Raw genomic sequence first — 288,358 nt, 5'->3', positions numbered from 1 at the left:
AAGAAGGATTATAACAGATGCATCTTGCCTATAATAATGGGCTCTAAACTAAATGATTCCTATGATTTGACCACGAACAGGAAGCAAATGAGCAGAGAGGTTTAGGTAAGTGTAATGAAGTTAAATTCTGCGCCGCGCCTGTTGTTATAGAGACGACGGCAGAGTGAGCTGGGCGCAGCGCCGTGGTAGCGTGTCTGGAGCGGTCAGCACAGCGGGGGTCCGGCGTTTCATTATCCACGGAAGGGAATTAGTTTTAATCTTCATTAGGTGACGCACTTTCTAAAGGGGCGGGCAGCGCCCGGCGTGACACCGCCGGAGATTTTGACCGCCTGGGCAAAGTTTTCTAATCTGCAGCCACAACCAAGAGCGGTGACGACAGCCGAGCGACACGTTTTGAAATGAATACAGCCTAAAACCGCAGAGTAATTTTCTGATTTCTTATTTTTTTTTTTTTTTTACCTGTTAACTCTCTGGCAGGTAGACAGTGCTGAACTACGTGTGCTGGGCCAACACATTACCACACTTCAACAGTCCTTGCTAAACTGGCTTCGGCATGAATTCAGTTCGCGACATATTCTACTGTGACTGTCCATCAAAGGTAGATACAGCAACGCCCGTGCTGAGTAATCGTCGTGTTCGCTTTTGTTATAAAGATAAATGCTTTTGTAGTTAACATAGAAAACTCTAGCATTGAAGTAGTCAGGAAAATAGAACCAATCCACAGAAAGTTTCTTGAAAGTTCAGATAGCATCGTGTCGGTTATAAGCCATCTGTTAAAAATGTCTTTACATTCTTTCTTCGGGTTCGATTCCCGGCGGGGTCAGGGATTTTCTCTGCCTCGTGATGGCTGGGTGTTGTGTGCTGTCCTTACAAGGGAACCTCCCCATCGCACCCCCCTCAGATTTAGTTATAATTTGGCACAGTGGATAGGCCTTGAAAAACTGAACACAGATCAGTCGAGAAAACAGGAAGAAGTTGTGTGGAACTATGAAAAAATAAGCAAAATATACAAACTGAGTAGTCCATGGGCAACATAGGCAACATCAAGGATGATCTGTTCACAGGACCGCCATGGTCTCGTGGTTAGCGTGAGCAGCTGCGGAGCGAGAGGGCGTTGGTTCCAGTCTACTCTCGAGCGAAAAGTTTACTTACTTTATTTTTGCAAAGTTATGATCTGTCCATTCGTTCATTGACGTCTCTGTTCACTGTAATAAGTTTAGTGACTGTGTTTTGCGCCCGCACCGCAAAATCGTGCGATTAGTTGACGAAAGGACGTGCCTCTCCAATGGGAACCGAAAATATTTGATCCAGGAAAACACGTCTGATATATTCTATACGACACTGGTGACGGCATGTGCGTCACATGACAGGAATATGTTGTCGACCCACCTAACTTGCACACTTGGCGAATGGGTAAAAAGATTCTTCTACCTTGCCCAATTTAGGTTTTCTTGTGGATGTGATAATCACTCCCAAAAAAGTGATGAAAACATAAGTGTGTGTTACATAAACTGCAACAAATGAATGCAAGAGTTTCACAGTCGCACAGTTTTCTCTGTTCTCTGTCAAAACATATGTTTTTAACGTTTTCAAATTTTTCCGTGTGTAGACCGTCAAATCCTGCATATGTCCAAGCAAATGTGAATATGTCCTGGAATTTTGGAGAGCGAAATTGATTATGTGTGATTGCCTGAACTCTGATCATTGTCTGAAAATAACAATTTAAAATTTTTACTGTAGGGGAAACTTGACCCAAGGACCTCGTGTTCCACAGCTGCTCACGCTAACCACGGGACCACGGCGCTCCTGAGCCCACAGCGTTCTTGATGTTGCCTATGTTACCCATGCACTACTCAGTTTGTATATTTTGCTTATTTTTTCGTAGTTCCACACAACTTCTTCCTGTTTTCTCGATTGATCTGTGTTCAGTTTTTCAAGGCCTATCCACTGTGCCAAATTATAACTAAATCTGAGGGGGGTGCGATGGGGAGGTTCCCTTGTTAGGTTAGTTAGGTTTAAGTAGTTCTAAGTTCTAGGGGACTTATGACCACAGCAGTTGAGTCCCATAGTGATCAGAGCCATTTGAACCATCTGAACCATTGTTTCTTTATGAGAGCTGCGAGTCACTTGCACCGCTCATTGTATATGCTCTCGTCTGCTAGGGAAATACTATCTTTGGTTATATAATGAGATGCATATCTGCAAACTGGAAGGATGGTTTGATAAGACTGGTAAAAATGCAAGATGTATGATGATGACGACGAGTCCCATACTTCTTTACAGAGAGTAGGGGAGCGATGCGGGAGACCCGCGCCGCTGTACTACGCAAGGTCCTAGTGGAGGTGGTTTGCCATTGCCTTCCTCCGACAGTGATGGGGATGAATGATGATGATGAAGACGATACAACAACACCCAGTCATCTCGAGGCTGGAAAAATCCCAGACCCCGTCGGGAATCGATCCCAGAACCCCGTGATCGGGAAGCGAGAACGCTACCGCGAGACCACTAACTGCGTACTTGTGTCGTATACAGTTCATCTTATTTCTTACTACTCTGAGGGACATACCTCGTCCAGCGAAAATCCAGCTCTTTCGCCCATCGGAAAAATAGGTTCTGTCGAACTCTACAAAATACTCCTTGACTGCAACCACCGTTTCCTCATTTGATGAAAACTTCTTTCCAGCAAACCAAATTTTCAAGATATGGTACAGGAAGAAGTGACTTGGGGCTACGTCCGCTAAATTTGGTGGATGAGGAACCAATTGCTGGCCGTTGTGGCTGAGCGGTTCTAGGCGCTTCAGTATGGAACCGCGTCACCGCTACGGTCGAAGGTTCGAATCCTGCCTCGGGCATGGATGTGTGTGATGTCCTTAGGTTAGTTAGGTTTAATTAGTTCTTAGTTCTAGGGGACTAAAAATGGCTCTGAGCACTATGGGACTTAACTTCTTAGGTCATCAGTCCCCTAGAACTTAGAACTACTTAAACCTAACTAACCTAAGGGCATCACACACATCCATGCCCGAGGCAGGATTCGAACCTGCGACCGTAGCGGTCGCGCGGTTCCAGACTGTAGCGCCTAGAACCGCTCGGCCACTCCGGCCGGCTCTAGGGGACTGATGATATCCATAGGTTGTATTGTATTGTATGGTATTGTATATTAACCGGGGACCTAGAAACGACGGAGAGGCTCCGCCCCCGCCGCAGCCGCAGCCGCAGTGGTCCACAACCCCACGACGACTACCGCAGTCCACTTCACCTCTCCGCCGCCCCACACTGAACCAAGGGTTATGGTGCGGTTCGGCTCCCAGAGGACCCCCCCCCCCCAGGGAATGTCTAACACCAGACGAGTGTAACCCCCTATGTTTGCGTGGTAGAGTAATGGTGGTGTGTGCGTAGGTGGAGAACTTGTTTGGGCAGCAATTGCCGACGTAGTGTAACTGAGGGGGTATAAGGGGAACCAGCCCGCATTCGCCGAGGCAGATGGAAAACCGCCTAAAAACTATCCACAGACTGGCCGGCGGATTCGTGCCGGGGACCAAGCGCTATGTTCTTAGGTTAGTTAGGTTTAAGTAGTTCTTAGTTCTAGGGGACTGATGACCTCAGGTGTTAAGTCCCACAGTGCTCAGAGCCATTTGAACCATTTTATTTATTTATTTATTATTTTTTTTTATTTTTGAGGAACCTATTCAGCGCCCACTTCATGCACTTTCGCAACTTGTTATCCCTCGTGTGTGGCATAGTGAACTGAAAGAACACTTCTTTTGCGTTCCAGCCTTGGTCTTGTTTCACCCAACGCTAGTTCCAAAAGATCCAACAATGAAGTATACCAGGGTCCAGTTATGCTTTTGCCTCTTTCCAAATAATCTATGAGGATTATTCCTTGGAAATCGCAAAAAAAGTAGGAAGCTGAAAAATGGCCTTTTCATTCTTCGATGCACTTTCACCAGCCTTTGTCCATTGTTTTGACTGCCGTTTTGACCCTGGTGAGTAATAATTGATCCAAGATTCATGGAAATTCTTGCGGATACCGATTAAACATCGCCAAAAATTGTGTTGGAATGTTGTGCTGGATGCGCTTTTGGTCGACTGTGAGCAGTCGCGGCGACCCACGTCGCACACAGCTTCTTGATAGCCAGTCCTCCGGCCAGGATGCTATGCAGTAGCTCTGTTGAGATGCCTACAGTCTCAGAAATCGCACGAACTTTTGTTGGGCGGTCTTGCTTTACCATACCGTGGATTTTGTCAACGGTTTCCCTTGTGGTGACCTCAACTGGACGACCGGAGCGCCTTCCGTTTTCTGTTGTCGTCCGACCATGTTTAAATTCATTCATCAATAAGTGAATCGTCCCCAGTAGTGGTTCAGGGTCAGCGTGAACTTCATCCAGTTCTCTTTTGATCTGTGCAGCAGTCCAACCTTCACTCAAAATGTCTGAAAACAGCACGAAATTCTGTTTTCTCCATTTTTAATCTCAGTCGACACATTGACAATTTCAGATGAACTGTACGTTGTACATTGTTTAAATAGTTTATACTGGGATAATCAGGCTTACCAACCATTAAGGCACAACAAAAATGTTCCATTCTTTCACGGAAATTTACCAGACTTGTCAGATCATCATCGAGCTCTTGTCAGACAGCCAATTAGGTCGCTTGGCGCCAAGTTGCAGTTTCTAATAGGGCCCTGTGGAAGCACTCTTCCCGTGATCACCGCTCACAGAAGGTAACCGCATTCTACTTGCTGGCGATATGTTATGTTCAGACATTTTGTCTTGTATGTTACTGAGATGGGTATTTCCAAACTACACTGTTCAGGGTTTATGGCGAAATTATGGTGAGATCATTGCTTGCTGACACTGCATTGGCGTAATTGTATGTTACATTATTTTCAGGTTTGAAAATGTTTATTCACGTGAGCACGGTCAGCTTTTTGCTTGGTTCATGCCTTTGCCTGATTTAGTGAGGATTAGAGCCGATTTTTCCTTGAGCCATCCGCAAGCATCAGTTGCCTTTCAGTTCACACTCTCACTCACTTAATAGTATTACGGGGTCTTCAAAGCATATGGGGGAAATTTTGCACTTTGTGAAGTGTGGTAACGTATGTCACATTGTCAGTTGGAGCTCAATTGTGAAATTTTTTGGTGTCCTGCCACTCGTATCTTACATGTTGCCTAGGTTGCTGCTTTCTCGGATAGCTAAACAACAATTCAAGCAAATCGCATTAATGGTTTTTATTACAATAAAGTAGATTGGCAATGTTTAACTTTGGTTCGCAACTAAATGGCGACATGCAAATAATCAATGTCGTTCGCTGCATACAGTGTCCATGCCAGTTATCACACAAGTTCCTATGGATCACCAATAACCGCTGTTCCAGTGCCTCTCTTCTAGTGCGTGGTTTCTAGTCATGGTCTGCCAATGGCTCTGCTAGTGCGCGTCTTCTACTGTCCGGCAGAGGCTGGTCGTAGCTGCGCTTTTCTCTTCGGATAGAGGCCGCTCCTTTCGTGATCCGTGTACAATTGGCTGACGTCGTCTCACAGCCTTCTCTGCTCTTGCGTTCTTCATCTTCGCACCGGCGCTTGTCTTTATGCCGGGACAACTCTGATGCCTATTCGATGAATGAAAAGCGAAATTAACTTCAAATCTCATGAATTATTTTCCTCCAGCAGCAATTTCTCGACCCTAAAAATTTTGTTTTCAATCCATAACTGCTCGTTCAACCTTTGTTCTTCTTAAAACCTGGTGCGAGGATAGGTTCTTGCAAATTGTATCCCTTCACCAGACAAGGTATTTTCCTCTTTGCAATTGCAAATAAGGTAGGACTGAGTTGCAGAGAACGTGGATTCCATTAACAGTAGTCAGACTGCGTTGTTCTTCATTCAAGAGTCAAATTTTATACAAATGGGAATATCTTCATGGATCTAATACCGGAGTTGTGACTGTTACGCACTCAAGTTCAACTACAATGGCTAGTAGATGGCTGTCACTGTTTAGTGTACAAAGATTAAAAAGAATCCTAGAAAGATGTTTTTCGGAATCTACGACGTCTTCATTTGGTAGGAGTTCTCAAACTAGAGAATTTTTAATTTTTAGCTACCGAAATTACATGCTATAAAAAAAAGATTATCACTTTTTCTGGGCTATTATTAGCTCCACTCAGCAGACATATGAGAGAATTTGGAGATATAATTATTTATAGCAACCTCTCTCACTACAGTCGTGTGAAACTCAATGAACACACAGACAGCAGTACATTTTATAAAGATTACGGTGATTATCTTCAGTAAACTCACCATGATGGCATTCCTACCGCTCATTTACTAATGACTGCTACTAGCATTCTTGTTTCCTTTCACAAACGACTTTAGCAGTTTAAAGCACAATAACGCTACCGACTGTGAGGGACATCATCAGACGTACTGCTACACGGAGCAGGCTGAAGAAGGTCTAAATTATGGCTGTTGACATTTTTAAAAATATCGGGATTCCGAAACATCGATATTTAAAAAGAAATCATTATCAGATTTCGATACATGGAGAAAAAATATCGATATGTTGACGGAAAAAATATTGGTTTTCCGACCCACAAAAATATCGGCTTTCCATTGTGAATACACTTCCGGTTTTAGAGCTGAATATTTAACTACTGATTTAGTATTAGATATTCTCTACATCACCAGACTAGCAACTTGCCTATCCCCTCAGAGCAAGAATTGAAAGGAAAATGGTGCACTTCCACGCTTATCGATAACCACTTCGCTAACATTTGTAACTGCATGTAAGTGGCACGATAAAAGATGTTCGATGGGTCAGTAGTTCGGTTTCGTCACATGTCGGATTTGTTCGCCACACTTCATGTCAACTTCTCTGTTCTCTCTCTCTCTCTCTCTCTCTCTCTCTCTTTTTTTCCTGCCAACGCCAGCGACATAGCAGTTGTACTGTAAAAATTGCGTAGTGAAGCGAAACGTTGCAGTTTCTATTGGTGGCGCCAAGCGCCGATTAAGTCAGCATTTCCTCTCACATGTCTCCACCCACCGCAAGGACCAATCCCATCATTTAGATTTTTGTTCATGATGTTCAGCAGCTGTTTTTGAAGAATGCCCATGTGAAGAAATAGCACACTACTTTCGTTAAAAGTGTTTTCTAACACAACTGGTGTGCTGTTTCTTCAGATCGGAAATCTTGTTATTCCATTCACACCGTCAATCCCCTCCCCCACGCCCCCAAGTGCAATCGGACTTCTTCTATAGTGACACATACACCTGCTTCATACAGTCAAAGAGGAAAATTGGACGTGTTGAAAGCTCAAAAAGTTACAAGACTCGTTCACACTGTGAAACTAATATTACTTTCTACTACACTACAATTGCAAAAGAACAACTTCAGCTATGTACCGAAAATTGTGAAAAAGTATATAAAAATTAAAAATATCGGCATTCGATACTGCCATCGTGACATCGACATCTCGATATGTCTGGCTCTAAGTATGGAGGATATATATTGATAACTTTGGGAAAGATATCGACATATTGACATTTTATCAATAGCCTTGGACTCTAAATACTTAGTTAAATGCTGATGTCAGCGACGGATTAACTCCACCTTGCCTTCCTTAATGAAACGGATTTGCTGGATATATGGGTTAGCCACCAATATCACTGTTCACGCACGAAGCGTCTGCTTCTAATTAACAACTTTAGGGACAAACCGTCAGAGAGATGTTGCATAACCAAGTGCTTTCAGATTTTCTAAAAGCTTCATGGAATACAAGTTAGAACGTAATTTACAGGTTTGCAATTGTATTGACAACATTTTGGCAATTATTACTTACGAAGGATGGACTAGGATTGAAATCTATGAGAGGCTTATGGATGGTATTTGGTATAGGTCTATGGTACTGAAAACATAATAAATTTCACATGCTAGCCGCATATCTCATTGTATATACAGGGTGAATCATCTAAAACCTTTCCTACAAATATTGAGGAATTGGAAAGCGTCACTGCTGTGAGTTTTCACAGAATGGATTATCAGTCAGGGGCTCGTACTCTTAGCCAATCATCAAATTCTACTAACACTTAGGAATGTATTTTTGTGTAAACATATACTTTTTTGAATGGAACACTGTGGTGTTGGTTACAGGATTCTAGTACGAGTCGTTTACGTTGTAGAATACCTGTGGTAACACACACTAAAGAACAACATAAGTGCATACATTAGTTGTGTGGATTCTGACCAGTACAGGGACAACTGATCAACACAGGGTGTGTTAAAAATGACCATCCCCAGCAGCAAAACACGCTCCCAGTCCGGTATGAAACGACCGCTGGACACGTGTTAGCATTTAAACTGGAGGTGTCCGAGCAGGTTGCAGTCATACGTCGTTATTTGTCATCGGGTGCAGCTGGTGTGTCCTTGTAGACAGCGTCTTCAGCTTTCTCCACAGAAGAAAGTCTACAGGCATCAAATCCAAAGAGTAGGCCTGCGAAGGTACAGGTCCTCTGCGTCCATTTTCAACGATTTCGAAACAATTCGTGAAGATATGCTGCAATATTTTATGGACTATGGGCTGGAAAGCAATCATATAGGTACCACATGTCCGACATAGTCTGCAGAGGAACGTCTTCTAGAATCCGTGGAAGATGGTCTATTAGGAGGCTGCATAATATTATGTACATTCACTGTACCTTATATGAAAACGGGCCTATGAGTTGGTGGTTCACTATTGCACAGCACACGCTGACGTTCCACCTGACGAAGCCAACGGGAATTGTCAACAGACCAATTGTGCGTGCCAGCCGGTGTGGCCGAGCGGTTCTAGGCGCTTCAGACTGGAACCGCGCGACCGCTACGGTCGCAGGTTCGAATCCTGCCTCGGGCATGGGTGTGTGAGATGTCCTTAGGTTAGTCAGGTTTAAGTAGTTCTAGCCGGCCGGAGTGGCCGAGCGGTTCTAGGCGCTTCAGTCTGGAACCGCGCGACCGCTACGGTCGCAGGTTCGAATCCTGCCTCGGGCATGGATGTGTGTGATGTCCTTAGGTTAGTCAGGTTTATGTAGTTCTAAGTTCTAGAGGACTGATGACCTCATATGTGCGTGTTTCGGTGGTTTACCTGGCAATGGTTCAAATGGTTCAAATGGCTCTGAGGACTATGGGACTTAACATCTGAGGTCATCAGTCCCCTAGAACTTAGAACTACTTAGAACCGCTCGGCCACTGCGGCCGGCTTACCTGGCCATGATTAATAAATGTGGCTTCATCACTAAACATCTTACATGATACATCTGGAGTATCCTATTGTAATGCCCGTGTACATAAGTTAACACGATTTTCACAATTTCAAAAAAATGGTTCAAATGGCTCTGAGCACTATGGGACTTAACTTCTGAGGTCATCAGTCCCCTAGAACTTAGAACTACTTAAACCTAACGAACCTAATGACGTCACACACATCCATGCCCGAGGCAGGATTCCAACCTGCGACAGTAGCAGTCGCGCGGTTCCTGACTGAAGCGCCTAGAACCGCTCGGCTACCGCGGCCGGCTCACAATTTCCATGCAGCTCTTGGTGGAGAGAGATGTGTTACGGATGGGACCTATGTCGATGGAGAATACGTCTGGCTAATGCCACTTCATCCAGCTACTGCACGTGAGATAGCTGTAGGTCAACTGTGACAGTAGCAAGAACATTTATTTCCCTCTCTTCTGTCGTCACTTGCTTCCTGGTGTTACATTGTCTAGCTGTTACGCTACCACTTTCACGTAACTGGTTGATGAGGATGGTAAATAACCGTCAAGACGATTGACGTCTATTGAAGTTCAAATGGTTCAAATGGCTCTGAGCACTATGGGACTTAACATCTATAGTCATCAGTCCCCTAGAACTTAGAACTACTTAAACCTAACTAACCTAACGACATCACACAACACCCAGCCATCACGAGGCAGAGAAAATCCCTGACCCCGCCGGGAATCGAACCCGGGAACCCGGGCGTGGGAAGCGAGAACGCTACCGCACGACCACGAGATGCGGGCGTCTATTGAAGTATCTTACTGCATACTCCATACGAGAACAAACTGCATTTTTCCTAAACTCTCCGAACACCATGTCGGCTTTTTTGCCATTGGTAAATCCTATCGTCCAGTCACGCCCTGCTGCTTGGAATGCCACACACTAATTGACTATCAAGTCGCAACGCACTCAAGGACCGTACAAGCACACTGCAGACAAACGTAACAACATCGTACCTAGCAATTACGCAGGTTGAATGGAACAAACAAGTGACGCCGTGGAAATTTTCTAGAATACGATATCTTGTAAACGAGCCGCACCAGAATCCTTCAACAAAGACCACTGGCATTCTAATTTACCCTACTTTCAGTTCGTTAATGTCAATAGACATTTTTCCATTTAAAAAAGAGTGTGTTTGACAAAAAATACACTTTATAAGTATTATTAGATTCTGTTGACTAGCTAAAGATTCGAGCCTCTAACTACCAATCCATTCTGTGAAAACCGCACATCAATAGCATTTCCATTTTCTGCAATACGTGATGCAAAATTTAGATGATTCACTCTGTATTTCGAATATGTGACGTTTACTGAGGTGGATGTTATTCTGGAGTATACAGATACGCAGTTAGATCACAGCTTCACTCAACTTCACTTCTGTTTATCATGCAGCACAATGTTGCATTGGCCTAATGGAGAGCTGACGTTTTTGATTCCATATGCTTTTTCCTTTTGTATTGTCATATTGGAGTCATTTAGAGGATCACTTTCATTTATTTTATTTTTAACGCTGTCGTTACCGTCATTATTACTGTATTTCGCATATTCCTTACAATAAATGATTACACGTGTGGCGTAAGCTAAAATTTACCTTACAGTAATAAATATACTTCCTTGAAATATGTTTGCACCATATGTGCAAAGTTTAGACTAAGCCCACACATTGTACCGCAGTCTTTCAAAACGGTTCAAATGGCTCGAAGCAATATGGGACTTAACATCTGATGTCATCAGTCCCCTAGACTTAGAACTACTTAAACCTAACTAACGCAAGGACGTCACACACATCCATGCCCGAGGCAGGATTCGAACCTGCGACCGCAGCTGCAGCGCGTTTCTGGACTGAAGCGCCTAGAACCGCTCAGCCACAGCAGCCGGCTGCAGTCTTTCACTCTCCTGTTTCTACTCGTATCCTCATTGCTGAAAATGTTTCTAAAACATTTGTATAGTGATTGACAGTTATGTATAATAACGATATTGTATGTTTAACTAACATATTTAACTAACCTTCGCATTTCTCACATCACTTGCATGAAAAAAGAATATTTTTTATCTCAGGACCTAAAAAAATAATAAACCATAGTCACTGTTAACATCACACTTCTGGAAATATTAGTTTGATAACCGAAATTTTATGCGCCGTAACTATATCTTAAGTAAATGGTAAGTTTAAATAAAGAGAGTTTATAAAAATTCAAAGACGTTTCATGAAATGATAATGTGAAAAATCTGAGGGATGTTCTCGGATAATTATGACCACTGGACGATTATGCGCATGTAATTAATGCTGAAAGGGATTAGGATTATGCACTGAAGAACAGCGGAAATTGGTGCCAGTGCTGTAACACTGTATTTGTGCCTGCCCAGGATTAACCCCCTACTGTTAAACGTGCAGTACCTCTATGGATCGAACCTACCAGTAACAAGGCTAGCAGCACAGCTCTGAATTACTTCGATGTCTACCTTTATTCCGATCTGTTGAGGATCACAAACACTCGATCAGTACTTCAGAACGGGTCGCAGAAGTGTTCTATTAGCGGTTTCTTTTCAAAATTAGCTACATTTTCTAAAAACTTTCCCAATAACTCCCCCACTATCGTCCTTGCGTGCTCGTTCCACTTCATATCCCTTTTGTAACTTTACGCCCAGATATTTAATCAATGTGACGGTGTCAAGCAGCGCACCACAGATCACTGGGAATTTCTTTAACGTAAAGGAAATGGTTTCTTCGGATGATGTTCTCTTCATTTTTGGTCTCACTGAAGTATCGCTAAGATCAGTTCGCCACTTTCGTAGATAAAATTTCTTAAAAATCACGTTAGATTAGTTTTTTAACCATATCGTTTATGCGTGTAATCCTGTTGTATTCAAAGCCAGTGCTTAGTATTTATTTATTTGTTTTCAAAATCACAGTTTAAACCTAAAGTGTTTCATTTCATAAAATCAAATTTTATGCATTCAAAATATTACAGTAGTCATTCTCTATGGTTAAATATGTATGTTACATCTTTGACTTGATTGTCTTGAGAGCTTTGGCGGGAGTTGTTACAACACAGTTATATGATGGGAAGTAGTGAGAATATTCGTGGTTAAGCAATCAGAGTTTAAGATATGCTAGTAAGCAGTTACACAATTTCAAAAGATATGCGAGGAAGTTTTGAATATGTGGCAGTATTACTGAAATATTTAAACAAATCCAGGCACCTGAGGGAGCGACTACAATCAATAATTGTGGAGAATATCGATGCAAGGAAATAAGTAAAATTTATGTTTCACTTCCGGCTCTTCAATAATTGCAAACGTATTACAATAAACTCGCTGTTTTAGAGTAAACTGCAGTTACAGTTAAAATCTGTGTAAATCGTGTAGTCGAGAAGAATAAAAGCCAGGGCACTTCACACTGCCTAGTCATATACGGGTTGACGTATTTTGAATACGTGGAGAATTCCCCATTTTCCATTGTCTCAGCAGGGTGGAGCCCGTCTACAATGACAGTGAGATCAGGTCTGCACCCCCAGGGGAAATTTAAACTTCTGTTTCCACAGTTTCGGTAGCCTTAGCCGATCTCACTGCCACGTATGAGCTATTGCCTTAAACATGAAATTCACGCCAACTGCAAGTGCTGCGCGATCGGAGTACGTTCGCAGCATGTTCGTTGTTATCCGCACACAAGGCGGTGTACCTAACTGCGAGTGCTCGGCACGATACAATGTAATCGCCATGAAATGGTAGATGGGGCGGTAAAAGCGAATGGCTGAAGCAGCGGCTAGGCCGTCGAATGCTATTAGTTCGCTGTACCGGATCTGCGCCTTTTCTACACTCATGATGATAAATTAAGGGTAATGCCGAAACATGGTGAAACAACGCTCTGGTGGGCGGTTTGCGGGTTTAAATCACCTCGGGGTATGACCATGCGGTGCATTTGACCTGCGATCGTCGCATGGTGCACTGGCAGCAGTCCACATACGCAGAGGTGTGTTGATGCATGTCAGAGTACGGTGCAGCGAGTAAGTGGGCAGACGTTTTCAGACGTGCTAATGGTGACTGTTGAAAATGGCTCAAAGAACACATACTGATGACGTTATGAGAGGTAGAATACTAGGGCGACCGGAGGCTGGTCAAACACAGCAGGTCGTAGTACGGGCCCTCCGCGTGCCACAAAGTGTGATCTCAATATTATGGCAACGATTCCAGCAGACAGGAAACGTGTCCAGGCGCTACAGTACGGGACGTCCACAGTGTACAACACCACAAGAAGACCGATATCTCAATATCAGTGCCCGCAGACGGCTACTGAGTGCTGCAGGTAGCCTTGCTCGGGGCCTTACCACAGCCACTGGAACAGTTGTCTCCAGCTCCAGACACACCATCTACAGACGACTGAAGAGACATTGTTTATTCGCCCGGAGACCTGCAAGGAGCATTCCACTGACCCCTGGATACAGGAGAGCCCGTAAAGCCTGGTGTCAAGAACACAGTACACGGTCATTGGAACAGTGGTCCCAGGTTATGTTCATGGACGAGTGCAGGTATAGTCTGAACACTGATTCTCGCCGGGTTTTCATCTGGCTTGAACCAGGAACCAGATACCAATCCCGTAATGTCCTTGAGAGGGACCTGTATGGAGGTCGTGGTTTGATGCTGTGGGGTGGGACTATGATTGGTGCATGTACCCATTGCAAGTCTTTGACAGAGGAACTGTAACAGGTCAGGTGTATCGGGACGTCATTTTGCACCAGTATGTCTGCCTTTTCAGGGGTGTAGTTGGTCCCACCTTCCTCCTGATGGATGATAACGCACGGCCCCACCGAACTGCCTTCGTGGAGGAGTACCTTGAAGCAGAAGATATCAGGCGAATGGAGTGGCCTGCCTGTTCTCCAGACCTAAACGCCATCGATCACGTCTGGAATGCTTTCGGACGACGTATCTCTACCATCTTCAAACTCCTAGGACACTTCAGGAGCTCCGACAGCACTGGTGCAGGAATGGGATGCCATACCCCAGCAGTTGCTCGACCACCTGATCCAGAGTATGCCAACCCGCTGTGCGGCCAGTGTACGTGTGCATGGTGATCATATCCCATATTGATGTCGGGGTATATGCGCAGGAAACGGTGGCTTTCTGTAGCACATGTGTTTCGGGACGGTTTTCTCAACTTATCACCAATACCGTGGACTTACAGATCTGTGTCGTGTGCGTTCCCTATGTGCCCGTGCTATTAGCGCCAGCTTTGTGTAGTGTCACTTTGTGTGGCACAACATTCTGCAATTATCTTTAATTTATAAGCATGAGTGTACAAATCTGCGCTTTCGACGGCCCCAACGACACATACGTAGATATTTCTCAGCTTATAGCTGTTTTTTTTTTTCTTATTCTTAAGGCCATACACCGGAATCATTAGTGGCCGCCTTACGGTGATAAGCGGTTCTTGGTGATCGCTGTGGGGAAACTTACATATACACTCCTGGAAATTGAAGTAAGAACACCGTGAATTCATTGTCCCAGGAAGGGGAAACTTTATTGACACATTCCTGGGGTCAGATACATCACATGATCACACTGACAGAACCACAGGCACATAGACACAGGCAACAGAGCATGCACAATGTCGGCACTAGTACAGTGTATATCCACCTTTCGCAGCAATGCAGGCTGCTATTCTCCCATGGAGACGATCGTAGAGATGCTGGATGTAGTCCTGTGGAACGGCTTGCCATGCCATTTCCACCTGGCGCCTCAGTTGGACCATCGTTCGTGCTGGACGTGCAGACCGCGTGAGACGACGCTTCATCCAGTCCCAAACATGCTCAATGGGGGACAGATCCGGAGATCTTGCTGGCCAGGGTAGTTGACTTACACCTTCTAGAGCACGTTGGGTGGCACGGGATACATGCGGACGTGCATTGTCCTGTTGGAACAGCAAGTTCCCTTGCCGGTCTAGGAATGGTAGAACGATGGGTTCGATGACGGCTTGGATGTACCGTGCACTATTCAGTGTCCCCTCGACGATCACCAGTGGTGTACGGCCAGTGTAGGAGATCGCTCCCCACACCATGATGCCGGGTGTTGGCCCTGTGTGCCTCGGTCGTATGCAGTCCTGATTGTGGCACTCACCTGCACGGCGCCAAACACGCATACGACCATCATTGGCACCAAGGCAGAAGCGACTCTCATCGCTGAAGACGACACGTCTCCATTCGTCCCTCCATTCACGCCTGTCGCGACACCACTGGAGGCGGGCTGCACGATGTTGGGGCGTGAGCGGAAGACGGCCTAACGGTGTGCGGGACCGTAGCCCAGCTTCATGGAGACGGTTGCGAATGGTCCTCGCCGATACCCCAGGAGCAACAGTGTCCCTAATTTGCTGGGAAGTGGCGGTGCGGTCCCCTACGGCACTGCGTAGGATCCTACGGTCTTGGCGTGCATCCGTGCGTCGCTGCGGTCCGGTCCCAGGTCGACGGGCACGTGCACCTTCCGCCGACCACTGGCGACAACATCGATGTACTGTGGAGACCTCACGCCCCACGTGTTGAGCAATTCGGCGGTACGTCCACCCGGCCTCCCGCATGCCCACTATACGCCCTCGCTCAAAGTCCGTCAACTGCACATACGGTTCACGTCCACGCTGTCGCGGCATGCTACCAGTGTTAAAGACTGCGATGGAGCTCCGTATGCCACGGCAAACTGGCTGACACTGACGGCGGCGGTGCACAAATGCTGCGCAGCTAGCGCCATTCGACGGCCAACACCGCGGTTCCTGGTGTGTCCGCTGTGCCGCGCGTGTGATCATTGCTTGTACAGCCCTCTCGCAGTGTCCGGAGCAAGTATGGTGGGTCTGGCACACCGGTGTCAATGTGTTCTTTTTTCCATTTCCAGGAGTGTATCTTAATGAGTTAGTACGTAATTCACAGCCAACTGACACAAACATTTAAAAACTATGACTATAAGCACTGAAAAACTAAAAAACTCCAATTAAAACAGAGCGTCAAAACGTTTCTGATGATCTTATAGGAGATCGTTCTGGTCAAAACTAAACAAAATAGAGTCCTATAAACGTATTTTTAAAAACGAATACTTGTGAAATATGGGCCATTCTGTCCTATGACAGATACGTGTCTGTTTACACTACACGGTATGCTCAAATTGCTTAAGTTTCTTCTTAGATATCTTTCAGTCCTCGTTTCGAGGAAACCGCGAACTCCTGCAAACACAATTTTTCGTTTTCCGGTTTAGTCGTATAGGATACTGCAAAGTGTGCACATTGTCGATCGATGTGGAACCACCAGTGCCTTTAAATGTCCTTATAGCCAAAAATCCAATAGATTAAGTTCCGGTGAACGGGCCGGCTATGATAATCGGCCAGTTTGCCACTCATTAAACATTTGTGTTAGGTACTGTCGTATGAAGCGTACAATACGGGATGGCGCCCCGCCGTGCATAGAGTGCATGTGTTGTTTCCCTGTAACTGTAACATTCTCCAACTGTACAGGTAATTAGTCGAACAGAAATTCGTGACAGACATCACATTTTAAGTTGTTTGCTAACGCGTATGGAGCTATGAATCTTCTACATACGATTCCTGCCCAGACATGCAAGGTATTACGGAATGAACAGTAAATATTATAGGAGGTGGTTCAACATGCTAATTCGAATAAGATTACTTGTAACGGTCACATGCTGCAGACAGACTCTGGAAGGTTTTCTTTGGTAACAAAGCTCTGCTAGCCCTATCTCCCTGCGCTGCTGCATCAGGACGTTAGCTATTGTCCTGTAAAAGGTACGTCACGGAAATACATATGCTGTGACGAAACTGGAACTCTATTTGCAGCACGAAAACTGTCAGGAACTTTATTTACCTAGCCGCCACTCATCAAGAGAAAATCAATTGTAGCTCGCCAACACCACATGGCTCCGATAAAACAATTCGTTGATGAGGCGCGATTTACAGCGACAAAATTTTGCCACTGCGTTACACTATTACAAAAGTAAGTATGTTTTGTTTCACTATGTCGTCGTGATAGCGGCAACTTAATATTGAAGATATATTAGCTTTACCAAATACACTAAGATCAAGTATACTGTTCATATGTTTATTATTTCCCTTATGTTTTCTTTTTTGTAAATGCATTAATATGTCCTAGATATTTCATTCCCACTATACCCCATGCATCACTGTTGCCAAGTGATTAAAACGGAAAGCAAAGCAGTGTGTTGTAAACGCATCCGCTGATCCAACTCTCGCTGTACGCTTTCATGCTAAATTTCCTTGTATATTCGCTTTTTGCCTTACAAGGCCAGTAATCGTAACTAAAATTTTGTATATATTAATTACACATATACATACTGAATTGTTTAAGTATATTCAAATTTTATAATTAACATTTTAACATTGCGAGAAAGGAAACAAAACATCAGAACATAAGAAAGCTAGCAGCAGCAGGATTCGAACCCTTGTCGGTGAACTGCTAGTCTACATACTTGAGCACTCAGTGTTACGTGAACTTCTGCTATAAAATACCTCATACTGTACAAGTAAATCTTCAGAGAGTGTTTTACCTTTTCCTATGGACTACTGAGGCGAAATATTCTAGCAACCTGAAAGGGGCATCTACACTCCTGGAAATGGAAAAAAGAGCACATTGACACCGGTGTGTCAGACCCACCATACTTGCTCCAGACACTGCGAGAGGGCTGTACAAGCAATGATCACACGCACGGCACAGCGGACACACCAGGAACCGCGGTGTTGGCCGTCGAATGGCGCTAGCTGCGCAGCATTTGTGCACCGCCGCCGTCAGTGTCAGCCAGTTTGCCGTGGCATACGGAGCTCCATCGCAGTCATTAACACTGGTTGCATGCCGCGACAGCGTGGACGTGAACCGTATGTGCAGTTGACGGACTTTGAGCGAGGGCGTATAGTGGGCATGCGGGAGGCCGGGTGGACGTACCGCCGAATTGCTCAACACGTGGGGCGTGAGGTCTCCACAGTACATCGATGTTGTTGCCAGTGGTCGGCGGAAAGTGCACGTGCCCGTCGACCTGGGACCGGACCGCAGCGACGCACGGATGCACGCCAAGACCGTAGGATCCTACGCAGTGCCGTAGGGGACCGCACCGCCACTTCCCAGCAAATTAGGGACACTGTTGCTCCTGGGGTATCGGCGAGGACCATTCGCAACCGTCTCCATGAAGCTGGGCTACGGTCCCGCACACCGTTAGGCCGTCTTCCGCTCACGCCCCAACATCGTGCAGCCCGCCTCCAGTGGTGTCGCGACAGGCGTGAATGGAGGGACGAATGGAGACGTGTCGTCTTCAGCGATGAGAGTCGCTTCTGCCTTGGTGCCAATGATGGTCGTATGCGTGTTTGGCGCCGTGCAGGTGAGCGCCACAATCAGGACTGCATACGACCGAGGCACACAGGGCCAACACCCGGCATCATGGTGTGGGGAGCGATCTCCTACACTGGCCGTACACCACTGGTGATCGTCGAGGGGACACTGAATAGTGCACGGTACATCCAAACCGTCATCGAACCCATCGTTCTACCATTCCTAGACCGGCAAGGGAACTTGCTGTTCCAACAGGACAATGCACGTCCGCATGTATCCCGTGCCACCCAACGTGCTCTAGAAGGTGTAAGTCAACTACCCTGGCCAGCAAGATCTCCGGATCTGTCCCCCATTGAGCATGTTTGGGACTGGATGAAGCGTCGTCTCACGCGGTCTGCACGTCCAGCACGAACGCTGGTCCAACTGAGGCGCCATGTGGAAATGGCATGGCAAGCCGTTCCACAGGACTACATCCAGCATCTCTACGATCGTCTCCATGGGAGAATAGCAGCCTGCATTGCTGCGAAAGGTGGATATACACTGTACTAGTGCCGACATTGTGCATGCTCTGTTGCCTGTGTCTATGTGCCTGTGGTTCTGTCAGTGTGATCATGTGATGTATCTGACCCCAGGAATGTGTTAATAAAGTTTCCCCTTCCTGGGACAATGAATTCACGGTGTTCTTATTTCAATTTCCAGGAGTGTACCTGCTTCTAACCACATAGTGTGAGCGAAATCGGCGGTTCCCATCCCACGCCCTCCCCTTGTTGGATGTAAATTCGGAATAGGCCCATCTAACTCTTCACCTCTCACTTTCTCTTCCAAATACCTACTGGAAAAGGGCGTCTTTAACTGATCAACTACAGAATTTGACATGTTGCTTGCACAATACTTTACACGCATTTTTGGAGAAAAATATTGACCTGACGCTGGAGAAACCTTGCACTGTTGATGCCTTCAAGGATGACGTCACATAAGAACATGCGCAGTCCAAAAAGAACATCTGTATCCCTTCTCTGAGTTGACAATACCATAGCTGGCCTTGATTTCAGTATCTGACGTTGGTTTCTACAAAACATGTTTTCATACCGACACACATTCAAAGAGAAATAGCATAATCTAATTTTAGTGTGATATTTACTGTGTGCTGTACGCAATTTTGAAAGATATAACCGCCATTTGACTGTACGACAGGTTTTATTTCACAATCAAGTGTTACATCTGCAACACATTAAAGCACAATAAAAATGCAAGTATCAAAGATATGAGAAAAACGGCAAGGCAATTAGTTAAAGCAATAGATGGGCTGCATGATTTGTTCTCTTACTTACGCATGATAAATCATTAGACTCCAGCAGAGCCATAGCTACTGTCAAAACAAGTATCTACGGTTATATGAACGAATTTTGTCAAAAGTAAACGCGAGAACATTTGTGTTATATGCTAATTTACTGACAATCAGCATGACTCACTTGACGTAGTTGTGGATTAAAAGAGATGACCAAATCACGGGTTTTAAACTTTGCTACGCTGTCTGTAAGAAACCACTGACATAAAAATAAGGGATACGATCGTTAGAGATCATCATAAAGGCATCCCAGTTTGCACCAAGCGATCTGTGGTATCTCATGAGAACAGATAGGAGGCTCTTTATTATAAAAGCTGGTTACGTTATCTTTGAAGTGGGTAGAGGATGCCAGTCTTTACACAATATGACGAGATGAACCAACTTCCAGTGTGCATGTAAAAACGCGCCTTACAACATCGTAATTAAAGATACATAGAAGTAAAATCTTGCAACAGTGACATTTTTGATACACTGTGAATTATGCAATAAACATTAGCATATGATCACCGGCCGCCATTGTATTTCCTACATGTAATGAAAGCACACCGCACAAATTACTTCAGGTATGCTATATACAACTGAAGCCACTCTTTAGCGATTAAATACTTTAGAGCTACCAATCTGCAGGACTGTTGATTTCTGCATATCACCCACTGTTCCAAATAGTCCGAGACATTTCCTATAGGATTAGGATCGGTTGATTTAGAGGCCCATTTGTGGTACGACAGGTGCCTGACTGCTCGTCACTCCAGGAACGTACTATGCTTGAAGGACTTTTTCTTTTTTTTTTAAATAGAGGTGGAGACCCTCCACGCCCACACTGGCATGATGGCCAACACAAAAGGTCTACTGCCATCTCTGCATAAGGGTTAGTGTTCACTAAAAGTGAGGTGTTGCAGGATGTGGTTCAAATGGTTCAAATGGCTCTGAGCACTATGGGACTTAACATCTATGGTCATCAGTCCCCTAGAACTTAGAACTACTTAAACCTAACTAACCTAAGGACAGCACACAACACCAAGTCATCACGAGGCAGAGAAAATCCCTGACCCCGACGGGAATCGAACCTGGAAACCCGGGCGTGGGAAGCGAGAATGCTACCGCATGACCACGAGCTGCGGACCAGGATGTGGATACTGCGATGGTTGCATACGTCTGGTTAAGGTTAACCATTAATACGCGCTCATCTGGAGATAGATTGGGTCGAATTCGAACGAAAGGTAGCGGTTTGAAGGGCAGAGGAAAAAAAGTGCCAAGGCAAGAGCCAAGGGAAAAAAACCTCTGCGATAGTTAGGTCGGGTGGTAAGAGCAGTAGCTGATGTCTTGCTGCCTGATATAGGTCGTGCAAGGGTAGGCTTTGTTAGTAGTGGGTATCATGCATGTCGATACCTTTGACGTTGTGCGGTGGTGTTGCTCGGAGGCTGCTGCTGGGTGCCGGTGTAGAGCTCTCGTTCAGCGTCAGGAACCTGCAACACTTAGATTTATTATCGTTTTTGTGTCCGAGAGGTCATACACTCCTGGAAATTGAAATAAGAACACCGTGAATTCATTGTCCCAGGAAGGGGAAACTTTATTGACACATTCCTGGGGTCAGATACATCACATGATCACACTGACAGAACCACAGGCACATAGACACAGGCAACAGAGCATGCACAATGTCGGCACTAGTACAGTGTATATCCACCTTTCGCAGCAATGCAGGCTGCTATTCTCCCATGGAGACGATCGTAGAGATGCTGGATGTAGTCCTGTGGAACGGCTTGCCATGCCATTTCCACCTGGCGCCTCAGTTGGACCAGCGTTCGTGCTGGACATGCAGACCGCGTGAGACGACGCTTCATCCAGTCCCAAACATGCTCAATGGGGGACAGATCCGGAGATCTTGCTGGCCAGGGTAGTTGACTTACACCTTCTAGAGCACGTTGGGTGGCACGGGATACATGCGGACGTGCATTGTCCTGTTGGAACAGCAAGTTCCCTTGCCGGTCTAGGAATGGTAGAACGATGGGTTCGATGACGGCTTGGATGTACCGTGCACTATTCAGTGTCCCCTCGACGATCACCAGTGGTGTACGGCCAGTGTAGGAGATCGCTCCCCACACCATGATGCCGGGTGTTGGCCCTGTGTGCCTCGGTCGTATGCAGTCCTGATTGTGGCACTCACCTGCACGGCGCCAAACACGCATACGACCATCATTGGCACCAAGGCAGAAGCGACTCTCATCGCTGAAGACGACACGTCTCCATTCGTCCCTCCATTCACGCCTGTCGCGACACCACTGGAGGCGGGCTGCACGATGTTGGGGCGTGAGCGGAAGACGGCCTAACGGTGTGCGGGACCGTAGCCCAGCTTCATGGAGACGGTTGCGAATGGTCCTCGCCGATACCCCAGGAGCAACAGTGTCCCTAATTTGCTGGGAAGTGGCGGTGCGGTCCCCTACGGCACTGCGTAGGATCCTACGGTCTTGGCGTGCATCCGTGCGTCGCTGCGGTCCGGTCCCAGGTCGACGGGCACGTGCACCTTCCGCCGACCACTGGCGACAACATCGATGTACTGTGGAGACCTCACGCCCCACGTGTTGAGCAATTCGGCGGTACGTCCACCCGGCCTCCCGCATGCCCACTATACGCCCTCGCTCAAAGTCCGTCAACTGCACATACGGTTCACGTCCACGCTGTCGCGGCATGCTACCAGTGTTAAAGACTGCGATGGAGCTCCGTATGCCACGGCAAACTGGCTGACACTGACGGCGGCGGTGCACAAATGCTGCGCAGCTAGCGCCATTCGACGGCCAACACCGCGGTTCCTGGTGTGTCCGCTGTGCCGTGCGTGTGATCATTGCTTGTACAGCCCTCTCGCAGTGTCCGGAGCAAGTATGGTGGGTCTGACACACCGGTGTCAATGTGTTCTTTTTTCCATTTCCAGGAGTGTATATCGGATGCACAGTGTAGGGTGATGTTGGCGGATTGTTTGTGCGTCAGTGGGCGAGCTCCTCAGTGTCCCTGCTGTGAACTGTTGGTCGGCTCTAATAGCAGCTGGCAATTACCAGTCAGTGTTGCTGATATGCAGGGGCTTTCCGACGTTTGTCGCTTGTTAGTGTATGTTAGTTTACCATAGGTGGCTATGCCACAGCTAGTAGTGCCTTTGGCCGCTTGTGCTTCCACCCATGGTTGTGCTTGAATGACGGTGAACACGGCTTTTATAACCCATGGAGCTGTGGGAGAAAGTCAACAGACCGTCGCAGAGAATGTTTTAATCGGCATCCTTTTTCATGTTCATAATAATCAGTATGAATAGGCCCAAGTATGGTATGAAAAACACGCTCAAAACGTCAAAGAACTACGTGCAGACTAAACTACACACAACACACACTACGGGTTAAACGCCACATTACGCTGTAGTCACATTTGATTCTGAACCTCATTTGCTATGATAGAAGCGTCTGATTTGCCACTGTCCGTTTTCTGCGTAAAGATGTGAAGTGGTATATACTACCGTGACCAAAGGCCATTTGCGAAGTACCCAACAGCCAAAGGTAGGGACAAGTGCTTTGGACAGCCCTCGAGCCATGGACCACTTGTACACTCAACAGGAGAATCCCCTTAGTGCCACTACCCTGCAGTACAGGGTCATAAGTGCGAATATTGTACACTTCCTGCTACTTGGGCAAATAGAGCTAATCAGCTGGTTGTTTTTGCACTTGGTGTGGTCTACAATGGGTTTGATGCCACATATGGAGATACCATTAGTTCATGAGCGGTTCCTCGAAAAACCCCACAAAACGGTTTTTTTATTGTGCTTTCGCCATCACCGGCGCACCAAAACCAAAACGGCTATCCACAGCAAATTTTACAATATATTTCTATAACCCCTATGTCGAACAACCTTGGAAATTGCCTTTATATCTTTATCCGTTTCCGAGATACTGAGATTCAAAGTTATCCTACTTGTACACGTAAAATATGCAGATAAAATCTGGTGTGTTGCGCATATGTACTTTAGAAACTGACGTAGTACGGAGAAATATACTGTAAAGTGTCTCCGTTATCACCTGGGAACCCCATGTTGTAGCACTGAAGGACATGCAAAATATAGTTTTCACATTAAATCCGGTCTGAAGCGTAAAATTAGTTTTGCGTTATTTCAGTTTCACATAAGTAAACTATCTAAATTTTACTGAAAAATATCGTTCTTTTCATATGAGTTATATGCCCTGCTGTAGCAGGGAGAAGAAGAGAAACAGTGGAAAAATGCTCCTAAAAAACTGTGGATATGTTCCTGTTTCTTTAAAAGACTCTTACTGAAAAGTGGGGTACCAGATGCCTCATTTCGAACGTCCTCAGCACCTTTAAAAATTTTCCCAAAAGTTTTCGCATGCGAACATATTCGCACTTTTCTATGCTGAGTGAGAAGGAGACAGTGACACTGGCAAAGATACGGAAAAGTAGTAAACGCTAGAAGATAGTAGACAGTGGTTGTGATATAAAAAGTGCGAATGGGAATGGCAGTGTGAGAGAAAGAGAGGGAGAAAGTTGTAGCGGAACGTAGTTGACAGCAACAGAACAATGCTAGGAAAAGAGTGAAGGAGACAGCGACGGGGAACGGGAGGGGGAGGAACAAAGAGAAACAGAAAATGGAAGTGGGTATGAGCCAATGAAAATCAGGGACAGGGTATATGATAATGACAATAAGGAAGAAAGATATAGTGACAGCGAGAAGGGACATCAGCAGTAAGAAGGAAGGAAAGACATATAAGCAGTAAGAGAGAGCGAGAGGAACACAGTGGCTGTGAGAGGAGACTGCAGTAGTTGAACAGAACGAAGGGGTCTGTGATTATGGCACAGGAGACATTAACAGAAAGACACAAAGAGGCAATGATAATGAGTTGGGCTGATTGAGTGAGTGAAAAAGTGCAACTGGGAGTGGATGGGTTTCAACGACTAGATCGAGGGACTAGCAGGCGTGATGAGTTACAGTTAGGGCAGCTTGTATGAGTCTGACGTGAGCTGCATGTTAAGAAAGCGCGAATATGTACGCATGCCAACATTTTTGGGAAAAATTTTAATGGTCCTGAGGAAGGTAGAATGAGGCGGCTGGTACCCCTCTATCTTTCAGTCAAATAGCTGTAACACATACACGAGAGTGACCACAGTAAATGTTTTACATGTTATAATTCGGTGGAACCTTTCGTGACTAGTACCTAAAAATGTATAGCAAGCAAGTAATAACAAACGTAGCAAAATGCGTCGTTACACCAGTGTAAATATATGAAGCCAACCCTTTCTCATTCAGGAACGCAAGAACGCCATGCACACTGTATAGGAACACTGTACCACTTACTAACAACACGTATGTCGTGAGTAGTACGGAGCAGTGAATAAACTTGCAGCAGTCACGTAGCATCAGCCAACAACAGTGATGTGTGTCCAATTCAGAGCAGCGAGCAGACTGATGTTACGATTTTCAGTTGACAGGGAAACTATATGCCGATAGGTGGCACTGTGATAATCATACTTTAAATAAAGTTTTTTAAACATAATGTTTAAAATAATATGTACTATAATGTTTCATCGGTTTGTGACAAGCAAAATATTTCCTATACTCACTTTTGTGAATAATCATATGTTATATCAATGACAGTATGTCTCCATCCAATACTGTAATTAAACACTGCATTCATTTCACTAACTGGTGTACATTTGCCTCAATTTACCTCTTGTTAAATTCACCAGTGTGCTGTACACTATTTTGCTCTAATTTGCAATTTTCTGTAGTATTTCAGACCTGAAGATGGCTGTCTGCTCAACCGAACTAGTAATCAATGATACTTAAAATACTGGGATATGGACTAGTAAAGGATTTTATATCAAAATCTTTAACGTTTAATATTTTCTTGGATCGGTTGTCTCTACCACAACCCGTCTAAGGAAACGGCAGAATCGTTTCGGGTTTGAAACAGATTGTTACTGGCACCCGTCTTTTATGATCTTTCTACGAACATGGTTCTCATATCCTGCTATAAGGCTGCGAGTGATACGCCATTCCTTGCATACACAATAGATATTCCCCGATGATACACCAACAAATCGGTCAGTTTAATTCACGGCGTGGTCATGGGCCCGTCAAAAAGTGGTAACTTCTTTCAGTCACGTGTCCTGCCTCCACGGTCACCTATCATACTGTGCTGATTACATTGAGCCGACTGCCGAGGAACACAATATTTCACTTCCATGAGATACAGAGACGGTGGTAGGTCGTGAGCCTTGCGGCGTGGTCGATGCCTAGTGAGTTGTACACGTCCTTGCTCATGAGAGGGTCTGTAATTGGCGGCCTTTGGGGAGGAGAGACATGTTCCGGTGGGACACATAGTCGAACTTGAGCGGTCGGTGCAAGCGGACGTGCAAAACCCAATATACGTGTTTCTTCGGGAGGCGTGGCCAGTATTTACGGTGCAAGCATATTTCTAATGCAGTGATGAGGGGCAGCCTTGTGGGTCAGAGGGGCGTTGCAGTCGACACGGTGTGCTTGCCGTTACGTATGCTAGCCCGGGCTGCTGCATCAGTCCCGCGACTTCCCTGGGATCCCTGCTCGTGTCCACAGCCCCGAGAGTGCCGCCACTTACTCCACGGTGAGCATCGTTTGCGAGAATTCTCGAAAAACTCGTGTCTTGTTTCGCTGGAGCAGCTAGCTGCCTGTCTCGACGCGTGGTTTGAAGTCTGCAGTCGTACCGTCATTTGGCGATCGACTGATTCTCTGCTGAACGAAGCGCCAACGCATGCTCACCTCGCTCCCGTAGAGCATTTGTTTCGCCTACTGCACTTTGCTCCTCTTAAGAAAACTGTGTGCACAGTGTTTTAACTTAAGATGTAATGACTGTGACATGTGTTTTGATTTTAAGACCTAGCGGGCTAGGTTATGCTGTAAGCGGGATCATATATAGAGCTGTGTCCGATAAAGAAGACAGGTCCGGTCTGCCTTGTTGCAGCCATCCCGTTTGTACTTAGTGGCATAGCCGGTGATTCGTGGTGCTACGGCCACCTTGCTAACAGCCAATAGTAGATTATATTTAAAGGTTTGAAGGTTCTAACATCTGCTACGTTTCTGGTTGAATTGTTCCAACAGCTGTTTTCTCAAGATAACTGAAGTGCTTAAAATTTGTCAAGACTGTCTGGTTATCCTGTAACCGTTCATATACCGACGATGACGTTCTTGTGGAGGTAATTTTGTGGAGGCTAGTTTTACGTTTGTTAAGGTGGTTTTATGTTTCCTTTGTCTACTGCTTTAATAATTTTTGCAATTTTCTATGCCCGCATTTGTATTCGTCTGAAGTGTGGTGTCATCGAGGGCGACAAAAGGTTTACACTTTTGTCCTTGCAACTTTCTGACACTGATTTTTGTATTTGTTAAGGTGGTTGTAACGCTTTCTGTTTTATTGTTCTAATAATTTTTGAATTTTGCCTCACTGGCATTTGTATTTACCTTGTCATTGGAGCGGGCGAAAGGTTTAATGGTGCGTCCTTGCATACTCTAAGATGGTTTTGCTATGTGTGCCGTAGTTGCACCACTTTGCTTGTCTAGTTGGGGTCGGGGACTAGGGCCCGAGGTCTACTTCTGAATCGACTGCGCCACCTGCGGGCTCCCGCTAAGGCTCGACGTCGGCCTGAACAATTGTACTTTATTTTTGTTTGACATACTTACTTACTTGCTTCTTGACACATTGTTACAGATTACTGTGACGCTCGTGTAAAATTGCACTCCTTAAAGTTCGTTGGTTCTAAAGAACAAAGACGTTGTTCTTCTTTAAAGTTTATGTTGTTCTAAAAAAAATAATTATTAGTGCTTTGGGTTCTTTAAAAGCTTGTGTTGTTCCAAAGAAAGGACAGATTTATGCTTGGACCTTGTATCATGTTACTAAACAATTTCGATGTTCAATAAATTGGTTATAAGGATTGGTAAGTAACAACCGATGTTCAGTAAATATCCCAGCCCTTCCTCTAGGACCGGACTGTTGGTGCCCTTTACCTTGGTATACGTCCTTGTTGACCATATCAGACAACATGGCCCCATGGTACGAGTTTTACCCCATCCATAGTGCCACATAACGACCCATGGGCCAAAGGGGTTGAAATACTTGTATGGAGTGGCACTTCTACAGAGAGACATTTTTAAGGAGCCTAGGGCTCTCGCTGGGATAAACTGTTTTCAGCAGGTACAGACACACTAAGAAGTTGTAAGTATCCTGTTTGTATGTTGGCAGCGCTATAGACTGTATTAATATCGCTGACAGCGCTCTGCACCCTCGGCAAGAGACTCTGTGGTTGGACGGACTAGCACTTAGCGAGTGGATAGTGAAGTGTATGCATATGTTTTTCTTAGTGGAGTCTCTGTGTTGGTAGGATATTATTGCAAAATGAGATACAAGAAAATGAGGATAGATACTGTTGGTAATGTTTGGATGGTGGATTTATTGACAACTATATAATTTTTGGAACTGGATATCACATTAATAAAGTAAACGTTTCTAAATACATTGTTTGCTCTTCAACAAAAATATTTCTTTTGCTAATCATTAGCCTCCTAGTAGTTAGTCTATAGTAGTTAGTTGTTGTTGTTGTGGTCTTCAGTCCTGAGACTGGTTTGATGCAGCTCTCCATGCTACTCTATCCTGTGCAAGCTTCTTCATCTCTCAGTACCTACTGCAACCTACATCCTTCTGAATTTGCTTATGTATTCATCTCTTGGTCTCCCTCGGCGATTTTTACCATCAACGCTGCCCTACAATACTAAATTGGTAACCCCTTGATGCCTCAGAACTTGTACTACCAACCGATCCCTTCTTCTTGTCAATTTGTGCCACAAACTCCTATTCTCCCCAATTCTATTCAATACCTCCTCATTAGTTATGTGATCTACCCATCTAATCTTCAGCATTCTTCTGTAGCACCACATTTCGAAAGCTTCTATTCTCTTCTTGTCCAAACTATTTATCGTCCACGTTTCACTTCCATACATGGCTACACTCCATACAAATACTTTCAGAAACGACTTCCTGACACTTAAATCTATACTCGATGTTAACAAATTTCTCTTCTTCAGAAACGCTTTCCTTGCCATTGCCAGTCTACATTTTATGTCCTCTCTACTTCGACCATCATCAGTTATTTTGCTCCCCAAGTAGAAAAACTCCTTTACTACTTTAAGTGTCTCATTCCCTAATCTAATTCCCTCAGCATCACCCGACTTAATTAGACTACATTCCATTATCCTCGTTTTGCTTTTGTTGATGCTCATCTTATATCCTCCTTTCAATACACTGTCCATTCCGTTCAACTGCTCTTCCAAGTCCTTTGCTGTGTCTGACAATTACAATGCCATCAGCGAACCTCAAAGTTTTTATTTCTTCTTCATGGATTTTAATACCTACTCCGAATTTTTCTTTTGTTTCCTTTACTGCTTGCTCAGTATACAGATTGAATAACATTGGGGAGAGGCTACAACCCTGTCTCACTCCCTTCCCAACAACTTCTTCCCTTTCATGCCCCTCACCTCTTATAACTGCCATCTGGTTTCTGTACAAATTGTAAACAGCCTTTCTCTCCCTGTATTTTACCCCTACCACCTTTAGAATTTGAAAGAGAGTATTCCAGTCGACATAGTCAAAAGTTTTCTCTAAGTCTACAATTGCTAGGAACATAGGTTTGCCTTTCCTTAATCTTTCTTCTAAGGTGAGTCGTAAGGTCAGTATTGCCTCACGTGTTCTAATATTTCTACGGAATCCAAACTGATCTTCCCCGAGGTCGGCTTCTACCAGTTTTTCCATTCGTCTGTAAAGAATTCGCGTTAGTATTTTGCAGCTGTGACTTGTTAAATAGTAGTTAGAATCTTTTTATTTAGCTGGCTGTAGTCGCTGCTTGCTGTAATTGCTGTAGATCGTGTTATGAATATTTTCTGTGAGGTTAGTGACTTATAAAAGAAATGGCGTTCGTGATTGAAATAAGTTTAGGCAATTAACAGTGTTGGAGGTAGTTTCATATTTCTTAAATTTCGTACTTTTTTGGATTTTTATTATTGTTAGGATTTCTTTCAGGGCCATTCTTTTGCGTTAATTATTGGAAGTCATGTTGTCACTGTATAGCAGTCAGATTGCGTTAGCCTCTATGTTGTGGATAATAAATGAATAGTTTAAGCTTGAGTTATCCTTGTCAGGGAAATTTCTGTAGGTCAGTGTTTAAATGATAAAAATAAGTAAAGACGTAGTTTCAAAGTCTAGCAGCGTAGCATAGCGTGCTGTAGTCTACGAAACGTGTTGTTCTGAATTAGTTGCAATATATGCTGAAACTATTTATGGAATGTCTCGTCGGTGCTTGGAGGAATGTAGAGATATAAAAGCTTGAATACATGGTACTGATGTTCGACAAGTATATTTATTTAATAGTTCGTTATGAATCGGCTTTCCGCTTGCTAGGCTAACGTCAGATGACACTAAACAGATAGTACACACAACTTCAGGGGGATGTCATAGTTGTACAAAGTTTGTTTTTCAAACTTATGTCTCATTTTACGATTATATATCGATACATAACACAAGCATCATGTAATTCCCAAAGAAGCTCTGAACAAATAAAACTTATCTTACAGTATATTCAACAAGCATACTAGCTAATAATGAGGAAAATATTAACTGGCTCCTGCTCCTTTAGTAAGTGTGGGTAATGGAACTGTGTTTGGTCATTAAGGACCAGGTCAGGATGCTTTGACCAGTGTTTATAAATAGCCTCAATCTCTAGTAGTGATACTATTCTGTCTTCAGTTCCTCTATAGAGAACATTCCTTACAGCGTTACAAAAATTACATTCATTAAGATCATCTTCAGCAAAGGTTGAATCTTTTTATTTCAGTCTCCAACATCTTTCATAATAAAGTAGTCTAGTAGTAATACCCCTGTTTCATTGATATACACATAATTTGCGACAGAAATTGCAGAAAATCCTATAAGTTCCATTTTGTTCGAACGGTTGAATCTTAACTTTACTGCTAAAGATAATGTTGGCAGCGGTATTCCTAGTATAAAAAGCTCAAGTATATTTCCTGAATTTTAGTTTGCTGGCAAGTACCTGTGATGCCCAACCTACATACTCATATAGCATGGGGGCCTGGCCATTTGTTACCAGTATGGTTTAGTGCCTTTCGAAGAGGATACAGAAGTGGTATTATCTTCTATATCTTCTTGCTACTGCGTATGTTGTCAGTAAGGTTAGGACTATCACCATTGCTGTATGCTTTGTCTTTAATTATTTTCAGTTCATTTCCAAAATGGTCAATGGTGTAGATAGCAGGTGGTCCACCTTGGAGTGGAAGGCTGCATTTTGTGGTTAGGGGATGCTGGGATGTAGCAGGTGTCTGGAGAGGTTGCTTCCCTGAATATCTTTAATAAATGTTATTGCTTACTACCGTCAATGTTAAAGTCTAAAAAGTTGATAGTCTCCTCCCACCTCCATTGGAAACTTGATTTTACTGTGGTGTGAATTCAAATTGTCTGGTGGTACCTACCCAAATGTATAGTACCTCATCCACATACCTAGTCCAGTATTGTATTTTAGACCTTAATGGCTCTTTATCTAAAAAAGTTTGTTCAAAATATTCTACAAACATTTGAGCTATAGGGGTCTCAGTGGTGATCCCTTTCCTAACCTATCTGACAGAGCGTACCGTGACTGTTGACACTGGAAGTAATTTTACTTTCAGCATATATCTCTTAAACCCTCCGTTACCATTGGAATTTCTTCTGGTTTTATATAACAAAACTGTTCAAATTTCCGTAGCCTCCCCAACAAGAATACTGGAAACCAGTCTGCTGACATTAAACGAGACTAACTTAGCACTAGGTGGAATGAGTAGTTTCTTCACTAATGGAAGTGCAATAGGTAGCCATTTCCAAATTTTGGTTGAAATCTAGTTTTTGTTTTAATTAGTGAATCTAACCCCATAGCTAGTAATTAGCCAAATATATAATTATAAAATATTTAGTCAAGATGCTGAAACCAAAGACACTGAAGGTCTTATTGGAGTACGTTCTTTGTGAAGCTTGCCGGGCGGAGTGGCCGAGCGGTTCTAGGCGCTACGGTGTGGAACCGTGCGACCGCTACAGTCGCAGGTTCGAATCCTGCCTAGGGCATGGATGTGTGTGATGTCTTTAGGTTAGTTAGGTTTAAGTAGTTCTAAGTTCTAAGGGACTGATGACCTCAGAAGTTAAGTCCCATAGTGCTCAGAGCCATTTGAATCATTTTTTTTTTTTTTTTTTTTTTTTTTTTTTTGTGAAGCTTACGTAACCCACACAATCTGGGCGCTCTTGGATTCATCTTCATGTTCTGAATCACTACCAGTAAATATGGCCAGCACTTTCATCTTTGAGTATACGGTAATACAAGCTCAATTAGTTCAGAGATTCTTTGAGTATTATATTATGCTTGTGTTTTCTATCGAATATAGACGTAAAATGTCACATATCTTTGATAAATAATCTTTATACAGTTATGAATTTCCGCTGATACTGTGTGTTCTGTCTGCTCATTATTAAGTTATCTGACAATGGCATAGGAAGCTGAAAGCCGTTTCATCACGAACTATTAAATAAATATTATTGTGGAATATCAGTACCGTATATTCTAGTTCTTAATATGTTGAAACGTTGGAAAACTGCGGCCAGTCACTTCTTTATGAGACTTTAAACGCGTTTGATCATCATACAATGGACAGAGAATGAATGGATATAGCTGTATTTCCTTTGCCTACCTTTCCGCTGGACAGAATTTTGTATTCGCGACCCAGCAATACAGATTTTGATTCAGAGAATCTCTCAAGGGAAATGCCGCGATAAATTCCAAGAAGAGACATGGCCGTCGAGACAGCCTTGTCGACTTAATTAGCGAATATTTCACAAATTGCGGGAGACATTTAGTACACCTTGTGTCGTTTCCGGGGAACACATCAATGAGGTCATCTCTTTTCGTGTCGCATCAAATTTATGTACAAAATTTACAAACTTTCTAATGAGTATAACGACCACTATATTTCCTTAGAATATTTACATAATTTCCAATGATTGTTACGTTTTATGCCTCGCTGTAATTTCTGTGCGTAGGCCACACTAGTTAGAAATTATCTTAAGTTGCTGTCGGCTTTAAGTCTTTCTAAGGCCTTTGCAATACTCGCTTCAGTATTAACTGCTGAATTATTTCTTTTCCCATATAAATTTAAAACTATTCTGTGAAAGTGTGGGCTGTGGTGTTCTGGGTCTACTCAAAGACTTTTTTCCTAATCAGTAAACATTTAATTGAACTTTTGATATTAATGTATTTATCCTTCACTGAGACTTTATAAGTGCAATGGCGCCTTTCACAGCAATCCACATATTTCCTGGCATACGCTCGTTATAGAGCCATTGATTCACAAAGCAGCCTTAAAATCATTGAAGCATCTGGTTTCCAGATGCGCTTTCCTGAATACACAGTCAGCCATCACCCAACATTTCCAGAGGAAGATGTGCTACAGCTGAGGACTTTCTTATGTGACAACGCATTTCCTCGTTTCCGTTATAGGCAGGAACGAGGCCACAACATTGAACTTGTTTCCTCGAACATTGATTAAAACGATAATTGCAACCCACGGCATCTATTGCTAGAAACAAACTTCTAGCTGACAAGCCGATATCAATTTCGAAGGCCACCATGACGCAGCGTACCATCGAGGCACGTTAGTTTTAATTGCTTTGGAAAGCGATCTTAAAAGTTCTCGCATTTTGTACGTAGAACACTACTCATCAGTCAGAGATGAACTGCAGTACCGAATTCACGGGGAAAAAGCCACGTACCACTGTCTTCTTAAAATATGTCAATTGAAAATCAACCAGGCCAAAACTTAAATAAATCAAAGTAATAAACAGATGAAAAATACTTATAAGCTAAGAAATATGTAAATAACAATTATAGTTAATAAGAAAAATGTTAAGAAAAATGTTTTGTAAAATTTATTTAAGTTCTTTGCATATCGATGGTGACAGTGAAGTACCCACACCAAGCTCTTTGTTGGCGGGAGAGCCAGCGTGGCGAGAAGCGCGCAGAATTGTCGATTGAACACTCTTGAGTCAACCTTTGTGCAGTGAAGTTGTGTTTAGAGACAGAGCGGTGTGCCTGTTCGCCACCAGCTATATGTTACTTGAAGAATACTATAATTATATAGTTGGTAATTATTCATGAATTATTAAAAATCGACGTCATGCAGACATCAAAGGTATTTAAGCGCTAACTGCATATTGTAAGTTCGTTGTTACGTTTCTAACCTGTTTTATGTAGACGATCACCAAACTTAAGTTTTATAAATTGAATCATTGTAAAGAGTTAAATATTTATATTCTATCATTTTCAGAATAGATCAGTTTATCTAAGTCAATATCGTATTATTTTTCTTTGAACGCAGTAACCACAAGATTTAACTTTTGTTGAGTTTTCTCAATTTTTTTATTTAATAATGACATTGAATTTTGCACCAGTAACTTCAATCAAAAAAAAAAAAATGAATAAGAAGTACAGTTTTAGCTCACATATTTGCTACGCTAGTAAATGAATGCCAATCCAAATAATTATCAACAATAGATCAGAGCGAGTATATTCAGACATGCAGTCAGACGACGTTATCCAGAGGCGACCCTGTAAAATAAAAGGTAAGGAAAATATATATGTATGTTTTCAGGTTCACTGTATAGACAACCAATACTAAGGGCTACGGCGTAAGCTTTTCTGTTCCCGTCGAAATAACCTTCTTTTGATTTGTCACATTAATATTGTTACCAATAAAGGCACAACACTGTGTACGCTATAGACTATCAGATCAGACACGTTGTCAGAAGCAAGTCCAGACAGGAAAGTTCAATTATCTTTCTTTCTTTCATTAGACGGAAAGTAAGTTAAATTATTTTATTCTAGACGGGAAGGTTATCGTCTGAACGCATTAAGTTCTATCATTATTTCTTTTATTTATTCGACGGGAAGGTTTCAGTCTGTCAATGAACTGGTGCGTAGACAGGGTACTTTGCACAGGAAGTGGCCTTTCCCAGTTGTACGTGCGAGGCAGCGATGAACAGATCGGCGTACCCTACTTCTGAAGCGTCTTGTTCCGAAGTCCACTGTTTGAAATCTTAATAATGTCACAAACTTGTGACTAACATTCAAGCCAGTGTGCTAGTTAAGATTACATCCTGGCATTCTCGAAATGCAAGTTACTTTTCCTTCCGTCATATCTGTACGGTCCTTCTTCGTAGGTGTGCTGTGACATGTAGTTTTGCGAGCAATATGTGAACGTCAGCCACTGCGAAGAGAATTCTACGACAAAGATTGCTCTCCACTTTCTCGCGTACACATGGCGAATGTCAGCTCTGCGGTTTAGTTAACCACCATTCTTTTCTGATTCTTCCTGTAGAAACTATTACAAGTGTATAATGAAACTAGCGGTCATTATCTCCCAGCTTTTCCCGCCTACTGAGGAGTTGAAAATTCTGGCGCTTGCAAGGAACAGCTGTTCACGTTGCCGCAAACAATGCATTCATTGTTCAAACGGCTTTGTGGGAATCCATGCGTGACGACTGGCAATAGGCGCTATATTTGATGCGTGATATTTCCAATCTAAGCCTTTGACGTTTCCAAATCACGAATGCTATCAGAATTCAGTTAATTCCCCCTGTAATAAGGAAAAACGAGCTCGTTTCTGCCGGCGGTTCTCTTTAGATATCGCTAGAAGATAGCTAACGAATACACACATTTTCCCTGGAAAGCGAGTGCATATTGACAGTTCACTTACTGTGAAGTCAGACTTTTTTCTAATTATGTTAGCGAGACCACCATCATCAGTGATCGTTTCTTAAAAATTTCCGGCAGCTTCTCTAAAAATACGTGCATCGGCGTTGCGACTATCAGGCTTTCGTGCATTCGCATAAAACCGCGCCCTGGCGGTATTGCGCACCGTATCTGCTGTAATTAGAGGAAAGATAAACAGACAGCAGGCTGGAAGGCAACAGACCACCGCCATAAAAGTGCCTCTGAAACAAATTACTCTCATTTGTAGCAGATAAACGCCCTAGCCCTGAAAAACTGCAGAGTCTGAAATTCACTGTTTGTTCACCACTCCCGACAACAGGAACGGTGCAACTTTGCGGAAGAAATATGCATTCTCGTGAGCCACAATCTATATGAGAGATGCCTATTATGTTTGTAGAAACGAAAACTATATATTGATCCTGAGCTGTGCAAATTATTAATGGATAATTTAACGGAGCGAAGTTATGGGAGTGAATGACTGCAATAGATTTACTATGAATTATATATAAGGACTGCAATGACTGCAAAAGCACAAGTGACTGACACCGAATACAAAAGATCATCTGACTTGTGATCTATATTGCCTCGTATGAAGACTGAATAATTAAACACAAAGGAACTAGAATGAGAATTTTCACTCTGCAGCGGAGTGTGTGCTGATATGAAACTTCCTGGCAGATCAAAACTGTGTGCCGGACCGAGACTTGAACTCGGGACCTTTGCCTTTCGAGGGCAAGTGCTCTACCATCTGAGCTACCCAAGCACGACTCACACCCACTCCTCACAGCTTCATTTCTGCCAGTACCTCGTCTCCTACCTTCCAAACTTTACATAAGCTCTTCTGCGAACCTTGCAGTACTAGCACTCCTGGAATAAAGGATACTGCGGAGACATGGCTTAGCCACAGCCTGGGGGATGTTTCCAGAATGAGTTTGGAAGGTAGGAGACGAGGCACTGGCAAAAGTTAAGCTGTGAGGACGGGGCGAGAGTCGTGCGTGGGTAGCTCAGATGGTACAGCACTTGCCCGTGAAAGGCAAAGGTCCCGAGTTCGAGTCTCGGTCCGCCACACAGTTTTGATCTGCCAGGAAGTTACAAAGGAACTTACTTACTACTATTTAAAAACAAGCAAACCGGACAATGTTTCTGACTACATGAAGACAACCATATCATCTACTCTGTTTTTCTGTATCCAACCACACTTTAAACACCCTAGTAGCCCTATGGAGTAAGCGGGCAAAAGGCGCCTACCTGTAATCTTGTTTACAGCGCACTGCACACTGGATCATTAGCTGTCAGAAAAGCGATGCTCAGAAATGATTGTTGCCAGTAACTGTGCAATGGACTAGCTTGGTAGTGACCACGACGTTGCCATACTTTTGCGTTCTTAATCTGAATATTTTACTAATTCTTGTACTAAAGTAAAAGTTTAATCTTCAGACAGAAGGTCCGTTTTAACAAAAAATAGTCGAAGGTACACACATAGGCGGCATGTGGCTAATAAGTGCGAAGAAAATCATCAGTACCGCTCAATGACACAGAAGAAGAGGAAAATATGAGGGCATTAGTCAGACGAAACAAATTCGTATTCGAATTACTTTTAGCTATGTGCACATACGTTTATCACAATTTGCTTATAGTGCACCCGAGGACATTGCATTCGCGTATAAACGACATCTCCTTCTACAAATAAACTCACGAAGTCTGCTTTTGTATACATGTTTGGAAATAACATGACTAATAAAATACACGAGATATATGTGCAGGTATTTCCATAAATCGAGCTTACAGGTATTCTGTAGTATTCTACATACATACTCGCCAACATGACTACGATTTTCCACAGGTAACTAAGCAAATGCACCTAAAACTGACTCACGTAACTAACGCCTACGTAATGCGAAAAATCATCCCAATTTTGTAAAAGCCAGATCTATTCTGGACTCGTTAACTACTACCTGATAAGACATTGGACTTGTTGTTCACTAGCCACCACTTGGTACAGAAAATCTCGAAATTACCAATTTCCCCACCTGGAAGTTTTAAGCGTATCACACATTACATCGTAACAAATTTCTAAACAGTTACGAAATACGCGGCCAAGAACTGACCGCAGAAACTGCATGTGAATTCTCACAATGGAACATGAAAGAAAACTCCAAACAGCGTTTTAGCACGCTAATTTAAGAAACATTGTATGTACCGAACATATCACAACGATGCATTACAAGGCAAAACTATTATGTAATCAACGAATACAAGGCAATATTAAAACTGACCAGTTACTGAGAGCTGCGTGGGCTTTGAAGAAGCTCCAGTCAAGAAAATGTTACAATTATCAGTTTCGTTAGTCATTTTCTGGATTGTAATTCATATAATTATACGAAGATGAGATCAGCAATGACAAAAATAACGCAAGGCCAATTATAGCGAGATCAGCGAGGCAAATGCACATACCACGCAAGTACTCTAGCAGCGATAACATTATCTATCGCAGGCAGCGTCTCCCACACTAGTGTGACCATGAGTGTGTCTCCACGAATGTATGTCCTGCTGTCCGTAGTTGAGGACCACATTCTAACAATTACAGTGTCATGACACTCTCTGGTGCTGAAGTTGCTACCATTCGACAGCTGGAGCGATACTAGCGCTCCAAATGGTCAGAAAGCAGACTCTCACACGCGTCGTAAGGGAACGTTTGCTTTTAATTATTTTCTACCTGATTAACGGAATAGTTGTTATACTTTTGCGTTGCATGAGTTAATAAGTTATCAAGAGACATGAATTATCGTGAAACAATGTAAAAACAGCCGAATCACAGTGATTCAGTGACATAAGCTACAACTCATCCATGAAGAAATATTTTCGAATTTGTCTATATTTCCAGCTTATTGCACTAAAAGTAAGAGAATATAAACACATTTCAGGCGTGAGAAGCATATATTTCTGTCGTTGTCTGTTGCTATTATCATAGGCTCTTTCCACAAGACTTAAAAATTTTTTATGGAATCCACTGATTCGACCAACTTCACTCAACTTCCTAATACACGTATATTTTTGTAAATGTAATTACTTTTGCTTCAAAAGAGAATGTGTTGAAGATTCTTGCCGTTTGTTCAAAAATGGTTCAAATGGCTCTGAGCACTATGGGACTCAACTGCTGAGGTCATTAGTCCCCTAGAACTTAGAACTAGTTAAACCTAACTAACCTAAGGACATCACAAACATCCATGCCCGAGGCAGGATTCGAACCTGCGACCGTAGCGGTCTTGCGGTTCCAGACTGCAGCGCCTTTAACCGCACGGCCACTTCGGCCGGCTTGCCGTTTGTTCCTCAGATTTAGCAAAAATTGTGGAATTGGTTTCTTATGTGTTGGAAAACAGTTTTATCGCTTTTTACGAATTATTTTTAGATCGTCGTGGTTTTCTTTTAAACTACAGTTGTCGTGGCTTATTTCACACGTTAAATAATATTGGTATTAAATTCCATATAGATTTCCTATGTTCCACGTCAATGATTTGGTTAAAAGTGTAGCGAACAAAACTTTGTTGGATGGATATACGACGTCTTTCTGCAAAAGGTCAAGTCTTCTGATTTTTACTAGCAATTTTCTGTTAGTAAAAGAAAACGATATTATTCAGTAATTTTCTGTACGTTACAAGAGAATCATAAATAAGCTATCCCGCGATGCGCCGTTTCGTGGTCATGTCTTCTGGTGTTTACTAGTAATTTTTTGTTAATAGAGGAAACGACATTATTCAGTAAATGTCTGTACATTACAAGAGAATCATAAATAAGCTATCGTGTAATGCGCGGTTTGGTATCTTCCAGGGTCCTTGGGAAACTAAATAATCACAAATCGTTGTAATTTCCTGGTTATTGTTGATTTTTTTGGCACTGCCTACACTCCCTATTGTAAGAACTTTGTACAAATCAATATGAACGTTAGTATTCGCACTCATCTGATGTCTTATCCAGAAGCGTCGCTTGCTGGCCGCTTGGGGCGCTGCTATCGCTCGGAGTAACAAAACGAGATGGTGTGTCGCGACTGTTATGTTACACTGTGGTTCACGCGTTCATAAATTCCAAGATAAACCACCTGACCAGGGTTCACAGGCTGTGCTCACTTCGACAGTTATTTGTTTTTCTGAACTGCAGTTAACGTGACATCTTTGACTAATACGAAAGGTAGAGTACCCACGAGAATGAAGAACTGTTTACAATTCGTAAAAAGCTCTTTCCCTGTTGCATGAAGTCGTTTTTCATTTAGGAAGTATTTATTCAGATTTCTCCTAGTTAAATAACTAGATTCCCCTTAAAATCCATTTTTGAGTGTCCAAGAAAATTACATATTAAATTGTTTTCGTGATTTGTGCCTTCAGTTTGTACATTGGAACATATTTTGAATTAGATATATAAAAATTAATATTTTCTAAATTCATCCATTTACACTATAACTAATGTGCTGCCTCTCTCAGCTTTTGCTCTGACTGTTTGAAAGCCATTATGAGCGAGAGATTTTGTACCACAGATTGCAAACCGTCATAAATGGTACAACAACATGTGGGTTTGCTGCCTTTTTCAAGCCTAAGGTAAATTTCTCTGAGAAAATATTTGAAAATAGCTTTTTAAGCCAAAACTATTGGTGTAAGGACCAAAAGTTTTTGATAAAAATTGTAGCCCACATGGAAAATTTGACACTTTCAGAATTTTTTTCTTCAATTTCAGTCAATGACCAGGTCGGGCAGTGTAACACAGTGTGAAAGCTTAAAAGTGACACAGGAATGTAAACGAAACCCAGATCGAATCCACATGCGGATTAATGAGAGCGTGTTGCTCCAATTTCCAGCCCGGTTGTGATTTTTGGCGATTTACCACACTCGTTTAGTCTGGTCCGTGAATTTCACCTTACAGAGTGCGATACATATACAGTTAAAACCAGTAAATCCCCAATTCCTTAAAGCATAGGACTCCTATGTCTAAGACAACATCTGATTGCAATTGAATTTGTGTGTTATTTGCTTCATGCATCCAAACGAGAAAAAGTCTGCAAAGTGTACTATCAATAGAGTCAGTGGTAAAGACGTTCTAATGTCATGCGTGATGTTGCAGTTTTAAAGCGCGTATTTTCAAGCAAACGATAGCTTTTCACACATCTAAATGTTTATGACTTCATATCTCCTGAACAATGCGTTTTATAATAACATAATGTTGCATTTACATTCAGCAGTACATGTGGACACTGTCTGGGAAATGTGTTGCGAATATCGTTAGTAATAAAGAAGTAGTACATTAAAACGTCATGCCTGATGATTATGTTTTTCTACGTGAGCAGCAAAAATGCAATAAGCAATAAACTTTTTATCTATTCATCATTTTGTGTAGGTATCAGCATGTAAAAGTTTCGAGAAGGTTCGAAATTATGTGTAAAGGTTGGTGGAAGTCGATGAGAGCTCTCAATCTCAAATACTGCATGTCTAAATTCTGGATCTTTGCGCGCCGTCATTTATGTTGCTTCGAGACAAACACACAGATTCTTACTGTAGTACTTGTTTTATGGTGTTAAACTTTTAATATAAGATTATGTCTCGTAACGAAGTATGAAATAAAGTTGATCCTGTACTAGACAGGGTAAACGCTAGGGAAAAGAAAAGACTTCACAACACCCCTGCTCTAAATGTCGTTCCTCCGGTAACAGACTAACCGTACATGTGACGGCTGTATTTGATGTGTACAACATTAGTACATATCGTACAGTTCTAAAGCTCGCGTGATGTCTTCTAAAATGAGTGTTCCTCTCGCTGCGAACGGTTACACTCGGTCGTGGCTCCATTTATGGTGTTCTAATTGTTGCGATTATATCAAAATGAGGTTCTGCTTGTCAGTAAATAGCCCTTCAATTTGAGTTAAGGGATGCCATGTTTTATTCAGTGCTGCAAATCTTGCCGCAACACTGTTTATGCACATATTACTACACAATATTTCACTCACACAAATCAGTATTTGAAGCACGTGAATAATAATGCTGATCATAGTTTGTAATCACGTGATTAATACCGATGTTCGAAATAACTATTTTTGACATTTAACATAAAATCTCGGAAAGATATAACAGTTTTACACTCTTGCTAATCGCGACTTACTGTACGCGCTACGGCACTCATCAATCGCGCTTCCACCCCCCTCTCCTCACTCCAGCCGCCAGCTACGACAAGAGAGCTTCTGTTTCCAGCGTTGCAATCAGTCACAGCCCTGGAAAAACCTCGCTACCTTGTATGGTCATGATTCGCTTAGCCAGTGAAGAGCGAGGACACTATTTCCAAGTGGATCATGACACCGTAACTAGTGAACAAGACGCAACCGAAATATTCCAACCACTCGGTAGCTCTTGTAACACACTGCGCCACATTACGATTTATTAGGCACAATTTGCTAGAAATATTAAAAACTCCAGTCAACGATCATAAACAAATATCATACAAATGTGATGAACATTTGATTAAAACATATGAAGCCTTATGTTGCTGTAATATGATTAGGTCAAATTAGTATCGTCATAATATACAAACAAAGTTAGCTTAACATCGTCTAACAAGTATGATATTGTTATGCCAGGAGAAGCAGTGTTGCTTTTCATAGCATACTAGGCTTCAGCTGTTCTTCTGGTGAAAATCACTTTATTTGCCAAGGTGGGTATCTTAACACAGTAACTGGATTACTACTTTCGGCAATATGTATTGCCATCTTTAAATGTATAAAAACGATATAGGGCGGGAGTATGCCTTACTACGTAAAAACGTAGTAAGGCATACACAACAACTCAGTGATAAAAATTACATACCCATAAAACCCGGCTGTGGTACATCATACAATACTTAAAACACTCTGCCACCGTATAACTACAAAATATGCTGCAAAATAATAACTCTCACAAAATTCTGCTCATATGGTCAGATACAACCCAAAATCAAAGCATAATAATGAATACCTATAGTTAAAATTTAACTAGAAACATACCATAAAAAAGTCGAAGGGACTATAATAACATAACAAGTGTGCTGTCATAATGTACGTATTTTGACTTTGGATTATATCCGTTCGTATGAGCATAATTTTACCAGAGATATTTTTTTGCAGCATGTTATATAGCCTTAATATGGCATAGTGGTACATATGATGTGACTACCACAGCCCGGGTACATGGGTATGTAATTTTTATCACTGAACTGTTAGGTATGCCCTACAACATTTTTTATCTGACTGTAAGCCTGTAACCTCGGCATATTTTCTTTTTGTAGATCTAAATATGGCACCCAACTGCCAGCATACCAGGATTTCATCTGCTGAGAAGGAAGTGGACAATGCTGAACAGAATAAGAACTGGCCACGCCAGGTGCAACGCTATGATGCACAAGTGGGGACTCCGAGATTCTCCAGCCTGTGATTGTGGGGTCCAAGAACAAACTGTTCTACATATTGTTAGAGACTGTCCTCAGAGGAAGTATCCAGGACCATATAGTGACTTTGTTAATGCTACTCCCTCTGCTGTTAGTTGGCTTCAATCTTAGGTATTGAACGATGATTAAATGTATCTACCTTTTTTAACTTGCAATTATCTCAGTCAAAGTAGTCATTAATAATATTAAGTTACTAATTTTCACAATTTAAAAATGTGTATACAATTCGTGACAAAAAGTAAAACTAAAGTATATGTAAATAATTAGATATACACGTAAATTTAACTTTATGTACTTGTCAATGTTTGCTGTTGTTGCCATACGATAAATAAATAAATAAATCTGAAAATGACAATATACACTCCTGGAAATTGAAATAAGAACACCGTGAATTCATTGTCCCAGGAAGGGGAAACTTTATTGACACATTCCTGGGGTCAGATACATCACATGATCACACTGACAGAACCACAGGCACATAGACACAGGCAACAGAGCATGCACAATGTCGGCACTAGTACAGTGTATATCCACCTTTCGCAGCAATGCAGGCTGCTATTCTCCCATGGAGACGATCGTAGAGATGCTGGATGTAGTCCTGTGGAACGGCTTGCCATGCCATTTCCACCTGGCGCCTCAGTTGGACCAGCGTTCGTGCTGGACGTGCAGACCGCGTGAGACGACGCTTCATCCAGTCCCAAACATGCTCAATGGGGGACAGATCCGGAGATCTTGCTGGCCAGGGTAGTTGACTTACACCTTCTAGAGCACGTTGGGTGGCACCGGATACATGCGGACGTGCATTGTCCTGTTGGAACAGCAAGTTCCCTTGCCGGTCTAGGAATGGTAGAACGATGGGTTCGATGACGGTTTGGATGTACCGTGCACCATTCAGTGTCCCCTCGACGATCACCAGTGGTGTACGGCCAGTATAGGGGATCGCTCCCCACACCATGATGCCGGGTGTTGGCCCTGTGTGCCTCGGTCGTATGCAGTCCTGATTGTGGCGCTCACCTGCACGGCGCCAAACACGCATACGACCATCATTGGCACCAAGGCAGAAGCGACTCTCATCGCTGAAGACGACACGTCTCCATTCGTCCCTCCATTCACGTCTGTCGCGACACCACTGGAGGCGGGCTGCACGATGTTGGGGCGTGAGCGGAAGACGGCCTAACGGTGTGCGGGACCGTAGCCCAGCTTCATGGAGACGGTTGCGAATGGTCCTCGCCGATACCCCAGGAGCAACAGTGTCCCTAATTTGCTGGGAAGTGGCGGTGCGGTCCCCTACGGCACTGCGTAGGATCCTACGGTCTTGGCTTGCATCCGTGCGTCGCTGCGGTCCGGTCCCAGGTCGACGGGCACGTGCACCTTCCGCCGACGACTGGCGACAACATCGATGTACTGTGGAGACCTCACGCCCCACGTGTTGAGCAATTCGGCGGTACGTCCACCCGGCCTCCCGCATGCCCACTATACGCCCTCGCTCAAAGTCCGTCAACTGCACATACTGTTCACGTCCACGCTGTCGCGGCATGCTACCAGTGTTAAAGACTGCGATGGAGCTCCGTATGCCACGGCAAACTGGCTGACACTGACGGCGGCGGTGCACAAATGCTGCGCAGCTAGCGCCATTCGACGGCCAACACCGCGGTTCCTGGTGTGTCCGCTGTGCCGTGCGTGTGATCATTGCTTGTACAGCCCTCTCGCAGTGTCCGGAGCAAGTATGGTGGGTCTGACACACCGGTGTCAATGTGTTCTTTTTTCCATTTCCAGGAGTGTATATTGCCGAAACTAGTAATCCAGTAATTGTGTTAAGATAGCGATCTTGGTAAATAAATTGGTTTTCACAAGAAGACTACTGTACAAATTTATAGATCGCCTACTGCACTGAATGGTCATGTCAGTTAACAACAAAAAATATGTTTGTGACGTATATGCGTCAGTGGCCCCTACTATACACATATTTGACGAATATATACGTACAATTAAGAAAGAAATGCACGATTAAAAAACGGTTCTGAATGTAAAACATGTGTTAAGTCACCTACATTCGGTTGAGGCTACATTCTCTTGTCTTCTTAGGCAACGCAAGGACCACCGCACCATTATAAGTAGACAGCGATCCTTGTAGTTACATTACCAATAACTAAACAAACGACATGATCTCACGACCCTGAGGAGCGGCTTTGGGTAAACCCCAGAACAGTAAAGACCTGTCTGGTGTGCAGCAGCTGTGCATCGCCTCCACGAGCCACGCTGTCGGCGCAATTTCGGTAATGAAAATTGGTGTCATCGCCGGGATTCAAACAGGCTACCTCTGGGTTTAGCGCCACGTTAGTCAACTGCGGATGCCAGTAGGTTATTTCCATGACAGATGGCAGTGCTGTAAATCACGCCAGTGTCCCCCCCCCCCCCCTCCCACCTTCCCATATACACTACACACGTCGACCAAACAGCCCCTATCACTTGCAGTGTATTTCCGCTTTAGTGAAGCTACAGATTCGCTCTCGAATGAACGCAAGCCGTAAAGTACAATTAGAGCGTTCCGTTATTCACGTCAGTAGCATGTAGAGGTGGTAAATGGGCAAACTAATGGAAATGAATGGCAGCAGTATCGGACAATTCATGCATAAGACGTACAAACGAATTATACAAAAGTTTGTTAGATTCAAATGTTCTTGTACCTACTACTTACATTAGAACGTAATTCGTAGAATACATTACATTTGAACCAAAACTGTTGGTGGTTTGTGTGTGTGTGTGTGTCTGTGTGTGTGTAGTTTATACGCCGTAAATACGAGGGTACCAGTGCATTCACTAAAATAACTTCAGACGAATGTCGCTGAAATGCGTGATACATCAAAAAACTTCAAAAGACAATCTTTCTTAAAACTGCTGTCACTCTCATCCAATCTCACTCACGTCCATACAGACGTACACGCCGCCGCTCAAATTTTGAAACTAATAAATCTGGTGAATTTTCTAACGGTTTGTTTCAACTCAGATTGTAGAAAAAGAATTCCAAACTAACGACACAGGGACAAATAACTGTCTGATAATTTGCAACAAACGTGGATGAACCATCCATCGCGATAGTGCATTTAAAACTTTCCGTAATTTTTTAAGGAGCTAGTCCGTGCATTTCACATAATCTTACAATTTTATAATGAGTTCATCTGATTCTCAACCAAAATAGAGGACAGATCTACTGGCGAATAAACGTCTAATCCTCTTGTCTCAACACAAAAAACAGTCCCCTAAAATGTAGTGCCATGTGATCGCGCGACGCAAGACCCACTCATTGGAGGATTGTCTTACTCGAACAAGAAGCCATTGGACCCTATCCTAAACACATAACAGTTAGAAGCATCTCATCTCCTATGTGTGTGTGTGTGTGTGTGTGTGTGTGTGTGTGTGTGTCGGCACGGAGATACGCAAAAGTTGTTGACTTTACTAGCAGCAGTTTACCATCCATCACTTGCAGCCATTTTTGTTCCCTTCCTGATGTGACTCTGTATGTCAAGAGTGAACTGATTGCCGGCCCAGGGACGTCATACTGAATAACCTGGTTATCACTGCAAGCATCAAAATGTTCAAATGTGTGTGAAATCTTATGGGGCTTAACTGCTAAGGTCATCAGTCCCTAAGCTTACACACTACTTAAGCTAAATTATCCTAAGGACAAACACACACACACCTATGCCCGAGGGAGGGCTCGAACCTCCGCCAGGACCAACCGCACACTCTATGACTGCAGCGCCTCAGACCGCTCGGCTAATCCCGCGCGGCACTGCAAGCATCCTTGGCTGCCACATTGGCCAATTCGTTTCACTGGATTTGTTTGTGTATGTGACAGGATGATATCAGAAGCTCAGGTGGACATCTGGGGTGTTTTTCTTACACGTAAAATGAGAAACGCCAGGATTCAGAGAAATATTCCCAATAACTACCAGTAAGGCGCACAACATTCACGAAAACTGGCTACGGCCGTGGAGTGAACGGTACATGGTACGGAGGGAGCACTTCACCCTCAATAGGAAGGACTGGAGGGCACGTCCAGAGGGTAAGGAAGCTGGCAGGCAAGAGAGCAACCCTCTGTCGCGGCCGCTAGCCCGTTGACCCTCTGGCGTACCTCACGTGACGGCAGATGGTCCTCCGATTGAAGGGTTTGTGGCAGAGAGCTGGCGTCTCTCACTCAGCAATACCGTGGTGGCGTCCCTGGCTCAAGGTAATAGAGTGGGAGCCGACGATAAGTACTGCGGAGTAGTTTACGTAACTGCTCAAGCCACTGCCTGAGGCTAAGTTAATATGATGGAAGCACAATATATAATAAAAATTTCCTTGTGCACAGTTACACAACAGAAACACACCTGCTTCCCAACACTTGAGAGGCCGAGAGGGATCCTGGATTTCTACATTACTTTATCTTGTGGATCTTAGCGTTGTACACATCGCTGGGCCCTTAGGGAGAACAGGCGAGGAATTTTGCAGCTGAGATATGTCTTTCTGCTCCAGCGCCCTCAGAGTCGCGGGTAGTTCTGCACGATACACAGTAATAACGTTAGTTATTATCTGGAAAATATGTTCATGAAAGAGCGACAGCGCAGGCAGTACGAATACAGCTACAATGGTCTGCAAAAATTAAGAACGAAAATAACTATCGCATTATATGTCACTGCCAAACGACTTATCTTGAGGGAACTTGGACCATACTTAGACATAACTGTCACAATATAGTACAGAATGTAACTGAAATACTCAATGAGAAGAACATAAAAGACACTTTTATTCAAAGGTAATAATTACGTGAAAGTCACCGCGAATCATGGTGGTGCTCTAGATATTACAAATGGCGAGACTGGTCTCTTACAGGGTGTTTCAAAAATGACCGGTATATTTGAAACGGCAATAAAAACTAAACGAGCAGCGATAGAAATACACCGTTTGTTGCAATATGCTTGGGTCAACAGTACATTTTCAGGCGGACAAACTTTCGAAATTACAGTAGTTACAATTTTCAACAACAGATGGCGCTGCAAGTGATGTGAACGATATAGAAGACAACGCAGTCTGTGGATGCGCCATTCTGTACGTCGTCTTTCTGCTGTAAGCGTGTGCTGTTCACAACGTGCAAGTGTGCTGTAGACAACATGGTTTATTCCTTAGAACAGAGGATTTTTCTGGTGTTGGAATTCCACCGCCTAGAACACAGTGTTGTTGCAACAAGACGAAGTTTTCAACGGAGAATTAATGTAACCAAAGGACCGAAAAGCGATACAATAAAGGATCTGTTTGAAAAATTTCAACGGACTTGGAACGTGACGGATGAACGTGCTGGAAAGGTAGGGCGACCGCGTACGGCAACCACAGAGGGCAACGCGCAGCTAGTGCAGTAGGTGATCCAACAGCGGCCTCGGGTTTCCGTTCGCCGTGTTGCAGCTGCGGTCCAAATGACGCCAACGTCCACGTATCGTCTCATGCGCCAGAGTTTACACCTCTATCCATACAAAATTCAAACGCGGCAACCCCTCAGCACCGCTACCATTGCTGCACGAGAGACATTCGCTAACGATATAGTGCACAGGATTGATGACGGCGGTATCCATGTGGGCAGCATTTGGTTTACTGACGAAGCTTATTTTTACCTGGACGGCTTCGTCAATAAACAGAACTGGCGCATATGGGGAACCGAAGAGCCGCATGTTGCAGTCCCATCGTCCCTGCATCCTCAAAAAGTACTGGTCTGGGCCGCCATTTCTTCCATAGGAATCATTGGCCCATGTTTCAGATCCGAAACGATTACTGCATCACGCTATCTGTACATTCTTCGTGAATTTGTGGCGGTACAAACTGCCTTAGACTACACTGCGAACACCTCGTGGTTTATGCAAGATGGTGCCCGGCCACATCGCACGGCCGACGTCTTTAATTTCCTGAATGAATATTTCGATGATCGTGTGATTGCTTTGGGCTATCCGAAACATACAGGAGGCGGCGTGAATTGGCCTCCCTATTCGCCAGACATGAACCCCTGTGACTTCTTTCTGTGGGGACACTTGAAAGACCAGGTGTACCGTCAGAATCCAGAAACAATTGAACAGCTGAAGCAGTACATCTCATCTGCATGTGAAGCCATTCCGCCAGACACGTTGTCAAAGGTTTCGGGTAATTTCATTCAGAGACTACGCCATATTATTGCTACGCATGGTGGATATGTGGAAAATATTGTACTATAGAGTTTCCCAGACCGCAGCGCCATCTGTTGTTGAAAATTGTAACTACTGTAATTTCGAAAGTTTGTCTGCCTGAAAATGTACTGTTGTCCCAAGCATATTGCAACAAACGGTGTATTTCTATCGCTGCTCGTTTAGTTTTTATTGCCGTTTCAAATATACCGGTCATTTTTGAAACACCCTGTAAATGGGTATGTAAGGTGTTCGATCACCACAGATTGCTATACATGCACAGAAACATGCCCCCATATTGGCCACAGGGTTAGTGAGCAGTTCTTGTGGTGGGACATTCCATTCCCCCTCTGACGAGGTTCACAATGGCTTGAGGACTTCTACCCAACGCATCCACGTCAATGGGCCGCACGGGGTAGCCGGGCGGTCTGGGACGCCTTTCCACTGTTCGCGCGGCTCCCCCCGTCGGAGGTTCGAGTCCTCCTGCGGCATGGGTGTGTGTTTTGTCCTTAGCGTAAATTAGTTTGGTGCCGCAGGAACTTACCACTAATTTGCAATACCCATCAACAGTTATTTAAGACAGGGGAACTGGTGGAGCGCCCATTCGCCGAAAATCTTCTCGTTCCAGGAGCTCTTCCACCTGCGCTATTCGATGCAATCTCGCACTGACATCCTTAATGTTGGGTTGGCAGAAGAGCCAACACCGTGTTACTAGAGGAGGCCGAAATGCACGCGTTTTAGCTCACGCAGGCTGGCGTGAGGAGGGAAGGACTATACTAACGTGAGGTCTGGAACATGACAAGGAATTAGAATTCATAAAGCGGACGTAATTAGTTTGATACTTAACATGAAAGAAGGTTGTATACATGGAAGAACCCTGGAGATACTAAAAGGTATCAGATAGATTATATAATGGTAAGACAGAGATTTAGGAACAAGGTTTTAAATTGTAAGACATTTCCAGGGGCAGATGTGGACTCTGACCACAATCTATTGGTTATGAACTGCAGATTAAAACTGAAGAAGCTGCGAAAAGGTGGGAATTTAAGGAGATGGGACCTGGATAAACTGACTAACCAGAGGTTGTACAGAGTTTCAGGGCGAGCATAAGGGAACAATTGACAGTAATGGGGGAAAGAAATAGAGTAGAAGAAGAATGGGTAGCTTTGAGGGATGAAATAGTGAAGGCAGCAGAGGATCAAATAGGTAAAAAGTCGAGGGCTAGTAGATACCCTTGGATAACAGAAGAAATATTGAATTTAATTGATGAAAGGAGAAAATATAAAAATGCAGTAAATGAAGCAGGCAAAAAGGAATACAAACGTCTCAAAAATGAGATCGACAGGAAGTGCAAAATGGCTAAGCAGGGATGGCTAGAGGACAAATGTAAGGTTGTAGAGGCTTATCTCACTAGGGGTCAGATAGATACTGCTCACAGGAAAATTAAAGAGACCTTTAGAGAAAGGAGAACCACTTGCATGAATATCAAGAGCTTTGATGGAAACCCAGTTCTAAGCAAAGAAGGGAAAGCAGAAAGGTGGAAGGAGTATATAGAGGGTCTATACAAGGGCGACGTACTTGAGGACAATATTATGGAAATGAAAGACGATGTAGATGAAGATGAAATGGGAGATATGATACTGCGTAAAGAGTTTGACAGAGCACTGAAAGACCAGAGTCGAAACAAGGCCCCAGGAGTAGACAACAGTCCATTAGAACTACTGACAGCCTTGGGAGAGCCAGTCCTGACAAAACTCTACCATCTGGTGAGCAAGATGTATGAGACAGGCGAAATACCCTCAGACTTCAAGAAGAATATAATAATTCCAATCCCAAAGAAAGCAGGTGTTGACAGATGTGAAAATTACCGAACTATCAGTTTAATAAGTCACAGCTGCAAAATACTAACGCGAATTCTTTACAGACGAATGGAAAAACTGATAGAAGCCGACCTCGGGGAAGATCAGTTTGGATTCCGTAGAAATGTTGGAACACGTGAGGCAATACTGACTCTACGACTTATATTAGAAGAAAGATCAAGTAAAGGCAAACCTACGTTTCTAGCATTTGTAGACTTAGAGAAAGCTTTTGACAATGTTGATTGGAATACTCTATTTTAAATTCTGAAGGTGGCAGGGGTAAAATACCGGGAGCGAAAGGCTATTTACAATTTGTACAGAAACCAGATGGCAGTTATAAGAGTCGAGGGGTATGAAAGGGAAGCAGTGATTGGGAAGGGAGTGAGACAGGGTTGTAGCCTATCCCTGATGTTATTCAATCTGTATATTGAGCAAGCAGTAAAGGAAACAAAAGAAAAGTTCTTCTCCATGGAGAAGAAATAAAAACTTTGAGGTTTGCCGATGACACTGTAATTCTGTCAGAGACAGCAAGGGACTTGGAAGAGCAGCTGAACGGAATGGACAGTGTCTTGAAAGGAGGGTACAAGATGATCATCACCAAAGCAAAACGAGGATAATGGAATGTAGTCGAATTAAGTCGGGTGATGGTGAGGGTATTAGATTAGGAAATGAGACACTTAAAGTAGTAAAGGAGTTTTGCTATTTAGGGAGCAAAATAACCGACGATGGTCGAAGTAGAGAGGATATAAAATGTAGACTGGCAATGGCAAGGAAAGCGTTTCTGAAGAAGAAAAATTTGTTAACATCGAGTATAGATTTAAATGTCAGGAACTCGTTTCTGAAAATATTTGTATGGAGTGTAGCCATGTATGGAAGTGAAACGTGGGCTATAAATAGTTTAGACAGGAAGAGAATAGATGCTTTCGAAATGTGGTGCTACAGAAGAATGCTGAAGATTAGATGGGTAGATCACATAACTAATGAGGAGGTATTGAATAGAATTGGGGAGAAGAGGAGCTTGTGGCACAACTTGACTAGAAGAAGGGATCGGTTGGTAGGACATGTTCTGAGACATCGAGGAATCACCAATTTAGTATTGGAGGGCAGCGTGGAGGGTAAAAATCGTAGAGGGAGACCAAGAGATGAATACACGAAGCAGATTCAGAAGGATGTGGGCTGCAGTAGGTACTGGGAGATGAAGAAGCTTGCACAGGATAGAGTAGCATGGAGAGCAGCATCAAACCAGTCTCAGGACTGAAGACCACAACAACAACAACAACACTTAACTTTATTCCATTAATGATGAACGTCGCTCTTGACGGTACATGAGTCACAATATTATCTGTTCAGAAGACATAGTAACTTAATATGGCGCCTTGCTAGGTCGTAGCAAATGATGTAGCTGAAGGCTATGCCAAACTGTCGTCTCGGCATATGAGAGCGTATGTAGTCAGTGAACCATCGCTTGCAAAGTCGGCTGTACAACGGGGGCGAGTGCTAGGGAGTCTCTCTAGACTAGACCTGCCGTGTGGCGGCGCTCGGTCTGCAATCACTGATAGTGGCGACACGCGGGTCCCACGTATACTAACGGACCGCGGCCGATTTAAAGGCTACCACCTAGCAAGTGTGGTGTCTGGCGGTGACACCACACTTAACAATTAAATCTAATCCGAATGCACCCCTGCACAGACGCACACAGGGAAGGAGAACACTGTCACACCGACGTTTGCAATTGAGTTTACCGGTTCAAAGATCTGGAGGTCAGGACGTCCATGCAACTTTATGTCTCCCCCAAGAATACAACGACAATGTTCGACAATATTTCTTGGTGCATTACTTGTTCTCACCTCTAGCCACATGAGGGTACATCCAGCTTCACTTCCGATCGTATTTTGCCACCCATACTTCAAAGTTGTCCTGCGTACTATTCCTTCTGAATATCGCAGTGCCGTTTATCCACATGAAAGTCCAGTTTTACATACCAAACCCTTACGGTAAACAGCACCTTGTAAGACACGCTATGCTGGAATAAAGTGTCACGCAACTTGTAAAAATTGTGGCAAAGCTGCGCGTTCACCAAACACTTTATATGCATCTCCGATAACGGTGTTAATTATCGTGGTAAGAGCCTTGCTTTCTGGAGTAACGACTGTTCTGTGCGCTACTGAGAGGAAGTGACGTAGGAAATTTTTAAAAAAATGGTTCAAATGGCTGTGAGCACTATGGCACTTAACTTCTGAGGTCATCAGTCTCCTAGAACTTAGAACTACTTAAACCTAACTAACCTCAGGACATCACACACATCCATCCCCGTAGCAGTCGCGCGGTTCCGGACTGAAGCGCCTTGAACCGCTCGGCCACCGCTGCCGGCGTAGCAAATTAAGCTCATCAGACTTTTACAAAACACAGAAGCAAAATAATAAATAAATAACTATTGGTCATACACTGAAGTGACAAAAGTCACGAGATACCTAGCAGTATAGTGTCGGACTTCTTTGTGCCCGGCGTAGTGCAGGAACTCCAAGTGGTATGGGCTCAGCAAGTTGTTGGAAGTCCCCTGGGGAATACTGGGCCATTCTGCATTTACAGCCGTCCAAAACTGCGAAAGTGTTGCCGGTGCAGGATTTTGTGCACGGACTAACCTCTCCATTACACTCCATAATGTTCGATGGGAGTCATATCGGGCAATCTGAGTGGACAAATCACCCGTTCGAATTGTCCAGAATGTTCTTCAAACCAATCGCGAACAGTTGTGGCCCGGCGGCATGGCACACTGTAATCTATAAAAATTTCAACGTTCCGTGGCTGCAAAAAATGGTCCCCACGTAGCCGACCATCATCGGTTCAGTTTGAACAGAGGACCCTGCCCATTCTATGTAGACCACACCATTATGGAGCCACTTCTAGCTTCCATAGTTGGCAACTTGGGTCAATGGCTTCGTGGGGTCTGCGCTACACTCTAACCCTATCATCACGTCTTACAAACTGTAATCGGGACTTATCTGACAATGGCACGGTTCTCCAGTGGGCCCGGCCACAACCGATATGGTCACCATCTCAGGAGAGGCGCATCGGGCGATGTCGTCCTGTTAGCAAACGCAGTCGCGTCGATCGTCTGCTGTCACAGCCCATTAATGCGAACTTTCGCCGCAGTACCATAACAGATACGTTCGTCGTATGTCCCACATTGATTTTTTCGGTTCTTTCACGCAGTATTGCTTGTCTCATATCACTGACAACTCTACGCAAACGCCGCTGCTCTCGGTCGTTAAGTGAAGTCCGTCGCCCACTGCATTGTCCGTAACAAGAGATAATGCCTGAAATTTTGTATTGTCGACACGTTCTTGACACTGTGGATCTCGAAATATTGAATTCTCTAACAATTTCTGAAATGGAATTTCCCGTGCTTCTAGCTCATTCTACGATCCTGCGTTCAAAGTCTGTTAACTCCCGCCGTGGCGCTATTATCACGTCTGAAACCTTTTCACTTGAATCACCAGAGACCAAATAACAGCTCCAGCAATGCAATGCACTGTCCTTTTATACCTTATGTACGCGACACTACAGCCTTCTACATATGTACATGCCGCTATCCTATGGCTTTTGTCACAGTGTACATAACAAGTGCCTACTTTTCGTCATAATTTGGGGTCAAATTTTCGTCTAAGTTTGTAAATTTCGCCATTCTTCCGCAGTACACATATTTACGAATCTTCAAGGCGATTGTATTGAAGTTCATGTGGTACTACTATGCGCTCCATATTTACCACCGTAAGAGACAATAAACTGAGTCTTCAAAAGACCTTACATTACAACTCTAGCTTCCATTTCTGCTGAAGAGCGAGACATTAATGCGTAAAAAGTGTTATGAAGGTCCCCACTTAGACAACAGGATGTGTGATAGAGTACGCAATGTTAGTTACGGATACAATGTAGCAGCAGCCTGCATTGGTGGAGGATATAGAAACATAGTTGAACCAGCTTAACTCGTTGACACTGGTATGACAATGTTACAACCTTCTCACGTATCTCTATCACGCCGCCTGATACAACGTGGAGTGGTTGTTTCTCCACGCAGTGTGTCGTATGACACACGGGGAGAGGCGAGGAGAACCAGATTTCGAGTCATCAGATGCGCCGTGAAAAAATTTTTTATGTAAATGGATACAACTTTGTTCCATTTACATAGAATTTTTTTTTTCACGGCGCTTCTGATGACTCGAAATCTGGTTCTTCTTGCCACTCTGGGTGTGTCATACGACACACTGCGTGGAGAAACTACTTAGCTTTTCAGCAGAGCTTTTGCATTTTGCGTAAAAACTTAAATGCAAGGTTTTTAAATTCACTCGTGTACTTTCTCATTCTGTTCTAATGAAATTAATCAATAAAAACTGAAATTTCACCTATTTTGTTGATAATGAGTTGATAATGAATTGGTTTTCTTTTCATTGTTTCCCGACTGGACATGTTTGGAAAAGTTTAAAGCGAAGATTGTTGTCACTCGCCAGTCTATGTCTCGTGCAATTTAGGTCATACATTACTGCACACGAGATGTAGCTCACATAGCTAAATTTATTATAATACTCGAACAAGAGCCATATCTGTTTCCAATACTGACTAAATAAGCGATGCATGTCGACGCTTGTCTCCAACGTGCTATGGTCCACCATGGTCATCTGTGTTGAGGTGAACTACACAGAGTCAGTAAGTAAGCATTGTACTAAGCGTTACTTTCATTTTGAAACTAGAGACGGACAACCACAGACACAACAGCAGCGTTATCTAGATTCTGTATTCGACAATTTTTCTTGTTTGCACTAATAATTGCATTTTATGAAACGTTCAACTACTATGTCTGTTCATATATTGTACAGCAAATAGCGCTTAATCCAGCGAGCCATGAATATGGAACTGGATTATGCCACTGACACAACTGAAGCATACTGTGCTGAAGGTGTCACCGACTTGAAGGTATTTTCCTGTGAAATGAATTTAATCCGTCACAAACTTGGATGAAAGAAGAATAAATGTATTAGCAATAAGAAACAGAGATGCAATGGCTAATTATTTTGCAAATGAGAATATGTGCTGCCACATGCATTTCCCTTTACATGTAAATGTACATGTATCGGTAATTTTATCTGTAAATTCTCCTGAAATATAATTAAAAAAAGTTAATGTGCCACCGACCACTCTTTCTTACATCATCCAGCAATCTGCTACAGGGCAGTGCTTAATGGAGTAGTTTGTTTAAAGGAGGGAGGGGGGCTAGTCATGCTTGAGTCTCTCAGATGGCAGAACACTTTCCTGCAGAGACAAAGGTCCAAACCACGAATCCTGAGCTGTCACAAAGTTTTAATCTGTCAGGAAGCATCGTAATTTAATGTTACTGGCACGAAAGGCCAAAATATAACTATATCTACATTTCCCCATTGACTGTGTTCGTCAATCACTCAATCTGCCTTGTATTCTTCTTTTAATTCAATAGTTTCTAAATCTATTACGACGCTGGAAGTCACAACACATTCACAAAAATTTAGGATGTTGTACAAATTCGCCACAGTGGATAATTTTCTACGATTGTGCTCTTTGACATGAAGTAGCAGTTTCCACTATCTGTACTGGCGTTTTACCTACTACAACATTCCTGCTATGCTACATAAAACTTTCTCAACACGAACATGTAACTTTCCTAATAAACTATATAGCAGTACCTTCTGGCAATTGTGGTATTACTATTATCTGGTCCCATGTTATGATGCGTGTGTTAGGAGAACCGAACTCACGTCTTGAAATAACACGTTCGGCGTTAGTACTACGTAGCTGTCCACCGTAGCACTGTGAGTTTTCTACTTGATATTGCAGGTTTCACTGACATCCCATGAGGCCACCTCGTAGATCAACTGCTTCGCCTAGTTGATGACGCTGCTCTTAAAGCTGTAGCTGCTCATCCCACACTGGGCTAAAGGCAGGTGTGGAGATGGCCACAGGGCGATGCTGGTAAGTCGTCTGTTCACAACCCGGTCACGAGAGAAATGCAAGTATGTCAGTTAGTAGTCTCGTTGAGATGGCAGCAGAATATTGGCTGCCAGATGCCTGGGCGGTCATGGAGTGAGCTCTGGTTCGCAGTGGTGGCGGCGACATAGTTACGGCAAAGACTCTGAGGTTAATACAGACTAGGCACAGTTACGTTGTCCAGCTGGTCGACAATGACGGGCTGCACATGATGGTTTAAATACCGTTACCTTAGGCCGAATTCGCGGAAATAACCAGGTTTATCAGTGACTTGGAAACACGTGGAACAGACGCTGATGACCGGGGTCCAGCTTCTGGTTGTTGTCGTGTGGCAGTTGGTCAGTGTACCAGGCTGTTTGCAGAAGTGGACGGCACGGAAGCAGTGGCTTCTGCTGAGATTGCTATGTAGGCTGAAGCATTGACGGCTGGCATCTGTGGCTGTTGCCCGGTTACAGTTCTGGTTCAAAATGGTTCAAATGGCTCTGAGCACTATGGGACTTAACATCTGCGGTCATCAGTCCCCTAGAACTTAGAACTACTTAAACCTAACTAACCTAAGGACCTCACACACATCCATACCCGAGGCAGGATTCGAACCTGCGACCGTAGCAGTCGCGAGGTTCCAGACTGAAGCGCCTAGAACCGCTCGGCCACACAGGCCGGCTACAGTTCTGGGCTGTGTTCCACGCTACTACAGTTATTTCCGTTACAGTACCTCTCGCCTAAGAAGAATCAAAACCTTTTCGAAATTCAAGTAAAACCAAATCAACCTCTCTAGTCATGACTCTAACGATTTCATTTGTGACAAACACAAGTTGAGTTTCACATGATCTTACTTCCGGAACCCACGCTGACATTAAGGGTCTCCGGAACGCCCTATACTTGCAATGTTAAAATAACGCTTATAAATTACATCTTTCCTCACAAAGTATTTGAGGTAGGAAGTTAAACTTTTTACAGATTATTTATTGGAATATGGGCTACAACGTAACACAGGGATTTTACGAAATTTTAGTTCAGTTATTAAAGATGATTTTTTTTCAATTGTAATGAAAATTCACAACATTTTTTTGCAATTTTTTATTTATATATTCAAAAATATACAGTTTTTTGGAAAAAGGCTGTGTTAAATTATGCAGAAGGTACTGTGTAACATTTACTGAAAGTTTGAAACAAATATGTTTGGAAGATCCTTAGAAAACATGTAATTAGTATGAGAAAATAAAAGTTTTGGGAATCGAGCGACAAAGATTGGATTAACTTTTTAGTGCATTCCAGGTTCATAGGATGGATTATCTTCATCCTCTGCAAACTCCTCCTCCTGCTTCCTCTTGTTCCTCCTCCTGTTTACTCTTGCTTGTATTTCTAGACTCTTTACAGCCCTGTCTGCAGCCCGAAGGCGTTCTTTGTCTAAAGCAAGCATCGCTCGTACCAGGTTAGAACCTATCTTCATTCCCATATTTCTAAATACCTTGCACCTTACAATGTTTCCATCATTGAAAGTCGCAACAGCATCATACACACCAAAGTGAAGTGTTTCTATTCCAACAAATACAGTCTTGGGGATTCTCGACCATATAACACTATTTACACTTTCATTGGGGTTTTGAGTTTTTCCGTGAATACACTTTTTCAACAGTTCAGGTGTTGCTAAGTCTCTGAAAATAGGTTTTATACTTTATGTCACATCACTAAAATGTACCTGATGAACACGGACGTTAATAATAACACCATTTGACAGCAGTTTAACAGCGCCACAGTGGGTCACGCCCATGTAGAACACATTTCAAAAAAAATTTAAAAATAGTTGTAGTCTTCGGAATTGAATAAATTATATATCTATTACAAAAAAGTAAAAATTGAACTTTTCATGATTTTGAGCCTTTCCGGAGCCCCTTAATCGAGAACGCTATTTTGTTCTGGGTAATATTGTTGGAATGTTACTACAGACAATTGTTAGTGACGTGGGATTATGGTTGTGTGAACCAGTTCTTCGTCCTTATTAGTACATGGATGTGACTTGTGTTCTTGTTCAATCACAGGAAACATATTTCAGCTCTGGCTATACGCCGTGGATGACGGTGAATTGTGGAGCTAATTCGCTCGCAGATTTTGTCTAGAACTTGGCAGTCACTTCTCAGAAGCTCAAAGCCTCATCAAATTTTAAATATTTGACGAGTTTCTCAGTACCACTAGTAAAATTTCCTATCTCATTTACCTTAGGTCTGGTGCTGCTACTGAATGACGGAACCGTCCGTGGTTTCCTTCGTTGAGGGGTACCTGTATACAGGATGTCCGCCCGTGGTAGCTGAGTGGTCAGCGCGGCTAAATGTCATACCTAACGGCCCGGGTTCGATTTCCGGTTGGATCGGAGAATTCCCACGCTCAGGCACTGGGTGTTGTGTTGTCCTTATCATCATCATTTCATCTCCATCGACAAGCAACTCACCGAAGTGGCGTCAACTCGAAAGACTTGCACCAGACGAACGGTCTACCCGACGGGAGGCTTTAGCCACACGGAGTTCTATTTATTTTTATACAGAATAAAGTTTTCTGCTCATTTCTATACAGTTTGACTGACTATACACACTGACTATAACGACTGACTGTCAGGACATTCAAACAGTTCAAAAAGCTCAAATTCTTAAAGAAACAGCAGAAGAAGTATCTATCCAAATGCCATTGGAACATCAAAATAAATTCCTAGCAATAACCTGGCACCCAAAACTCTAAACTTTAAATTCGGAAAATCGAGAGAGTTTCTCAGTTTAAATATTTAGGTGTAACGGTTCAACAGGTAGGCCTGTAAAAGACCGGTTACGAAATTCGTTGTCACGAAATGGAAACAGAGTTCCGACTTACAAACTATATTTGTAAACGAAACTGCATCTCAAAATACACAAATTTGAGACAATGCAACAGTCATCAGACCAGATTGCCATTGCGGAGCTGAAACAGTCGTTTTAAACTGAAAGAGAGTGCACTGAAAAAATCCAATATAGAGAAGGGAAGAGAATCAGGAGAATATTAGGACTAAATTAAACTGAAGAAGAAACATACAGACTAAGAGCGAATAAGGAAATTGAAAAGTATATCAGTTTTTATTCGCATATGGGGAAACCGAGGCTAAAATTCTATGGGCATACTAAAAGAATGGAATCGATTAGATTAACCAGACAGATTGTGATATTTTAGCCGGCCGGAGTGGCTGAGCGGCTGTAGGCGCCACAATCAGGAACCTCACGACCGCTGCGGTCGCAGGTTCGAATCCTGCCTCGGGCATGGATGTGTGTGATGTCCTTAGGTTAGTTAGGTTTAAGTAGTTCTAAGTTCTAGGGGACTGATGACCTCAGAAGTTAAGTCCCATAGTGCCCAGAGCCATTTCTGATATTTTATGAAAGTCGCTCTGGAGCTAAAACTGAAACAATCAAATGGATCGAAGTTATCGAAGTTGTAGATTGATGGCATTATTCTGTGGTTATCTTTTTCAGGTTTTCCCAAATCGATCGAATTTGTTTATTTCATGTGTGAATTACGTGCATTTATTGCGCTAGTTAAAGGTCAACCAACAGAATTAAAAAAGACGTTGATTTTCAGTAAGATTTCGCAAGGAATAACTGAGAGAACCCAAGATAAACCTTAATTTAATTGGTTGTATGAGATTTTGAACCCTGCACCTCCGAAAATAGAGTGCAGTTACTTACTTACACAGATACCCAACCGTCTCAGGTTTCTTGTGGAATGTGATCTTGTTGATGTATATAGTGAAGCATATTTCCAAGGGCCAGCAGTGTCTCGTGACTATACTGATTCTGCAAATGGTCAAGAATTTTAGCAATTAATAGATGCCATTGCTCTAGAGCCTAAATTTTATAATATTAAGTAACCAGATAGAGGAGGCTTCATCTAACATTCAAATGAACCATTTTCTTTCTCAAGTTATAGTGTTTCACCATTGGTGCTACCTCAGACGTATGAATTAATAAACATGTATTATTTTATTGACAGTTTAAATTTTGAGCAAGTAGGGTTACATCAAGGGTCTCCGCTTAGTCCCTACCTCTTTGATCTGATCATGGATGTGCTGGTGAAAGATGTGAAGAAGGAAGCGCCGTGGAATATGATGTTTGCTGATGATGTGGTTCTTTGTGAGCAGAGCGTCGACAGACCAGAGGAAAAGCTGGAGGATTGGAGGAAGGCACTAGAAGAAAGAGGGATGAAAATTAGCAGGACAAAGAATATTTAGCACTGAAGGATGTACAGATGAGGTGTTGCAAGATCGAGGATGATGATCTGAAATCAGTGAGCAAATTTAAATACCTGGGGTCGTACATACAGAGGGACGGAGGACTGGAAAGAGAGATACAACACCGAATAAATTGCGGTTGGAACAACTGGGGGAAAATGAGTGGAGTGTTGCGTGACAAGAATGTGAGCATTGGGTTGAAAGGGAAGGTGTACAAGTCGGTGGTAAGGCCTGCTACGATATACGGGGCAGATACATGGCCAATCACAGTAGCCCAGGAAAAGAAGATGGAAGTGGCGGAAATGAGGTGGATGTGTGGGGTAACAAGGAAGGATAGAATTAGAAATGAATTTGTTAGAGGAGCTGTGAAAGTGGGACCCATGGGGAAAAAGATACAAGAGAGCAGACTATGGTGGTACGGACACTTACAGAGAAAAGAGGAAGAGTGTATCGGAAACAGAGTTGAAGATATAAAGATTGAAGGAGCGAGAATGAGAGGAAGACCAAAGATGAGGTGGAAGGATAAGATATCCGGGGACATAAGGGAGAAAGGATGGAAGAATTAAGAGGCAATGGATAGAGTACTATGGAGGAGAAGGATCCAGAAGAGCAACGCCGAGCCTACGTGACATGGGACAAGGCGACGATAAAGAAGAAGAAAAAAGAAGAAGAAGAAGTTGAAATTTTGAGCAACTGTAGTATTATTTTTTAAGGATAAATTTCATCATCAGTTGCAAATAAATTTTCCGAAGATAACAAATTAATTTGTTGAAACTGGTAAATATAATAAAAATTTATTTGCAAGTGGTGGCTCTAATTAATCCTGGAAACATATATCTGTGTCGACATTGGTTGTGTTTCGTTTGACACGTGCTAAAATACAATTATTTCTTTGAGTGTTAAAGAAATATTTTCGGAAAAATATTTCTAGATTTATTATTAGTTATCGAAGAAATATACCAATATGAATAATCGTGAGATCATATTAAGCCAAAACAGATCTTGCTGTTTCTAAACGTATTTTAAAATAGCAAAGGGGTTATCAGAAACTATACTTTGTCAAGTGAGAAAGAAACATTGCAAAAGAAATGATCGTATACTTCCGAATGAATTACGTAGTAAATGTGTAAAAGATTGACTAGATTAGCGATGCACTATATATACTGCCCTTAGTACTCCAAATTTCAGCGCGCTGTGACGTGTTCGACATCATCTACGTAGTTTATTTTTTATAGTATCGATTATTCCCAGTTCACATTAAAATTTCGTTAGATGACGAGCGATGTGAACCAACCAACCTGATACCAAATCCAAAGATTATGTTACAAAAAATGTGAAAAATTCGGAATACGTTTGCCACACAATAATATGGGACCAAAAGTAAGAGAAAGATTTTTGGATGAGTTTGCTGTTTTCTTTTCAGTTAAGTTCACTTCGATATTGCAGTCGTTTACCCTTAAGGAACGATGACGCTTAACAACGGGAAGAAACGCCAGTTTTACACACGCAGTTAACATTTGAACGCAGAGTTATACATTTCACCTTTCGGTTTATCGTTAATGGTTTTGTATCGCCACAGCCAAAGGGTGGAAAAAGAATTTTTTGAATGGTTTAAACGAATTAATTTGTTTTGTTACTTTTTTGTGTGAGGACGTTTGATACAATTTACTTCTGTAGTAATTGGACACCTGGTAAATTGCTGTACCCCACATTTAAAAGCGTTTCAATTTACGTTCGTCTGCGTGCAGTTAATTTTTATACGCTACAGCGTTTGATGTGATCTGGGAGCCCATCCTCATTCGTTGGGTTCCATGTCATTTTGTTTTCGGTCTTGTATAAATGTTACATAAACGTCACCACCAACCTGTGATCATTAAATCTGAGGCTGTCTTCCTTCTCAGCCTCTCATATTTTAATGACTTCTTAACTGTTAATTATATTGGTTCTCCTTATTACACTAGTACACAGCTCTTGTCTGGGGAATCCGTAGACGTTTGATCATTACGCTTATCATCGTTCCTAACAAGGGAACCTCCCCATCTTACCCTCCTCAGATTAAGTTGGCACAGTGGATAGGCCTCGAAAAACTGAACACAGATCAATCGAGAAAACAGGAATAAGTTGTGTGAAACTATGAAAAAAATAAGCAAAATATACAAACTGAGGAGTCCATGCGCAAGATAGGCAACATCAAGGATAGGGTCTGGGCAGGAGCGCCGTGGTCCTGTGGTTAGCGTGAGCAGCTGCGGAACGAGAGGTTATTGGTTCAAGGCTTCCCTCGAGTGAAAAACTTAATCTTTTATACAGCCTATACAGGACAGAATGATCAAGCATTGTACAATTTTAGTGTGGGAGTAGACGTGATTACCATTCCTCGAGGTTGTATACCTCTTGTGCAACCGTTAGATGTGTTTGGTTTTCGGCAAGTGAAATACTTTGTGAAAAGATTCTCTGAATTCGCGAAGCTGCACAGGTACACAGAGCAGTATTGTTTACGTGCTCGTGTGTCAGTTATCAAAGTTCAGTCACTCACACATAATCAACTTCGCTCTCCAAAATTCCAGGACATGTTCAGAATTGCTTGGACATGTGCAGGATTTAACGCTCTACACTCGGAAATTTTTGAAAACGTTAAAAACATGTTTTGACAGGGCACAGGGAACACTGTGCGACTGTGAAACTGTTTCATTCATTTGTCGCAGTTTATGTGACAAACTCTTATGTTTTCATCATTTTTTGGGAGTGATTATCACATCCACAAGAAAACCTAAATCGGGCAAGGTAAAAGAATCTTTTTACCCATTCGCCAAGTGTACAACTTAGGTGGGTTGACAACATATTCCTGTCATGTGACGCACATGCCGTCACCAGTGTCGTATAGAATATATCAGACGTGTTTTTCTGTGGAGGAATCGGTTGACCTATGACCTTGCGATCAAATGTTTTCGGTTCCCATTAGAGAGGCACGTCCTTTCGTCTACTAATCGCACGGTTTTGCGGTGCCGTCGCAAAACACAGGCACTACACTTATTACAATATACAGAGACGTCAATGAACGAACGGACAGATCATAACTTTGCGAAAATAAAGAAAGTAAACTTTTCACTCGAGGGAACACTTGAATCAAGTACCTCTCGTTCTGCAGCTGCTCACGCTAAACACAGGACCACGGCGCTCCTGAGCTCACATTATCCTTAATGTTGCGTATCTTGTGCATGGACTACTCAGTTTGCATATTTTGCTTATTTTTTTCATAGTTCCACGCAACTTCTTCCTGTTTTCTCGATTGACCTGTGTTCAGTTTTTCAAGGCCTATCCACTGTGCCAACTTATAACTGAATCTGAGGGGGGTGCGATGGGGAGGTTCCCTTGTAAGTACTTCAGCATCCCACTTCCTTTAACGTCGAATCTTTTTGGAATTTTTCTTATGCTTCTACCTGCGCTTCATCACTACAAAATTATGATCATAGTCCACATCTGCTCCTTGAATTCCAGCATACGATTAAGTAGCCTCTGACTCTCTATGTTGAAATCCAGCAGGTATCTTCCAGTGTCTCTACGCCTCTTCCATCTTACCTCTCGTAATTATTGAAAAGTGGATTTGCCATTGCTCTATTATGTTTATGGCAGTACCTAATTAACCTTTTTCCTTCCTCAATCCTATTGTCGAGTTACTATCCTCTAGTAATTTTGTCTTCAATTCCATCTTCTATTGTAGAGTTCCAATCCCCCGTGATCATAAAACTGTTATATCGCCTTGCATACTGACTTTCATGTTTGCTGCCTTTAGATACTCTCTACCTAGCCGTCTTCTGCGTTTGACTTCACCATGTTTTGCTACTGTTGGCGGCATTGCTTTCGCTTCGATTTTGATGAGAATAGTCCTATCACTGAACTGTTCACACACACTCCTTCTCTTCCCTATATTCCTATTCATAATGAATCCCACTCAAGCTATACCATTTTCTGATGCTGTTGAGATTATCCTACACTGACATCATCAAACCAAACTTCTTATTCATCTTTCGGTTTCTCTTCACTGACCCCTTCTACAGTAAAGTTTTGACTTTACACTTCCATTTACTAATTGCCATGCTTCCCTGCTACATTCACATTCCACACAATGCACACTCTGGCCAGATTTTTTGAGCGGTCACATTGTTCCCTTGCGGTAGAGTCGCTTTTCAGCCTGTGGAGTGGACGAGTAACGAGACAAGTGAGACGCACACGGTTGTTGGCAGAATTGAGATTCGGCTCAGGAATTGCGAGTTATATGCAGTGGCTCACTTTTGTCGGTACCAAACGTGGGCAACCAGAGAGAGCGGAAGCGGTGGAGAACCTTCCTGACCTGCGACCGCTCGGCCACTGTCAGCTGATCAGAGCTAGGCCCTGAGGAAGACAACCGATGTTGTTGTTGTTGTTATTGTTGACAACGAAGATTGGATTATAAGAGTATCAAAGCCGATCAGCATCAAAGTCCTAGGTTCCCTACCTAACTTCCATGAAGACGAGAACACTAAAAAGAAGAAAAAGTTCAAAATTTTCAAAACGTTAGTAAATCATGCAGGTACGTTTACAGATTTATACTGAGGAGAAAATTTCCATTACCAGTTCTCGATAGAGACTTATTAAAAATCTACTGCAGGAACGTGTCGTTGGCTGATCACTAATAAACAAAAATCAAACAGAATGAGTGAGTCACCTTGCGATACAATAAAATCAAACCTTTAGGGTACATCTCATGCAACACAAGAAACTATAGAACACCTTCCAAGTTCACTACTTCGTCAGCTAAAACTACGGGTCAGGTACCAAAATAAATTTAGAGGTGCCTTTTCATCAGAAACTAGTATCTACTCCATTAGAACAACACACATTTAAAACCCCTATCAAATTAGTGAGCATGTATTGATCTGCCCAAAAAAGTAATGATGAAATCGTTGTGCTCATAAAAGACATTATGAAAGAAAAATCTCAGAAATACGTTTGGAACGCATTTTTTGTGTAAAATTAATTCAGCCATGCTGTAAGACTTCTACATCGACCACATCTATACTGAAGAGATAAAGAAACTGGTACTCCTGCCTAATATCATATAGGACCCCGCGAGCATGCAGAAGTGCCGCAAGAGGAAGTGCCATGGACTCGACTAATGTCTGAAGAAGTGGTGGTCGGAACCTACACCATGAATCCTGCAGGGCTGTCCATAAACGCGTAAGAGTACAAGTGGGTGGAGATCTCTTCTGAGTAGCACGTTGCAAGACATCCCAGGTACACTCTGTAATGTTCATGTCTGGAGAGTTTGGTGGCCGGTGGAAGTGTTTAAACGCAGGAGAGTGTTCCTGGAGCCACCCTGTAGCAACCCTGGACTTGTGGGGTTTCGCATTGTCCTGCTGGAATTGCCAAGTCCATCGGAATTCACAGTGGACATGAATAGATGCAGGTAATCTGACAGGATAGTTACTTATGTGTCACCTGTCAGAGTCATATCTAGACGTATCAGGAGTCCCATATCACTCCAACTGCACACGCCCCACACCATTATGGAGCCTCCACCAGTTTGAACAGTCCCCTGCTAGCATGCAGGGTCCATGGATTCATGAGGCTGTCTCCAGACCCGTACACGCCCATCCGCTCGTTACAATTTAAAACGAGACTCGTCCGACCAGGCAACATGTGTCCAGTCATCAAAAGTCCAACGTCGGCATTGACAGGCCCAGCCCAGGTGTAAGGCTGTGTGTTGTGCAGTCATCAAGGATACACGAGTGGGCCTTCGTCTCCGAAAGCCCATATCGATGATGTTTCGTTGAATGATTCGCACGCTGATACTTGTCGATGGCCCAGCATTTAAATCTGCAGCAGTTTGCGGAAGGGTTGCACTTCTGTCAGGTTGAACTATTCACTTCAATCGTCGTTGATACCGTTCTTGCAGGATCTTTTTCCGGCCGCAGCGATGTTGTAGATTTGCTATTTTACCGGATTCCTGATTTCACGGTTCACTACTGAAATGGTCGTACGGAAAAATCCCCACTTCATCGCTCCCTCGGAGATGCTGTGTCCCAACGCTCATGCCACCGACCATAACACCACGTTCAAACTCACTTAAATCTCGATAATCTGCGATTGTAGTAGCAGTAACCAATCTAACAATTGCACCAGTTGCTTGTTGTCTCATATAGACGTTGCCGGCCGCATCGCCGTATTGTGCCTGTTTACATGACTCTGTATCTGAATAGACATGCCTATACCAGTTTCTTTGGCGCTTCAGTGTGTTCGTAAAAGGCAGATATTTGTATGGATCCTAAAAAGCCTCCTTGCTCACAAAGCATTCATCATTCAGTTGTTCCGAATTGTTGGTCTCAGTGGTAACGTTTTGCATAATGTTGAAATTTCCTTTGCAATCATTCTACATTACTTTCTTTCAAAATATATTATTTCAAATTCATTCTTAATTTTGTATCCACAGTGGTATGCTCTCTTTGATACGGATGAATAAACGTCAGATGTATTCGTGTTAATAACAATTACACATGATTTCTGATTCGACCCTCTTTTTATGGTATTATTTGTCATTACATCTTCTTTTTTACGTATCTTTTGTAGGATGTGCTCTTACATGTGTGGATGTTAATAAGTTTCCTATCGAAATTTACGTGACTGTGAGTTGAATTTCCTACCATATAACCGCAAGCTCTTGCTGTCCCCAATACAAGTCTAGACTCTGCCCGATGAGAACACAGTAGATTGGAATTTTCATTGGTGAAACGTTCAGACAGTTCGAATGTGAGAGATGGAAATTCGTGTATACGTTCTTATTTATCTATTTGCTAGCTAGCTGCACTCGGGGTGTTGCCCGCGTTTAAATAGTTATTTATAAAGAAATGTTGACGTGGAAACTCGCTATACACGCGTATGCGCCATCACAAAAGTTATCCCTTGGAGGTTTCGTATCCTCTATAAGGAGTCTTGATCAGGCTCTAACATACAATGCCCATAGAGCGTAAACAAAACAAAAACAGAAACATAGAAATACAGTCCTTTCCAAACTCAATGAAACAACCTGGGGGTGTGATGAAAATACCTTGCGAACTTCAGGCTTGGCACTAGTTATAGTGTGGCCTAGTTCTGTACGCATGTATGAACTAGAAGTGATCAAGTACCACAAATGGAAGCTCAATTAAGAGAAGCAACGACAATAATATCTGGAACACTTAGACCTACAGCTGTTGACTGGCTACCTGCGCTAAATAACACAGCACCATCTTAAGTCAGAAAAAATCTGTTATTATTTAGAGAATACAGTAAAATACTGTCGAACCCAAATCTCCCTACACACCAGGACCTGAAAACAAAAAACCGCTTGAAGTCAAGGTCACCCCTATGGCAAACAGGTGAAGAGATATTTCCTGATGATCCAGGAAAGGAATGAAAGGATTATGGAGTACAAGCGAAGTCAAGAACAGAGGCCTGGCTGATGAACCAAACATACCAATAGAGGGCTTTAACATTTCGAGAAAAGTATGGACTACACTAAAACGTGTGAGGACGTGTCAGAAGATGCAGGCAGATGATGACAATATGGGGCCTCTCGTACGACACTCATTGTGGGCCACGTGATCGAGTGCACAGTGCATGGCTTTCGTCATGAACTTGAGAATATATATAAATTCACGGACAATCTAATTGAATTAAAAAGTAAGTCTTATTTAGTACAATTCTGTATCAAGTAGCGTTGAATGTCTCTTATTTTATGTTGTAATCTCTTTTTTTTAATATTCACCTTGTAAACGCCGAACGAATAATTAAATATATAAGAAAGCATAACAAGTTTCCGTCTGTCACCAATGAGAATTAAAACCTGCTGTGTTCCGAGCAGACGGGGTTTAGACTTCTAATGACGAGCGCAACAGCTTGCGCTTATTTCGTAGAAAGAATCTAGCATAAAATCCAGCTCGAGGTCACGTAAATTTCGATAGTAGAATTACTAAAACCAACATGTGTAAGAACGCATCTGGTTTGATGCGGCCCGCCACAAATTCCTCTCCTGTGCCAAACTTTTCATCTCAGGGTAACACTTGGAACCTACGTCCTCGATTATTTGCTGGATGTATTCCAATCTGTGACTTGCTCTAGAGTTTTTGTCCTCTACAGCTCCCTCTAGCACCTTGATGTCTTAACAGACGTCCTACTGTCCTATCCCTTCTCCTTGTCAGTTCTTTCCACATATTCCTTTTCTCTTCGATTCTGCGCAGAATCTCCCCATTCCTTACCTTATCGGTCCACCTAATTTTCAATGTTCGTCTGTAGTACCACATCTCAAATGCTTCGGTTTTATTCTGTTCAAGATTTCACACAGTCCATGTTTCACTACCATACATTGTTGTACTCTAGACGTACATTTTCAGAAAATTTTCCCACAAATTAAGGCCAACGTTTGATACCACTAGACTTCTCTTGCCAGGAATGCCCTTTTTTCCAGTGCTAGTCTTATTTTGAATTCCTCCTTGTTCCGTCTGTCATTGATTATTTTACTGCCTGTTGTTGTTGTGGTCTTCAGTCCTGAGACTGGTTTGATGCAGCTCTCCATGCTACTATATCCTGTGCAAGCTTCTTTATCTCCCAGTACCTACTGCAACCTACATCCTTCTGAATCTGCTTAGTGTATTCGTCTCTTGGTCTCCCTCTACGATTTTTACCCTCCACACTGCCCTCCAATACTAAATTGGTGATCCCTTGATGCCTCAGAACATGTCCTACCAACCGATCCCTTCTTCTACTCAAGTTGTGCCACAGACTTCTCTTCTCACCAATCCTATTCAAAACTTCCTCATTAGTTATGTGATCTACCCATCGATTTTTCAGCATTCTTCTGTAGCACCAATTATTAGTGCTTTGGGTTCTTTAAAAGCTTCTGTTGTTCGAAACAAAGGACAGATTAATGCTTGGAACTTGTATCATGTTAGTAAACAGTTTCGATGTTCAAAAAGTTGGTTATAAGGATAGGTAAGTAACAACCGATGTTCAGTAAATTTCCCAGCCCTTCCTCTAGGACCGGACTGTTGGTGCCCTTTACCTTGGTGTACGTCCATGTTGACCATATCAGACAACATAACCCCATGGTACGAGTTTTACCCCATCCATAGTGCTACAAAACGACCCACTTGTCAATGGGGTTGAAATACTTGTATGGAGTGACACTTTCACAGAGAGACAGATCTAAGGAGCCTAGGGCTCTCGCTGGGTTAAACTGCTTTCAGCAGGTAGAGACACACTATGAAGTTGTAAGTATCCTGTTAGTATGTTGGCAGCGCTATAGACTGTATTAATATCGCTGACAGCGCTCTGCACCCTCGGCAAGAGACTCTGTGGTTGGACGGACTAGCAGCTAGCGAGTGGCTAGTGAAGTGTATGCATATGTTTTTCTTAGTGGAGTCTCTGTGTTGATAGGATATTATTGCAAAATGAGATGCAAGAAAATGAGGATAGATGCTGTTGGTAATGTTTGGATGGTGGATTTATTGACAACTATATAATTTTTGGAACTGGATGTCACATTAATAAAGTAAAATTTTCTAAATACATTGTTTGCTCTTCAACAAAAATCTTTCTTTTGCTAATCATGTGCCTCCTAGTAGTTAGAGTATATAGTAGTTAGTTGTTGTTGCTGTGGTCTTCAGTCCTGAGACTGGTTTGATGCAGCTCTCCATGCTACCCTATCCTGTGCAAGCTTCTTCATCTCCCAGTACCTACTGCAACCTACATCCTTCTGAATCTGCTTAGTGTATTCATCTCTTGGTCTCCCTCTACCATTTTTACCCTCCACACTGCCCTTCAATACTAAATTGGTAATCCCTTGATGCCTCAGAACACGTCCTACCAACCGATTCCTTCTTCTTGTCAATTTGTGCCACAAACTCCTCTTCTCCCCAATTCTATTCAATACCTCCTCATTAGTTATGTGATCTACCCATCTAATCTTCAGCATTCTTCTGTAGCACCGTATTTCGAAAGCTTCTATTCTCTTCTTGTCCAAACTATTTATCGTCCACGTTTCACTTCCATACATGGCTACACTCCATACAAATACTTTCAGAAACGACTTCCTGACACTTAAATCTATACTTGATGTTAACAAATTTCTCTTCTTCAGAAACGCTTTCCTTGCCATTGCCAATCTACATTTTATATCCCTCTCTACTTCGACCATCATCAGTTATTTTGCTCCCCAAATAGCAAAACTCCTTTACTACTTTAAGTGTCTCATTTCCTTATCCAATTCCCTCAGCATCACCCGACTTAATTCGACTGCATTCCATTATCCTCGTTTTGCTTTTGTTGATGTTCATCTTATATCCTCCTTTCAAGACACTATCCATTCCGTTCAACTGCTCTTCCAAGTCCTTTGCTGTCTCTGACAGAATTACGATCTCATCGGCGAACCCAAAGTTTCTATTTCTTCTCCATGGATTTTAATACCTACTCCGAATTTGTCTTTTGTTTCCTTCAGAATTTGAAAGAGAGTATTCTAGTCAACATTGTCAAAAGCTTTCTCTAAGTCTACAAATGCTAGAAACGTATGTTTGCCTTTCCTTAATCTAGCTTCTAAGATAAACCGTATGGTCAGTATTGCCTCATGTGTTCCGATATTTCTACGGAATCCAAACTGATCTTCCCCGAGGTCGCCTTCTACTAGTTTTTCCATTCGTCTGTAAAGAATTCGCGTTAGTATTTTGCAGCCGTGACTTATTAAACTGATAGTTCGGTAATTTTCAAATCTGTCAACACATGCTTTCTTTGGGATTGGAATTATTATATTCTTCTTGAAGTCTGAGGGTATTTCGCCTGTCTCATACATCTTGCTCACCAGATGGTAGAGGTTTGTCAGGACTGGCTCTCCCAAGGCTGTCAGTAGTTCGAATGGAATGTTGCCTTCTCCCGGGACTTTGTTTCGACTCAGGTCTTTCAGTGCTCTCTGGAACTCTTCACGCATTATCATATCTCCCATTTCATCTTCATCTACATCCTCTTCCATTTCCAAAATATTGTCCTCAAGTACATCGGCCTTGTATAGACACTCTATATACTCCTTCCACCTTTCTGCTTTCCCTTCTTTGCTTAGAACTGGGTTTCCATCTGAGCTCTTGATATTCATACAAGTGGTTCTCTTTTCTCCAAAGGTCTCTTTAATTTTCCTGTAGGCAGTATCTATCTGACCCCTAGTGAGATAAACCTCTACATCCTTACATTTGTCCTCTAGCGATCCGTGCTTAGTCATTTTGCACTTCCTGTCGATCTCATTTTCGAGACGTTTGTATTCCTTTTTGCCTGCTTCATTTACTGCATTTTTATATTTTCTCCTTTCATCAATTAAATTCAATATTTCTTCAGTTACCCAAGGATTTCTACTAGCCCTCGTCTTTTTTTCTACTTCATCCTCTGCTGCCTTCACTACTTCATCCCTCAAAGCTACCCATTCTTCTTCTACTGTATTTCTTTCCCCCATTCTTGTCAATTGTTCCCTTATACTCTCCCTGAAACTCTCTACAACCTCTGGTTCTACAACCTAGGTTCCATCTCCTTAAATTGCCAACTTTTTGCAGTTTCTTCAGTTTTAATCTACAGTTCATAACCAATAGATTGTGGTCAGAGTCCACATCTGCCCCTGGAAATGTGTAACAATTTAAAACCTTGTTCCTAAATCTCTGTCTTACCATTATATAATCTATCTGAAACCTGTCAGTATCTCCAGGCTTCTTCCATGTATACAGTCTTCTTTTATGATTCTTGAACCAAGTGTTTACTGCCTAGGTAGCAGAATTTCTTAATTTCACCTACTTCGAGACCATCAATACTGATGTTAAGTGTCTCGCTGTTCTCATTTCTGCTACTTTTCACTACTTTCATCTTTCTTCAGCTTACCCTGAGGCCATATTCTGTACTCATTAGATTGTTCATTCCATTCAGCACATCATGTAATTCTTCATCACTTTCACTCGGGATGGCAATGTCATCAGCGAATCCTGTCATTGATATCCTTTTATGTTGAATTTTAATCCCATACCTAAACCTTTCCTTTATTTCTCTCAAGGCTTCTTCGCTGTACAGATTGAATAATAGGGGTGAAAGGCTACATCCCTGTCTTACACCCTTTTTAATCCAAGCGATTCGTTCTTGGTCGTCCTTTCTCATTATTCCCTCTTGGCTCTTGTACATATTGTATATTACGGTCTCTCCGTATAACTTACCGCTATTTTTCTCAGAGTTTCGAACATCTTGTACCATTTTACACTGTCGAATGCTTTTTCCTGGCCGACAAATCCTACGAACGTGTCTTGATTTTTCTTTAGTATTGCTTCCATTATCAACAGCAACGTCATAATTGCCTCTCTCGTGCCAAACTGATCATCGTCTAGTACATCGTCAATTTCGTTTCCAGTTCTTCAGTCTACGATTCTTATCAACAACTTGGATGCATGAACTGTTAAGCCGATTGCGCGATAATTCTCGCACTTGTCAACCCTTGCAGTCTTCGTAATTGTGTGGATGATATTTTTCCGAATGCCAGATGGCATATCACCCGACTCATACATACTTATGTTGCTTACGTAATTTATATTTACTGAGCTCGATTCTCAATAGTGACTTTCTACAGTAATTTTGACACACAGCGTAGTGCGACAAAATTTTTGATCGCACTGTTCTATTTGCCCTCTGAGCTACTTAAGGTAAATATTGCTTTTAACACATAATTAAATGAGTATTTATCCAATATGATTCGTGAAATTTTTTTAACAAATGTTTATTGTGGGAGATATCTATAAATCAATTCAGAATCTGTGGTTTTGTGAGCTCAGAAGCGTCCGCGGGCCTTCATCGTTCTCTGAAGAAAACGAGATGACTGTGACGAATTGTGGTACATGTCGCTCCCACAGTTATAGAAACTCACAAATCATCTGGAAGTATATGTACAAGTGATTTAAATGAATATCGGGAAAGCGAAGCTACTGATTGGAAATTACAATTGATTAAAAAAAAGAAAAAGAAAAAAAGAAACCTGAACAAGCGCATATCGAAAGACCACGGCCGTGTATGCTTGGCTGCTAGGGGCGGACTACCGCAGTACCGGTTTGAGCGACACGTATAGCCCGAGGCCAGCGAGCACCATTTCTTTCTCATTTCCTGCGGCCGTTATTGTTGTAACTATAAGGGTCGTTCAATAAGTAATGCCCCACATTTTTTTAAAATGACATTAATATACATAGACAAACTTCCTTGTCGGTGCTTCACTTTTGAGGTTTGTTCGGTGCGCCGGTGAAGTTACGAACCGTTCTGACAGGTGACAGAGCCGTAGTACAGCGTCAAAATGGCGTCTACATACGACTCACGTTAGAAGCAGCGTGCCGTTGTTGGAGTCTTGTGTGCAGGAAAAGAAACAGTGGTGAACATCCATAAACGTTTGTGTGGAGTGTATGGTGATGTTGCAGTAGATAGGAGTACAGATATTTACAGCTTCAGGAAATGCAGAAGCAGAGCTCCACAATCAGCCACGCTCGGGACGTCCTGTCACAGCCACTGCTCCAGACGTGCTGAATCGTGCGGGTGCCATTATTCGTGCCGACCGGCGCATCACAACTCGACAATTGGCTCTACAGTTGTCGGTCAGCATTCGAAGTGCGTCTGCAATGATCGAGACGCTCGGATATTCAAACAAGTGCTCACTTGGGGTTGCACGAATGCCCACAGTGGACCACAAGATTCGAAGAAAGGCCATTTAATTTGAATTGTTGGAGCGTTTTCGGACCGACTTAGAGGCCTTTCTGTCACGGATCGTTACTGGGGACGAAATCTGGGTGCACCACTTTGCGCCGGAAACAAAAAGGCAGTCCATGGAGTGGCATTATCATCATTCACCATAAAAGAAGAAATTTAAGACAAACCCCTCTGCCGGAAAAGTCATGGTCACAGTATTCTAGGATTGTAATGGCGTCATTCTCGTGGATGTGATGCCAAGAGGGTCAACCATCAATTCAGAGGTATACGTGAAGACTCTGAATAAACTCAAGAACCGTTTCCGACGTGTTCGATCGAACAAGAATCCAGCAGAAATCGTACTCCAACACAATAACGCACGCCCACACACAAGTCTGAGAACCCGGGAACACATTGTCAAATTGGGTTGGACGCCACTGCCTCATCCACCCTACAGTCCAAACGTGGCACCCTCGGACTTCCATCTCTTTGGGCCGCTTAAAGATTCTCTACGGGGAACTCACTTTGAAAGATGACGAGAGTGTCAGTCATGCAGTGAAAACATGGCGACACCTACAGGACAAGAGCTTTTACCAGCAAGGAATAGATACTCTTCCACTACGGCCATAGAACGAGGTGGAGACTATGAAGAAAAGTAGGACATGGACAAGACATGTTAATGTACATTGTCACCAAATTCAGTCACTGAGAAAAAAAGTGAGGCACTACTTATTGAACGACGCTCTTATGATTCATATCAAAATGAGGATTACATGCAAAAGTAGTTTGAATTTCTCTTTTTTATCGATCAGTCTCCATGTTGTATTTGGTACCAACTCATTCTCTGTCTGTTTCTTTTCGGAAGACTGTTTAACTTCTGATATATGTGTGTATAAGTGTGTTTGTGTGTGTGTGTGTGTTGATATTTATTTTTTCCGTGTATACTTAGTTTCTGAGCCTCTAAAGTTTTTTCACAAAGCAGGTGATCCACACAGCTAGAAATGTTGGAAATCACTGTAGTAAGCGATAAGCTTTTTTCCTTTCGTCATTTTGTGGAGGGCGTCAGCGAGGAAAAGTTTTGTAAGGGTTTGAGGTTATTTTTAAAGTTCGTTGCAAGTGACTAAGTGCTCTCATTCTCAAATACTGCATGAATGAAGTCTGGGTATTTCCGCGTCGTGGGCTATACTCACTTTTTCTGCTCCACCCCCCCCCCCCCCTTTCGATTGGTAGGTGGTTCTTTGGAGACAGTAGTGATATTTGCACCAAATTTGGTTCAAGTCGTTTCAGTAATTTAAGAGGAGATATGGAACATACATATACACATATATCCACATTTATAATACGTATGGACGCCGGTAGCTGCTTGTGGCTAACTGTAGTGAGCATTCCCTCATGTGACTAGATTCGGTCGCTTGATTGGAACACCGACCACCGACCAGGGAACATCAGGTGCTCCTAGACACACTATCCCCTACAGTTGGGGCGAGCACAGCAAACAGTGTGGGCTGTGTCACAGTTGTGTACGTCACTAATAACGGGCGATAAGCTGTTTTTGCAGTCGTTTTCCGCAGCCAACATGCTTTCCGTAATGTTTTTGTGGTCGCGAATAGCCCAGAACAGCGTATATAATTGGGTGTGCTTAGCCCAGCATGATTTTCGTACGTTTTCTGTTTTATAATGTCTTTAACAGCTAAACGAGCGTTGCAGCAGGTAAATAACAGCAATTCTTTCTTTTCAAGCCACGGTCACGAGGGCTCTCTTCTTGTTAACATTTTTTTTACAGCACATGGCAGCCAACAACTCGCTGTGATAGTCTCCGGTAGGTGACCGTTCTTGAAGGCCAAAGCACTTTGTAATAACTTGTCGTTTATCGAATATGTCTTAAACATACTAAATAGATGTTTGTTCCCACAGTACACGAACTCCTATTATACAGTATTTCTACCGTCTTTGAACTGTCTCCTTTGGCGAGAATTTGGGGACGCGATAGCCGCTACAGTGTTCCACTTTTGAAGAGGTAGCTGAGGACAGCGTCGAAATTATGCAGCATCGCTACACTGCATCACTTTCGACAACCGACGGCCGTACACGTAACCTGTAAATCACCAGCCGCCAACTTCAGTGCGTGTATCGTGAATACGACCTGTGCAACAACTGACTAGTTAACCAGATATCACTAAGCAGGCGAGTACTTCCAAGTCGTTTAGGAACAGACTGATGAATATGGTTTGCTCTAAGTTAGCACCTTTGAGAGCATTGTCACTTGTAAAGTGAGGATTCTGCTGCCGTAAACCTAAACCTTTACAGCTCAGCTTCATGCTCGAACGTGTTGCTTAAAATCTGTTTTACTGTTTTGTACTTATGCTGGTACGTCGCTGCTTCAAAATTTGTCTGCCCAAATAATTCCCAAATAACTGGTAGCGAATCACGAAACAACACACTTTACACCATTAATGAACAGTATTATTCCTAAAGCCCACACTCGAACTTCTTTATACTATAAGGAAACAATAATAATGAATGGCACAAAGTACGGAAAATCGAACCGTCGTGCTCTCTCCGTTCTCTCGTGGAAATAACACTTTAATTTGAAGCTGTCAGACAAATGGAAAGAAATCCCCAATACAGTAGCAGAATACGAGCGGGGAACGACCCCGGAGGCGATGCGTTTAAATTTCACATCAAACGTTGCCCAGATTCCCCGCTGATGCGAAACTAGTATTGAAATCCGGCGATTGTTTTTGCCAGCGTTACCACATTTTAGACAGCATGGATAATGCGTAATCCCATTTCCCTTTTTCCCCAGCCCGTAAATTAACATTAAGCGCACTAACTTCAGTTTACTTTATTTACTAAAAATAGACTTCAAACAATGAAACTACTCAAGAAGATTGGTTTATACGAGGGCTGTCCAGAAAGTAAGTTACGATCGGTCGCGAAATGGAAACGACTATGAAAATCCGATAAAGCTTTGCAAAGATGTGTTGGACAGTGTCTCTAGTATGACTCCGGGTAGAATTATGTCGCTCTTTTCATTCCTGAGCTCTTAGTGAGTGCGTAAAGATGTTATAGAAAATAGTGTCTCTCGCCAAGTACGAGGGCCTGGTGAGAATTTTCCCCTGAAGCTATGCAACCAACATTACATAACTGTCGTGCAGTTTCTTCTTCAAGACAATTCTCAGCCTCATTCTGCAGGGGCAATGAAGATGTTTCTGCATCGTTTCAATTGGAGATGTTTGGTTACCCACAATACAGCCCGTAATTGTCTCCCACTGAGTTTCATCTCTGCTCAAACGAACCGCTTGCTATGAAGACAACATTTTGGCACAGACAACGAGCTTTAGGCCAGCGTAGAGAATTGGCGGAAAGCACTGGCGGCTGCCTTCTATGATGAGGGTATTGGAAAGTTGGTACAACGCTACGACGAATGTCTGAGTCAGAACGGCGACAACGTAGAGAAGTAGCTGAAAGGTGTAGCTAACTGTTACAAATGAAACATTTCTGATTTTCACTGTGATTTTCATTTCGCGATCAATCGTAACTTACTTTCTGGACAGCCCTCGTAAAAGAAAATTTCCTTGTCGCTACTTAAGCAACAATGCGGTTAGAGCCATATCAGAGCAACAAAAACCACAATATTGTGACCATGTCCTACATACGACGTGTACAGCAAATCGTTCGTGAGTACGTCATATCATACTGACTACTACATGTACTTTTTTATGTGTGAAATAACCTAGGTACACGAGTCTTAAAAGGGTACGATTATTTTGCGCTTAGGTTCACGGTGCATTCCCATAATACTCGCATGTTGATCGGACCTACCGTAACAAATCTTGCAAAATTCCTCTGTATTGCTTTGATCTTCTCTTTTAATCCTTCGTATGCGCAGACAAAACACTCGAGCAGAACTCAGGAATGGGTCGCACAAGTATTGCACACAGGGTAACGTTTATGGATCTACACATTCCTAGAATTCACCTAGTAAACAGACTATTCGCCATCCCTATGACCGACCTTACATGCTAGTACCACTTCATGTCACTTCGCAACATTACGCCTAGATACTGTGTCGAAGTGACTCTGTCAAGCAGTACACAACTAATAACAGAAATACAGAACACCACATCTGCTCTTTTAAGACGCAAATAAAAAAATGTAATGGGAACGTCACGGCAGAGGAGGCCCTGGCAAAATTTCTTAGTTCCTACTGGTACACAACAATCAGCGAGAAGAGGCAGCAGAGATACTGGGGTTTGCCACGGCCCCACAGGCAAAACACTGACACACATGGGACTCTAGTCGCGTTGACACGCATGTGCGGTATTGCGGCAGTCATCCCCAGACCGAGCGGTCGTCGTGTCTTCACACTGTAGAAGGAAGAGCGGCGGGTGACACACCACCGCAGTCCACAAGTGAAGGCCCAGACACCGCCATCTCCTCGAACGCCTGTGAGATCATTCACTCCTCCTGCATCTGGTCTTCCTTGCCTCCATATGATACCAGGCCTAGCTCACACTCCACTGTTCATACTTATAGCTCTCCGCAAATTTATAGGCAACCAAGCAATGCAAGCCAGTTAGACGAAATATCAGTAATCACATGGCTCTAACACGTAAAGTGAGACTGGCCTAGACGCTTGCAGCAGCTCAGTGGAGACGACAATTACCTTACAGATGTGGACATATTTATCACAAGATAGAGATGTGTGACTATCTTATATGGAAACATATCTCCTGTGTGCAGGGAAACGCTAATGATATTATAAACAAAGGTAACACTTAGATGATTTATTATTATTACTACAGTCTCAGTTGGACATATTAACTCTGAATTACCGCTCCACTCATTATATTCAGGTCTAAAAATGAAATGAAAAGAATCATTAACGCACTACCGTTTAAACAATATCTGTACAGTTGCATAATCTTTCAAATAATATGTCATCCATTATTAATGACACAGTTTCCCAACGTGAACGAACTCAGAATGAAACCTAGAGATACATGAATAAATTATATGTCAAATAAAGATCGAAAGACTTAAAAAATATTTTCGACCGATCCAAGGGGAGGGATGGTTTCATTGACGCGCTTTATGCAACCCCTGTCGTATTCGTTTTAATTCTGAGCGGCGGTGTGTCTCAAATGTCTTCCTCGGCCAACCACAAGAAAACTCTGTGATTTCAGGGATACCTCTGTCTCAATCGCGTCAAATGAATGAATGAGACGTCTACTGCGACAACGAACAGAGATGTGGTGAAATTTGGTGCAGATATGAAATCCGTAACCCATGTTACAGATCATACGAACTTCTGAGGTGCGGCCTGTTTTGAAGTGTCATCGAGCCAAGGGTGACGTCGCAGGGCGCCAGTTTTTGCACCATTATGCTGAAAACTTCTGGGTGATCTGCTTTTAGAAGTATGCTTATCAGGTTGGTATGGCTGAATTTTGATCTTTTAAGAAGAATGAGTACAAGCAGTCATCTGCAATTTGCTTCAGTATCAATCATTCCGATTCCACCCTTTTCAGATTTTGATGCTATTGTGCTGTATTTTACCTTGAAAATATTTCCACTGCTTACGAAATACAGTAGACTTCTGGCTATTGGCGCTGGCAATGGCAAAATGGAACCTATTTGCAAAATGGAACCTATTTCATACACTTCCGATAAATTGAAGTCTGTCGCCAGTTTGTCTACCTGGATCATCTGGGGACTTGGCTTATAATGTAGGTCAATTCTGGCCCTAAATTTGTTCAACAGGTTCATTACCTTGGATTTGTTACAATTTATCATGGCTGCTATTGTTGGACAGCACGTGTTCAGTATATCTTGTGAGTGCTGTGTCTGGTCTTGTGTCGACACGAATATGCTCAAATCATCTGCAAACACTCTAAATACGATTTTCTTTCGTAATAATGTCAGGTCTGGGAATGAGCTTTTAACTTCCGTTACCAGAGGTTCGACCGCAGTTGCGCGTTGGGCCGCCGACAATCGGCACCACCGAGGGAATGACCACTTCATATGGTACGAGCCAGGTTAGTTATCCACTGATCGTGATTTTTTTACTGGGCCCCTCCAAAGATGACTCTCACAAGTGGTGAGTATTTGTTGCTGATACCTAACTTCTTCACTGCTTTTAGCAGAAATCCGAGAAAAATTCCATAGAAAGCTTTCGAAAAAAAAATTGACATCACGCACCCCTTGTTTCACATATATCATTGCCTGTCTCGTCATGGTATTCACTCAAGTTGTGTGCTGCGGAGGTGTGGTAATCACGTTTTTCATCACGATTTTTCTTCACTTCTCGGGCTAATAATGGTTGGTTGGTTTTAATGACGGGGGTAGTCCAAATAGACAGGGTTGTCATCCTCTCAGCAAACATGATTGTGTCTGTTCGAAAATCGGGACTCCACTGATGACGACTTAAAGAGAAAGAAGCTGAATACATCTGAGAGAAATAAATACAGGTCACCAAAAAAAGGCACTTTTTATTTGGAAAAAAAAAATAATAATTCGATGATAGTTGGCGGGTCTTTCTTGGCTACTGACATGATGGATCTCTCCCGGAATCCAATTGGGAGCTGTTGGACTTTCCACGGATCATTCCATACTTTATTTATGCTGGTCGTAGGTTGTGTTCCAAGAATGAACAGCATAGAGTCAGAAGTGATGACACTTTCTGTAGGACCTGACCATCACTTTTCAGGACAATGCTGGAGTACGTACAGTGCAAGCTGTTATTGATTTGTTTGACTGATGGGGCTGCTGTGTTCTATACCACCTACTGCAGACCCCGGACCTAAGCCCTCGGGAGTTCAACTCGATTTCTAAACTGAAGGACACACTTCACGGCATTCGCTTTAGAACTGCTACAAATTCGTCGAGCAATAGACCGCGCCGCTCGAACTGTCAACACAACTGGGACTGCTAAGAGTATCCTACGACTTCCACATCGCTGGAAACGGGTTATACAGAAAGCTGGTGACTACTTTGAAGGGCAGTAAAACTTTGAAACGCGTATCTGTTTTGTACAAGCTGTAAATAAATAGTTACCACTGTTACTGTTTCAGCCCTCGTAATGACACTTCAGTGAATAGTTAGCTGGCAGAAGTGTTGTCCGCTTCTGCCAGCACGTCAACAATAACAATTTGAAAAACTGGTTCGAGGTTCTCGTCTATGTCTACTGCAGTATACAACTCATGGAAACGTTGCAGCTCTGCGCTTTCGATATAAGAGTGCTGTTATGTTGCCTCATTTCGTATCTTGTGTTCTTTTTTATTTTATGTTTTGTCCTCTCCCATGTTAGGATTAGGTGGTACAGTTATGTATTTTTCTCTTGGATAATACTGTCACCTCTAGACCTCACATTAAGATCTTCTTCTTTTCGTCTCTGCATTCACATATGCTTTGTACGTATCTTTCAGTGATTAAGTCTCGTGTGTCTGGTACAATTCTCAGAGGCACATGAAATAAAATTCTTCTCACTTTTATTGTAACCATAGTGTCTTCCCAATCTGCGTAGTTTGCATTTTGTATGCTTCATCCACCAGTTCAATCTGCGTGGATATTTCTTTACGCTAGTGACGTAGGCCACCGTGTTTCGACCACGGGTATTTCCTAGTCTCAGGCTAAGGCAGTATTTAACTTCTATTATGCTTTCCCACGAAAAGCTGTTGTCTTTCGTAAAATGACTTTGGTAATATAAGTACAGTGGTTGGAAAAATTTGTAGGCCACATTTCTGATGTAGTGTTGTTACGTAATAAATCTTGTGAGATATAAATCCGGTCTTTCCTTCTCGCTGAAGGTCTATTCACCTAGGTGTATAATAGTAAGTCCGCGTTTGTTGCCTCTCACGTGTCAATCATACTTAAATTTCAAACCATATATTCAAGTTCCGCGCATCTATCTGAATTTGAATTTGGCTTTTGGTCTTTTTTACAAACAACAGAGCTAAAATCACCATCAAATACGACTCTGGTCAACGTCGTTGGGTCGGCCGCTGTGGCCGAGCGGATCTAGGCGCTTTAGTCCGGAACCGCGCAGCTGCTTCGATCGCAGGTTCGAATCCTACCTCGGGCATGGATGTGTGCTCTCCTTAGGTTAGTTAGGTTTAAGTAGCTCTAGGTCTAGGGGACTGATGACCTCAGATGTTAAGTGCCATAGTGCTTAGATCCATTTGAACCATTTGAAGAACAAAAAGTAGTACTAGCGAATGGGAGATAACGATATTTATAACATGCGTATTCTGTACTTCAATTGACCTATGTATGTCAATTGAAGAATAGGATACTAGTGCTACGGAAGACGAAAGATAGCGCCATACACAACATTTGTATCCTGCTCTTCAGTTGACCAGTGGATAAAGATACGAATTCAACTTTGTAATTAACAACATGATGGTGATAACCCCTATTCCCCAAATCCTTATATGAAGAAAAACCATCTGAAATCATTACGGAACCCCCTAAAACATGATCTTCAATTAATGTAATCAAACTTCCTTCGTTCGACTGTGAACTACCTTAAAAACTACTTCGTCACATTCTTGACCTGAAACTATAGCCCCTCAAAACCCAAAATGCTACAGGAGGTTCCCCCTGTCGTACTTCCTTTTGCCAAAATGCGACTCGTCGATTTCGACTGTAACACCCGGCCCCCCAACGGCCCTCTATACTTCAAATATTCCCCACAAACTTACCTACAAAAAGAGTACAAATCTACAACTGTACGCTCACTCACACGACATTCAATCACGCATAGCGACAAAGGATACCTCAAAAACCAACAGTATGTAATTTTTATGATATCCCTCAAGGCGAGCTTAGATTTCTCGATCCGTCTTCCTCGTCTAATGGACAGCCACAACCGATTCTTTGCTGCAGCGCCATACGAATAAGTCGTAGGTACAGCGATCGGATACACTGGTCAGGTGCATATGTTCGACTCACTCACGACGTCGAACATAATCAGCAACAAGGCCAGACATTTGTAAAAATCGAATCGTGGCCATCATGTCCACGCCCATAGCCTCCTTTAAATCATACAGGTTCATTGGAACTGATAAATCCATACGTACAAACGAAAACGAAAAATTATAAATTTTCATAAAATTAAAAACTATTATCCCAAATGATCTCAAACGCCCTAAGAATGAAATTAAGTACCGAATGAATGGCAAGCAACCAATAACTTAAATCAATGAACATAAAAACATTTTACACAAAATCTAGCGCTGTCTTTTAAAACCACATTCAATTTTTTTAATGAACAATGATGGCGCTTATCCGCAGCAGACAACCGATTTATTATCTATGGCTGGGAAGTAAAGACATTAATATCTATGAGCAACCTATGACGTCATTGGTTAAACCCGACGGGTTGTATCCCGTGCTTCAGCAGACCCTATTGATCTGATGCCTTTATTGACGGTACTGCACGTAACAAGCTTCAGACAGAATTTTTCAGTGGCGGCAGTCGTTTAGCCATAAGAAGTAGTCAATGAGTCTCTGTTTCGTTTGTGGTTCAGTTGTGGTTGTAGGTAATGTGAAGTACCGGTTCAAATCGTGGGCTGGAGCAATGGAATCAGTTGCAGCATTCATTTTGCCTACACCAAGAGCACGGAAGTTTTTTCATATGACAGCTGATAACTTCTGCTGACGGTTAATGTGTGCACATGCCTGAGTTTTGCATTTCTCACAGGTTGTATGACTCTGTTCCTCTTCAGTTTGTAAGTAATATGATTTTCGGGAATGGGGCGTAGATTTCATTTCCGATGTGCAGAAACTCTATGTTCCGCTGCAAAAGGAGCCACTGTAGAGGAGTTTCTATTTTTTTGTACAATATGTTCGACTTGCCTTACTCGATACCTAAATTCTCAAGTATATATATCTGATAGCGTTTTAAACATTAAATTTGGGAATCAGGAAGGCAATAAGTGTAGGGTGACCAGACGTCCGGATTATCCCATGTATGTCCTCCTTTTTAGCTCTTTGTCTGGGGTCCGGGCGGGTTTTTACAGTGTCCGGCTTTTTCGCAAAGTTGAGCGTAACACAGTTAAATTTACAATTCGTCCCGTCCAGTTGCTTTTTTCTTAAAGTACTTTAACAATTGGCGCAGCTTTCGTGATAAACACGCACACATTAGTAGGTGGCACCAGAACCATCGATGTTATCGTTGATCGAAATATAAGCGAATGCAAATATCGATTATTTAAAATTTTCGTTTCGTATTTTCGTTTTGTATTGGCATGGCTTCCTGTAGTGCACGTGTGATGTGTAATTTTTAACCGAGTGAGTTACGTAAAATACACTCCTGGAAATTTAAATAAGAACACCGTGAATTCATTGTCCCAGGAAGGGGAAACTTTATTGACACATTCCTGGGGTCAGATACATCACATGATCACACTGACAGAACCACAGGCACATAGACACAGGCAACAGAGCATGCACAATGTCGGCACTAGTACAGTGTATATCCACCTTTCGCAGCAATGCAGACTGCTGTTCTCCCATGGAGACGATCGTAGAGATGCTGGATGTAGTCCTGTGGAACGGCTTGCCATGCCATTTCCACCTGGCGCCTCAGTTGGACCGGCGTTCGTGCTGGACGTGCAGACCGCGTGAGACGACGCTTCATCCAGTCCCAAACATGCTCAATGGGGGACAGATCCGGAGATCTTGCTGGCCAGGGTAGTTGACTTACACCTTCTAAAGCACGTTGGGTGGCACGGGATACATGCGGACGTGCATTGTCCTGTTGGAACAGCACGTTCCCTTGCCGGTCTAGGAATGGTAGAACGATGGGTTCGATGACGGTTTGGATGTACCGTGCACTATTCAGTGTCCCCTCGACGATCACCAGTGGTGTACGGCCAGTGTAGGAGATCGCTCCCCACACCATGATGCCGGGTGTTGGCCCTGTGTGCCTCGGTCGTATGCAGTCCTGATTGTGGCGCTCACCTGCACGGCGCCAAACACGCATACGACCATCATTGGCACCAAGGCAGAAGCGACTGTCATCGCTGAAGACGACACGTCTCCATTCGTCCCTCCATTCACGCCTGTCGCGACACCACTGGAGGCGGGCTGCACGATGTTGGGGCGTGAGCGGAAGACGGCCTAACGGTGTGCGGGACCGTAGCCCAGCTTCATGGAGACGGTTGCGAATGGTCCTCGCCGATACCCCAGGAGCAACAGTGTCCCTAATTTGCTGGGAAGTGGCGGTGCGGTCCCCTACGGCACTGCGTGCATCCGTGCGTCGCTGCGGTCCGGTCCCAGGTCGACGGGCACGTGCACCTTCCGCCGACCACTGGCGACAACATCGATGTACTGTGGAGACCTCACGCCCCACGTGTTGAGCAATTCGGCGGTACGTCCACCCGGCCTCCCGCATGCCCACTATACGCCCTCGCTCAAAGTCCGTCAACTGCACATACGGTTCACGTCCACGCTGTCGCGGCATGCTACCAGTGTTAAAGACTGCGATGGAGCTCCGTATGCCACGGCAAACTGGCTGACACTGACGGCGGCGGTGCACAAATGCTGCGCAGCTAGCGCCATTCGACGGCCAACACCGCGGTTCCTGGTGTGTCCGCTGTGCCGTGCGTGTGATCATTGCTTGTACAGCCCTCTCGCCGTGTCCGGAGCAAGTATGGTGGGTCTGACACACCGGTGTCAATGTGTTCTTTTTTCCATTTCCAGGAGTGTATTTGGCTATGCCTAAACGGAAGTGTACATTTTCTGATGTCCATTCCTGCAAATATCCGGCTTTCAAGAAAGGGAGAAATGAATTTGAGCCGGCCGTAGTGGCCGAGTGGTTCTAGACGCTACTGCCAGGAATCGCGCGACCGCTACGGTCGCAGGTTCGAATCCTGCCTCGGACATGAATGTGTGTGATGTCTTTAGGTTAGTTAGGTTTAAGTAGTTCTAAGTTCTAGGGGACTGATGACCTCAAAAGTTTAAGTCCCATAGTGCTCAGAGACATTTAAATGAATTTGAAGTGGAATGTAGCTGGAACGCACGTGTCAGTGGCCAATAAAGGTAAGAAATAACTCGACAGATTAACTGTCATGTTTTTATTTCATTCTTTCATAGTCATTCAATTCGTTTGTATTCTGAAGGTTCAATTGCAGTTTACATGCCGACAGCTGCTGCTTGAATTGTAGAAGTTGGTAGCGATGCGTCGAATGAAGGGGGGTGAATGGTCTTACGTTTTTCACTTTGTAAACAATTCCGTGTTGTTGACATAACAAAACAATTGACGTCACACTGTCACCACAATCAATGTTTCTAATTCAAAATAAAAACAAATTTGCTCTGGGAATCACCACCTGACCACCAGTATCAATTAACTAATAGTTGTACCGGTAATTCACGGCAGTCACGTGACTTGTCCAAAGCTGACGGGTCGTATCCTCATCTGCAGTTGACCCGTTTGATGTGTCCTCTTTTTTTCTTCCTTTGTCCTCCTTTTTGAAGCTCTTTGTCCTCCTTTTTAAACAGTTGCATCTGGTCACCCTAATCAAGTGGAGACCTTGTTCGTTATAATGGGATAGTAGTTTTGTACACGAAAGCAATAGCGTGATTGACGACATTACATGTACCTGTAAAAAAGTAAAAAAAATGTTATAAATGTACTGTTGAAATACAACAAAATGGTGGAAATGTAAGGATTGCAGCCCTTACAATTCTCATAATGCAGTATCCGCAGCATCTCAGGAAAAGACAGCGAGGGACTGGGGACCGGAAGTTAGTAGGTAGGTATAGCATTTACTGTCTGGAGCATATAAGGAATTGTAGCGAGTACACCCAGTAATGTGTATTTTCAGTGGCTGATACGTTTTATGCTATGTATTATTTAGAATTTTAACGTGCAGGAGGAAGGACTTCTGGATTCACATGCACAATTGTTTTGATCTAACGGGGGCATCAGCATGACATTATGAGCAGAGAAGATGTGTTATTAGATCTTTGAACTCTCTCTCTTGCCACGCGCTCTAAACAGCATTAATCGACCTTTCTCGTATCAGTGCTTCCTAGTGTACTCTATTAAGTGTGGTGGGGGTCCGCAGGATAAAGTTCCTGTACAGCTATGGAAGTATTGATTGTTTTGATCCAAATATGCAGCACTCATCAAATTTTTCAGGTGACACACACAGACTCTTGCTCCACAAAACCGTGTTTGGGAGGAAGAACTCTGATATACCTACGAATAACTCCAAAGGAAAACCGGCTGCTACCAAGTATCCAATCCAGGCACACAGCAAGATTGTTTCAGTTTAAATATCATTCAAAACGTGATCTATCTGTAAAACTGTAATCCTGTGCTCCACTTTCCAATATCTCAGCGCAATCATAGCCATGAAAGAGATTTGTATCTGTTTCCACAGTAGTCATAACGCTCCATTTGTGCCTTTCACTTCTAAATAACAACGATTTCTCTTCAAGTCAATTAACACTGCAGTAGAATTGGCATCTGGAAAACTACTTTGGATGAATTGTGAATTACTAGAAGGCTGTAAGGATATGCATTACTGATTACATTAAAATTTATCCACACACAAGGCTCAGTATATAACACATAAAATTTCGTTTTTATTTAATCAAAAGTGTGATAAGAACAAATGATATATTTCACTGAAATTCAGAATCTTGCGATACGAATCATGTTGTAGCTAGCAACAGGATTGGTGGCAGGACGTGTGTTGTATCCCACAGCAGGGCTGGTGACAGGACGCATGTTGTATCTGGCAGCAGGACTGGTAACACAGCGTGTGTTGTATCCGGCAGCAGGACTGGTGACACAGCGTGTGCTGTATCTGGCAACAGGATTGGTGGCTTGATGGGTGTTGTATCCGGCAGCAGGACTGGTGACACAGCGTGTGCTGTATCCGGCAATAGGATTGGTGGCTTGATGAGTGTTGTATCCGGCAGCAGGACTGGTGACACAGCATGTGCTGTATCGGGCAACAGGATTGGTGGCTTGATGGGTGTTGTATCCGGCAGCAGGACTGGTGACACAGCATGTGCTGTATCGGGCAACAGGATTGGTGGCTTGATGGGTGTTGTATCTGGCAAGAGGACTGGTGATAGGATGCATGCTGTTGCAGGCAATGGGGATGGCGGATGCTAGTCGTGTTGAGCCTGACGACGATGCTTTGGACACCAACTGCCCTAAGGGTAATGAGGCTACACGTTTTGTGGTTAGATGGGCTGCTGGTGATGTAACTTCTGTTTTGCCTGGCGATGAGGCTCGAAGAGTTGCTCTTGTTGTGGGTGGCGACGCCACTTCGATTGTAGGTGCCGACGCCACTTGTGTCATGCCTGATGAGACATGTGTTGTAGATGGGGACGTGTCGGGAGATGCCACGTGTGTTGCAGCTGATGGTTCAAGTTGTGTTGTGGATGGCAGTACGGCTGGAAGCTCCAGTTGTGTTGTGGCTTCCGTTGTCACTCCTGTTGTGACTGGTGACGTGGCTGGTGCAACCACTTGTGGTGCAGCTGGTCGTTCAACTCGTACTGTGGATGGTGACGCAGGTGGAGACGCCTCTTCTCTTGTGGCTTCTGCTGGCTCTCCTCCTGTGTCCGGCAACGTGGCTGGCGAAACCTGCAGTGTTGCAGTTGGCGACACGGCTGGTGACGCCGCTGTTGTTGCTAATGCTGCCTCCTGTGAGAAAAAGACATAATGGATGATGCTAAGACGTTGCTAAATGTGTTCCATGTGATACAATAATTCAAATCATTAAAGTAACATTAAATATTGCCAGTTCTTCCGTACATCTCCTCAGTATATATTTAAATAGAACGAAAATAATAATTTTTTAACAATCAGTAGTACGCCATCATAAATATTGTGAAATTATATTGGTGTACAAATTATTCTCCCGCATTTCATTTGTTCAGGTGTGGATCCTTAAGAGCTGGTTATTCTGCATAGTAATTTGAACATTAGCAAAAGACTATCACTGCTCGAAGCTCCGTACGATGAGACAGTCTGATTCACAACATGACCTTGTGCTGTGATGCCTTCCAACGATTTCATCTGGACCATGGCTGTAAGCTCACTTCTGCACTTACGTGGAGAGAGGCGAGCATGCCGATTTCCACTCCGCAAGGTTTCATGGTGGTCTGTGTGCTGCTAACTTATACTGACTATCCAAAATAATATGACCGAATATTCAATACAGCATTTGGCCGCCTCTGGAATACAATACACAAGAGGCTCTGGATATAGGGGATTAGGCCGTTGTGCCTGTACCAGCACTGTCCTCTGTCGTCACATCTGCCACAGGTAGCCTCCAATCCTGCGCTACAGTCCACATATGATTCCGACCATTACGTTGTGCGATAAGAAGTGGACATCGAAGGTCTTATCGCCTACTGCTGGTTTCACCGTCATTTAACCTCCTTTCACAGCTCACGACAGGCAAACCAGTTAACCATTTACGAATGATTGTCCCCAATTACCTGACCGTATGAGACTACCCGTTCTCAGAGATCCTGGAGTCAGTGCATTTCCGCATTATCGACCCGTATCGTCGCTAGAATGATTCTTCATTTATTTCTGCTACGTTTCCATACTTCAATAGCGCGCCACGTATTGCCAGTCCCACGAGCGAGCTTTCAATTTTGAGATATACAATGGGCATAATGTTTACGATAATTAGAATAAGGCCACTATATATAACATGCCGCACAGATGATTTCGTCATAATTTCCCACTATTACTCTTGGTCATTAGTTCCTTATTCGATTGATAAATATAGAAATACGTTTGACACCTTATGCGAGTGCCACTTTTGATTCCCATCTATGTATAAGGTCTGACCACTTAACAGGAGAACAGCGAATCCCATAACTTAAGAAAGTGAAATTTCTTGAATCTTAAAAATACTAGTAAAGTAGGTAACGCTCAGAACGTAGTCTACACGAAGCAGTAACACCATTTTTTATCCCAGCCACTTGCTAAGAAAGATTGACAAGTTTCACAAAACACCTAATAGTGAGTGCACATTAGATTGCTGAAAAATAGCGCTTTTAAATCAAGTTGGCTACTCGGGCGATGCCTCTCAGAAGGCAGGCACCACGCTGCCCCTCACCTCCGTGCTGTCCAGTGGGTGGCCAGGGGCGGTCTTCTCATCCGGCGGGTCGTCTGCCTCGCTCCCCTCCCCAGTGGCACAGCAGGGCAGCCACCGGCGAAACCGGCGAAACATCTTCTGCAGGAGAGAAACACACTAAATATTGTCCGACATTCGGTGTGAATGCGGTGCTCTTTCAACGCTTCACACTTCGAATAGACAATAACGCAAAGTTGTAACGGTTGTAACGTACCTGTCCAATTACGCAGTTAGATGAGTCGATGGATAATTATTCTGTTACGTAGCATGAAACATTATTACGTGAACTTCAACTCGGATTTTATTAAAGAAGATATCTCGAACCACCACCTACTACTTAATTACCCAGCACATTTGCTTCGAAAGAAAAAGCAATTTGTGGATAGGCTTCTCACGGAATTCCAATCACCAACTTTCTCCTCCGAATGCGAAAATATTTTGTTGACAGGGAACTGAATAAATACCGGATGAGTCACTGAATGTCAGCAAGCGAATTTCTTCTAGGATTAAATCTTAAAAGGGAAGCACACGACAAACGTGTATTTCACAGGAAAACCTTAATTTACCATGGACTGTTTGTACTGAATATTGCCGGTAAAACCGACTCAAAAAGATATATGAAACGTACGATCATTTGAAATCAGGAGCGCCGTGGAAGATATGCATTACGCGCACACTAATATTGAGACTAACCATTCATACACAGAACTAAGTTGCTCAGTAATGTAATAAATGTAACATCTAAATTGGGTTAGAGAGAGAACAGCCAAGATGGTCGAATACTTTAATAGAAAATTATTCCAAAATTAATAAAAATAATTTTGCTAGACAGCTATGAAAACAATGAATCCTAACTACGTTCTACGTTTTTCAAACGAGTATGATGTATAGGCCAACCTCTATGCGCAATCGTTTAGTCTGAAAGCATAATATCTTGTACTATTGTGTGTAGCTTGTACTATTTCCTAGGCGGTTGTATCAGCTTTACGTGTAATTTTGGACTACCTAATTTAAGTCCATCCTGTGTGTGCGAACTTGAAGTCTGTCTAACGGCGGGCAATGACAGAAAGGATCACTTCTTTCATACCTTTTCCGAAGAACTGGTGTCCGGCTGGAAAAGTGGACGATTAGGCTTCTTCTCAGATGGTAATGCGAAGCTTTCACAACTTTCTTCTTTAAGTTGACTGTTAAGTTACGGTTTTTTCAGAACACCTCGAAACAATATTAGAGCGCACGAGAACTATACGAACTCGCAATGTTCCTGGGCAACAGCGCAGATCGCTTCATGTGACACTGTATTGTTGACAGGCAACCCAGGTGACGATACATACGCTGTTAAGTGACTGCGTCCTACAGTTGCTACACAATGTTTCAGTATCCATATTTTACAGCATTTTCATAATCGTGTCTCTTTTGAACATAAGCGTAAATTTTGGAGTGAAATATCTAAAGGCAAAAATTCTTGCTTCAAATACGAAATACGCCAATGCGATTTCGGAATATACCTCTACATCTTCATCAAACTCCGCAAGCCACCTAATGGTTTGTGGCGAACGGTACTTTCGGTACCACTGTCTGATCGGAGGAACTCTGTTCCACTCGCGATTAGTGCGTGAAAAATTTCATTCTTTCACGTACTGAACTACAGAACAACTTTTACGTGACTTTAGGTATTCCCATTCACGACCATTCAAAATATGTTTATCAATTTTATGTAGTAACGTATTGTCTTATACTATTAAAAGATTCCTGAGCCTTGCGTGGCTCGTGTTCCCGCCATCACGTATTTGACACCCTGTTTTTAACGTACTTCCACCTCACTACGTTAATTTAAATTACTACTGTCACTGAGTTGCTGCTTTGACTGACCGTGAGCGGTGCTAGCAGCGCGTATCCATATATTCCCTGTCGTAATATCTTTGATCGACTGCTGTTACCTCCCGGTAGTTGTCTGTCGTAAGGGAGTTCGGATCGCGAGTTCGGGTCTGCCAGTCATCTGCCACGCATCACCTGAGCCGGGCCACGGTCTTGGTGGATCGTCGGTCGGTCGTCCAACAGGATCGCTTGTGAGTCGGCTGTGTGTGTGAGTGTGTGTGTGTGTGTGTGTGTGTGTGTGTGTATGTGTGTGTGTGTGTGTGTGTGCATCGACTACAGATTTGTCTTCGTGTGTGTTTAGTTATTGTTGGGTATCGTTCAGGTCTTCGTGCAAGTGTTTGTCAGGTTGTGTGTATAGTTGGCGTTATTTCCACTGACGACTATTTTAGATGTTCTTGGCATTCTGCAGCGAGTTGGTCTGTTGCTAAGGACCAGGGAAGTTATCTCCACGCGGTGCAGTCGGCTGGGTCCGTTGGCAGCCCCTGGGCACTGTCGGAGCGTTTGTGGAGCTCACCGATCACTACAAGCTTCGTGGTTCACCGACCCAGGACGTCAAAGTTGAGTAGTGGTTTCAACTACCCAAGCCACGTCCTTTCATGTTGTGGTGGTTCGTTTCGGTGGTTTGTTGTTGGGGAGGTTTCCTGTAAGCAACACCGATTATTTCTACTGCTGAAGTTTAGCCGGTGTGCGGTGCAATTATCTATTTTGGTTGAATACAATTCGGGTGCACCAGTGGAATTTTCTGCCTTGTGGCCGTTAGTGTTCCGATTACCTGCCCTGGCCACTAACGAAATTCCATACAGCGTCCAACATGGTGTGTAATTTTGACAGCTAATGTATACTCCATTGTGGATTATCACGTTTGTAACCTTTTATCTTTGAGTTCTCATGTACTAATTGATGGGAAGCAAGTCGTTGTGTCGGTCGGTCCGTGGCAGTCCCCTGGTTGGGTTCCGACGGATCAAGTGTAGTTGGGCTCACCACCTGTCTCGCCTAAGTAAAAGAAGGCAGACCGAAACGTTTTCGGAGGCATGGCTTAGCCACAGCCTAGAGGATGATTCCAGAATTAAATTTTCACTCTGCAGATGAGTGTGCTATGATGTAAAACTTCGTAGCAGATTAAAACAGTGTGGAGGACCAAAACGCGGACTCGGGATTTTTTGCTTTTGGTGCGAAAATGCTCTACCGACTGAGCTACGCAAGCATGTCTCAGGACAGTTCCTCACAGGTTCACTTTCATCGACATCCCGAGTTTCATACCAGCGCACACTCCGCTGCAGAGTGAAAATCTAGTACTAGCTGACTCCATAGTCTACGGCTCGTCACCACAGTAGGGGGCAGGCACTACAGAGAGCATTCCTGTAAATAAAATCGATGGCCTCTTATTTGGAACGCAAAGGATGATTTAAAGATGACATCATGTTACGTAGACACGTATCTCCGAGCAATTGCCTTCGAATACGTATGGACATTTTAATGAAATTCCATTGAAAGAGCGTTCCCAGTGATAGTGCCCATAGCGCCTAAGCACTGTAGAGTACATCTAAACTGAAATTAGTCCAGTTTCCTCGGGATACCCTTTCGCACGTTATGGAACGCCACACTACCGTAGAAAAGTCTTCATCGAATTAGGGTTTTGCACAACGTCAATTACAGGGTGGGATGACAACCCCACGAAACTCCGCCGACTCATCGGGTAATTTAATGCTGTTCCACAGTCATTTCTTGCACTGTTATATGAGGGACCGCTGACAATCGAGAACCAACCGGGTATCCGTGAGGAGGAACGCTTCGCAAATGCAAATATATGTAATTCATCAGCCGCGCGTCTTAGCCCCAGAGTCAGTTTTTCACACGAGACTTGGCACGGGAATCCGCAGCATCATATTTCGCAAAAGAAGTCGAGTGACTATACAAAAAACTTCCTGCGGCCTGAAGTATTTTGGGCGATGTGAGAAGAGCTACTTCCAGCTCCATAGTATCCGCAGCATTTAGTAGAGGACTGATTATTCTGCATGGGGGGAAGCCATTGAATCACTGCGATGGCCAATTATTTTACTCAGATAATTGATGAAAATCTTCCTTCCTGATCCATAAACCATTTTTCCTGGGACACCTAGAGCTCTCAGTCTCAGGAACAACACATCTATGTTTACATCCTTTGGGATCCCTTGATATATAGTAACATAACCGTCTGTCCTTCTAAAAGGCTGTCAAGGTTGCTGTTGACAAAAGCGTGATTTATCAGCTGAGCCCTTCCCTCTTTTAAATCCAGAATAGGAAGTAGTCAATTTATGATTTATGATTCCAACCACCACTCTTATCGTTTCCGAATAGAAAAGTAAAGCTCAGTGCATTGATCGAAAATGGCCCTGACTACTACCATTTCTCTTTTCAGGACTTGGGCAATTATGTGTGTTCTCCAGTCTTCGTCGACTTGTTTCGAACCGCAAAGTTGATTGTATGCACGCAAGAGTAGAAACAAGGCACTGGACGGCATGTTGCGTGTCATGGCGTAGTGTAGATTATCTATGCCTGGAGAGCTATCTGTGGCTAAGTGAATTCCCCTCCTAACGTAAACGGAATAACAAGGCAGCCATCACCCTTGAGGTGAACTGGCAGACTGGAAGACGTACCAAACGAGGACAGATTCAATAAGAGAATTCTTATAACCAACGCTTATTCCTGAATTTATTGATTTCGTGCCATAATTAAGTGATACTACTTTACTTAGTTAATGCGGAGCAAACGATTATCCAACTTAGCTCCTCTTCAAGTTTAAGGACTCTCTTAACATGTGCGTTTATGGTTCATTGCTTGTTATAAGGACTTGACGCAAGATGGCGTCATCCCACTGTCTGAGAACAGATAGCAGTGTTGTTTTCGTTCTTCTAAAAGGCTTTCATGATATCTGATGATGTTGTCAAGTGTGCCTTTTCCCTTTCTAAATCCAAATTGGGTAGTACCAAAATAGGAGGTGAATTTTTGATATCCATAAAATTTTTCGTCCAGAGAATGGAAACACGTGCTGCATCCTTAATGTCATCAAATAGCATCATGTAGGCTGTGTGCGGAGATAATGAGCAGGTGATGTATTACAGGTGATTCAAAAATATTTCTGTTTGCTGATGACACCAGCTTGATAGTGAAGGATCTTGTGTGTAATATTGAAACAGTAACAAATAATGTAGTTCATGAAATACGTTCGTGTCTTGTGGAAAATAATTTGATGCTAAATCACAGTAAGACTCAGTTTTTACAGTTTCTAACTCACAATTCAACAGGAACCGATATTTTGATCAGACAGAATGGGCATATTATAAGCGAGACGGAACAGTTCAAGTTCCTAGGTGTTCGGATAGATAGTAAGCTGTTGTGGAAAGCTCATGTCCAGGATCTTGTTCAGAAACTAAATGCTGCTTTATTCACCATTAGAACAGTATCTGAAATAAGTGACACTTCAACACGAAAAGTAGTCTACTTGGCATATTTTCATACGCTTATGTCGTCTGGTATTATTTTTTGGGGTAATTCTTCTGATTCAAAAAGGGTATTTTTGGCTCAAAAACGGGCTGTTCGAGCTATATGTGGTGTAAGTTCGAGAACCTCTTGTCGACCCCTATTCAATAGTCTGGGAATTCTGACATTGCCCTCACAGTATATATTTTCTTTAATGTCGTTTGTTGTTAGCAATATTAGCCTATTCCCAAGAGTTAGCAGCTTTCACTCAGTTAATACTAGGCAGAAATCCAATCTGCATGTGGAATGCACTTCCTTGACTCTTGTGCAGAAAGGAGTGCAGTATTCTGCTGCATCCATTTTTAATAAGCTACCACAAGAACTCAAAAATCTTAGCAGTAGCCCAAACTCTTTTAACTCTAAACTGAAGAGTTTCCTCATGGCTCACTCCTTCTATTCTGTCGAGGAGCTCCTCGAAGAGCTAAAAAATTAAGCAAATTCCAGTGTTACATTGTTGATTTTCTTTATTTAAACTTACGACTTGTCACCTGAATATGTTTTTTATATTTCATTTTATCTGTTTCTAATACCGTGTTATAATTTCATGTATTGACTCGTTCCATGACCATGGAGACTTCTCCTTAATTTGGTCCCATGGAACAATAAATAAATAAATAAATAAATGTGATTAGCTGATTCTTCTAGGATACTACTTTACTACTACTTTACTTTTACTTCACTTTACTACTACTTTACTTTTCGATAGAAAAGTAAAGAGGTCAGCGCTCTTGTCCATTGTTCCATGGGAGGAAGAGAAAAGTATGTGGGTGCAGTTTAGATGCACTGTGATCGTTACCTCAGGTCGGAAGTATCAGAACCAAGCTAGTCCGTTTAGGCGCACCATTTGTGGAAAAATCTGAAGTCACCACAACAACGTGTGGTGACAACAGCAGACCTGTTTCGATGTGGTGCTGATACCATTCTAGGAGGTCTATAATCATAATGTTAATACGTGAACACGAAAATTGAAGTACCTGTAATTAATATAATTGAACAAGGAGGCCAATGATCTTACATAATTCTAAAGGTACTTCGCCATAGATATACACAAAGAGAAAATAATGATTCTATGTAGCCGTAAAGGGTGGTAAAAGGAAGTAGAAGCTTTTACATTCACAGCACTAATGTTACATTCTTTATCACGTATTAAAATCTCCAGTAACTGAACATCGAAAATTAAAGAGTTACCAAGCTCAGAACTGCACACCGAAAAGGTGCTATGGCAGAAGTAACACACGAAAATAACATTTTGCGAAATGGCATTCTAGGGGCTTTCATGTTTACATGGTTCATTTGCACCAACACATGCATACCGTGCAACTACAATGCAACAGCTGCTAGTTCGATGAAGTCATATTGGCGTCGTTATTTCGCTTACTTTTCTGTAAGAGTAACTCTGTGGTCATTTGTTGCCATTACCACAAAATTTGAAATAAGTTCCTAATTTTTAAATTCTTCATTTTGTATAACTACGACTTCCGATTTCCCTTACTGTTCGGAAACTATGTTTGTTTTAGGGTGTGCCCAGAAGGAGTAAGCCAACAGGTCACGGTGTAAGACAGAAAGCTAGACACACACAATTTTTGCGTATAGAAACTAATATCAATGTGGAAATTCACGATGATAAGAAATCTGTTTCATTGGACGATCATAAAATTAATACGTAAGCATTTAAATTTGAAGTACCCATTTTTAAAATGAATTATGCAAGGAGGCCAGTAAAGATGCGCAGATGCGCACAAGAGAAAACAATCATGTGTATACATAGCCATTAGGAAGTAGACACTCCACTCCGTCTGCAGGCCACGAGTGGACTAGCGGTAGCTGAGTCGGTAGAGCACTCGCCTGCGAAAGGACACGTCCCGATTTCAAGTTTCGGTCCGCCACAAAGATTTAATCTGCCTGGAAATTTCATGGTGTCAACTGTTAAGAAAAGTCGTCAGCACAATTTCGCTCTGTATCTATATGCACAGTTACTCAGTCCTTACAAAAAAAAAATGGTTCAAATGGCTCTGAGCACTATAGGACTCAACTTCTGAGGTCATCAGTCCCCTAGAACTTAGAACTACTTAAACCTAACTAACCTAAGGACATCACACACATCCATGCCCGAGGCAGGATTCGAACCTGCGACCGTACCGGTCGCGCGGTTCCAGACTGTAGCGCCTAGAACCGCTCGGCCACCCCGGCCGGCTACTCAGTCCTTACCCATGAGGTTCACTCACATTTAAACGGAACATCAATAACGGAAAATCCACTCGTCTATTGTGAGATAATGTCCCCTGTTTACCAGAAATGGCCTGACGTTTTGAACGTTTACACCGACGGTTCAAAATCTCTAAAGCAGAAGAAGTGCAATTCACAAACCAGAAACTTCATCTTGGCAATCATTTGGCAATGCATCCACTGTGAATTGTGAACGAAGACGACACAATTCCTATCGGTTAAATCTCACAGCGGCATAATTCATAATGAAGAAGTTGACATTATAGCTAAAGAATACACATAATCAGGAACTTTCGTCGACCTCCAACTTGCCACACAGAACACCTTTCAACAATTGAAAAAGAACTGGAACGTGTCTCATCTTTTCAGCGGAATATTTTATACCTGTGTTCAGTCTCTTATCCTGTGCAACCCTGGTTTTGTGATGTTCGCTTACCTAGATTGCGGATCTCTCTCTGCCGTGTGCAGTTGAACCTTGAAAGTTTTCTGAGGCACTCCCCCCGCACTGGAATTACTCCAACCCCTTTTGTGACTGAACTAAGAATACAGAAGCTATTGTTTGTGCAAAATGGGAGAGGCACAGACAGTCTTCCTACCAACAAATACGTCGTCTGAGGATAGAGTTTTCTACGAATATCACCATTCTACTTTTCTTGATTAATGCTGAATGTATTATTTAAATTTTTACATGCTACTAAAATATGTTTCGGGTAATAACCCAGCACTGGGAATTATGTTCACTGTCGCTTCATGTTAATATTTATTTTGTATTAATAATTATTTCAGCTTAGGCTCTGAAAATTTTGCTATTCTTTTAGTTTTGTCTATTAACATGTAGTGCTAGAACACTTATCTCTGTTAAACTACCGACTACAGTTTATACACAGAATGGTCAACGATTTTGTTAAATGTGAACCTTCACATTTGTTTATATTTGTACCAGTACAGTATTTTTAGTCATTGATGTTGTTATATTGCCCTCCTATCTTTTCCATTACCAAAACATATGGTGACAAATCTTACACGCATGTGAATCAACTGCAGGCTTGTACGACCGTTTGTTATAGTTATATCACTATTAAGTCATTATTGTGTCATACCGCATGTTATTATTTAGCTTTCTGCTGGCTAAATGGTCCTGAACTTCCGGAGGCCAAATAAACAAATAAAAACTTCTGAATTACTACCTGGTGTGTTTAGATATTAATAAAATGCGAAACGAGACACAATAGATCGATTCATAGAAAGAATTCAGCGAAGGCTGAAAAATAGCTTATAACGTCGATCCTTACTCGCTATGGCGAAGTTTAGTAACATTTCACACTTCCAAAGTGGTTATTTTAAACGAACAGTATTTTATGTCAGAAAATGCATTTACGCGTTGTTACTGTTGCTGAAGTGGACTTCAGTCCGAACACTGGTTTAACGCATCTGGCTACGCTGGTCGACCCAGTGCAAGCCTCACCATTTCTGCATAGCCACTGCAACCTATATTGATTAGATCCTGCTCACGGCATTCGTTTTTGGTCTCCCTCTACAGTCTCCACCGCCATCACCACTATCACCCCCAGTTCCCTCCATTACAAAATTCGCCCTGCATTGACGCCTCAAGTTTGTAATTCATCAACCGGTTTCTGCATTTAGTCAAGTTATACCTTGAATGTCTGAAGTTCGATACACTACGTCCTCATTAGTTTCTCGACCTTCCTATCTAATTTTCAGCATTGTGGTGTAGCACGATACATAAAAAGTTTCTGTTTCCTTCTTGTCTGATCTGTTCATTCTCCACGTTTCACCTTCGTACCAGGCTATTGATCATAAAGGACTTCCTAACATTTAAACTTATATTAGATGTTAACAAACTCCTCTGCTTCAGATACGCTTTCTTTGTTGTAGCCTGTCTCAATTTTATAACCTCCCTGCTTCGGCCGTCATCAGTTATTTTGTGCCCAAATAGCAAAGCAGACCAGCTACATTTAGTGTGTCGTTTCCTGATCTAATTTTATTCGAATCACATTATTAAATTCTCCTACATTCTATTATCCCTGTTATACTTTAATTGATACTGAACTAATAGCCCCTTTTTCCAGACACAATCTCTTTCTTTCAACTGCTCTTGCACGCCCTCTGAGTTTCCGACAGAATTACACTGTCATCAGCAAATATCGACGTTTTTATTTCTGCAATCTAATTCCTCTTACAAATTTCTCCTTGGTTATATTTTCTGCTTCCCCAATGTGCAGATTGATTAACGTTGGATAGGCTCCAAATTTCTCTGCCTTGTCGATCATTGCTCCCCCGTCACGGCCGTCCACCAACTGCACTTTCCTTTCTTTACAAACTGAAAATAGCCACCGGCCGAAGTGGCCGAGCGGTTCTAGGCGCTACAGTCTAGAACCGCGCGACCGCTACGGTCGCAGGTTCGAATCCTGCCTCGGGCATGGATGTGTGTGATGTCCTTAAGTTAGTTAGGTTTAAGTAGTTCTAAGTTCTAGGAGACTGATGACCTCAGAAGTTAAGTCCCATAGTGCTCAGAGCCATTTGAACCATTTTTGTAAATAGCCTTTTTTTTTCTAGCATTTCACCCTGATACCTTAGGAATTTCAAATAGTGTATTCCAGTCCACATGTTCAAAAGTTTTCTGTTAATCTACAAATACTACAAACGCAGGTTTGCTTTATCCAGTCTATCTTCGAAGTTCTGCAGGGGACTCGCACCTAGTGAGTACGTGGCTGGCAACGACGGGACCCGAGCTGAGTCCTGGCATTGCTTCCACTTACTTATGCCAGGCTCCTCACTTTTACCTTTCCTGTCTGGGCATCTCTTGTTTTTACCGACCCTGACGCTATTAGGTTTCGAGGGCTAGGGCTCTTTCTTTTCCCAATCCTATAATTCCTCTGGTACCTGGCAGCAGCGGGCAACAGTATCGAGTTGATGCACAGAGCAAATGATGCTTCAGATGGATCACGATCGAAGACTCATGGGCGAAACCAACCATAGTCTGGTTCTTCGGCCATGAGACTGCTATGGGGAAAGGAAATGGAAAGACTAGCACATTATTATATTTCATGAACTTTGGAAGACGGAAGATAATGATGGCGTTTCCTAGAGTAAAATATTCCGGAGATAAACTACTCCCCCGTTCGGATCTCCGGGCGGTGAGTATTTTAGGTGGTGTCATCAAAAGAGATGAACATTTTAATCTCTGGATTGGGACATGAAACGTGAGAACACTTCAAAGATCAGGAAAACTGGAAAATCTGAAGATAGAAATTGACATATGTGAAGTGAACGTAATGCGTTTAAGTGAAGTGAGGTGGACAGATTGTGCTGAAATAGTATCAGGTATTTACACAATGTCTTATTCCGGTGGTGAAAGTTTTGAACGTGGCGTAGCAATAATGATGGGAAATGAATTAGTGCAAAGTGTGAATAAAGTCATGTGTCATAGTGACCGTTTAATGTTTGTGAAAATAAGTGCAAAACCAGTAGACATTCTAATAGTCCAAGTGTACATGCCAACATCAGATCACGATTACGAAGAAGCGCAGAAAATGTATGATGAAATAGAAGACATCATTCAGTCTGAAGGAACAGGAAAAGTAAATACCATATTCATGGGTGACTGGAATAGTGTGGTTGGACAAGGCAATGAATCAAAAACATTGTTGGACAATATGGATTAGGAAAAAGAAGCAACAGAGGAGGAATGCTAGTGGAATTCTGTCACCGAAATAATTTGGTGGTGATGAACACTTGGTTCAAGAAAAGGAAGAGAAACTGTACACATGGAAGAGCCCAGGAGATATGAACAGATATCAGGTAGACTGCATACTCGTCAAACAGAGGTTTGGGGGCAGTGCGAAGGACGCCAAGACTATTCCGGCTGCCGGCATCGACTCGGATCACAACCTTTTGGTTGCAGATATCAGCACAAGGCTGAAGAAGATCCGACAGCATGGGAGGAGAAAACAGAGATGGGACTTGGAAAAGCTAAGAGAGAATAACGTGGCAGTAAGAGAATCTTTAGAGAAAAAATTTAACGAAGTGAGACACAAAAATACAAGTGCAGCTGATCAGTTGACTGCACAGCAGCAAGGAGAGCTCCACCTACCAACCCAAGGGAGCCAATGGGTCTGATGATGGTTTTATAGAAAAAACCGAAACCGGTTACTCATTAAAACAGACATAACGTGATCAAGACTGAACTTTAATCAAAATATAACTATTAATTGATCACTGTATTCCAAAAATGTTTACCAAAATTGTGAAAACTGCAATGTCCACTTTTACTGCTTCTGTTACAGTAGGGTCCTGGCGGAGGTTCGAGTACTCCTTCGGGCATGGGTGTGTGTCTTTGTCCTTAGGCTAATTTAGGTTAAGTAGTGTGTAAGCTTAGGGATTGATGACCTTAGGAGCCAAGTCCCATAAGATTTCACACACATTTGAACATTTTTGTTACAGAAGAAATGTTACAGCTTGTGTTTGGAAACATGATTAGACGATGAATTGTGTATTCAACATCAGGAGGGACACTTTCAACATTTAATGTGAAAATCTGTAAGTAAAAATGAATATTCAATAAATTAATAACTTGTATTTCACTGCGTTTCATTTCGGTATATTCACTGGGGCATACGGCACGCGCGGCTAACAATCATGCGGCACTGCGGAGGGACTTTTTGAACACCCCGTATGTACAATATGTAGTGACAAGGCACAACTCGTCTTTCTAGGAACACGATGCAAGTGATACATCGGTTTGTCGAACCTTTATTTGTAGAGCTTAAATCTATTGCACTAATGTTGAAACGTCCCCTTTGAAAAAATTATACAAGACTGTGCTTAAACTGACACACAGTATTTTTAGCGCAACGCAATCTGACTTTCAAAATTCCCTACAAAAGAATGGCCCTGACTAACATTAAACTATACCTTTCACAAATCACTTACCTCACAAAAATCTTGGTTACTCGAACTACTGCAATACTGCGAGCGCCACTACTGGCAGCTAAATAAAAGATTCAAAGTACTGAAGGCACTAACTACTGATAGACATAGTTAGCAAATGAAAGATTTTGATAGAGAACAAACAATTTATTTACCTCAATAGTCATAATATATACAGCAGTTCATGACAAATTTTAAAACTCCGCCATCTCTCTCCCCACATCCACCACTGCTGGCGGCTCACCTCCAACTGCGCAACGCTACGCACTGTTCACAGCCAGCTGCCTAACACTACAATGGCGAGTATTACAACAATGCAAAGCAGCCACAGACTGCACACAGCACAGCCAGTGATTTTCATACAGAGGTGGTGTTACCAATAAAAAAACCTAAACAGCCTACTTACATAGCCCCCATGCTCCCCACAAAAATTTTACAAATTGTTTTGGGCACTGGGCAATACATATTTGTTAAAATTTTTCATAATCGTAATTACAACAACAAAGAAATCAAATGCACACACTTATTGATACAATGTTGGTCAAAAGCTAAAATTTTCTCACAGTCCATAAAGATAGTACTCATCATTCATCATAATAGTAATTACAGTTTTTTTTCACAAAGTCTGGATTAGTAAAAGAAATTGCACACAGAAGTAGTGGATTTCCATGCAGTCTTGAAGAAGTAGTGTTGTTCTTCCAACGGAAAGACAGTGCTGACTCTTGACATGCTGACAGGTAATGGGCCACAACAGAGCAAACCCACAGCGGAGTCAGTCGAAGTTTTGAAGAGTATTGGTGGGTAGGTCATCATAGAGCAGACCCACTGTAGTCCTGGTAGAGATTACGGTATTGGTGGGCCACCAGAGGTGCAGACCCACTGTAGTCCTTGTAGAGATAATGGTACTGGTGGGTCATCAAAAATGCAGACCCACTGTAGTCCTTGTAGAGATGGCCAGCAGCCATCTGTTGCGACTGTGCAGGTGCACAATCACCATCGAAGAGTCTTGTGGACAATATAGCAAGTCCATAAACCACCACTTGTGCACTCACAAAGTTTTTTAATTGTCCTTAGAACCAGCAATGCTGTTATCCAGTCCCTTACTGAATTATTAACACACGTGCAAACACTAACAGTCCCTACTTCTCACATATTGTCCATATACTATGACCAACAGAAATGTGTGCAGTGAAATGGAACTTACAAGTTAATAATATGATGAACTGGTGTCAAGTACAATTTTATAACATAAGAACACAATAACAAAGGTACAAAACACATAATTAAAAACATAACAATACAGATAACATTTGTAGTACAGACTTTACAAAAGAATCAAAATAACATATACAACAGTGTTACAGGAATTATGACATAAGTAAATACATAAAAGATCAGAATAACTTTTGAAACATCAACTTTACACATGAGCATTAAAACAAAACAGAATAAATAATGTCTAAGCATATTTACAAGGTAAATAACATATTATTAATGCCAATTATATTTGAGGATAACAGTATTCCTCATCATAGTGAATGTAGCTTAGTATTAGAAGAAGAAAAAATTCTATGAAACTACACAGAGACAGGAAGAAAACAAATACACAAGGGTACACAAACACATAGTGGGATAACACAAAAGGAAAGGACAGGGTTTGTTTTCAGTGTAACATTTGGTACTGCAGTCCAACCCAAAACTTCATTCCATAGATCTTTCGTCTTATTTCAACATTTGCTTCCACCAAAAAAATCCTATCCAAGCATGCTTTCTGTATTTATTTCACATATTTCTTACCTCATTATTTATTTCCAAGAAAATCCTACCTATACCTGCTTTCTGTACTTTTTTTCATATAACTTCTCAATGCATTTCTTCCAATTCATCGCAACTCATTCTCTTCTATAGTCTACCCCCTCTTAAGCTAACTTAAATCTACTGAGCTCAGATGCTAAACTAAGGAACGAGGCAATGCAGCAGCACAAAACAATTAACACGGACAGCAATGACAAAAAAAATGGAAAATTGCAAAGCAAGCTACAGTAAATCTAAATTACCAAGCAATGCAACATTACAACTAATATGAGCCAATGTGCAGCAACAAGAAAAATAAATCAGTAGTAAAACTAGCTTAGCAGAGTAACACAAAGTCAAATTCAATAACACTATGCCTGGCAAACAGCAGCTTATATCTAAACATGACAAAGCTCAAGCAGAAAAAAATATTACACTAAAAATGGCCATGTCTAATACCTATGTCACATCTTAACACTAGAGTGATGCATCACGAGAACTTACACTAGCAGATAAGTTACCAAATCGTAAAGAAATTATTTATGCAATTCCTGTGAAGGGAAATGTCTATTTATGTGCCCTCGTTTTCTTGGAAGTAGATCATAAATTTCTTATTGACTGGATCTGTAGGCATAAAATAACTATATTAGTACATATATTACATTTTATTGTAACCACTGCTGCAGTGCAGCTAGAAACTAGATATTAAAGAAAATGAGCAAATATGTACAAAGGACGGCATGAAACATCATTCATTAGCCATATGGCATTTCATAAGTAGTAAAAAAAATCTCTCGTCTAGAAAGACAGTAGTCATAGTCAGGTGTGTAGACAAACTATTTCTTGTCATTTCATTAGGCATTTCAGTAAATATCAGAAAGTACGATATGTTTCCAAGTAATTAGCGTGTCGTATTTGCGATGCTTTCTACAAAGGAATGTCAGAAGCGAGGTTAATGGCCTCCCTTTTTTTTTTCACCTGCGCCTCTGGCACACACTAATGGCTTTTATTTTTCCAGGCGTCTGTCGCGCAGCTGGGTGCTTACAGAGACCTACCTTTCTTCCCGAAATATTTATGACAGCAGTTTCCGCTACAGTGACAGTTTCATATAAAAAAATTCACAGGTTGAGAATTTGGTTACAAATGTGTAGAAACAAAATCCTATTGATATAACTGTCCAAAAAATGTTCGTCGGCATTGTGATACATTCACGCATTAACACACATTTCATAACTCTTAAAGTACGATTCTTGGTTTCCAACAACCTGTTTCACAAACCAGAGTGAGTCCCTAACCACTACTCATTATTCCTTACCTTATTCGTCGACACTTCTTCAATATTTTATGATAACAGATACGTAGCATACTCAAATAACTCATATAGCATCAGCTTATTGATCATAAACATACCTCAACAGCAAAATACACATGGTCGTCATAATAATAACATCATAACACCTCAGTCAAATCTCAAAATCGTCGTAGCTTCCTCCAATAATTTCAAAACCTGAAAAAAAATTCTCTGCTCATGTCAAAAGTGTCATCTGCCTCAAACGTACTTTAAAAATCGTGATCCCATACCAAATATATCATTCAAAGCTCTCATAGTATCACAATGGTTCCAAAAAAATATGAACAGTTCACAAAGTACAAACAAATTACAATTTAGTAAGTGTGAAGTTATCCAACGGTGTATATTACGTAGACATCTTTCACTGACGTAGTAAAATGAATGTTTCTCTGTCAAATAATCAGATAGCTGTGTAATTCCGTGTTAGAGGAATATTGTACCGATGTGTAAAGTTGTATAAGCAAATACCATATTAGCTAGGGCTCCTTGTGCTTGCCAAACACATGGTACACAAAGTAGGCGTGTACCCCCCTGAGGATTAATGTAATTATACCCTCAGGTGTTACAGATTACAGCAATGGAATGAAATGTATCACGGAAAACCCTTGTATCATTGCACTTCAAATATCTTTAAAAAAAAATAAATGTTTTAAGTGCGAAATTAATCACTCAAATACGTGTACTGCAGCACTAAACTGTGCGTCATGTTGTAAGATAACCTCTGTGGAAGTCTCGTAGTTATCGTCCTCCGAAAGCTAAGTTCCGCAAAAGTCAATGTACTTACTGATGTGTCGGCAGCGGGGCCAACACCTTGTAGATCGAAGTGGCTGAAAGTGCACGCTAAACTAACGCAGACGGGCGTGAAGTACTGGAACATGAGACTTATTAATGAATAAGAAGAAAAGTACGTAGCTGGAATAATATACTTAACTTTATTCTCTTGTTGGAATACATCTCTTGAATAGTAGTAAGCTATAAGCACTGTTACAAATGGCGCCTTGCTAGGTAGTAGCTATGGAATAAGCTGAAGGCTATTCTATCAGTCTCTCGGCAAATGAGAGGAAGACTTGGTAGGTCTGGTCGCAAGCTATGTCGTCCGTACAACTGGGGCGAGGTCATGCCCGTGTCTTGTGACCTGCCATGTGGTGGCGCTAGGTTTGCGATTACACAGTGGCGACACGCGGGTCCGACATGTACTACAGGACCGCGGCCGATTTAAGTTGCCACCTAGCAAGTGTGGTGTCTAGCGGTGACACCACACTTACCTCATGATAAACAAAAGTGAAATGCTTTGCATATAGATATCTTAGTTATTACGCTTATTGTTGTGATGAAGAAAGTACTGTACTGTAACGTATTGTTGTGCTACGGAAAACCCTGTCTCATTGTAGCTATACTACAAAAGTTACTACTAAAACCTGTTTTACTTTCCAGAAGAATTCAGAAAAACTGTGCAGTTATAAAACAGATACACCGCAAAAGCAACATTGTAAATTGTCACTCATTAGTAGCGTCGTGATAAAACCGTGTAGTTGTCGCATAAACTAACCTCTGTGTCATCTAGTATCTCTCAGAAAGCACTTTAAATTCAGAATGTATTTTCAAATAAACCAAAATGTTGCATTAAAATCTCCTTAGCAGTACCAGTATGTGTCCTAAGTATGTAAGCCTGATAGTCGTTACGTAATCGTGCAACTAACAAGCAAGAATGTACACAGAATAACACTGTGTCGTCTGTTCACAATAACAATGCATTCGTAATTTCTGTTTAAAAATGTTCCCTAGATTCTAGACTGGATAGTTAACTTCAAACACTGTTGCATATTAACAGTTTCTAAGTCTAACAAAGCATACTAGTAATGTAAAGTGAAAAGTTATATGGCAAAGACAAAGTTAAAAAGCAGATTATTTTTCAATAAACGGTTTTACATGTGAAGTGTGGTGCAATCCTTTACTCTTCATAGTACTCAGAGTTGGAACTTGAATGCAATTATCATGCGGTATACATCGGTAAAGAATATTGGAATCTTTCTCAAGGTTAGCGTCTATGTTATTTTTCGCTGAGCCAGCCGGCGCACGCGGCTGCCTGTGGTGCGAGTCATTGTCTGTTTCTTTGTTGGCGCGCGTCGTTACTGGGATTATGAGACCTAACTTCTACAAATTCGCCTTGCCGAGAGGGCCCAGCCGTGTTAGAATCCCGCCAGATCTGATGAAATTGACGTCTGTCGTTATGATTATATCGTCTGTCGTCATGTCGGTAGATTCCATAGTTACTTTCTTGTCGGTCACGTGGTGGAGAGCTTCTCCCTGAATCGTAACTGCGCGCTGGTCCGTTGCGTCTGAAGTTGTTCTGTCTCCCTTGATAATAATTATTTTCGTTCCCATATTGTCTGTTTCTATGGTTATCTCTGTCATATTCATTACTACGGAAATGCGATCTTTCTCTGTAACTATCATTACTCTGCCAGTGGTTTTCATATGGGTGGTGTGTGTTTTGGTCACGATTTGCGTTGTAAGAATAGCCTCGTCGTGTCCAGTTATTATTTCTTTCATCGCGGAATTGCGACGGATGTGACCTGTAGTGATTGTTTTCCTGTTTTCGCATCCCGCGACTGTCTGTGTCGATTTCTAGTTCTTGTAAGAGTCCCTGAAAAGCTTCAATGTCGTCTTTGCAACGCCCTGCCAAAATAATATTTCTTAAATGTTCAGGTAATTTCATTAAGCAAATGCGGATGAGTTCTGAGGGGCTGTATGGGTTTGAAAGATACTGATTCTTATGCAACATGTCTTCAAAATATTTGACAAGACTGGAAAATTCAGATTGTTCAAAGTGTTTCATCATCATGATGCTATGTTTTACTCGGTCTTGTGTAGCTTGAGACCAATATGCTGAGAGGAAGGCATGATAAAAATCTCCTTCATTGTGGCAATCGTGAATGACCGATCGCATTCTTACAGCTGGTTCATTCTCCAAGTAGCCACACATAAATTCTAATCTGTGTTCCAATGACCAGTTGGGAGGAAAACAATGAGAGAATTGATGGAGCCACGCTTGTGGATGAATGTCGTTGCCAGAATTCTTAAATGTTTTGAATTTACGTGTAGTAATGAACAGCTTATAGTCAAAATCATCGTGTCGGCGAGTAGCATATCGGTCACTGTTACGTCGTTTCTGCGGTTCCATTTCAAAATTCGGTGCACCTTGCCAATTTCTTTCATAGTTTCCGAAATGCCCTGTGTTATTATTTTGTGGCTTTTCCGTATTTCTATGTCCCTCTTCCCGTATTGGGGCGCGAGTGTCCTCTGAAATACGTAACTCTCGTATTACCTGTGTCAGCTGATCTTGTACTTCCCGGATTTCTCTTTGGTGTTGCGTATTTATTTGATTCTGATTTTCTTTGAATTTCCTAATTTGTTCGCACTCTTCTGTGTCATTAAAGACTACCGGTCTTGTGTCATTGAGATCATCATCTACCTTTGTAGATAAGTTAGTGAACTGATCCGAAAGTTCGGCTACTTTCTCCGATAGTGTACTTATTTCCTCAGTGTGTTTTTCTGAACCAAGTTTCAGAGCATTTACTGTGTCCTTTAAATTTTCCTGAGTTTTTGCAAGTTGCGTAACCGAATCGGTAGATGCAACTGAGTCAATTTTAGTTTGCAAGGTGTCGTGATTTTCATGAACAATGGTTTGCAGTTCTTTTATGGTTGCTTCGTGATTCTGTAATGCGTTTTCATGCCGCGAAAAAATAGGTTGAAAATGCTCACAAATTTGTGTTTTTACGCCATTACAGACTTTTTGACATTTCGATTCGATGTTATGTAACTCAGTAGTTAAATCTTCACGTGTTTGTTCAAGCTTATGTTCCACTGAGTCTAACTTTTGAAGCTTTTTTTCCATTGCGTCTAATTGTTGCTGTGTTTGTCTCTGGTGTTGTTCCATTGTGTCTAACTTTTGAAGATTTTGTTCCATTGTGTCTAACTGTTGCTGTGTTTGTCTCTGATTTTGTTCCATTGTGTCTAACTTTTCAAGCTTTTGTCCCATTTGTTGCATTAATTGTAATAACAATGCACTGGTGTCTGGAACATGTTCCTCAGTGCTTTTCGGCAGTGAATTTGCACCGGCAACATTCACATTTTGACAAGCGGAAAATGTGTCTTGACTCATTTGAGAAAACAGTGAGAACCCAAAACCTGAGTCTACAATATTTGCAAAATTGTGTCCTGTCATTCCCGATTCCTGAGGCGGGCTGTTGCCGACCGACCGATCGATAATGCTTCCCTGCGCACTAATTGTTTCACTGTCTACGCCATTGTTTGCCGCCCGCTCCATTTCCCTATGCACAATTACCAAATTACTACTTTGATCATTAGTTAATTCATTACTCGGTGGCGCTAACACACTGCTTTCGTTTTCACTGTCATTTCTCAGTTTACTTTGGAGCCTAGTATTACGTTTTTCACACGCCATTATTGTCACAATATTTCACACGACAACACAGAAAAGCACAATTTGAAGAGCAAAATAAAATAACATAGCAATGGAAATAATGTCTACTTAATTGCAAGCGCAGCTGCGAAATACTTGGTGCAAATCTACATGCATGCCACAACTGTTTTACTGTACAACAATGAAAAACTACAACTACAATGTAAATTCTCTCTATAATTACGCGCTGGCAATAAACAAAAGCTACACTAATTACACAAACTACAATAAATAAATCAGAAGATTCCAGTGAGGTATCCTCGGCTAAGGGTCGACATATGAAACGTCCCCTTTGAAAAAATTATACAAGACTGTGCTTAAACTGACACACAGTATTTTTAGCGCAACGCAATCTGACTTTCAAAATTCCCTACAAAAGAATGGTCCTGACTAACATTAAACTATACCTTTCACAAATCACTTACCTCACAAAAATCTTGGTTACTCGAACTACTGCAATACTGCAAGCGCCACTACTGGCAGCTAAATAAAAGATTCAAAGTACTGAAGGCACTAACTACTGATAGACATAGTTAGCAAATGAAATATTTTGATAGAGAACAAACAATTTATTTACCTCAATAGTCATAATATACACTCCTGGAAATTGAAATAAGAACACCGTGAATTCATTGTCCCAGGAAGGGGAAACTTTATTGACACATTCCTGGGGTCAGATACATCACATGATCACACTGACAGAACCACAGGCACATAGACACAGGCAACAGAGCATGCACAATGTCGGCACTAGTACAGTGTATATCCACCTTTCGCAGCAATGCAGGCTGCTATTCTCCCATGGAGACGATCGTAGAGATGCTGGATGTAGTCCTGTGGAACGGCTTGCCATGCCATTTCCACCTGGCGCCTCAGTTGGACCAGCGTTCGTGCTGGACGTGCAGACCGCGTGAGACGACGCTTCATCCAGTCCCAAACATGCTCAATGGGGGACAGATCCGGAGATCTTGCTGGCCAGGGTAGTTGACTTACACCTTCTAGAGCACGTTGGGTGGCACGGGATACATGCGGACGTGCATTGTCCTGTTGGAACAGCAAGTTCCCTTGCCGGTCTAGGAATGGTAGAACGATGGGTTCGATGACGGTTTGGATGTACCGTGCACTATTCAGTGTCCCCTCGACGATCACCAGCGGTGTACGGCCAGTGTAGGAGATCGCTCCCCACACCATGATGCCGGGTGTTGGCCCTGTGTGCCTCGGTCGTATGCAGTCCTGATTGTGGCGCTCACCTGCACGGCGCCAAACACGCATACGACCATCATTGGCACCAAGGCAGAAGCGACTCTCATCGCTGAAGACGACACGTCTCCATTCGTCCCTCCATTCACGCCTGTCGCGACACCACTGGAGGCGGGCTGCACGATGTTGGGGCGTGAGCGGAAGACGGCCTAACGGTGTGCGGGACCGTAGCCCAGCTTCATGGAGACGGTTGCGAATGGTCCTCGCCGATACCCCAGGAGCAACAGTGTCCCTAATTTGCTGGGAAGTGGCGGTGCGGTCCCCTACGGCACTGCGTAGGATCCTACGGTCTTGGCGTGCATCCGTGCGTCGCTGCGGTCTGGTCCCAGGTCGACGGGCACGTGCACCTTCCGCCGACCACTGGCGACAACATCGATGTACTGTGGAGACCTCACGCCCCACGTGTTGAGAAATTCGGCGGTACGTCCACCCGGCCTCCCACATGCCCACTATACGCCCTCGCTCAAAGTCCGTCAACTGCACATACGGTTCACGTCCACGCTGTCGCGGCATGCTACCAGTGTTAAAGTCTGCGATGGAGCTCCGTATGCCACGGCAAACTGGCTGACACTGACGGCGGCGGTGCACAAATGCTGCGCAGCTAGCGCCATTCGACGGCCAACACCGCGGTTCCTGGTGTGTCCGCTGTGCCGTGCGTGTGATAATTGCTTGTACAGCCCTCTCGCAGTGTCCGGAGCAAGTATGGTGGGTCTGACACACCGGTGTCAATGTGTTCTTTTTTCCATTTCCAGGAGTGTATTAATAGCATAAGGCAATACATTAGTGAAAAAAATTGACAAACATATTTTCAATCGTCATGAATAGGGCTACTTAAAGTCACGTAAGAGTTGTTCTGTAGGTCAGTACGTGAAAGAATGAAATTTTTCACGCACTATTCGTGAGTGGAACAGAGTTGGGGGAATCAGGTAGTGGTACCGAAAGTACCCTCCGCCAAACACCATTAGGTGGCTTGCGGAATATGACGTATATTCGGCAATCATTTTGACATATTTCCCATTTGAGGCAATAATTTTTGCCTTTAGTTATTTCACTCCTTAATTTACACTTATGTTCAAAAGAGACACGATTATGAAAATGCTATAATATATGGACACTGTAACATTGTGTAGCAACTGTAGGACGCAGTCACTTAACAGCGTATGTATCGTCATCTGGGTTGCCTGTCAACAATGCAGTGTCGCTTGAAGCGATCTGCGCTGTTGCCCAGGAACATTGCGAGTCCGTATAGTTCTCGTGCGCTCTAGTATTGTTTCGAGGTGTTCTGAAAAAACTGTAACTTAACAGTTAACTTAAGGAAGAAAGTTTGAAAGCTTCGTATTACCATCTGAGAAGAAGCCTAAACGTCCATTTTTTCCAGCCGGACACCAGTTCTTCGGAACAGGTATGTAATAAGTGGTCCTTTATGTCATTGTTCGCCGTTAGACAGACATCAATTTCGTACACACAGGATCGAATTACATGAAGTAGTTCAAAATTACACATAAAGCTGCTACAACTGCTTAGGAAACAGTGCAAGATACATAATAATACAAGACACACACATTATGCATTCAGACTAAACATTTGCTCGTAGAGGTAGGCCTACACATCTACTCGTTTGAAAAACATAGAACGTAGTTCGGATTTATTGTTTTCATAGCCGTCTAGCGAAATTCTTGAAATTAATTTTGGAATGATTTTCTATTAAAGTATTCGAACATCTTGGCTGTTCTCTCTCTAACCCAGTTTAGCTGTTTCATTTATTAAATTGCTGAGCAACTATTTTCTGTGTATGAATGGTTAGTCTTAATATTTGTGTGTGCGTAATCCATATCTTCCACGGCGCTCCTGGTTTCAAATGATCGTGCAATTCATATAAATGTTGAGTCGGTTTTACCGACAATATTCAGTACTAACAGTCCACGGTAAATTAAGGTTTTGCTATTAAATATACGTTTGTTCGTGTGCTTCTCTTTGTAAAATTTAATTCTAAAGGAAATGCCGTTACTGACATTCAGTGACTCACCCGATATTTGTTCAGTTCCCTGTCAAGGTTCTCGCAGGCCAGATTAGCTCAGACGTGTATGATTTTTAATATATTTAAGAGCACTTAACGAGCTGATTCTCCTGCAGAATTAATCAAGGATAATCAAGCTATATCAAAATTCCATACATTTTTCCTGAACCTAATCTTATCCATTAACTGTTTTTTTCTTTCGAAGGAAATGTGCAGGGTAATTAAATAGTAGGTGGTGGCTCGAGATACCGTCTTTAACAAAATCCCAGTTGAAGTTTACATAATACTGTTTCATGCTACATAACAGAATAATTATCCATCGACCCATCAAACTGTGTAATTGGACTGGTACGTTACAACCATTACAACTTTGCTTTATCGCCTACTGCAAGTGTGATGCGTTGAAAGAGCACCGCATTCACACACAATGTCGGACACTATTTCGTGTGTTTCTTTCCTGCAGAAGATGTTCAGCCGGTTTCGCCGGTGGCTGCCCTGCTGTGCCACTGGGGAGGGGAGCGAGACAGACCACCCGCCGGGTGAGAAGTTCACCCCTGGTCACCCACTGGACAGCATGGAGGTGAGGGGCGCCGTGGTGCCTGCCTTCTGAGAGCCATCGCCCGAGTAGCCAATTTGATTTAAAAGCACCATTTTTCATCTATCGCATGTGCACTCACTATTAGGTGTTTTGTGAAACTTGCCAATCTTTCTTAGCAAGTGGCTGGGATAAAACATGGTGTTCTGAATTACTGCTTTCATCAGACTACATTTTGAGCATTACCTACTTACTGTTATTTGTAAGAGTCAAGAAATGTCACTTTCTTCAGTTACGGGACTCGCTGTTCTCCTGTTAAGTGGTCAGACCTTATACGCCGATGGGAATCAAAAGTGGCACTCGCATAAGGTGTCAACCGTATTTCTATATTTCTCAGTGGAATAAGGAACTAATGGCCAGCCTCGGTGGCCGAGGGGTCCTAGGCACTTCAGCCCGGAACCCCGCGATTACTACGGTCGCATGTTAGAATCCTGCCTCTGGCATGGATGTGTATGATGTCCTTAGGTTACTTAGGTTTAAGTAGTTCTAAGTTCTAGGGGACTGAGGACCTCAGATGTTAAGTCTCATACTGCTCAGAGCCATACGAACCATTTGAACCAAGCAACTAATGACCAAAATTAATAGGGGAAAACTATGAGGAAAACATCTCTGCGGTATGTTATATAGTGGCCTTATTCAAATTTGCGTGAACATTATGCACATTGTGTATCTCAACACTAAAATCTCGCTCGTGGGCTTGGCAATACGTGGCGTCTCGTACGGTCAGGTGATTGGGGACAATCATTAGTAAATTGTTAAGTTGTTCGGCTGTCTTGAGCTATGAAAGGAGGTTGAATCATTCTAGCGACGATACGGGTCAATAATGCGGAAATTCACTTACTCCAGGATCTCTGAGAACAGTTAGTCTCGTACGGTCAGGTGATTGGGGACAATCATTAGTAAATTGTTAAGTTGTTCGGCTGTCTTGAGCTATGAAAGGAGGTTGAATGACGGTGAAACAAGCAGTAGTCACTAAAACCTTCGATTTCCTCTCCTCATCACGGTACGTGATGGTCGGAATTATATGTGGACTGTAGAGCAGGATTGGAGGCTACCTGTGGCAGGTGTGACGAGAGAGGACAATGCTGGTACAGGCACAACGGCCTAATAGCCTATATCCAGAGCCTTTTGTGTATTGTACTCCAGAGGCGGTCCAATAAATATTCGTACATATTGTTTTGGATCGTCAGGATAAGTTAGCAGCACACAGACCACCATGAAACCCTGCGAAATGGAAATGCGCATCCTCGCCTCTCTCCTCGTAAGTGCCGAAGTGAGCTTACAGGCATGATCCACATCAAGCGATTGGGAGACTTTAAACGTCATGTTGTGAATGAGACTGGCTCATTGTGTGGAACTTCGAGCAGTGATAGTCTTTTGCTAATGTTTAGATTACTGCGCAGAATAACAAGCTGTTATTTATCCACACCTGAACAAATAAAATACACGAGAATAACTTATATACCAATATAATTTCACAATATTTATAATTTTACAATAATGATTGTTACAAAATTATTATTTTCGTTCTATTTAAATATGTACTGAGGAGATGTACCAAAGAGCTGGCAATATTTCATGTTACTTTAATGATTTAAACTATTGTAAATCTCTCAATTTGTATCATATGGAACACATTTAGCAACGTCTTAACACCAACCATTATATCTGTTTCTCACAGGAGCCGGCATTAGCAACAACAGCGGAGTCACCAGCCGTGTCGCCTACTGCAACACTGCAGGTAGCCACGTTGCCGGACACAGGAGGAGAGCCAGCAGAAGCGACAAGAGAAGAGGCGTCTCCACCTGCGTCACCATCAACAGTACGAGTTGGACGACCAGCTGCACCACAAGTGGTTCCACCAGGCACGTCACCAGTCACAACAGGAGTGACAACGGAAGCCACAACACAACTGGAGCCTCCAGCCGTACTGCCATCCACAACACAACTTGAACCATCAGCTGCAACACACGTGGCATCTCCCACCACGTCCCCATCTACAACACATGTCTCATCAGGCATGACACAAGTGGCGTCGGCACCTACAATCGAAGTGGCGTCGCCACCCACAACAAGAGCATTTCTTCGAGCCTCATCGCCAGGCAAAACAGAAGTTACATCACCAGCAGCCCATCTAACCACAAAACGTGTAGCCTCATTACCCTTAGGGCAGTTGGTGTCCAAAGCATCGTCGTCAGCCTCCACACGAATAGCATCCGCCATCCCCGTTGCCTGCAACAGCACGCATCTTATCACCAGTCCTGTTGCCAGATACAACACTCATCAAGTCACCAGTCCCGCTGCCAGATACAAAACCCATCAAGTCACCAATCCTGTTGCCGGATACAGCACACGCTGCGTCACCAGTCCTGCTGCAGGATACAACACCCATCAAGCCACCAATCCTGTTGCCGGATACAGCACGTGCTGTGTCACCAGTCCTACTGCCGGATACAACACCCATCAAGCCACCAATCCTGTTGCCGGATACAGCACATGCTGTGTCACCAGTCCTGCTGCCGGATACAACACCCATCAAGCCACCAATCCTGTTGCCGGGTACAGCACACGCTGTGTCACCAGTCCTGCTGCCGGATACAACACACGCTCTGTTACCAGTCCTGCTGCCAGATACAACATGCGCTCTGTCACCAGCCCTGCTGTGGGATACAACACGCGTCCTGCCACCAATCCTGTTGCTAGCTACACCATGATTCGTGTCGCAAGATTCTGAATGTCAGTGAAGTATATCATTTGTTCTTATGACAATTTTGATTAAATAAAAACGAAATTTTATGTGTTATATACTGAGTCTATTTTTAATGATGCTGATATATGCGTATGGATACACGACACTGTAATGTGTGTGGATAAACTTTAATGTCATCAGTAATACATAACCTTATAGCCTTCTAGTACTTCACAATTCATCCTAAGTAATCTTCCAGTTGCCAATTCTACTGCATTGTCAGTTGACATGAAAATAAATCGTTATTATCTAGAAGTGAAAGGCACGAATGGAACATTTTGACTACTGTGCAAACAGATAAAAATCTCTTTCATGGCTATAATTGTGCTGAGATATTGGAAAGTGGGGCACAGGATTACAGTTTTAAAGATCGATCACGTTTTGAATGAAATGTAAACAGAGACAATGTTGCTGTGTGCCTAGATTGGATATTTGGTTGCAGATAGTTTACCTTTGGAGTTATTAGTAGGTATATCAACAGTCATTTCTCTCAGTTTTGTGGAGCAAGAGTCTGTGTCACCTGCAAAAGTTGGCGAGTCCTGCATATTTGCATCAAAACAACCAAAACTTCCATAGTTGTACAGGAACTTTATACTGCGAACCCCCACCACACTCAATAGAATACACTAGAAAGAAGTGATATGAGGAAGTTCGATTAATGCTGTTTAGAGTGGGTTGTATCAGACAGAGTCCAAAGATCTGATAACACATCTACCATGCTCATATGGTCATGCCGAGGTCGCATGTGCATGTCAATCCAAAAATTCTTCCTGCTGCACTTTAAAATTCCAAATAATACATCTCGTAAAACGTATCAGCCACTGAAAATACACATTTCTGAGTGTACTCGCTACAGTTTTGTATACACTTCAGACAGTGAATGCTATATACACCTACAAACTTACACTTCCCGGCCCCTTGTTGTCTTTTCCTGAGATGCTGCGCATACTGCTTGATGAGAAATATAGGGGGCTGTAACTCTTACAATCCCACCATTCTGTCGTATTCCAACAGTACACTGATAACTTTTTTTTTACTTCATTCCGGATACATGTAATGTTGTCAGTCACGCTATTGCTTTCGTGTACAAAATTACTATCTGATTATAACGAACAAGGTTTCCACTTGATGCCTTCCTGATTCCCAAATTTAATGTTAAAAAGCTGTTAGACATATATACTTGCGAATTTAGGTATCGAATAAGGCAAGCCGAACATATTGTACAAAAAAAAAGTAGAAACTCCTCTACAGTGGCTCCTTTCGTAGCGGTACATAGCAGAGTTTCTGCACATCGGAAATGCAATCTACGCCCCATCCCCGAAAATCATATTACTTACAAACTGAAGAGGAACAGAGTCAGTCAAGCTGGGAGAAATTTGGAACTCAAGTATGCGCACGCAATAACCGTTAGCAGAAGTCATCAACTGTCATATGAAATAACCTCCGTTGTCTTGGTGTATTCAAAATGAATGTTACAACTGATTCCATTGCTTCAGCCCACGAATTGAACCGGTAGTTCACATTACCTACAACCACAACTGAACCACAAACGAAACAGAGACTCATTGATAACTTCTTACAGGTAAACGACTGCTGTCACTGAAAAATTCTATCTGAAGCGTGTTACTTGCAGTACCGTCAATAAAAGCATCAGATCAGCAGGGTCTACTGAAGCACGGGAAACAAGCCGTCCGCTTTGACCAATGACGTCACAAGTTGCTCATAGATATTAATGTCTTTACTTTCCAACAATAGATAATAAATCGCTTGTCTGCTGCGGATAAGCGTCATCATTGTACATTAAAAAGATTGAATGTAGTTTTAAAAGACAAGGCTAGATATTGCACAATTTTTTTTTCGTTTGCACTGATTTCAGTAATTGGTTGTTTACAACTGATTCGGTACTTAATGACATTCTTAGTGAGTTTGAGACAATTTGGACTAATAGCTTCTTGTTTTATGAGAATTTTTACTTTTTCATTTTCCTTTGTAGGTATGGATTTGTCTACTCCAATGAACCTGGATGAATAAAAGGAGGCTGTGGGTGTAGACATGATGGCCACGCTTCGATTTTTACAAATGTGTGGTCTTGTTGGCGGTCTTTTAGACGAGGAACATGGATCGAGAAATCTAAGCTCGCCTTGAGGGATATCATAAAAATTACATATTGTTGGTGTTTGAGGTATCCTGTGTGGCTGTGCGTGCATGAATGTCGTGTGGGTGAGCGTACAGTTGTAGATTGGTACTCTTTTTGTAGGGACGTTTGTGGGGAGTATTTGAAGTATAGATGGCCTTTGGGGGCCGGGTGTTACAGTCGAAATCGACGATTCGCATTTTGGCAGAAGGAAGTGCGATAGGGGGAACCTCCTGTAGTATTATGGGTTTGGGGGGCTGTAGTTTCAGGTCAAGAATGTGACGAAGTAATTTTTAAAGTAGGTCCTAATGGAACGAAGGAAGTTTTGGTTACATTAATTGAAGATCATGTTGTAGAGGGTTCCGTAGTGATTTCAGATGGTTTTTCTTCACATACGGATTGGGGGAATAAGGGTTATCAGCAACATGTTGTTAATCACAATATTGAATTCAGATCTTTATCCACTGGTCAACTGAAGAGCAGGATACAAATGTTGTGTATGGCGCTATCTTTCGTCTTCCGTAGCACTAGTATCCTATTCTTCAATTGGCATACATAAGTCAATTCAAGTACAGAATACGCATGTTATAAATGTCGTTATCTCCCATTCGCTAGTACTACTTTTCTATTTTTCAAATGGTTCAAATGGCTATAAGCACTATGGGACTTAACATCTGAGGTCATCAGTCCCCCTAGACTTAGAACTTTAAAGCTAACTAACCTAAGAACAACACACACATCCATGGCCGGTGCAGGATTCGAACCTGCGACCAAAGCAGCAGCGCGGATCCAGACAGAAGCGCCTAGAACCGCTCTGTCACAGCGGCCGGCTTCTATTCTTCAGTTGTGCTATATAGCTAAACTAAATAATGGGATAGAAATTTCACTGCTGTTGGTTTTCTTGTCGTCACTAGAAAGACTATAACTTTCACTCGATACTATTAGCATCCAAGGCAAAAAAAAAACATAAAAAACAAACAAAAATTGTATCCCATTCTGAAGCACGGGATATAAATTTTGTGTGTGTCGTCTTCTTGCGCCTTCGCGTAGTTCAAGTGAGGTACAATGTAAAGTACGTCAGTACGTCGATTTCTTCGCATTCGTTAAGAGTATATAGGTCAACTGAAGAATGGGATACAAATACTATGTACGTAGATCTTTCCGCCGTCGGTAGTACAACTATCTATGTAAGAACAGTCTATAGGTGGTAGCGGAGGCGAAAGAATGAAAGATCTACATATGATGTAAAATTTCTATCCCGTACTTCAGTTGATCTATATAGTTCAGCTGAACGACAGGATACTAATACTAACGAAAACGAAGAAATCGACGTACGTTAAATTTGTATCCCGTTCTGCAGTTATCCAACACAGCTCGACTGAAGTGCGAGATACAACTCTTATATATGTGATGTGAGGTATTCTATGCTATCGCTACTTCCATCCGTTCTTTTTCTCTTTAATTTCCACCGAAGTACTAGGACACAAACAAGCGATATCCTTAACCTTAAGGTCGACGTATTACTCGCCTTGATATATGTCTGAAATATTTTTTCTCTCCTGTATTCCCTTGTTTCTGAACACTCCTCTCAGCTGTTACATCTTCGTAATAAATGATCTCTGTCAAATTCTGACGTCATTGGTCAAAGCTGACGGGTTGTATCCCGTTCTTCAGTAGCCCCGATCAGCATTTGCTGGAAATTATCTCATCACAGTCCAAATGATGAAGCTTATTATTGACCCATTTCTGTCCGCTGTAACCCATTATTTCAACCAAGTATTTTCCCTGAGGTTTGCATACAGGGACTAGTTAAGCCATTACTAAAAAAGACGTTTCCACAGCACCAGCTGATATCATCCGACCTATTTGCATTCTTCGTGGAATGTCTAAGGCCTTAGAACGTACAGTCTACGTCCAGGTAACAAACTGTCCAACAACAAACACTCAACTAGACGAACACCAATCACGTTTCCGAAAACATCACAGGTCAACATTTTCCTTCAAAGAGATGCATGAGAGATAACTTCCATGTGGATCTTACTCCTCAGAAAAGCCTTTGGCACTGCTATCTGTGACATTTTATCTTTCCAAAGTAAGAAGCCTAAATTTTTTGAAAAATATAGTGCAATGGTTTCCCTCATGACTGACAGCTCGCCAGCAATGCTTCAAATTCGTTACCACAAGTCACAATTGAGGAGGGTACTATCAGGCGTCCCCCAGTGTTCGGTATTAGGTCCAACATTCTCATCAGCTTTCTGTTCAGTTTTATGCTACTGCAAATACCGCATCTACGTTGATTGCCTCCAGTTGTACCTAAGTCCAAAAAGCAATAAAAAGCTTTCGAGAATCTCAACACCGACCTGTATGTGCACTCAAAATGAGCGCAGGATATACTGTTAAAACTCAACCCTTCCAAAACTCAAGAGGTACTTGTGGGTCATTCTAGGCTTGTTAGTTCGAAATATCGGACCGAAACAGGTGGCGCAGTGGTTAGCATACTGGACTCGCATTCGGGAGGACGACGGTTCAATCCCGCGTCCGGCCTTCCTGATTTAGGTCTTCCGTGATTTCCCTAAATCGCTCCAGGCAAATGTCGGGACGGTTCCTTTGAAAGGGCACGGGCGACTTTCTTCCTCGTCCTTCTCTAATCCCATGAGACTGATGACCTCGCTGTTTGGTCTCTTCCCCCCAAACAACCCAACAACAATCCGAAATATCGGGAGTCCCTGCCATCTTGAACCCTACATGAGAGAAATTCCAACTTTTCTCCTTCAGCGAAGTGTCTAGGAGTAATAAGTGATGAAAATCTAAATTGGACTGAGCACATAACTGCAATGTGCACGAAGTTATTAGCATCTCTACGTGCCCCACAAAAATGTAAGGAGCTCTTCCTTTATGACCCCAAAATGAAACTTGTTTACAAACTTCTGCTTCCAATTATTTATTACAGGGATGTTATCCTGCAAGCCTATCCTCACAGGCCTGGAACTGCTTATGAATACCTGTGTCCATTATATCTGTGATGTTCGACTCTTTGATTACATATCACTACCATATGCACAGCTGCGTGCACACAAGAGTAGGAGGCAGATGGCGGCGATGACGTCATCCAAGATGGCGGCCATGAGTCATTTGATGACGTCATCCAAGATGGCGGCCGTGACAGCTGATTATTCAATACCATTATTCAAGATATTGGCTTTTGGTGAGAAGTTTGAATTTTGGTGGGAGGATAGATCAATTGAGCTATGTCCACTAACCTAAATACCCCCCCCCCCCCGCCCAGAAAATGGCGGGAAGTTCAAATTCAGTCAGGAGAATGCAACACACCACGGCTACCTCTACTAACCTAAGAAAATGGCGGGAAAATGGGTCACTTTGGCTACCTCCACTAACCTAAGTCATCCGACCGCCACGTCTTCCTAGGAACTGGCTGGAAAAGGACACGGCCTGTGCTGGACATAAGTCTTTATTTCGCATGCAGTCTTTATTTAAACAATTTGATGCAGGTCTCCATCTAGTGTGCTCACCATAGGGTATGGAGTCCAACTGATCTAGTACATAGCACTGCCACCAGAAGGCGCTGTCTTCCCTTCTATGAGGCAATCCAAGATGTCGGTCTGGGCTGGGGGAAATGGCAGGAAAAAGGCTCACCCTGTGCTGGACATGTGTCTTTATTAACCAATTTGAGGCAGTACCTCCATCCAGTGTGCTCACCATGGGATCCGGAGCCCAACTGACCAAGTACACAGCCCTACCACCAGGGACACTGTCATCCCTCCTGTGACGTAATCCAAGCTGGCGGTCTGGGATACGGAAAATGGCAGGAAAACACTTAAATTCGGGACGGATTTCACTTAGTTCATTTATTACACTGATACAAAACACTCACTCTGACATGCTTGGGGTCACAATACACAGGCATGCAGACCTGCAAACTACTCATAAATAATGCAGTACACTGATGTACAAACACGCAAACAGCTTGTAAATTACCGAAATAATGCAGCACACAGCATACAGACTTGTAAACTAACTACTCCTAAATCACCGAAATAACGAAGTGAACTGAAGTGCAGTCGTGAAAACAACTCCTAAATTATCAAAATAACGCATGAAAAATGCTCTGCAGACATGCTCACTACTCGTAAACTGTGCAAATAATGCACAGCACACCCTACAGATCTGCTCACGAAATGACATGGAAGCCATATTCTAACTATATATGACGGTAGTATCTGTTCCCGAAAGAACAGTTACCGTTGATGACCATGCAGCTTTGATAGAAATGAAATGATAATTAAATGGACATCCTATCTTCAAACAGGCGTTGATATACTTCATTGGGGACATGTTGAAAATGTGTGCCCCGACTGGGACTCTAACCCGGGATCTCCTGCTTTCGGGAACAGATGCTACCGTCATATATAGTTAAAATATGCTTTCTTGGCTATTGACCTTCTTGTGCGAACGCACACACTGTGGCCGAACTCGTACAGGACTTGGTAGATTAATCTGCCACGAGTAATGAGTATGATAGGCAAACATCTATTAGGCGCACCACGAATGTAGTGGTGTGGACATGTTGGGAATGTGGGTGTCACAGGGAGCGTGCAAGGGATAAGTCCCTGCAGGCGCACTATCCTCTGTGCACTCGGTGGCTCAGATGAATAGAGCGTCTGCCACGAAAGCAGGAGATCCCGGGTTCGAGTCCCAGTCGGGGCACAAATTTTCAGCATGTCCCCAATGAAGTATATCAACGCCTGTTTGCAGCTAGGGTGTCCATTTAATAATCATTTCGATGATAAAAATGAGACATATACGTAACAAATGCTAAATATCTCAAGAAAATGTCTCCTTCAAGTTGTAGATAGTATCAGCAATAGTCCAGAAATTGCTTCATTACTCACTTCGAAACAGATAAATGAATTAATTGACAGCACGACATAGCAGTAACTACATTAGGGCTACTGTAGTGTTGTATAGAGTGTTATTTTTATTATAATTATTAGAGTGTTAGACACAAAGCATTAACAGCCAGTTCAGAATTAAGGAGTGCAGCAATCAAGTGATTTAAAAACAGTAAGTATAGTGCTCACATTATAACTTGATTGATTTTAAATGAGTTTGTATTGCGCAGGCCATGCAAGTGCCGCAATGGACAAGAATAATTCAGGGGTAGTATGGTTTATAACGAGTGTCTACCCTCCCTGTGGATAGTTAGCTTTCTGATCAGAGGAGGAGTTGTGAGTAGCACTTGCGATGCACCACGAATTTCTTCGTCATTCATTCTAACTCACACACACACATTTTAAAGATGAGAGTGTTTCAAGAAAAGTCTTTCATTCTGCGGTTTAGTTAGGTGCTAACTATGGTGATAATTTGGGGGAATGGGGGCGGTGACAGACGCTGTGGCGGGGGGGGGGGGGGAGGAAGGCAAGGGTACTAGTTAATGTCTGATTGCACTCAGCGGTAATGGTCTAATAAAGGTTGGAAACCACTAATGTAAGCACTGCATGCGTCCGCTGTTTTGCAGCAAACTCTTAGAAATGCCAAGTGGTTCAAACAGTTCCCCTAATATTACATTTTTATGGTACCTTTGGAAAAAACTGATATTGTTCACCAGAGAATAAGCTGTGACAATTTCCAGCTAAGTAATAACTGAAATGTTAGAGCACCAAAGCGACATGTTCGTGTTGGGTGGTACAAGAGAAAACAGATATAAAAATTTATTTTAGTGGGTGTTTCTTTAATAGGCAAATACGGAGAACTGAGGACAAAAATAAAATTAAAAAAAAAACACTTAGGAAGCCGCTCCGAAAAGCATGATTACATGAAATGACAGTTATGGAAGCGAGTGAGAAATACTTAGTTCCAACATGCACATGACGGATTTAATAGGTTTACCAGAAAATGTGGCCATGAAACATGTTTTAGGGAATAGAAAGATTTTGTCGACAACACTCTGAGGTACTGTACTATCATGTAAAAATTTAGATACCGAGCTTATCCCTTGAGTAAGAATGAGTTCTTGAATCTAGGTAACAAATGTGCCAAGCAACCGAAAATAAAACATCTGTACTATAAGACAAAAAGGAGTAAATTCACTACGATTTTATGAAAATACGTGAAAGCTTGGGGCTGAGGACCGCTGAATCGACAAGTTTGCGGCGAGCAGAAAGCTTCAGTAAGGAAGAATTCGACAGATTCTGTGTCAAACTTGGCGAGCTGATGGAGAAGTTCAAGTTTATAACCACGTACGATCGTATTAAAGCTTCTTTGCAACTAGAATGACTTCCATACCCGATACAACTCCTCAAAAATTTTAACGACAAAAATGCAAATGGAGAAAAAAGTATTAAAAAGTCAACGAAAGGCCTGTGTTTTTAGGACGTGATGTTTTATGATATCATTAACCAACGCATCCTACAACTGTCTGATGTGAAGAAGGTTCCAGTTCAAACTTCAGAAAATATTGTATCAACAAAAAGGCTCTGTTGTCCGATAGAACCAGACCTCCCCTTACAGGAGACAGATTGTCGTGACGTGGGACGCGTCAAGTATTCTGACGTACATAGTAGGCAGTCGAAGGCATACAGAGCTCCGTAAAACCAATGTAGGGTGTGCAGAGCTCCGTAAAACCGATTTAGGGTTGATAAAACAGTTCTACACACCAAAATGTTATGGAAGTGAAGACAGCAAAACTTTGTTAATTTGGTGTCACTGGTATAGAAGCTGCAGCCGGTACCATCAATACAGATTTTTGTCGCGAAATATCCAGTCCCACATACTAGCAACTGGCTGCACTGCTTAAGCATGTTGTCATTTCTCATGGGACGATATCATCACGTGATCAGATACATGCGCCCGTATTTTTAACACGTGTTCATTAGCTTTGTGGCCAGACAAGGGCATTGTACGAATTACTATAAATAAGATAGTGGTCTTGTTTTTACGTCTCTCGCAGTTCTTCCATCATTATTACCTAGTAATCTACTATTGATCTACTATTGATTGGCAAGGGCAAAATGTCACGCATAAGCGTAAATAATATAGATAACTTCTGTAATAATTACGATGAACCATTTACGCCTCCATAAAAAGGCATATTTATTATGTTTTGGCTGTAAGACCAGGATAAAAAATGGACACCACATGTATGCTGCACTACGTGTTAGTCAAACCTGAATCCGCAGATGACTAGAAAAGTATGTCATGTGGCACTTGAAGCACCAAGAATTTGGAGGAAACCCACCAAGAATACTTTTATTTCTGTAACGTTCCCCCTACAAACAAAGGTCTCGCCGTCAAGAAAAGATGTACGTTTGTACCCCACAAATATACCCTCTGTAATTCGCCCAGTACCTCATACCAAGGAACTTCTGTCCCTGAGCTCCCAGAAAATGCATCTGTGAGCTGTGATGAAGATAACTGTGCTTTCATAAATGAGTATGAAAATCAACTGCCATCAGCTTCAGGAGATACAATCTTCTCTCCAAGACAATCAGTGACCTCATCATGGATCTAGAACATTTGGTGTCACATTTATAACAGTGGAAATACCTACACGCCTCCGTGAAAGTGACAACCTTTCGCGCTAGCTGAAAAGAATATGAAGTCTTTTTTTTTTTTTAAAGAAATAAAGAAAACATTCTGCAAAGACGTAATTCGTCTGATAGGCACTGTATATGAAGCTTAGTCCTGATCAATGGAGACTGTTCATCTATGATTCGAAGTCATCAAGTCTGGAAGCAGTACTTTTACATAATGGCAACCAGTTTCCTTTCGTTTCTGTGGCGTACTCCACCAATACACAAGAAACAGATACCAATATGAGAAACGTCTTGCTAGGAGCAGATCACGCGAGATACGAGTACTAAGTGTGTGGGGATTTAAAAGTTATCACCGTTTTATTCGGGATGCAATTCGCCTACATCAAGTATTATTGTTTCCCTTGCTAGTGATCCGAAGTAATATCCCTGTGTGAGCAAATAACTCGTGGAATGAAATATGTATTGTTTCGCTCCCAACAATATGTATAAAACTGGAGCTTAGGAAAAATTTTGTAAAATCCTGCACAAACCATAAGATTGCTGGGTAAAGATGTAAAGGCAGATCTGTCATCATATCAGTGAGGGCAGAATTTCTAAAATCAGTTCCTGGACTGATTCAGTGTCCTTGTTACTGAACTCCGAGGGGCTTGGTGATTAACTGTTTCTGAAAACGAGAAAGTAAATGTGCCTGTGTAACAAAGGTCTGCGAATGCCAACGAGCATGCTACGGTTCGTTCGCCTGGTGTAGGAATCAGTTCGTATACCAACTCAGGCCATCATCGTGGCGTGGAGCCACAACCTGTAGTAACAGTAAAATCTGTTGTCTGATGAGGACTCACCGTACAGCGCAAAATACATCCGAAATGTGATGCAGCTCATTCTCTAGGAGTTCCTGCATCAGGTGCGTGTGCCTACTCTCACTTCTCGCTCTATCCACAACGCTCTCCGAGATGTTCATTACCAAATCTTTCTCCCATTGTTCACGTGTAATGCATGATTGGGCAGACGCTACCCCAGTGTGCGTTATAAACATCAATACGATGACTGTTTCAGACAGCAAGTGAAAGTGGCTTGGAAAACTACTTCCCAATAGAATGTCAGACACATCTATTGTCTCCTTCACGCAACAGTGCGTTGTATCATGAACAGACCACAGAAATACTGACACTTCTTTTCCAATAGAGTCTCTCTAGGGAGTGCGACCCTGGGATTATGGTCATATACACTGTATCACTCTCCTAACATGAATAAAGTTACATACGAGTACAATGTGACACAGCTGTATCCAAAGGTATGAAATCAACTTCTCAAGTAGTGTGAGCAAAGCGTTAATACTGTTTCCTTTTCAGCTGCACCTATGCTCAAGAAAGTATTCTCGTTGTTTGTCTATTAGCAAATACAAAACGTCTTTGACAAAACATATGAGGTGTGTTCAAAAAGTAATGGGAGTTTTTGTTTTTCTTAAAGAAAGTTTATTTATTCATCAATTTCAAATTTTACTCTTGAAACTATAATACATTTGAGTCAGCGCTTTTTTCAGTCTCGGAAGCACTTCTGGAACTCACTTTTTGTGACGGTATTCAGCTTCTTCAGGGATGCTGGTTTTTCTCATCAACGACATCCTTTCATGGTTGTCTTCAGCTTCGGGAACAGTAAAAATTCGCAGGGGGCCATGCCCAGCGAATACGGTGGCTGAGGGAACATAAAATTCAGGAACTCGTGATACATCATCCCACTGTAATCTAAGAAAGCTGTGAGATGAAATTTCAATTTGTTCGAACTTGTCGACCTTTTTTTAATCTTTGCTCTTCAGGTAATTTCCACTGGGATTATTGGGCCTTTATTTCGGCATCATACCCATATAACAATGTTTCTTCACCCGTTATGACCTTCTTCACAAGATCTGGATCGTTGTCGACTTCGTTAAGTAATTTCTGAGCGATGACATCGAGATGTCGTTTTTGATCCAAGTTCTACAATTTCGGAACAGACTTTGCAGCCACATGTTTAATGCTTAAAACATCCGAAAAATTTGCTTGGTATGAGCCAAAGGATATGCTGACATCATCAGCAACCTCACAAACGGTGATTCTGCGATTTTCCAGAACAATTATCTTTACTTCTTCCACTTTGTTGTCAGTAACTGATATGCCAGGGCGTTCATGGTGATAGTCGTCTTAAACGTTGTCGTCTTAAATTTTTTCCTCCCTGATCCGTTTATACTGCTCGCAAACTCTTGTCTTACTCATCGCAGATTCATGGAAACGAAACGTGTTATGTTTGTTTACGTGTAGCTTTGTGTTCGTAACGCAGGAGTTTTTGCATTATCTCATGCTTATCTCTTTACAATTGCGTGGAAATGCCGTCGTTTATATTCATATGTGACTCGATAGGAATTGAATAGTTTTGTTTGAGGTCACATGTCTCCGTGTGTATGTACACTTTGTAGTCAGAAGGAAGGGTAAATGTTTTGTAGTTGCACTGCAATGATGTATATTCTTAATCTTCATCTGCTTCATGATCAAAATATACACATAGACATCCTAATAACTAACTCATTTCTTTGAGATGCGGCCCATTTTCTATTTTGGTACCTATAGCACCCGTCGTAAATCTCTTCTTCTTCTGCGCCGTGTCGATGCACTGGGCGCTGCAATAACTAAAACTTATAACTAACTTAAAAACTAATTGTGTTTCGTAGCTCAAAGGCCACTTATATACCCGGTCATCACGTTTGTTCGGAGACGTTTTTCATATCTCATTCTCATTTGTTTATATATTTATTCACTTGCATTTTTTATTCATTTACCCTGCAAAGAAAGTTACTCTGACATCTCGTACGGTATCTTATATTTTGTTAGCTAACACGTCCTGTGTGTTTCGTTGTAATGATTTCTTTCAGCCCTAATTACACTGTATGTATCTTAGTATTGACGCAACGTCACATGTTGATATAATATTACATTTTTCCGTTCCCTGATAGTAAATATAGTTGTTATGTGTTATTATTTATTTTGAAATTCAGTTTGATAGTTGTGCAGCTTCGCATTTCTATTTGGTTGGGCCGTGAGTTAGTCTGTTGTTCTTGTGCAAGATCAATGTCTCTTCCCTAGTACTAACATAAGCATGCATTGCTGAGCACGCACAGCTGAGTCGTACGCTGCTCCAGTTTGCATTTCGCTTTGCGTAAAGCTGTGTTTCCACACTTCCTTCTGGTCAAATGTTTGTCTTTGCTTATAAAACAAGAAAATTACGTAATTCTATACATATTAAATTCAAAAATACACATAATATTTTTTTTACTTATAAAACTATGACATTACCTATAAATATATTTTATGACAAGAAAACTGCTGTGATACTGTGTCACTACTCGTGAAAATCTTTTAAGTCTTTGTGAGGGTGGAGGCCTTTGTCTTTCCCTGTTTTTTCATATACCAACCTATAAATTCCAGGATAAGGTATTTTTGCAATAATATATGGCCCGGAGTATAGTAATTGCAATTTTTTATTTAGCTTACCAATCTTTGTCGATCTGGGATGTGTTCTCAATAGGACTCGTTCCCCTTCAAAAAGTCGTCGTAAATTAGGAAAGTAACAAAGTTTGGAAATCTTGTCTGTACATTTTGTTACTCCGTGCTGTCCCCATACTTCGTGTGTATGTTTGATAAATTCGTCGATATATTCCTCTGGAAGGCATACACACCAATGGTTAGAACTTTCGTGCTTCCGGTGAAACAAAACGGCATTGTATAACTGATACCATTTACTTACCTTATGGTTTATATTCTGGTTAAGATTTTGTATTACCTTTTTAGACCTATTGTCCTGATATTGTATCATTCAGATGTGTTTACAGAAGTTTTTGTAGTCTGATTTTTGTGTATTACTTTGCATCAGTAATGTTCGGATTTCTGATTCGTGTTCAGACAGTTCACTGAACTCGTCTAGTCCCTGCGGTAATCTGGATAGTGCAACTGCGATAAGATTCTGACTGCCTTTTATGTATATTATTTCAAAATTGAATTCCTGTAGGTACAAACACCACCTCGCTAGTCTTCGGTGTAACAGTTTACATGTTAAGAGAAATGATAATGATTGGTGATCAAAATAGACTTTAGTGTTTTACCACAAAGAAAATACTCAAATTTCTTAAATGCCCAAATTACTGCTAAAATTCCCAGTTCTGATACGGAATATGATCTTTCTGCCTCTGATACAGTTCTGCTGGCAAACCTAATGACTTTGGGTACTGTTTTCCCTTCTTCTACTTGTATCTGGAACAAACATGCCCCCAGCCCCTGTGCTTAAATAAAAGTCCTTCGACATGTCAGGATGACTGAAATGTTTGCTGATATTAATGCATTTTTAATTTTGGTAAAGTCCTCCTGGTATCTCTCATCACATAAGCAAGGTTTATTTAGTCCTAGATATGCTTTCAATTGTTTTTTGTTCCTTGGGGCTGGACAATTACGTATGGCATCTAGTTTCTTTGGGTCTGGTAATATACCCTGTTCTGATACGACATGTCCTAAAGGTTTTAGATGTTCTTTGCCAAAGTTAGATTTTTTAAGATTTGCTGTTACTTTGTACTCTGTAAATCTCTGAAATAATTTTTCCATTATACTAATGTGCTCTGCCTGCTATTAACATATCGTCAACATAAATGGTAACCTTACTGAGAAATTCTGGTCCTAAGACACTATCCAAAGTTGATAGAAATGCGCCTGCGCTAATGTTTAAGCCAAAGGGTAGAACTTGAAATTCCTAACTCCTGCCATTGCAGACAAATGCTGTGTATTTTCTACTCTCCTCATGTAACTTCATTTGCCAGAAGGATTTTTTTAGATCGAGGGTGCCAAAATATTTGGTGTTATGAAAGTTTAGTAACTGTTCATCTAAATTATCTCGTTTGGTTCCTATTGATACTAGGATTTTGTTCATGCCTCTAGCGTCTAAAACTAGTCATACTGATCCATCAGGTTTGCTAATTCGTAGTATTGAACTGCAATATGGTGAAAAGGATGGCTGTATGATTCCCCATTTGCACATCTGACTTATTTACTACTTAACTGCTTCACAGTCCGCAGCTCGTGGTCGTGCGGTAGCGTTCTCCCTTCCCACGCCCGGGTTCCCGGGTTCGATTCCCGGCCGGGTCAGGGATTTTCTCTGCCTCGTGATGACTGGGTGTTGTGGGCTGTCCTTAGGTTAGTTAGGTTTAAGTAGTTCTAAGATCTAGGGGACTGATGACCATCGATGTTAAGTCCCATAGTGCTCAGAGCCATTTGAACCATTTGAACTGCTTCACGCTTTGTCCATGATATGGGATAAAACACAACACAAAACGTTTCGTGAGGATAGACTTAAGTTTATGTTCATAATCTTTGATTACTCCTGGATTCTTATTAAAAACATTTGCATACTTAAAAAAGTCAGAAAGTTCTTGTCGTTGTGCAGTATCTAGGATATTTGATTCGTTCTGTTTTTGTTCTACTAATTCATGGTTAACTTCAGTGTCGGTATCGTGTTCGTCATCACATTTGTTCAAAAAATACGTGGTGGGATATGAAGACTGTACAGTGACGTTGGATTCTTGGTTTACGTTTTCATACCTCTCCGCTGTGTAAATCAGGCTGATAGAAAATCTTTGGTCTATCACAAAGAAATGGCACTTACCATTACCTATGCCTATTTGAGTTTTGTAAGTTCTACATGTGTCCATACCTATCGAGCAGTTAACTGTAAGTTTCTCTACTATTAAAAAATTACACTTCACAGAAAATTGTTCAATGTGCATGATGATAAGAGCTTTGTGTTTTACTAATTTGGTTTTGCCGTCGGTCGCGGTTTGTGGCAATTTTGCTGGCAGAACAGGAAATTTATTCCGTCTTTTTAACTCAGTAAAAATGTTTCAGACATTAAATTAGTCATGGACCCAGTGTCAAGTATTAACTGTGTGTCTATACCAAAAATTTTCACCCTGATAACTGCGTGCACCTAGTCTTCTAGTGTATTTTTCGTCTATTCTAGTTCATGTTGGTATAGATCGTCTTTTATGTCTCCTTGCTAATCGAATCATACGAAACATGTTTGAAAATCTGATTTGCCCCAATCGCTTGTAAGATGTATATCATGGGGCTCAACTATGACCGATTCGGGTTTTCCTGCAGTGTAGTCTGATCTACTTCTGTGCACGGAACAATTTCTGTCAGTTCTACTGTGTGATAGTTTCTCCAGTTTGTATAATTACCAGCTCGTGACATACTTTCTCATGTGTTCATATGGCTGTTGTGAAATGTAGCTGTATTGTGATTTTATTGTGGAAAGGTTGGCTGCAGTATGGTATGTGGTATGTTATTGTAGTTGCCGCTCGCTGGCCATTTGTACGGCTGACTGTTTTTATTTTCACGCGGTGCATAATTTTGAGATGAGGGATTGAAATTAGCTTGTGGATGGTAATTGTTCCTGTTATACGGAAAGTTTTCTTTAAACCTTTTGTTCTTGCTTTTTTCATTCCCTTGGTTAATGTATCCTTGCGGTTGCGCGTACCAACTTTGCTGTATGTTCATGTCTGGCTTTTTGTATTGACAATTCGAGTTATGTTGTTGTGCTGTTTGGCTGTCTGATGCTCTATTTGTTATTACTCGCTTCTCATATATTAGGTCGATTGAGTCTAGAATGGATAGAAAATATTGTGTGTCGTGCTCAGGTGTAGTAACTAATTTTTCACGAATGTGTGATGGCAAAGGGACTTTTTCAAATTTTTAAAACCTCAACATGAGAAATAGGATTCGTCCAGTAACGTCTTTTATTGAGATGCTTCACAAAATACCCTGACAAGCAACCATATTTGCTATTAAAAGGGGCGGGGTTAAAAACCTCTCGCCTGTTGAAATCAATCCTATTGTTGAAATTATTACGGTTATAGGAAGAATAATTCTTGATTTTTGAGACTTAATCTTTAACATGAATTTTCGGTATATGATATAGTTAGGGCTGAGAATCTAATACATATGTAATAATAAAATGTAATGGTAGTTAATACGACTATAATAGTTGTTATGTTGGTTTCTATTAATGATTGTATTACAATTCATTTTGGTAGGAATCCAAGAAATGGGTGGTAAACCACCTACAGATAGAAGGGCTAAGAATATTATGAATTTAATTTCAGTTTTTATGTTTCTAGCTGAATAGATATGGTTTATGAAGAATAGATTTATTTGCTTAAATAATAAGACTATGATTAGTCTTAGTAGTGCATGAATAATAAAGTATAGTTCCCAGATGTTTTCTCTGACTGTTAGAGATCGTAACGCTGCACTAGCACATTCCCCATTCTGATAATAGAGCTTCACTAAAAGCGCCTTTTCAGGTAACGTCAACATGCTACGACTGCTGGCGCATCTGATTCTCTCTCTTATTAGAGCTTTTTTTTGCTTCTAATAAAACCCCATGTCATTCCAAGTATGTGTGTCAATTTTTACATCTCTATCTACATTATTCCGTGGTTTATGAAGTGTTCAAATTTATACTTACTTTTTGATCACCCGGTACATAGATACGCGCTGCTAACACCGCCACCGCCCACGGTCAGGCAAAGCAGCAACTCAGTGGCAGTAGTAATTTAAATTAACGTAGAGAGGTGGAAGTACGTTAAAAACGGGGTGCGAAATACATGATGGCGGGAACACGAGCCCGCCACGGCTCAGGAATCCTTTAATAGCATAAGGCAATACATTAGTGCAAAAAGTTGACAAACATATTTTCAATGGTCATGAATGGGACTACTTATTAAAGTCACGTAAGAGTTGTTCTGTAGGTCAGTACGTGAAAGAATGAAATCTTTCACGCACTATTCGCGAGTGGAACAGAATTGGAGGGATCAGGTAGTGGTACCGAAAGTACCCTCCGCCACACACCATTAGGCGGCTTGCGGAGTAGGACGTATATTCGGAAATCAGTTTGGCATATTTCGCATTTGAAGCAATAATTTTTGCCTTTAGATATTTCACTCCTTAATTTACACTTATGTTCAAAAGAGACACGATTATGAAAATGCTGTAATATATGGACACTGAAACATTGTGTAGCAACTGTAGGACGCAGTCACTTAACAGCGTATGTATCGTCATCTGGGTTGCCTGTCAACAATGCAGTGTCACTTGAAGCGATCTGCGCTGTTGCCCAGGAACATTGCGAGTCCGTATAGTTCTCGTGCGCTCTAGTATTGTTTCGAGGTGTTCTGAAAAAACTGTAACTTAACAGTTAACTTAAAGAAGAAAGTTTGAAAGCTTCGTATTACCATCTGAGAAGAAGCCTAAACGTCCATTTTTTCCAGCCGGACACCAGTTCTTCGGAACAGGTATGTAATAAGTGGTCCTTTATGTCGTTGTTCGCCGTTAGACAGACATCAATTTCGTACACACAGGATCGAATTACATGAAGTAGTTCAAAATTACACATAAAGCTGCTACAACTGCTTAGGAAACAGTACAAGATACATAATAATACAAGACACACACATTATGCATTCAGACTAAACATTTGCTCGTAGAGGTAGGCCTACACATCTACTCGTTTGAAAAACATAGAACGTAGTTCGGATTTATTGTTTTCATAGCCGTCTAGCGAAATTCTTGAAATTAATTTTGGAATGATTTTCTATTAAAGTATTCGAACATCTTGGCTGTTCTCTCTCTAACCCAGTTTAGCTGTTTCATTTATTAAATTGCTGAGCAACTATTTTCTGTGTATGAATGGTTAGTCTTAATATTTGTGTGTGCGTAATCCATATCTTCCACGGCGCTCCTGGTTTCAAATGATCGTGCAATTCATATAAATGTTGAGTCGGTTTTACCGACAATATTCAGTACTAACAGTCCACGGTAAATTAAGGTTTTGCTATTAAATATACGTTTGTTCGTGTGCTTCTCTTTGTAAAATTTAATTCTAAAGGAAATGCCGTTACTGACATTCAGTGACTCACCCGATATTTGTTCAGTTCCCTGTCAAGGTTCTCGCAGGCCAGATTAGCTCAGACGTGTATGATTTTTAATATATTTAAGAGCACTTAACGAGCTGATTCTCCTGCAGAATTAATCAAGGATAATCAAGCTATATCAAAATTCCATACATTTTTCCTGAACCTAATCTTATCCATTAACTGTTTTTTTCTTTCGAAGGAAATGTGCAGGGTAATTAAATAGTAGGTGGTGGCTCGAGATACCGTCTTTAACAAAATCCCAGTTGAAGTTTACATAATACTGTTTCATGCTACATAACAGAATAATTATCCATCGACCCATCAAACTGTGTAATTGGACTGGTACGTTACAACCATTACAACTTTGCTTTATCGCCTACTGCAAGTGTGATGCGTTGAAAGAGCACCGCATTCACACACAATGTCGGACACTATTTCGTGTGTTTCTTTCCTGCAGAAGATGTTCAGCCGGTTTCGCCGGTGGCTGCCCTGCTGTGCCACTGGGGAGGGGAGTGAGGCAGACGACCCGCCGGAGGAGAAGACCGCCCCTGGCCACCCACTGGACAGCACGGAGGTGAGGGGCGCCGTGGTGCCTGCCTTGTGAGAGCCATCGCCCGAGCAGCCAACTTGATTTAAAAGCGCTATTTTTCCTCTATCGCATGTGCACTCACTATTAGGTGTTTTGTGAAACTTGTCAATCTTTCTTAGCAAGTGGCTGGGATAAAACATGGTGTTCTGAATTACTGCTTTCATCAGACTACATTTTGAGCGTTACCTACTTACTCTTATTTGTACGAGTCAAGAAATGTCACTTTCTTCAGTTACGGGACTCGCTGTTCTCCTGTGAAGTGGTCAGACCTTATACACCGATGGGAATCAAAAGTGGCACTCGCATAAGGTGTCAACCGTATTTCTATATTTCTCAGTGGGATAAGGAACTAATGACCAACCGCGGTGGCCGAGGGGTCCTAGGCACTTCAGCCCGGAACCGTGCGATTACTACGGTCACATGTTAGAATCCTGCCTCTGGCATGGATGTGTATGATGTCCTTAGGTTACTTAGGTTTAAGTAGTTCTAAGTTCTAGGGGACTGAGGACCTCAGATGTCAAGTCTCATACTGCTTAGAGCCATACGAACCATTTGAACCAAGCAACTAATGACCAAAATTAATACGGGAAAATTATGAGGAAAACATCTCTGCGGTATGTTATATAGTGGCCTTATTCAAATTTGCGTGAACATTATGCCCATTGTGTATCTCAACACTAAAATCTCGCTCGTGGGCTTGGCAATACGTGGCGTCTCGTACGGTCAGGTGATTGGGGACAATCATTAGTAAATTGTTAAGTTGTTCGGCTGTCTTGAGCTATGAAAGAAGGTTGAATCATTCTAGCGACGATACGGGTCAATAATGCGGAAATTCATTTACTCCAGGATCTCTGAGAACAGTTAGTCTCGTACGGTCAGGTGATTGGGGACAATCATTAGTAAATTGTTAAGTTGTTCGGCTGTCTTGAGCTATGAAAGGAGGTTGAATGACGGTGAAACCAGCAGTAGTCACTAAAACCTTCGATTTCCTCTCCTCATCACGGTACGTGATGGTCGGAATTATATGTGGACTGTAGAGCAGGATTGGAGGCTACCTGTGGCAGGTGTGACGAGAGAGGACAATGCTGGTACAGGCACAACGGCCTAATAGCCTATATCCAGAGCCTTCTGTGTATTGTACTCCAGAGGCGGTCCAATAAATATTCGTACATATTGTTTTGGATCGTCAGGATAAGTTAGCAGCACACAGACCACCATGAAACCCTGCGAAATGGAAATGCGCATCCTCGCCTCTCTCCTCGTAAGTGCTGAAGTGAGCTTACAGGCATGATCCACATCAAGCGATTGGGAGACATTACAACGTCATGTTGTGAATGAGACTGGCTCATTGTGTGGAACTTCGAGGAGTGATAGTCTTTTGCTAACGTTTAGATTACTACGCAGAATAACAAGCTCTTATTTATCCACACCTGAACAAATAAAATGCACGAGAATAACTTATATACCAATATAATTTCACAATATTTATAATTTTACAATAATGATTGTTACAAAATTATTATTTTCGTTCTATTTAAATATGTACTGAGGAGATGTACCAAAGAACTGGCAATATTTCATGTTACTTTAATGATTTAAACTATTGTAAATCTCTCAATTTGTATCATATGGAACACATTTAGCAACGTCTTAACACCAACCATTATATCTGTTTCTCACAGGAGCCAGCATTAGCAACAACAGCGGAGTCACCAGCCGTGTTGCCTACTGCAACACTGCAGGTAGCCACGTTGCCGGACAAAGGAGGAGAGCCAGCAGAAGCGACAAGAGAAGAGGCGTCTCCACCTGCGTCACCATCAACAGTACGAGTTGGACGACCAGCTGCACCACAAGTGGTTCCACCAGGCACGTCACCAGTCACAACAGGAGTGACAACGGAAGCCACAACACAACTGGAGCCTCCAGCCGTACTGCCATCCACAACACAACTTGAACCATCAGCTGCAACACACGTGGCATCTCCCACCACGTCCCCATCTACAACACATGTCTCATCAGGCATGACACAAGTGGCGTCGGCACCTACAATCGAAGTGGCGTGGCCACCCACAACAAGAGCATTTCTTCGAGCCTCATCGCCAGGCAAAACAGAAGTTACATCACCAGCAGCCCATCTAACCACAAAACGTGTAGCCTCATTACCCTTAGGGCAGTTGGTGTCCAAAGCATCGTCGTCAGCCTCCACACGAATAGCATCCGCCATTCCCATTGCCTGCAACAGCATGCATCTTATGACCAGTCCTGTTGCCAGATACAACACTCATCAAGTCACCAGTCCCGCTGCCAGATACAAAACCCATCGAGTCACCAATCCTGTTGCCGGATACAGCACACGCTGTGTCACCAGTCCTGCTCCCGGAGACAACACCCATCAAGCCACCAATCCTTTTGCCGGATACAGCACACGCTGCGTCACCAGTCCTGCTGCCAGATACAACACCCATCAAGCCACCAATCCTGTTGCCGGATACAGCACATGCTGTGTCACCAGTCCTGCTGCCGGATACAACACCCATCAAGCCACCAATCCTGTTGCCGGATACAGCACACGCTGTGTCACCAGTCCTGCTGCCGGATACAACACACGCTCTGTTACCAGTCCTGCTGCCAGATACAACATGCGCTCTGTCACCAGCCCTGCTGTGGGATACAACACGCGTCCTGCCACCAATCCTGTTGCTAGCTACACCATGATTCGTGTCGCAAGATTCTGAATATCAGTGAAGTATATCATTTGTTCTTATGACAATTTTGATTAAATAAAAACGAAATTTTATGTGTTATATACTGAGTCTATTTTTAATGATGCTGATATATGCGTATGGATACACGACACTGTAATGTGTGTGGATAAACTTTAATGTCATCAGTAATACATAACCTTATAGCCTTCTAGTACTTCACAATTCATCCTAAGTAATCTTCCAGTTGCCAATTCTACTGCATTGTCAGTTGACATGAAAATAAATCGTTATTATCTAGAAGTGAAAGGCACGAATGGAACATTTTGACTACTGTGCAAACAGATAAAAATCTCTTTCATGGCTATAATTGTGCTGAGATATTGGAAAGTGGAGCACAGGATTACAGTTTTAAAGATCGATCACGTTTTGAATGAAATGTACACAGAGACAATGTTGCTGTGTGCCTAGATTGGATATTTGGTTGCAGCTAGTTTACCTTTGGAGTTATTAGTAGGTATATCAACAGTCATTTCTCTCAGTTTTGTGGAGCAAGAGTCTGTGTCACCTGCAAAAGTTGGCGAGTCCTACATATTTGCATCAAAACAACCAAAACTTCCATAGTTGTACAGGAACTTTATACTGCGAACTCCCACCACACTCAATAGAATACACTAGAAAGAAGTGATATGAGAAAGTTCGATTAATGCTGTTTGGAGTGGGTTGTATCAGACAGAGTCCAAAGATCTGATAACACATCTACCGTGCTCATATGGTCATGACGATGTCGCATGTGCATGTCAATCCAAAAATTCTTCCTGCTGCACTTTAAAATTCCAAATAATACATCTCGTAAAACGTATCAGCCACTGAAAATACACATTTCTGAGTGTACTCGCTACAGTTTTGTATACACTCCAGACAGTAAATGCTATATACACCTACAAACTTACACTTCCCGGCCCCTTGTTGTCTTTTCCTGAGATGCTGCGCATACTGCTTGATGAGAAATATAGGGGGCTGTAACTCTTACAATCCCACCATTCTGTCGTATTCCAACAGAACATTGATAACTTTTTTTTTACTTCTTTCCGGATACATGTAATGTTGTCAGTCACGCTATTGCTTTCGTGTACAAAACTACTATCTGATTATAACGAACAAGGTTTCCACTTGATGCCTTCCTGATTCCCAAATTTAATGTTAAAAAGCTGTTAGACATATATACTTGCGAATTTAGGTATCGAGTAAGGCAAGTCGAACATATTGTACAAAAAAAAAAAAAGTAGAAACTCCTCTACAGTGGCTCCTTTCGTAGCGGTACATAGCAGAGTTTCTGCACATCGGAAATGCAATCTACGCCCCATCCCCGAAAATCATATTACTTACAAACTGAAGAGGAGCAGAGTCAGTCAAGCTGTGAGAAATGTAGAACTCAAGTATGCGCACGCATTAACCGTTAGCAGAAGTCATCAACCGTCATATGAAATAACCTCCGTTGTCTTGGTGTATTCAAAATGAATGCTGAAACTGATTCCATTGCTTTAGCCCACGAATTGAACCGGTAGTTCACATTACCTACAACCACAACTGAACCACAAACGAAACAGAGACTCATTGATAACTTCTTACGGGTACACGACTGCCGCCACTGAAAAATTCTATCTGAAGCGTGTTACTTGCAGTACCGTCAATAAAGGCATCAGATCAGCAGGGTCTACTGAAGCACGGGAAACATCTCGTCGGGTTTGACCAAGGACGTCATAAATTGCTCTTACATATTAATGCTTTTACTTTCCAGCCATAGATAATAAATCGATTTTCTGCTGCGGATAAGCGTCATCATTGTATATTACAAAGATTGAATGTAGTTTTAAAAGACAAGGCTAGATATTGCACAATTTTTTGTTTTCGTTTGCACTGATTGCAGTAATTGGTTGTTTACAATTGATTCGGTACTTAATGTCATTCTTAGTGAGTTTGAGACAATTTGGACTAATAGCTTCTTGTTTTATGAGAATTTTTACTTTTTCATTTTCCTTTGTAGGTATGGATTTGTCTACTCCAATGAACCTGGATGAATAAAAGGAGGCTGTGGGTGTAGACATGATGGCCACGATTCGATTTTTACAAATGTGTGGTCTTGTTGGCGGTCTTTTAGACGAGGAACATGGATCGAGAAATCTAAGCTCGCCTTGAGGGATATCATAAAAATTACATATTGTTGGTGTTTGAGGTATCCTGTGTGGCTGTGCGTGCATGAATGTCGTGTGGGTGAGCGTACAGTTGTAGATTGGTACTCTTTTTGTAGGGATGTTTGTGGGGAGTATTTGAAGTATAGATGGCCTTTGGGGGGCCGGGTGTTACAGTCGAAATCGACGATTCGCATTTTGGCAGAAGGAAGTACGATAGGGGGAACCTCCTGTAGGATTATGGGTTTGGGGGGCTGTAGTTTCAGGTCAAGAATGTGACGAAGTAATTTTTAAAGTAGTTCCTAATCGAACGGAGGAAGTTTTGGTTACATTAATTGAAGATCATGTTGTAGAGGGTTCCGTAGTGATTTCAGATGGTTTTTCTTCACATACGGATTGGGGGAATAAGGGTTATCAGCAACATGTTGTTAATCACAATATTGAATTTAGATCTTTATCCACTGGTCAACTGAAGAGCAGGATACAAATGTTGTGTATGGCGCTATCTTTCGTCTTCCGTAGCACTAGTATCCTATTCTTCAATTGACATACATAAGTGAATTCAAGTACAGAATACGCATGTTATAAATGTCGTTATCTCCCATTCGCTAGTACTACTTTTCTATTTTTCAAATGGTTCAAATGGCTATAAGCACTATGGGACTTAACATCTGAGGTCATCAGTCCCCCTAGACTTAGAACTTTAAAGCTAACTAACCTAAGGACAACACACACATCCATGGCCGGTGCAGGATTCGAACCTGCGACCAAAGCAGCAGCGCGGATCCAGACAGAAGCGCCTAGAACCGCTCTGTCACAGCGGCCGGCTTCTATTCTTCAGTTGTCCTATATAGCTAAACTAAATAATGGGATAGAAATTTCACTGCTGTTGGTTTTCTTGTCGTCGCTAGAAAGACTATAACTTTCACTCGATACTATTAGCATCCAAAGCAAAAAAAAAAACATAAAAAACAAACAAAAATTGTATCCCATTCTGAAGCACGGGATATAAATTTTGTGTGTGTCGTCTTCTTGCGCCTTCGCGTAGTTCAAGTGAGGGACAATGTAAAGTACGTCAGTACGTCGATTTCTTCGCATTCGTTAAGAGTATATATATCAACTGAAGAATGGGATACAAATATTATGTACGTAGATCTTTCCGCCGTCGGTAGTACTACTATCTATGTAAGAACAGTCTATAGGTGGTAGCGGAGGCGAAAGAATGAAAGAATCTACACATGTTAAATTTCTATTCCGTACTTCAGTTGATCTAGATAGCTCAGCTGAACAACAGGATACTAATGTTAACGAAAACGAAGAAATGGACGTAAGTTAAATTTGTATCCCGTTCTACAGTTAACCAACACAGCTCGACTGAAGTTCGAGATACAACTCTTATATATGTGACGTGAGGTATTCTATGCTATCGCTACTTCCATCCCTTCTTTTCCTCTTTAATTTCCACCGAAGTACTAGGACACAAACAAGCGATATCCTTAACCTTAAGGTCGACGTATTATTCGCCTTGATATATGTCTGAAATATTTTTTCTCTCCTGTATTCCCTTGTTTCTGAACACTCCTCTCATCTGTTACATCTTCGTAATAAATGATCTCTGTCAAATTCTGACGTCATTGGTCAAAGCTGACAGGTTGTATCCCGTTCTTCAGTAGCCCCGATCAGCATTTGCTGGAAATTATCTCATCACAGTCCAAATGATGAAGCTTATTATTGACCCATTTCTGTTCGCTGTAACCCATTATTTCAACCAAGTATTTTCCCTGAGGTTTGCATACAGGGACTAGTTAAGCCATTACTAAAAAAGACGTTTAGACAGCACCAGCTGATATCATCCGACCTATCTGTATTCTTCGTGGAATGTCTAAGGCCTTAGAACGTACAGTCTACGTCCAGGTAACAAACTGTCCAACAACAAACACTCAACTAGACGAACACCAATCACGTTTCCGAAAACATCACAGGTCAACATTTTCCTTCAAAGAGATGCACGAGAGATAACTTCCATGTGGATCTTACTCCTCAGAAAAGCCTTTGGCACTGCTATCTGTGACATTTTATCTTTCCAAAGTAAGAAGCCTAAATTTTTTGAAAAATATAGTGCAATGGTTTCCCTCATGACTGACAGCTCGCCAGCAATGCTTCAAATTCGTTACCACAAGTCACAATTGAGGAGGGTACTATCAGGCGTCCCCCAGTGTTCGGTATTAGGTCCAACATTCTCATCAGCTTTCTGTTCAGTTTTATGCTACTGCAAATACCGCATCTACGTTGATTGCCTCCAGTTGTACCTAAGTCCAAAAAGCAATAAAAAGCTTTCGAGAATCTCAACACCGACCTGTATGGGCACTCAAAATGGGCGCAGGATATAGGGTTAAAACTCAACCCTTCCAAAACTCAAGAGGTACTTGTGGGTCATTCTAGGCTTGTTAGTTCGAAATATCGGACCGAAACAGGTGGCGCAGTGGTTAGCATACTGGACTCGCATTCGGGAGGACGACGGTTCAATCCCGCGTCCGGCCTTCCTGATTTAGGTCTTCCGTGATTTCCCTAAATCGCTCCAGGCAAATGTCGGGACGGTTCCTTTGAAAGGGCACGGGCGACTTTCTTCCTCGTCCTTCTCTAATCCCATGAGACTGATGACCTCGCTGTTTGGTCTCTTCCCCCCAAACAACCCAACAACAATCCGCAATATCGGGAGTCCCTGCCACCTTGAACCCTACATGAGATAAATGCCAACTTTTCTCCTTCAGCGAAGTGTCTAGGAGTAATAAGTGATGAAAATCTAAATTGGACTGAGCACATAACTGCAATGTGCACGAAGTTATTAGCATCTCTACGTGCCCCACAAAAATATAAGGAGCTCTTCCTTTATTACCCCAAAATGAAACTTGTTTACAAACTTCTGCTTCCAATTATTTATTACAGGGATGTTATCCTGCAAGCCTATCCTCACAGGCCTGGAACTGCTTATGAATACCTGTGTCCATTATATCTGTGATGTTCGACTCTTTGATTACATATCACTACCATATGCACAGCTGCGTGCACACAAGAGTAGGAGGCAGATGGCGGCGATGACGTCATCCAAGATGGCAGCCATGAGTCATTTGATGACGTCATCCAAGATGGCGGCCGTGACAGCTGATTATTCAATACCATTATTCAAGATATTGGCTTTTGGTGAGAAGTTTGAATTTTGGTGGGAAGATAGATCAATTGAGCTACGTCCACTAACATAAATCCCCCCCCCCCAGAAAATGGCGGGAAGTTCAAATTCAGTCAGGAGAATGCAACACACCACGGCTACCTCTACTAACCTAAGAAAATGGCGGGAAAATGGGTCACTTTGGCTATCTCCACTAACCTAAGTCATCCGACCGCCACCTCTTCCTAGGAACTGGCTGGAAAAGGACACGGCCTGTGCTGGACTAAGTCTTTATTTCGCATTCAGTCTTTATTTAAACAATTTGATGCAGGTCTCCATCTAGTGTGCTCACCATAGGGTATGGAGTCCAACTGATCTAGTACATAGCACTGCCACCAGAAGGCGCTGTCTTCCCTTCTATGAGGCAATCCAAGATGTCGGTCTGGGCTGGGGGAAATGGCAGGAAAAAGGCTCACCCTGTGCTGGACATGTGTCTTTATTAACCAATTTGAGGCAGTACCTCCATCCAGTGTGCTCACCATGGGATCCGGAGCCCAACTGACCAAGTACACAGCCCTGCCACCAGGGACACTGTCATCCCTCCTGTGACGTAATCCAAGCTGGCGGTCTGGGATACGGAAAATGGCAGGAAAACACTTAAATTCGGGACGGATTTCACTTAGTTCATTTATTACACTGATACAAAACACTCACTCTGACATGCTTGGGGTCACAATACACAGGCATGCAGACCTGCAAACTACTCATAAATAATGCAGTACACTGATGTACAAACACGCAAACAGCTTGTAAATTACCGAAATAATGCAGCACACAGCATACAGACTTGTAAACTAACTACTCCTAAATCACCGAAATAACGAAGTGAACTGAAGTGCAGTCGTGAAAACAACTCCTAAATTATCAAAATAACGCATGAAAAATGCTCTGCAGACATGCTCACTACTCGTAAACTGTGCAAATAATGCACAGCACACCCTACAGATCTGCTCACGAAATGACATGGAAGCCATATTCTAACTATATATGACGGTATTATCTGTTCCCGAAAGAACAGTTACCGTTGATGACCATGCAGCTTTGATAGAAATGAAATGATAATTAAATGGACATCCTATCTTCAAACAGGCGTTGATATACTTCATTGGGGACATGTTGAAAATGTGTGCCCCGACCGGGACTCTAACCCGGGATCTCCTGCTTTCGGGAACAGATGCTACCGTCATATATAGTTAAAATATGCTTTCTTGGCTATTGACCTTCTTGTGCGAACGCACACACTGTGGCCGAACTCGTACAGGACTTGGTAGATTAATCTGCCACGAGCAATGAGTATGATAGGCAAACATCTATTAGGCGCACTACGAATGTAGTGGTGTGGACATGTTGGGAATGTGGGTGTCACAGGGAGCGTGCAAGGGATAAGTCCCTGCAGGCGCACTATCCTCTGTGCACTCGGTGGCTCAGATGAATAGAGCGTCTGCCACGAAAGCAGGAGATCCCGGGTTCGAGTCCCAGTCGGGGCACAAATTTTCAGCATGTCCCCAATGAAGTATATCAACGCCTGTTTGCAGCTAGGGTGTCCATTTAATAATCATTTCGATGATAAAAATGAGACATATACGTAACAAATGCTAAATATCTCAAGAAAATGTCTCCTTCAAGTTGTAGATAGTATCAGCAATAGTCCAGAAATTGCTTCATTACTCACTTCGAAACAGATAAATGAATTAATTGACAGCACGACATAGTAGTAACTACATTAGGGCTACTGTAGTGTTGTATAGAGTGTTATTTTTATTATTATTATTAGAGTGTTAGACACAAAGCATTAACAGCCAGTTCAGAATTAAGGAGTTCAGCAATCAAGTGATTTAAAAACAGTAAGTATAGTGCTCACATTATAACTTGATTGATTTTAAATGAGTTTGTATTGCGCAGGTCATGCAAGTGCCGCAATGGACAAGAATAATTCAGGGGTAGTATGGTTTATAACGAGTGTCTACCCTCCCTGTGGAAAGTTAGCTTTCTGATCAGAGAAGGAGTTGTGAGTAGCACTTGCGATGCACCACGAATTTCTTCGTCATTCATTCTAACTCACACACACACATTTTAAAGATGAGAGTGTTTCAAGAAAAGTCTTTCATTCTGCGGTTTAGTTAGGTGCTAACTATGGTGATAATTTGGGGGAATGGGGGCGGTGACAGACGCTGTGGCGGGGGGGGGGGGGGGGGAGGAAGGCAAGGGTACTAGTTAATGTCTGATTGCACTCAGCGGTAATGGTCTAATAAAGGTTGGAAACCACTAATGTAAGCACTGCATGCGTCCGCTGTTTTGCAGCAAACTCTTAGAAATGCCAAGTGGTTCAAACAGTTCCCCTAATATTACATTTTTATGGTACCTTTGGAAAAAACTGATATTGTTCACCAGAGAATAAGCTGTGACAATTTCCAGCTAAGTAATAACTGAAATGTTAGAGCACCAAAGCGACATGTTCGTGTTGGGTGGTACAAGAGAAAACAGATATAAAAATTTATTTTAGTGGGTGTTTCTTTAATTGGCAAATACGGAGAACTGAGGACAAAAATAAAATTAAAAAAAAAAACACTTAGGAAGCCGCTCCAAAAAGCATGATTACATGAAATGACAGTTATGGAAGCGAGTGAGAAATACTTAGTTCCAACATGCACATGACGGATTTAATAGGTTTACCAGAAAATGTGGCCATGAAACATGTTTTAGGGAATAGAAAGCTTTTGTCGACAACACTCTGAGGTACTGTACGATCATGTAAAACTTTAGATACCGAGCTTATCCCTTGAGTAAGAATGAGTTCTTGAATCTAGGTAACAAATGTGCCAAGCAACCGAAAATAAAACATCTGTACTATAAGACAAAAAGGAAATGGAGTAAATTCACTACGATTTTATGAAAATACGTGAAAGCTTGGGGCTGAGGACCGCTGAGCAGAAAGCTTCAGGAAGGAAGAATTCGACAGATTCTGTGTCAAACTTGGCGAGCTGATGGGTAAGTTCAAGTTTATAACCACGTACGATCGTATTAAAGCTTCTTTGCAACTAGAATGACTTCCATACCCAATACAACTTCTCAAAAATTTTAACGACAAAAATGCAAATGGAGAAAAAAGTATTAAAAAGTCAACGAAAGGCCTGTGTTGTTAGGACGTGATGTTTTATGATATCATTAACCAACGCATCCTACAACTGTCTGATGTGAAGAAGGTTCCAGTTCAAACTTCAGAAAATATTGTATCAACAAAAAGGCTCTGTTGTCCGATAGAACCAGACCTCCCCTTACAGGAGACAGATTGTCGTGACGTGGAACGCGTCAAGTATTCTGACGTACATAGTAGGCAGTCGAAGGCATACAGAGCTCCGTAAAACCAATGTAGGGCATGCAGAGCTCCGTAAAACCAATTTAGGGTTGATAAAACAGTTCTACACACCAAAATGTTATGGAAGTGAAGACAGCAAAACTTTGTTAATTTGGTGTCACTGGTACAGAAGCTGCAGCCGTTACCATGAATACGGATTTTTGTCGCGAAATATCCAGTCCCACACACTAGCAACTGGCTGCACTGCTTAAGCATGTTGTCATTTCTCACGGGACGATATCATCACGTGATCAGATACATGCGCCCATATTTTTAACACGTGTTCATTAGCTTTGTGGCCAGATAAGGGCATTGTACGAATTACTATAAATAAGATAGTGGTCTTGTTTTTACGTCTCTCGCAGTTCTTCCATCATGATTACCTAGTAATCTACTATTGATTGGCAAGGGCAAAATGTCTCGCAAAAGCGTAAATAATATAGATAACTTCTGTAATAATTACGATGAAGCATTTACGCCTCCATAAAAAGGCATATTTATTATGTTTTGGCTGTAAGACCAGGATAAAAAATGGACAAGAAAAGATGTACGTTTGTACCCCACAAATATACCCTCTGTAATTCGCCCAGTACCTCATACCAAGGAACTTCTGTCCCTGAGCTCCCAGAAAATGCATCTGTGAGCTGTGATGAAGATAACTGTGCTTTCATAAATGAGTATGAAAATCAACTGCCATCAGCTTCAAGAGATACAATCTTCTCTCCAAGACAATCAGTGACCTCATCAGGGATCTAGAACATTTGGTGTCACATTTATAACAGTGGAAATACCTACACGCCTCCGTGAAAGTGACAACCTTTCGCGCTAGCTGAAAAGAATGTGAAGTCTTTTTTTTTTTTTTTTTTTTTTTAAGAAATAAAGAAAACATTCTGCAAAGACGTAATTCGTCTGATAGGCACTGCACATGAAGCTTAGTCCTGATCAATGGAGACTGTTCATCTATGATTCGTTGTTGCGCAAAGGTTGCCTGCAGTATGGCATGTGGTATGTTGTTGTTGTTGTTGTTGCCGCTCGCTGGCCGTTGGTGCGGTTGACTGTTTTTATTTACACGCGGTGCATAATTTTGAGATGAGGGATTGAAATTAGCTTGGTGTTGGTAATCGTTCCTGTTATACGGAAAGTTTTGTTTAAGTCTTTTGTTCTTGCCATTTCCTTTTTCGTATCCATTACCGCGGTTAATGTATCCTTGCGGTTGCGCGTACCAACTATGTTGTATGTTCACGTCTGGCTTTTTGTACTGACAATTCGAGTTATGTTGTTGTGGAGTTTGGCTGTCTGATGCTCTACTTGTTATTACTAGCTTCTCATATATTAGGTCGATTGAGTCTGGAATGGACAGATAATATTGTGTGTCGTGCTCAGGTTTAGTAACTAATTTTTCACGAATGTGTGATGGCACACGACTTTTTAAAATTTTTAAAACATCTACATGAGAAATAGGTTTCGTCCAATAACGTGTTTTATTGAGATACTTCAAAAAATACCATCACAAGTTACCATATTTGCTATTAAAAGGGGCGGGGTTAAAAACCTCTCGCGTAAGTCTCTTTTGTACGCCTTCTGACCAGTATTTGTCAAGAAGTGCCCGATCAAATTGTAAGTATGTAGCACAATGCTCGGCTACCTCGGTCACCCACAAAAGTACATCGCCTTGCGTGTACCTAACAACAAACCTGATCTTCTGTGCTTCCATCCAATTTCTAGGAAACACATGTCGAAAAGCACTAATAAATACAACAGGATTCATCTTCCTACTTTCACTCGTAAATGTTGGGAACTGACGGTGTCTTAATAGACCTTCCTCAGAAAATATAGTGGACACGTTTTTTGCATTTTGTGCTGTGTTTACATAGCTATCATAATTGTTTACATTTCTCGTAGGTACTGGTTCTGGCGTTATGCCAAGTCTGTCATTACTACTGATACTGTTTGTGGGGTTTGCAATGATCTGTGTGCATACATTACTTTGGTTTGCTATGGCTGGCTCTTTGTTCATGTGTACAACTTGTGTCTCTGTAACACATCGAAAGGTGGCTACACTGAGTCACAGCGCCAGAGACTGCGCCAAAGATTATTATTCCGCCGCCTCCACTGGGCAGTAGTAGTTCAGAGGATGTCGGGGGCAGTCGTTGTTCTGTTGGGCGAGAGAGTAGACGATCTGAGTGTTGACTGAAATTTTTTCTGTTCGGTTGGTGTAATGTATAGATGGAAGAAGATGGAATTGTCAGAATATATTAGAGGAAGGAGATGGGCTTTTGATTTATGATGCTAGTGTAATGGAATATTTTCGTCAATATATAATGAGGTAAAAAGGTATTACAATTTTCTTTAAAACAATCCCTCTTGCTCACAGGTACAGTCAACAAAGCATCTGGCTCGTGTTCATTTATTAGACTTGTAATTCTGGTTTCTATGTGCAATTATAGTATTTCTGGTTTTTCAATTAGTTCATTGTCAATGGTGTTTAAAATATTTTGTAGTATTGAGGAAGAACCGAGCCAGATTCATGTACGTTGAGTCACACTAGCACACACAGAACAGTTACGCTTGTGCTTTGTTGTTTCGTAGCTTTTATAGTTGTAGGGGACTTAATTAATCAATTCTGTTAATGGAAATTCCTTGTCATTCTTTATTTTTATTTTATGCAGTCAGATTGCGTGCTAATAATAGTCAGGGCCAACCGGTTACGAGACTTCGTAACCGGTCACACAGATAGTAAAATTATTGCATTTATTCATTAATATTAATCTTTTCTTTTTGATTAAGCCCCCTTGCAACATTCACCTAAGTAGTTGCGTATCCTGTGCTTCGCCTTCCGGCGTAGCAAAATACATCTTTTCTTACGCTTACAGTGGTCGCGCTAGTGTATTTTATCATTGGTTTTTAACTTTTGTCGTAGCGCATTGGGGCTTTTCCTTATGTGTCTATACAAATGATGAGATGCGCGTTTAAAGTAGTATTCTAAGTAGACTGTAAAATGATTATATAGCCTGTATTGTACATCTCGAAGTAGGACCACGAGAACGAATTGAAGAGACATTACTTTGCGAACGGAGACGTTATGCCAGTAACTTTTTTTTCTTCGCCTCTCCTAGAAAACGGAAAAAGAAGGGTGGGGCAAAAAAACGTCACGAAATACAATTTTCCATACGTTTATCAGGTGAGTACTGTTTATATACGTATGTACATGCGTATCTGGATTGCAAGTGAGACAGCGTAGTACAGTCAGGCATACAACGACAGTCACCGCTGCGGAATATCTTTCCAGTAGCGTTCTCGCTTACACCAGAACCGTCTTCACATTGGACCAATGAAGAGTTCCGCTTTCATGGACAATACGCTGTTGTTGGTGGAAATTACGCGCCTAGGGCACGCCTGGTGTAAATTATTTACTGCAGCGACTCCCTTTGTGTGGCTAAAATGAGTGATCCATCTCTCCACTGTGTTTGTTTGCGGGACATTCCCAGCTCTTTTGTTGCATCAAACTAAGTTTGTTCGTAAAAGTCATACCGGTAAGCTTTCTCCTCTGTCATTTTATGCCCCGCTCCCTGTTGGTTGAGCAGACAAAGTTTTCCATTTAATCAAAGACGTATTTTCATACACTATCAGCTACCACGTAAACTGAGTTGAAATGTGCGGTAATTGTTTTGATGATTTTGAATATAAATCACTACTTTTATTTTAGACTTCACGTAATAATGCATTTCGTAGAAAAGTCTCATTATGTGTGAAGTCATTGTAAATTTTAAATTAAATTGTAAGTCATTGTAAATTTTAAATTAAATTGTAAGTCATTGTAAATTTTAAATTAAATTGTAAATTAAATAACTACTTTTATTTTAGACTTCGTGTAGTAACATATTTGGCAGAAAAGTCCTATTATGTGTCAAGTCATTCTAAATTTTCTTGTACTTCTTTTACTACACAATCCAGATATTACATAACATATAGCAACCATCATATTAGGCTTCACGCAATAGCTACCGGTGCTTAAAGATTGCATAAATTAAATTTTAGGATAACAGTTTATCGGTATCTTAAGACCAAATCATTTTATATGTTTGACAATGAACTTTCCCCATGTAGAAATGTCTATATTCATCAATACATTACACAGTGGGTGTGAATTATTTGCATTACGTGATGTTAACACCGAATCACGCTACTACTCGTAAATACACTAAAATTTTACGTCTTTAGATAACTGAAAATAAGAAGTTAATTGCAGTTTCTTCATATATAACAGCTTCTTTTAATTAGTAGAATGTATATTATTACCTAGAAAAACATTGGTATGTATTTTTAAACAAATGCATACAGGAAATAAGAGATATATATCATTATGGACGTATGGTTCTTCCTTGAACAAACAGAAATTCTCCTAGTTTAACATCCAAATATGTTTTGGTGAAGTTCCACCATCGTCAGTGGATTCACTCTCTTTCTGTCACATAACATAAAAGGAAATTTTGCATGATATTACATCCAGTTTTGAGATCATGGTATTTACATTTATAGAATTATTAACAGAAAAAATTCTACAAATCTAAATATCACAATCTCAAAATTGTAGATTACCATGCAAAATTTATTTATATGTTATTTTAAAGAAACTAAATTAAATGCACCAAAAAGTAATTGGATGTTAAACAAGGAGAGTCCGTATTTGCTGCTGGCGGATGCGTGTTTCCATAATTATGTATAACACAGCAAACACGGAGAAAATGTTAGCTTCAACCACAAGTTGAATGTCTGACATGTTCAAAAGTAAGCTTGGAGTATGTGTGACAGATCAACACCGGGATGACACTGCAGTTATTTTTGGTGTTCACTTGTGCGCTGCACACACTTGCTCTCAATTTGTTGGTGCTCGACGTAACTGAAGTCGCAAAGTAAATCTCCAAAACAAAAGCCCAAAGATAAGTGGAATGTGTTTTTCATCAACGCAGTCACGAAATTTTCGCAGTGTTTGTGTTACGACAGTAATAACGATAACTTCCACAAGCTAGTGATGCTTGCAGAATGTTGTGTTTGGCACACATGCCTAACACTGACGCCTAAAACGGTGTTTATCATACGATATTAACTTGACATGTTTTACAAGAATTGAATATGTCGCCTTTTCGGCGGGAGCACAAGTGTGTTCAGTTACCGAAATTGTGTCAGAGACAAATAACACAAATACCGATGTTTGCCCATATATGTCAATATTCAGGAGACTACATATAATAATGAATATTTCACAACGAATTTTTGACGAGTAAGTATACTGCGCGAAAGAATTAAACAGTTACTTTTTTGAAACTCCGTCATTTTCAACCATTGCGACGTAGAAGAGCTATATTTGGCTTGAAGCTGCTTATTACCTTCCTCTGTAACGATACACACCGGTGTTCCTTGCACCGAAACCGCGGGCTAGGGTCGCTTCAAACACCAAGGTGTCGGCACATATGAAACAAAGTCCAGAGCTCGGAAATTCATGTAAGGTGTCGGGTGGTTTACTGAGATCACATGGCAATAATTTCACAACAATTCTACCTAACGCCAACTTGGACGTGTCATGATATCACATGATATCTTGCGAACTCACATGATATCTTGCGAACCATGGATGAAGGGTATCAGACGGATGCCATATTCCTTGACTTCCGGAAAGCGTTTGACTCGGTGCCCCACTGCAGACTCCTAACTAAGGTACGAGCATATGGGATTGGTTCCCAAGTATGTGAGTGGCTCGAAGACTTCTTAAGTAATAGAACCCAGTACGTTGTCCTCGATGGTGAGTGTTCATCGGAGGTGAGGGTATCATCTGGAGTGCCCCAGGGAAGTGTGGTAGTTCCGCTGTTGTTTTCTATCTACATAAATGGTCTTTTGGAGAGGGTGGATAGCAATGTCCGGCTGTTTGCTGATGATGCTGTGGTGTACGGGAAGGTGTCATCGTTGAGTGACTGTAGGAGGATACAAGATGACTTGGACAGGATTTGTGATTGGTGTAAGGAATGGCAGCTAACTCTAAATATAGATAAATGTAAATTAATGCAGATGAATAGGAAAAAAAATCACGTAATGTTTGAATACTCCATTAGTAGTGTAGCGCTTGACACAGTCACGTCCATTAAATATTTCGGCGTAACGTTGCAGAGCGACATGATGTGGGACAAGATTGTATTGGCAGTTGTGGGGAAGGCGGATAGTCGTCTTCGGTTCATTGGTAGAATTTTGGGAAGATGTGGTTCATCTGTAAAGGAGACCGCATATAGAACACTAGTGCGGCCTATTCTTGAGTACTGCTCGAGCGTTTGGGATCCCTATCAGGTCGGATTGAGGGATGACATAGAAGCAATTCAGAGACGGGCTGCTAGATTTGTTACTGGTAGGTTTGATCATCACGCGGGTGTTACGGAAATGCTTCTGGAACTCGGTTGGGAGTCTCTGGAGGAAAGACGTTCTTTTCGTGAATCGCTACTGAGGAAATTTAGAGAACCAGCATTTGAGGCTGACTGCAGTACAATTTTACTGCCGCCAACTTACATTTGGCGGAAAGACCACAAAGATAAGGTAAGAGAGATTAGGGCTCGTACAGAGGCATATAGGCAGTCATTTTTCCCTCGTTGTGTTTGGTAGTGGAACAGCGAGAGAAGATGCTAATTGTGGTACTAGGTACCCTCCGCCAGGCACCGTATGGTGGATTGCGGAGTATGTATGTAGATGTAGATGTAGACGTGTCAGACGATGGGAAGGTCGTGTTGCATCCCTTAACCACATCTCACCTGTTATCTTGACAGCTCTGCGATGAAGGTCAAAACCGCGATGCCCAGCATTAAAATCACACAGTTTTCCTATAGATCGCAGAGGAAAACGTTTCAGAAACACCACCGCTCAGAACTTACATAGAATAGTCTCAGGGGGTGGCATAAATGCGTCATTGTAACGACCCCTTTCCTTCAGGCGTTGGTTCCCACACATTTCGCGGTCGGAAACGACTGCTCGTTTTCTTACCCTTCAGAGTGTAGCGTGACTGCAGTTTTTGCTCTGATATACATGGTTAAACCATTAGGGACTGTTCAAAACCGTTCGACGGAATGTAAACGTTATCCGAAGCAGCAAAAAGTGTTTATACATGTTCAGCCCTCCTGTTTCATGCCCACCGGCGGCTTGACCATGGAGGAGTGCGACATTGACACGTGTACGAATAGAACGACAAGAGGTCCCAGTTCGGTAACACCGTCAGTCCCACCAGTACCACTTTTGTGCATTTAAAAACGTATCTGTGCAAAAACAGACGTTGTCCGATTGCTAGACGCCTGCTGGCAAGCAATTACTTCGAGACACAACACTTCAGTGGCACTCTTGCTCTTGCACCTGCTAGTGGGAATGCAGAATCTGATTGGTGTTTAGAGGTTGCCTAACAACAGGCGCCTAGGAATGGGTCAAAAGTTATCTTTTCTTAGGTACATTTTTCATGCGGCCCACGAAAGTGCACAGGTCACACGGAGGGTATTGCTGAACTGTGGTGTCTTAGATGGCCCCTTTGCTATTTAATTCATGCATGTGTCAATGCTGCACACTACTGTGATCATGCCACAGTTGGGCGTGAACACTATGGCCGAAAATACACAAACACTCTTTGCGGCTTCAGATCACGTCCGAATTCCGTCCAATGGTTTTGAACCAACCGTAGTGGTTCCACCCCGTATATCAGAAGAAAAACCGCATTCACACTGCACTCCAAAAGGGTTAAATCACATTAAATGGGATTACAACCCTTTCATGTTGGCCGAAAAGGGTTGACTATCCCAGGAGGTGTCAACAGTGCCAAAGAGTGCCAAGAACGTCGTCCTGATGCTGTCGTTTTCGTCTCCGAGATCAGTAGGAATCAACGTGGCAAGGGAAGGGATGATTTCATTGAAACCCATATGTGCCAATCCCTAAGTCCTTTTCGTTTAGATGATGAGTGGTGATATCTCTGAAATGTTTTCTTCGGCCAGTCGTAAGAAAACCGCGTGATTTCAGCGCTGGCCATCGCGATTCTGACCTCCATCGAAGATGTGTCACGAGAAGAGATGGGATGCGGGTAAGGGCGCGTGTGGCGGCCTTCCCATCATGTGATTCGTCCACGAGGACGTCGGGCAGAATTGTGATGAAATTTGGTGCTGATGTGATCTCACTTACCCGCCTTACACGTCACATGAACTTCTGAGCTTTGGACTTTTTTTTCACATGTGACGACACCTCGGTATCTGAAGCGTCGCGGAGCGCGTGGGCGACATCGTAGGGCGCGACACTTTTTTACCATTACAGAGGAAGCTTATAGGTACATTTGAGACAAATTTCACACTTCTGTGTCACAATGGAGGAAAATAATGCGGCTTCAAAAAAGTGACCCTTTAATTATTTTCTTAGTATACATACGAACGTCGAGTAACACATTATAAGAATTTGTGTAATTTTTACAGTATTTGTTCAAATTATACTTATTTTCAGGGTATGTTTTGTTTATAATTATCAGGTCCCGATATGTGGTCCATATACACTGGAAACATAGTTCTCTGCCCTTTAGCTGCCGTAAAAGTACTTTTTAAGCTACTTTCTTGCTGGAATTATTTCTTCTTCTTTCTGTGAATTTGCTACACCATTCAGCTTCTCTCGCATCCAAGTTTTCATCTTCTTCTATCCTACCTGTCCTCTTCTTGTATGCCTCTGTTCTGCATATCAAGCCTCACTCCATAGTTACAATGGAGCCGGGGTTTCTCTCTTTTTCTTTATCTTAGGGGTCTCTAGGGCCATATTTTAGATGGCGATCATTTTTCTGGCTTTCTTCCCAGATGTCAGTACTATGTTGGCCGTTTATTTCAGTTGTGTTTACAATCTCTTTTGTAACTCCCAAGCGTTTTCGTAGCACTTCATTTCTTATTTTGTCTCTTTTAATTACTTCACAACTTCGACAACATCGCCCCAAAAACTCCATTTCCATTGCCTTTAATTTCTTCTCATAAACTAGGGATTTCCCACAGTTTAGCACCATACAGAACAGAACTCTTAACTGTAGTACCGTATACCATTATTTTGAAATTTTGTTCGTGTAATAAAAAACGAGGGCAAATTCGTTTTTAGTATTTATTAAGTTTATAATTTCGTGTCGTCAGGGTCGCGTACATAGGGTATAAAGAAATAGTGCACTAACGGAACTCTCATTTGTACTCTGGGGATTCATGTGAAAATATTTCCGACGTGATTATGGCCGCACAACCGGGGTTAACAGACTTTGAACGCGGAATGGTAGTTAAAGCTACAAACATGGGACATTCCATTTCGGAAATTGTTAAGGAATTCAATACCCGGAGATCCACAGCGTCTGGAGTCTGCTGATAATGCCAAATTTCAGGCATTACTTCTCACCACAGTCAACACAATGGCCACCGGCCTTCACTTAACGACCGAGAGGAGCGACGTTTGCGTAGCGTCGTCAGTGCAAATACACGAGCAACGCTGCGTGAAATGATCGCAGAAATCAATGTGGGACGTACGACGAACGTGGCCGTCAGGTCGGTGCGGTGAAATTTGGTGTTAATGGGACGTGGCAGCAGGCGATGGACGCGAGAGCCTAACAGCAAGACACCGCCTGCAGCGCCTCTCCTACGTTCGTGACCATATCGGTTGGACCCCAGACGACTGATGGAAAATCACGGCTTGTTCAGATGAGTCCCGATTTCAGTTAGTAAGAGACGACAGTGAAGTTGGCGTGTGGCACAGACCCCAAGAAGCCATCGACCAAAGTTGTCAAGAAGGCACTGTGCAAGCTGGTGGGGGCTCCATAATTGTGTGGGCTGCGTCTACATGATGGACTGGGCCCTCCGTTCAAACTGAATCGATCACTGACTGTAAATGATTATGTTCGGCTGTTTGGAGACCACTTGCAGATGTTCATATACTTTATGTTCCCAAAGAATGATGTGATGTCTCACTGGGCCACAACTGTCCGCGACCGATTTGAAGAATATTCTGGACGATTCGAGGGAATGATTTAGCCGCTCAGATCGCCCGACACGAGTCTCACTGACCATTTATGGGACATGATGGAGAAGTCAGTTCGTGCACAAAACCATACACCACCAACACTTTCGCAATTACGGACGACTATAGAGGGAGCGTGGCTCAGTGTTTCTGCAGCGGACTTCCAACGACGTGTTGAGTCCATGTCACGCCGAGTTGCCGCACTAAGCACGGCACTATTAGTTCCAAGGCACTATTAGGAGCAAATTACAATGAAATGAACACCCTTAGCTGCTTACAGGCGTTCACATACGTCAACGGGGACTCATGAAAATGTGTGCCCCGACCGGGACTCGAACCCGGGATCTCCTGCTTACATGGCAGACGCTCTATTTGTCGCTTTTTTTTTTTAAATCTCATATTGTTCGTTAATGTTCGTTGCAATTGTTTGTGGCGGACGTCCCCAGACGACCTTTGAAGTTCGTCGTTGATTCATTCACTCAGTTTTTTTCTTATTACAGAGGGCAGCTAACCCTCTGACCGAACACGCTGAGCTACCGTGCCGGCTATTTGAAGAATATTATGTCCATCTGAGCCACCGAGGACACAGAGGATAGTGCGACTGCAGGGATTTATCTCTGCCACGCCTCCCGCGAGACCCACGTTCTCAACGTATTGCCCCGCACTACATTCGTAGTGCCCTCGCCCATTATACTCGTTACTCGCGGCGCGTTGCCGATTCCCGTAAGATTTCGGGCACTGTTTGTGCATTCGCACATAAGAAGAAGATGGTCAAGTGGCCGGTGAGCCTTAACTATATATATGCTAAGATGGTATCTGTTCTTTCGGACATGTCCGAAAGAACAGATACCATCTTAGTATATATACTATTAGGAGCTATCTAAAGACCTTAGTTACGCAGTCTGTGAAGAAATATGTGGGGTGGATCACCTGACACTTGCATCATATATAATGCGGAGATGGAAAGTGCTATTGACGTGCGATTTTCGAATAATGGATTGGTAGTCAGGGGCTCAACAGGTTGTAATGACACTTAGAAAGTGTATTTTTTGTGCAAACGTACAATTTTTAAATGGAACAATGTCTATTGACATTAACAGTCTAAAAGTAGTTTAATTGTAATGTCAGTGTTATTTGAAATATGGTAGATAAGGAAGGCAGGATTAGGTTATTCGTTTGCTTTGGAATTTCACACATTTATTTTAATAAATAATTTTTGAAAACAAGCCAATGAGGTCGCAGTCAGACTTTTAAGGCATGTAACCACAATTTCGGCTGAAGGCCTTTAAAGCCAAAAATGGCAATTATTTAAAATTTAACAAATACATGAAATACAGACGGCCAATCATTTTGAAAACAACCCAATGTGGTCGCAATCAGAATCTTAAAGGAAGTAACCACAATCATGGCTGAAGGCCTTTAACACCAGAATGGTAATCATAAGAAATTAAACAAACATACATAAAATACAGACAGCAAATAATTTTGGAAAACAAGCCAATGTGGTCGCAACCAGAATTTTAAAGTAAGTAACCACAATCACGGCTGAAGGCCTTTAACGCCAAAAATAGCAATTATTAAAACATTTAACAAAGATACATAAAATGCAGACAGCAAATACTCTTTGAAAACAGCCCAATGTGGTCGCAATCAGAATTTTAAGGCAAGTAACCACAATCACAGCTGAAGGCCTTTCACGCCTAAATGACAATTATAAAAATTTAACAATATACTGTCAAATGGCGAATGGCATAGCAAAAGTTAATTTAAAAAAAACCAACAGATCACCAAACAGGTGAGACAAATGATGGTAACTTAATAATACAATAATAAAATAAAACACAAGGCCCAGTGACAGACAGTGCACCAGGAACCGACCTCTGAGTAGGTCACAACAAATCACTTTCGCGAGCGAAGAGAAAGGCAGCCAAGAGTTGGATTCAGATCACAAGATGATAATTCGGACTAGTGGCAGTCTAACGAGCGACTAATCATAATCTTCGTGAGACTACCTGACATCCAACAAACAAATGCAAGATGTAAAATTACGCCAAAGCCGGAGCCGGCGGTCTGGGCTCCGCCCGCAGAATACTGTGCTTAGAGAGCCCGGAACAAGAAGGAATGGCTACCGCTAAGGTAGAAGAACGCCACCCAACCTACAATCAAGAAGCTGTCAAACTTACACGCCTCACCGGACAGCGGCGGCAAGGCGAGGAAATGTTCACTGCCGTAACATACACTGACCCCCAGGGCAGGTAACTGGCTCGTTAGCGGCCACAAGACAGAAAAATACCGCTGGTTGGACTTAACAATGTAAGAAGCTGAAAATAGTAAATAGTAATTAGAAGCTCAGGAAGGCTAATCAGATCCGCCTTCCCCAGTTACTCCACTCACTGCTTTTCGCCTCGGCGACACTACGAGCAGCAACACGAACCCAAGACACTGGAGCATCGCGAGATTTCACAATGGTGGAGGTTTCTCTACGCGAATTGGAATGCACTCATATTAAACATGAAGGTCCGGTTTCGACGAGGTCGTGCACCCTCGTGACCACTGCCCTTCTATCCGGCTGTCCACACACGCCGCCGGCGGTCCTGGATTGTTGTCGCTGTGCACGGACCTCGCTGCTCCTGCGTTCTCAGCCGAACTCACCACACGGAAGAAGCACGAGGTCGCCCCAAGGATAGAGCAGCAGAACTACACATCGATAAGCGCCGCTGCTGCCACTAGCGGACAGGCAACGCTTACGAAACCGAGTGGCGCCAGTGAACACGAGAAGAAGACAACAACGCAACCATGCCAGCTAAACGATACGGACTGGCAGAAACCTACACACGGCACCGACGCGAGTCGCAGCACGACTCATTGTTTGCTGCACGATTCTAGTGCGAATCGTTTACGAGATATCTTATTTCCACTAACGCTTGTTTGTGCCATTCAACCTCCTTAGTTGCTAGGTACGATGTTCTTATTTTCCATTACAGAGTGCTTATGTGTTCCTTGAGTACATTGCGTTATGTTATTTAGTTAATGTGTGACAGTCCAAGCAGTAGGTCGTGAGTAAACGATGATACTTACCAATGCAGAAAAAGTCGACATCCTCATGGTTTATGGGGAGTGTACGTCGTATGCAACAAGGTATCCCAATAAACGTCAACTATCTCGGCAGTTATTTATCAACCTCTTCAACCAGTTACGTGCAAGTGGTAGTGTAACGACTAGACAACGTAACAGAAGGAAACAGGTGACGATAGAAGAGGAGGAATTCTATGTTCTTGCCGCTCTTGCACTTGATTCGCACGTTAGCTCAACAGAGGAAAGTCCACTGGACCTGACGGGATACCAATTCGATTCTACACAGAGTACGCGAAAGAACTTGCCCCCCTTCTAACAGCCGTGTACCGCAAGTCTCTAGAGGAACGGAGGGTTCCAAATGATTGGAAAAGAGCACAGGTAGTCCCAGTCTTCAAGAAGGGTCGTCGAGCAGATGCGCAAAACTATAGACCTATATCTCTGACGTCGATCTGTTGTAGAATTTTAGAACATGTTTTTTGCTCGAGTATTATGTCGTTTTTGGAAACCCAGAATCTACTATGTAGGAATCAACATGGATTCCGGAAACAGCGATCGTGTGAGACCCAACTCGCGTTATTTGTTCATGAGACCCAGAAAATATTAGATACAGGCTCCCAGGTAGATGCTATTTTTCTTGACTTCCGGAAGGCGTTCGATACAGTTCCGCACTGTCGCCTGATAAACAAAGTAAGAGCCTACGGAATATCAGACCAGCTGTGTGGCTGGATTGAAGAGTTTTTAGCAAACAGAACACAGCACGTTGTTATCAATGTAGAGACATCTACAGACGTTAAAATAACCTCTGGCGTGCCACAGGGAAGTGTTATGGGACCATTGCTTTTCACAATATATATAAATGACCTAGTAGATAGTGTCGGAAGTTCCATGCGGCTTTTCGCGGATGATGCTGTAGTATACAGAGAAGTTGCAGCATCAGAAAATTGTAGCGAAATGCAGGAAGATCTGCAGCGGATAGGCACTTGGTGCAGGGAGTGGCAACTGTCCCTTAACATAGACAAATGTAATGTATTGCGAACACATAGAAAGAAGGATCCTTTATTGTATGATTATATGATAGCGGGACAAACACTGGTAGCAGTTACTTCTGTAAAATATCTGGGAGTATGCGTGCGGAACGATTTGAAGTGGAATGATCATATAAAATTAATTGTTGGTAAGGCGGGTACCAGGTTGAGATTCATTGGGAGAGTGCTTAGAAAATGTAGTCCATCAACAAAGGAGGTGGCTTACAAAACACTCGTTCGACCTATACTTGAGTATTGCTCATCAGTGTGGGATCCGTACCAGATCGGGTTGACGGAGGAGATAGAGAAGATCCAAAGAAGAGCGGCGCGTTTCGTCACAGGGTTATTTGGTAACCGTGATAGCGTTACGGACATGTTTAGCAAACTCAAGTGGCAGACTCTGGAAGAGAGGCGCTCTGCATCGCGGTGTAGCTTGCTCGCCAGGTTTCGAGAGGGTGCGTTTCTGGATGAGGTATCGAGTATATTGCTTCCCCCTACTTATACCTCCCGAGGAGATCACGAATGTAAAATTAGAGAGATTAGAGCGCGCACGGAGGCTTTCAGACAGTCGTTCTTCCCGCGAACCACACGCGACTGGAACAGGAAAGGGAGGTAATGACAGTGGCACGTAAAGTGCCCTTCGCCACACACCGTTGGGTGGCTTGCTGAGTATGAATGTAGATGTAGATGTAGAGCTCACGTGCAATCGCACGGGGAACTTGCATGGTTCAGGCAAGTGTCCTACGAATTCTCCTAGCAACGTTGTTGAAACAATCATTCTCCTGAATCTGACGAATAATTTCATTGTATCACAATGTCCGAAGCTTTGTCAGTGTGTTGCCAAGGCCAACATGCCTTCCAGCTATCTGAATTCAAACTGTCTTTGAAACAATATTTCTTTAATCAAAATATCCACGGGTGTACTGCCGGTCTACAGTGTCCAACGGGCACAATATTTCGGCGATCATACATGTCGCCATCATCAGGTGGATCGCCGAAATATTGTGCCCGTTGGACACTGTAGACCGGCAGTACACCCGTGGATATTTTGATTATCAAATACGCCGGGAGAAACTCAAGAATCACAATATTTCTTTATAATAAATATTTTCTTACTTTGTCACGACCTTTCTTTACCAATTCCCACTCATCATCTTGATTATGATTTCGTTTTAACTTATCACAAATTTGTAAAATATCTTTTACTCCCTTAGTACCCTGAATATACATTATTCTGAAATTTTTGTTTTTCTGAATGTTCTCTTATTCATGTTCACCCTCGCACTGGTAATCTAGATAAAGCATCCGCTATGACGTTTTGTTGAGCTTTTACGTACTGGGTGGTATAATCAAGCTGTTGCAAGCAAACTGCCCACTTGATATTCTGCTGTGGTACAATTTGCACTCTTATATATGACATAATGCTTTGCGGTCGGTCAAAACTATTACTTTGTGTCCTACTAGGTAATTCCTGAACCTCTTAAAATTTCAAATAATGGTTAATAGTTTCTCTTCAGTAATATTGTAGTTTTTCTCACCATTTTGTAAACACTTATTACGAAAACTAAATGAATGGTGTTCTATCTTTCCATTAATTACTCTCTCTTGAGGCAAGTGTACACCTAAGCCATAGTCACTTCCATCAAACATCAAACAAAATGACAATGACAAGTCAGGTATGTGTAGTATTTCACTATTGCATAGCTGTTTCTTAATTTCATCAAACACTTCCTGATAGTCTTTAGCCCATTTCCACATACTATTTTTCTTTTAACAACTCTTGAAGACATGGTGTATTATGTGCTTGTGTTCTGATGTACTTGTTGTAAAAATTACATAAATTGTTGGATGATCTAAGTTATTTCTTTGTCATGGTTTTCGAAATTCTGAAATGGCCAAAAGTTTGTTTCTGTCAGGCAGAATTGCCTCTTCACTAATCATGTGACCCAGAAAATTTAATTCTTTCACACCAAATTTGGACTTCTCTAAAATGTTGTGCAACCTCCCTCAAAATTTCTGTGTTCTTCCCAAGTTTTACTAGTAAACAAAACATCATCTTCATAAATGAACAATTTCGAAAGTAAATCATTTCCTGAAACTTCCTGGCAGATTAAAACTATGTGCCCGACCGAGACTCGAACTCGGGAGTTCGAGTCTCGGTCGGGCACACAGTTTTAATCTGCCAGGAAGTTTCATATCAGCGCACACTCCGCTGCAGAGTGAAAATCTCATTCTGAAATCATTTCCTAACACAAACTCCAAATCATATATAAATTCTGCAACAGATATATTTAAGCTAAAAGGCATAACACAGTTCTAAAAACTCTTCCCCTCGTACAGAAATGCTGTGTGTTGGCTAGAGTTGGGTTCTGAAGTAATTTAGTGAAAATCTAATGTCAAGTCAAGACTAGTATAGTATTGAGTGTCAAGGAATTTGTTCAAAAGTTCTTCCATGGATCCAGGATGGTCTGTGTCTCTTTCTAAGAATTTATTTATGTGTCGAGAATCAAGGACTAATCTTACACCTCCATCTTTCTTCGAAACATCAAGCAGCGGGTTGTTAAACTGGCTGCTGCTCCTATCTACTATTCACCATTTCTGCAATTTCTGTAACTTTCTTTCAATTTTTTTATTTTGTAAATGGGAACATCATAGGATTTGATGGAAAAAGGAACATGTTGTCTCGGTTTCATTCTACACATATAACCTTTCACTCTACCTGGCCTCTCACTAAGGATTTCACAGTAATATATGTAAATCACCTCTTTCTGAACTACTCAAATTATTTGCTGTGTTTATTTTATCTGAAACTAACTGTTAAATGCTGTCACTAACCAAATGCTTGTCGTAAAACTCATCATCCTGCTCAATGTAATTCCTACCATCAAAAACTTCAACACATCTTAAATGATTGCTACAATTCTCAGTAAATCTCATGTGTAATTTAGTTTCTCCACAAATTCCATATTTAGGTTCTAAAAACAGGAACTTCACATTTTCCCAGTCAAAACTAAGATTGTCTTTAACTGTACTGCCCATTCCTAACAAGATGTGTTCGTTCAAATCAGCTACCAATAGACAACGCTCAAATGTAAAATTAACCATTTATGAATAAAATCACAGCTTATCTACTAAACTTTCCTGTGGCTCCTGTAATTCTAGCGCCAGTGATAGAAAATTCCAAAAATGCCAAAAACAGGACTACCAGGCCCTACTAAACAAAGTCCTTTCCAAGTACCAATATAAATCTCAGTGTATGGGCTCATCATCATCAGTTATCTGCTATATTAGCAGGTCCTTTGCCTCTCCATTTTCTGCGATCCATTGCTTCCTTCTTAAGGCTGCTGTATGTTGTACCGTCCATCATGTCATTCAGTATCTGGAATCTCTTCCTTCCTCGCTTCCTTTTCCCTTCTACATAACCTTCTAAAACTGTTTTTATCAGTCCGTCATTCTTTCTTAATATATGCCCAATCCAATTTCTTTTTCTTATTACATCTAGTAACTGTCTTTTCTCTCCCACTCTTCTCAGTACCTCTTCATTTTTTACTCTGTCCATCCAACGTATTCTTTCCATCTTCCGCCATGTCCAGATCTCAAAAGCCTCCAGCCTTTCTCTGTCTTTTTTCATCATAGTCCATGTTTCAGCGCAATATAGAAGAACACTCCATACAAGACATTTTATGAGTCTCTTTCTGAGTTCTCTGTCCAGACCGCTGCAGAAGATTCTCCTTTTCTTATAAAACGCCTCTTTTGCCAATGCTATACTTGTTTTAATTTCTGTGGTGCACTTCCAGTCGGTGTCTATCCTGCTTCCAAGATACTTAAAATTTTGCACCTGTTCTAGTGTTTCTCCATTCAGCACAATTTTTATTTCCTTATTTCCTCCTATTGCCAATACTTTTGTTTTATTTGTGTTAATTTTCATTCCATATTTTTTTCCGTTAGTTGCAATGGTGTCCACCAAATCCTGTAATTCTTTTCCCCTGTGGCTAGAAGGACCATGTCATCAGCAAATCTCAAGCATCCTACTCTTCTTACTCCAATTTCTACTCCTTTGTCATCTAATGAGCATTGGTCAATCATATTTTCCAAGTACAGGTTGAAAAGAGTAGGTGATAAACAGCATCCTTGTCTTACTCCTTTCCCTAGTCTGATCCAGTTTGTACTTTCTGCTCTCACTTTAACTGAAACTTTTTGATTAAGGTATAATGAGTTTATAAGTCTTCTGGTTTTCCAGTCCACTCTCTTTTCCCTCATAATAGTCGCCAGCTTGTCCCTAACCACATTGTCAAATGCCTTTTCTAAATCGATGAAGCACATATATAGGTCTCTTCCTTTTTCAATAAACCTTTCTCCCAAGATTCGTAGAAGCCCTATTGCATCTCTGGTGCCCGTATTCCGTCTAAAGCCAAACTGCTCCTCGCCGATATTCTCCTCTATTACTTTTTCAAGTCTTTTATTAATTATTCTTAACATCACTTTGGCTGCATGTGAAATGAGGCTGATTGTCCTGTGCTCGCTGCATTTCTTGGTTCCTTGTTTTTTCGGTAATGGAATCATTACTGTTCTCAAAAAGTCCTCAGGCCATTCACCACTGTCATATATTTTATTACATAACCTCAATATTTCTCTTATTCCATTGTGGTTCAAGCATTTTAGTATTTCTCCCGGTATTGTATCTGTACCTACTGCTTTGCCATTTATCATTGCAGCAATGGCAGACTTTACTTCTTCCATTATGATGGTCGGTCCTTTCTCTTCATCACTTACACTGTTGTGTGATTCAAGTTCCAGAGTTTCTGGTTTGCTATTTGTGTCATATAGCTCTTTTATATATTCTTCCCATCTCTGGAGGACATCGTCACGATCTTTGTACACTATCTCTTGGTCTTTACTCAAAATTTCCATTGTAGCACTTCCCGCTCTGTTTTGTTCCCATGTCATAGTCTTTACTCTGTTGTATAGTAAGTCGTATCTTCCCTTCGTGTCCAGTTCTTCAATTTCATCACATTCCTCTTTTAGCCATTTTTTCCTAGCCTGCTCTGTTTCTCTTCGCAGTTCGTTATTTAACATTCGGTATATCTTTCTTGCATCTTCAGTGTTCTTGTTTTCCAATTTTCTTCTCTCCTCCATCTTGGAAATTATTTCTTGTGTGACCCATGGTTTTTTGACCTTTTCCCTTTTACATATCCTATATTTTGCTGTCCTGCTTTAATGATTCCTTCTTTCAGCATGTTCCAGTACTCGTTGGCATTATCAGGTGCTTCTTTGTCTCGTAATGTGTTTTGAAAGTCCCGAGACAGCATTTCTGTAATTTGTTCTTTGTTGGACCTTATCTTCTATAAATCCCACTTCTTCACCATTGTCGCCTTTTTCAGTTTTTTCATTCTTATTTCTATTTCTGCCATAGGTAAGTTGTGGTCACTATTAATATCTGCACTTGGTAATGTGTGCACCTTTTTGATTCCATTCCTGTATCTTTCTTCTACCAGTATAAAATCGATTTGGTTTCTGTATTTATTTCCTGGTGATTTCCAAGTGTAGAGCCTCCTCTTATGGTTCTTGAACCATGTGTATGCCGCTATCAGCTGCCTTTCCCTGCAGAAGTCAATTAACCATTCACCTCTGTCATTTCTCTTTCCAAGACCATGACTGCCTACTGTGTTTCCCACTTTCCCTTCTCCCACAATGTCGTTCCAGTCTCCCATTACTATTTTGCAGCATTTTTTATTTTCGTCCATTATTCTCTCTATTACACTGTACGTGTCCTCTACAATTTGGTCATCATGTTCTGAAGTTGGCATATACACCTGGACAATCAGTAAATCTTTTTGTGCTCCTTTCAGCCTTACACCAATAACCTGGTCATTTGCATAGTCTACATAATCCACACATTTAGCCAATTCCTTTGTCATAATCATTCCTACTCCATTAATTCCTTTTACTTCTCCTCCTGAGTAGTAGAATACATATTCATCTGACTGCAACTCTCCATGTCCATTCCATCTTACCTCAGCAACTCCTACGAGGTCCATATGATTCTTTTCCACCTCTCTTTTAAGGTTTTCTAGTTTTCCTGCTTGTCGCAGAGTTCTGACATTCCAGGTACCAATTCTCGTTTTGATTTTTTGCCTCCTTTCAAGTTGTCCCCCCAGAGATCCGAATGGGGGACTATTTTACCTCCGGACACTGATTTAACATGAGAGGAAGCCATTTTTTGCGCATAAAATGGAGACTGCATTATGCAGGGGCTACCAGGTATTTTATGCTGATCAATATTTTCATCTTCTGTTAGTAAATCATCTTCAGTCTCCTTAAAATTAAAATCGGTGTTCAGTTGCAGTCCACTAGCTGCTGTAGGCTGTAATGCACTCAGTGACAAACTAAAACTAGACTGTGTATCTTCCAAAATTGACAAATCACTCTCACATGAGGGTGTGTATCGACTAAGTGAAAGAATTTGATTATCTGTATCCAGAGTACCACAAGGTGTTTGTGTGTGTTTAACATTACAATCAAAAATTAAAATCTGTATTACAAACTGTACTGCAATTAACTTCAGCATCTTTTGACCTGTTCAAACCTTCATCTATCTTCTCCCTAATCTGCCTAGTTTGTTCATCTTTATTATTACAGGTGGTGAATAGCTCATTGACAATAATGGGGATCAATTGATTCTCATGTACTTCCTCCAATAACGTCTAAGCATCAAATCCTATAATCTTACTATCTTACTACTTATTTTATCATCCAATACTTCTACAAATATCATACCATCTAATTCATCACAATGTATCAGGGTCAACATCAACAATATCATCAGATCTGCTAAAATCATCATCAAAATAATCAGTAGTATCACTAGCATCGATATGAACACTGGCTTCTACTTCAAAACTCTTTATAACTAAATCATCATCAGTATCACTCACTTTTGTGCCAACAGGCATACAAACAGAATCAGTTATCAAGTCATCATTTCCTTAAGTACAAAATTATCAACTTCTGCCACATCTATCTCAGATAACACTGATCTACATCATCACACAACAAACTGGCTAAACTATATTCATTAAAATCATTACAATCATTACACATAGCATCATTACTATACAGTGATCATCAAAGGGATTAGTCAACTCATCACCACAAAGTTCAAACTGTTCTCTACATATCTCCAGTTCCAAAATTCACACCTAAAATTAATTGTGTTTACCTTGTAACCACTGTGTGTCTGGTTTGGTGCCCATAATCAGAACTATGTCTACATCTTCTAGTCTTAGCCTGGTTTCTAGCAATTCTTCTCACTTCAAACTGACAGGCTTCCAGTGACATGGGTACATGTTTTTCTAGGTATTATTCCTATTCTCATTTGATATATTATCGTCTCTCCTCTATTATTATTTTTGATTATTTTTGTGATTATTATTGTCATGATTCCTAGCCTGATAGTGATTATTATTATCATAACTGTTATTTTCTCTATTATTATTATTATTATTATGCTCATTTCCGTTGTTGTTATGGTGTTGAGAGGACCCCCCATCTGGTAACTGGTTCTCTCTATGGCTCTTACTTGACCCGTCATTATTTTCCCCGGCACGATCCAGTTTGCCAAGATATTTAAGAACTTCTTCTAGCAAATCGCCCAGTCCATAGACCAGACCGCGCCGTATCAGTCCACCAATTTGTATGAGCTCGTCTAATGGCTTGTCAAGATGCGCTAATGACCTAAGCTGTGTCTCACAAAATTCACGCATCCTCATATTGCCTTTGCGATATCTTCTACCATTTAGAAATTCTGTCTTAATTCTGCCCAGTTTACTTTCAGACCTAAATTTGTTCAAAAAATAGTTTTTCAAAACCGGCAAAACTAATTTCTGAGTTAACATGCTAGTTAGCAATAAAGCTTCTCCGTCCAGAAAACGATTCGCTAATTTTAACGGTTCTGGCGTACCAGATGCGAAGCTGTCCTGACACTAGCATATAAAATCCAGAGGATACAATTTAAAGTCTTCCGGGGAAAATTTCAGTGTAACATTGTTGTGATTATTTACGAAAATCCTGGCGCTACTACATGCGTTACTAAACATATTTGTTTGCAAATTGTCTACTTGTCTTCTTTGGAATTGACTATATGAAGATTTTGAGCAACAGTATCAACTTTGTTGTTAATGGAAGAAACTTGTTCCATAACAAGCACTGAATTTAATTTTAATTTTTTCCCTACTATACTTACTCTCGGTCTCAATATAGTTTTACATTGTTCCGAACACAGATTTTCTGCTACTTAACTCGGAATGACAATATTTACAGTCTCTTTTACTCATCCTTGCACTACATCCACCCAATCGTTAAGCAAATTTAATTCAACATCCGTGAATTTCTTCAAACAATCAATATAATTTTTCATTTACTTCAACAATATTTTCCTTAATTGATTTTAGGCTATTATTTAGTTTTTCGAACTTTATGTCTATTCTCTTAAATTTTTGGTCCATATTTTTACCTACGTTTGTAAAATTATCATCCATTTTCTTATTTTGTTCTGATAATTTAGTATCTAGTAGTTGAGAAAGCTCTTCAATTCAAATAACTGGCTGCCTACCTGCTGAAAACCTTGAAACGGTGATGACAAATTGCTGGATATATTTCCGTGATTCTGATCTGCAAAATTTTAGTGTGGAGTCGAGGCGAGCAGCCGGCGTCCGAGTCCGGTCATCACACCTATTTTATCTAAATTATATTCACTCATACCAGCGAAACTCTTCATCAAACAAATCACACGAAAATATTTTTCCTAACAAATTCTTCCAAAATTTTAACCCACAGTATTCTCTAACTGAATCACTCAAATTAGGGAAACAAAAGAAAATCAATAAATGTACTCATCTGACAAAATCCGTGGTGTCGACGATGGTCCATACATTCGCACGTACACTTTTCTGCCAGATGGGTCGGTCCACATCCAAAGTCAAGCACAGCATTAACACGCATTAGCACTCCATACAGATATATGCACATCCCAGTTCCGCCACTACAATAAAAATGTAACTGCTGACAGCGAAGGAGACAACGTGGTGTAGGATCTGTATAATATGGATTGCTGATAAATAAAATATTTGCAGACTTATAAAAGCTGAAAGTTTATGCCAAAAGTTATACCAAGTTTCGCGACCACAATAACAACGTGAAAGCAAAGAATTAAAAAAAATGGGTCTCTACCAGTTGAGGTGCAACTACTGTGAACTGACAAAAATACAGAATTTTCATTAATTTAGAGATGATATGTTGTTACCAAAAATGTTCGTTAAATGTACATAACTTGTGAATCTTCATTCGCCGGCCGCGGTGGTCTCGCGGTTCTAGGCGCGCAGTCCGGAACCGTGGGACTGCTACGGTCGCAGGTTCGAATCCTGCCTCGGGCATGGATGTGTGTGATGTCCTTAGGTTAGTTAGGTTTAAGTAGTTCTAAGTTCTAGGGGACTGATAACCACAGCAGTTGAGTCCCATAGTGCTCAGAGCCATTTTTTTGAATCTTCATTCTTGAGATGGAGCTTCGCTGAAACCACTCCTGAGCTGTTCTGTTGTGCTGCTGTGCATGAAAAACGAATGTTGAAATGTACGAAACAAATTCCAGGTACACATTTTACACAAAATTCCTCTATTCGTACGCAAGGTGTTCGGCAGCGAAAAATATGTAAGCAAAGTTCTACATGTTGTGCCTCTCCGGTGTACGCAAACCGCTGGTATTTATATGATTTACAACAATCAGTGACAATCAGAATTTACATATTTTAAGAAATTACAAAAGTGCATAAAAAATTAATTCACATACATAGAAAAATAATGAAAATAATGCTTTACAATCTTGTGTGGACGCAGACGTAATTTCGATAATAACTCAGAAGTAATTTACTAGTTTCCATAAAATAACGGTACATATTACGTTTTAGATGATTACAGTCGAAAGAAAGAACAAAAAGTATTCCTACCACGTATATAGCTGATTTGCCGAAAATAAATTTGTAAGCTGCAAAATACCCTTTGTTTGCGTAGGTCATTACGGTTTTTGATAAACATGAATTAACATACTCATAGAAGTAGCAAGTTTAAATCAATTACTAAGTAGTCATTAAAAACAAAATATTCCTAACATGTTCACAAACTTGTTATTGAGCGCAAAATACAAAAGCAAACTCAGGTTGTACATTAAACAATAAATCAGGCATAAAATTAATTTAGTCTCTTCAGAGGGTGGCAAAGGATGCCCAAGGGACTGTTTCATTACATCCTGTACCGAAACGTGCTACACTTCTTTGGATGTTTTCTATTTTTACTGCCGGCCCTACCATGAAACCTTACCGCATTACATAAATTGTGGTCTCTGCGAGCTCCGAAACATCACTTTTTAGGAATTAGCTTTTTCATTATTTGAAATTTAAACTTGTTAGATCGTGTCGGCCACATAGCAAATGCGAGAAAATTACTTTAAGAATATAACCGCTGTTTATCAAAGAAGTGTGTTTGAACATTTATGAGACGGTAGTATTGCTCTTCTTGGTATGGACTTCCATTACAGAATTGCTGCGACAAGGAAGTTGCAATTTTCATACAATACGGGAGAAAGCCCACAGTACAAATTCGCACGAGGGCTTTGCTCTTGTTCGAGTATTTTTCAGGTGTCACTAACAACTGTAAGTGCTGCCAGTCTAGAGTAGGAAGCACGTGTAATGCTGTAACTCCAAAATTTGAGGTCTGCGAACATCTTTAGGCAAGACAAGTGAATCATAAAGAATTCCGTCAAGTAGCAAGTTCTTCAAGTCCAGTATCTTATACCAACAATAAATCTGTAAAAGCGTCGTGTCTGTCAGTTTGCCTTGGAACACGCTAATCTCCAAAACTAATAGACGAATTTTCATAGGGTTCTAACAGGTAAGTTGAGCATTGCTTGTGGCACCGTACATTTTCTTGTCTCTCTGTCTTATCATGTTAATCCCCAAATCTAGTAGAAGGAGTTTTGTGGCGTTTTGACTGCTAACTTCAGCTTAGCTTGTGGCACCGTATCAGCTGTGTTTCATCAAGATAGAGAAGTTATTCACACATATTATAAAAATGTGTATATGTACGAGGTGTGGCTAGAAAAAAACCGGACTAGTACTGGTGAAACAATAAAACGAATGCAATAAGGCTGAAAGTCGCGTGGCCTGTCACGTGACTCTCGCTCCGCCTACTGCTCGAGTTTCATCTGCCTCCTACACTCAGTCTGCCCGTGGCGTCTGTTTTAAGTAGTTGACGTTTTGTCTGTGCGTCGGAAAATGTTGAGTGTACAGAAAGAACAGCGTGTTAACATCAAATTTTGTTTCTAACTAGGAAAATCTGCAAGTGAAACGTTTGTAATGTTACAACAAGTGTACGGCGATGATTGTTTATCGCGAACACAAGTGTTTGAGTGGTTTAAACGATTTAAAGATGGCCGCGAAGACACCAGTGATGACACTCGCACTGGCAGACCATTGTCAGCAAAAACTGATGCAAACACTGAAAAAATCGGTAAACTTGTTCGACAAGATCGCCTTTTAACAATCAGAGCAGTGTCTGAGTTAACAGGAGTTGACAAGGAAAGTGTCGAACAAGTTTACCGATTTTTTCAATTTTTGCATCAGTTTTTGCTGACAATGGTCTGCCAGTGCGAGTGTCATCACTGGTGTCTTCGCGGCCATCTTTAAATCGTTTAAACCATTCAAACACTTGTGTTCGCGATAAACAATCATCGCCGTACACATGTTGTAACATTACAAACGTTTCACTTGCAGATTTTCCTAGTTTGAAACAAAATTTGATGTTAACACGCTGTTCTTTCTGTACACTCAACATTTTCCGACGCACAGACAAAACGTCAACTACTTAAAACAGACGCCACGGGCAGACTGAGTGCAGGAGGCAGATGAAACTCGAGCAGTAGGCGGAGCGAGAGTCACGTGACAGGCCACGCGACTTTCAGCCTTATTGCATTCGTTTTATTGTTTCACCAGTACTAGTCCGGTTTTTTTCTAGCCACACCTCGTATGTTACACATCTCCTCCGGAACCACTAAACTAATTTCAGTCAGACTTGGTATACACATCAATTACTGTCCGGAAAGTATGGCTATGGGGATAAGAACCACCTGTCTATCAAAGAGGAAATATGGTGGCGTAAAAGACATGTAGGCGCGACTTGCGAACACCCAGATTTCATTCATCCATTATTTGAGAACGAGAGAATTTAGTGACTTGCAACAAACTCTATACATAATTTCAAACTTTAACTAAACTTTTTCTAGCTGACACTCCCACATAACGATGAAAGGAAAGAGTTTTTCGATTACATTTTACTGTTCCTTATCGCATTAGGCACGACATTTTGATTTACTACTTCTTTACTACTTACTCCATTTGTGACACACTTTGCAAACAATGATCACGTACACCACTGAATGTACCAGCAAAATTATATCATTGTACGACACATAGTTCAGGATATATGACGTCATGAACTCTGAAGTAGGTGAAAAACTGTTGCATCATGCATGGCGTTTAAATTTCTTATTACTAACCCCTTGAACCGATTTTGATGAAATTTTGTAAGAAAATACCTTGAAGTCTGAGGAACAACTTGGGCTACTTCAAGGAAGTGTGTAGTATAAGATACTTATTTATTTGAAGAATATTAGGCGAGTTAGGGAAAAAATATTTACTCTTTGAAAAAGCTGTTTACTCTTTGATTTTTGAACTTTATCATATCTGTGAAAATGCTTATCTTGGTTGATGTGTGCTACGTCATACGATTCAAAGAAATGAACACTAAGCGATACGATTCAAAGGAATGAATACAATGCTTACACAATCTTCAGTGTGTTTAATCCATACTTTCATACTATTTGTTGCACAATGTAGACATTGTGTAATATTGTACAGGGTGGCAGTCAATTGTGGAACTGATTTGAACATTGTATTCCAAAGGTCCCACTCAAACCATTACATGTTTTCTCCGAGAGCGAATTCGAGGGTGCCTAAGTGACACAAATTGCCTGCCTTTCGGAACTGAGGCAGGTCTGTCTGGTTCAAGCTGCTGACAAGAGACTCCTTCAGTCCTCTGCTGAAAATGCTAGCTAATTCACGCCATCGGTTTTAGCCAATAGCGGGCGTGGGAGACAGGTCTTGTGTGTGCAGTCTGGGGGATTTTGCAGGGCAGAACGCAGTTGCTTCTCCCTCTTGTGATCCAGACATCGAACAGAAGAGACGTCTTTCATGGGAGGCAGAGCCTTTGGCCCAGCGTTCCATGACCGGTCACCAAAAGAACTTAACATGAATCACCTCCACTTGAATTAATTGTTCGACCTCCTATAGTGTCCTACACCTGTAACTTCCTCCCAAGGTGCGCCGTTTCTATCCCCTACACTGAAATATATTTTCTTTATTTGAACTAATTTTCCGTTTTAACACTTAACGCCAGCCCTGCACGCCCACTCAGAAGTCTTGACCGATCGACCTCCTGCACAGTTTACAGCTACTAAGCTCACTATCGAGCATTTGAGAATAAGAGCCTTCATTGATTTTGCAACAAACTTTACATAAAAGTTCAAGCTTTTACAACAGTTTTGCTGTTCATGCAGTAAAATGGCCTGACATTTTAATTTATTACTTCTTTACTACTAACTGCATTCGTGACACATTTTGGAGACTGTGTTCTCATATACCACTGAATGTACTTGCTCGACACATCGTGCGTTTAGAGACGGCGGGGGGGGGGGGGGGGGGGACGGAGAGAAAAGCAGGAAAAACAGCAGCACGAGCTATGCTTACCCAATCAGGCAGACACGTGGGGCCAGATGATGTTATTGCTTGTACAGTAGCTTGCTTAATCAACGTCACTCATCGTATCAAAACTACTGGATCATACCTGACAAAAAGAACGCAAAAGGTGATGAATAATTCAGACAATGTCGGAAAGGTAGAAAATTTCTGTGACTGGGTAAAAATCACAGAGGGGGTCCCATAGGGTTCAATTTTGGGTCCATTCCTATTTCTTATGTATGGGAATGACCTTCCACTTAACATTCAACAAGAGAAATGGGTAACCAGTGCAGGTGGTAATTTTTGTGAGTTTTTTTGTGTCACCAGTCTTCTGATGCGTTTCATGTGACCCACTGCGAATTCCTTTCCTGAGCTGATCTTTTCATCTCAAAGCTGCAATTGCGCCCCATGTTCTCAATTATTTGCTGAATGTATTCCAATTTCCATCTTCCTCTACAGTTTTCACCGTCTACGGCATCCTCTAGTACCATGGAAATTATCCCCTGATGCCTTAAAAGGTCCTACATTCTGTCCCATCTTCTTCTTAGTATTTTCCGTACGTTCCTTTCTTTGCCGATTCTGTGGAGAACATCTTCATTCCGTACCTTATCCGTCCACCTCATATTCACTACTCTTCTGTAGCATCACATCTCAGAGACTTTGTTTCTCTTCTGTTCTGGTTTTTCTACAGTCCATGTCTCACTACAATAGTGCTGAGCTCCAAACGTTCTCAGAAATTTCATCCTCAGATTGAGACTTATATTTCATATTATCACACTTTTCTTGGCCAGGAACGCATTTTTCGCCACTGATTTTCTGCTTTTTGTGTCCTCCTTGCTCCATACGTCATACCTTATTTTCTGCCTAGGTAGCAGAATTCCTTAACTTCCTCACTGTTCTCATTTCTGTAACTCCTCAGTACTTTCGTTTTTCTTCGATTTACTATTATATCCATATTCTATAGTCATTAGACTGTTCATTCCATTCAACATATCCTACAGTTCTTCTCTACTTTCACTGAGAATAGCAATATCATCAGGCAATCTTATCACTGATTTCCCTTAACCCTGAATTTTAATCCCGCTCTTTAACCTTTCTTTTGTTTGACTCATTGCTTCTTCTTTGTTTAGATTGAACAGTATGGTGAAAGGTGGCTACACTGAGCCACAGCGCCAGAGATCGCGCTAGAGAGTATTGTTCCGCCGCCTCCACTGGCAGTGATTATTGAGATGTCGTAGTGGGCAGTGCCTGTCGAGGACTCGTAGTAGTCAGTGCTTGGGGAGAGCTTGTGGTAGTCAGTGCTTGTTAAGAACTCGTAACAGAGAGTGTTTGTTGAGATGTGCTAGTAGGGAGTGCTTGCTGAGATGTGATACTGAAAAGTTCTTGTTGAGATGTGGTAATAGCGAGTCGGTGTGGAGATATATTGTAATGATTAGAGTGATTTTGGTCAATATATGAAGGTAACGAAACTTGATTTATTTTTCATTATTTCTATGTTTTAAATAATGCGTCATTACAGGTTCAGTCAACAAAGCATCTGGCTTGTGTTCTTGTATTAGAGTGTAATTCTGGTTTTCTTGAGTAATTATGGTATTTCTATTTTCTTTAATTAATTCAGTATAAATGATATTTAAAATTTCTTGTGTTGTTGAAGAAGAACCGTGCCAGATGCGTACGTTGAGTCATACTTCCACACACAGAACAGTTACACTTGTGCTTTGGTTTCGTAGGTTTTATAGTTGCTGGGGACTTCATTAATTAATTGTGTTAATGAAAATTTCCATTTCATTCTTTGTTGTTGTTCTATGCAGTCAGATTGCGTAATAATACTAGTCAGGGCCAACCGTTACGAGACTTCGTAATCGGACAGCCAGCTACTAAAGCAAAAATTTAAAATTATTTGCATTTATATTAATTAAGCCCCCATGCACGTGGCGACCGCTGCTTCGGATCGTCCCTTGGAATTCTTCTGATTGTAAAAATAGTAGACAGCAGTATTGTTGTAGTAATTTGTAGTTTAGTAATTGTAGTCTATTTTGCATGTGTAGATTTGGTAATTATCATTCTTCTAATGGTATTTATTTTGCAAAATTTCATTTCTGTTGTTTTGTCTACGTGTTTGACAATTAGTGCAATTATTCCAATTGTTCGTTAATCGTGTTTGAGGGAAACATTTCGTGTGAATGGTATTGTTGGAGATAAAGTGTCATTGTGTGTAATTTTCATATAGTGACGAGTTTTGTATGTTTTGTAAATGATTACGCGATCGATGAAAAAGGCAAAAATGATGGATAGTCAGAATGACGAAATTGTTGACATGGCGAACTCGCCAACACAGGACAACAGTATGGTGAATAATGAAGTGGAAAACAATTTAATAAGTCGGGAAAGTAGTCCGGAACCATTTCAAAATTTTTCTCAATCAGGAAATTCACAGAATACGAGATTCACGAAAGAAGAAGTGGAGCAATTGATGAGTGCAATATTAGATTTGGGATCACAAATAGGAACAATTAAAACAGAGATGGTAACTTTACGATCTGAATTAAAAACAGAGATGGGAACTTTACGATCTGAATTAAAAACTGATATGAAAGCAGTGGGATCACAGTTACGATCTGAAATTAGAAACAGAGATGAAAGCAATGACAACACGGTTAGGCTCACGAACAGGGACATGTTTCAAAAACATGAAAGATGAATCAAAGAAAGAAATTAGAGAAGAAGTACAACCGATTTTGAAGGCTCACAATAATAGCTTAATTTCAACAGGAATTAGACAAGAGGAACAGGACAGGGAACAGGAAGAAAAAGATCGCATGATAGTTCAAAAATTTTCAGAGTTAAATTTACAACTTGCACATGATAAGGAAGAAATATTTGAGAGAATCGAGGAATCCGTATCAAATGACAGCATAAATAACTTAACGCAACAGTGTGAACAATCAACTACTAAATGTGACAATACCGAAACCCGAGTTGCAATACTTACGAAAGACGTAAACTTATTGGAAAGAGATGAGGAGATTCCAGATAAATTGACAAGTCTTAGTTTAAATGGGGATAGAGATTCGGATGATACAGCTTCATTACCATTTGCAGAAACCGAAGAGTACCAGAACATAAGTAAGCATGTTGAAAATCAGGAAAAATTTAATGAACGCTTGAAAAGGGAATATGAGGCATTACAAAAGCAAGACAAATATATTAAAAGCGAAATCGTAGGAAAAGACAGCAGACGAATTTTAGTATCACAGATAGCAGAGGGCTTTGAAGAAAGTAATTTGTTTCATTTACGGGATGCAACAAGAGAGCGCCAGGCGCGTGAACTTGACAATAATCGACATTGGGACTGGGACAGACGCGGTAGGTCTTTGTCGCCACGAGGCGAAAACTTTGACTATAAACACTTCTTGACTGTTCGGAAGATTAAGATATTTCGCAATTCTAAGAATGACATACATCCATGTACATGGTTAGATCAATTTACGTACGCACTTCCGCCAGATGTGCCACAATGTCACAAACTGGAATTTATGTGCAGTTATTAATTTCCTCAGGGGATTCACTATACTAAGTGAATATGTGCCATAGCGTTCACAGGGCCCCGAGCTGTAGTGGTGTTATTTCCCTTTTAGTTTTCTGCACCGCTGCCTACTCTTTCACTATTCTTTGCATCTATAAAAAACAATTCTTCTACTATCCATCTATCTAGACAGTAGGTAAAGAATAACCGGATTTGACTGTTTTACCCAAAAGTGACTTTGGAAATTACCGTTTGGACTTACTATATTTTCTGCAGCATTCATAGTTTAAACGAAATTTTACCTGTTTATCTTCGTGACAATATTACTTCATATGTTGACGATATTATTATTGCTAAACATTCTTGGAGTGAGTACAACAAAATTTTGGATTCATTATTACGTATTTTGCACGAGTTGGCATTACAGTGAACTTGAAAAATCTGAATTTGGTCGTTCTCAGGTGAAATTTCTCGGTCACATTATTTCTACAGAAGGTATTCTTCCTGATCCAGAGAAACTAGACGCTATTTGTAATTATGCTGTTCCTACCACAAAACGTGATGTTTGTAGTTTCCTTGGTGTCTGTAATTTTCTTAGACGATTTGTTAGATTGAATGATTTGGCCACACCTCGTTTATACATTTCAGTTATGCGCACTTTGGTCCCAGAAAATGCTTTCATAAATTACGAGAAAATGGCTACTTGAGTAATATGGAAAAACGTATTCGATCTGTTCTTGCCAAATGCAAATTATGTCAACAGGCAACGTTAAAATTTTTGTGGAATGACATACTTTTGAGAAACTAACAGTTGTACGTAAACACACGGAGAATGCAAGGATACCGCGCCGTGTTCCGGCGGCGACAGATACTCAAAGCAACAGTGAAGTCTGCGCGCCGCACAAGGCAGTCGTTGACCGCAAACAATCACTTCCTACGTCACGTGCCTACAGCTGATCGAGCGCTCAGTGCGAATGCACTGACAGCCGTAAACAAATACACAGTCTAATTTCTCCGATTAAATTCAGTATAAAGCGATAATGACTTGATGAATTATGTTATTAACGTTCAGTATTTTTCAGGATATGGTTGTATAAAATATTTAAGAACTTCAGGTAAATTCTGTGCGTGTCCGACGTTAAGACGACTTGCTATCGAGAAAATTTCAGGAAGAATGTAATTTCGAAGATGAAACTAATAAACTAAAAAGGTAATGATTAATTGAGTTTATTTTTCAGGTAACATATTTCCACTTAGGTACGTACTTTAGACGTAATTTGCTGCTCGCGATTACGTGATTCATACTTTGTGCTAAATTTCATGTTCCATGAATTTACTTGTGAAGCGACGTGCTTGTGTACATTTACTGATTTTGACAATTATTGATTAATGAACAGTGTTGTTACTTATGTATATTATGCATCGCTTGGCTGCACTGCTTTTTCACTGATGTCATATTTTTCTATTATGTGCCTGCTGTGCTTATTTATTTAAATTATAATTGTCACCTGATTAATTGTGCTGACTGTGGTTATGTATGTAGGTTACACTTTGTGATTTATCTGCTTGCGCCTTCATGTTTACTTATTAAGATGACACACGAACATTTATTTGCTTATGCTGATATGATGCTAATGACTTGTTTATTACGTAAGATATATGATTGCTGCTGTACGTATGGATTGCATATTTACACACTTCTGTTTTGTTGTCGTAACTACTCTTTAATTTAGAATATAGAAATGCTGATATACTGTGTACGAACATAGAGTTTAGTTTACACTGTGGTATTAATTATAGATTGTTTGCTTGGCAGAGCCTCGTTGTAGGGATTGTGCTGCATCCACTTGTTGACTTTCTGTTCTCTACTGGTATATTTACTCGCTATTGCATGTTTTGCTTACGCTCAGTGCCTTATATTTTTAAGATAAGAAAATGAACTGCTATAATTCGACGAACGACATTAGTACGAGAAACTTCATAGAAGTCACATGAGCTGGAGGTTTTATGGAAGCTGTATAAATTTATGCTAATAGGAAGGAAAGGAAGATAACGACATGACATACCAACACTAGGTTTAGACCATCGACAGTTATTACACTGCATTTTTCGTGAGTAATTGAAATAGGAAGTGACACTTGACACAAGAAATACTCCACATGTTTGCTTCTGCCATGATTCTTGAAGTGGTGTACACACTGTGAAATATTATGATCATTCACTCTCCGTAATCGTAATTAATTACTGAGAGTTATTCGAACTAAGTCTGTTAGAGGTCATGTATGCATTTCTTTTATTTAATGATGGACAAGGAACCAAAATGTATCTTATAATTTATAATGAGTAGAAAATTTGGGTCAGATGGATTACACAGAGGTTGTGTGTGGACACTGTGTCTTCGGATTGTATGGGATGCTGAATTGAAGTTGCACTAGGATTTTGTCTGTACTTGTTCGAGGAGACTGACTAGAGGGAAGAGTTGTTATGGAAGTGAAATGATATTGGTGCTGAGGTTTATATGTATCGACGTATTGAAGATGTATTATAGAAGTATTGAGATTATGTGAAGTTGATGATTATTGGAGTTTCGTGGACAAGAGGTAATGTAAATGAGGTATTATTGAAGTATTGAGATTATGTAATGCTGATGATTATTGGAGTTTGGTGGATAAGAGGTGAAGTAAGTGAGGAGCATATTTTTTTTGTTGGTCTATATGGAACAAGGAGGATGAAGATGGGAGACTAGAACACTCAAGTAGAAGGAAGATTGTCTACACACACACTTTGTTAAATTAATAAGCAGTACATACTTTTTTTTGAGAGAGGAAGTATTTGCATATCTTGGCTCAGTGACAGTTGTTCAGCAACCGTACATTTTGATCTGGCTTGGCAAACATTGGTCTTGACATGATGACTATGACGTTGACTAACTATTATTGACTGTTATACATTGCTGCCACTACTACTTGATACACATGATGAACATAAAATTTTGACAGAATTGCATTCACACAGTTAACACTATTCAATTACACAGTAGCACTAATATGGATGAAAGATGAGTGAGTGTGTTTTGTGAGTTTTCCTTTTATAATCCCAGAGAAGTGATCCCAACCTATCTCCTAAATATTATTTAACTTGTTGTTGTGGCTTGCACTGACGCCCATAAAAATTATAGGTTTACTGATATTTGTGTATTTGTAATATTTAATATGACAATTATCTGATATCATTTGTATGTTTATTATGATTTGTATGTTTAGTGTAAAAGCATTGTATGTGTATTCAAACTATTGTTCATGCCTGAACTGTCTGATTAGTGATGGTGCTGCACTTTTCAACATGATGTGTGACATTTAGTCATGTTTAATTTCTGCTGATGAACAGTGTGATTAGTGAAAGTGAATAGTATGGACTGTGGTCAGCACCTGTTCAACATTGCTGGGTGCCACTGATGGACTGTTTCTACTGAAAAGATGTCACCTGTTGCTGTGTGCACCTGCTCAACATTGCTGGTGCCACTAATGGAACTGCTTATACTGAAATGGTGTTACTTGTTGATGTCTGCACCTGCTCAACATTGCTGGGTGCCACTGATGGACTGCTTCTACTGAAAAGATGTCACCTGTTGATGTCTGCACCTGCTCAACATTGCTGGGCGCTACTGATGGACTGCTTCTACTGAAATGGTGTTACTTGTTGCTGTCTGCACCTGCTCAACATTGCTGGGTGCCACTGATGGACTGCTTCTACTGAAATGATGTCACTTGTTGATGTCTGCACCTGCTCAACATTGCTGGGTGCCACTGGTGGACTGCTTCTACTGAAAAGATGTCACCTGTTGCTGTGTGCACCTGCTCAACATTGCTGGTGCAACTAATGGAACTGCTTATACTGAAATGGTGTTACTTGTTGGTGTCTGCACCTATTCAACATTACTGGGTGCCACTGATGGACTGTTTCTACTGAAAAAATGTCACTTGTTGGTTTTTGCACCTGTTGACCATTGCTGGGTGCTACTGCTGGAACTGTCAACTGCTTATTCTTGAGCTATGGAAAGCGTTTATGTGAATATTTGTATAAACTGATTTTTTTGTGTATTACTGTTTGTGAAAAGTTATGAGACTCTTACCTGCACATATTCGTCATTGCTGACGCTATTGATTGAACTGCTTAACCACATAATACTTGTGTAAACTGTTATGTAAAGTCACATGTATGAAGGAATTTGTATTGCTTACTGTATTTTATATATTAGGTTATTGAAAGGTCAGTGCAAAGCCAAAATTTTATCTAGTTATATGATATTTACGCATTAATATTATCTTTTATTTTTGTCTGTATTTTTTTTGACGAATTTGGTGATATTTTCACCACCAATGCTGGCAAAAATACCATCAAACTCTAGCCGTGGAGGAAGGGCATATGAAAGGTGGCTACACTGAGCCACAGCGCCAGAGATTGCGCTAGAGAGTATTGTTCCGCCGCCTCCACTGGCAGTGATTATTGAGATGTCGTAGTGGGCAGTGCCTGTCGAGGACTCGTAGTAGTCAGTGCTTGGGGAGAGCTTGTGGTAGTCAGTGCTTGTTAAGAACTCGTAGCAGAGAGTGTTTGTTGAGATGTGCTAGTAGGGAGTGCTTGCTGAGATGTGATACTGAAAAGTTCTTGTTGAGATGTGGTAATAGCGAGTCGGTGTGGAGATATATTGTAATGATTAGAGTGATTGTGGTCAGTATATGAAGGTAACGAAACTTGATTTATTTTTCATTATTTCCATGTTTTAAATAATGCGTCATTACAGGTTCAGTCAACAAAGCATCTGGCTTGTGTTCTTGTATTAGAGTGTAATTCTGGTTTTCTTGAGTAATTATGGTATTTCTATTTTCTTTAATTAATTCAGTATAAATGTTATTTAAAATTTCTTGTGTTGTTGAAGAAGAACCGTGCCAGATGCGTACGTTGAGTCATACTTCCACACACAGAACAGTTACACTTGTGCTTTGGTTTCGTAGGTTTTATAGTTGCTGGGGACTTCATTAATTAATTGTGTTAATGAAAATTTCCATTTCATTCTTTGTTGTTGTTCTATGCAGTCAGATTGCGTAATAATACTAGTCAGGGCCAACCGTTACGAGACTTCGTAATCGGACAGACAGCTACCAAAGCAAAAAATTAAAATTATTTGCATTTTATATTTTAATTAAGCCCCCATGCAATGGGCGGAAGACTACATTCCTGTCATAAACCGTTTTTCATCCAAGCACATCGTTGTCTTATTGTTCTTCGCTCTTGTACATATTGTACACCTATTTTCTCAGAATTTCGAACATGTTGCACCATTTTACATTGTCGAACGCTTTCTGCAGGCCGACAAATGCTATAAACGTGTCTCCATTTTATTTCAGTCTTGCTTCCATTATCAACCGCAACGCAGAACTGCCTCTCTGGTGCCTTTACCTTTCCTAAAGCGAAACCGATCGTCATCTAACAGATTCACAGTTTCCTTTTCCATTGTTCTGTGTATTATTATTGTCAGCAGCTTGGATGCGTGACCTGTAAAGCTGATTGTGCGATAATTCTCGTACTTGTCGGCTCTTGCAATCTTCGGAATTGTGTGGACGATGTTTTTTTCGGTTGTCAGATTGTATATTGCCAGTCTCATACATTGTACATATCAACATGAATAATCATTGTGTTACCACTTATCCCAATTATTTTAGAAATTGCGATGGAATGTTATCTATGCCTTCTGACTTATTTGATCTTAAGACTTCCAAAGCTCTTTTAAATTCTGATTCTAATGGTGGGTCCCCTATCTCTTCCCTGTCGATTCCTGTTTCTTCTTCTACCACGTTGTCAGACAAGTCTTCCCTCCTACCCTCCCCCCCTTCCTTGTAGAGGCCTTCAATGTACTCATACTCTTTCCATCTGTCCGCTCTCTCCTCTGCATTTAAAGTGTAATTTCCATTGAACTTTTAATGTTACCGCCCTTGCTTTTAATTTCAGAGAAAGTTGTTTTGACTTTTGTGTATGCTGAATCCGTGCTGCCGACAATCATTTTCTTTATCGATTTCTTCACATTTTTCATGCAGCCATTTCGTCTTAATTTCCCTGCTCTTCCTATTTATTTCGTTCCACATTGACTTGTATACTAGTGTTATAATAAATATCCTTAGAGAGAAAGCGACAGAAGAGTTAGTAAATAATATTTTCCAAATAATTATTAAGTGGTTCTAGGAGAATGGACTCTTCCTAAGTTTTGAAAAAAAAAAAAAAAAAAAAAAAAAGAACGCACACACACACACACACAGCATTCAGTTCCTTATAACAAACAAAGTCATACCATTGACAACAGATGTAGCACATGAGCAGGAGTCAGTATATTCATCATATTGATGAAAACTTGAAAACTGGAAGATGCCTATTACTGAGCTTCTCAAACAATGAAGGTCAGCTATTTGTTGTCTTCGCGTAATTGCTAAACTTGGAAACAAGCGTTTCAACCTCTTGACATATTGCGCATATTCCCACTCAATAATTTTCTGGTTATACTCGTCACATAGAAAGACAGTATTGACTGCACAGAAGCGAACAGAAAGAATTATATATGGCATTCACCCACGGACATCATGTAAACACGTCTTCAAGCAACTAGGCATTTTAACTGCACCGTCACAATACATATTCTCGCTAATGAAATTTGTCATAAAGAATGCATCACACATAAGGCAACAGTGATGTACGTACCTGCAACACGTCAGGGAAAAATAACCCTTATTACCCGTTATTCAAGCTGTCAGTGGCTCAGAGAAAAGTCCAATATTCAGGAATAAAATTTTTGATTATTTGCCGAATAACATAAAATGTCTGACGGATAGCGCAGCAAATTTCAAGTGTAATTTAGAATCGTTTCCCCTGACCAACTCCTTCTATTCTATTGAAGAATTTATGCTTAGAAACCGGTATCCATAAAAATACTTGTTTTTAAGTATAGTTGCATGATCGAGAATAAAATGATGTGTTCATTAATGTTAACACTAATCATATATACATATCGTGTAAACTGACTCGTTTCACATCATTTGGAGAAAAGAATCGTGTAGGTGATCTATGAAACATCTAACTAACCACGTGAGCGCAGCCGAGTGTAACAGCTAGTGACTACTACTTGTGTATATCCATCCCGCCAGCCTGCATACGTGAAGTACGACGACGTACATTCAGTATAAGGGAAAGTGGATAGAAGACGCTGGGAAAATTCAGTGCATCTGTAAAAGAAATCACATGCAAGACGCTAGGGCGACCTCGTTTCTAGAGTACTGCTGCAGTGTTTGGAGTCCTTTATCAGGTACATTAGACAAGAGGTTCCCAGCAAACTCAGAGACTCGCTGTTAGGATCTTAGCGGGTCAACGTAGCCCGTGCTAAAGTGCAACAGAAATGAGACTCCTTTTGCAGAAAGACGATGTTGTTCTCACGAAACCCTACTGACAAGGGAACCTCCCCATCGCGCCCCCCTCAGATTTAGTTATAAGTTGGCACAGTGGATAGGCCTTGATAAACTGAACACAGATCAATTGAGAAAACAGGAAGAAGTTGTGTGGAACTGTGAAAAAATAAACAAAATATACAAACTGAGTTGTACATGGGTCACATAGGCAACATCATGGACAACATGAGCTCAAGAGCGCCGTGGTCCCGTGGTAGCGTGAGCAGCTGCTGAACTGGAGGTCCTTGGTTCAAATCTACCCTCGACTGAAAATGTTACTATCTTTATTTTTGCGTAGTTATTATCTGTCCGTTCGTTCAATGACTTCTCTGTTCACTGTAATAAGTTTAATGTCTGTGTTTTGCGACCGCATCGCAAAACCGTGCGATTAGTAGACGAAAGGACGTGCCTCTCCAATGGGAACCGAAAACATTTGATCGCAAGGTCATAGGTCAACCGATTCCTCCACAGGAAAACACATCTGATATATTGTATACGACACTGGTGACGGCATGTGCGTCACATGACAGGAATATGTTGTCGACCCACCTAACTTGTACACTTGGCGAATGGGTAAAAAGATTCTTCTACCTTACCCGATTTAGGTTTTCTTTTGGATGTGATAATCACTCCCAAAAACGTGATGAAAACATAAGAGTTTGTCACATAAACTGAAAATAAAAAAATTAAACTTTTCACTCGATGGAAGATATGAACCAAGGACCTTCCGTTCCGCAGCTGCTCACGTTACCACGAGACCACGGCGCTCCTGCGATCTTAGTGTCCTTGATGTTGCCTATCTTGCCATGAACTACTCAGTTTGTATATTTTGCTTATTTTTTCACAGTTCCACACAAGTTCTTCCTGTTTTCTCAATTGATCTGTTTTTAGTTTTTCAAGGCCTATCCACTGTGCCAACTTATAACTAAATCTGAGGGGGGTGCGATGGGGAGGTTCCCTTGTGAGTAGAATCTGAGAACCTGTATTCGCAGACGATTAAGTAATCATCATGCCGCCACCACGGTATACTTAACACACAGAGAGACATGTAGGGCGCTTACTAAAGCATAGACTTACTTTTCTTTCTTTTTTTTTTTTTTTTTTTTTTTTTTTTTTTTTTTTTTTTTTTTTTTTTTTTTACATGCGGCATGTCTTTATCGACCACATCTACTTTCTCGTCTCTTTCATTTCTTTCTGTGTAATGCTTGTTTGTCCATTAGGGGGTGCTCCTAGCTGCGTCGTCCCAGTTGTTGTATCGTCAACTAATTTTGGGTCTTCCTTTTCATCTTGTGCTAACGAATATTGTAGCTAGTTCATTCTCTGACATTCTTGCGATGTGAACAGCCCAACTTAACATTTTTATTACCATTTCTACGATGTTATGATCTGTGTACAACTCCTGTTGTCTTTCATTTCTTCTTAGCCTCTCTTCCAGTGGTTCCCAAGCTCAGGGTATTTAATCCACGAGGGCCAAGATGAAATTTTCTGAGGAGTAAAACAGAAGGTTCTATTGCATTTCGGTCATGAAATTAAACTAGTTTAAAAACATAATTACTTTTATCACTGTGTCATAAGATTACGTAAGCTATCAATTTTCTTTTTCCAAATGCTAGTTTTAGCACATGACACAATGTGACGAAGGTTACAGGCCGTGAAACGTATGTGTGAAAATTTTCCTAACGTAGACCACCCACCTGGTTCTTCGTACCAGGCATCTATCACAGATATACATTACATGTACTTAAATATCTCATGAAAATGCTTTCTTCGGGTTGTAGGTAGTTCACGCAATGAACTGCAAATTGCTTCATTACTCACTTCGGAACACATAAACCAACTAATTGACAGCAGTAACTGTATTCCGAAATAATTGTCGTAAAGGAGCGTGACTATAAGTTAAATTTTTATTTGAAACTACAATAGAGAGGTCATAGCCACAGTACATAAAATTTTTCTTTAAAAAAGCGTTTACATTACCGTTTCCAACGAACGACGTCGTTATTTTCGAATGTAAAACATCAGTTGGAGAATATATAATGCGAATTGTGACCGTACATCTGACAATAATTACGAAAAATAATGAGACCAGGCAACCGAGGAAATGGTGGTACAACCAAGTCACTACAAATTATGCTCATTTTTGCCCAACCGTTCATTCCATGTCCTAATGTAGAACACATAAAACTATACCAGGCTAAAAATTGCCAAAGATTCTTGCAATGTGTCCTGCCGTGACACAACGATCGTATAGCTGATATAAATTCATAAGTCGTAAGTGTATCAAGCACAGCAATCTTCCATATGGAATGCAGCACATAATTTTACTACGTTCCGAAAGAAGAATATCAAAACACGCTGTATTCTCATGTAGGACTGGCACGCTACTCTGTCAGTCCTACATGAGCGTACAGCGTGTTTTGATATTCCTCTTTCGGAACGTAGTAAAATTATGTGCTGCATTCCATATGGAAGATTGCTGTGCTTGATACACTTACGACTTATGAATTTATATCAGCCATACGGTCGTTGCGTCATAGCAGGATACATTGCCACAAACCTTGGTGGGACCTGTGACGTTGTGGGTCCTGTAACTGCTGCGGAAAATCGGTTTGAGACTTTGTCGGCAGAGGACGTTGCCTAGCCGTTCACTGACGCCCTTCACATCTGGTAAGAGCACTAGTGGACTCTTCTCTTGCTTTATATCTGTTGGCCTCGGTCGCCTTTCTTATAATGTTATTGTCATAAACTTTGGCGCAAAACCTATGGTGTAGCTCCCTCAGTTCTTCTTTGATGTTTTCGGTGTCACTTCCCCGGTAGGCACGGGCAGTCAGACAGTCAGAACTTTTGAACAAGGTGAACTCCGCGTGAAGTTGACGATCTGTGTGTTGGCTTCCGCTACACAGTGTATCAAAATACACCATCCGCATTTCTACACTGAATCGTCAAAGAAACTCATATTGGCACGCGTATGCAAATATAGAGATACGTAAACAGACAGAACACGGCGCTGCGGTCGGCAATGCCTATATAAGACAACAAGTGTCTGGCGCAGTTGTTAGATAGGTTACTCCAGCTACAATGGCAGCTTATCACGATTTAAGTGTTTGAACTTGATGTTATAGTCGGTGAAAGAGCGATGGGACACAGCATCTCCGCGGTAGCGATGAAGTGGGGATTTTCCCGTATGTCCATTTCACGAGTGTACCATGAATATCAGGAATCCGGTAAAACATCAAATCTCCAACATCGCTGCGGCCGGAATAAAGATCCTGAAAGAACGGTACAGCGACTACTGAAGAGAATTGTTCACCGTGACAGAAGTGCAACCCCTTCGTATATTGCTGCATATTTCGGGCCATCAACAAGTGTCAGCGTGCGAACCATTCAACGAAACATCATCGATGTGGGCTTTCGAAGCCACAGGCCCACTCGTGTACCCCTGATGACTGCACGACACAATGCTTTACGCCTCGCCTGGGCTCGTCAACACCGACATTGGACTGTTGATGACTGGAAACATGTTGGCTGAACAGACGCGTCTCGTTTCAAATTGCATCGAGCTGATGGACGTGTACGGGTATGCAGAAAACCTCATGAATCCATGGACCCTGCATGTGAGCAGGGGACTGTTCAAGCCAGTGGAGGCTCTGTGACGGTGTAGGGCGTATGCAGTTGGAGTGATATGGGACCCCTGATGCGTCTAGGTTCGACTCTGACTGGTGACACGTATCCTGTCTGGTCACCTGAATGCATTCATGTCCATTGTGCACTCAGACGGACTTGGGCAATTCTAGCAAGACAACGCGACACCGCACACGTCCACTACTGCTACACAGTGGCTCCAGGAACACTGTCCTGAGTCACTGGCCACCAAATTCCCCAGACAAAAACATTATTGAGCATATATGATATGTGTTGCAACGTGCTGCTCAGAAGAGATCTCCACCCCCTCGTACTCTTACGGATTTATGGACAGCCCAGCTAGATTCATGGTGTTAATGCATTGCTTCAGGCAGGTGTACCAGTTTCTTTGGCTCTTCAGCGAATATACCTCCAAGATCAAAAAAGGTAACACAGTCAACAGACGAGGTCGGCCTGTACCCCTTTGTGCTCTAGTGTCCCTTTACGTTTCCACCTCACTGTCATATCGGAAACAGTGGACCTATGGATGTTTAGGAGTGTGGAAATCTCGCGTACAGACGTATGACACCAGTGACACCCAATCACCTGACCACGTTCGAAGTCCGTGAATTCCGCGGAGCGCCCCATTCTGCTCTCTGAGGATGTCTAATGACTACTGAGGTCGCTGATATTAAGTACCTGGCAGTAGGTGGCAGCACAATGCACCTAATACGAAAAACGTATGTTTTTGGGGGTGGCCGGATACTTTTGATTATATAGTGTAGTAAACAGTACAGGATTGCATAGTTAACAAGAGAAATTTTAAGTGTGCAAATATTTCGTAATTTCAAATGATTCTAAAAAAATAATTTTATCTGTACATTCAGAACTAGTACTTATTGATTATAAAATTGAAACATATTTTGCCGGCTGGTGTAGCCGAGCGGTTCTAGGCGCTTCAGCCTGGAACCGCTCGACCGCTACGATCGCAGGTTCGAGTCCTGCCTCGAACATGGATGTGTGTCATGTCCTTAGGTTAGTTAGGTTTAAGTAGTTTTAATTTTTCGGGGACTGATGACCTCAGATGTTAAGTCCCATAGTGCTCAGAGCCATTTCAACCATTTGAACTCAAATATTTTATAAAGTAATTCCTTTTCATAAATTTTAGCTTGAGATATAACACACTGTGTATAAAATTATATGAACGTTTTCAGAAAAGCAACCTGTCAAAAGATCGAAAAATAATACTGATATCGAAAACTACTGTTGAGTAAAGGTAATGCTAGATTAGGACGTGCCATTACAACCGCCAATTACACAAAGAAAGATTGGACGCACTTGGATACGTATGGCGGAATTGACGTGTATCTTGGTCATGTATACCTCACGCCCAGTCCTCAGTTGTAATTTTATGGTATGTTTCCGTTTCCTAACTGTCGCCCAAAACTATGAGAGGGAACATGTCGGTCACGCTACTGTCGCCTGTCTGGATACCGTTCATGACATAGACATAGTATGGGCTGCTTAAAACAGATCTGGAGGGCAGATGAAACAGCCACCATGTAATCGCAGATGTTGAGTTCGTTCACCTAGAAAAAGGTAAGAAATCTCGTTGTTGCGTTGCTAACTTGTAACGTAGTTGTCGGTACGCCCTGTTTTTCTCCTTGTCTGCAGCCCTTCCCGTGGCTGTTGATGTACTGTAACGTGCAGTTCAAGTCGACTTCGTTATGCGCGTGTGTGTGTCTGTCTGAAAAGTGCTCCAGCGTTCTCGTCGCAGAGAGAATCCTCGTGCTTTACGGCAGCCAAGAATCTGCCCCGCTACTGCTGCCGAGCGCAGGTATATATATTATTTCCTGAATGGCGTCTTATGCTCTCGGAAAAGGGCACTTGAGCGAGTCGGGGCGAAGGGCCGTGCCGTGCGGCTGCAGCGCGCGATGTGCCGAAACGGATCGCTTCGCAGCCGAGCAGCGACGCCGGATGCCAGACGTAAAACTGCGGGACGCCAAGTTCCCAAACTCAATACATTCTGCTCGCCGCTGCGGCCAACATATTGTTCTGGTCCTCGTCACAGGTTTTTGGAGTAAAGTTTCATTACTGGAAGAGATTGAGAAAAAGTTTTGATTGCCACCCAAATGGTGCGCCACAGTTGTTGACTTCGTTCGCTTTCCTCCTCCGCTCTGTCTCTCTCGCTCGCAGCCGCGGACTGTTTCCCCCTCCCGCCACCCTTTCCCATCCCTTCCTTACTCCCCCCACTCCAGCTTTCTTTCCCTGCTGCAGGCACTCCCCACGTGCTCAGACTGTTACCGACGAACTCTTAAAATTCGGCCATGCCGAGTGCCCGCTCGTCTGCCATCTCTCTCAAGTTTTTAAAACCCTCGTTATATCGGACGATGAAATAGTCAGCGCGGTTTTCGTTCTGCCCTCGGATGAAAGACCTCGAAGAGAGGCCGGCAGCGAGTGGGAAAGCCTCATTCAACGTTTTCCGAGAACAGCCGTAAGCTCCACGTTGAACTTTGTTCACTAGATTCCACAGTGCTCCTTTACCGAGACATATCTTTCGAGAGCCATGTAAAACAGTTTTTCCTTTTGGTGAGAAATTTCGTTATAGAAATTAAAGCGCCTCTGGTATACTTGATATGCATACGTCTCAGTATAATAGCTGTTCATTACGTGTAGCGTTCCATAGCTAATTTATCTTATAAGACCTGCAGTCCGCAGCAGCCGCTGTAATATTCAGTTCAGTTCTTCCTTCCTCTTCAAGTGCCGCATGCTTCTCTTTGCGCACACATTCGCTTTACTCTTAAAAGACTAAGTGAAATGGCACAATAGTTAAAACATGCGAGTCCCATTTAGATAGAGCAAGATGCATAGCCTCGCTTGCCCGTCCACGTTTAGGTTTTGCATTGTTCCCTTGAAGTTGAAGCAGCTGAATGGGTTGAAAATAAATAAATCAGCAGGTCCTGATGGGATTCCAATTCGGTTTTACAGAGAGTACTCTACTGCATTGGCTCCTTACTTACATGCATTTATCGCGAATCTCTTCCCCAACGTTAAGTCCCGAGCGACTGGAAAGAAGCGCAGGTGACGCCTGTATATAAGAAGGGTAGAAGGACGGATCCTCAAAATTACAGACCAATATCCTTAACATCGGTTTGTTGCAGGATTCTCGAACATATTCTCAGATTGAATATAATGAATTTCCTAGAGACAGAGAAGTTGCTGTCCATGCATCAGCACGTCTTTAGAAAGCATCGCTCCTGCGAAACGCAACTCGCCCTTTTTTCACATGGTATCTTGCGAACCATGGATGAAGGGTATCAGACGGATGCCATATTCCTTGACTTCCGGAAAGCCTTGGACTCGGTGCCCCAATGCAGACTCCTAACTACGGTACGAGCATATGGGATTGGTTCCCAAGTATGTGAGTGGCTCGAAGACTTCTTAAGTAATAGAACCCAGTATGTTGTCCTCGATGGTGAGTGTTCGTCGATGGTGAGGGTATCATCTGGAGTACCCCAGGGAAGTGTGGTAGGTCCGCTGTTGTTTTCTATCTACATAAATGATCTTTTGGATAGGGTGGGTAGCAATGTGCGGCTGTTTGCTGATGATGCTGTGGTGTACGGGAAGGTGTCGTCGTTGAGTGACTGTAGGAGGATACGACTTGGACAGGATTTGTGATTGGTGTACAGAATGGCAGCTAACTCTACATATAGATAAATGTAAATTAATGCAGATGAATAGGAAAAAGAATCCTGTAATGTTTGAATACTCCATTAGTAGTGTAGCGCTTGACACAGTCACGTCGATTAAATATTTGGGTGTAACATTGCAGAGCGATATGAAGTGGGACAAGCATGTAATGGCAGTTGTGGGGAAGGCGGATAGTCGTCTTCGGTTCATTGGTAGAATTTTAGGAAAATGTGGTTCATCTGTAAAGGAAACCGCTTATAAAACACTAATACGACCTATTCTTGAGTACTGCTCGAGCGTTTGGGATCCCTATCAGGTCGGATTGAGGGAGGACATAGAAGCAATTCAGAGACGGACTGCTAGATTTGTTACTGTTAGGTTTGATCATCACGCGGGCGTTACGGAAATGCTTCAGTAACTCGGGTGGGAGTCTCTAGAGGAAAGGAGGCGTTCTTTTCGTGAATCGCTACTGAGGAAATTTAGAGAACCAGCATTTGAGGCTGACTGCAGTACAATTTTACTGCCGCCCGCGGAAAGACCACAAAGATAAGATAAGAGAGATTATGGCTTGTATAGAGGCATATAGGCAGTCATTATTCCCTCGTTCTGTTTGGGAGTGGAACAGGGAGAGAAGATGCTAGTTGTGGTACGAGGTACCCTCCGCCACGCACCGTATGGTGGATTGCGGAGTATGTATGTAGATGTAGATGTAGAAGTGAGAAAAGCCAATACTTGGAATATTCCTTGACGTCGGCCTGTCCATCACCCCTTATCCCTTTCAGATGAGCTAGTGCTCAACTCCAATGGTGTCGAAATCGGTGAGCCTCTAGTAGCCCTCATGGTTGAATGAAAAGTAATGCCTCCGCCTTCGTTAATTGGCTTTGAATGGCAATATTTTAACAAATCAAACGCAGAAGTAATCCTTAGAATGTAATCTTTTCCACATAATCACCAGCCAATTGGATACATTTCTGCCGACGATGAAAAAGTTTTCTGAAGCCGTCACGGAAGAAGTCGACACTGTGTTTCTGCAACCACAGTCTCACAGTTCTCTCAACGTCTTCATCAGAAGCAAATGATGTCCCCGCAGATCGTCTTTCATTATCGGGAACAGATGAAAGTCAGACGGTGCTAAATCTGGAATGTATGGACGATGCCGTACGGTGATGAGATTCAATCTCTGAAGTACCGCTGTGGTGTCACGTGAAGTGCGTGGTTTGCTAAGCAAAGCAATAATGTGTCCCACACGTTCTTGTGAAATGCCGATTGTGCTTGAAATTCCTCTCTGAGTGAAACGACTGTCGTCCTGAATCAGTCTGTCAACATTTTGCTTGTGGAACACGGTGGTTGCTGTCAAAGGGCGTCCAGCTCTGTTTGTCACGCAGGTGAGATGTTCCCGCTTCAACATCTTCAAACTTACTCTCCAAACGACGCACAGTATTGATGAATCTGCTTTGGGGTAACACTTTCTGCTGTCAAGAATTCAATGACTTCACGTTGCTTAAATCGCATTGACCGACAGGGCTCCATACTTTACACTGTAACAACACAACTGTTCAATGCTAAGGCTTCCCGCCACCTGGATCTGTAGAGAAGAGGCTAGGAACAAGCCAGTACCTGCCGCATACCAATACTGCTGACTGTTGAAGAGTTACGAAGGTGGAGGCATTACTTTTCAGCCAACCCTACAGGATGTCTCACCTAACTCTGCCACCTCAAATATCTCTGGAACAACAATAGATATTCAAAAACGGTGTTCACCAGCATGAACGTAAGGCAGGGGCTTAGGAAACCAAATACTATGCGAAATTTTAAAACGTAAACAAATACTAGTTTCAACACAAACTTGTGTATCTTTAAGTGGACACACCCTATTATTTAGTATGCAATCAATAGCATGAAAAATCACAAAAATAACAGCGTTGGTTGCATTGCAATACGACAATTACATCCTGAGAAATTGCGAAGCAAAGTTGACACTTGAAATAAATGAAGTGCACAGCTAGCGCACGTCCTGAGACTCAAGCATGTACCTCACACTGCCGGTAATCGTGATCTGATTAACGTACTACGTTAGTGGAGTGTTAATGTATAGTGTGGTATTGTATGACAACACATCATTGGCCCATATTTCATTGATGGCACTCCTAAAGCGGGATAGTTTAGCCCCTTCTTGAGCTGTACCTTACTTGAACCGGTCCACCTCTTATAATGTGTCCAATAATGCGGTATCAGATGTATGTCCTGCGCATAATGTTTATTGTTGCGAAATGACAACTAGAGGTACAATTAGTGGCAACACACTTGGTTTCACGTTTCTAAACATCATAAGTTCTGAAATACATCTCACTGCACCAAGAACTGTACGGGAATGACATTGAATCTTGCATTTCACTCTGTCGTTTTGCACTTCAGCAAGGTAATCCAGTATTCCTAAGCAATACGTTGTTTACGGACGTGGCTTCATTAACAAATTATGGTAATGTGAATCTGCGGAACATGCACTACTGATCCGTGCAAAATCCCCACTGGATTCGCCAAGTTGCTCATCAACGACAGTGGAGTGTCAATGTTTGGTGCGGTAGCATTGCTAACAGTATCGTAGGTTCCTATTTTTGCCGTGGAACATTGAATGGACAGCGATATGCAAAATTTCTTCAAGACACACTACCGCTCCTCCTGGAGGATCTAGGATTGGAAACTCGTCTATCATTGTACTTCCAACATGACGGATGTCCAGCACACAATGCAGAAGTTGCCAGAGACGTTCTAGATGCCACATTTCCAAATAGGTAGATGGGGCGGGGACCACTTTGCGATGGATAGCACGGTCCCCCGACTTGACTCCGTTAGACTTCTTGCTCTGGGGCGCAGTGAGAGGCAGAGGGTATCAAGAAACCCCAACGACAGTAGAGGATATGCAGCATCGTATTACTGCGGCGTGTGCGGCAATATATGTAGAAACTCTCTCGTTACCCGTCTGCAAACGTGTTTTGATGTAAACGGAGGGACTTCGAACATATTTGACGTAACACAGTTTCATTGGTCAAGATGCGGGTGTATTTTCTATGCTGGATGTAATGCACAACAATACAGTTTGTGTGGGCGACAGGGCACTAGTAAATGTTTTTAGTAAAGTGAATTCAAGTGTGTTATCTCTTATTGTAGCTCTAGTTTTCATTTCGCTAGAATAAACATACATTTACAATTTGTAAAACGTAACTTTGCGTTGGACGTGTTACTTGTTCATTTTTGTGAATTGTGCATACCTTCCCATTGTGTGAGCGCCTGGCACACGCAGCGTGAGGTACACGCTTGAGTCTCAGGACGTCCACTAGCTGTGCACTTCATTTATTTCAAGTGTCAACTTCACTTCGCAATTTCTCGGGATGTACTTGACGTATTGCGATGCAACCAACGCCATTATTTTTGTGCTTTTTCACGCTATTGATTGCGTACGAAACAATAGGGTGTGTCCATTTAAAGATACACAAGTTTGTGCTGAAAATAGTATTTGTTTACGTTTTAAAATTTCGCATAGTATTTGATTTCCTAAGCCTATGCCGTACGCTCACGCTGGTGAAAACCGTTTTTGAGTATCTATTGTTGTTCCAGAGATGTTTCAGATGGCAGAGTTAGGTGAGACACCCTGTATATATATATTACTTTTGGTGGCCATTTATCGCAATAGGTATATGTAAATTGTTGCGACTAGCGAGAAAACGCCTTTCTGTATGCTGCGCATGATTTTCTATTTATACATCCGAACAAGTTGCATTTTTTTTAACACGACGTCCTTATTCAGAGTCCTAGTATATTACATGATTTTTCGAGAACGTATTTTTATATTTAGAATAGTTTACGTAAATATTTCTAATAAAATGAAAAGGAACTTACAGTAAAACGTCCAATTCATTACCTGAAGATCATGCAGTTTTCCCCAGTGTGGGTAACCGATTGAAAGTCTCACTTTTTCGTGAGGTCACAGTACTTTCGTAACGTCAGTTGCTGATCTTGGTGTCTAGTGTGTCATTTGTTTCTATAAGTGGTGACAACTTTCCCAATTTTTTTTTTTTGTGTTCACTTGTTTTCTGATTGTCTGAATGTATAAGTATGTGTGTATGTGTGAGTGTGTGTGTGTACAGATGAGAGAGGACTTGTTTCCAATTAGAATTGTGCGCACCTGTTGGTATGTTTGTCTATAATGTAAACGATTAATGTACATAGTGAGTTGCTTGCCAAATTCATTTAATAGCACTTTATCTTCTGCCTTTGTTTTGCATATGTCATAGTTTTCTTTCCTTATTTATTGCAACCATATTTATGTCTTTATATCTTAATTGCAAATGACCTGTGACTGTTTTTTTTTTTTCTCTTAAATGTTCTGCAGATGTTGAATGGCTTGTACCATGTATCGAGCCTCTGATATGATCTTTGAACCGTGTGTCGATTGATATGTCGGTTTGTCGTAAGCGTGTCGCATAGTAATTCACATCTGGTAGATGTCTGTGTCTTTTGTTTCGTTTGGGATGTATTTTTGGACTGTATTATCTGTTCTGAAAGCAATTTTTATGCCTTGTCTTATTTAAATTGTTTCTCATTTTGTGTGTGAGTTTGTGCCTGTATGCCTGTATGTCAGTGAGTATCACTTTAAAACACTGTCGAGATGTCAATGGAGCCGCAAAACTCAAAACCCTTTCAAGTACATTGTGACTACTCAGTACGGCGCTGCAACCTCACATTCGTCAACCTCTGACAAAAACTCAAAGTGGCTGCAGGAAGGGAGTGTACGGATGCTTTCGGTACTTGAATGGCCACAATCTCTGCTCAAAGAGTCTGCAGTAAATTTCAACTCGGCAGTGAGGCTCATACGCGAATCTCAGACCTGAAACGGAATTTATGGAGCGCTGAAAACATACAAGCAACAACACCCACTGTAATCAACAGGGATTGGTTTCGATTCACCCACATATTAAATGACAGGAAAAAAATTAAAACTGGTAGGATTACCAGAACTCTTACTGGAACAAGAATGGGAGCATAAGTATTCACTTTACAAACAGTAGCACAATATATTACGCATCGTGTTGCCATTTACTGCTTTTCTGTAAGTGCTAGAACCAGTCCTTTCAACAAGTTTGATGTCCAGGTAAACGAACCAGCAGAATTGTCACTGACACGCTACAATCAGCACCAGTTCTCTGACTTCATGTCTTCTTTAATAAAGTTCATTAATGTTAAATTTAGATCATTTTGCCATTTAAGGACCTGTAAATGAATAGCATGGAAAAATCCACTGAAACTAATCACGTATACAAGTAAGTGAACGACGGAGATTTTTGCTCATGGAAGGAGATCAATAAACACTTCAGATCAAATTTTACCTTGAACTTCCCCTCTCCTTTCCCCCTATCTAGATCCCTCTTGCACCCCTCATCTACACGCCCTCTCGCCTCTATCTCTTCCTTTTCCTCTTCACCACCCTCCTCACTTTCTATTTCAATTCTTGGAAGCAGGTTCAAAAAATGAAATCGCCAATCTCAGATATTCCTGTGACGGCGACAGCAGACGACATTCAGAAAATAAGGCAAGTGTGTTATTATGTGGCGTCACTCCTATCGAGTGGCAAAGGTAATTGCGTAATGCCTGCTTACCAATTTTCACCAGACATACGCTTTGCTTGCCTGAAGAAAGTCAAGTCCTTACACATGCAGTGTGTTACAAAGTCAGCCATCTCACGAAAGACACCACGTGATATAATCCAGACAGTTACGCGTATGCATGAAGAAGACGGAAATTCTGCCTGCTATGCAGGCATTCGTTCTGTCACGACTTTTCCAGATCACAAAAAAAGAAAAAAAAACACTGAAATATGAAGCTGAAAATATGGTGGAAGCTTTTCTTTACACTGTCCCAATACAACAGTTACATATCTTATACATCCACAAGATGTATTTCACTACATTATATGATAGCTTAAAAATTCAGTCTATGTTATATATGCTACTTGTGGATTGCAATTACAGTTCCATAATACGTCTACAATCATCGTATTACAATATCTCTTCTCTAAAATGGCCCCACGCTACAGTGCTCAATATCATCAAGTTTGAAATATTTATAGTCTTTTGCCAGTAATGTCAATTTAGATTGCTTCATAGCGGAAACAGCATGTAGCTTAAACAGCATTATACACTCCTGGAAATTGAAATAAGAACACCGTGAATTCATTGTCCCAGGAAGGGGAAACTTTATTGACACATTCCTGGGGTCAGATACATCACATGATCACACTGACAGAACCACAGGCACATAGACACAGGCAACAGAGCATGCACAATGTCGGCACTAGTACAGTGTATATCCACCTTTCGCAGCAATGCAGGCTGCTATTCTCCCATGGAGACGATCGTAGAGATGCTGGATGTAGTCCTGTGGAACGGCTTGCCATGCCATTTCCACCTGGCGCCTCAGTTGGACCAGCGTTCGTGCTGGACGTGCAGACCGCGTGAGACGACGCTTCATCCAGTCCCAAACATGCTCAATGGGGGACAGATCCGGAGATCTTGCTGGCCAGGGTAGTTGACTTACACCTTTCTAGAGCACGTTGGGTGGCACGGGATACATGCGGACGTGCATTGTCCTGTTGGAACAGCAAGTTCCCTTGCCGGTCTAGGAATGGTAGAACGATGGGTTCGATGACGGTTTGGATGTACCGTGCACTATTCAGTGTCCCCTCGACGATCACCAGTGGTGTACGGCCAGTGTAGGAGATCGCTCCCCACACCATGATGCCGGGTGTTGGCCCTGTGTGCCTCGGTCGTATACAGTCCTGATTGTGGCGCTCACCTGCACGGCGCCAAACACGCATACGACCATCATTGGCACCAAGGCAGAAGCGACTCTCATCGCTGAAGACGACACGTCTCCATTCGTCCCTCCATTCACGCCTGTCGCGACACCACTGGAGGCGGGCTGCACGATGTTGAGGCGTGAGCGGACGACGGCCTAACGGTGTGCGGGACCGTAGCCCAGCTTCATGGAGACATTTGCGAATGGTCCTCGCCGATACCCCAGGAGCAACAGTGTCCCTAATTTGCTGGGAGGTGGCGGTGCGGTCCCCTACGGCACTGCGTAGGATCCTACGGTCTTGGCGTGCATCCGTGCGTCGCTGCGGTCCGGTCCCAGGTCGACGGGCACGTGCACCTTCCGCCGACCACTGGCGACAACATCGATGTACTGTGAAGACCTCACGCCCCACGTGTTGAGCAATTCGGCGGTACGTCCACCCGGCCTCCCGCATGCCCACTATACGCCCTCGCTCAAAGTCCGTCAACTGCACATACGGTTCACGTCCACGCTGTCGCGGCATGCTACCAGTGTTAAAGACTGCGATGGAGCTCCGTATGCCACGGCAAACTGGCTGACACTGACGGCGGCGGTGCACAAATGCTGCGCAGCTAGCGCCGTTCGACGGCCAACACCGCGGTTCCTGGTGTGTCCGCTGTGCCGTGCGTGTGATCATTGCTTGTACAGCCCTCTCGCAGTGTCCGGAGCAAGTATGGTGGGTCTGACACACCGGTGTCAATGTGTTCTTTTTTCCATTTCCAGGAGTGTATTTCATGCCTTCCGCTCTCCACATTCCGTTTTGTGCTTCAGTTTCGTGTACATACATTTTTGATCTCCGTCGTTTGAACTCTGCAATAATGTCTCCTGATATTGCATCTTTCATTTATCGATGCGTGGGATGTTATCAGCAAAAATGTAAATGTCGTGTGACTAGTGTTATTGTCATGGTAATACGATATGTAAAACTGGATATACTCATTACTACAGCAATATCATAAATATTTGAAGCGGTTACATGAAATATTAAGCTTCCCGTGTCTCTGTAGTACATTTTAACATTGTTCTCTCACATTTCTTCAACATCTAATGGAAATCTACAAAAAGTCTCTTACAAATACCTAAAACAGCCATTCCTGCGGCTGTGGACCTATCAAAAACAATGTTAAATCTACACAATTTTCCTGAAATACTACGCTGAGCTTAAAATTTAGTCTTACAATTAGAGCAGTAGCTCTAGATCATGCCTCCCAGCTTGTCACTAGCTTCGCATCACTAATTTTTCGTACATTCTTCATAGTTCTGCCAAAACACTAATGTTCATAAGTTTTATAAAATTCTTTTTTTATTCATTTCTGTATTCGTACATTATCAATATACGGTTTTATCTACGGAGCTTGACATAATGATAATATTTGGTGAATCTTGCCTACGATGACATTACTGTTGTGTAACTTTAGATAGCATGATGTTGAAATCAGCTTCTTTGGAACTCCTGGCTTACTGATACTAGGTGATGGTACCCCTGTTTTCTGGACATAATGGTACCTCTGAGTGAAGTTCTTGGATATTTTCTGGATACTAATACCTATTACTAAAATGTAACCTATGTCTGAATCATCTGGTACATTCATTACACCATAACTGTCAACCATTTCAGAAGATAGCCATGCAAAATCTGAAAATGGGTCGGTGTTGTATCACTGCCCATCTGTAGGAAGTGTTAAGGTCAAGATCTGTCATATAAGATTCTTTGTTATTTTCATTATAACCAGCGATGAACCTATTGTTTGCAACAGCATGTCTGCCCAAACAGTGAACAATACTACCTCTCACACCACACTCAACTGTAATTGTTTCTATGTCCGCAATAATCTGTAATTTTATGCTAGCAGTTTTCAGTAAAGCAATCAACGCCAAGCCAGATGAAGTCACATCTGTCTCCTTTTAGTTTTCTTATTTCGCCATGGGGATTTTCTCTTGCTGGAGACTGGATGTTTGCGTTGTCCTCATCATTTCATCATCATCATCATTCGTGAGAGTGGCTGGACTGGACTGTGTAAAAAATTTAACTGTGTAAAAATTGGGACAAACATCATCATATTCCGCCATCAGGGAAAGAGGTCGTAAGTATATGGCTGACAGTTCAAGATATAATAATAATAATAATAATAATAAAATGTATATGCACTTCGTACAAACCGTCTCAATAAAGTAATATAAGAATGAACGGTGCATATTAGTTAGCTTGGTGGCAGGCCATCGACAAAGACTGACGAATAAGTAAACTCCATAAATCGTCTAAAGCAGATATCTGGATGGTATTTTCTAAAAAGACATGGGCTATTTTGATCCCATCTTTACCCACTGTGAAATTCAGCTCCGGCTTTGTTGATCACACCATGTTCCATCCATCGACAGTATTACTAGCCCAATCTAAAACACAAGTTTCTGTAAAGAAAATATGAGTGACTTTGTGACTTTCAGTGCACACAATCATGAGCAACTTCTGCGATATTCAGCATCAGAATTGTAACCCTGTCATCTTTGATACTTCTTTGTCACAGACACGGAATTTGGAGAGGACTATGTCTCATTGTATTCAGTTAGTCATAAGTATACAGTTGCATATAACAACATACTCTTTGGTCATAACATGCCCATGAGTTTCTGCGAATATTCGGATAAGCCTAGATACAGTGTCTTCTTCGCAAATCAAGTTCATTTCTGCCTCTGATATGTAGTATCACACATGAGAACATGCAACGCATTGCACAAGTTTCTCTCAGCTTCGTGGTCTCTGTCTTTGCAACTGTGTTCGCAGCGACGGATCTGCACCGCCACTCGTTTTCAAAATTTTAAACGTGGAATTCCGTTAATAAAGGTTGGAAGAACACGACAAGATTACAATCTCAATTCAGGGAGCCGTATTTGCGACGCAAGAGAGGCTCTTAAAAGCATAAAGATAAGAAAAATGTACGCCTTGTTTTTCCATGAATAGCTAATGCAAGTTTATCTTCACGCTACCCACATCAAATTTATTACTAAGCAAACCTGGCGACGCCAAACGGACACATGCTGAAAGAAAAACTAAACCAATGAGCGATGGCCTCAATTCCAAAAATCTTCTTCATGGTTTTTACGTAAATAATAAATTATGCGTTTTCACCTGAATGATGTGCTTCCTGGCATACCCGTCTGGTTGGAATCGAGGCAGCGAGTGCACCTAAGAGCAGAACTCACAGGATCTGAAGACGCCTGGATCAGCCCTCGAAATATTCTGCGTTTAATTGAAACAAAACAAAGCACACCAAGAAACAATCATGCCGAGAAATTATACCAGTCAAGATCGCAAGGCACCTTTATTAAACGGCGATCCTTTTCGACCACCCCATGATCACCTTTAGACCTACAACTGTAGTATCATACAGGATATACACTGGAGGGATATACAAAAAGAACTTAAAATTAGCTATACATTTACAAACGATTCGTATACCCGTATCGATGGACAATGGCTGTGCATGGAGCAGGAACCGCTGAATGACGATGGTCAGTGCTGGAGATAGCAGTACAGCTATTTCTTAAATAATACTGACTCCGCCTACAGCTGACAGCATGATGTCAGCGTTAGTCGATCAGGTATAAGTCGAGAGAATTATGCACAAAAAGATGTATTTATTAGTAAATAGAACGTCAAAATTACATAGAATAATTTTGTAATAAAGAAGAAACAGCTTGTTAATACAACTATTGTCAAACATACTAAGAGCTTCAAAAAGGAAACAAATGAACATCACATTCGTTGTGCTGAGGAAATCGGAGAACTGACTAGTTTTCACTTATTGACTGCAACGTATGTCTAGGGTCTCTTTAATTCAGCAGGCAGATAATTACGATCCCCTTCAGGCGATATCTGCACTACGACACGTCACTCACTCAAACATGTGTGTTGTGGTATTCAGCATAAAACGAGGATTAATGTAGCTTTCCACATTAGTCTATCCTGTCCAAGCCTTTTCAAATCTGCATGACCATTGCAACTAACATCCATTCGAAACTGCATACTGTACTACAGTTTCTACCCTCCATTTCCAAATTTACGATTTCTTGATGCCTCAAGGTTGGATCCTATCAAACGATCCCTTGTTTGAGTTAAGGTGTGCCACAAATTTTTCTCTTCATTTCGATCCAGTAAATTATTGACTGTATCCATTCATCTAATCATCAGTATTCCTTTAGCCGGCCGGTGTGGCCGTGCGGTACTAGGCGCTTCAGTCTGGAACCGCGTGATCGCTACGGTCGCAGGTTCGAATCCTGCCTCGGGCATGGATGTGTGTGATGTCCTTAGGTTAGTTAGGCTTAAGTAGTTATAAGTTCTAGGGGACTGATGACCACAGATGTTAAGTCCCATAGTGCTCAGAGCCATTTGAACCATCAGCATTCCTCTGTAGCAGTGCTTTATAAAAGCTTCTGTTATGGACTGCTTGTCGCCCATGTCTCACTTCTGTACAAGGCTACACTTCAGACTAAAACCTCCAGAAGAGGGCTTTCTAACACTTAAACTTATATTCGATGTTAACAAATTCATCTTTTTCACGAATGCTTTCCTTGCTACAGCCAGTCTGTATTTGATAACAAGTCTACTATAGTCGTCAACAGTTACTTTGCTGTCGAAATATACAGGGTGATTCAAAAAGAATACCACAACTTTAGGAATTTAAAACTCTGCAACGACAAAAGGCAGAGCTAAGCACTATCTGTCGGCGAATTAAGGGAGCTATAAAGTTTCATTTAGTTGTACATTTGTTCGCTTGAGGCGCTGTTGACTAGGCGTCAGCGTCAGTTGATGCTAAGATGGCGACCGCTCAACAGAAAGCTTTTTGTGTTATTGAGTACGGCAGAAGTGAATCGACGACAGTTGTTCAGCGTGCATTTCGAACGAAGTATGGTGTTAAACCTCCTGATAGGTGGTGTATTAAACGTTGGTATAAACAGTTTACAGAGAATGGGTGTTTGTGCAAAGGGAAAAGTTCTGGACGGCCGAGAACGAGTGATGAAAATGTAGCACGCATCCAGCAAGCATTTGTTCGCAGCCCAGGAAAATCGACTCGCAGAGCTAGCAGAGAGCTGCAAATTCCACAATCAACTGTATGGAGAGTCCTACGAAAAAGGTTAGTTATGAAACCTTATCGTCTGAAATTGGTTCAAGCACTGTCTGCAGCTGATAAGATTAAAAGAATCGATTTATGTGATTTTATCCTTGCTCAAATGGAAACAGATGAATCTTTCGTTTCAAAGATTGTGTTTAGTGATGAAGCAACTTTCCACACTAACGGGAAAGTCAACCGTCACAATGTCTGTATATGGGCCACTGAGAATCCGCGGGAAACAACTCAGTATGAACGTGACTCGCCTAAGGTGAACGTTTTCTGTGCCATTTCAGCCAATAAAGTTTTTGGTCCCTTTTTCTTCGAAGGTGCTACTGTAACTGGACTACAGTATCTGGAGATGTTAGAGAATTGGCTGTTCCCTCAGCTCGAACAAGAAGCACAACAATTCATATTTCAGCAGGATGGAGCGCCACCACATTGGCACTTATCTGTCCGTGACTACCTGAACGTCAACTACCCGAGGCGATGGATCGGCCGCCAGGCAGCCCGTGAACATCACTGGCCTCCAAGAAGCCCTGATCTTACCCCCTGCGATTTTTTCTTATGGGGGTATGTTAAGGATATGGTGTTTCGGCCACCTCTCCCAGCCACCATTGATGATTTGAAACGAGAAATAACAGCAGCTATCCAAACTGTTACGCCTGATATGCTACAGAGAGTGTGGAACGAGTTGGAGTATCGGGTTGATATTGCTCGAGTGTCTGGAGGGGGCCATATTGAACATCTCTGAACTTGTTTTTGAGTGAAAAAAAACCTTTTTAATTACTCTTTGTAATGATGTATAACAGAAGGTTATATTATGTTTCTTTCATTAAATACCCATTTTTAAAGTTGTAGTATTCTTTTTGAATCACCCTGTATTCACAGAGTAATATGGTGGAAACGATGTGTCGGCTGAATAAACCACTGTCTACGTGAGTTAAGATGCTGAATATACTGTAGTATCCAGTATTATGGTTTAATGAGCCTTCTACGACAATCTCTCTAAGAACTCATTAATCCAGTAGGCCCTTTTCGCAACTACGTCTTAACTTTCACACACAGCTGTTCGCAATCTTCTAAAGCAATATCTTGTAACCTCAAGACGTTCAAGTTTAGAATAGACAGACTTTATGATTTTTCGCACTATATTTCAACAGGCTCCCCAGGTATCTCCAGAATGAAAATTTCCCTCTGTAGAGGAATGTGCGCTGATATGAAACTTCCTGACAGATTAAAACTGTGTGCCCGACCGTGAGTCGTGCTTGGGTAGCTCAGGCGATAGAGGACTTGCCCGCGTAAGGCAAAGTTCCCGAGTTCGAGTCTCGGTCCGGCACACAGTTCTAATCTGCAAGTAAGTTTCATTCCTCAGGTATATCGAGATAAAATACCGTTAACACCGCAACACGAGATTTGCTCTCATAACATCCGAAAGATTACTAGGCGAGCCGCGGAAATATCTTGAGAAAATGACGACGCCCACCGAGAATTCGGCGCATAACAATGGACGACTGCTTGCTGGGCCACTCTAAAATCTTGGAAATGGCAGTGTCTACTTATAGTCATCTTATAAATGTTGCGGTTCTTCTTATTCCCATGCTTACTAAGAAAATTGGAGAGGAATTCCGCCTTACGCAAGACACCTTTGCAGTTTTCTTTTCACGCAGACATGTTGCAGCACTTTTTGTGCTATCTTCAGTGGGTTTGTTTGTTTATTTTCCATTTGGAAAAATTTTATTTCATGTTAACCTCTAAAGAAACAATTGGTACATAATATTTGCATTTTCAACAAGAGCGATTATTGTCAAATATTTTACACTGATGTGCATACAGTACAGATTTGAGACACGTATCACTGAGCTGTAGCATTCTATGTCGTTTACATATGATATGTCCAAAGGTTCTTGTTTTGTAGTACGTTTGGAAACACAGTGGATTTGTTTAAATACCTCACATGAAGCTATTGGATGTTAATCTTAGTAACTTCATGTCTACTAAGCAATCTACAGCTTGTCATCTGCAAAAAGCAAAATGTTATTTTATTTTTCTGTTTATTATGCATTCACAGCCGAGAATCACTATGTATCGTATCCAAAAGTCAGTAGCCCAAGGAAAGAAGATACTAACTCATCGCTGTACAGTAAAAACCCTTTTCCACAGTAGAAGAACAATATAAATAATACCCACCACAAAACTGCATATGATCAGCCTCTACAATTAAATTCCCTTCTCCCTATACTTCACGTCAATCTACATACCTACCTACAACTCTCTCTCTCTCTCTCCCTCCCACCCTCTCTCTCTCTCTCTCTCTCTCTCTTCCCCTCTTCCTGTCTCAGAAACACACACGCACACACACACACACACACACGCGTGAACTGAACACCATGAACGTCAACAACACTTCAGGCCCGCGCGCCTCACTGCCTCTTTCCAAACAAACATGCCACGAAACAAATGAACACTACACAGCAATGCAATGGCGCCGAAAACTCTGTGCTTAGCGAACAAATCGTAGAAAATGCTCGTGCAATGACAAAATCAATAGAAATAAGCTTGTCGTCTCGTCATAAACAAAGTAAAAACGCCACAACATCAAAAACTGTAAGTAACATGCTAAATAACGCGATACATAGTGATTTTCTGTCAATCATGCATGATAAACATCAAAATAAAATAACGTATTGCTATTTTCAGATGGCAAGCTGTAGACTACTTGTAGAGCTAAAGTACTAGGATAACGTCCTATAGGTTCATGTGAGGAATGTAAATAAATGCATACATCAACTTTATCTGCATAGGTATCACAAAACATTTAGACATATCGTAAATAAGCAACACAGAATGAGTCAACTCAGTAACACACGTCTCAATTCTATATGGTAAGGAGACCAACGTTAAATTTTCTGCAATAATCGCTCATTTTACAAATGTTAATATTTTGTACCAGAAGTTTCCTTAAAGGTTAACATGTAATAACAATTTTGCAAAAGGAAATTAAACAAATAAACCCACTGAAGATAGCACAAAAAGTGCTGAAACGTGTCTGGGTAAAACTGAAACTACAGAGGCCTCTTGCATAAGTCGGAATTGCTACCCAATGTCTACTTGCGCGATAATTTGAAACCCTGTAGTTTATTTACTTCATCGAGAAAGGTAGAGGAGTGAAAATCTGGTATGAATATTTAATGAAAGATAGATGCTGCTCTAATAAAATAGAGAAAAAAATTGGAAGGATGTAAAGGCCTAGAATAATATTCCGTAATATACTTGTCTTATCTCAAGAAGTTAGAGTCTCAGCGGGAGAACCAGTCCTCATAAATGAAAAATGAAAAATTGAGATACAATTGTACATATGGGTGAATGAAAGAGTAGTATCAGTAAGGTTTAAATCAGACGTATAGTAGCTAAGTAAGGCGAACACCTGCTCCCAAGAAGAAAAAAGGACGGAAGATGAAGGGAATTTCGATGAAAGGCTGCAACGAGCAGTAAACGCTATTATGAACAAAAACGACTACATTGTCATTGATGGTGACATTAATCGAAGACTAGAAAGTATTGCAATAGATAATGTTGTGGGGAATAATTGAGAAAATGTTATGAATAACAATGGAAAACTCCCAAGACAATTCGCATGCTTGAATAATTTCCGTACTATGAACACATATTTCAAGCATAATAAAGTAAATAACACAACCTGTGTAGTTATAGTATGGAAATTAATAATAGATTACTTTCAGTTTGGACTCCGTAGAAATGTTGGAACACGTGAGGCAATACTAACCTTACGACTTATCTTAGAAGAAAGATTAAGAAAAGATAAACCGACGTTTCTAGCATTTGTAGACTTAGAGAAAGCTTTTGACAACGTTAACTGGAATACTCTCTTTCAAGTTCTGAAGGTGGCAGGGGTAAAATACAGGGAGCGAAAGGCTATTTACAATTTGTACAGAAACCAGATGGCAGTTATAAGAGTCGAGGGGCATGAAAGGGAAGCAGTGGTTGGGAAAGGAGTGAGACAGGGTTGTAGCCTCTCCCCGGTGTTATTCAATCTGTATATTGAGCAAGCAGTAAAGGAAACTAAAGAAAAATTCGGAGTAGGTATTAAAATTCATGGAGAAGAAGTAAAAACTTTGAGGTTCGCTGATGACATTGTAATTCTGTCAGAGACAGCAAAGGACTCGGAAGAGCAAAAAAAATGGTTCAAATGGCTCTGAGCACTATGGGACTCAACTGCTGAGGTTATTAGTCCCCTAGAACTTAGAACTAGTTAAACCTAACTAACCTAAGGACATCACAAACATCCATGCCCGAGGCAGGATTCGAACCTGCGACCGTAGCGGTCTTGCGGTTCCAGACTGCAGCGCCTTTAACCGCACGACCACTTCGGCCGGCTCGGAAGAGCAGTTGAACGGAATGGACAGTGTCTTGAAAGGAGCATATAAGATGAACATCAACAAAAGCAAAACGAGGATAATGGAATGTAGTCAAATTAAATCGGGTGATGCTGAGGGGATTAGATTAGGAAATGAGACACTTAAAAAAAAGTAGTAAAGGAGTTTTGCTATTTAGGGAGCAAAATAACTGATGATGGTCGAAGTAGAGAGGATATAAAATGTAGACTGGCAATGGCAAGGAAATCGTTTCTGAAGAAGAGAAATTTGTTAACATCGAGTATAGATTTAAGTTTCAGGAAGTCGTTTCTGAAAGTATTTGTGTGGAGTGTAGCCATGTATGGAAGTGAAACATGGACAATAACCAGTTTGGACAAGAAGAGAATAGAAGCTTTCGAAATGTGGTGCTACAGAAGAATGCTGAAGATAAGGTGGGTAGATCACGTAACTAATGAGGAGGTATTGAATAGGATTGGGGAGAAGAGAAGTTTGTGGCACAACTTGACTAGAAGAAGGGATCGGTTGGTAGGACATGTTTTGAGGCATCAAGGGATCACAAATTTAGCATTGGAGGGCAGCGTGGAGGGTAAAAATCGTAGAGGGAGACCAAGAGATCAATACACTAAGCAGAACCAGAAGGATGTAGGTTGCAGTAGGTACTGGGAGATGAAGAAGCTTGCACAGGATAGAGTAGCATGGAGAGCTGCATCAAACCAGTCTCAGGACTGAAGACCACAACAACAACAACAACTTTCTGGGAAATCACAAAACGTCTCTAACGTTTGCACGTGTAAGTGAAGACAGAGGAGCAAAAATTAACACAGATCACTACGTGGTAATATCAACGGTAAACAAAGCCAGATGGTTGAAACTTTAGCCTGACAAAAATATGCACAAAAACCCCTTCAGAACCGGTCTTGGAAGACCGAACGCTACCGACCGACCGCCGTGTCATCCTCATCTTAGGCATCACTGGATGCAGATATGGAAGGGCATGTGGTCAGCACGCCGCTCTTCCCGCCGTTGTCAGTTATCTTGATCGGAGTCGCTACTTCTCAGTCAAGTCGTTCAAAATAATCGCAAAAAGCAGTGGGAATCCTATCTTCTAACAGCAGCTTACGTTACGAAATTATGCATGGACTGACTGAATAAAAATTATGCTGAAATTAAGAAGAGTAAACACTGGCACCAAGAATGGAAGGACATCAAAGCTATCGTAGGAAATGCCGCCTCAAATACTGGTAACACCCATGTTTAAGAAAGGAGGTAGCAAACAGTGTGCGAATTATATGGGCATTCCACTCCTCAGTACTAGGTATGAAGTTAGTAAGACAGTGACTCGGAGTAATTTTATAAGATATGTTGTTGAAAAAGCAAACTACAAATATTTATTTGATTTATTAACATTACAGTGTGACCTACCACTTTGGTAACTGTAGTGAGTCGTTTGCTATTACAAAATAGATAATTTTCAAAATTTTAGTACTTTTCTTTTTTTATGTAATTAAATTGTTAATTAGAAAAGAAGAAAACACAGGGCACATAAAGTGCAATTTGGGAAATGAAGGAAAAAAAACAATTTTACTATATTCTTAAGAAGAAAATAATTCACAAAAGGAAAGATTCAGAGAGCAAAAGAGGTCCCTTTATCTAGCTATTTCAAGTGGGAGGGCTTCGGTAAACACTTCGAGGCTGTCTCACATGAATTTGCGTATTCTGTTCTGCTATAGGTAGTACTATATGTATGTATGTTGTGATATTAACTCTACGTGATTTGAGAATAAGGTATGACAGTATTATTTGTTACCACAATTGTTTCCTCCACTTAACTGCGGCGTAAGGGGGAGAAGAACCTCGAGTCTTTTTATGTTGTGCGCTTATGTTTGTGTATTTACGTCTTATTATACTGCATATGTACGTTTATGCACATTTCTATAAAGCTCACATGTTTCACAGTTTCCATCTTATACATTTAACAAATTACACAATTATATGTTTGAAAATAATGACCCAAAGAACTAAATAATTACTTATTGTGTAAACAGGAAAATTCGTCGCTCTTTTCTATTGCTAACTCATTTCTAAATTCTATGTATGTATTACTTGTAGTATTGTTGAAGTGGTGTATTCTGCTACTATGCAGTATATGTATTTGGTGATATTGGAGTGTTCATGGTATCATCTCTCTATATATGTTCATTTGTTTCCATATCAGTGAATCTCTATTGTCCCAAGCATCATGGTGCAGGGCGTGCTTCTGGTCTTGATCTTGTATATGGTCGTTGCTGTTTATAAGTGTTGTGTAGCGCTCTTGATATTTCACCAGTGACGCGGTTAAGCATGCTCCAGTTATCTGGGTCTCTTAAAGCTTGCCCCGTATATCCGATTTCTGACGTCGGCCTACGTGTGTGAGTGTGTCACATTTTAGTGTTATGTGTTCGAGGGATAGATGAAATGAACTACGACGGCAGAAAGGTGTTACATCAATCGAACACCATGTGGGACTATATCCACAAAGAGACAGTGGAGATCCGGCTGCATGGCGAACTAATAAATAAAGACAGCGGTTTCCAGTTAAGCAAGGCCAGAGATCCAGCCTTGAGTGTGATTAAAACGCAACGACAGTCTACGCGGAAATCCGCTCCTGTCAGGACACCTGAAGAAAAAGAAGCAGCATTGTCTCCGAGACGGCAGAGTTCCGTAAGCGGCCGTAGCCGCGGAAGGACTGCGGTCCATGATCTGTCGCGAGGCGCCGCGCTTCCCCCACCACCCAGCGCCGCCCTTCCCCCACCACCACCCGCGAACCGCTCGGAAGCGCCCAGACGGAGGCTGTGGGAGAGGGGTGGGGATTATATAAAGTATACATCCATCAGAGATCATGCAGACTCCAAGAACGCCTGAAGATGGCAAGAAGTCGACTTGCCGAAATATCGCGCCTTTTGGACAACGCTACTAGGCTGAATACCCCAGAAATTTTCAAGATTTCTGTACGCCAGAAAAACCTCAGATCACACAAAGAAGAGACAGTTTTGACGTTGCGCTTGGTAACGGAAGCGAACTGAAGAAAAATGAAGGCACTCTCGTAGGATTTGTCGACCTAGAAAAAAAGCGTTCGACTACGTAAAATGGTGCAAGATGTTCGAAATTCTGAGAAAAGTTCAAGTAATCCACAGGGAAAGTCGGGTGAAGAGCAATATGTAGAAGAACTCCGAGGAGACAATAAGACTTGACGACCAAGAACGAAGCGTTAGGACTAGGACGGGTGTAAGACAGGGATGCCGTATTTCGCCTATACTTTTCACTCTCGTATACACAAAAGGAGCAATGATGGAAATAAAACAAAAGTTCAGAAGTAAGATTAAAAGTCAGAGTGAACGGATGTCAAGGTTAACATTCACCAAAGAGATTCCAATACTTAGCGATAGTGAAGAATTATGGGATTTGTTGAATGGAATGAGCAGTCTGTTGAGTTCACAACATGGGCTGAGAGTAGATCGGGAACAGACAAATGTAATGAGAAGTAGCAGAAATGAGGACGGTGAGAACATAACATCATAATTGGTGATCAGGAAGTCGACGAAAAAGGAATTCTGCTACCCTGGAAGCATAAAACCGATGATGGACAAAGCAAGGAGCAAATACAAAGCAGATAGGAACAGGCAAAGAGGGAATTCCTGGCCAAGAGAATTCTACTGGTGCCTAACGTAGGCCTTAATCTGAGGAAGAAATTTCTGAGAACGTACGTTCGGAGAACAGCATTTTATGATAGTTAATCGTGGACCGTGGGAAAACCGGGACGGAAGAGGATCGGAGAGTTTGATATGTGTGCTACAGAAGAATGTTGAAAATTAGGTGGACTGATAAGTTACGGAATGACGAGGTTTACCACAGAATCGGCGAAGAAGTGAACGTATGCAAAACACTAACAAGAAGAAGGGATGGGATTCGGGTACAAGTGTTAAGACATCAGGGAAAAAATTTCATGGTACTAGAGGGAGCTGTAGACGGTAAAAATCACAGGGAAAGATAGAGGTTGGAATACTCGTACATCCAGCATTTATCTGAGGACGCTGGATGCAAGTTTTACTGTAAAATGAAGAGGTTAGTTCAGGAGAGGGGTTTGTGGTGGGCCACATGGAAATAGTCACTAGTCACATTTCTTAAAACTGACATTGGTGAATGCAAACTTCGATTTTATATAGAGTAAATTTTCATCTGTTTTTAAGTTTGGGAGGTATCTTGCTATTAGGCTCCTTAAAACAATTAAATAGCACAAGTAGACCTACTTCTCAATTTTTTGGACGAGTGCTTTTCAAATGCCGTTTTTCTCTAAATTCTAAAAGCGTGAAATCTATACCAAATAGATATACTAATCGATGTCAACATTATATTAAAATGTTTCATATATTTTATTATTAATGTGAGTAGCGTTTTTATTTGAAGTAAGTATTGTTTTAAAATTCCAGTCTGGTAAACTGACACACGGCCGGGAGAGTGGTGTGCTGGCCGCATGCCCCTGCATATCCGCATCCAGTGACGCCTGTGGTCTAAGGATGACACGGCGGCCGGTGGTACCGTTGGGCCTTCATGGCCTGTTCGAGCGGAGTTTAGTTTTAGTTTTTTATTATTTTTTAATAAATGAAAAACATAAATAATTTAATATCAACTTTATTTTTACATGAAAGTTTGTATTTTAAGCTACTTTTCAACACAGTTTACATCTATATTAAGGCGCTTACCGTGTCGTAAGATGAGCTACTGAAATTCTGCCCCTTGATCTTTTACCCAGTGCTACACTGACGCGTTGACATCATCACCTTCCTATACCGCTTGCAGGCAAGGTGCTTCTTTAAGTGGAAGAACAAGTTTTGGTCATCAGGTACTACGTGAGTGCTACACGGAGGGTGATCAAATTGTTTCCAACCATGCGACGCAGTGAAATCTTAAGTTGTGATGATGTGATGTGCCAAATGGTCAGGCATTGTTGTGCAGCAAAAAGGTCAATCTTCTGAGCATGACATGCCTTTCGTTTGGGATTGCACGACGGAGTTTCTTTGGAATATTACAAAACAGTCTGCGTTGACTGTGGTATCCTGAGACAATAAATCGAAAGGCCAAACGTCCTACTTATCCAAACACACAGTGCACACTACCTTACGGACTGAAATCGATTGCTGGAAATTTGGTTTTTCGGGGCATGTTGAATGTCTCCATTTAAAGGACTGTTTTGATTACGGTAAACCGAGACCAACGCGTGTTTAGTCATCTGCGACAATTTGGCTTAAAAACGTATTGTCGTCGACACAGTACCTCTGGAGAAAGGTCATTTCACTGGCTAAACGATTTCATTTATGGAACTCAGTCAGCATTTGCGGAACCCAGTCGGCTCACAACTTCGGATACTTAGCGTTCTGTCACACTTTCATATACAATACTTCTTGAAATGAGAGGAGCAGTATGAGATAATGATGAAATCGTGGAGCGACTTTCTTCTCAGACTTTTATCTCCTTTCTTCAGCAGGTCTTTTGTAATGACCGTCGGTCACCCACTTCGTTTCTCGTCGTGCACATTCGTGTGGCCATCTTTAATCACTCTACACGATTTTCTGTCCATTACTGCAGTCACAACGTTTCCTCCATGCATTTGGTTAATCCGCTGATGAATTTCGGTACCGTTTCGCTCTTGCAATTAAGAAAAGAACAACAGCATTTATTTGCCAATGTATGGCATTTTCAGTCCGATGAGCTATTTTAAACAGCATTTTTAAATAAACGTCCGTGAAATCGGCAGCTAATGTAATGGCGTTTGTGGATGGACGATATTTGTAGCATACAAAGTAGTTATAATTAAACTTTATAACTAACCTGTTTCTACGGGTTATTATGTTGAGATTAGGGTCGCCACCGACTCTAACCATACAACCAATCAAAGGCTTGGCCGAGTCGGAAAATAAATTTGATCACAGACGAAAAATTCATAAAAATGCGTACGTCGTTATATCGCTCATAGCGTCGAAAAAGCAGTTAAGTTTACCACTGGAAATTTTATTCTACTCACAAAACATTGTTTATAAATTGCACTATTGATAAAAGGAAATGTTTTAATACAGGATGATAAAAACCAACTGCGTTCAACAAAAATGTGAACGAATATTCCCCGAATGGGTTTCCATGTTCTACAATGGATCGAAGGATGACCTATGCCATATCACATCTATAATCTAGGTTTTAAATTAAGTTTCACAAAAGAGACAACTATCAAAATGGTCTACAGTGACCCTCAATTATCTTTAATTACTTATCTAACTTGTCGTAAATTACAGTGGCTGATGTGGCTTCTGAATAACTATATAACAGAAAAATCATCGCGTTTCAGATTTTTACTTCAAGTGGCAAATGTGAACACCATGAGCTTTAATTGACGATCGACACTAGTATTACGCAAAAAGGGGATGTAACAGATGAGACTTCTGCAGTTCTGAGTGAAGCCTTATGCGCTCAAAAATGCGGCATCGCGTGCGTTCATTACCTTGTCGGTGTTCGTCAGGGGGCGGCGGGCGGCACAGCTCCACGCACCTCGCCGTCTCGGAAGCAACTCTCTCCTAACTTCTCCTTACTACAATTTACCGAAGTTGGTTTAAAAAAAACTATCTGGCTGTGTTTTCATCTGACCAATCAGGGTCTCAATGTTAACCTTAAGCTCTGCCTACAAAAATTCTGTCCATCCAATGAGAAACGTTACACTTTTTGTGGTGGGGCAATGTTTTTAAAGTTTGCAACGTAACAGAGACGCGAAAAAGTCTCACGCTAAAACTTGCAGCTGATGTGGTCCTTTAGTGTTATTGTAAGATCTGTTCTGTTATTCTGGAGGGCTCTATCTTTTAACATGGGCTGGGGGGTGGTCCTAACGTAACAGAGACGCGAAAAAGTCTCACGCTAAAACTTGCGGGTGGTGTGGTCCTAGCGGTTAGCTGGCGACGTGGGTGTCCATCCGTCCCTTATCGTAGGGCCTTCCAGCTTAACACGGTTCTGCTCTCGGCTTCTGTTCTCGTTTCTCCCCTCGGAACTGCGTCTGTCTCACAGTGGGAAGGTATGACATGCATTTAGGCATTCTTGTGTTAGTCTGTGGTATTCCATTTGCTCACTCGTTACTCATATTACTTTGGTTAATTTAATGTCACGATTTATTCGGAGCTATGTGACATACTACTGGATTTGCTTATCATGTCAGGGTTTTCATGGAAGGTGTTGGATTTGCCTGACACCTTACAGCGTTGTTAGTGGTGTTAGTATGATGACTTGCCATTTGACGCGGGTACTGGAACAGCGACATAGCATCGAAATATAAGCATCAGTGTGCATTACAACGGCAAACAGTCAGCATGAGTCTGAACAAGGTGAGCAGGGCTTTATACGCAAAATTGTCATATCGGAATGGCCGAGCGGTTCTAGGCACTATATTCTGGTACCGTGCGACTTCTACGGTCGCAGGTTCGAATCCTGCCTCAGGCATGGATGTGTGTGATGTCCTTAGATTAGTTAGATTTAAGTAGTTCTAAGTTCTAGGGGACTGATGACCACAGCAGTTAAGTCCCATAGTGCTCAGAGCCATTTGAACCATTTGGCTCTTCGCGAGTATCGATGAATTAAATAAATACAGAGAGGTCCACTTTCTGTACCAGGGCTGAAGGCCACGGTTCAGAAGTACGAATTAACTGTCGATTTGGAACTTCCTCCTGGGAGAGGCTGATGGTCAATTGCACCACAGATTTTTGAGTAAGTTACTGTTCCCATGGCTGAGAATGCTGGACGCCATGTGCGATCTTCAAGTAGTGCAGGAGCTGTGTCATGACAGCTGAACATTCCATCGTGGTGCGCCGTTGCTTCAGGCATCATAGCACGAGGGGGTAGTGCCTAGACGTTTACAGCACAACTCATTGCCAGTTCAGTGCCGCCTGTTTTGTCGATGTTGTGACTTGGCAAAACAGCCAAGCCACTAGGAGGTAGCCGAATGGCACGCGTTTAAGCTCACGCAGGCTGGCGTGAGGTCTGGAACAGTTAAAGGAGTTGAGTCTAGTAAAAAAAGTACGTAGCTTCTGGAATACTTAACTTTAATCCATCATTGGTGAACATCCGTCTGACTGTACATGCATCCCAAGATAAATAACAAATGATAATGGCGCCTTGCTAGGTCGTAGCAAATGACGTAGCTGAAGGCTATGCTAACTATCGTCTCGGCAAATGAGAGCGTAATTTGTCAGTGAACCATCGCTAGCAAAGTCGGCTGTACAACTCGGTCGAGTGCTAGGAAGTGTCTCTAGACCTGCCGTATGGCGGCGCTCGGTCTGCAATGACTGATAGTGGCGACACGCAGGTCCGACGTATACTAACGGACCGCGGCCGATTTAAAGGCTACCACCTAGCAAGTGTGGTGTCTGGCGGTGACACCACAGTCGACCTGGCTTGTTCTGTTCACCTGCAGTGATTGTTTTTGCCAGCGTTGCTTTTTCTTGTATCGTTTCTTACGATGGCAAGTTTAAGTGAACAATGTGCAGCTGTGAAATTTTGTTTTTTACTCAGTAAAAATGCTGTTGAAACTGTTTTAATGTTGAAAACAGCTTACCAAGGTGACACTATGGTAAAAACTCAAGTAAACGAGTAGTTTGCTCAATTTAAAAATGGCGACATGTCGACTGATGTCAAATCTCGTTCTGGACGTCCATCAGCTTCCCGAACCGACTAAAATATGCAACAAATTCGAGACTTCGTACTCACAGACTGTCTACAGACAATTGATCAAGTGTCAGAAATTAGTGGGTTGTCTTGAGAGGCGGTTCAGCGAATTTTAACGGAAGATTTTGGCAGACAGGACACTGGTTCTTCCATCACGACAACGGATCTGCACCACATAACCGTCTCAGTTACACAGTTTTTTTCTAATAATGACAGGGCTCCGCTGCGCCATTCACCTTACTCCCCTGATCTGGCTCCAAGCGATTTTTTCTTATTTCTACATGTGAAAAGGGACATGAAACGTCACTGACTTGACAACATTGAAGTCAAGAAGGAAACGAGGGAGGAGTTTTCAGCCATTTCTAAAGGTGATTGCAAAAAAGGTTTCGAACAGCAGAGAAACCGGTGGGACAAATGTACACTGAAGCGCCAAAGAAACTGGTATAGGCATGCATATTCAAATACAGAGATATGTAAACAGGCAGAATATGGCGGTGCGATCAGCAACGCCTGTATAAGACAACAAGTGCGTGGCGCAGTTGTCACATCCGTCACTGCACCTACAAAGGCAGGTTATCAAGATCTAAGAGAGTTTGAACGTATTGTGATAGTCGGGCGCGAGCGATGGGACACAGCATCACTGAGGAGCGATGAAGTCGGGATTTTCCCGTACGACTATTTCACGAGTGTACAGCGAATATCAGGAATCCAATAAGACATCAAATCTCCAACAATGCTGCCGCAGGAAAAAGATCCTGCAAGAACAGGACCGACGATCGTTCAACATAATGGAAGTGCAACCCTTTCGCAAATTGCTGCAGATTTCAGTGCTGGGCCATCAACAAGTGTCAGCGTGCGAACCATTCAACGAAACTTCATCAATATGGGTTTTCAGAGCCGAAGGCCCTCTCATGTACCCTTGATGACTGCGCAACACAAAGTATTACGACTCGCCTGAGCCCGTCAACACTGAAATTGGACTGTTGATGACTGGAAACAAGTTGCCTGGTCGGATGTCTTGTTTCAAATTGTATCGAGCGGATGGATGTTTATGGGTATGGAGACAACCTCATGAATCCATGGAACCTGCATGTCAGTAGGGGACTGTTCAAGCTGGTGGAGGCTCTGTGATGGTGTGGGGCGTGTGCAAAATTGGTTCAAATGCCTCTGAGCACTATGGGACTTACCTTCTGAGGTCATCAGTCCCCTAGAACTTAGAACTACTTAAACCTAACCTAAAGACATCACACACATCTGTGCCCGAGGTAGGATTGAACCTGCGACTGTTGTGGTCGCGCAGTTCCAGATTGAAGAGCCTAGAACCGTTTGGCCACACTGGCTGGCAGGGCGAGTGCAGTTGGAGTGATATGGGACCCCTGAAACGTCTAGATACGACTCTGACAGGTGACATGTACATAAGCATCCTTTCTCACCATCTGCATCCATTCATGTCCATTTTGTATTCCGACAGACATGGGCAATTCCAGCAGGACAATGCACACCCCACACATCCAATGAACATTATTGAGTATATCTGGGACACCTTGCAACGCACTGTTCAGAAGAAATGTCCACCCCGTCGTACTCTTACAGATTTATTGGCAGCTCTGCAGCATTCATGGTGTCATTTCCCTCCAGAACTACTTGAGTCATTAGTCGAGTCCATGCAATGTTGTGACGTGGCACTTCTGCAAGCTCACAGAGGTCCTACAGGATATTAGGCAGGTGTACCAGTTTCTTTGACTCTTCAGTGTATTAGTTATAATGGAGAGTATTTTGAAGGAGATAAGGTTTTTTGTAAACAATGTGAAAATATATAGCTTTCCAAAAACAATTCAGGTTTTTTTGGGTACTCTCTCATGCAATCTCTAGTGTGGGTCCAGCTGTCATGGATACACATGGTAGCCACACTAAGCAACGTTTCAAACGTGAAGCGTAAATATGGCACGCAAATAACACACGTTACCCTCTCATGTGTTTCTTTTATTGATTATTCGTTATTTGTGTTCCACATGTCCTTACAAATGTTTCCACAAACTTTCATTTTCTACAACCACTCGTTTGTCATGTGGGCTCTCTGAAATACCGAAAGTTAAATAACTACTTGTGACCTGTCAGAGTCGTATCTAGACATATCAGGGGTCCCATACTTCGAGCGTATGCACAGAACGCAAAACACTTAGCTCCAACGACCATATTTCAAACCGGCCACATATTATCGTAGGCATCTGTGGCACATTAAAAAGGATGTTTAAGGCAAGTTTAATGTAGGGCAGGGAGGAACACATCCTGCCCGCCGCCCCCCACGCCAGCCGAGAACCGAGCTTTGTATTCATATCCGCAACACCTGTTTTCAGATGTGGGCAGCATTTACTGTAAAAGAATCTGCCACTCGCGGCAAGGGAGAAGAGTGTGCGGTCAGTGTTTGCCCCACCTGCCGCCTGTAAACGTAAACAAAAGCCGCAGAGTGCGGGCCGCACCGTGCTGGCTGGCGGCCGCGCCGCTGGCAGAGCCGCGCGGCACCGCAGCGCCGCCAGGACAAATGGCGGCCGCCGCTGATGGCGATGACGTCACGCAGAGAGGGCGGGCTGCGGGCTGCGGCGCAGCACGTGGCCGCGGCCGCAAATGGACGCATTGGGGCTCGCACCTCAGGGACGCAGCGCGGCTGCCAACGAAAAGCGCACCGGGGAACACTGAAACTACTGGCACCACCCATCTGCTTTGACCTGTGGCGTCATCAAACTGGCACACACAGTCATTCATAGAAAACCTGCATGTACAGTGGCTAATGGTCATGTGGTCACCATATTCTCCCGATCGAAATCAGGATGTACAACTACGCAGACAAAAATTTGAAAGTCGATTTTTGACATTCATGTACTAGTCCCTTAAATGATAACATACTGCCCATTATCCGCCAGGACTAAACATTGTTTTCCTGTCTTAATGTGGACTCGCTTTTAGCTTCAAAACGTTCTGTAGCCAACAGCTGGACACTCAAATTTTATTCCAGTTTTTCATCAAGCTGATTAAGGACAGTATGATACACACAGGGTGGTACACGAAAAAAAAAATGTGAATCTCTTAAAAACTACACTTTATTCGACATATAAACTTCACTACAGATATTTGGATTTAGATTATGACACGTTTGACATGCCTGCCATCATTGGCGCAGCCGAATAGCGAAATTCTGCATCATCTGCTGAAGTTTTGGAACATCGATTCTGCCAATAACCTCCAGACTGGCTGTTTTCAGCTAAGCAGTGGTTTTGGGGTTATTGCTGTACACTTTGTACGAGGGCAGTTCAATAAGTAATGCAACACATTTTTTTTCTCCGCCAATTTTGGTTGAAAAAACCGGAAATTTCTTGTGGAATATTTTCAAACATTCCCGCTTCGTCTCGTATAGTTTCATTGACTTCCGACAGGTGGCAGCGCTGTACGGAGCTGTTAAAATGGCGTCTGTAACGGATGTGCGTTGCAAACAACGGGCAGTGATCGAGTTTCTTTTGGCGGAAAACCAGGGCATCTCAGATATTCATAGGCACTTGCAGAATGTCTACGGTGATCTGGCAGTGGACAAAACCACGGTGAGTCGTTGGGCAAAGCGTGTGTCATCATCGCCGCAAGGTCAAGCAAGACTGTCTGATCTCCCGTGTGCGGGCCGGCCGTGCACAGCTGTGACTCCTGCAATGGCGGAGCGTGCGAACACACTCGTTCGAGATGATCGACGGATCACCATCAAACAACTCAGTGCTCAACTTGACATCTCTGTTGGTAGTGCTGTCACAATTGTTCACCAGTTGGGATATTCAAAGGTTTGTTCCCGCTGGGTCCCTCGTTGTCTAACCGAACACCATAAAGAGCAAAGGAGAACCATCTGTGCGGAATTGCTTGCTTGTCATGTGGCTGAGGGTGACAATTTCTTGTCAAAGATTGTTACAGGCGATGAAACATGGGTTCATCACTTCGAACCTGAAACAAAACGGCAATCAATGGAGTGGCGCCACACCCACTCCCCTACCAAGAAAAAGTTTAAAGCCATACCCTCAGCCGGTAAAGTCACGGTTACAGTCTTCTGGGACGCTGAAGGGGTTATTCTGTTCGATGTCCTTCCCCATGGTCAAACGATCAACTCTGAAGTGTATTGTGCTACTCTTCAGAAATTGAAGAAACGACTTCAGCGTGTTCGTATGCACAAAAATCTGAACGAACTTCTCCTTCTTCATGACAACGCAAGACCTCACACAAGTCTTCGCACCCGAGAGGAGCTCACAAAACTTCAGTGGACTGTTCTTCCTCATGCACCCTACAGCCCCGATCTCGCACCGTCGGATTTCCATATGTTTGGCCCAATGAAGGACGCAATCCGTGGGAGGCACTACGCGGATGATGAAGAAGTTATTGATGCAGTACGACGTTGGCTCCGACATTGACCAGTGGAATGGTACCGTGCAGGCATACAGGCCCTCATTTCAAGGTGGCGTAAGGCCGTAGCACTGAATGGAGATTACGTTGAAAAATAGTGTTGTGTAGCTAAAAGATTGGGGAATAACCTGGTGTATTTCAATGCTGAATAAAACAACCCCTGTTTCACAAAAAAAAAAATGTGTTGCATTACTTATTGAACTGCCCTCGTATTTAATATAGTCCCACAAAAAGGAATCGCATGTGTTCATATCCGGAGAATATTGCGGCCAATCGAGGCCCATGCCAGCGGTCTCTGGATACCCCAGAGCCAGAATGCGGTCCCCGAAATGCTCCTCCAGAACATCACTCTCCTGCTTCGATGGGGTCGAACTCCGCCTAGCATGAACCACATCTTGTCGAAATCAGAGTCACTTTGGAAAATGGTGACGAAATCACCTTCCAAAATCTTGACATACCAATCGGAATACCCTGCCATCAAGGAATATCGCATCGATTATTCCATGACTGGACACTGAAGATTCAGTCCGGAACCGCGCGACTGCTGCGGTCGCAGGTTCGAATCCTGCCTCGGGCATGGATGTGTGTGGTGTCCTTAGGTTAGTTAGGTTTAAGTAGTTCTATTTAAGGGGACTGATGACCTCAGATGTTAAGTCCCATAGTGCTCAGAGCCATTTGAACCATTTGGCACTGAACACCACACAGTGACCCGTTGAGTGTGAAGAGACTTCTCGATAGCGAAATGTGGATTCTCAGTCCCCCAGATGCGCCAATTTTGCTTATTGGTGAACCCATTGAAATGAAAGTGGGCTTCGTTGCTGAACCAAACCATACAGCATGTACTAATTCCCATCACGCCCTGCAGTCAACCAAGCAGACTGAACATCCTAACGCAAACCGTCCAGAAGTTATGACGACTTACTTCATATAGTTCAACAACTGTCACCCTCTATGTAGAGTGTGGCACAGCGATGACATACTAATTTAGAGCTCCTTCAAATATTAGGTGCAGGAAGACTGTCCATCGGTGGGGAATGAACTGGCACATGCGTGAGATCATCTTTGCTTATATGGTCAACAGTTGGTTCGAGAAAAGCATATTTTCGTGATGTAGATTTGGGTCCACTTCCCTAAGTCTGTCAAAAGGCTCTTTGTCAACGTGCGGCTCCTGGGTAAGTCCTATGACTATGTAATGTTATCTACTTGCACTTCTATTTGTGGACACCCCTATGTACGTTGCTGTAATAATTTTTGAAATATTACGACAGCACTACATAACAGCAAATGGTTGCCCGTCACATCAATAGAGCCTGAAAGGCATACTCATTATCATAAAACATTTTGATGCAGCATTGAAGGGTAATTGCTGGAAAGTGTCAGCTATATCCGTCTTAGAATAGATGTGACAAGTGACAACATAACCAGCAGCTCCTCTTCACACGGAATAAGGTAGACACATTTCAGTGAGCACTGATAGATGCTTTAAAATTGACACGAATATAAACTTTGCTCTTACACGTCGCCCACTGGCTATATATAATTGGTGTAAGAACATCCAATGCCGCTAAATGATCTCTTTAGTTGCTTCCTCTGTAGTAAGTAACATGGGATTAACACACAAGGAAGGAGGAGTAACTGTAAATGGTTCAAATGGTTCTGAGCACTATGGGACTCAACTGCTGTGGTCATCAGTCCCCTAGAACTTAGAACTACTTAAACCTAACTAACCTAAGGACATCACACACATCCATGCCCGAGGCAGGATTCGAACCTGCGGCCGTAGCAGTAACTGTAAATATAAATGTGTACTTTAAAGTTTTGCCTGACCCGGATTAGATTCAAATAAATCATTATTTTCGTTGCATTAAGCGGCCACATTACTGAACAAAGATTATACTAACTAAATCTTGTTTTTCAATATCAAAACCGGAAGGGCATATAGACGAAGATTTCGTACACACATTCCTTGGATCTCCCAACTCTGAATCAGACTGTGTGACGGTACAAATATCGATACTGTTTCGTCTTATCGAATCCGCTGTTACTCATCTCTGCCAGATCACAGCAGCCAAGTGGCACGCGCTGTCCCGAGATACAGTGGTTTGGGCGGCTGCGCACAGGAATGAGTCAGTCTGGTCTGACGGCGCCTACTGACCATGCAGCAGCGCCGAAACAGGGGAAGTACGCGGTTCACCTGTGTTTTCGTATGAAATATTGTTGTTGTTGTCTTCAGTCCTGAGACTGGTTTGATGCAGCTCTCCATGCTACTCTATCCTGTGCAAGCTTCTTCATCTCCCAGTACTTACTGCAACCTACACCCTTCTGAATCTGCTTAGTGTATTCATCTCATGGTCTCCCTCTACGATTTTTACCCACCACGCTGCCCTCCAATGCTAAATTTGTGATCCCTTGATGCCTCAAAACATGTCCTACCAACCGGTCTCTTCTTCTTGTCAAGTTGTGCCACAAACTCCCGTTCCCTCCTGTTCTATTCAATACCTTCTCATTAGTTATATGATCTACCCATCTAATCTTCAACATTCTTCTGTAGCACCACATTTCAAAAGCTTCTATTCTCTTCTTGTCCAAACTATTTATCGTCCATGTTTCACTTCCATACATGGCTACACTCCATACAAATACTTTCAAAAACTACTTCCTGACACTTAAATCTATACTCGATGTTAACAAATTTCTCTTCTTCAGAAAAGCTTTCCTTGCCATTGCCAGTCTACATTTTATATCCTCTCTACTTCGACCATCATCAGTTACTTTGCTCCACAAATAGCAAAACTCCTTTACTAGTTTAAGTGTCTCATTTTCTAATCTAGTCACCCGACTTAATTCGATTACATTCCATTATCCTCGTTTTGCTTTTGTTGATGTTCATCTTATATCCTCCTTTCAAGACGCTGTCCATTCCGTTCAACTGCTCTTCCAAGTCCTTTACTGTCTCCGACAGAAGTACAATGTCATCGGCGAACCTCAAAGTTTTTATTTCTTCTCCATGGACTTTAATACCTACTCCGAATTTTTCTTTTGTTTCCTTTACTGCTTGGTCAATATGCAGATTGAATAACAGTGGGGACAGGCTACAACCCTGTCTCACTCCCTTCCCAACCGCTGCTTCCCTTTCATGCCCCTCGAATCTTATAACTGCCATCTAGTTTCTGTACAAATTGTAAATAGCCTTTCACTCGCTGTATTTTACCCCTGCCACCTTTAGAACTTGAAAGAGAGTATTCCAGTCAACATTGTCAAAAGCTTTCTCTAAGTCTACAAATGCTAGAAATGTATGTTTGCCTTTCCTTAATCTATTTTCTAAGATAAGTCGTAGGGTCAGTATTGCCTCACGTGTTCCAACATTTCTGCGGAATCCAAACCGAAATAAGAAAACAGAAAATGTTTTGCGGCGACTGTACTGAATATGAAAGCAACTAGAGAGGAGCTAGCGAAATCGTGCGAATTTTACAGAGGTGCGAATGTGCTTTAGACATCGCAGGGACATTTCTGTATGAACTCGAAACATAACAAATTCATTGCGTCTAATACAAACTGTAATTCCAAGAAACCTTTCTCATAATTTTTACAGTTTTACTGAACTAGTTACGAGCATGAGTGGGAACAGAAGACTGATTAGGCATGTGTCACATAGTCACATAGTTACGAACTTTGTTACTAAGATCCATTTACCTAGGGGATAAGGCTAGCCACCAATGCGGTAAAACAATCAATACTCCCATGCCATACTAAAATTACAGGAGCTAAAACAATTCAGTATTCAGAACTAACATTTAACCCAATATAGTAGGTAGGGACCCTTACAGCTGTTAGCTCCAGGCCTAAGTTAGACTTTAGATTAAACCACAGATCATTCTGTCACCACGTTTCAAAACATAGTGTAGGCGTATAATATATATTATTTTATTCTCTTCTGTGTCTGTTCGTGCACTTAATGCGTCGCATCCCGCAATATTATTACGTCATAGGTGAAAGTCGATGCCTAATAGCAGCAGATCGCTGCACTGCCGTTAACAGCAGAACACAAACGACTGAGTTTTGAGAGGTGCCGTGAGTGGGAACCGTAGATTGCTAAGTAATAACGTCGCATCGTGCTCAGGTATAAATCGCGGCTCTATATTACCATGGTCCAGGAGTATGGTGACGATCTGGAGCGAGAGTTCACATTCTTCCAATGCTTTGGAGAAACCCAGCGTTGTTACTCGCTGCGTCACGGTGTAGAGATCCGTCGCGTATGACTTCACGTCACGGCTGGTAGTGATACTGAGTACTGTGCCGACACAGTGGTACGTCACGGTCATCCTGCAGCCTCATGTGTTACTCTCCATGCTCCAGCATCGTCGTGTCATATTTCTAGAGGACAATGCTCCTCCACAGATGGCATGTGTCTCTACGAATTTTGTGTGCGATGACGAGGTACTTCCATGGCCAACACTATGCCCAAACCTTTTCTTGATAGAACATATGTGAGAGCAGCTCGTACGTCAATTCTATCCCAATGCCAATATCCAGGATATCAAAGAGCAGTCACCACAGTGGTTGGACAGCATGCCTCTGGAGAAGATACAGCGCCTCTATAACGCTCTTCCCACCACAATCTGTGCTTTAATCGGTGCCAGAATGGGTGCGACGTCATACTCATAAGTGGGCTTATACTGCCAAGTTCTTGGTTAATTTGACTCGGTTTTACAATCACTAAAACAACGTCACAAACCCTCTCAATCCGTGAAGTTTCATTTCTTTTCCTCCTCCATCCCGGTTGTCTCACTTTCTTTGTCAGGCAGTGAATACTGGGCAAACAGTGAGCACCATAGGAGATCGCTGTCTGGAACCCCAGTGGTACACTCCTAAAATGTGTGCTATCGCACAACGCTCCTTGTCCGAGACTTACACGACGGAACATAAACCCACCAGGATTTTAAAACAAACATCGAAATACTGGGACAGTGCCACTGGAGTGGCCATCGAAATTCAGTCCAGGGACAATCCACTCCTCTGGGACTGTGGTAATAGACTCATCAAGGCTTTTCTGTCATCAGTCTTCTGACAGGTTTGATGCGGCCCACCACCAGCTCCTCTCCTGTGCCAACCTTTTCATCTCGGAGTATCGCTTGATCCCTGCGTCCTCAGGTGCTAAACATGTTTCTGTTTCTGTCCTCCTCTATAGCTTTTACCCTCTAAAGTTCCCTCTAGTACCATCCAAGTTATTCCCTGATATTTCCACAGATGTCCTATCATCCTGTCTCTTCTCTTTGTCAGTGTTTTCCACATATTCCTTTCTTCTCTGATTCTGTGCAGAACCTCCTCATTCCTTACCTCATCAGTCCACCTAATTTTCAGCATTCGTCTGTAGCACCATATCTCGAATGCCTCGAGTCTCTTCTGTTCCAGTTTTCCCGCAGTCCATGTTTCACCACCAGAGCTGTGCTTCAAAAGTACATTCTCAGGAATTTCTTCCTCAAATTAAGGCCTATGTTTCATACTAGTCGACTTCTCTTGGCCAGGAATGCCCTTTTGGCCAGTGCTAGTCTGCTTTTGATATCTTCCTTGCTCCGCCCGTCACTGGTTATTTTGCTGCCTAGGTAGCAGAATTCCTTAACTTCATCTACTTCGTAACTATCAATCCTGATGTCAAATTTTTCGCTGTTCTCATTTCTGCTACTTCTCATTACTTTAGTCTTGCTTCGATTTACTCTCAATCCATATTCGATACTCATTACACTGTCCCTTCCGTTCAGCAGATCATGTAATTCTTCTTCACTTTCACTCAGGATAGAAATGTCATCAGAGAATCGTATCATTGATATCCTTTCACCTTCAGCTATAATTCCTCTCCTGAACCTTTCCTTTATTTCTATAATTGTTTCTTCCATGTACAAATTGAGCAGTAGGAGCGAAAGATTACATTGTTGTCTTGCACCCTCTTTTATTCGAGCACTTCGTTCTTGGTCGCCCACTCTTACTATTCCCTATTGGCTCTTGTACATGATGTATATTACCCTTCTCTCCCAATTTCCTCACAGTTTCGAACATCTTGCACCATTTTACAGTGTCGAACTCTTTTTTCCAGATCGACAAATCCTGTGAAGATGCCTTGATTTTTCTTTAGTCTTGCTTCCATTACCAACCGCAACGGCAGAACTGCCTCTCTGGTGCCTTTACCTTTCCTAACGCCGAACTGAGCGTCATGTAACACATCTTCAATTTTCTATTCCATTCTTCTGTAAATTATACCTTGTTAACAAATTGGATGTGTGAGCTGTTTAAACTGATTGTGTGATAACTCACGCACTTGTCAGCTCTTGCAATCTTCGGAATTGTGTAGATGATGTTTTTCCGAAAGTCGCCAGACTCATACGTTCTACACGCCAGCGTGAATAGTCGTTTTGTTGCCACTGCCGCCAATAATTTTAGAAATTCTGATGGAATGTTACCTATCCCTTCTCCCTCATTTGATTTTAAGTCTTCATAACCTCTTTCAAATTCCGATTGCCGCGCGGGATTAGCCGAGCGGTCTAGGGCGTTGCAGTCATGCACTGTGCGGCTGGTCCCGCCGGAGGTTCGAGTCCTCCCTCGGGCATGGGTGTGTGTGTGTGTGTTTTTGTCCTTAGGATAATTTAGGTTAAGTAGTGTGTAAGCTTAGGGACTGATGACCTTAGCAGTTAACTCCCATAAGATTTCACACACATTTGAACTTTTTTTTTAAATTCCGATTCTAATACTGGATCTCTATCCCTTCTAAATCGACTCCTGTTTCTTCTTCTATCACATCAGACAAGTCTTCCCCCTCATAGAGACCTTCAATGTACTCTTTAAACCTATCCGCTCTCTCCTCTGCATTTAACAGCGTAGTTCCCGTTGGGCTCTTAATGTTACCGCCCTTGCTTTCAATTTCACCGAAGGTTGTTTTGAGTTTCATATATGCTGACTCGGTCCTTCCGACAATCATTTCGTTTTTGATTTCTTCACATTTTTCGTGCAGCCATTCCGTTTAGTTCCCCTACATTACCTAATTATTTCTTTCCTCAGCGACTTGTTTTTCTATATTTCTGAATTTCCCTGGACATTCTTGTGCTTCCTTCTCTCATCGATCAACTGAAGTATTTCTTCTTTTATCCAACTTCTGTGATTGCCCTTTTTAGAGATGTCCGTTCCATTTCAATTGTACTAACTACTGACCTATTCCTTATTCCAGTATGTATAGGCTTAGAGAACTTCAAGCGTGCCTCGTCATTCCTTAGTACTTCCGTATCTTACTCCTTTGGGTACTGATTCTTCCAGACCAATGTCTTAAACTTCAACCGTCTCTTCATCACTACTACATTGGGATCTGAGTCTATATCTGCTCCTGGGTACGCCTTACAATCGAGTATCCGATTTCGGAACCTCTGTCTGACTATGATGTAATGTAACTGAAATCTTCCCATATCTCCTGGTCTTTTACAAGTACGCCTCCTCCTTTTGTGATTCTTCAACAGTGTATTCGTTATTACTAGCTGAAATTTATTACAGAATTCAATTATTCTTTCCCCTTTTACGTTCTTTGTCCCAAGCTCATATTCTCCTGTGACCTTTTCTTCTACTCCTTCCCATGCAACTGCATTCCAGTCCGCCACGACTATTAGATTTTCATGTCTCTTTATGTACTGCATTACTCGTTCAATATCGTCATATACTTTCTCTGTCTCTTCATCTTCAGCTTGCGACGTCGGCATGTATACGTGAACTATCGTTGTAGGTATTTTTTTTTCTGTCGATTCTGATGAGAACAAACCTACATTCCTATTCACAACGACTCCTACTCCCGTTATACCATTTTCATATTACACTACAGTGATCTGATCATATATCCTTGCCTTGTTTCCATTTCACTTCATTGACCCCGACTATATGTAGGTTGAGCCTTAACATTTCCCTTTTCAGATTTTCTAGCTTCCCTACCACGTTCAAGCTTCTACCATTTCACGCCCCGACTCGTAGAACGTTATCCTTCCGTTGCTTATTCAATCTTGTTCTCATGATCACCTCCCCCTGTACAATCCCCTCCCGGGGTTCCGAATGGTCGACTATTCCGCAGACTTTCGCCAACGGAGAGATCATCAAGACACTTTTTCAATTACAGGCCACATGTCCTGTGGATACATATTATGTGTATTTAATGCAGTGGTTTCCATTGCCTTCTGAATCCTCGAGCCGTGGATCATTGCTGATTATTCCACCTTTATGGTTAGTTTCCCACCCTAAGGGAAAGAGAATGCCGTGCATCTCTGTCCTCGTCTCCGCCCTCTTTGGCAAGGCCGTTGGTAGAATGAGGGTGACGTCTTATGGCGCCAACGCTGATTATTATTATTATTCAAAATTCGTCGTAACTGCCGTCTGCTTCACGTCTGCTGTGCAGCGAGCTACGTTAATTTAAGTATTAACTGTATTTTTCTTACTTCTCACTTCTTCTTCCGTGTGTTTTTGCTTTTAGGAAGCTTTAATTGTCGAGTGCTAGTAATAGTGTTCCATAGATTTCGTGTTTGTTTTGAATACAGTCAGAGAGTCCCTTTAGTCAGCCACAGTGCCAGTAGTGCTAGTGTTTGTTTTCAATACAGTCCAGAGGCAGGTAGTGGTATTTTCATTGTTTTCTACAAGAAGTGTCTAGTAATCACAGTTTAGTCAACTATCAGCCGCCTTTAGTGAATTAGCAGTCTAGTCAAAAGTTGATAAACTCTCTACAGTAAATTGTTTCTTAGGATGGATAGGATGTGTCACTGCTGTGTACGGACGCAGGAGGAGCTGGCCACTGTTCGCGAACAGTTGAACGTGTTGATGGCCGCGGTCAGCCGTCTTCAGGCTGCTGCCTCGGAGTGTAGCGGCAGTGGGGAGTCTGGTGCGTAGCATGGTACACCCCAGGTGTTACATGCTTCACCCCTGCTGTCGAGATATCTTCGCGGGTACCGGGCGCGGTTGGGCCACCCTCCCCCCAAGGAGAGTGGCGGGTTCAGCGGCGTTCGCAGCGAACGAGGCGGAGGGTCAATGTGGAGGCTGGCCGTGTGGCATCGCCCGCTCTGCCTGTGTGTGCACATATGGCCGCTCCATCAGCAAGGTCCGAGCAGGCACACGGGGAGAGGGGTTTATTAGTGATTGGGAGCTCCAACGTTAGGCGGGTGATGGAGCCCCTTAGGGAAATAGCGGAAAGGTCGGGGAAGAAAGCCAGTGTTCACTCTGTCTGCTTGCCGGGGGGGGGGGGGGGGGGTGTCTCATCCGAGATGTGGAGGAGGCAATGCCGGCGGCGATAGAGAGCACTGGGTGCACCCGACTGCAAATTGCTGCTCACGTCGGCACCAATGACTCCTGCCGTCTGGGTTCAGAGGCCATCCTCAGTTCATACAGACGGTTGGTGGAGTTGGTGAAGGCGGAAAGCCTCGCTCGCGGGGTGGAATCAGATCTAACTATTTGTTGTATCGTTCCCAGAACCTATCGCAGTCCTCTGGTTTCGAGCCGAGTGGAAGGCTTAAACCAGAGGCTCAGACGATTCTGCGGAGATCTCGGGTGCAAATTTCTCGACCTCCGCTATCGGGTGGAGAAATGCAGGGTCCCCCTGAATAGGTCAGGCGTGCACTACACGCAGGAAGCGGCTACAAGGGTAGCGGAGTACATGTGGAGTGCACATGTGGGTTTTTCAGGTTAGAGAATTCCCTCCCTAGGCCCGACAAGATGTCTCCTGAGACGCGGCAAGGTAGTAGTAGGCAAAATGCAACAGGGAATAACAATATTAATGTGCTAATAGTAAACTGCAGGAGCGTCTATAGAAAGGTCCCAGAATTGCTCTCATTAATAAACGTTCACAATGCCCACATAGTACTAGGGATAGAAAGTTGCCTGAAACCAGATGTAAACAGTAATGAAATTATAAACTCAGATTGGAATGTATACTGCAGAGATAGGCTGGATAGTGAAGGGGGAGGCGTGTTTATAGCGATAAGAAGTGCAATAGTATCGAAGAAAATTGACGGAGATCCGAAATGTGAAATAATTTGAGTGAAGAATACAACAAAAGTCACGGTTAAAGTAGGCACAAACATGGTAATTGAATGTCTCTATGGGCCCCCTGGCTCAGCCGCTGTTGTGGCTGAGCACCTGAAGGAAAATTTGGAAAATATTTCGAGTAGATTTCCCCACCATGTTATAGTTCTGGGTGGAGATTTTAATTTGCCGGATATAGACTGGGAGACCCAAACGTTCATAACGTGGCAGGGACAAAGAATCCAGTGAAATTTTCTTAAGTGATTTATCTGAAAACTACCTTGAGCAGTTAAACAGAGAACCGATTCGTGGCCATAACATACTAGACCTTCTGGTGACAAACAGACCCGATCTATTTGAAGCAGTTAACGCAGAACAGGGAATCAGCGATCATAAAGCAGTTACTGCATCGGTGATTTCAGCCGTAAATAGAAATATTAAAAAAGGCAGGACGATTTTTCTGTTTAGCAAAAGTGACAAAAAGCAGATTTCAGAGTACCTGACGGCTCAACACAAAAGTTTTGTCTCAAGTACAGATAGTGTTGAGGATCAGTGGACAAAGTTCAAAACCATCGTACAATACGTGTTAGACGAGTATGTGCCAAGCAAGATCGTAAGAGATGGAAAAGAGCCACCGTGGTACAACAACCGAGTTAGGAAACTGCTGCGGAAGCAAAGGGAACTTCACAGCAAACATAAACATTGCCAAAGCCTTGCAGACAAACAAAAATTACGCGAAGCGAAATGTAGTGTGAGGAGGACTATGCGAGAGACGTTCAATGAATTCGACTTGGCTGAAAATCCTAAGAAATTTTGGTCTTATGTCAAAGCGGTAGGTGGATCAAAACAGAATGTCCAGACACTCTGTGACCAAAATGGTACTGAAACAGAGGATGGCAGACTAAAGACCGAAATACTAAATGGCTTTTTCCAAAGCTGTTTCACAGAGGAAGACTGCACTGTAGTTCCTTCTCTAGATTGTCGCACAGATGACAAAATGGTAGATATGGAAATAAACGACAGAGGGATAGAGAAACAATTAAAATCGCCTGATGGGATACCAGTTCGATTTTACACGGAGTACGCGAAGGAACTTGCCCCCCTTCTTGCAGCGGTGTACCGTAGGTCTCTAGAAGAGCGTAGCGTTCCAAAGGATTGGAAAAGGGCACAGGTCATCCCCGTTTTCAAGAAGGGACGTCGAACAGATGTTCGAGTATAATGACTTTTCTGGAGACTAGAAATCTACTCTGTAGGAATCAGCATGCGTTTCGAAAAAGACGATCGTGTGAAACCCAACTCGAGCTATTCGTCCACGAGACTCAGAGGTAGATGCTATGTTACTTGACTTTCGCAAGGCATTCGATACAGTTCCCCACAGTCGTTTAATGAACAAAGTAAGAGCATATGGACTATCAGACCAATTGTGTGATTGGATTGAAGAGTTCTTAGATAACAGAACGCAGCATGTCATTCTCAGTGGAGAGAAGTGTTCCGAAGTAAGAGTGATTTCAGGTGTGCCGCAGGGGAGTGTCATAGAACCGTTGCTATTCACAATATACATAAATGACCTTGTGGATAACATCGGAAGTTCACTGAGGCTTTTCCGATTGATGCTGTGTTATATCGTGAGGTTGTAACAATGGAAAATTGTACTGAAATGCAGGAAGATCTGCAACGAATTGACGCATGGTGTAGGGAATGGCAACTGAATCTCAATGTAGACTATGTGCTGCGAATACATAGAAAGATAGATCCCTTATCATTTAGCTACAATATAGCAGGTCAGCAACTAGAAGCAGTTAATTCCATAAATTATTTGGGTGTACGCATTAGGAGTGATTTAAAATGGAATGATCACATAAAGTTGATCGTCGGTAAAGCAGATGCCAGACTGAGATTCATTGGAAGAATCCTAAGGAAATGCAATCCGAAAACAAAGAGAGTAGGTTACAGTACGCTTGTTCGCCCACTGCGTGGATGCTGCTCAGCTTTGGGGGATCCGTACCAGATAGGGTTGATAGAAGAGATAGAGAAGATCCAACGGAGAGCAGCGCGCTTCGTTACAGGATCATTTAGTAATCGCGAAAGCGTTACGGAGATGACAGATAAACTTCAGTGGAAGACTCTGCAGGAGAGACGCTCAGTAGCTCGGTACGGGCTTTTGTTGAAGTTTCGAGAACATACCTTCACCGAGGAGTCAAGCAGTATATTGCTCCCTCCTACGTATATCTCGCGAAGAGACCATGAGGATAAAATCAGAGAGATTAGAGTCCACACAGAGGCATACCGACAATCCTTCTTTCCACGAACAATACGAGACTGGAATAGAAGGGAGAACCGATAGAGGTACTCAAGGTACCCTCCACCACACACCCTCAGGTGGCTTGCGGAGTATGGATGTAGATGTAGATGTAGAAAAGTAGTGGTGTGGTTCGAACCCGGGACCGCGGACGTTTTGATTACTAATCAGAGAAACTACTCCTTTTTGTATCTCATTCTGTTCGTTAATGTTTTTTGCATTTATTCAGGGCGACGTCCCATGACGTCCGTTCTAGTTCATCATCAATCCGTTCACTCAGTATTTTTCTTTATGACCGAAGCCGCTGAGGTACCCTGCCAGCACCCTTCGACCACCACGTTGTTTACGAAATAAATACTGAGCTGAGAATACATGTATTGACTTCAAAAATGCGTTGGATTTCGTTTATCGAACCCAAGCACAGATAACGCCATATTGTACAGCTATAGGATTCCACCAGCTTGTCCACCTAGTCGTCGCTCTCCCGATAAACCAGCACCGACAGCGTGATCTGGAAAACAGAAGTTGCCGCAGGTGCAGAGACGTCCTCCTTGGCATGTTCACGCAACTCCTCCTTACTCGCCCAGCCAGCTGCAAACAGTCCCTTCGTCCAGAGTGCCTTGTAGCCAAAGTATATTGCCGGCGGCCCTCTTTCAACGGCAACCACCAGATATCTCTCCCCGCCCGCTGCCGCAGCCTGCAGCACTACAGACGTACTCGCGAGGGGGGCGCGAGGTATCGACCTTCCCACGTGGCTCACAGTGGACAGAGAACCCAGTACACTGATACCTTGCATCTCTAATTTACTTTTATACCTCCTGGGAAAGGCTGTACTGTTACAGTGAACTACGACTGCCCAGAGCTGTGTGTCTTTGACAAGCGCTCAGAGCCCTGTCATCCTTTCCCACATTGGGTCGGTTAAAATTGTTTGTCGTTGCATGAACAAGTTGCACATGTGTCTTCCATTCCCTCTTTGAAATGACTAATGGTTCACTCTCCCACTCATTTTCGCTAGTCGCAGCTATGCCTTCTGGCTGAAAGTTTGTCCAGTTTTCCGAAAGACTTTCAAAAATGGCTCTGAGCACTATGGGACTTAACTTCTGAGGTCATCAGTCCCCTAGAACTTAGAACTACTTAAACCTAACTAACCTAAGGACATCACACACATCCATGCCCGAGGCAGGATTCGAACCTGCGACCGTAGCGGTCACGCGGTTCCAGACTGAAAGACTTTCAGTCTTTCGTAACGGTCTCGTTAATTTTGTTACTCTGACAGACACCACATGTTTTCAGGGACATGTCTGAAAGTTACTGAAACCTGGTAGTGAAGGAAGGCAGGATGGGGTTACGATTGTGGACGGGGCAGTAATCAGTTACTATTGGTTTCCTTTTGCAACTACTAACATTTATTTTAAAACGGTAATTCCAGACTCAGTAATAAATAAAGATATCACACGTTATTAGTGAAAGAATAAACAAGTATGTACTTAAAAGTGCTTTCAGTGCATTACAATTTACCAAATGAGCATAATATATAGACAGTGCAAATAATGTTTTAAAAACAAGCCAATGTGTTCCCAATTAGAATTTTAAGGCAAGTAACCACAGTCATGGCTGAAGGCCTTTAACGCCAAGAACGGCAATTATAAAAACATTTAACAAACACATTGTAAACAGTAATGCAATAGCAAAGGTTAATTTAAAAAGACAGGCAACTGCTCACCAAACGGATGAGACAAAATGACGGTAAACTTGGTAGTACAATTATTTAAACCTGCTGTAACGCCAAGAATGGCAATTATACAAAAAAATTTAGAAACATACAATAAAACAGCAAAAACACAGGAGCCTGTCACAGACGGTGCACCAGGAATCGACCTCTGAGTAGGTCCGGCAAAAACCATTTTCACGACCAATGAGATAGGCAGCCAAGAGTTACATTCACTTCACAAGATGGTAACTCAGATTAGTGGCAGTCTAACGAATAACTAATGATAATCTTGCAGAGGCTACCTGACGTCCAATAAACCAAATGCAAAGATGTAAAAATACGCCAAAGCCAGAACCGGCGGTCTGGACTCCGTCCGCAGAATACTGTGCTTAGAGCGCCCGGAACGAGAAATCCATCACTACCACCAGAGTGGAAGAATCGCCAACCAACCTACAATGAAGAAAGCTGTCAAAACTACACGCCCCACCGGACAGCAGCGGCAAGGCGAGGAAACGTACACTGCCGTTATATACACTAACCCCCAGGGCAGGTAACTGGGGGGTTACCGGCCACGAGGCAGGAAAAATACCGTTGGTTGAACTTAAGAAATAGTAACAAACTGAATGCAATAAATAGTAATTAGAAGTCCAGGAAATCTAATCAGATCCACCTTCCCCAAGCACTCCACTCGCTGCTCTTTGCCTCAGCAATGTTACAAGCAGCAACACGAACCCAAGTCACTGGAGAATCACAAGATGTGGTGGAGGTTTCTCTACTTGAATCCAAATGTACTCAACTTAAAGCTTACAGGATCCGGTCTACGACGAGGTCATGCACCCTCGTGCCCACAGGCCTTCGAACTGGCAGTCCACGCGCCACCAATGGTCCCGGCGTGTTCTCGCACTGCGCGTACCTGGATTCCTCTGACAAGGGAACCCCCCCATCGCACCCCCCTCAGATTTAGTTATAAGTTGGCACAGTGGATAGGCCTTGATAAACTGAACACAGATCAATTGAGAAAACAGGAAGAAGTTGTGTGGAACTGTGAAAAAATAAGCAAAATATACAAACTGAGTAGTCCATGGGCGACATAGGCAACATCATGGACAATGTGAGCTCCGGAGCGCCGTGGTCCCGTGGTAGCGTGAGCAGCTGCAGAACGAGAGGTCCTTGGTTCAAGTCTTCCCTCGAGTGAAAATTTTACATTCTTTATTTTTGCATAGTTATTATCTGTCCGTTCGTTCATTGATGTCTCTGTTCACTGTAATAAGTTTAGTGTCTGTGTTTTGCGACCGCATCGCAAAACCGTGCGATTAGTAGACGAAAGGACGTGCCTCTCCAATGGGAACCGAAAACATTTGATCGCAAGGTCATAGGGCAACCGATTCCTCCACAGGAAAACACATCTGATATATTCTATACGACACTGGTGACGGCATGTGCGTCACATGACAGGAATATGTTGTCGACCCACCTAACTTGTACACTTGGTGAATGGGTAAAAAGATTCTTCTACCTTGCCCGATTTAGGTTTTGTTGTGGATGTGATAATCACTCCCAAAAAAGTGATGAAAACATAAGAGTTTGTGGCCGGCCGGTGTGGCCGTGCGGTTAAAGGCGCTTCAGTCTGGAACCGCGTGACCGCTACGGTCGCAGGTTCGAATCCTGCCTCGGGCATGGATGTGTGTGATGTCCTTAGGTTAGTTAGGTTTAATTAGTTCTAAGTTCTAGGCGACTGATGACCTCAGACGTTAAGTCGCATAGTGCTCAGAGCCATTTGAGCCATAAGTGTTTGTCACATAAACTGAAAATAAAAAATTAAACTTTTCACTCGATGGAAGATTTGAACCAAGGACCTTTCGTTCCGCAGCTACTCACGTTACCACGAGACCACGGCGCTCCTGCGGTCCCAGTGTCTTTGATGTTGCCTATCTTCCCATGAACTACTCAGTTTGTGTATTTTGCTTATTTTTTCACAGTTCCACACAACTTCCTCCTGTTTTCTCAATTGATCTGTGTTCAGTTTTTCAAGGCCTATCCACTGTGCCAACTTATAACTAAATCTGAGGGCGGTGCGATGGGGAGGTTCCCTTGTGAGTCCCCAACCGAACTGCCCACTGACTCGACCCGGAAGTACCACGACGTCGCCCCAAAGATAGGGCCATAGTTACTACATATCGGCAATTGCCTCTGCTGCCACTAGCGGACAGGCAACGCTTGCGAAACCAAGTGTTACCAGTCAACACGAGAAGACAAACAACCGCAACCATGTCAGCTAAACGATACGGTCTGGCCTCCAACAGAGGACGGAAACCTACAAACAGCACCAACGCGAGCTGCAGCACCTCTCAGTTATCACATTTGGAGGAGGCATAATGTCACACAGGGACATGATGGACCATCTGCAGTTCACTACTGATTTATCTACTCTTGCACGGAGATACACATACACAGTGTTTCCCGAAACCTTAAGTTCATCATTGGCATTTTATAGCCAAAAGTATTGCCCCATTTACCCTTTTACAGCTGGTATATGACCGGTGAATTACAATTTTTTTTTGTCATCAATCTCCTGATTGGTTTCATGCAGCCCGCCACAAATGGCCACATTTGCAACCTACGTCCTCAATTATTTTCTGCTTGCTACATACAGTTTGTTTCTGTTAGAGCGTGCAAAAATTTAACACGACATACAGGATGCTCCACTGAACAATTGGAGGTGGGGAACTTGAAGTCGGAGAAGCCAGCTTAACGAGATAATAGGAATAAAATCACGTTACAGTGTACTTTTTATTTACATTAGTTACAGTTAACTGCAAATACCATCATTGACGCAATGAACATACCATTTGTATTGCATCTTACAAAATGTGCTGTAACTGGTGGCCATCAACCTCAACGCAAGCTTTACATCGGCGAACAGGATTTTGACGCACCCTCACAAATATCTCTGGTGTGTTTCGAATCAGATCACAGGCAGATACAAATCTGGCAACTAATTCCATCTCCGTATCCACTGGGTTCTCAAACACAAGTGACTTTGGACATCCCCATACCTAACAATCAAGGAGACTCAGGTTAGATGACCTCACAGGCCATGGAACAGGACCTCCTCTCCAGAATGAGATTTTCACTCTACAGAGGAGTGTGCGCTGATATGAAACTTCCGTGGCAGATTAAAACTGTGTGCTGGACCGAGACTCGAACTCGGGACCTTTGCCTTTTGCGGGCAAGTGCTCTACCACCTGAGCTACCCAAGCACGACCCACGCCCCGTCCTCGCAACTTTACTACTGCCAGTACCTCGTTCCTACCTTCCAAACCATACAGAAGCTCTCCTGCGCACCTTGCAGAACTAGCACTCCTGAAAGAAAGGATATTGCGGAGACATGGCTTAGCCACAGCCTTGGAGATGTTTCCAGAATGAGATTTTCAATCTTCAGCGGAGTGTGCGCTGATATGAAACTTTCCTGGCAGATGAAAACTGTGTGCCGGACCGAGACTCGAACTCCGGGCCTTTGCCTTTCGCGGGCGAGCTTGTGTAAAGTTTGTAAGGTAGGAGACGAGATACTGGCAGAAGTGAGGACGGGGCGTGGGTCGTGCTGGGGTAGCTCAGATGGTAGAGCACTTGCCCGCGAAAGGCAAAGGTCCCGAGTTCGAGTCTCGGTCCGGCACACAGTTTTAATCTGCCAGGAAAGTTTCAGGACCTCCTCTTTCAATCCAGCGAACAGGAAATACAGCATTGAAATGGTTGCGGACCTCCACACTGAAGCAACGTGCTGCACCTTGATATTGTATCCACATCCTCTCACGCACAACCAAGCGTACGTTCTCGAACAACTCAGTAGAAATCTTTGCACGAGCCTCAAGTACAGGTGGCCATTCAGACCTACTAGCAACGAGGATCGTTTCCTTGCAGAAAATAAAGTACACGTAAATAAACAACACATTACGTGTAAACCTGTACTCGTGTTAGTTCTAAATAAGCTGGAACAGAACAACGCTAGACAAAGCGGTAGACACGGTTAATTCCATTTCTCCTGAAGGTGGCTTCTCCGACCCCAGGGTCCACACCTCAAATTGTTGAGTGGAGCATTCTCTTTGTCTTACGGAAACACCCTGTATAACTTCCGGGCTGAGTCTACGTACTGGCCAGGTAGCCATTGCGTCCGCCAGAATCAGTGCATCGGGGGGAGAAGAAGTTCTCCAGTCTGGATGCGATCGGCTAGTCCTTTCCCAATCCTCCTAAAAGAATTGTGGCCGCAAAGTATATGGATGGCTTTCATAAAGCGCTTTACAGCTCGCTAATTAGCCGAATTAGTCGGCAGCTCTCGAGCGGGGTGAATGGCAGCATTGGGCCCTGTGGGGTGGAGTTCTTGGGAGTGAATTATCCTCACTGATCAGTATAGTCTGTTGAGAGGACAGAGGTCTCATATTAGAACGTGGAGCCATGAGCTACCTGAAGGTAGCGAATGACAACAACGAGGTGGAATTAGCGAGATCCCATAGAAGAAAATAAGTTCCATTTTACAATGTGGAAACTTGTGGTGGTTTCACGTGTGTCCTTTGCCCTTTTATGATGCATAAACCTCCTATCCTTTTTTAATTTCTGAGTGCATTTACCCCCTTTTATACAAAAATTTCACCCAAGAAGCAATTTATAGCGCAGTCTGACTACATTTTGTAAACACGTCCAGCAGTACTTTGCACAGCGGAAAGAAATGTGGGGCATAAATACTTGGGGTGAAACTTCAGATCAGATTTACTTCTAGAAATTTCGTAATCTGATTCGTGAACGTATAACTGAACTTCTTTGCGAGTAGAGCAAGAGCGAATGGCATGCCTGTCTCTCTCTGATACCCAACACGTGTCCATACAAAACTTGAAATATACAGGGTGGTCCATTAATCGTGACCGGGCCAAATATCTCACAAAATAAGCATCAAACGAAAAAATGAGAAAGAACGAAACTCGTCTAGCTCGAAGGGGGAAACCAGATGGCGCTATGGTTGGCCCTCTAGATGGCGCTGCCATAGGTCAAATGGATATCAAATGCGTTTTTTTTTATAGGAACCCCCATTTTTATTACATATTCGCGTAGTACGTATAGAAATATGAATGTTTCAGTTGGACTACTTTTTTCGATTTGTGACAGATGGCGCTGTAATAGCCACAAACGTATAAGTACGTGGTATCACGTAACATTCCGCCAGTGTGGACGGTATTTGCTTCGTGATACATTATCCGTCTTAAAATGGACCGTTTACCAATTGCGGAAAAGGTCGATATCGTGTTGATGTATGACTATTGTGATCAAAATGCCCATCGGGCGTGTGCTATGTATGCTGCTCGGTATCCTGGACGACATCATCCAAGTGTCCGGACCGTTCGCCGGATAGTTACGTTATTTAGGGAAACAGGAAGTGTTCAGCCACATGTGAAACGTCAACCACGACCTACAACAAATGATGATGCCCAAGCAGGTGTTTTAGCTGCTGTCGCGGCTAATCCGCACATCAGTAGCAGACAAATTGCGCGAGAATCGGGAATCTCAAAAATGTCGGTATTGAGAATGCTACATCAACATCGATTGCACCCGTACCATATTTCAATGCACCAGGAATCGCATGGCGACGACTTTGAACCTCGTGTGCAGTTCTGCCACTGGCCACAAGAGAAATTACGGGACGATAACAGATTTTTTGCACGCGTTCTATTTAGCAGCGAACGTAAACCGGCATAATATGCACTATTGGGCAACGGAAAATCCACGATGGCTGCGACAAGTGGAACATCAGCGACCTTGGCGGGTTAATGTATGGTGCGGCATTATGGGAGGAAGGATAATTGGCCCCCATTTTATCGATGGCAATCTACATGGTGCAATGTATGCTGACTTCCTATGTAATGTTCTACCGATTTACTACAAGATGTTTCACTGCATGAGAGAATGGCTATGTACTTCCAACATGATGGATGTCCGGCACATAGCTCGCGTGCGGTTGAAACGTTATTGAATAGCATACTTCGTGACAGGTGGATTGGTCGTCGAAGTGCCATACCATGGCCCGCACGTTCACCGGGTCTGACGTCCACGGATTTCTTTCTGTGGGGAAAGATGAAGGATATTTGCTATCGTGATCCACCGACAACGCCTGACAACATGCGTCAGCGCATTGTCAATGCATGTGCGAACATTATGGAAGGCGAACTACTCGCTGTTGAGAGGAATGTCGTTACACCTATTGCCAAATGCATTGAGGTTGACGGACATAATTTTGAGTATTTATTGCATTAATGTGGTATTTACAGGTAATCACGCTGCAACAGCATGCGTTCTCAGAAATGATAAGTTCACAAAGGTACATGTATCACATTGGAACAACCGAAATAAAATGTTCAAACGTACCTGCGTTCTGTATTTTAATTTAAAAAAACCTACCTGTTACCAACTGATCGTCTAAAATTGTGAGCCATTCGTTTGTGACTATTACAGCACCATCTATCACAAAGCGAAAAAAGTGGTCGACTAAAACATTCATATTTATTTACGTACTACAGAAATATGTAATAAAAATGAGGGTACCCATTTACAAAAACTCAGTTGATATCAGTTTGACCTATGGCAGCGCCATCTAGCAGGCCAACCATAGTGCCATCTGGTTTCCCCCTTCAAGCTAAACAAGTTTCGTTCTTTTTAGTTTGTTCGGTTTGACGCTTATTTCGTGAGATATTTGACCCGGTCACGATCAATGGACCACCCTGTAGAGATATAAAACAACCCCGTCGACAGTTATGTGATAAGTGGTAAGTATTCTTGGGGACTACGCACCACTACGTACTGGGGTTGGACAAAATTATGGAAACACCAGGAGAAATACAGGCTTGAACATAAATGCAGACGCTAGGCATGCCCGCAGGCTGTGCTGTTGTATTTGTGCACGAACGGGGCCTATGCAACGCCCTCGATATGTTGCAAGCGCCAGTCGTGGTCAGAACACCGTTCTGTGTAGTTGTGAGTCCCTTACGTCAGAGCTAAGTGAATTGAAATGTGGGCAAATTGTGGTTGATTGCATAGTGGGCACTTCCGTGACCAAGGTAGCCGAGGTTCTTGGCTTTTCAAGAGGCACCATATGGAAGATTTATACCGCATGCAGGCTAAGCGGAAAAACATCGTGCGCTAAGTCACAACATGGACGAGAGGTGTGTCGAGTAATCGTAACGGGCGTTCATTAAAGAGGATTTTGACAAAAAAATAAGAGGACGACAGCTGAAAAAGCCGCTGCAGCAAGGAATTCCACCCTGACGCGCACTGTCAACAACAAAACAGCCAACGAAGGGAGGTCCGTAAGCAGGGATCTGCATGAAGAGCTGAAATTTCAAATCACTCATCAGTCATGCAAATGCTCGTAACAGGGAAACGCAGTGCCGAAGTCATAAAACGTGGACAGTGAACCAATGGAAGAATGCCATTTCATCGAATGAGTCTTTTTTCACACGGTTTCCTGCGTCTACCTGGGGGTTTACGTATGAATAACAAACATGGCGGAGTTCGCTGATGATCTGGGGGGGGGGGGGGGTCATATCGCTATGTTCCACAGGCTCCTCGGTTACTTTGCAAGGACGCATTACTTTCAAGGATGATGTGACCATTTTGGCTGATCAGGTACATCCCAGGGTAAATGTTCTTCCTCTGACAACCAGAGGAAGACCTCATTATTAGTGAGCCTTTGTGGTCTCCTTTGGGCAGAAGAGCACATGATCACTATCTACCTACGTCATCGTTCCATGAACATGCTTCACAGTTTGACAGGAAGAATAGTACAAGATTTCCTTGAAAATCGTAAAGGAACTGTATTTATCCGTTCCGAGACGACAGGACGCTGTTTCGAATGCTACGAATTTTCCTACATCGTATTGGGCAAAGTAATGCATTGCAATTTTCTTATGTGCATTTTTTGTCCGCCTACTTACCTGCGTTACCTGCGAACTATGCAAACAGTAGAAAAGGTTCCTGCTGGCTGTAGTTTTGAAACAGCTTAAACAGTTTGGAGTTTGGCTTCGCACTGATTAATATTCCTGATGAAGGCAGAAATCTGATTAAGGCAGTCACAGTTTTGGACATGAATTTAACAACTGGCATGGAATTGAAACTAAAACACGGAATCTTTAGTTAGGTTCATGATTATTAAGATTCAGTTCATAGGCGCTAATGCACGGAACGTTACAACTGTTGAGTATGTGCAATACAAGGCCTCCACAAAAGAAAAATTCTAGATACATCAGAAAACCCTGAAAAAATTTAAATGAACGAAAGTGTCATGTAGTCAACATACCTATCTTATGAATGAACTAATCAAAAACAGACGCTGTATCACGTGCATCGATAGCAAACTACATCTACACATACATCTACACTCTGCAAATCACATTTAAGTGCCTGGCAGAGGGTTCATCGAACTACCTTTACAATTCTCTATTATTCCAATCTCGTATATCGCGCGGAACTAACGTACACCTATATCTTTCCGTACGAGCTCTTATTTCCCTTATTTTATCATGGCGATCGTTTCTCGCTATGCAGGTCGGCGTCAAAAAAATATTTGCGCATTCGGGAGCGCTGTGAGCAGTTTCCGTACTCTGCTATTCGTTGTTCTGAAGGACGCGTCAACGGTCTAGTCGCGCTCAACTAAACTGCATGTACTTGGTGAACGGCTGCGGATAAAACAAACTTAAAACTGCATTGTGTTAACACATTCGTCTGTCGAAAGACAACAGGAACGATCACAATGAAAATAACTTATCTTTTATGCGCTAAAAATTCAGCAGAGCGTGTAGGAGGCAACGGATTTTTGTTGTACATTCACTTTTAATATGTTCTTTTACACGAAACCGTCGAAAATGAAAATAAAAAAGTTGTGTTACGATCTAAAAACTAAAAGCGAACGTGTCATACACTAGAGATTAATACGTACTTTTTCAGAGATGCGTTCAAACTTAAAATTAAACTGTCGATTTACGGTCTAATTACTTGAATGTGTAGCAGACAAAAAAAACATGTTCGGTATTAATACGTGAATCTATAGGAAAGCGTAAGAAGTGAAAATGAAATAGAGATTTCGGTGCACGAACTAATAACTAAATACAGACGAACAAACACAGAACTGGATTTTCTATTACATAATTTTAGAGACTAGTGTGGAAAAATCAAATTTGTTTTATAATCTAATAGTTAACGTGTAAAGTATTAGGGTCTGTGTAGCTAGACGGTGCATAATAAATGTACACAATACCTTTAATCCATGTCAGGGCTGGACAGTTTTGTACTGCGGCTAGTGCTCTCACCATCGCTCTTTCTAACGGTATTAGCAAAGCTTTTACGTATTTATCGACGTCTGCACGTAAACGAGATTTTGTTCCGCGATCTGCCATCGGCAATTGTAAAATAAACAGGTAATCCGTAGTTTGTAAACCCAATTAATGTGCTCTAAGTTATAATAAAAATCATGTTATAACCTTAAATTTTTAAAACTAATATGAATAAATAACAAACTCACCAGTCAGCAAAGTTTGCGTCGGGCTTTGACGGCAGAAAACTCGTTGATCACATCTTCATAGTTCAGACGGTTATCAGTTAGGAAGTGGGCTTGGATGTGAAGAATAGACAAGGTGTCCAGACAAAGTAGAATGTAGGTACGATTTCAGTCTTTTAAGAGCCGAAAACGAGTGCTCTGCTGAACAATTTGTAAGTACCATTCATAGAAATATTCTAAGAGCAATATCAACATTCGGAAACACGGACTGTAACCTCGCTTTTCGTAAAAATTTACTCATTTCGACTGATATATCACTAATCTCAGAAGATTTCAAAAGTTCCGCTAAATGTACCCATTCACTAGGGAAGTATGGCTCTAAATCTGCGTCATATGACGCGCGGAGTTTCGTTGCACGTTCAGCAATATCGTCAGGTGAACTGTTCTTAAGGTTACTGAAAACTGTGAAGGAGTCCAACAGTGTTCTATAGCTTCCCTTCCTCCTCACGAATTCGCTGTACAAGTTGTCGAGTACTGGGAGAAATGTTTGGACTCTAAATTTTTCCTTTCCAGTCAGAAAAACTTCTTCAGAGTCCGCTTCTTCGTTATCATGAAGTTCCCGTTTTTGTGATGTTTTGTAGGTGCATTCATAGTCTATATCAGTCGCAATCTCCATAGATTTGTTTTCATAATAGTCGACCATGCCACGAATAGATGCAATAAATCCTACAAGTGATTCATATAATTCATTCACTATTTTAGTATCAATATTTACACTTTGCAATTTCAGATTTACACTATTAAATCTCTGGAGTATGTCCTTCCAAACTGTCATCATGAATACTGTTTCTAGTCTCCTGAGTTGGTTCAATAAAGCTGAAACCTCATTTGGCACAAATGGTTTTTCAAACGTATCATTGGCAGTATGTGAGGGGGCATTGATAACGCTCTCCCAGTTTTCATATGCACTTACACACACTTCCTCTCTTGCTGGCCAACGTGTTTTGATAAACTTTTTACGATTTTGCTTCCTGGTTTCATGAAAGAAAGAATTTTATTCCAGCGCAGTGTAGAGGCAGAGAAAAAATTATAAGGGTTTTGCACTACATTGAAAAGTGAACGTGCTTACCGACAACAGCTTGCAGCGCTAGTGCCGACTAAATACAAAGAATGTGCTGCACAAGGCACATAATGCGCTTTCGGATTTCGTTCTTTAATGCGTGCCTGCAAACCAGTTTAGGTTCCTGACATATTGCTTGCGTTCTGATATGACTGGCCTCTACAGTCAGTAATATCAATGGAATTTGTAGACGGGACTTTTAGTATGGCCTCAGCTAAGTTTTCGGACTTGTGTCCCAGGTTTGGTAAAAACAGAAGGAAACGTTCAGCAGGTTCACCATTCTCGTTCGCATATCTCAATATGAAAGATAATTGATCAATATATGAAATTTTTCGCAGTAGAATCTACTATTATAGAGAAATATTTGGTCTGTTTTATTTCAATTATGATAATTCTTTTTATTCGTTCAGAAAGAAACTCTATTATTTCATTACAGATTGTTGAAGAAAGATAACTTTTATGTCTCTGCCCTGAATTTCCATATTGTTCAATGTGCTCTGCGAGAAAAGGATCAAACTCGGCTATAAGTTCAAGAGACGTCATAAATTGACCATTATGTAATGAATGGAATCCTTCAACGTGTCCATGTATGGGTAGTCCACGACTTCTTAGCTTCTTCACTACTGCAAACACCCTTTTCAACACACTGCGCCAGTACATTTTTTCTGTCTCTTGGGTAGTCCACGACTTGTTAGCTTCTTCACTACTGCAAACACCCTTTTCAACAACTGCGCCAGTACATTTTTTTCTGTCTCTTGGGTAGTCCACGACTTGTTAGCTTCTTCACTACTGCAAACACCCTTTTCAACAACTGCGCCAGTACATTTTTTTCTGTCTCTTGGGTAGTCCACGACTTGTTAGCTTCTTCACTACTGCAAACACCCTTTTCAACACACTGCGCCAGTACATTTTTTCTGTCTCTTGGGTAGTCCACGAATTGTTAGCTTCTTCACTACTGCAAACACCCTTTTCAACACACTGCGCCAGTACATTTTTTCTGTCTCAACGTATGACTCGAAATGGCTAGCTATTGTTCCAAGTGACTTTCTTCATGTTAAGAGTAATAACTCAGAATTTTTGTGTTTGATTGAATTCACATGATGAGATAAAATATTAGAAATATTTTTCCAATCTGCAGTACCATTAGTAGCAATCGTGGCCTTACCTCCAAGGAATTTACATGGTGCACAAAAAATAGCAACGGTGCTACAGGAGTATACCAGAAAATCACGCAAAGTTGATTCACCATTTAAAAATTTACGGTAAAATACATTTTTTTTTCAAAGATCTGGTTTTATCTCATGTCGATCTTCTTGGATTAGAAAAATCACCGATACAATTTTGATTAACGTCATGTTGAAAGAGAATGTTGGTTATTGACTCATTGACACACCATTGTACAAGATCATCACTAACGAGGTTATTTCTGTTTTTAATGTCTGACTCGACACTTTTTTGCGAAACTCGAAATCAGGAACAATTTGCTTTTCTTAATTTTTAACTTTCGTTTCGTCTGTATTTACTTCTTTTACAACAGCTGCAGTGCCAGAAATATCATCCGTACTACTTGAAGTCGAACCAGCAACATTTTTTGCGAAAAATTTATCTACTCTGCCAAGCGTTTTTAGAACATTGGCTTCTCGTTCTCGACTTTCCTTCGATAATTGCCCAAGTGCCGCCTCACTTCATTTTGCACGTTTGCTCTTTTCACTGTTATTCATGTTAAGGCACTTACAAAATCCTCAACCAAGAGTTAAAACAAAAGAAAAAAGTTCGTAAAAGGAAAGAAAGAAAGACTGTATCCAGTTCCAGTCGTACTACACCACACATGAGCACAAATCTTTTTACTTCAAACACGACACACGACCACAAAGATTTTTTCCTTTAAACACGGAACGATGAACTGACCAACTAGAATTACTCGACGTTACTATGCTATGAAAGAACTACAATGCAAAATAATTTAATTTAATTGTCGCCAGTTTCTATGTTGTCAGTGAATAGTAGAAGCACACCTGCCAGCGGGAATTCGTCTCGTAAAGTAAACGGCACAGTCCCTTTTTTGGCTACTGTTTCCCGCGTCGCTGGAATTTTAGCTGGGACGCAAACATGTTCTGAATATTCTTGACACTGTCTTTCGAATTTAAAAAGCAAATAATTTTCGCAGTTTCTTGCAGTGAGGTGTGCTGGATCGACTCTCATCCCACTTATAACATTTTAGCTGTTTCTGTGGGCAGAGAAGATAGACTACAAAGTTGTTGTTGGTAGTTGATGTGGTGTGTTGTCATTTGTGTAAACATTGCTGTTATGTCTACACGCAAATGCACCTTTTGTTCCAACACAAAATAAAAATAACCTTTCCTCGAAGAAAAAAAGCTTAGTTAAGAAGTTAAACATAAAATTTGCAATGCCACGTACTACTCGACTGCACAGAGTGGGAAGTTTGATATCGTGCAGGCTGTAGCACAATAAATGAGACAAACAGAAGTTGGTTTCTTCTTTTTTCGCCGAAAAAGGGAAATAAGTAAATAAATAAATAAAAATGTTTAACTGTTGTGAACTGTTTTTCACACATTATTAGGTAGTCTGTTTATGTTCTTTTCATATAAACATGTGTTTAAAAACGTAAAACATTCCCAGTATCAACGTTTTGTTAAACGGGTGTCATTAAATCAAAGCTCAGATATTGAAGACCACAGAGCTTTCACATTAATTACAGTAATGGAGGGTTGACTTGATACTTCTCCGTAATTTCTACAAGAAATGTAAGTAGAGTCGGATTTTACATACTGAGGCCCACACATGTTAAAGTATTTAAGAAACTGATGATTAGTTTATCACAGCTTCTCAGGGATCCCGTATTTTCACGGGGAAAATGTGGTAGGATTAAGAAGAAGCAGACAACATTCTCGCAATAATAACGTTTCAAACATTGTATTGTAGATTGCTGTCCTGACAGCTTACTTCAAAATATTTTGAACAATTATGAAGATGATACCAGACAGAAACCCAACGTTAAATTTCCATTCAGTCACCAAGTAAACTATGTGTATTTCCAAGCTTGTGCTGTCGAATTTCGTTCTTAAGGCTCATTTAAACTAGAAAGTTGTTTAACAATATTAAAAATTTTTGTCGTTTGTAAGCGCAGTTATTTAAAAACGTTAAAGGTTGAAATGAGTACAAAGCAAAAATGCTGCCCCTCTTAAGGTGGGCCTATATGTAAATCCGCCACTGTTGCCGACGACCTACACGCCCGAGAGGTTACCAACTTATTTCCCGACAGCCATTTATTTAACAGATAGCGCGCCCACACAGTGGAGCAATCTCCTATTTCCTCCACATGGCCAAAGAGCTGTGGAAGTCAGTTTACAGACCATGGTCTGTAAAATTTGAAATATTTTCGCTGTCGAACAGTTCCTTTCGGAGTTACGGACGAGAAAGACCGCATTTACTACGAACCACTTAATCACTGATCGGATAGCAATGATGATAAAGAAACAGGGGTGATCTATTATGCATGCCAAAGTTAACACTGCCGCTGACCTTAGTACGACGTCTGTTCAAAAAATTCCGGAACATCCGTGATTTAGCATGAATGGTGTGTTGGAGCGAAATACGGTTGGCATCCCTGGACATGCCTGTGTGTACTATGTAACTGCTGGATGTTTCATTGTTGTGTGTCTGTTAGCTATTGTTCAGAGCTGTATTGAGTAGAACGTTGTGTCGCACATTTTGCAAATTTCGAGGTGGCAGAATTAGACGAGTAACACGTCTGCATTACATTTTGCTTGAAACTCAAGGAAACCTTATACAGAGAAACGTCAAATGATGCAGGATGCCAACAGTGATGAGTTCTTAAACCTACTCGGTGTTGCGGACGGTTCACATGGTTTAAAAATAGCCGGACGGAAGTTACAAACTTACCCACGTTCAGGACGCCCTTCGACGTCCAGCGGTGACGATCATGTCAGGAACGTCAACGACATTGTGGGTTCCAATCAGAGACGGAGTGCCCGAGAGATTACAAATGAATATAACATTTCAATTGGATTACACTACTGGCCATTAAAATTGCTACACCACGAAGATGACGTGCTACAGACGCGAAATTTAACCAACAGGAAGAAGATGCTGTGATATGGAAATGAGTAGCTTTTCAGAGCATTCACACAAGGTTGGCGCCGATGGCGACACCTACAACGTGCTGACATGAGGAAAATTTGCAACCAATTTCTCATACACAAACAGCAGTTGACCGGCGTTGCCTGGTGAAACGTTGTTGTGATGACCCGTGTAAGGAGGAGAAATGCGTACCATCAAGCTTCCGACTTTGATAATGGTCGGATTGTAGCCCATCGCGATTGCGGTTTATCGTATCGCGACATGGCTGCTCGCGTTGGTCGAGATCCAATGACTGTTAGCAGAATATGGAATCGGTGGGTTCAGGAGGGTAGTACGGAACGCCGTGCTGGATCCCAACGGCCTCGTATCACTAGCAGCCGAGAGGCATCATATCCGCATGGCTGTAACGGATCGTGCAGCCACGTCTCGATCCATGAGTCAACAGATGGGGACGTTTGCAAGACGACAACCATCTGCACGAACAGTTCGACGACGTTTGCAGCAGCATGGACAATCAGCTCGGAGACCATGGCTGCGGTTACCCCTGACGCTGCATCAGAGACAGGAGCGCCTGCGATGGTGTACTCAACGACGAACCTGGGTGCACGAATGGCAAAACGTCATGTTTTTTGAAGAATCCAGGTTCGCATCCGTGTTTGGCGACATCGCGGTGAACGCACATTGGAAGCGTGTATTCGTCATCGCCATACTGGCGTGATAGTATGGGGTGCCATTGGTTACACGTCTCGGTCTCCTCTTGTTCGCACTGACGGCACTTTGAACGGTGGACGTTACATTTCAGATGTGTTACGACCCGTGACTCTACCCTTCATTCGATCCCTGCGAAACCCTACATTTCAGCAGGATAATGCACGACCGCATGTTGCAGGTCCTGTACTGGCCTTTCTGGATAGAGAAAATGTCCGACCGCTGCCCTGGCCAGCACATTCTCCAGATCTCACCAACTGAAAACGTCTGGTCAATGGTGGCCGAGCAACTGGCTCATCACAATACGCCAGTCACTACTCTTAATGAACTGTGTGGTATCGTGTTGAAGCTCCATGGGCAGCTGTACCTGTACACGCCATCCAAGCTCTGTTTGACTCAATGCCCAGGCGTATCAAGGCCAGAGGTTGTTGTTCTGGGTACTGATTTCTCAGGATCTATGCACCCAAATTGTGTGAAAATGTAATCAAATTTCAGTTCTAGTATAATATATTTGTCCAATGAATACCCGTTTATCATCTGCATTTCTTCTTACTGTAGCAATTTTAATGACTAGTAGCGTATGTCATAAAATCCAGACACAGCACCTTGGAATGCATCGTGTTGCCGCCCAAGTTCGTCCCACAAGTCATGAGTCAAGACCAGGAAGACCTTCGCCTCGCTGTCTGTGAATAACTTTTGGATCGCGCAAAAGAGAATGAGATGTTCCTTAAGAGAATCATAACTGGTAATGAGTCGTGTATGTACGTTTATGTTTACACCAAGTTTCAATCTTCACAGTGAATAGGGAAAGGTTCTCCAACACCAAATAAAGCTCGTCAGGTCACTGAAGCCATGCTGATAGTTTTCTTTGACTTTGAAGGATTAGTTCATCATGAATTCGTGCCATAGTGACAAACTGTTGATCGATGGTACTATCGGGACATGTTGCGACGTTGGCGAAAAAATGTGAGAAGGAAACGGCCTGAAATGTGACGAGACAATTCATGGCTCTTGCATCACGATAATGCAGCCGCACAATCATGCCTGCCGGTGAGTGAACATTACACAAAAAACGAAATCACTGTGATGCCTCGTCCTCCGTACCTTCCAGACCTGGGCCCTCTGGAATTGTTTTTTCACTTCCTAAGTTGCAAACCCCGTTGAAAGGACGAAGATTTGCAACGATAGACGAGGTAAAAGAAAATTGTGAGATGATGCTTCGCACGATCCAGCAAGAGGCGTACCAAGACTGCTTCCGGATGTGGAAACGAGGTTGGGAGCGATGTATCAGTTGTAGAGGAGAGTATCTCGAAGGAGATCATGCATAATGAGTAAAAGGTAAGCCTAGAAAAATTTGTGGACAAGGTTCCGAATTTTTTTAATCAGACCTCGCACATCACGCAGTTCGTTCGTAATCGCCTTTTTATAGATTGCCTGAAATATGTTTTAACTGCTCGTGGGCGCCCACAGTATAAGAAACCGTCTAAACATAATATGACCGTGTGTGACCCCAAACTTTTTCCATATGCGCTCACAACGAGAACCGAGCATTGTACGACTGTCCGATTGTCAAGCCAGCGTTTAATTTCGGGTACGGGAAGCATTGCGCTTTGGGAATGCTATATTAAAAACGTTACTTTGTTTCCGGCATGTATGGATGCAGATGTATAATTGTAATCGGAATATTTTATCTATAGACAATAACTCTGTCACTGCTATTTCAATATTCTATAGAACGCCGATGGCCAGAGTTGTACAATTCATTTTTTTGTTTTCGTCATTTTGTTATGCAGGGTGAGTTACGTAACACCCATTTAAGTTCATGATCAATTCAAGACACAGAGATGAGATTTCCGTCAAATGATAGTACACAAAGAGGCGCGTAATTCTGAAACGTGACTAATACTGCAAATTCTTGCGTCAGCCGAGTCACTGTAAGAACTCCATTTCTCTCTCTCTCTCTCTCTTTTTTTCTTTTATTTACCACCAAGAGTCTGAGACATATGCTGAAGCTGAGACGCAAGGTGCCTTTCACGAAAGACTTTAAGAAGAAGAAAGGTTAGATTATTACTAAGATGTTTTTCCTGTTTGCATGACAGAGCTAGTCATCTACTATTTCTGTAAATATAAGTGTCTGACAACTTCAAAGAGCTATCCAGTTACGTTAAAAAACCCACAGGGTGTCCAACAAAAGGCTTCGCAATTTTAAAATTATTCAACATGTAAACCAAAGATCGATAGAAGGATTTATCAAACTGTTGTGAATTTATACAGACGTTTCGAAGTAGCAGCTACAAAAGCTGCGACCACATGACGCTGTACCCACTACAGTTCCTATCGGCGTGCATAAATAATATACTTGTCCTCAGCAAGCAATATTTGCAGTCACGACACTATTTTTTTTTTAAATTTCCACCACTCGCAGTAAAGAGGTGGCGGCGAACGAAGAATGAAATTTGTCACCACATATTGTGATGTGCAAGACTTATTTCATTCGACGCCACATTGGGCGACTTGCACGCCGGTCATGAGGATGAAATGGTGATAAGGGCAACACGACACCCAGTCCCTGAGCGGAGAAAATCTCCAACCCGACCGAGAATCGAACCCGGGCCCGCTTGCATGGAAGGCGAGCACGGTACCACCCAGCTAAGCAGGCGGACACCACATACTGTAGTTGTCCCAAAGGAAAAGATTCAGTCGCCTCACTGATCGACGATTCGAACTCGTTCATGGTGCTGGGATGGTTCCGGCAGACAGTGCCTTTCAGCGTCCCCGTCAAGAAAGTAGTTACAAAGAGTCAGAACGTGTGAATGCGGACGACAATCTAAGCCTGCGCCGATAAATTAGGGATAATCCAAAGCAACAGCTATGTTCCCGCAATATTCTTCAAGAAAGCAAAACACCTTGTCAGGGTCAATGTTAAAAAATATATCGGCTCAACCACTTGTTTATAGTGTAAAACACTAAGATTGACGCGTCTCGGAAGTCAAACTTCCATCATCAGAATAATAAAAAGTAAAAGAACCTGTTAAAACTCGCTAAAATGGAACATGCACCAGGCACAATAAAATCGATAATAAAATTAAAACATCGTTTTAATTCTATTATCAATTTTATTGTGGCTGGCGCATGTTCCATTTTAGCGAGTTTTAACAGGTTCTTTTACTTTTTATTATTTTGATGATGGAAGTTTGACTTCCGAAACGCGTCAATCTTAGTGTTTTACACTATAAACAAGTGGTTGAGCCGATATATTTTTTAACATTGACATTCACAACCACAACCTCTCATCCAGTATGGATAAAATCAAACCCTTGTCAGGGTGATGTGTTCAGACACCATGTTGCATGAACCAGTCGGTGTCTGGCCTGTCCTCCAAAGCTTCTGTTTTACGACTAACTTATCCAAAATGACAAGGCAGCGTCACTAATTATCGATACTCGCGTGTAAAATGTGCCAATAATGATTCTGCTGCATAGCGCAACCCAAAAAGCAACTTTGGGACTATGCAGTGGTTTCGTTTCACACAACTGTGGATTTTCGGAACTCCAAAATCGCCAGTTTTACTTATTCACGAATCCATTTAGGTGCAGATGTGCTTCATCTGTGAACCAGATGCAGCCAGCATCAAACGCTTCATTATCCAACATTCTTCGCAACCACTCATTCGCAACGTCAGCCATATGTCGCATAGGTGCAACTATGACCTGGTGACTGTCGCCTGATAAACAAAGTAAGAGCCTACGGAATATCAGACCAGCTGTGTGGCTGGATTGAAGAGTTTTTAGCAAACAGAACACAGCATGTTGTTATCAATGGAAAGACGTCTACAGACGTTAAGGTAACCTCTGGCGTGCCACAGGGGAGTGTTATGGGACCATTGCTTTTCACAATATATATAAATGACCTAGTAGATAGTGTCGGAAGTTCCATGCGGCTTTTCGCGGATGATGCTGTAGTATACAGAGAAGTTGCAGCATTAGAAAATTGTAGCGAAATGCAGGAAGATCTGCAGCGGATAGGCACTTGGTGCAGGGAGTGGCAACTGTCCCTTAACATAGACAAATGTAATGTATTGCGAATACATAGAAAGAAGGATCCTTTATTGTATGATAGCGGAACAAACACTGGTAGCAGTTACTTCTGTAAAATATCTGGGAGTATGCGTGCGGAACGATTTGAAGTGGAATGATCATATAAAATTAGTTGTTGGTAAGGCGGGTACCAGGTTGAGATTCATTGGGAGAGTGCTTAGAAAATGTAGTCCATCAACAAAGGAGGTGGCTTACAAAACACTCGTTCGACCTATACTTGAGTATTGCTCATCAGTGTGGGATGCGTACCAGATCGGCTTGACGGAGGAGATAGACAAGATCCAAAGAAGAGCGGCGCGTTTCGTCACAGGGTTATTTGGTAACCGTGATAGCGTTACGGAGATGTTTAGCAAACTCAAGTGGCAGACTCTGCAAGAGAGGCGCTCTGCATCGCGGTGTAGCTTGCTCGCCAGGTTTCGAGAGGGTGCGTTTCTGGATGAGGTATCGAGTATATTGCTTCCCCCTACTTATAACTCCCGAGGAGATCACGAATGTAAAATTAGAGAGATTAGAGCTCGCACGGAGGCTTTCAGACAGTCGTTCTTCCCGCGAACCATACGCGACTGGAACAGGATAGGGAGGTAATGACAGTGGCACGTAAAGTGCCCTCCGCCACACACCGTTGGGTGGCTTGCGGAGTATAAATGTAGATGTAGATGTAGATGTAGACTTTGGGTGACTTTGAATTTTGAATGAAAACATGTGTAGAGTGTTTCTCAGTGTATTACGCGTGCTAGAACATTCGTAAGACGCGTTTCCTCGGATGTTGCTAAATAAATCCAGGAAACGTGGCCGCAATTTCACTAATAAATTCAGTTGGCCTTTTGGAACATTAAGTTGTTCTTGAAAACTGAGGTCTTGTTGCTGACCTGTGATAATCCAGCATCAGAAACAAACCTTGTTCAGTGGAATAGATGATTTCAACATCTTTCTTCGGTACACACATCTCGTTTGTCGTCTCAACATTGTAACTGATCCCTCTGAACTTTGGAGTACTATTTATGGGCTCTGTGCATCTGCAAGTTTCTGCAACAACTACTTAGAAACTTTTGTATAAATTTTCTACCTTTCACAATAAATGTACCGTGTGTTTCATTCTTCTGTCGGCAGTTGTTTTCTTGTTATTTAATTTGAAAACCAGACAGTTCTCTGTTGGACCCCGTGTATATCTCGGTTGATGAAAGAGTTAGGAGTAGTGACCATGCAACTCATTACAAGCACCCTCCTCATACTAGATTTACCAAAATACCTAACTCATACTCCTTACGATCATAATCAAAATATCACTGATGCACTCGATAAAAATAGTCTTGGTCGTACAGTAACAATGAAATACTATGCCAGTGTTCTTTCTGTAACAATTTAATGATACAGATAGTCGTTTTACCGGTATAGTAACTCTCTGTAGATAAATATTGATGCATATTATTTCTGTTTACACATAAGCGACTGCACTGAAACTTCTGGTATGATGTTAAAAACCTACTCATACTATAGTCGTTTTTATGGAGCGTCAACTAGTACGGCGGGTCGGATGAGGATTTTTATCTATATCATTGCTCCAGAAAGCCAGAGCAGCCCAGATGCTCATACATCACCTGTTTTTAATAACTGAACTAGTTCCAAGGCAAGCCTTTAAATCACAATTTTCTCAACTTAGAATAGCAGTCTGTAATGTTTTTGCTTCGTCTAGCAAACCTGAACACATGATACATAATTTTTGCCAAAATTAAACTGCAGAAAGCTCTAATAGAGCACTTATCGTGAATTTAAGAGCAGAATGTGTCAAAATAAAAGTTATTCAAGTTCCTTTTTCTCTTTAGAGCGAATCACCTAAAACTTGCACCGCAAATATTGCAGCAATAGAAAGTGCTAGTAATGTGCGGTATTCAAAGAATGGATTGGGACTCAGGGGCTCGTATCGTTAGCCAATCAACAGAGTAGAATAACACTCAGAAAGCATTTTATGCGCAGGCATACACTTTTTAAAAAAATCGAACAATGTCCATTGACATCAACAAACTAAATGTAACGTAAATTAGAATGTCGGTGGTGTTTGTTGCAGGATTGTAGTGCGAGTCGTTTACGAGATATCCTATTTTGAAAAGTTCCCACACTGACACTTGTACAAAATTTGTGGCAGCGTACGCGAGAGAACAACTCAAATGCATACACTAATTATTTCGATTCTGACCAATAACGAGACAAATGACGATTACAGATTGTGTTCAAAATTACCACCAGGAGCGGCTACTAACATTTCAGCGGAGATGTCCGTGCAGGCTGCAATGATACGTAGTCGTATATCATCTGATGTAATTGGTATGTCCTTGTAGAAAAGGTCGTTCAGCTTTCCTTAAAGAAAAAGTCTGTAGTTCTCAAATCTGCGGAGCGGACCAGCCAAGGTACATGTCCTCCGCATCCAACGATTCGGAGACAATTCGTGAAGACTGTAAGGTGTCAGGCAAATCCAACACTTTCCATGAAAACCCTGACATGATAAGCAAATCCGGTAGTATGTCACATAGCTCCGAATAAATCCTGACATTAAATTAACCAAAGTAATACGATCAACGAGTGAGCAAATGGAATACCACAGACTAACACAAGAACGCCTAAATGCATGCCATACCTTCCCACCGTGAAACAGACGCAGTTCCGAGGGAAGAAACGAGAACAGAAGCCGAGAACAGAACCGTGTTAAGCTAGAAGGCCCTACGATAAGGGACGGACACCCACGTCGCCAGCCAACCACCAGGACCACCCCCCAGCCTATGTTAAAAGATAAGAGTCCTCCAGAAGAACAGTATAGATCTTACGATAACACTAAAAGGGCCACACCAGCTGCAAGTTTTAGCGTGAGACTTTTTCGCGTCTCTGTTACGTTGCAAACGTTAAAAACATTGCCCCACCACGAAAAGTAACCGCCAGGTCCCCCCCCCCCCAGCCCATGTTAAAAGATAGAGTCCTCCAGAAGAACAGTATAGATCTTACGATAACACTAAAAGGGCCACAACAGCTGCAAATTTTAGCGTGAGACATTTTCGCGTCTCTGTTACGTTGCAAACGTTAAGAAACATTGCCCCACCACGAAAAGTATAACGTTTCTCATTGGATGGACAGAATTTTTGTAGGCAGAGCTTAAGGTTAACATTGAGACCCTGACTGGTCAGATGAAAACACAGCCAGATAGTTTGTTTTAAACCAACTTCGGTAAATTGTAGTAAGGAGAAGTTAGGAGAGAGTTGCTTCCGAACGGCGAGGTGCGTGGAGCTGTGTCGCCCGCCGCCCCCTGACGAACACCGACAAGGTAATGAACGCACGCGATGCCGCATTTTTGAGCACATAAGGCTTCACTCAGAACTGCAGAAGTATCATCTGTTACATCCCCTTTTTACGTAATACTAGTGTCGATCGTCAATTGAAGCTCATGGTATTCACATTTGCTACGTAAGTTAAAATCTGCAACGCGATGATTTTTCTGTTACACAGGGTGTTACAAAAAGGTACGGCCAAACTTTCAGGAAACATTCCTCACACGCAAATAAAGAAAAGATGTTATGTGGACATGTGTCCGGAAACGCTTAATTTCCATGTTAGAGCTCATTTTAGTTTCATCAGTATGTACTGTACTTCCTCGATTCACTGCCAAGATTTCATATGGGATACTCTACCACTGCTGCCAGAACATGTGCCTTTACAAGTACGGCACAACATGTGCTTCATGCACGATGGAGCTCCTGCACATTTCAGTCGAAGTGTTCATACGCTTCTCAACAACAGATTCGGTGACCGATGGATTGGTAGAGGCGGACCAATTCCGTGGGCTCCACGCTCTCCTGACCTCAACCCTCTTTACTTTCGTTTATGGGGGCATTTGAAAGCTCTTGTCTACGCAACCCCGGTACCAAATGTAGAGACTCTTCGTGCTCGTATTGTGGACGGCTGTGATACAATACGCCATTCTCCAGGGCTGCATCAGCGCATCAGGGATTCCATGCGACGGAGGGTGGATGCATGTATCCTCGCTAACGGAGGACATTTTGAACATTTCCTGTAACAAAGTGTTTGAAGTCACGCTGGTACGTTCTGTTGCTGTGTGTTTCCATTTCATGATTAATGTCATTTGAAGAGAATAACAAATTGAGCTCTAACATGGAAAGTAAGCGTTTCCGGACACATGTCCACATAACATATTTTCTTTCTTTGTGTGTGAGGAATGTTTCCTGAAAGGTTGGCCGTACCTTTTTGTAACACCCTGTATAATTATTGAGAAGCCACATCAGCCACTGTAATTTACGACAAGTTAGATAAGTAATTAAAGATAATTGAGGGTCACTGTAGACCATTTTGATAGTTTTCTCTTTTGTGAAACTTAATTTAAACCTAGATTATAGATGTGATATGGCATAGGTCATCCTTCGATCCATTTTAGAACTTGGAAACCCACTCAGGGAATATTCGTTCACATTTTTGTTGAACGCAGTTGATTTTTATCATCCTGCATAAAAATATTTCCTTTTATCAATAGTGCAATTTATAAACAATGTTTTGTGAGTAGAATAAAATTTCCAATTGTAAACTTAACTGCTTTTTCGAAGTTATTTTACCAGCTTACTAAAAATAGGAAAGCCTTGAACCCCTTCCACGAAATTTAGTTAGTATTAAGATTCTTTTACAGGGAGTGCAATGGAGCTGACGCTGAAATCATTAAGTATTTGGTTATATCATCGCTAGTCTCACTGAACTCTTCTGAACTCTACATGTCATGTGTGGTCTGGTGTCTCCTTACCAGCAACAGGTCCCAGGTTCAAACTAGTCAATTCCCTAAAAAACACGCTCAGAGCGTCGTTGCGCGAAAGTGGTAGGGAGACACGACTTAGAACAAACAGACACCACGCAGAATGTTAGAAGACATTCTGTAGTACTTCGTGCTCTACGGACTGGAGAGCCATAATGTTGGTACCAAAGGTTCCTCCTAGCCTGCAGAGGAACGTCTTCTAGCATCTGTAGAAGATGGTCTGTTAGGGAGGCTGCCATACTTGTGGGCATTCAGTGTTCCGTGAAAAACGGGTCTATGAGCTGATGATTCAGTATCCCGCACCACACGTTTACACTCCATGTATGCAGACGTTTGAAATAAAACAACTCTTTTGTTTTACATTCCTGTTTTGAAAGTTCTGTAATTCCAATGGTATCTAATAAGTTATTTTGGTAGTACATTAAATCTCATAAAATGTATTACTCCATTTGGTTACTAGTAGGTCATACTTGTCCAATAAATGTTCGCAATATTTTGCATTTACAAATGAAGCCATAATTAAGAAAATTTAGGTTAGCATTGTTATCTTTCAGTATTTTATATAATATGATGTATATCCTTTGTAAAAGTCTTTTCTATTGTATTCACCAGTTTCAGCATAAAATAAGCAAGGTTTTGTGGGTAGTTACTCATAAAAATGTTAACCATCCAATTGTTAATTTTGAAAGGTCTCTGTTGGATTCCTTTCATGTTTAATTTCTCAAATTTGTTGTCTTTTATGGAATAAATTCCTCTTCTAAATTTACTATGGCGTTTCTGACTATCTGGGAGGAGACTGAGTAGTGGAACGTGTTACTTTTACACGTAAACAAGAACGATCTGTCACACTACTACACTTTAAAACACAGTATATATGTAATTCATGTCACACAGTCTCATACGGAACCTACATCCGCTTTCTGTTATATACTGTATATGATAAGATACTGTCATCTCCCTTCCCTTCTGTGTGAGAGGATGAATGATCAAATGTGTTTGTAGTTGCATGCTTGAGGGTAGCAGACAAGGCTGTCTGCTAGAGAACAGTAGGACCAACGTCGGAACAGGTAGCTACGGTTCCTAAAAGCAAAGAGGTTTCTATTCTTAGTATGGTCTGGTCCGTCCCTTGTCATGTTGGTATAGGAAGCTGCCCCTCTGGCCCCTTCCGTTTGTCTTTGTGAGCCACTCTCAGGAAGCACGCTGGGTAGTAAGGAGTTGCAGTCTGGCAGTAGAGAGTTGCAGTCTGGCGGTGGTGAGCGTCTGAAATGGTAAGATCTCCGGCTAAGCGCGTGTCTGCTAAGTCCGTAGGACAATGGATTTGTTAAGTTCAGCCTAACTGAAAGTTTAATCACCGTGATTTCAGGTTTAGCTCTAAAATATCTAATGCTATCTTAAATTGCAGCGGAGTGTAATTCTCGTGTCAAGTTCAGATTATTTTGCGGTAGTTGCTTTGTCATTACTTTGTGAGACCAGTACCACGTGCTTATATAACTGTTTGACCCGTCAGGTTAACAGTAAGACGTTAGTAACCAGTTCAAGGTTTTTCTTTTGTCAATTGCTTTTCGATCTAATTTATTTTTATTATCTAAATTATTGTGGAGTTATACGCTTTCTGTAAACCAAGTTGACCACGTGAAGCATGTGGTGTAATCATCAAAGTAGCCCTCAGCTATCTTCTTGGGAAGATTTCACAAAGAGTTAATATGAATTTAGTATACCAGTGTGTGGTAATTACATGACGGACAGGATTGTGCTACGAACGTAATTTCTTTGACTGAAAATTTGAATCTGTTGGTTGTGGTTAACTTTCTCTTGCATGTGTTTCAATGTTCTTTGTGTGTTGTTTTATGAATGCAGTGTTGTATCCAGTCTCCCAATCTTGGCTCCATATTTTATGTGTTCCGTAAGATTCCAATCTCACATTTTCACAATCGTAAATAAGGCACCAGCTCAGTATAACTCACGTATAATATGCTGAAATTTCAATGATCAATCTTAAAATAAATTTGCAAATATAAACTGATTTCTTTCTTTTTATTTAAATTCTCCTTTTTTATATATAGATATATTATCGGTTGTTGTATGACTGTAAAAGATTATAATCAATGTTAGTCTGTTTGGGAATTTGGTAAACCTAGACTAGATACCCAGTCGTGAAACTGTTGCTTAGTAAAGCAAGATTAACTTCCCCTGACAGCTCACAGCTTGCAACCCGGTTTCATTGTCCATCAGTACCGCTTTCTTCATACCAAATTAAAGCGAAAACGTTACACATGGCGACCCTGTTCTGTGATTCCGCTAGACTCTGGAATCTCTGAAACATTAGATTGCAAGCGTTGTATAATCTTAATTTTTTTTCCCTACAGCGCTCAAACAACTTCTGCGTTGTTTCTGAGCAGACTTTCAAATGATTCACGGCGTTGTTGTGCGGCGTTGTGTTGTTTGTCTTGTTTTGTTTTCTATATGTGTGTGTTTTATATGTGTGTGTTTTTTTTTCTCTCGCTTGTAAATTCCACTGTTTCGATCAAACATAAAAATTTGTTTTGCGTGTGAAAAAGTGCGTACTAGGTTGGGTATCTTTCTTGTGACTGTCGTAATTTTTGGGGGACACATTTATTGAGATTAGTGTGTTGCGTACTGGGTATAAATTGAACTAATGCAGACACGTAACCAAGCTAAAAGTAAGCGGTCCGACAACTTAAGCAACATGGACCAAGGGGATAATTTGATTTCGAATGTTAACGCGTCGGGCGGTTCCGAAAATGCAATGGAGAATACTTCAGACGAAATGCAAAACAGCATGAACGGGCTCACAGCAGAGCCAGAAATTAGTTTGCCTCCTACTAACCAAATTGATTTGGCAGAATTCATGAAAGCCTTATTGCAACAAAATAAAGAAAACACAGAGAAATATGAAAAATCGATCCGCGAGCTAGGCGAACAAATGACGCAGAAATCAGAAAAATCGTTCCGAGAACAAAAGGAATCATCCGAAAAATCGATCCGTGAGCTAGGGGAACAAATAGACGAAAAACTGATCCAGCAGACAAATAAAGTCGACAAGTCGATGCAGAGAGTGTCGGATGATATCTCACAAAGAATAAACAATCTGGCAAGTGAAATAAAAAGTGATATTACGAAAGAATTAGGCCGTACATTTGAACAAATCGATGACCGTCTGCAAGCCCTAGAACAGAGCAAGCGGAATGGCGAGGCCGAATCTAAAGAAAGCGAAGAACGGCTACTTAGGAATTTCCAAGAGCTGAGGGAAGAATGCCAAAGGGAACACCAGCAGGTACTCTCGAGGGTCCAAGAGGCGGAAACGCATTGTCCCACGTCCGTTAGCAACATAATAGCGGACAACAGTTTAGCGATCCACACGTTGGAACAGCAGGTTGAACAATTGAAGCAGACTGGGGCGGAGGACAAGAGACAAATAGATGATAAGATTGCCGCATTAGCGGACATTGTAGGCACGATGAAGCTGACGGAAAGCGAGAACAATACTACACTGGTAGCGGCCACAGAGACCGAAGAAGTGCGTTCGCTTCTTAAATTTCAGAAGGGACAATTCGAAGTGAACAGGCAACACAGAGCTGTAACAGGCGAATTACAAGAACGCGTGGCGCATCTGGAAAACCGCATGGCGTGTGATTCCTAACTCGCCAATAGCACTAAAAATAGCCGTACGAACAGTGCAGAGAGGGACTCCGGCCACGAGGGAGATTTTGACGACAGGGAAGGATGTAATTTGAGGGGCAGACATGAGACAAATAGAAACATACAAGGGCCTCGCCAGGAGGAAATGCGGGGATTTGATTTCAGACATTTCCTTACGGTAAGAAAGTTTGAGATATTCCGAAATTCTCAAAAAGGCATACATCCACGAGCATGGCTCGAGCAATTTGAGTTTTGTCTTCCCCCCGACTGGGCAAGTTCACATAAGATAGAATATATGTGTGGCTATTTGGAAGGTGAACCGGCGATTCGCATGAGGTCGGCAGCGCGTCACTGCAACTCCACTCGGGAGTTTCGACAAGCCTTTCTCTCCGCCTATTGGTCGGAAGCGGCACAAGATATGGTCAAACATGGCATAATTATGCTGCCAAATTTGAACCAGTCTGGTTTCGGCAGCCCTGCACGCCTATTCGACCACATGCTGCAGGCAAATCAATTTTTATACGACACATACGGGCCTGCGGAACTAATTAGGATATGCATCACCAAATTCCCGATGCACTTGCGGCACGTCATTCTTGCGGGACGAAGCAAAGAGGACGTGGAAACGTTTAAAACACTTCTCGAAGAGTTGGAATATAATACAGCAGAATGCCCGCCTAATCAGGCACAAAGTTATTACGGGGCACAGCAGCGCGACCGCAGTCGTGGCCGTATTACTAATCAACGGCGTGACTGGTCGTCGCGACGCGAACGAAACAATAATTGGGACCGGCCGTATAGAAACTGGGGTAACAGTCGCGAACACAGGTGGAACAACAGAAATGATCGAGGACGTGGACAGAATCGTGAACGGAACAGTTACGGCAACCAGAATCGATATCACGGTGAACACGGTGGGAACAGGACTGTAGGCGGAGCACCTCATGATGTTGAAATTCGGCCGGCTAACCCTAGACATAATCCAGCAAATAGAAATGAGCAAAACCGGCAATGACAAACGATCAGCGCAGAAGGCGCCAAATCGGAACAAATGAGCGACATGGCAAATGAGTAGAAAGGACAGTGAGAAGTAGAGAGGACGGTGAGGAGAAAGAATTGATTAGTTTACAGTTGTGACACATGCATTTTGAATAATATGTTGGTAAAAATTAATGATAAAGATGTTTCCATGTGATTGATTGAGGTGAGGTTTTAATTTTTTTCTCCTTGTGCAATTAGGATTTAGGTTGGTTCTAATGTGAACATAAAAGGTTTCCTTGTGAACGAGTGAAATGCTGTTTGTTTTTTTTTGTGTAAATTGAATGGAGTCGCTCCTGAGAGAAGCAAGATCGTTGTTTAATTAGTGCAAAAACTCAGGGGAATATCCGATCTGTGGGTATTATGGGTCTGGCAAACCCAGGTCCCCAGCTGTTAGTAGCCTTGTTTCCAATTTTCTGCTTTCAGTGCTACTATCTATCTATTACTATTCTATATCTGTCAGTATAGATGAGGATCTCTTACTATAGCATGCGTGCTGTATGAATATTTTAAGATAGGAGAACTCTGAGAAAGGAATGAGTAAATCTGGAATCTTGAAAACAGGATGCGATAATACGATTGTTTAACCATTGGCTTCCCAATATGCGATGATATGTTAATATTGATGATATATGTCTTTTTTTTTGTTCTTTATAGCTGAGTACGTAAAGTGCTGTCTGTGGATTTCGTAAGTATATTGATTCCCTTCAAGGTGAAAGAAGAATTGTGGTTTGTGTAATTTACGTGGCTCTGAAATATTATTGTGGTAGTCAAATACGAGCAGTTTTTCAGCAAATGGAGAATGGAACGGAAATATGGATCCTTTTTGTAGTCTTGATTGATGTTGAGCCAAAGCCTGGAAAACTTATTCTGCGTTAATACTTGTCCCAGAAAAGCGACGTTTATGTGTTTTGCTGATGCTGTGAGCATTACAGCCTACTGTTTTCGCTGGTGCGGGATGCACTGCAGCCTATATGATTTGTACTGAGGAAATTTCCCTCTTGAAGGTAGAGGATGATTAAATAATTTTGATTACGGGAACGAAGGAAAGCTTGGTTTAAGGTAATAAGGATGAAGCAAAACATTTATCATTTAAACTACAGGAGGATTCGAATCTTTTGTGTCTGTTGTAAGTTCAATATGTTAAGATGATACTGTTTTACAGAATAGAGGTGACCACAATTTTGCCATTCATGAGAAATGAATCCAGAATAACCACCACAGGCGAAATAACTGATTTGGAAGCGAAAGGTAACTTAAAGAAGGAACGAAATCGCAGCAAAATGGGTAAGAAAATGTAGTATAACTTGTATAGTGCAGACATTTTAACCTTCTCAGAGCCATCTGTGTGATTAATTCTTGTGATAACGTAATTTTAGATGAAATTTTCTTACTGTTTTATGTGTGAATATATGAGTATGATAAATGTATAATTGCGAGTCTCTTTTCAGGTGTGTGTACTGGTATAAATGTTTTGGTGTGCAAATAACCATTGTTCTTTTTAATGTGTATGTTTAAGGAAAGTCTCCATAATCATTATATGACAAGACGTATGCCGCGAGCGTCAAGAAGAGGGCAAATTAGAACATTGCTGTAGTGGTATATACACGGTGTTGAAATAGAATTGGAGTAGCTTGTGGGCTTAACTAGGAGTGGATAGAAGTAGAATTATGAGTAATGCATGTTTATGGGTAGTTAGTTTGTAGAATAGACAACAGGTGTCCATGTGTGTGTGTAAATAACAGGTGAACCCTATGCTGTCCTGACCTATACTTGCACAAGGGATAATCCTATTCATTTTAGTGAATTAATAAGTAGCACTTGATTTATTAAAACGTAAGTGAACCACATTAGTGATGTGGATTTAAATATTATATTGTCAGTTCATTTAATTTTAATTTTTTTACATTGTCAAGTCATTTCACTTTTATTTTTTTACATGGTCAAGTCATTTAAATTTTATTTTATATTGTCAATTCATCTAATTATTTCTAAAAAAAATTAATTAAGTTTCACTTTGTTCTTAAAAATTGTGAAAGACAATACTAAGTGGTATTATGTATGACATTGTGTAATCACATAAGAATGATGAAAAATTTCTATGAATGCAGTTGAGAACGTGAAAGCGAACCGGGAAAACTCTTAAGAGACAGCGGGAGCAGCCGGACTAGTTGTAAACTGGCGGGTTTCCCAGCAGGACACGCTGTCAGCCAGGCCACTTCGGGAGCACGGCCGACAACAAAAGAAGGGCCACCGCAAACACTTTCCCTTGTACCTGGAGCTAATGGGCGGCCGCCCCGTGCGACCCTTCGTGAAGGCGTTGACCTGAGATGGGCGAGCGGTCCACCGTGCGGAAATCCATCTGCTGGCAACGCACCACACGCACGCGACCGTGACGAGACGGCCGCGGTGAAACAAAACAAGGGGCGTGGAGCCTTTTGACAGGTACTGTCCAGAGAAACTTGCAGACGTCAACAACGCCTATCGACATTTCCTGAAGGATGCCTACTGTCAAGCGACAGTAAATCATGGTTCGATGTTCTCTGGTCGCTAAGGGTGGCACAAAAGAAGAGCCATTGAAGTGTCATCCTTGCCCAGGAATATCAACCTGGCATGTCAATCGAGGATACCCCACGAATTTGACAACACAAACATGGAACCAAATCGAGATGTACGTGACACGGGAGAGACTTCATGAGAGGGCAGAGACGGCGGGATTGCACGCAACAGATGGACAAAAAAATCCCTACTGACAGCTGCGGCGACGAACCCCCTCCCCCTCCCCTTATATTGTGCCTCGGAACAGTGGAACTAGTGAGTGTATCAGTGAACAGTGATTATACGGTTCTTAGTTCAATGCATATACGTGTGTTTCTGTCACAGAAACTTTGACTCGTATGTTTTTCAGGGACTCGATTTATTGGTGTTTATTAAACTCTGACTCTTGTATTTTGCAGGTGTTCTATATTTTTTTTAAACTTTGACTCTTGTATTTTGCAGGTGTTCTATATTTTTTTTTAAACTTTGACTCTTGTATTTTGCAGGTGTTTTATTTATTGGTGTTTTGTTTTAGATGTTGACTATTGTACTGTTTTATTGATCAATGTTTGTTCTTGTATTATGTATTAGATATGTGATATTTTGTTTCGTAAACTCATTGCAGTGGCATTGCTTCGTTTATCAGTCAGATTGCTATTCATTCTCATTGGACTGTGATCGATTAGCCTTTGCATGGCGCATATTTAATGTGAGGAAGCCCTTAAGGGTAACAATCACACAATTATTGTAGTTTCAGTATAACGACACAGTGATCATTGTTTGCGAACTAATTGAAATATAGTAGAGTGATTAAATTAATGCCACATAGTTATTTTAATTCTACAAATTATTAGTTTTATAAGATATAGAATTTTTTTTTGCGATAACCACTTTGTGAAACATGTTTTTTTCTCTTACCATTTTTTTTGCTTTTGCGAATTGTGCATTGTAATGTTCTGCTTTATCATACTGATGTTATTTCATATTCTTTTTTAATTGCTGTGGCACCTTTGCTATTTTCATAACTTTTGCTTGTCAATAAACAGTCATAAATTTTCCTGTGATCAGTTGGCTCTTGCAATGAGCAAATACTGGTGAACTCCATAAGGGTAACAACCAGAAATAGTTTTCATATTAATGACACAGGAACCATTGTTTTTACTTGCTGACCGAATTAGGTCTACACGATCTTTTAAATAGGTGTCACAGATTGTGTGTTTTTTTTCTCTCTTTGAAATTGGTAGATTGTAAAGATGTTTGAAATTATTGTGTTTTAGCAAGTAGCTGGTGACCTTTTGCCTTTTCTTTACACTTTTGGTTTAAGTAGGGTGTGAGAAGCCTGCTTGGGAATGTCCTAGCATGGCCAGAAAATTCCCTGCACAGTCTTTTCCCGGAGCGTTGGGGTTATGAAAGGTCTCTGTTGGATTCCTTTCATGTTTAATTTCTCAAATTTGTTGTCTTTTATGGAATAAATTCCTCTTCTAAATTTACTATGGCGTTTCTGACTATCTGGGAGGAGACTGAGTAGTGGAACGTGTTACTTTTACACGTAAACAAGAACGATCTGTCACACTACTACACTTTAAAACACAGTATATATGTAATTCATGTCACACAGTCTCATACGGAACCTACATCCGCTTTCTGTTATATACTGTATATGATAAGATACTGTCATCTCCCTTCCCTTCTGTGTGAGAGGATGAATGATCAAATGTGTTTGTAGTTGCATGCTTGAGGGTAGCAGACAAGGCTGTCTGCTAGAGAACAGTAGGACCAACGTCGGAACAGGTAGCTACGGTTCCTAAAAGCAAAGAGGTTTCTATTCTTAGTATGGTCTGGTCCGCCCCTTGTCATGTTGGTATAGGAAGCTGCCACTCTGGCCCCTTCCGTTTGTCTTTGTGAGCCACTCTCAGGAAGCACGCTGGGTAGTAAGGAGTTGCAGTCTGGCAGTAGAGAGTTGCAGTCTGGCGGTGGCGAGCGTCTGAAATGGTAAGATCTCCGGCTAAGCGCGTGTCTGCTAAGTCCGTAGGACAATGGATTTGTTAAGTTCAGCCTAACTGAAAGTTTAATCACCGTGATTTCAGGTTTAGCTCTAAAATATCTAATGCTATCTTAAATTGCAGCGGAGTGTAATTCTCGTGTCAAGTTCAGATTATTTTGCGGTAGTTGCTTTGTCATTACTTTGTGAGACCAGTACCACGTGCTTATATAACTGTTTGACCCGTCAGGTTAACAGTAAGACGTTAGTAACCAGTTCAAGGTTTTTCTTTTGTCAATTGCTTTTCGATCTAATTTATTTTTATTATCTAAATTATTGTGGAGTTATACGCTTTCTGTAAACCAAGTTGACCACGTGAAGCATGTGGTGTAATCATCAAAGTAGCCCTCAGCTATTCTTCTTGGGAAGATTTCACAAAGAGTTAATATGAATTTAGTATACCAGTGTGTGGTAATTACATGACGGACAGGATTGTGCTATGAACGTAATTTCTTTGACTGAAAATTTGAATCTGTTGGTTGTGGTTAACTTTCTCTTGCATGTGTTTCAATGTTCTTTGTGTGTTGTTTTATGAATGCAGTGTTGTATCCAGTCTCCCAATCTTGGCGCCATATTTTATGTGTTCCGTAAGATTCCAATCTCACATTTTCACAATCGTAAATAAGGCACCAGCTCAGTATAACTCACGTATAATATGCTGAAATTTCAATGATCAATCTTAAAATAAATTTGCAAATAGAAACTGATTTCTTTCTTTTTATTTAAATTCTCCTTTTTTATATATAGATATATTACCGGTTGTTGTATGACTGTAAAAGATTATAATCAATGTTAGTCTGTTTAGGAATTTGGTAAACCTAGACTAGATACCCAGTCGTGAAACTGTTGCTTAGTAATGCAAGATTAACTTCCCCTGACAGCTCACAGCTTGCAACCCGGTTTCATTGTCCATCAGTATCGCTTTCTTCATACCAAATTAAAGCTAAAACGTTACAATTTCATAAATTTACACTGCGGTTTTGTTGACTTTATTGTTAGCAAACGTATAAATGGAAGGAGGACAAGACTCAAGAATGGTCAGTTGGAGACAATTTTGAGACGTAACCACTGTGTCGCATGTCTGTGCAATAATGTAATTGTTGTAATACAGTATTGTGACTATGTGGTCTGTAATGTGGAATGGGCTTTCACTAAGAAGAAATGGTGCGGCTTGTGATAAATAAACCACTATAAAAACGACTTGGTACCTGGATTTTTTCATGGAATTCACGTAACTTGATCCAGTTAGCAGATGAAATGGACCGAGGAAACGACTACTTCGGCAGCAGCAGGAAGCAGATTACTCCGAGTTACACCGAACTAAGGTACGTATCAGAAATCAACTGAACTACACTCCTGGAAATGGAAAAAAGAACACATTGAGACCGGTGTGTCAGACCCACCATACTTGCTCCGGACACTGCGAGAGGGCTGTACAAGCAATGATCACACGCACGGCACAGCGGACACACCAGGAACCGCGGTCTTGGCCGTCGAATGGCGCTAGCTGCGCAGCATTTGTGCACCGCCGCCGTCAGTGTCAGCCAGTTGCCGTGGCATACGGAGCTCCATCGCAGTCTTTAACACTGGTAGCATGCCGCGACAGCGTGGACGTGAACCGTATGTGCAGTTGACGGACTTTGAGCGAGGGCGTATAGTGGGCATGCGGGAGGCCGGGTGGACGTACCGCCGAATTGCTCAACACGTGGGGCGTGAGGTCTCCACAGTACATCGATGTTGTCGCCAGTGGTCGGCGGAAGGTGCACGTGCCCGTCGACCTGGGACCGGACCGCAGCGACGCACGGATGCACGCCAAGACCGTAGGATCCTACGCAGTGCCGTAGGGGACCGCACCGCCACTTCCCAGCAAATTAGGGACACTGTTGCTCCTGGGGTATCGGCGAGGACCATTCGCAACCGTCTCCATGAAGCTGGGCTACGGTCCCGCACACCGTTAGGCCGTCTTCCGCTCACGCCACAACATCGTGCAGCCCGCCTCCAGTGGTGTCGCGACAGGCGTGAATGGAGGGACGAATGGAGACGTGTCGTCTTCAGCGATGAGAGTCGCTTCTGCCTTGGTGCCAATGATGGTCGTATGCGTGTGTGGCGCCGTGCAGGTGAGCGCCACAATCAGGACTGCATACGACCGAGGCACACAGGGCCAACACCCGGCATCATGGTGTGGGGAGCGATCTCCTACACTGGCCGTACACCACTGGTGATCGTCGAGGGGACACTGAATAGTGCACGGTACATCCAAACCGTCATCGAACCCATCGTTCTACCATTCCTAGACCGGCAAGGGAACTTGCTGTTCCAACAGGACAATGCACGTCCGCATGTATCCCGTGCCACCCAACGTGCTCTAGAAGGTGTAAGTCAACTACCCTGGCCAGCAAGATCTCCGGATCTGTCCCCCATTGAGCATGTTTGGGACTGGATGAAGCGTCGTCTCACGCGGTCTGCACGTCCAGCACGAACGCTGGTCCAACTGAGGCGCCAGGTGGAAATGGCATGGCAAGCCGTTCCACAGGACTACATCCAGCATCTCTACGATCGTCTCCATGGGAGAATAGCAGCCTGCATTGCTGCGAAAGGTGGATATACACTGTACTAGTGCCGACATTGTGCATGCTCTGTTGCCTGTGTCTATGTGCCTGTGGTTCTGTCAGTGTGATCATGTGATGTATCTGACCCCAGGAATGTGTCAATAAAGTTTCCCCTTCCTGGGACAATGAATTCACGGTGTTCTTATTTCAATTTCCAGGAGTGTATATAAGTGACACTGCACAACTAGTTACTAAAGTGTCATGTTTTGGAAACTGTTCTAGCAGTAAACATTTGCTTTTGTCTCAAAGTAATTCTTTGAGTGGTGGGGGCCAGTGTGATCACACGTTTCTTGACTTCTATGGAACAGAAGAATAACAACAAATTTTGAGGTTTTTTTGTTTAAATCAAATAATCTCTTTTCGATGTTGAAGATTTGCGCCCCAGCAAAATTTCAATGTCTTTCCCACGTAACGTAACAATAGTAGTTTCGTTCCACGTTCCATCTGACAAAGCCAACGAGGGTTGCCGGCAGACCAATAGTGCACATTTCGGCCGTTTACCTGGCCGTGATTGGTAAATGTGGCTTATTCAGTAAACAAGATGCTTGGTACACCTTGAGTATCCTGTCTTAGTGCCAATGCACGGAAGTTACCACAAATCTCGTAATCGTTTCCACACAGCTCTCGTTGGAGAATGCCTAGGACACTTGCCTGAAGCAAGCCCTTCCTCGTGCGACTGCGCGGGAGCTAACCTGCGGATCAACTGCAGTTGCAGCAAGAACATTAATCTCCCCTTCTTCCCTTCTCATTTGTTTCCCTCTGTCGCGTTGTCTAGGTGTTACACTACCACTTTCACGGAACTGGTTAAAGAGGTTGATAAATAACTGCCGAGATGGTGGACGTCTGTTGGGATATCTAACCGCTTACACCGTACGAGAACGAATTGCGTTCTTCCCACACCTTCCACACAGCATGCGAATGTTGGCTTTTTCTGCATTGGTAAATCTCATCGTCCACTCACGACCTACTGCTTGGACTGTCACACAATAACTGCCTGACAAGTCGTAGTGCACTCAAAGAACACACAATCGCACTGTAAGCAAACACAAAACAACATCTTACCCGGCAACTACGTATGTTCAATGGCACAAACAAGTGTCGGTGTGGAAACTTTTAAAAACGATACCCCGTAAACGATTCGCAGTAGGATGCTGCAACAAACACCACTGTTATTATAATTTACCTTACTTTTAGTCTGTTAATGTCAACAGGCATTGTTCCATTTTTAAAAAAGTATATGTTTGCACGAAAATCCATTTTTAAGTGTTATTGTAATCTGTTGATTGGCTAGCAGTACGAGCCCATGACTATCATGCCATTCTGTGAAAACACATGAACTGCACTTCCCATTTCTGCAATATCTGCGGTGCAAGTTTTAGGTGATTCATCCTGTATATATCAAATTAAATTTTTATTCCACGTGCGTATCAACTATTACAAAGACAGAACGGAATTCCTTGGAAAAAATGGACGCAACACCCGTTTATTGAACTTTCTGAGAACAATAGACATAATTCACTGTACTGAGGTGCATTGTAAGAGCCCTTTCTAAATCCTGTTTACTGCGAAACATACACTACTGGCCATTAAAATTGCTACACCAAGAAGAAATGCAGATGATAAACGGGTATTCATTGGACAAATACATTATACTAGAACTGACATGTGATTACATTTTCACGCAGTTTGGGTGCATAGATCCTGAGAAATCAGTACCCAGAACAACCACCTCTGGCCGTACTAACGGCCTTGATTCGCCTGTGCATTGAGTCAAACACAGCTTGGATGGCGTGTACAGGTACGGCTGCCCATGCAGCTTCAACACAATACCACAGTTCATCAAGAGTAGTGACTGGCGTATTGTGACGAGCCAGTTGCTAGGCCACCATTGACCAGACGTTTTCAGTTGGTGAGAGATCTGGAGAATTTGCTATCCAGGGCAGCAGTCGAACATTTTCTGTATCCAGAAAGGTCGTTACAGGACCTGCAATATGCGGTCGTGCATTATCCTGCTGAAATGTAGGGTTTCGCAGGGATCGAATGAAGGGTAGAGCCACTGGTCGTAACACATCTAAAACGTAACGTCCACTGTTCAAAGTGCCGTCAATGCGAACAAGAGGTGACCGCGACGTGTAACCAATGGCACCTCATACCATCACGCCGGGTGATACGCCAGTATGGCGATGACGAATACACGCTTCCAATGTGCGTTCACCGCGATGTCGCCAAACACGGATACGACCATCATGATGCTGTAATCAGAACCTGGATTCATCCCAAAAAATGTTGTTTTCCCATTCGTGCACCCAGGTTCGTCGTTGAGTACACCATCGCAGGCGCTCCTGTCTCTGATGCAGCGTCAAGGGTAACCGCAGCATGGTCTCGGAGCTGATAGTACATGCTGCAGCAAACGTCATCAAACTGTTCGTGCTGATGGTTATTGTCTTGCAAACGTCCCCATCTGTTGACTCAGCGATCGAGACGTGGCTGCACGATCCGTTACAGCCATGCGGATAAGATGCCTGTCATCTCGACTCCTAGTGATACGAGGCCATTGGGATCCAGCACAGCCTTCCGTATTACCCTTCTGAACTCACCTATTCCATATTCTGCTAACAGTCATTGGATCTCGACCAACGCGAGCAGCAGTGTCGCGATAGGATAAACGACAATCACGATAGGCTACAATCCGATCTTTATCAAAGTCGGAAACGTGATGGTACGCATTTCTCCTCCTTACACGAGTCATCACAACAATGTTTCACCAGGCAACGCCGATCAACTGCTGTTTGTGTATGAGAAATCGGTTGTAAACTTTCCTCATGTCAGCACGTTGTAGGTGTCGCCACCGGCGCCAACCATGTGTGAATGCTCTGAAAAGCTAATCATTTGCATATCACAGCATATTCTTCCTGTCGGTTAAATTTCGCGTCTGTAGCACGTCCTCTTCGTGGTGTGGCGATTTTAATGGCCAGTAGTGTAATAATGTATTCCATGTTTCCCCTGCAACTCTTCACAATCCGGCTCACAAGCCATAACCTTACTCTTCAGTCGTTAGCTGCTACAAATCAATTACCCAGAAACATGGGTTAGAAAACAAACATGATGTTAGTGGCTCAGTAACTGTATACTTCTATGAGAAATCTAGAAGCCGTCGTCATTGCCCGTACGCGTTACAGCATCACACCTACATCTGTACCCCTATCCTATCTCAAAAATGCACGACTTCCTGATATTGTGCTAATATCTTAATACATGCAATGAATGCCGAAGTTTTACTTCGAAAACGCTTTAATTGCACAAATATTTCTTGCTGCCGTATTCTAGCAAGTAATGAATTGTGAATGGTGGTATTTTGAGCTGAACATCGTTTTTGTCTGTCGGCTTGGTAGCTGTAGAGCTTTTCTTCATATCATTACAATCATATATTATTACCGAATCCTGTGCGAGTGTCACTCAACATCCTTTTCTTGGCGCGGGATATTTGCGCTAGCGTCTCCTGCAGAAAATATATCAAGGACCGCCGCCTGAAATTATCCCCGTAGTTAACCTGAGGAAGTTGACCAGTGGCCCACTGTAATATCAGCTACACCGTTCGGTTCAACTTTTCACTGGATTGTTATCTCACACAGAGGCAGGGCTTTCTATTGGCTCGCTGCAGTGTAGCGTTATGCGTGCCTCTCAGAAGCCAATCCGACTAACTATTTTTTATAACTTTTCTACTTTTGATTATGAAAACCTCATAAACACATATTTTCAGTGGCCTAATTTTTTAACTTTTTCATTCTTCGTATTTGCTCTAAGTTTTACACTCCTCAATGCTGATTTTACGTGATCGCCCCATTTCATACTATTTCTTAGTGTTATTAAATGATTCAAATGGCTCTGAGTACTATGGGACTTAACTTCTGAGGTCATCAGTCCCCTAGAACTTAGAACTAATTAAACCTAACTAACCTAAGGACATCACACACACCCATGCCCGAGGCAGGAGTCGAACCTGCGACCGTAGTGGTCGCGCGGTTCCAGACTGCAGCGCCTAGAACCGCTCGGCCACCCCGGCCGGCTTAGTGTTATTAGTTATACGCACAGCTAACACCATCAAATGCATATTATGAACGAAATTTGTACGTATACAGTCTGACTGACATGATTTCCATAACAAGAAAGGGTTTACATATGTATAGCCAGAGACAGAAGGTTCTCAGTGGCCGCAAGAAGTAGCTACATGCTTCGAACAGCTGGTAACAAACAACACAAAACATCACAAGCATATTCTGTCCTCTTCAGATTCATGCACGGGCCAGAATCGCAACAAGAAACTGTGTTAATGATGATGAAGTTTCTTCAAACTCTGCAGTCAAAACGGATATCACTGATTGAAAATTTTTAACACTTGGACCACAGCTATCTGCCAAATGACACCGCCTTTTTGTAGTTGAATATAGGACAAGACTAAGTGGAATGACTACATAAAACAAGTAATAGCAAGAGCGGACACCAGACAGATTCGTAGGATGAACCTGCAAGACAAATAACTTATCCACAAGAGAAATGGCTTACAAGCCGCTTGTTGACCAATTCTTGAGTATTATTCATCAGTCTGGGACGCTTATCAGGTAGAAAAGAGAGAGAGAGACGGAGAGAGAGAGAGAGAGAGAGAGAAGAAGAGAAGAGAGAAGATCCAACGAAGAAGGGCGTGGTTCGTGACGGTATCGTTTGGTCGCTGCGAGAGCGTTACGGAGATGCTCAACAAACTCCAATTGCAGACACTGCAAGAGAGGCGTTGTGCATCAAGGAGAGGTTTACTACTGAGCGCATTCCGGGAACAGTCGGACAAAGTATCACTTTTATACATCTCGCGTAGGGACGACGACGAGAAAATTCCAGAGATTAGAGCTATTACAGAGATTTACCGACAATCATTCTTCTCATGCGCCCTCGCGAGTGGAACAGGGAAGGGCGATCAGTTGCTGGTACCACAAGTACTCTCCGCCACACACCTTTAGTTGGCTTGGGGAGTACGACGTACAGAAGATGTAGACGTAGATGTAGAAACACACAAGACATCTTCTCACCAGAAGACTGATACAATGTAATTCGTTATTGCAAGACAAACAACCTCTTTGCAGTAGCTGAAATGAATCTCAATGATTATTGTCTACAAAGACTTGTTGAAACCCCATAGCAAATCACAAGAAGATTGTTGTGGCTTGCCATACGGTGGATTCGATTCGAGAGGTTACCACCTTACACTGTACAATATATGACCACGTTTTGCAGGCATTGTGGAGAAGTCTACAGCAGGCGCCAACTTAAATTTGCAAATATAAACCAGGATGCCCTATACTCAATAAAGTATATTCCTCCTGTGAACCATGGCTACTACAAGAACAGCTAGTGACCACTCGTCAGGAATGCAACAGTCAATTATCAGAGAACTGATGTCTTTTATTGTAGCAGCTGGCCACACTGGAAGTTAAAGTGAAATAGTGAATTTTTTCAGGACTAATTCCTTAAAAATACAAACTTCACTTTGATATCTATTTCAGTGACTATCTGTGTTGTGTTTTCATCACATCTGTTCACAAAATTATAATTACCACAAAAACACAATGATAAATATAAATTTGTGTTACAAGCAAAAATGAATTTTCAATATGCATTTAATTTTAGTCTCCGTTTTCTCAGTTTCTGTTCCACTGTAGATAGTCGGTTTGGCCTCTGAATACCAGTATTTATATTAAATGGAGAAAACATAACGAGCGTTCAAGAAGAAACGAACCAGGGTCTGGAATGCACAAACTGGTGACACGAGGCAGTGTGGTTCTGACCAGAGCGAGGAAGTTCACAAGCCCGTCGCTAGAGGGCACGCGTGCACATCACGTGACTGTACAGAGCTATGGCCCGCGTGCATAGAAGTGGAGCAGAAAGGAAGCGTGGTGGGGATGAGCACAGCGCATTAGAGATGGGCAAACTGAAACACGTAACTGTTTCGAAACAAATGAAACAGTACAATGTAATGTTTCAATACGCTGTTTCGAAACAGTTTGTGTTTTGTAACCTAATAAACCTACACATTTTATCATCTTGAATGTCTACTGTATAAGTAGGTGCGAGAGCGCTACACTTGGGCGTCTTGGCAGTTTCGTATTTCCTGCAGCAAATGCGCTGCTTTCGTGTTGTGGGACTTTCATACTTTTCAATTGGCTGAAGACAGCCATAGCTGAAGACAGAACAACCACCACGAACGGAACTGGAGGTGGGAGCAAACTGCAGAAACAAGGGATATGCTACTGGGATTCCCACATTCTATTAGTATGGGTAATGTGGTGTCACCGCCAGACACCACACTTGCTAGGTGGTAGCCTTTAAATCGGCCGCGGTCCGTTAGTATACGTCGGACACGCGTGTCGCCACTATCAGTGATTGCAGACCGAGCGCCGCCACACGGCAGGTCTAGAGAGACTTCCTAGCACTCGCCCCAGTTGTACAGCCGACTTTGCTAGCGATGGTTCACTGACAAATTACGCTCTCATTTGCCGAGACGATAGTTAGCATAGCCTTCAGCTACGTCATTTGCTACGACCTAGCAAGGCGCCATTACCAGTTACTATTGATGCTGTAACACATGTACCGTCAAGAGCGATGTTCACCAATTATGGATTAAAGTTAAGTATTCCAGAAGATACGTACGTTTTTTGCTAGTCTCAATTCCTTGTCCTGTTCGAGACCTCACGCCAGCCTGCGTGAGTTTAAACGCGTGCCTTTCGGCTTCCTTATAGTGGGTTGGCTGTATTGCCAATCCACAACAGGTAATATACCCATCCTGCTAATTTACATGCGCACAAAGGAAATCATTGTGGATAATAGGCACAGTAACTACAGACTAACAAATAACGCCAAATAATTCGAATAAATAACAAAATATAACAGAAAAAAAATTTTGTCTTTCAAGGTGTTTCGAACCGTTACTATAAATTCACCATGCTTCCCAGCCCTTCCCGTGCACCATTACACTATTTTTTTTACCTTTTTTCCTTTATTAAAACAAACATACATGTACATAAGCACAAAAACAAAATATTGAAGTGCTGGAACTGATTCAATACGAATTGTATGCTACAATAGACTGTAGAACACATTTCAATATAATGCCATTTGTAAGCTTACAAAATAGAACATAAATAGTAAACTGACAATAGCCTCTTCAGTCCAGACAGAGACATAGAACCGAAACGCAAACATTATATAATTGATTGTCTTAACTGGAATGACAGTTTCGTCATTTAATTCATAACCGTCCAAACTCAGTCATTTGGAGCACACAAACGGATAACAAGAGATGCACAGGAACATAAATTAATGAAAACGTCATAATGAAGTTAATAACACCATTGAGAAGTCGGCAGTAGTCCAAGGAACTGCTATATCTCCTTATTCGTTGTGTATTTTGTTCGCTACATAGTCTTGAATGTGATTTGTGTCCTTACCGGCATCGAGAATTACCCTACGCCTTGTTTTTCAAAAATTATGTCTAACATGTTAACAAACATCTTCCTGAAATTTGGGTAACGTTTCATCTTCCAGCGTGCCGTTCTCATGTAAGCCTCGAAACTAATGAGATTATCTTCACTATTGTGGATGATGATATATGTCACAAACTGTCCTAACATCCACATCACGGTGTTGTTCTTGGTGGCGGGAAAATATTTCGCGTCCGGCCATAGCAGGATGTCGGTGCAGTGGCTGGCTGGGCTGCTGCGGGTAATCAGGTCCAGCCTCTGCTGCACCCATTTCCAGTTAATGAGATGGCCGCCACAAGTGAAGCGATGGCGTAAGGTGTCGGCCAGACCACAGCGGACGCATTGATCACTGTCACTTAAACCGATTCTATGCAACCTTTCATTAGTGGGTATAACATCGTTTACCACTTTATACCATGTGGACGCCACTTCAGCAGTGTGGACAGTTAAACTTACGTTGTCCCAAACTGCCTTCCAATGAACACTCGGGTATTTAAGTTCAATGGGATTCCGGACTATTGGAGATGTCCATCTTTTTAATAAAAGGTGCGTCGTCGGTAAATCCTGCGTGAAATAATGTCCATCAATATAGATTACTTCAAGAAAAAACTGCTTGACATGACGTAGTTTGTAATGTATTTTACCTACATCAATGGGTGGATGCGTATCGGTGGGTTGTAAGGTTCGGAGGAGCCAACTGGTTACGCTGACAGGTTCCTTGTCCAACAAATGGGTGATTCGTTTAATATACACTCCTGGAAATGGAAAAAAGAACACATTGACACCGGTGTGTCAGACCCACCATACTTGCTCCGGACACTGCGAGAGGGCTGTACAAGCAATGATCACACGCACGGCACAGCGGACACACCAGGACCCGCGGTGTTGGCCGTCGAATGGCGCTAGCTGCGCAGCATTTGTGCACCGCCGCCGTCAGTGTCAGCCAGTTTGCCGTGGCATACGGAGCTCCATCGCAGTCTTTAACACAGGTAGCATGCCGCGACAGCGTGGACGTGAACCGTATGTGCAGTTGACGGACTTTGAGCGAGGGCGTATAGTGGGCATGCGGGAGGCTGGGTGGACGTACCGCCGAATTGCTCAACACGTGGGGCGTGAGGTCTCCACAGTACATCGATGTTGTCGCCAGTGGTCGGCGGAAGGTGCACGTGCCCGTCGACCTGGGACCGGACCGCAGCGACGCACGGATGCACGCCAAGACCGTAGGATCCTACGCAGTGCCGTAGGGGACCGCACCGCCACTTCCCAGCAAATTAGGGACACTGGTGCTCCTGGGGTATCGGCGAGGACCATTCGCAACCGTCTCCATGAAGCTGGGCTACGGTCCCGCACACCGTTGGGCCGTCTTCCGCTCACGCCCCAACATCGTGCAGCCCGCCTCCAGTGGTGTCGCGACAGGCGTGAATGGAGGGACGAATGGAGACGTGTCGTCTTCAGCGATGAGAGTCGCTTCTGCCTTGGTGCCAATGATGGTCGTATGCGTGTTTGGCGCCGTGCAGGTGAGCGCCACAATCAGGACTGCATACGACCGAGGCACACGGGGCCAACACCCGGCATCATGGTGTGGGGAGCGATCTCCTACACTGGCCGTACACCACTGGTGATCGTCGAGGGGACACTGAATAGTGAACGGTACATCCAAACCGTCATCGAACCCATCGTTCTACCATTCCTAGACCGGCAAGGGAACTTGCTGTTCCAACAGCACAATGCACGTCCGCATGTATCCCGTGCCACCCAACGTGCTCTAGAAGGTGTAAGTCAACTACCCTGGCCAGCAAGATCTCCGGATCTGTCCCCCATTGAGCATGTTTGGGACTGGATGAAGCGTCGTCTCACGCGGTCTGCACGTCCAGCACGAACGCTGGTCCAACTGAGGCGCCAGGTGGAAATGGCATGGCAAGCCGTTCCACAGGACTACATCCAGCATCTCTACGATCGTCTCCATGGGAGAATAGCAGCCTGCATTGCTGCGAAAGGTGGATATACACTGTACTAGTGCCGACATTGTGCATGCTCTGTTGCCTGTGTCTATGTGCCTGTGGTTCTGTCAGTGTGATCATGTGATGTATCTGACCCCAGGAATGTGTCAATAAAGTTTCCCCTTCCTGGGACAATGAATTCACGGTGTTCTTATTTCAATTTCCAGGAGTGTATAACGCTGTACACTTTCGGTTAATGTCAGGCATGTTGAGTCCGTCGGCCTGTCTGGAAGACGTCAGCGTGGTGTATTTCACTTTGAACAGATGCCCTTGCCAGATAAATCTATTAGAGAGTTTCATCACGTCTTTGGCCTGCATCTTGGGGACTGGAAATAGTTGGGCCATATAGTACGCTTTACTGAATATATAACCGCTGAGGAGTCGTATGCGTTGGAGAATGTTAACGGACCGCCAATTGTTTTCATAGATGGCACCTTGCATTTTATTGGTGACCTGCTTCCAATTTTTTGCATTCATTTTTAGCGGGCATTTGTCGATAATCATCCCCAGAGTGGTGTGGGTTTCGACACGCTTCGCGCAAGGTATAATAACTGCGTCGAATCCTCGAATGTTGACAAAGGTGCATTTACCGGCGTTGATTTTAGCACCGGAAGCACGACAGTACTCGTCTACCGCGGTCTTGAGGTTGATACGTCTCCGTCGTTGCACAATAACACTCCGACGTCGTCGGCGTAAGCACGAACCACGAAGGACGTCCCGGCGATCGAAAGGCCTGCAAGTTTGTCATGAATAGAGCGTAAGAGCGGCTCGAGCGATTAAACAAATAACATCATGGAGAGAGGGCTCCCCTGCGGCACTCCTCTTTGGACCTCTATGGGTTGAGTAAGCTGTCCATTTACGCTGATTCTGGTTGTAATGCCCGTGACGAAATGTTGCACGACATTTATAACCCGTTGATCAAAGCCACACCGCTGCAGTAGCTGTAGGAGGTACTCGTGGCGGACGCGATCAAAAGCCTTGCAAAAGTCGATAAACAGCAATGCGAGATTCACGTTAGTGACTGACGCTATGCCTATTACATCCCTATATTCCGAAAGGGGCGTCATAATAGTGCGGCCAGGGATGCATGATTGATGGTTGTGAATCACTTGCTTCATTAACGGAGACAATGTGCTGTTGAGTGCTCTGGCGAAGGTTTTGTAATCAAAATTGAGTAAAGTAATAGGTCGGAAGTTATCTAAGGCTTTTCGGTGTTTGCTTTTTGGTATCAATACAATTCGGCCTTCCTTCATTTCGGCCGGCACGTCACTCCCTCGCATCACTTCATTGAGAACATCTGTAAATGCGTGTCCGATTATGGGCCAGAAGCGCACATAAAATTCCCGTGGCAAACCATCAGAGCCAGGGGATATATTCGATGGCGAGCCAGAAATCAGTTCAAGGACTTCGTCTGGAGCAAAATCGTGTACGACCGCCGAGTTGTCCGCAGGCGTCACTACGGTGGGCAGAGCACGCACGATATCGCCGCCGTCATCACCATACGTATCGCATTGCGAGTACAGATCCGTGAGGTACCGGTAAACTGCAGTAAGAATATCACTCTGTCGGGTCAAACGGAGTCCATCACCTGTGTCCAGCTCCGCGATAAAAGCTCGCTTGCGATGGGCACGATGTTTTATGAGGTGATACAGCGATGCAAGTTCGTCCTCTTGAAGCGATTTTGCTTTAGATCTGATCTTCAGTCCTTCAAGCTGTGTTCGCTTTATGCCTATAAGCTTCGCCTTTATTTGTTTGATGGCCGTCAGCTGTGTGTTGGTTGGTGTCGTAGTCGCATACAACTCTCGCAGAACTGTTTGGTAAAATCAATCGTGCGTTTGACATCTTGCGCCCGTTGCCAACTGTAGTTTCTTAAGGATAATCGCATTTTCCGTTTGACCACAGCATTCCACCAGGCAATCTTGCTCGGATATCTGCAGCATTGCTTGAGACAATCCGCCCATGTCGTGGAGATGACATCTTGTAGCAAGGCATCGGCAAGAATAGAAACATTTAGACTCCACGGAATCCTATGCCATTTAGTATGCTGTTTGGCCAGATTTATCGTGACACAGAGGGCGCAGTGGTCGGAGAAGCTAGCCGGAATGACATCGGCGTCCAGAACATGTTGGCAAATGTTCTCAGAGATGTACAAACGGTCTAGACGGCTACATGCGGTGGTGGTCAGGTACGTGTACTTTACCAGGGTAGGAAATTTCAGTTCCCACGCATCCTTCAGCTGCAGGTGACGCACCAGATCATGTAGTTCCCTACAGTAATTAAAGTATGGCGATTGGTCTTTCCTGTGCATCACACAGTTGAAATCACCACTAATTATCAACTGGGTTAGGTTGCGGCGTAGCAAGTATATGATGTCTTGTTTAAAGCAGTTAGCTCTTTGTGATTTTAAGGTCGTTCCAGATGGAGCATAGATATTGACGAGGGTGACGTCAAATATTTGGCAAGCTATGCCTCTACCGGAGTCCAACATTTCGATATTGCTCACTGGGATTCCGTCTCGTGTTAGAATGGCCGTACCTGTACCCCCGTCCGCGACAGTGTTTACGATTGTTGCAAATCCTGATACATGAAAACTTTGATACTTCCTGTAACAGAACTATATCAGATTCGGACTCATAGATAAACTGCCGTAGCATTGTTAATTTTAAATCTGTCCTAACTCTATTAATGTTCAGGGACAAAAACTAATAAGCTTGACTCATGATCGTCCGAGACTTGTGGGTGATGGGAAGCGTAGGAAGCCCAGTCCATCTCACCGTCGGACTTCGAACCTACATCCGCGGGTTTTGTACCAGTTTTTGCGCTGACTTTACTTTTTGAGTTACTTCCATCCACGGAGTCCTTTGGCTTAACTTTATTTTGCCGTCGCATAGTCGTCCGAAGTGTCATTGAAGACGGCGGAGTCGGCGAGTCATGGCTGTAAGCAGTATGTGAAAGTCCTTGCTTCGGAACGGGTGACGGCAAGTCCGAAGACGCGGCTTCAGTAGGCTCACTGTGTTTGTTTGGAGCCCCACTGGCTGTTTGTATACAGCTGTCCGGGTCCTCGTGTTGCTTGGAAGCAGTTTCGAGGTGGCGGCTGTTTATGTTATGCTCTACACCGCGTGCTTCATCCGCCGTGTTTACGAGTTGCAGTTGACTGACTGCCGCCTCTTGTGTGTTGACCACCTGTGGCGAGTCGGCAAGCGGCATCGGAACGGATTGCTGTAAACACTCGGCTGCACGCGTATTGACAGTTTCTGCGTCGGGCGGTTGAATGGGAATTTGGCGGGTTGTAACTGGGCCATCCGACACATGCGTGTCCTGTGTGGAGGCCCGTGGCTCCGCGTCATCGGTTTGATTTTTTACTACCTGGTCGCCTGAACCACTACCGTCACTTATAGTACGTCGTCGTTTGTTACCGACAGATAATGCAACGCCGGTGGCTAAGGGGTGGCTGGCCACAGGTTTTTGAGACAAGGGTGGGAACGTGCTGTTACCGAGATCGTTGTCCTCTGACACAGATGCACTCGGTTGGGAGTCAGTCACAGAAGGCGTCTGATTTTGAGTTAGGACATCAGCCAATGTTAATCTCTGTCGTTGTTGCAGATTGTTTCGAAGTACGACAACTCGCCGTGGGCAATCCT

The 288,358-nt window shown here is 42.3% G+C and overlaps 1 non-coding gene across 1 annotated transcript; it reads right to left on the bottom strand.

Annotated features, from left to right (window-relative positions):
* Window positions 1–36,524: 36,524 nt before the first annotated feature.
* Trnas-cga (transfer RNA serine (anticodon CGA)) lies at window positions 36,525–36,599 on the bottom strand. Its single transcript has one exon. It is a non-coding gene; the product is annotated as a tRNA-Ser (tRNA).
* Window positions 36,600–288,358: the final 251,759 nt, after the last annotated feature.

This window comes from Schistocerca nitens, chromosome 7, assembly GCF_023898315.1.
Source record: "Schistocerca nitens isolate TAMUIC-IGC-003100 chromosome 7, iqSchNite1.1, whole genome shotgun sequence".
Classification (NCBI taxonomy): Eukaryota; Metazoa; Arthropoda; class Insecta; order Orthoptera; family Acrididae; genus Schistocerca; species Schistocerca nitens.
This window is presented reverse-complemented; position numbering and strand designations above follow the sequence as displayed.